Source organism: Hypomesus transpacificus, chromosome 23, assembly GCF_021917145.1.
Source record: "Hypomesus transpacificus isolate Combined female chromosome 23, fHypTra1, whole genome shotgun sequence".
NCBI classification, from domain to species: domain Eukaryota; kingdom Metazoa; phylum Chordata; class Actinopteri; order Osmeriformes; family Osmeridae; genus Hypomesus; species Hypomesus transpacificus.
In genome coordinates, this window is record NC_061082.1 from 9,244,910 (window position 1) to 9,533,267 (window position 288,358).

At 43.1% G+C, this 288,358-nt stretch overlaps 7 protein-coding genes and 2 long non-coding RNA genes across 23 annotated transcripts; 4 read left to right on the forward strand and 5 right to left on the reverse strand.

Annotated features, from left to right (window-relative positions):
• Positions 1-48,270: 48,270 nt before the first annotated feature.
• Positions 48,271-64,666, reverse strand: pnkd (PNKD metallo-beta-lactamase domain containing). 6 transcript variants are annotated; one of them, XM_047046750.1, is made up of 10 exons: positions 61,413-61,484; positions 61,144-61,227; positions 60,802-60,917; positions 60,606-60,718; positions 60,091-60,149; positions 59,838-59,930; positions 58,035-58,198; positions 57,573-57,659; positions 57,351-57,466; positions 48,271-50,720 (listed from the first exon to the last, which is right to left on the reverse strand). In XM_047046750.1, the coding sequence occupies exons 2-10, from the start codon at positions 61,176-61,178 to the stop codon at positions 50,544-50,546; spliced, it is 960 nt and encodes a 319-aa protein (XP_046902706.1). In that variant the 5' UTR covers positions 61,179-61,227; positions 61,413-61,484; the 3' UTR covers positions 48,271-50,543. The 6 variants fall into 6 exon arrangements, with proteins under 6 accessions (XP_046902706.1, XP_046902707.1, XP_046902704.1 ...); XM_047046751.1 differs by lacking the exons at positions 61,144-61,227; positions 61,413-61,484 and adding an exon at positions 64,165-64,665; XM_047046748.1 differs by lacking the exon at positions 61,413-61,484 and having other exon boundaries at positions 61,144-61,371.
• LOC124485268 (protein lifeguard 3-like) lies at positions 60,164-91,005 on the forward strand. Of its 7 annotated transcripts, none has more exons than XM_047046756.1 (12): positions 60,164-60,671; positions 62,612-62,903; positions 63,067-63,137; positions 63,225-63,289; positions 63,448-63,501; positions 63,631-63,681; positions 63,790-63,829; positions 64,679-64,716; positions 64,840-64,927; positions 65,277-65,372; positions 65,489-65,542; positions 90,331-91,005. In XM_047046756.1, the coding sequence occupies exons 2-12, from the start codon at positions 62,633-62,635 to the stop codon at positions 90,478-90,480; spliced, it is 978 nt and encodes a 325-aa protein (XP_046902712.1). In that variant the 5' UTR covers positions 60,164-60,671; positions 62,612-62,632; the 3' UTR covers positions 90,481-91,005. The 7 variants fall into 7 exon arrangements, with proteins under 7 accessions (XP_046902712.1, XP_046902713.1, XP_046902715.1 ...); XM_047046757.1 differs by lacking the exon at positions 60,164-60,671 and adding an exon at positions 60,896-60,940; XM_047046759.1 differs by lacking the exons at positions 60,164-60,671; positions 90,331-91,005 and adding exons at positions 61,544-61,932; positions 65,782-65,797 and having other exon boundaries at positions 65,489-65,694.
• Positions 90,884-153,852, reverse strand: dars1 (aspartyl-tRNA synthetase 1). Its single transcript, XM_047046746.1, has 18 exons — positions 153,706-153,852; positions 122,670-122,769; positions 121,362-121,388; positions 120,989-121,046; positions 119,902-119,994; positions 118,601-118,703; positions 115,767-115,869; positions 115,313-115,393; positions 101,876-101,935; positions 100,172-100,283; positions 98,397-98,531; positions 96,494-96,641; positions 96,127-96,273; positions 95,778-95,820; positions 95,558-95,638; positions 95,282-95,393; positions 94,990-95,061; positions 90,884-91,407 (listed from the first exon to the last, which is right to left on the reverse strand). Exons 1-18 carry the CDS (start codon positions 153,726-153,728, stop codon positions 91,316-91,318), a joined length of 1,590 nt encoding a protein of 529 aa, XP_046902702.1. The 5' UTR covers positions 153,729-153,852; the 3' UTR covers positions 90,884-91,315.
• LOC124485266 (E3 SUMO-protein ligase ZBED1-like) lies at positions 142,923-147,442 on the forward strand. The gene is made up of 2 exons (XM_047046747.1): positions 142,923-145,578; positions 145,812-147,442. Exons 1-2 carry the CDS (start codon positions 144,955-144,957, stop codon positions 146,721-146,723), a joined length of 1,536 nt encoding a protein of 511 aa, XP_046902703.1. The 5' UTR covers positions 142,923-144,954; the 3' UTR covers positions 146,724-147,442.
• Positions 153,853-156,254: 2,402 nt separating the features above from the next.
• Positions 156,255-158,238, reverse strand: LOC124485863 (C-X-C chemokine receptor type 4-like). Its single transcript, XM_047047716.1, has 2 exons — positions 158,131-158,238; positions 156,255-157,884 (listed from the first exon to the last, which is right to left on the reverse strand). Exons 1-2 carry the CDS (start codon positions 158,146-158,148, stop codon positions 156,805-156,807), a joined length of 1,098 nt encoding a protein of 365 aa, XP_046903672.1. The 5' UTR covers positions 158,149-158,238; the 3' UTR covers positions 156,255-156,804.
• Positions 158,239-162,464: 4,226 nt separating this feature from the next.
• LOC124485090 lies at positions 162,465-174,033 on the reverse strand. The gene is made up of 3 exons (XR_006958037.1): positions 173,948-174,033; positions 173,532-173,608; positions 162,465-163,399 (listed from the first exon to the last, which is right to left on the reverse strand). It is a non-coding gene; the product is annotated as an uncharacterized LOC124485090 (long non-coding RNA).
• Positions 174,034-174,112: 79 nt separating this feature from the next.
• On the forward strand, positions 174,113-192,069 carry LOC124485088. 4 transcript variants are annotated; one of them, XM_047046407.1, is made up of 4 exons: positions 174,113-174,360; positions 174,899-175,265; positions 190,814-190,998; positions 191,490-192,069. In XM_047046407.1, the coding sequence occupies exons 2-4, from the start codon at positions 175,134-175,136 to the stop codon at positions 192,067-192,069; spliced, it is 897 nt and encodes a 298-aa protein (XP_046902363.1). In that variant the 5' UTR covers positions 174,113-174,360; positions 174,899-175,133. The 4 variants fall into 4 exon arrangements, with proteins under 4 accessions (XP_046902363.1, XP_046902364.1, XP_046902362.1 ...); XM_047046406.1 differs by lacking the exons at positions 174,113-174,360; positions 174,899-175,265 and adding an exon at positions 189,475-190,363 and having other exon boundaries at positions 191,490-191,567; positions 191,646-192,069; XM_047046408.1 differs by lacking the exon at positions 174,899-175,265.
• A 1,041-nt stretch (positions 192,070-193,110) lies between these two features.
• LOC124485087 (E3 ubiquitin-protein ligase RSP5-like) lies at positions 193,111-231,095 on the reverse strand. Its single transcript, XM_047046403.1, has 14 exons — positions 231,078-231,095; positions 197,539-197,664; positions 197,188-197,423; positions 196,914-196,964; positions 196,737-196,787; positions 196,187-196,240; positions 195,891-195,938; positions 195,633-195,688; positions 195,244-195,361; positions 194,619-194,872; positions 194,164-194,419; positions 193,887-194,038; positions 193,489-193,727; positions 193,111-193,337 (listed from the first exon to the last, which is right to left on the reverse strand). Exons 2-14 carry the CDS (start codon positions 197,630-197,632, stop codon positions 193,117-193,119), a joined length of 1,830 nt encoding a protein of 609 aa, XP_046902359.1. The 5' UTR covers positions 197,633-197,664; positions 231,078-231,095; the 3' UTR covers positions 193,111-193,116.
• LOC124485089 lies at positions 199,087-200,474 on the forward strand. The gene is made up of 2 exons (XR_006958036.1): positions 199,087-199,264; positions 199,986-200,474. It is a non-coding gene; the product is annotated as an uncharacterized LOC124485089 (long non-coding RNA).
• Positions 231,096-288,358: the final 57,263 nt, after the last annotated feature.

A 288,358-nucleotide genomic window follows, 5' to 3' on the forward strand; every position in this document is an offset into this window, starting at 1 on the left:
TCCAAATGAGGGCGCTAACGGTCGAGTGCAGAATGAATGGAGGTCTATGGAGCTATACCCCTAAAAATCCACTTTTCTCTGGATAGAATTCTTTGTCTAGTCATTTAAATGTTGAATTCGAAAGGGGAAGCAAAAAGAATACACACTGCTGGGTTTTAGATTTCTTTTAAGTCGCCTTTTGTTCTACAAAGCCTTTTAAAATGTAATTTACGTCATACACATTGTACGGCCAGAGATAACGCATTACGGCAAGCTCTGGTCACTTCCTTTTTTCTCTCAAGGCACCGACAACACAGCTGACAGGTTAGGCTCTCCCTGTCGATACACATGCTAGAAAGAGTTTTGGCTTGCTAATGTTGTTGCTAATGTTCTGCTTCGGTTCTGCTTCGGATGCCATCAAGCGGGATCTCTGGTCGTAGTCAGTTCTTCACTAACCAATCAGCATTCGTTAGCAGAATGCTAACGTGTTATGGGCAACAACGTGTAAGAAAAGTACTCGTTCATTGACATTTTGACCTATAATCCATGTTGAAAATGCAAAAACTACAAGCAAATCTGAGATTTCTCAACGACAATCAGGTGACAGAGACAAATTTAGCTGTTTAGCTCCCTAGACTCCCATTCATTCAGTACTCGACCGCGATCACTCCCAGTGGAACTCTGATGGAACTGCAACAAAATTCGGTACAATGGAGCTTAATAGGGAGTGGGCAGGCTCTCCTTAAAGGGGTGATTGACTGTTCCTTAAGGTCTCCGAATAGGGTATGTAACATTGGTTGGGCTGTGCTGTTGTAGGCCCCCTGATACATCCAATGAAATTTTCCCGGGGGGAGAAAACGCTAGGTTTTCTCCTTTTATGGTATGCTTATGAATATACAGATGAGCAGCGTGCTGATTGGTTGGTTTACAAGTGAAGCTGTAAAGACACAACAGGGCCAACAGCACTCACTGAAACAACGAAGGTGGAGACTTGAAATATTATAATATCTATTGTCTCTACACAATACTGTTTTCAACAGATTGACTAGATTTCATTTGAAATCATTACGTTAGTTGTTCCTACTTCTGTTGTCGAATCAAACAGGATCGCCTTAGGTGCGTAAAGTTAGCACTACAGCTTAGCAAACAAACTATCGTGATTAAATTCAGCTTCAGTTAGCTCTACCTATCTTGCTGAAAAATAGATCTGGACAAACATGCATCTTGAATTGTAGATTTACATGACAACACAGGTTATTTATTTGAATGAAACAGTCAGGAACATGCCATAACGTTATACAACGTTATACTGCAATACCTGTGCAGTTCGACCCTCGACACATTTGTGCGAACTATTTCACCAAGGATGGTTTTGAAAACCTGGGACAATGTGAAGCAGGATTTGCTATGAAGCTGTTGCTGAAAAGAGGTGCGTTCCGACCTTATGTTCATCACAACCGCAAGCTGTAGTATGATTTTGTCGGTAACAGTTATTAGCAATGCTAACAGACCTTTTTTACAGCATTTGAAACAGTTAACCACCAGCTCCTGCTCTCCAGACTTTCTGAGATGGCATCCTACCTGTCGGGAAGATCCTACCAGGTCTCCTGGGGAGGCAAACTGTCAGGGCCTCGCCAGCTGTGTCCCACAGGGCTCCGTCCTTGGACACCTCCTCTTTTCTCTGTACACCACCTCACTTGGACCAATCATCACCTCCCATGGCTTCTGCTACGCTGACGACACGCAGCTGTACCTGTCGTTCCCCCCGAGTGATCCGGGGATCTCAGCTTGGATTGAGGCCTGCCTCACAGACATCTCCGCCTAGATGACCGAGCACCACCTCCAGCTGAACCTCGCCAAAACAGAACTTATCATCCCGGCTAAACCCTCCATCTCCCAAGATCTCTCTTTGGCTCTCGACGAAGGCGGTCGCATTTTTCTCTCCTCCCTTCCCTGACCTTCCCTGCTTGGCTCTGTCTTGTCTGTCTCAAAATACTCTCTCACCATCTCTTTTCGAAACTAGAAGCATGGAATTAATTAGCTGGTCTCTCAATGCAATTGACACCATCTTCTCGAAGAGAAGCTCGGGTTCGGGGGAACCCAACTGTCCTGACGGGACGTTCGCAGCTGGCTACACGATGGACGCGTGGGCGAATTGGCGTGTCGTGTGTCTAGCGGCACTTTCCGTGGAGGACGTTGAAGACATCTTTATATTCGGAACCGTGATTACAGGCTTTCTGCTGTTTGGATTAGGCGGTTTGGTATGTATATCGAAAAGTCAAAGAAACGGCTGTGGCCATCAAAAGCCTCGTTAGGCTGCCCGACCTGATTGAGTTGGTGGGTAGAGCTGCTGGAGCTCTGACTGTGAACTTACAGTGCAATATGGATTACAACAGGGATAGGTTTGCGGCTCTGTAAAGGAGGTCGAGGAGCTGGAGACCTTCCTGAAGGGTGGTCGTGAAAATTGAGTCGTGGCTACTCGTCTAAACAACTACACCAATCTTATCTACTTTCGGCCCCAGTAACCAGCACAGACCTTGGCCAAGGCCCTTGCTGAAAAACAACTCCCCTGGAGAGCGCTGAAGCGGGACTATCTTGCTCTTCCCTACCCCCTCCCCCACCAACAACTGTGGCTTGGTCTCTACCCGGGTCATGACCAAGGATGTCTCCTTGCCAACACAATCTGCATAGGGAGACTCGGACTGATTGTGGCCTAGGTCGAGGGCGCCAACCCAGACCTACTCACACATTAACTTTCACCTACTACAGATACCACCCCCCCCCCACCCCCATCCAACACCTTCGACCGCTTGTTTCCCCTGGGTGGCTGGCGGGTCTGTGTCCAGCGCCTACCATGGCTGCAGGTCCAGATGCTGCTTGTCTGCCCCCCTCACCCCCCCACCCCTTTGCAAGTGTCTTTGTAAATGTTTGTGGGCTTATGTGCTGAGGTTGTTGTCTGTTCCCACACTGTACTCCTCTAGGACCATTGTATGGGGGTTGACTTTTTCTCTCCTCCTCTCTCCTCATGTTATGCTTTGCTGTAACCTTCTAGTTGGCGCCGCTAATGGCTGCCTAGGTAGGCTCTCCTGCCAAAGTAAATTCCGTGTCTGTGCAAACGTTCATGGCAAATAAACATCAATTCAATTCAATCTCTCAATCACCCTGGGATCTGCGACGGTGACCCCTTCATCCTCTGCCAGGAACCTCGGGGAATCTCGGGGACCATGGATGACGAGCTCTCCCTCACGGCCCACATTGCTTCTGTCTCCCGGTCGTGTAAATTCACCCTCTACAACATCCTGAAGATCAGGAAATACCTGTCTGAGCACTCCACCCAGCTGCTAGTCCAAGCACTTGTCCTCTCCAAGTTGAACTACTGCAACTCGCTGCTCGCCGGTCTCACAGTACGTGCAACCCGCCCTCTTCAGAGGATTCAGAATGCAGCGGCCCGCCTGGTCTATAATCTACCCAGACACTCCCACGTTACCCCGCTCCTCATCTCTCTCCACTGGCTACCCATCCCGGCCCGTATCAGATTCAAGACCCTGGTACTGACGTTCCGAGCAGTGAACGGGACTGCACCCGACTACATCAAGTCTCTCCTGCAACCTTACACCCCCACCCGTCACCTACGGTCTTCTTCAGACAACCGCCTGGTGGTCCCACCACTCAAGACTGCCCGGTCCCAACAAAAGCTCTTCTCCTGCCTGGCCCCCCAATGGTGGAACCAGCTCTCCACCTCCATCAGGGACACTGACTGTCTCCCCACCTTCAAGAAAAGGCTCATGACGCACTTGTTCCGGGAGTACAACGGCACTTAGGAATGCTTGGCTGGACCTGATATTAGTTTCCTCCAGGATCACAATGACTCTTATTGAGTGACTTGTTGCTCTTGTAGGTTAGTTATAACGAAGTTAAGTCTTGTATTCGCTGTGAAATATTTTACTGTTGATTGTTCTTCTACAGGTACAGTCCTGCACTTTTTGTGGTTCATGTTGTTTTAATTTGTAACTTGTATAACTGCATGCTCTTATGGGTCTTCTCTTTTGGCACTTGTTTAGTTTTTTCACAATGTATGCTTCATGTTTTGGCTGCTTGCAATGTTTGGGACTACCTCGTTGTTATGATCAGTGACCTGTGCTCTTTTGTAATAAAGTAATTGCTCTTTGCATAAAAGGGTCTACTAAATGCATAAATGTTAATGTAAGATAGGAGGAAGCAAGCAGGCTTATGAACAAGCTAAGCTGAAACATGCAAGGGCAACAGAATTAATAATGATTTCTAGAACTGGTTGTTCCCATCCTTGATTGTGATTGGCTATATCGCGTTCCATGCCGTTGTAAAATCCAGCATAACCTCACAGGTTGTCCTCTGTGTAACATTCTTTAACACTCCATATTACTGCGCATCGAATATTTCAAATGGAAAAAGACGGCAAAGATGTCCATCTGGCTGTTGCGTGGCAACGATTTATGTAGGAACTATACTTTGTAGTAGCGGAAGAATGACGGTTTATTATTAAACTATTTTGTTTCTATTGATGAAACCATATCAAATGTTTGTAGTAACGGTTTTAGAAAAGCAATAAGCCCCGCGAGTCCGTGGTTTACGCTGATTTTGGAACAGGTAAGTGGGTTTTCGGCACTCCGCTTCGCGTCGTGCCTAACAACTCCCCTTACCTGTTCTAAAATCAGCGTAAACCACGGCCTCTTGGGGCTTATTGCTTAAGTTGACCATCTCAGACAATCAACAAACAACAACCCACCTGCCGCCAAAAATAAGTGAAAATAGATTGTACCCAGAGATCCCAGAAGAAATAACCCCAATAGCTCCCCAGAATGAAAAGAAGGTGTATCATGAAGGCACAAAGACACCAACAGCTCCTAAAGCCCCCCCACCTTATTCACCCAACAATCCATTCATCCAAGCCCCAGTGTTCGAGGTCAAGTCAGGAAAACTAGAACTCAACGAAAGACACATGGACATCCCAGACGATCTCTCAGTGGAAGAACTGACAGAAATGGCAGCAAGGTTGGGAGACAGAATCACCAGAACTCAGATAAGCATGATGAAGGAGCGAGAAATGAGAGAAGAAAACGAATCAATGGAACATCGAGACCCAGTTACATTAACAGTCAGACGAGGCCTCGCAACTATGGCCAGACCCAGCCCGACATCCCCCAAAGAACAGGTTATGAACCTGACTTAAACAGCCTGTTCCTAATAGAACAGGCTATGCATTTGACCAGAGTAGCCTGGTCGAAGGGGAATGTGAAGGAATCCCTGAAGGAGAACGGAAAGCGCTGGAAGAAAGACTAGAAAGACACACGCAAAGTCAGAGGAAAAGTCGCCAGGGAAAGACTGATTCTGTGATAATAACAGGAAAAGAAATGGAAGTGGATCAAAGAGGAATCTCAACCCGCACCAGGTCACAGGCCTACAGCAGAGGGCGAACCGACAACAGCGAGTTCCAGGGCCCACTGCTGATAGATGCAGGCGGGGCAGCCCGATACGAACCATGAGCCATAGAGACATGAACAAGCTAGTCACTGTACTTCCCCACTATCGGCCGGAGGAGCCCGTTGGATAAGGGCTTTTGAGAAGCTGACAGCTCAAGACCGCTTGTCCCTGGGAGACATCCGAGCCATCATCTTACGACTGGATGGACAAGTGAAGGTTCAAGCCATCGACCACAAGGCTAGATTTACATTACATTTACATTTATTCATTTAGCAGTCACTTTTATCCAAAGCGACTTCCAAGAGAGAGCTTTACAAAGTGCATAGGTCACTGATAATAACAACAAGATAGTCCCAAAGCATTGCGGGTAGCCAAAAACAAGAAGTACACATTGTGAACAACCAAAAAATAAGTGCTAAAGGGAATAAACCATAAGAGCATGTAATTAAGCAAGTAACAATTACACAACATGAATCTCTAGGTGCAAGTGTAGGAAAGCAATAAAAATAGGATTAACTAAAATAGAATACAACAGTTTAAATCAGCTACCACTAACCAACAAGAGCAACAGTCTAAGCAAGAGTCATTGTGATCCTTGAGGAAACTAGCGTTGGGTTCAGAAAACCATTCCTAAGTACCGTTGTACTCCCGGAACAAGTGCGTCTTGAGCCTTCTCTTGAAGGTGGAGAGACAGTCTGTGTCTCTGATGGAGGTGGGAAGTTGATTCCACCACTGGGGGGCCAGGCAGGAGAAGAGCTTGTGCTGGGACCGGGCGGTCTTGAGCGGTGGGACCACCAGGCGGTTGTCTGAAGAAGAGGTGGTGGGTGGGGGTGTAAGGCTGCAGGAGAGACTTGATGTAGTCGGGTGCAGTCCCGTTCACTGCTCGGAAGGTCAGTACCAGGGTCTTGAATCTGATGCGGGCCGTTATGGGTAGCCAGTGGAGGGAGATGAGGAGCGGGGTAACGTGGGAGCGCCTGGGTAGATTGTAGATCAGGCGTTCTGGTCTACAATGCGTTCTGATTGTTTATGCTGCGTTCTGAATCCTCTGAAGAGGGCGGGTTGCGCATGCTGGGAGACCAGCGAGCAGCGAGTTGCAGTAGTCCAACTTGGAGAGGACAAGTGCTTGGGCAAGCAGCTGGGTGGAGTGCTCAGACAGGTATTTTCTGATCTTCCGGATGTTGTAGAGCAATGTGGGCCGTGAGGGAGAGCTCGTCATCCATGGTAACCCCAAGGTTCCTGGCAGAGGATGAGGGGGTCACCGTTGCAGATCCCAGGGTGATTGAGAGGTCGTGGGAGATGGAGGGTTTGGCCGGGATGATGAGAAGTTCCGTTTTGGCAAGGTTCAGCTGGAGGTGGTGCTCGGTCATCCAGGCGGAGATGTCTGCGAGGTAGGCCTCAATCCTAGCTGAGATCCCCGGATCGGTCGGGGGGAACGACAGGTACAGCTGCGTGTCGTCAGCGTAGCAGTGGTAGGAGAAGCCATGGGAGGTGATGATTGGTCCAAGTGAGGTGGTGTACAGAGAGAAGAGGAGGGGTCCAAGGACGGAGCCCTGTGGGACACCAGTGGAGAGCTGGTGGGGGTCCGACAGTTTGCCTCCCCAGGAGACCTGGTAGGATCCTCCCGACAGGTAGGATGAAATCCACTGGAGTGCAGTGCCAGTGATGCCCATCTCTGAAAGTCTAGAGAGCAGGATCTGGTGGTTAACCGTATCAAACGCCGCAGAAAGGTCCAGCAGAATGATGACGGATGACCTCGAAGCCGCTCTGGCAGACTGGAGGGTAGTGGTGACTGAAAGGAGGGCAGTCTCTTTGTAGTGGCCGGTCTTGAAGCCCGATTGGTTGGGGTCAAGCAGGTTGTTCTGAGAAAGAAAGTTAGACAGTTGGTTAGATACAGCACGTTCAATTGTTTTAGAGAAGAAGGGTAACAGTGATACCGGTCTGTAGTTCTGGAGGACGGCAGGGTTAAGGGAGGGTTTTTTGAGTAGAGGGGTAACTCTGGCCTGTTTGAAGGCAGAGGGGAAGGTGCCAGAGGTAAGAGAGGAGTTTAGAACATGGAGCAGAAAAGTTATGATAGAGGGGGAGATGGTTTGAAAGAGAGGGGAGGGGACAGGATCAAGGGGACAGGAGGTGGGGCGATGAGAGAGAATGAGGTCAGAGAGCTCTGCCTCGGACAGGGGAGAGAAAGAGTTTAGACATTTAGTTGGGTCAGTCATAGAGGGTGAGGGGGTAGGAAAGGTAGGTTTAGGGAACCGACTGCTGAGGAAAAGTCGTCTGCTGTCAGGGTGGAGGGAGGGGATGGGGGAGGTGGGTTAAGAAGGGTGGAGAAGGTAGAGAAAAGTTTGTGGGGGTTTGAAGCTGAGTTAATTTTGTTAAGAAAGTAGAGGGTTTTAGCACCAGTTATGTGAGAAGAGAAGGATTTAAGGAGGGAGTGATACTTATCAAGGTCCAGACCGTCTTTGGACTTGCGCCATCTCCTCTCAGCTGCTCGAAGGGTGGACCGTTCTTCACGAATAACATCCGCAAGCCACGGGCAGGAGGGAGAAGATCGTGCAAGCCTGGTTGACAGGGGACAGAGACAGTCAAGTGATGCAGTTAAAGTGGTTAACAAGGTGTCGGTGGCAGTGTTAGTGGGGTGGGACGAGAACTCGTCAATGGGAGGGAGGGAGGATGTTTTACAATAGAGGAGAAATGGGTGGGGGATAGGGAGCGGAGGTTGCGCCGGAAAGTTACGAGGGGAGGGGAGGTGGGAGGGGTTGGAGGAAGAGAGACAGAGAATGGGATAAAGTAGTGATCAGAAATGTGCAGGGGGGTTACAGATGTTAAGTCAGTGATACAGTTACGTGTCAAGACGAGGTCTAGCTGTTTGCCTGCCTTGTGGGTCGCCGGTGTGCTCAGCAGCGTCAGGTCGAAGGAGGTCAGGAGAGACAAGAAGTCGACAGCCTGCGTTCCTTGAAGGTGGATGTTGAAGTCCCCAAGGACTATCAGGGGGGTGCCATCATCCGGGAGGACGCTGAGGAGCATGCCCAGCTCCTCCACAAAGTCGGCTAGCGGCCCTGGTGGGCGATAAAGAACAATTAAGCATGCTTTGATAGGATCAGTTAGCATCACATAATGGTGTTCAAATGATTTGGCAGTAACAGAGAGTGGTGTGGATGTGTATTTAATATGTGGGGAAAGAAGCAAACCTGTCCCACCACCCCGCCCGGTTGACCGGGGTGAGCGAGTGAAGGAGTGGTTGACGGAGAGAGCAGCTGGAGTTGCAGTGTTCTCTGGGCAGATCCACATCTCTGTCAGCGCAAGGGCATGAAGAGAAGCATGGGATGCAAATGCCGGGATGAAGTCTGCCTTGTTCACAGCAGACTGGCAGTTCCAGAGCCCTAAAGAAAGAGAGAGGGCAGGTGGAGAATATCTGGATAGGTAGTGAAGGTTAGAAGTTGACCGTATATACTTTGTGACATATCTACGTCTACGGGTAGTGTAATGAACAGGAATGCTAAGGAAACACATGCTAGCTATGAATAAATTCTAGGTAGAATATAATCTAATTATGAATATAAATAGGTTGATACTTATCAGAAGAGGTGATCCGCCTCGTCGGCCTTCCTCGGTGGACTCCCGCAGGTAGACTCCTTCCTTTGTCTTTGTTCGACTCCCGCAGGTTTAGACTCCTTCCTTTGTCTTTGTTCGACTGAGTCTTCGTGCGCCGAGGCTGGCAGACGAGGCTGCCTCTGTAATGCTAACCGCCTTCAAGATGCTAATGCAAAGATACAACGCCCCCAATTACTGTCAAACAAAAGAATACCCTGAGTACCCTGAAACCGAAAATGACTCACTGGCTAGCTACTCCTTGACCAGTTTGAACTGGTTATCTAACTGCTGACCCTTCTGCTCTGCCCAAGAGCCTAACTTTTAGCTAAACTCAATAATGTACTACAGCCTTGATCACTTGCAGTCAATGCAGCGCTCTCGAAGTTCTCTTCTTGCCTCTTCTTCATCTCTTAGATGTGAGGGGAGTGACGATAGAGAACTATTCAACAACGTCAGAGGAAGATACTGGGATGCCGTAATGTGTCAGATTTTTTTTCTACGTTTTTAACCAATATCAAAATGTAAAACAGCACGGAAACGGCAGCAAAGTATGATGTAAAGTGTTTATTCGAATCCAACACAAAGGATTGATTCCAACAAACGTGAGTAGACCCAGGAGTCTGACTGCAATTATTCTCCGGACATCTGTTTTTATATTTTTCCTTCATTATTTTTGTAAGTTAAGTTAAGATAAGTTTTGTACTATAATAGGCCAATGGTTGTTTCCCTATGGGCGTGTCCTGCAACAATACAGCAGCAGCATATCCAGATCGTTCTGCAACATAAAGATGAAATGGTTTTGAGTAATCGGGATTGCCAAGGGCGGGGGTGGACTGCATGTCACTTTTAAGGGCCAAAAAGGCCCCCTCCGCCTCTTTGGTCCACTGCAATGTAGCAGCATTACTATTCTGCCCTGCAGCCCTGAAAAGGGCACGCAATGGTGCTGTTTTGAGGGCATAATCACAAATCCATGGTCTACTGTATCCCGCCATTCCCAACAAGGTGAGCATCTGTCTCACTGTCTGAGGCTTTGGAGCGGTGACTATGGCTTCTATCTGTGACAAGGCCACCTGTCTCGTATCTCCACTAAGCCGCCTCCACAGATAATCTACTGTTGTCTGGCAAAACTGTAACTCGTCTCTGCTGACCTTATGACCTCCCTCCGCCAGCTGTTTTAGCACTGTGACGAGTCTCTCTCACACTGCTCCTTTGAACTACTGCATTCTAGAATATCATCCACATATTGGACGACGATGCTGGCAACGTGCAGGTTTTGTAGGTCTTGGGCCAACACCCGATTGAACACTGCAGGGCTGTCTAGGAATCCCTGAGGTAACCAAGTGTAAGTCAATTGTCTGCCTTCAAAAGTGAAAGCAAACAGATACTGAGAATCAGCGTCTAGGGGGACTGAGAAGAAGGCCGAGCACAGATCAATGACAGTGAACCATTTGGTACCTGGGGGAATATTAGAAAGTAATGTATGTGGATCAGGGACAACTGCCTTTGGAACGTTCACAATGGAGTCCATTGCTCGTAAATCATGCACCAATCGATAATTGTTTGAGTGTGGCTTTTTTATTGGAAAGATAGGTGTATTACAGGAGCTCTTAGTTTCTTTCAAAACTCCTGCCTTCACTAGGCCCGTAATGGTGGGTCTAATCCCATCTATGGCGTGTTGTCGGAGTGGATATTGTCTCGCATATGGGAATCTTGCTCCCTGCTTAACGTCAATGTGTATGGGTTCTGCGGACTTTATGTAACCTACGTCTGTCTTGTGTTTTGACCATAACGTTGGGGGCACCTTTCCTAACACATCTTCATGCTCTGAAAGTAAGCATTGTTTGGTCGGTGTTTGCATGTTAAGTATCACTGTTTCTGCTATCCCTACGTTGTAATTTCTTGCTGAAATTCTATAGAAGCGTGTGTCAGGGGATATGTGTATGTTTTTATTATTTGTGGGCCTCCATTCTAATATCTGTAAAGTTGTCTCAACCATTGGTCCTAGCTCTCTAGTTCTATGTCCTTCCTTTGTCATCAGTGTTATGTGGGGGACAGAGTCTTGGACTTGATACCATTCTTGTAATTCTGGTGGCAGTGTTACAGCTGCGGCGGCTCCCTCGGGGCCTACAAAGATATCCTGGCTGATGATACAGTACTGTTTTTTATTGATCATCTCTATCCAACAGTCAGCATAGTCCATGTGGCTTTGATGTTCGTCGTATAGAAGAGTGCAGTGGAGCGGCATGAGTTGCGATTTAGGTTTTCCTATCAGCGTTTGGACCCACAGCTCCCACTCTTCCCATAATTGGGTTAGTGAGGATTTGTGTGGAACCAATTGTAGCCAGTACGCCATCGGTGGCGTCTGACAATGATTGTCTTTTGCTGTCGCATTTGTTAGTAAACTTAGGGCATTCTGTAGCATGTTTTCCGCCATTACTGGCATCATCTGGTTTGCTGTGGGGCTTTCTTGGAATTCTACTCGCAAGCCACTCTGGGTAGACTCAATGTTGGCTTTTAATATACATAGAATGTATCTTCCCAGCAAATTGATTGGAGTGTGTGCTGAGTACAGTAGAGGTGGTTTTTCCTTCGATTTGCATCGTGAGGGGCTCCGTAAGTGGTATATTTGTGTTTTCCCAGAAAAGCCAACGGTTCGGATGGATGAACTTGAAAGGGGGAGGTTGAAGCCATTTTTTCCGATGCATGAATATGTCGCTCCCGTGTCCACCATGAAGGCATGTTCTCGGCCTTGCACTGTTATTGATATGGTGGGTTCTTCTCGTGGTTGTAGTGAGATAACTGGCGACATTGTTTCCCCCTCTGGCTTCTCTGGGCACCTCTATTGCCAGTTTGTGGCTGGCGCCCCATATCCATTTATTGGGCAGTCTCTTTTCAAATGTCCTGGTTGTCCACATCTCCAACACTCCCATCTTGTTGATTGTCATTTGGGTTAGGGTTGGACTGTATTTGTCCGTCCCGTGGCGGGGGTAGGCCTTGTCCTCCTCCTCCACCGGGTTTTCCCCCATGTTTCATGGGTCTACCCTTTCCCTTCCAGTGTTTGTGATAGCCATTTGAGGAACCCACGTGTACATGGATTGGCGGCAGGGCGGTGGCTGGGAAATTGACAGGTGTTGCCTGCACTGGTCCAGGTGGAGCGTGAGGTTGGGGTGGTGGCTGGAACATCACTGGGGCCTGGACTGTCGGGTCTTGGGCCTGTGCTTTTATAACTGGGGCTTGTGTTTTGGCTTTGTCTTTCTTTTGCTTACACAGTTCTCCCAGTTGTAGATGCGTTGACTTGTTGATAAGTTGTTTATTTTGTTCTTCTGCTTCTCGTTTTTCTTTTCTGCAGTTATCAACATGGTGGACTATGTGTTCTGAGAACAATGGCCAGTCCATTTTCATTAGGCCCACCACGCTGTCCAGACACTTCTGTACGTTTTGTGGCATGGCCTTTTTTACCATGAGCATGAACAGTCTCTGTGTGGTGTTGTTTGTGTTCCAGGCACCCCCTGTCTCATCTCTCCATCTACGTTGAAAGGTATGCAGGAATTTAGTTGGACTTTTGTCGTCTTTCAGCGCTTCGCCATCTAGCTTGGAGGGATCCATCTTCTCTGGGTAGTGTTTTCTTAGCTCTGCCCATATTTGGTTGCGGTGGCCTCCAAACCCTACGCCGTCCACTTGATTTCCGGTCACCACTCTTGGCAATCGTGCAGCCTGGAAAACTTCTTCTGTTATCTGTTTTCCGGCAGTGTGCATCAACAGAGCCTTTGTCTCCCAGAGCCAGGGTCACCCCTGCTGTGCTCTCTTCCAATGCTGTTATCCATTTGTTGGCTCCATCGGTGAGTGTAGGCAGCCTTCCTGCCAGGCCTATCAAGTCCATGAATGACCACCGCACATACATAGGATCTTGTCCGGTTCCCTTTACCACTAGGGGGCATTGCGGGAATGGATTGTTTAGGTCCTCTGCTCCTCTTTCTTCTGGGTAGTCGTTTAGGCTAGATCTTCTCCCCAACCTTCCTCCATTTCTCACCCAGTACTGTGTTTGTTCTTCCTGTGGTGCTATCTTTCGTCTGTAGTCTTCCCCACCATCACTGTTTTGTGGAACTATCATGCCTTCCAAACTCAGACGCATCGCCCCTCTGCTGCTTTGATGTTGCCATACCCTGTGGGGGTCTTAGTTTGGTAGGATCTCAGATGTTGGCCTGGGTGCAGACGTTTTATTTCTGTGGTCTCTTAATTTGGTTGTTAGGTTGTGTATTTCTCTCTCCATTTTGTGTATTGATTTTTCCATGTCGTCGCATTTTTGTTTGCTCCATTCTGTTAGTGATTGATCTCTGCTTTTTTGTTTTGGGCGTGCCCCAGGGACTGATCTGAGGATTGCATTGGAGGTGCTGTGTCGGTGTCCTCACCCTCCTTTTGTCTAGCATCTTGATGTTCATGATGTTTTGCTCTTCCCATTCTTTTTCGTTGGATTATTTTATTATTTGTTCCAGGTAGTTCAGTTTGTCAGCCAAATGAGCCACTTCTGCTTTTTCTGCAGTCTTCTTTTGGTACTCCAATCTGTCTAGATGGTCTTGTGACTGTTATCTGTGGCATGTTGAGTTCCCATCTTCTTGTCCCATGCCTGTCTCGGCCAGCTCTGTGTTTCTGAGAGAGAGTGTTTCTGCTCTCCTGCACCCAGCATGGACTTCTGGTGCTTTGTCCAGAGTGAAAGTGAAATCTCCCTGTAGTTGTCCTCTCACTTTCTCTCCTTCGGGGCCTGTGTTCAGGATTGGATATTGTCCCACTCTGAATGGGTTCCTACTGTCCGGATATGGGGGTGGTTCCACTGGCCATGCTGGTGCAGTGGGGCTCTGTCCCTGTAGTTTCTCTGTTCCTGTTTCTCTTGGGTTGGTTATTTTTTCTGTCTCTTTTTTATTACTGTTTTGTGTTTTTTGCTCTGTTCTGGCCATTTGACGTCTGTGTCCTTCTCGTCTAAACCAATTTAATACTTCTCTTTCTATTGTCTTTTTGCCTAATCTCTTGACACTGTGGTCTTCAGATTTGTGGTGTTTTATGTTGACCTCCATTTCCTCACAACACGCCAAATCAAAGGATCCTTCTTTCGGCCAAAGTGGATTGCTTGCATGCCATCTCTTCATTAACTGTGTAATTAACGTTTTATCGTCTGGGTGGCGTCTTAATATTAGCTCCATTGGAACTTCGGCAGCTTTGCCACTGCTGTTCCCTTGAGCATTCCCCATGTTAATTTGTTGTGCTCGTTTGACCAAAGACCTGGGAAACTGATTGGTCGTCGGTTTCCCTGGTTTTCTTAATTTCTACCAAATAGCTTATTAGTTGTCCTAATTAGTTTTCTTAAACTTGGTTGAGGTCCTACATCAGCTTCTCTGATATATTGTTACTTAAAGGTTTGGTTTAATAATCCTCGCTTAACCTACTGGGAACAACGGTAATACTCAGCGATGGATGTGGGGCCGGCCTGTCCCGTACTGCTATGGTCTGCCCTACGGGCACTTTTAATCGGAAGTCACTAGAATAGAGGCTACTGCAGTCTGTTCCAAACTCTGGGCCAGACCTGTAGAATCAAACCAATTATATAATGCTTGTTGCCAAGACACGCCAGGGAAAAAACTTATTTTGGGGCTGTATCAATGATTTGGTGATCTGCCCAGCTTTGAGTATTTCAGCTGAGCATCTTGTCAGTTGTCAATTAATAAATATGTGTGTGTGTGTTTGTTTCCATCAAGTTAAAACAAGTATGAAGTAGAATTTTGTCACTATTATCGAGAATGTCAATTCGTTAGAGTGACACACCGACCACCACTGGATCTTCTCGGGTGCTTGATGTGTTCAATGATAATTTAGCCTGCAAATGCAAGCACAGTTTCTAGCGTCTCTCCTCTCAGCTTGTTATAAAAGGTCCTTGTTCTCTATCTATCTATTGCAGCCCAATAAATCAGCTACAACTTCAGTAAAAACGAGAAAACGAGAGGTAGAGAGCCACAAAGAAGGAAGGTGTGTGTGCGTGTTTTGTGTGGGTGTGTGCGTGTTTGTGTGTAGTGAGTGTGTGTGTGCGTGTGTGTGTGAAAGAGGTGGTGTGAGGGAGGTGTGTTAGTATGTGCGAGAATGTCACACTGTCTCCAAACTGAATCTCTCAGGTCTTTGATCTGTTTGAAATAATCTCAGAAAATCTAAGCTCAGTGAGAAACAACGAGAGGCAGAGAGACACAGACAGTGTGAGTGTGTGTGTGTGAGGATGTGTGTGTGAGTAGCGAGAGTGTGTGTGAACGAATGAGAGTGGGAGAGTGTGTGCGGTGTGGGTGTGTGAATGTGAGTGAGGATGTGTGAGCAGTGAGAGCGTGTGTGTGTGTGTGAATGGGAGTGTACGTTGTGTGTGTGTGTGTGAGGGGTGTTTGTAGATGTGTGGTGTGTGTGTGTGTGTGTGTAGAGAGTGTGTGTGTAGTGAGTTTTGAGTGTTGTGTGTGTGAATGGGAGAGGGAGGTGGTGTGAGGGAGGTGTTTGTGTGGGATGTAAGGAGGAGTAAGGAGATACAGGCTTTCCCCCCTTTTTTTATCCCCTGCTGCCCGTGCAGAAAGCAAGCAGCGCCAGTCCCTACCGGCCACGTCTACCACGGTTAAGTGGAGAGTGGTGTTCCAGGGGAGGTACGCTAGCTTGCCTGCCGCCCAGTCCAGCAACTAAATCGAAATCTGTTGTCTTTCCCTTCTCTACTGTCTTCCTTAACTCTGTCTATCAGAGGGAGGTGAGTGTGTATGGGAGGAGTAGGGAGAAACAATGTGTCTGTGTGGTGTTGTGTGTGTGTGTGTGTGTGTGTGTGGGTGAGAGAGAGAGAAAGAGAGAGAGAGAGGGCGAGAGAGAGGGGGCGAGAGAGAGTGCTACGAGGGTGGGGGCAAAGTGGGAGGTTGACCACTCCAGTTTTGTGGCAGCTGGGCGTAGCTCTGCGCTGAGTGAGTGGGAGAGTTCTAGAGAGAGAGAAAGCTCAGGGGTTTCAGCACCTAGTCAGTTACAATGACACAGACAATCGGACTGCCAACGTTTCTGGTTGTGTTTGACCACAGGTTCTTCTAACTTCCAGCTTCTAGTCCTCTTCAAATATCCGTGATTTCAAATGGTATGATCAGTCACAGACCCCCAAAAAACACATGAAGCATTGAAAATGAGCTCTCCCTCCGGCTCGTTCAAACTAGTTTTTCAAAGCTCTCGCTTTACGACCACCCCACTCTGTTTGCTGGAGGTTGTGCTTGGGATTTACAGGCTGATTTGCTCTTAAATATAATTGTCTCGGGTTTTAAGGGAAAACTATTGCCGGCTACGGGGCGGCTGGTGATTAAAACTTAATATTTTACTGGTCGGGGATGTTATTTAAGCTTTATTCGTTGGAGAAATATGTCAGCTTAATTTTCTCAGTTTTATAGTTAAAGTATTCTCATGTGAAGCAGCCTGGTACTCTTTTGACCAGGGCCGGATTAAGACAATGGGCTTTAGGGGCTGCAGCCCTGGGCCTCGCCACCAGGGGGGCCTCAGGTTGCCAAGTGTTGAGTGAGTCAACGGCACCCGCGCATAACATTAGAAAAATTCAGAGTGAAAACTAAAATAATGTGCGAAAATGTCCGGTCAAGGAAAGCAGAGAGTGTGGCCAAAATCCGCGATGGGACTAAACTCGAATAGCTTCGGCAACTTTTTATAGTACAAAATCGTTGTCAATCAAAAGGAGATGCAGTCTTTCGACACACCCTCCAATCATCAAGCAGAAGCCCAGTGTCCAGGCCAGCCCACTCCTCCATTCACTCCCAGAGACGCTGAGCGTCCAGAGAAGAATAAAATGGAAGGGAAAAAGATGCCAGGAGGAACTGAAAAAGCCAGGTAAAAAAAGAAAGATCTGTCACTTCATAAATCTAGGTTCCTGCAAGGATGTGAACAATATCTTTTCTCAAAGCCCTGAATCTTTCAGATAAACATTTGGTTTGTAATTTTTGGAAAATATAGCTAAGAATATGACTCTAACGTAATGTTCATATTAGGCTAGGCTACATGAAGCAAAAAAAAACAATTTTGCACTGAAATTAATGTAAAGATTTCAACAACAACTGGCAAAGCTATAGCCTATATATTTATGTTCCGTTGTTCTCTTTTCTGTGATGGAGTTCTTTTAAGAGCTTGATGCCATCAACATCCAGCCTGATATAAAATCATGAACTTCAATTGTGTCTCTTAATTATAATACCCACACAGAAAATCCAGGTTGAATCAATATTTTGAATCATATTTTGAATCATATTTTTCATTGTCTCCTTATTCCTATCAAAGTCAATGTTCAGCCTATAGGCTATGTTCATTTGCTAAGTGACATTTCATATCGGTTATGGATAGTGAAATATTTGCTTTCTGAGAGATCGGACATAGCCTAGTATTTAATAGCATATAAGGAGTTATCTATCAGAATATATCTGTAGTGCGGCCGGGTGTGATTTGATGCATCGTCCACACATCGTCTGGAAGTCAGTTTCGATCAAATACCAACGATCTCCATACTACATCTTGCCGATGTATCTTCTACACGTCGGGCCGACGTCGGCAAGACGTAGCCTATGTGTGGTATCCCAGATGATCACTTCCGGCGCGCCTACGCGATGGCTGCGTCGACAAGAGCTCCGCAAAAACCCAGCTTTTTGTTAGTCTTTTTAGTGTTCGTTACTTGTTTTGTCAATGTTATATTGTCGTTTATTCAGTACGACCGGCAGACACTTCTGGACATTAAGTTGTCACTTGGCAAGGATCATTTTACGAACTTTAATTCCACTTCTCGGAGTGCGAGCTCGGACTGCAGCTGGCCCTTTGCTGTTTCGCCGTTCTGTTTACCCGCTAGACGGAGAAAGAAGAAACGTGGCCGGCGTGCTGGAGTCCTTGTTCGAACTCGGAAACGATGCTTCAAACCTGCTCTTCCAACCATCTTACTAGCTAACGTTCAGTCCATCGACAACAAAATGGATGAACTTAACGCTCGTGTCAAATTCCAACGGGACATCAGGAACTGCTGTGTACTGGCGTTCGTTGAGACCTGGCTGTCTCCGGAGATCTCCGACGCAGCGGTTACCCCGTCGGGATTCACCATATACCGCCAGGACAGAACAGCTGACTCAGGGAAGTGCAGGGGCGGAGGGGTCTGTGTTATGGTTAACTCTCTCTGGGCTACGGATGTAGCGGTATTAGCATCTCACTGCTCTCCGGTCCTTGAGCTGCTAACTGTAAAAATCAGACCCTTCTATCTTCCTCGGGAATTCACTGCGGTCGTCATGAGTGCAGTCTACATCCCCCCCCAGGTAGACAAGGCCGCTGCTTTGGATGAACTGTATGGGATTATCAATGGTCTGGAAAATGTGCACCCAGAGGCAGCCTTCATTGTTGTTGGTGATTTCAACAGAGCTAACATGAAGAAAGTCCTGCCCAAATACTATCAGCACATTGACTTCTTCACACGTGGAGACCAGATCCTTGACCATTGTTATACAACATTCAAGGGCAGTTACAAACCCCTCCCCCGCCCTGCCTTTGGGAAGGCTGATCACACCTCCATTCTTCTTCTCCCCGCATATGAACAAAAGCTCAAACAGGTCAGACCGGTTGAGAGGTCAGTTCACCTATGGAGTGACGAGTGTGTGGCGACCCTCCAGGACTGCTTTGACACCACTGACTGGCTGATGTTCAGGGACGCAGCAGATGGGGACATTAACGAATACTCAGACACTGTCTCCAGCTACATCCAGCACTGCATTGATGACGTTGTCCCCAAGAAGGTTGTCCGGTCTTTCCCAAATCAGAAGCCCTGGGTTGATGCCGCGGTCCGGGCCAAGCTGAGAGCCCGTACTGTCGCCTTTAATTCTGGGGACCATGATGAGTACAGGAAGGCCAGATACGACCTTCTGAAGGCCATCAAAGCAGCGAAAAGGGCCTACAGGACCAAGGTGGAGTCCAGCTACCATGGCTCTGACCCCAGGCGCATGTGGAGTGGACTTAAAGCCATTACAGACTACAAAGGGAGAGGCTACAATGAGACCCAGTCTTCTGTCCTACTGCCAGACGAGCTGAACTCCTTCTACGCTCGCTTTGAGAGGGACAGTGAACCCCCTGCAGTGGAGCTACCTGAAGGCCAAGCCAGTGGTGTGCCTACACTAACTGTAGCTGAGGTGAGGCTATGCTTTAAGAAGATCAACCCTCGCAAGGCACCTGGCCCAGACGGCATATCAGGTAGGGCCCTTAGGGGCTGCGCTGACCAGCTGGCAGGGGTCTTCAGTGACATCTTCAACCTCTCCCTTAACCTGTCTGTACTCCCCACCTGCTTCAAGAGGACCACCATCATCCCTGTGCCCAAGAACACCAAGGTCACATGTCTGAATGACTATCGCCCAATAGCACTGACCTCTATCATCATGAAGTGCTTCGAGCGGCTAGTCAAATCATTCATCTGCTCCTCGCTGCCCCCCACACTGGACCCTATGCAGTTTGCATACCGGTCCAATAGGTCTACAGACGATGCCATCGCTCTGACCATGCACACCGCTCTCTCCCACCTGGACAAGGGGAATACATATGTGAGGATGCTGTTCATTGACTACAGCTCTGCATTCAACACCATCATCCCCTCCAGACTGGTCTCCAAGCTTGTGGACCTGGGACTAAGCACCTCCCTCTGCAAGTGGATCTTCCACTTCCTGACGGGGAGGCCACAGGTGGTGAGAATCGGTGACCGCACTTCATCTGTACTGATCACCAACACAGGCACCCCCCAGGGCTGTGTGCTCAGCCCTCTCCTGTTCTCCTTGTTCACCCACGACTGTGCGGCTACGCACAGCTCCAACCTCCTCGTTAAGTTTGCTGACGACACAACCATCGTGGGCCTCATCTCTGACAGTGACGAGTCAGCCTACAGAGAGGAGGTTGACACCCTGACATCATGGTGTCAGGACAACAACCTCTCTCTTAACATCAGCAAGACCAAGGAGATGATTGTGGACTTTAGGAGGCGGCAGGAGGAGGAGCATGCACCCCTATTCATCAATGGATCGGAAGTGGAGAAGGTCAGCTGCTTCAAGTTCCTCGGGGTGAACATCAGCAATGACCTCACCTGGTCTGTTCACACGGACAAGGTGGTCAAAACGGCCCGTAAGCGCCTCTTCTTCCTGAGGAGACTGAAGAAGTTTGGTATGGACTCAGTCATCCTTACTAACTTTTACAGATGCACTATAGAAAGCATTCTGACTGGTTGTATCACAGTGTGGTATGGGAGCTGCACAGACCGGGACCGCAAGGCCCTACGAAGTGTGGTCCGTTCTGCTGAGTTCATCATCGGCAGGAAGCTCCCAGCCCTACAGGACACCTACCACACACGTTGCCTTAGGAAAGCCAGCAGGATTCTAAGAGACTGTTCCCACCCATCCTTCAGTCTCTTTACCCCGTTGCCTTCTGGCAGGCGTTACCGCAGCATCCGGTCGCGCACACGCAGACTGGACAACAGTTTCTACCCAAGGGTCATCAGGCTTCTCAATGGACACTGATATGGACATTTTTACTGCACACTAGTCACTTATACACTGTCACTTTCAGCTACTGGTTGCTCTTTCAGTAACATTGCACTACTGTACCTCGCCACCAGGCTCCTGTTTGGTCATTGACAAAGTCACTGATCTGTAAATTTGCACTACTGCACTGTACTCCATTTAGGTTAGATTAGTTTATAGGGTTGTAACAGGTTTTTTTTTTTTTTTTTTTTTTTTGTATTAGGGTTAGTATAGCGTACTATTTATTGTTATCTGTAATTTAGGAAGTTTTAGTGTTAGGGTTAGTATAGTCGTTTATTTATTGCTATCTGTATATTTAGGAAGTTCACTTATCTAAGCTCAGCATAGATGTAAATTTGTTCTGTGTACTTATATGTTATGTTATGCCAAGTGCTTGCGTTGTCTTGTCTTAAGAATTTCAGTGCCCAGTCTAACCTTGTGTTGCTCTGTGCACCTGACAAATAAAAGACTTGAACTTGAACTTGAACTTGATGATCTGGGTCTTCCTCAAACTAGCAACTCAGTTCGTTCTACTCGGTCACGGGCATCAGACTCAGATATATTATTAGTTTCTACCAGCTCAGCTAATTCTATCAGTGTCTGCACAATTTGAGGGAGCGCCATGATCTGTGATGCGTCCTCTAAAGACCCGGCAATTCAATCAATTTCCCGGCACATTTGCCATGTAATGCGTATGTGCACACCGCCCCCTATCGAACAAGATGGGTAGCTCGGTCAGCAGGGAGCTGAAGAAGAGCGGCTACTGACGTCACTCTGCTGCGCCGCTCAGAATGCATTTTTGTTTTCGAATTATGGGCAGTTCTTTGCGGGCAGAACATGAAAATGAAAATGCAATGTCCGCTCTGTTTTCTTTTTGATTATGGCATAACATGTGCAGTCTTGAGGAAGAAAATGCAAATGCAAATGCAAATAGGATGATTGATTACTAATTTTATTTATGAGTCAAATAATGCAGCCACATTCTTAAAATGAAAATGCATTTCTGGAATTGAATTTGAATTGTGGTCACGATTTTGCAGCCACGTTCTGAAAATGAAAATGCATTTCCAGAAATGCATTTTCATTTGAATTTTGGTCACGATTTGCTTCCATACCACTTGACCCACCCAACCAGAGAATGTCTAATATAGGGAGAACTCCCACTCTCGGGAAACTTCCCGGTTCTGAACTGGTTGTAGTTTGTTAAGGAATGTGTAGCTGGGTAGTGGAGAATAATACAAGGTTAAATATCGGACCAGGTTACTTGTAGTTTAATGTAAGTAATGATGCAATCACAAGATACACAATGAAAACAACACACCAGGATGTTCGTAGTCTAATACAATGAATAGTCTCAGAATAGAACAAACGAAGGCCCTTCGTTGAGAAAGTGGTCGTGACAGAGATCAGAGAGAGTTCTGCCCATACCAAGTTCTGCCTCCCTGTCCTCGGGAGACAGATCTTGTATCCCCCAGACAGGGAGTGCCTTTGATGGGTGATTGGTCAGAAGACCATAGGGCGGGGATGTGATAGTCCAATTAAATGTCCAGGGTGTTGGGGTGACACAAGGTGGGCAGTCCAAGGATCTGATGATGTTCGGAGAGGGTGGGGGGCGAAGAAGACCCACAGGTCTACTCAGGGAGGGGGGCAGACAAGACCCACAGGTCTGAGGTAATCCAAGAGAGGGGGGGGGGGCTCCAGGGAAGGGAGTAGATCGCCCCAAGGTCCTGATGGCGTACAGGGAGATGGGAGCTGCACCTCCAAGGAAGAGGGGAGAGGGGCCGTGTCTCCAGGAGAAGGGGTGAGGCAGACCAGGTCAGGGGATTTGATGTATGGGAAAAGGTGGTGCAGGGTCTCCAAGGGAATGCAGGTGGGGCAGGGTCGATGATGCATGGGGGAAGGTCTCTAAGGGGAAGGGGGCCTCAGAACAGAATATATCCAAAGGTGGTCAGACCAGCTGGTCTAAGCCGTCCTTAAACGGAGAAGAGTTACAGTCCCAGCATCACCTTATCTCCCAAGTTGACACTTTTACTCCCATGAGCTGAGAGGCCCTATTGTGCTCGCACCAGTTTCTGAGCGTCTCAAGCTTTCCTCCTGTCTGACCTTGGCATGTTTGCACACACCAGAGTTACACAGATTTGTCTCAGCCCGGCCTCACTTGCACAGAAGGCATCCTGTTGCATGATCTCATTAGTTCTTTATTAATTCAATTGATTATAACTGGATACATGTTTTAGTATTAAGCATTTCATGACATATGGGTATACATACATATACGAGGTAGTGATTGGTATAACAGCATTGATTAGCAGTATGTTATCATTCTTTCACAAATCCTTCCTTTGACACCACTACGAGTGGACCCCCAGTCATGTGGTCCAGTGTTCCATCCTACATCTCCCCATGACCCACAGTGTTTGGTTACTCCCATGTAGATGCTCAAAGATCTGTAGTACTCGACTGCCCCGAGTGCATGGCAATATCTCGCAGAGGTCTATCTTCAATGTTGCTGTTTGGCCCAGGGTGTATTTCAGGCTGCTTAGACACTTATCTTCAGTGGTTGTTTTGAGACAACCTACTACTATCGCTCCTCCCATTCCTTTTACTATAGCGCAGACGAGCAGTCCCCAAAAGCACAATCCAGACATGTTGATGTGCTGTCATGGTCTATTTCTGATGGATCTTTGGACAGAAGTGTGAAAACCAGTTGGGCTAGAAGGAATATTGTCTGCCGTGGTGAATCTCTCGTTGGCCAGGGTTGGTTGTTGCTCAATGGGCTCCGTTGTCCTAGGTGGGCATCTGAATGTTTCTATCTGGACTACAGCTCTGTCTTGATAAGGTTTCAGGTTTGTCGGTGGGTTTGTCTTCAGGGCAACACAAATCCTTTCTAACTTCCCCTAGAGTGCGGGAGGGGGCCTCCGCAGGTGCACAGTGTGTGAGGTGATGCCAATGATCTCCGTTTTTTCCCCTGACTTTCAATGCGTGGGAGGCACGTTCTGTTACCTGCCACGGACCTGTCCACCGAGCCTCAGTCCACTTTCTTTTGTGTACTTTAACTCTCACCCAGTCTCCAGGTCCTACTGCTGTGTCCTGGTGCTCGGCTGCTTCTTGCTCGGCCTGCCGCACCTGTGTGGACAAAATGTTGGTAAGGTCCGTCAGTGCTTTCATATACTCAGATGAGTATATGACATCTTCCACAAATCTAGCATTGGGCCCCTGCCCCCATCTCTAGGTGGTCCTGGCATTGGTTTCCCTGTCAGCAACTTGTGTGGGGATAGGTGAGTCTTTTCGGATTGGGAACTTCTCATTGACATTAGGGCTAGTGGCAGGGCATCCACCCATGACATCTTAGTGCCATAGCAGATCTTCACAGTCTTCCGTTTACCCTTTCTACTATTCCTTGTGATGCCGGAAGATATACTGCCCCGAAGCTGTGTGTCATTCCCAAATGTTGTTCCACTTTCGCCAGTAAGTGTCTGATTGTCTGTTGTCTGATTGCCGTTGTCTGATCGGATTCTTGCTGGGACGCCATATCTGGGTATGAGTTTGTTCTGTAGCCATTTGATAACGGATTTTGAGTCTTCTTGTTTTGTGGGTATTGCCTCCACCCACTTACATTTACATTTAGCAGACGCTCTTATCCAGAGCGACTTACAGTAAGTACAGGGACATTCCCCCCGAGGCAAGTAGGGTGAAGTGCCTTGCCCAAGGACACAACATCATGTGGCACAGCGGGGAATCGATCCGGCAACCTTCTGATTACTAGCCCGACTCCCTCACCGCTCAACCATCTGACTCCTCAGTACACTTTGTGTACACCATCACCAATATGTATCTAAAACCTTTCACCACATTCTCTGCCCCCATGTCCGTGTAGTCGATGCATATTTCTTTAAATGGGGCATCTGGAACCGGGAATCTCCCCATCCGGCAGGTGAAGGTTTTCTTGTCGTTAAATGCCTGGCATGTGTTGCATCCTCGTACATAGTTCTCAACTAACTCCTTCATGTATGGATGCCACCAGTCTGTCTCAATGGTTTTTATGGTTCGTCTTTTTGCTTTCGTGGGCTGATCCATGCGCTTGCGCTATCAGTATTGTCACTAATTTTGCCGGTGCTACTAGTCGTCCGTCGTGTGCTCTCCACAGTCTGTTCGTACACTCCTGCTTCCTTCTGTATCTCCACTAAGTCTCGTGTGGTCAGTGCTGGTCTGATTAGTTTGGCCAGACACATCCAATTGCTTAGTGTATCCTCCTGCCACTTTGGCTGCTCTGTCAGCCGCATCATTTCCTTGGGCAACATGATTATCGCTTTTTTGGTGTCCTGGACATTTCATAATGGCCACCCTTGTGGGCAGCAGTACTGCCTCAAGCAGTCTCTTAAGAGCTGTATAGTGTCTGACGGCGGTTCCATTGGTCATAAGAAATCCTCACCTTTTCCACTGCGGCCCATCTACATGCACTGCTCCATGTGCATAGGCTGAGTCAGTGTAGATGTTTGCTTTCCCTTGGCTTAATTCCAAAGCCCTAGTGAGCCCGTGGATCTCTGCTAACTGCGCCGATGCAGGTTGGGGAATCATTTCTGCTTCCCAGGTGTTGTGTGTTCCATTTGCCAGTTCCTTCCTGTTGAACAACTGCACATGAGGCCACATTTCCAGTTTCCCTTGTAAGCAACATCCGTCACTAAACAGTGTCCAGTCCGGGTCTTTTAGTGGTGTGGTGGTGAGGTCCGGTCTTAACTTCAGATCCTTATGGGACACATATTCACAGTTGTGGGGTATGAGTTCAGTAGGATCCATCTCAGGGGCCATGTTTCCAGTCTCGTAGGCAATGTGTGGTTTTGTCAATGTTCCACATATTTTAGCTTTTCTTATGGCTGAGATGGTGAAAGTCATTGAGGTGAGAAATGACACCACTCCGTGTGTTGTGTTGACTTTTAGCGGGTGGCACATGACAATGTGTGCTGTCTTTTCGATGGCTTTGGCTAAGGCCACCAAGTGTCTGCCGCACCCCGTTTGTCCCATTTCCACGTTACCGAGTTTTGAGCTGTGATACATGAGTACTGTCCTTTCTCCCTCCTTTTTCAGAAACAGAACCACCGTTACAGTACCACTTGTTTCAGAAACATCCAGGTGAAATGGTTTCGTGTAGTCCAGAGGACAAAGACGTTCGGCTTGTCCCAGTGCTTGTTTGGTGCGGATAAATGCTTGCTCAGCCTCTGGCGTCCATACAAGTATTTGTTGGTGTTCCCTGATTCCGGCGGTGTTAAGTATATCCCTCGGGTTGGGTTAGGGACACATAGTCAGGGATGTGGTTTCGGCTGTACCCAGTCAATCCCAGAAATGCCAGCATGTGTTTGACAGTTGTTGGTTTCCCATGGTTCAGAATGGACTCCTTTTGCGAGTTTGTTAGTGTCATGCTGTTGGCTGAGACCAATCCGCCCAGATACGTGACTGTTCTTCTGGCAATCTGTGTTTTTTCCTTTTTTACCTTATATCCTTTTTCCGCCAATATCAGCATTTTCGGGTAACTTCGAGGCACTGCTCAGCCAAGCTTGCCGCGAGTAACAAGTCATCCACATATTGGATTATCACTGCTCCTTCGGGCAGGGTAATATCTGCCAGTGTAGCCGGTGCGTGGTGAAACTCACTCCTCAAATATGTAACAGGCCACCTGCTTCGACGAATTGCTAGCTTTTCATTTGCCTAGTTGGTAGTGGTGGCGCTTGGGAAGTCATAGGTGGTGAGTTCGACTCCCCGTGGGAGCGGACGGATGCCCGTATACCTCTGACGGAACTTGCAAGACCACGTCTGTTACACCAGATCATCTCGCAACACCAGGTTAAATATTCCCGGGGAGTCCTTATATCCTTGTGGCAGGTGATTGTAGGTGTATTGCTGTCCATTGTATGTGAACGCAAAACAGTCCTGGACGTCTTGACGGAGCGGGATGCAAAAGAAGGCGTTTGCCAGATCTATAACTGAGAAGTGGGTTTGTTCTGGGGACAAAATCATGAGTGACACATATGGATCGGGTACGACCAACATTCGAGTTTCTGTTGCATCATTAATTGGGCGGAGATCTTGTACCATCCTCCATCCTTTTCCTCCTGCTTTTGGTACCGGCAGTATTGGTGTGTTCCATTTAGAGTTTGACGGCCGTATCACTCCAGCTGTTAACAATACGGCAATGGTCTCGCCGATCCCTTCGATTTGTTCTTGTTTGAGTTTGTATTGAGGACGCCAGACTGGTGTGTTGTGTGGATTCTTCAGCGTCATCTCAACCTCGCTGTTCACCCTCCCTATGTCATATGGTCCCGTCGTCCACAACTTTTCTGGGACGTCCTTAAGGTAGTAGTCCGTGTTTAGGTGGTTTGTGTGTTCTTGTCCATGGTCCCTGTTTTGTGTGTCAGATATTCTCCACGTCTCCTGCGGTGTTCACGTGTAATTTTGGTGCTGCCGTGGGCATCCACGTCATTGCCAATGCCTTTTTCACCATTGGACAGAGACACCTTGCTTCTCCTCCTGCTGCAACTGATAGGGTGATGTGGGGTACTGATTCACTGGTCAGTGTGAACCATGCCATTTGGTCAGGTGTTAGCTCACAATATGCTGCGACTCCTTCTTTTCCCACATGTCTCTTGATCGTATCTTCTCTGTTTTTCCCTCTCTGTGTGTCTGCCACGCCTCCTGATACACTTCGTCTGGTGCCCGCAGGTAGTTGTACATGCAATGTGGAGGGTCAGGTGGTGGTCCGTATGAATGAACTTTGTTGATCCATGCCTTCCAGTCCATGTAGGTTTTTAGCACTCCTTTCACTTCTTCTGGTGGAGTCAGTCTTGTCCAGTATATTTGTGTCATTTCGGTCATACCTGCTGGTATTTCTGCGTTGGTTCCCATGAATAATATCCTCTGGCCATCAACGATCGTCGTTGATGTTTTCTCTCCTGGCATATACAGTGTTAATCCTTTTGCAGAGCAGGTGAGGGTCACTCCTATTTTTTGTAGCAAGTCTCTCCCCATGAGGTTCATGGGGCATTTGGGGGCATTCAGAAATTAATGTGCCAGTGTTTGTGAGCCGACTTTGGTGATTACTGGCTGGGTGTACCGTTGTTCTTCGCTTTGTCCCGAGTATCCAACTGTCCTGATGGTTTTAGAAGAGAGTGGGGTTGTCTTCTTTAGATTGTTCAGGCATGACACAGCTGCACCTGTGTCTACCATTAGTTCCACTTGTTCCCCATCAATCATGCAGGTGACCATTGGTACTTTACTGGCTTGGACGTCACCTGCAGTCGGATTCTCTGGGTCTACTCATTGTGAACCCTCCCACTGGTCCACGCTCCATGACGTGACTGGCATCTGCGTCGTATGTGGTGGCAGAGGCAGATTGCTTGGTGATTGCTGAGTTTGTTGTTGTGGCTGTTGAGGCTGCAGAACGATTATTTGGCCTCTTCCTCCTCCTTTCTTGTTGTAGCCACCTCTTCCTCGTTTGTTGTTGTTTTGGCCTTGAGGGCAGTCCCTGGCATAATGTCCCATGTCTCCACATGTGAAACATCCTCTTGTTTGGCCTCCTTGTCCGCCTTCTGTTGGGTGGGCATACTGGGGAACATTTTAAGGGAACGCAGGTGGATACTGATATTGGGGTTGAGGGTATTAGGGTTGAGGGTATTGGGTTTGAGGGTATTGGGGCTGAGGATATTGGGGTTGAGGGTACTGGGGCTGAAGTGGCTGAGGATATTGGGGTTGAAGTTGTTGGGGTTGAGGGTACTGGGGCTGAGGATATCGGGGTGGGGGTTGAGGTTGAGGTAATTGTTGGGATTGTGGATGTTGGAGTTGGGGTTCGGGTAGTTGGGGCTGAGGTTGTTGGGGTTCGGGTAGGGGTGGTTGAGGTTGGGGTTGTTGGGGTTGAGGTAGTTGTGGTCGTACTTCCGTACTGCCATTTGTTGAACCGGAGGTTCCTCCACTATCATCTGGGTCTTAGCAGCTTTCTTCTTCTCGTTGGCCAGGTCATGTCTGTCTGACCCCTCACGAGCTGTCTGTTCATTTCACTGTCTTTCTGACATAACTCTTTTTCTGCCTTCTCATGCTTCTTCTGATAATGTATAAGATAGTTTGTCCATTCAGCCATAGGTTTGTATGTCAGACCCACCACGTCCTCGAGTCCGTCCCTGACAGCCTTCAGGAGTGCTCTTACTACTGCAGATTTCCAAAACAACAGTTGGTGGTGATATCGTGGCGTTCTCCAGTTCCTTCCAGCCACACCTCCTCCGCTCTTCTGAGGAATGCATGCATCTTTTCTCCTGGCTCTATTTCCAGGATTTCCAGGGCTGCTAGGCTTTGTTCTTGCGGGTAGACATCTCTTACTGTAGTGGAAAAAACATCATACTGCAGTAATCATGAAGTTGAAATGATTATGGATTATATGATTGAAAATGAACCTCTTAATCACCATTATTACTTTTATTTGCTATATTACTGAAAACCAGATGCAAAGCTGTTGACTGATTAGTATTACCCCTAAAACGTAGAAGATATAAAGGCCAAAATGTGGAAGTCCAGATAGATAGTTTGAGAGCAACAGAGAGAAGTGTGTTTAGGCCTCTCCCATGAAAGACTACAAGGCCCAGATATTGAGAACTACAAGCGCCAGACATCAGGGGACAGATTTATGTCCTTAAACTCTGTATAACCTGTGCAGCTGGGTTGCAAGGCCTCACGTGGGCCCTGGAGGGAGAAAGTTAGGGAAAGTCCAGGCTATGCAAATTCTGTGACAATGGACCAACCGAGTGTGAAATGCGTATTTGACTCTGTGACCACATGTAATGTACCAATGGTAAAATATCAAAAATAATGAAGGAAAAATATAAAAGGAGATGTCCGGAGAAAGATTGCAAAATTTTTCCGGGGTCTACTCACGTTTGTTGGAATCAATCCTTTGTGTTGGATTCGAATAAACACTTTGCATCATACTTTGCTGCCGTTTCCATGCTGTTTTACATTTTGATATTGGTTAAAAACGTAGACTATTTTTTCGACTACAATTGGCGAGCCAGCCAGGAGATTGATGAGACCAGCCTGGATCCGTGGGGGACAAGCAGTTGGACTCCGCTTTGGCCACAAAACTTATAAGGTACAGCAGAACCTTTACATCTGCTAATTCTATGCATTGTCCGAGTGCATGTTCATCCACAGACCAGGTTCCGGTAAGTCTCTCCTTCAAAAGAACCTAATGAAGTTAGAAAGGATTTGTGTTGCCCTGAAGACAAACCCACCGACAAACCTGAAACCTTATCAAGACAGAGCTGTAGTCCAGATAGAAACATTCAGATGCCCACCTAGGACAACGGAGCCCATTGAGCAACAACCAACCCTGGCCAACGAGAGATTCACCACGGCAGACAATATTCCTTCTAGCCCAACTGGTTTTCACACTTCTGTCCAAAGATCCATCAGAAATAGACCATGACAGCACATCAACATGTCTGGATTGTGCTTTTGGGGACTGCTCGTCTGCGCTATAGTAAAAGGAATGGGAGGAGCGATAGTAGTAGGTTGTCTCAAAACAACCACTGAAGATAAGTGTCTAAGCAGCCTGAAATACACCCTGGGCCAAACAGCAACATTGAAGATAGACCTCTGCGAGATATTGCCATGCACTCGGGGCAGTCGAGTACTACAGATCTTTGAACATCTACATGGGAGTAACCAAACACTGTGGGTCATGGGGAGATGTAGGATGGAACACTGGACCACATGACTGGGGGTCCACTCGTAGTGGTGTCAAAGGAAGGATTTGTGAAAGAATGATAACATACTGCTAATCAATGCTGTTATACCAATCACTACCTCGTATATGTATGTATACCCATATGTCATGAAATGCTTAATACTAAAACATGTATCCAGTTATAATCAATTGAATTAATAAAGAACTAATGAGATCATGCAACAGGATGCCTTCTGTGCAAGTGAGGCCGGGCTGAGACAAATCTGTGTAACTCTGGTGTGTGCAAACATGCCAAGGTCAGACAGGAGGAAAGCTTGAGACGCTCAGAAACTGGTGCGAGCACAATAGGGCCTCTCAGCTCATGGGAGTAAAAGTGTCAACTTGGGAGATAAGGTGATGCTGGGACTGTAACTCTTCTCCGTTTAAGGACGGCTTAGACCAGCTGGTCTGACCACCTTTGGATATATTCTGTTCTGAGGCCCCCTTCCCCTTAGAGACCTTCCCCCATGCATCATCGACCCTGCCCCACCTGCATTCCCTTGGAGACCCTGCACCACCTTTTCCCATACATCAAATCCCCTGACCTGGTCTGCCTCACCCCTTCTCCTGGAGACACGGCCCCTCCCCCCTCTTCCTTGGAGGCGCAGCTCCCATCTCCCTGTACGCCATCAGGACCTTGGGGCGATCTACTCCCTTCCCTGGAGCCCCCCCCCCCCTCCCTTGGATTACCTCAGACCTGTGGGTCTTGTCTGCCCCCCTCCCTGAGTAGACCTGTGGGTCTTCTTCGCCCCCCACCCTCTCCGAACATCATCAGATCCTTGGACTGCCCACCTTGTGTCACCCCAACACCCTGGACATTTAATTGGACTATCACATCCCCGCCCTATGGTCTTCTGACCAATCACCCATCAAAGGCACTCCCTGTCTGGGGGATACAAGATCTGTCTCCCGAGGACAGGGAGGCAGAACTTGGTATGGGCAGAACTCTCTCTGATCTCTGTCACGACTACTTTCTCAACGAAGGGCCTTCGTTTGTTCTATTCTGAGACTATTCATTGTATTAGACTACGAACATCCTGGTGTGTTGTTTTCATTGTGTATCTTGTGATTGCATCATTACTTGCATTAAACTACAAGTAACCTGGTCCGATATTTAACCTTGTATTATTCTCCACTACCCAGCTACACATTCCTTAACAATTGGTGACCTTCCGACGTGTCTGGGGGAGAAATCTGGACGAGAGGTCCCTGAGAAGGGGATCCGGCAGCCGGCAGGAGCAAGACAGCGGTGGTTGACTGACACTCACTTGGGCCCATATAAAAAAGGTAAGCAGAGCCTGTTTAAACAAAATCTTCATAGCTTAGGACCCTGTAGCTTTAGGAGTGAGTGTCTGTAAACTGCTGTTAGAACTGTGACTGTGTGCTGCACTGTTTGAACCAAATTGACCATAGAAAACGGATAAATGTGAAATGTTGATGCAAACCCAATGATACATTATAACAAAAGACGGGGTGCAAACCTGGCTGGGCTCTGTCATGGGAGTGTTAGAGAAGACTGGGTTCTCTCTAGCACCGTGCAGAGGCGGGGTGCGACCTGGCAGTCGTTATAGTATTTAAGACGGGGTGCAAACCTAGCTGGTCTCTGTCATGGGAGTGTTAGAGAAGACTGGGTTCTCTCTAGCACCGCGCAGGGGCGGGGTGCGACCTGGCAGTCGTTAAAGTGAACTGGGGTGCAAACCTGGCTGGCGTCTGTCATGGAGTGTTAGAGAAGACTGGGTTCTCTCTAGCACCGTGCAGGGGCGGGGTGCGACCTACAGTTTTCTAATAGTTGTATAATGTGATTCTCTCTCTCGCTCTCTCTCTCTCTCTCGCAATGTTTGATGGTTTGGGTGTGCTATGCCGAAGTTCGAGCGGAGTGCATCCACTCCAACACACACACACACACGTTCTTTGCTCTCCTCTCTCTCTCTCTCTCTCTCTCTCCCTGGCCAAGGAGCTGATACCTCACGGTGCCAACGTACGCACTTGGCCGCGTTCTCTCTCTCGCTCACTTCCTTTTTCCATACTGATGTATCTACAGCATCTCCCCACGGCTACGTTCAGCAACAGGTAATCGCAATTACAATTGTGTCTGTAATTGGCTTTTGACTGGGGCCCGTGGGGTCAGCTGTTTCTGGTCTGGATCCGACCAGTGGCAGTTGGGTATTATTGCAGCCATATCTCGTTTGGCTCCGACTGGTGGTGGATTGTATTATTGCAGCCATATCTCGTTTGGCTCTCACTGGTGGTGGATTGTATTATTGCAGCCATATCTACGGTGGCCCTGAAGTGCAAATCACACCCCCTAATATGAGTACATCCCCCAAATGAAAACACTCCCCCCCAAGTCAACTCCCCCCAAATCGGATGACTTGTTCACCTCCCCCCAATACAAAAACACGCTCCCCCGTATGGAAAACGACATTACATTAACTCAAAAACACATTACATTAACTCTGAACGGGTAGGGGTAGGTACTACACTTTAGCGCTGATTAGATGCAGTAGGCTAACTAACAAGAAATAAGAAATTGATCGAAATTGATTGAAGTACAAAATGCAATAGCCTGACAGAGTTATGTGCACCAGGACATTTACCTGGCCAGGTTATAAAATACTAGCCTGACGATGTCATACTCATAATTCTAGTCAGAATATGAGTCTGAAAATTTTCCGTTGGGCTGTGACTACGGGGCGTGTTTCAACCAAACTCGTAAAACAAATGCCTCTTTGCTCAATTGGATAGACATACAACCAATCAGAGCAACGTAATATGTTGTTTGTTGAAAACAAATTCAACCCAAGGGCTCTTTCGTGACGTTGTTGATTACGTTGCTGTTGATCATCTGTCCATCATCGTATAAAGCCCGCCCTGGCAATTTCATTGGTCCGTCCAGATCCTGGTTTTATGTAGTTGTTCCCAATATGAGACCCTCCAGACCCAACTTCCCGACCACATTTTTTTGTGGGTGGGGAGAAGTTGGTCTGGCAGCCAGGCTAATAAAATACTAGACTGGTGGCAGACAAAATACACAGTTAACCCAGATCCAGGGTTTAAAGAAGGCAGCGGTAAAAAATACCCCAAAACTAACAGAAGAGTGGCATTAACTGAGGAAGAACACAAACTTGTGTTTGCAGGATCGCTACAGTATGGAGTTAGATTGGTTTCATAATTCAAACAAACAAACACAACACGATTCAAACAAACTTAACACGATCCAAACAAACGTAACACGATTCATACAAACATAACACGATTCAAACAAACGTAACACGATTCAAACAAACGTAACACGATTCACAAATGTATTTTGTGATTCTCAAATGTAACGTGATTCACAAATAAATGACCCTATTACATTCGTTTGCAACCTGACAAACACAAGTTACAAATCCCTGCATTCGTTGGTGTGAATCCCTGCATTCGTTCGTGTGGATTTTTGGAACTTTCCTGACGCGCTTAGATTCACGAATGCATTTTTTCTAAAAGATGTCCTCTGCAGCCTATCAGATGTCTCCAATTTTAGCCAATCACCGGAGAATGTCTAATATGGGTGGACGGGCTCTGCGTTAGCCTAGGAAACACGGAAAATGACTAAACATGAATCCAGCCATTCTCAACCATATTCAATCACGTATGATCATCGGTTTAATAAGATTAACAAGCAACATTTCACCTACATGCTACCAGACGACATTGCTTGTGATGTGAAGGAGACGATGTCCGTCATTATGGCAGGTTGTTGAAGACCACATAGACACGTTAATGTGATTGGCTAAAATTGGAAGAGACGATCTGATAGGCCGCAGAGGATATCTTTTAGAAAAAATGCATTTGTGAATCTAAGCGCGTCAGGAAAGTTCCAAAAATACATACGAACGAATGCAGGGATTCACACCAACGAATGCAGGGATTCACACCAACGAATGCAGGGATTTGTAACTTGTGTTTGTCAGGTTGCAAACGAATGTAATAGGGTCATTTAATTGTGAATCGCGTTACATTTGAGAATCACGAAATACATTTGTGAATCGTGTTACGTTTGTTTGAATCGTGTTACGTTTGTTTGTTTGAATCGTGTTACGTTTGTTTGTTTGAATCGTGTTATGTTTGTATGAATCGTGTTAAGTTTGTTTGAATCGTGTTGCATTTGTTTGTTTGAATTATGAAACTAATCTAACTCCATACTACAGTGCTTAAACAAGGAGGAAATAAAAGAACAATATCCGGCACAAGCAGAGTACATTGAAGAGCTGGCATCACAAATTCTAGTCGAACCTTCACACTTGCAGCCAATCTTGGAAAAGCTCCACATGCGCGCAAATTCAAAATACGTAGTTACAATCTTTGAGCCATCAATGTTGGAAAAATATCTGCGACAAAAGTTAGCTAAAGGAGAGAATCCTAGTGAAATCCAGGCACACCCAGAAAAGTGGATAACTAAAATCCGTGTGACATACAAACCTGTCTGGCATATAAAACACTGGCCAGGCAGAAAAGAATCAGCTGAAGAAAAATCAAGCCCACGGAAACGGGTAAAGCACGAGGAGATGAGAGAAGCCTGGGAAGAACTACCGGAGAGGCGAACCAACGATCAGAAAGCATTGCTGGAGAGGCTGAGGCCGATTGAAGGTAACAGGAAGACAATCAACTGGGTCACGGCAGAGTTCATCATTGACCCAAAATACATAATTGACCTGACTGTATCCCTAGACCTCAACAGACCTGACTTGACTATATCCAAAGACCTCAACAGACCTGACTTGACTGTATCCAGAGACCTCAACAGACCTGACCTGACTGTATCCAGAGACCTCAACAGACCTGGGGCCTGTACTACGAATCAAGATTTGGCGTTAGCGAGGTAACTTCAGGTTTAACCCAGGGTTTTCTGTACTACGACGGTGGATCACTTGTTACCGGGGTAGATCGCCATGGTAACACATGCTGAACGGCTAACCTGGTCGGGAGCTGGTTAAGTTGGAGATCAGAGATCAACCGGTATAAAAAAAACCCCCACTAACTAATTCTTGACGATAATGGCTGGTTTCCCAGATTTGTTAAGAAGCTCTTAACGCTAAGAGCGTCTTAAGAACGTTCTAAGGGCGTTCGTTCTAAGGGCACTCTCGAACGCTCTTAGAACGTTCTTAAGAAGATCTTAGCGTTAAGAGCTTCTTAATGAATCTGGGAAACCTGGCCAATGTCGTCACCGTTCATAGAAGATTATGTGGAGCTTGGTGCGCGGATAGTGAGAGCGGTGCGCTCAGAAGAACCAGAACATTGAGAGACTGACAAAACCCTTTCGCATTCCCTCATGAATATCTTTCGGAAAGATATAGGTTCTTAGCAGAGTGAATTATGTATAATGCCAGCTTCTTGAGCCGTATGTTGCCAATGCGACACATTGAAGCTGTGCACTCACAGTCCCACAGACTGTATGCATAGCGTTTCGTTATTTCGCTATGGGTAGGCTACTTTTAAAGTGTGGGTGATGCAGAGAACCTGAGCAAGAACACGGTCTGCCGCGCAATTTGCAAAGGATTTTCTTTAATGGCTGTTACCACCATATTCTGATTAATGGAGTGATGAAAAAGAGATAAAACCTTGGACTCTAATATGTTGACAAAATGAAACAAGGTTTTTCACTCAATGTTCTGATTTCTGTTCTGGAAATGTATGCAAATGATATCATATTTTACAACTTAATCATTTGCTCATTTAAACATACATTCTGCTACAGGAAACTAGTAATGAAAACATTTGACGTACTATTAGTTATCAACTGGGGAGGTTTCATGTTGATATATTATCCCTATTCACTGGGGTGTCTCCCCTTAACCCATTCTGTTGTCCTTGGGTTGCTTTGAGCCATTTTCTGATCATGTCCATATCAGAAATAGTTTTTTTTCAACCAAAACCTTTCAAACCAAAAAGAACAATGGGTATCTGTACAAAGCTCTTCACAAGTGATACATAAATTATCATTTTCACTTCTTTCATTGGATTTTGATGTTTCATTCACTTTTATAGCCATTTTCAAAAATAATAAATAGGACATTGAAAGAGATAAGTTATGAAACCCCCCAGAAAAGATTCAAAAGGCACAACAAGAAAGCCACAAAAAGGTATAAAAAGACCAAATCATAGAAAAAAGTTTAATAAATACATCCTCATGTGTTCTCCCTTACCTTCTAGGAACACAGAAAAATATGTCAGTGTAACTAAGTTTAGTGTCATTCATTCAGTCATGTACTATCTCTTCTCATATTCCAGTTTTTCTGTCTCCAGCCTTGTTTTCCTTTATCATTAAAATCCTCTTTTAATCTAGCTCCAGTTTTTTTTCATACAGGGCCCTCACATTGTCTGCTCCAACCTGAAACAAATAAAGAACATTGTCCCTTTCCAAGGCACACTTGGACAAAGTTGAAGGTGTCCATTTGACTACTGTGTTTCAAGGTTCATTGCTATACCTTGTGTCTTTGTCTTGGCCTTGAAGTGGAGGCCCTAGGCTCAGGGGGAGGAAGAAGTTCCTCTTCCTGCTGAGTTTAACACCATAGCAATTTAATCAATTGAGTCATATTTGAAATGAGCACTTTAAGGACTTGTGTCTTATGTTGAGACCACCACCACAAGTAAGTCATTACAGACACTTCAATCACAACCACACGTTCACACACTCTCACCATCTGTGTTGAAAGTGGTAAATAAAACTCAAAAGTGTACCCCCAAAACAAGCAGGCAGACACAGTTTCCTGATCATCTAGGAACCCCCCCCCCCCCCCTCCCAAGGGACTAATTCAGGCAATTCAGCCTTGTACTTGTTGGCCTTAAAATATGTGCAAGTATTGGCTACTGCTACTTACCGTTTTGAATTATGGTTTTATATTTAATTTGCTCCCACGATCGTTTGCCACTGCAGGGTTGCAACTAAAATAATACAGCAACAAAAGTTTAACGTTGTGGATTGAATGCACACGTGTAGTTATGGTCACATCTTCAATAAGTCATGTAGCTTACGCATTTACAGCGTCTGTTATTTAATGCCAGCTTGGCAGCAGCACTTAGTTTAATTTTGCCTGTATTATATGTGTCTGTATTCCTGATATGCTTGTATTACAATATTTCACGCAGGAGGAGTAGACAAAGTTTTGAAGATTATTGTCTGCTCCTCCTGCGTGAAATATGCGGCTCTTGTTTTGTCCATGTTTGCAATTGGACATACGATGCAAACACCGCCCCTTTATGTGAACGCGCACGTCTCTAGATTGGAAAGATCTGGGTTGAGTTAGAGAGTTCATAACTGCCGTCGTAGTACCGTTTATCGTGACTGCGATTGTTAGGCTTCGCGTAGCCGGGTAACTGAAAGTAATCCAGAGCATGTTGATCTTGATTCGTAGTACAGGCCCCTGGCCTGACTGTATCCAAAGACCTCAACAGATCTGACTTGACTGTATCCAGAGACCTCAGCAAACCTGACTCGACCGTATACATAGACACCAGCAACCCTGAAGACATCGTTGACTTGACTGAATCAAGTGACACATTCCACCCCGCATGTTGCACGAGCATTAAAAAAAACATCTCTGCGCGGTTTTCTCAATCAATCAATCATTTCAGTTTGTGGGGAATTGGCGGCCGTCGGGGTAGGGGGCGGCACATGATTTCTTCCTCCCGGGGGGGGGGGGGGGGGGGGGGGCAAGTGATAAACTCGCCCTGGGCGCACAATGTGCCAGAACCGCCACTAGCAACGGGAACAATGTTCGCACGACTTTATAAAGGATGCATGTATTAAAGTATGTATTGTGCTTATTAAATTGATGAGGTCTTATGAACTTAGAAGTGTCCTCAGGCTTAAACATTGTGTCTCAAACAGGGGGAGAAACAGGCTGTATTTTGTATCGTTATCTCTCGATTTCAGAAGCAACCTTGAAACCGGGCTGAGACAGCACCCAAGCAGGTGGGATGCGTGGGGAAGAACAAACTAAGCAGGTGGGATGCGTGGGGAAGAACAAACTCCCTTATGCACGAGACAACAAGCTCAACCCTTTTTTGATATTTCTGTTTCAATTGCACTGTATAATATATGCTGGGGCAGGGCCAGATAGTCAGTTGGACTTCGTGAACCAGCCCAAACTCTGTTGCGGGTAGGGAAACGTAGACAACCCCAGAGCTCTGTACTTGTTGATTTCCAACTGCTGCATTGAAGCTGATATTATCGGACCTCTGCAACTCCAGACCACTCTTTGTAGAACACATATTTGTGTCATTGAATACCATCATTGGGTGTGCTTTGCCTTCGGCAGGAGCACAACCTTTGTTATCTCACATATATATTTATTGTGAGAATGCTGTTATGCTATTGTTTTTCTGTTTCTCTTTATTATTATTATTCCAACTTCTTAGTTCTTCCGACGTTTTTTGGCCTTTTACTAGTCCTGCATACTTTCACCGATTCCTACAATTTTGGTATCAAAACATTCAGCTCCTTCAGGAGATGATGGCTATGACTTCTGGTATTTCTCACTTTTATACTTTTTAAGGAATTAAGGTTTTTGTGCAAATTATTCTCCCATTAAAAGTAATGGTAAATCCTTTCAAATCATTAAAAAGCTTCCTCCTCTTTCAAACTTAACCAGTTCAGCATACTTTCAGCTAGAGACACCATTCAACCTTTAAAATATTCACAAGACATTCAGCTATTCCCAAATGATTCAGCTCTTTCAAATATATTCAGCCAATTTTGAATTGTGACAGTTTGAAAAACATGAAAAATGTTGCTCCTTGATTTTTATGATATGCTCTTTTTCTGATATTCAACTAAATTGTCAAACAAATTCCTCTGACGTTCATATGGTTTAACTTACAGAAACAAGTTCTACCTTAAAATGTAGGAAAACTTGTCCTCTTTCAGCCAATTTAAATACTAAAGACCTCACATTTATAGATTTTCAGCTTTGAGCCTTGAAGCGAGAGCAGCCTTTCAAATTCTCTCACTAACTTCAATGGAGAGGTGGGCAAAATTCGTCAGAGAATTTCGAAAGTAGACGTGTTTTTAAACTGCCGGTAGAGTCGTATTTCTGACCGCACAGACATATAAAGGACATCTCTGGTTTCGGCAGAGTCTTGGGTCTCGGAAAATATCCAAATTTTTGGGATTGGACGTATAGTTTGGCGTCTAGGTTAACTTGTTTGAGGTGTGGATTCCAGCTACATTTGTGATTCTCTGCCCAGCTCGTTAGCGATCACAGCTGCGCCATCACCGTGGCAACCAAACAGACACGCACCATAAAAGCAGAATTGGGTAAACGTTTTGGAAACTGCCAAAAGAGTTGTATTTCTGACCGCACAGACACCTAAAGGATATCTATGGTTTCGGCAGAGTCTTGGAAAATATCCTTATTTTTTGGATTGGACGTACAGCTTTGCGTTTAGGTTAAATAGTTTGAGATGTGGATGCTAGGTAAATGTTTGTTATTCTCTTATAATCGAGCTAGCGCGATATGGCTCTCCATAAAACGGTTCGACTTTTTCTTCCACTACAGTATCGACCAAATTGGCCAAACAAGGTATGTACATTGAACTTAAAGTGTACATAATTTAGCTAGATCTTTTTTATTTTAGCAAGTTTCATAGAAATCTGCAAAAATCGAGGCTCAAGACAGGCATAGCTGACCGTCACGAACAGCCAAACCAGGGCTGGGGTAAGTGTTTGCTGCAGCTGGCGTTAATCCTACGAACAAACGCTTTGTAACTGGACAGTTTTTACTTTTAATCGACGATATTGAACACAGATGTTAAGTAACTTGTCTTTACTCTAAATATCTTCTCCGTTTTCAATTTGAAGTAACGCTAGTAGATCTAGCTTATGTAGGCAATCTCCCATTGCATCCTCTCTAGCTTTACGCCTTCGGTTATTATTCAAGCCTACGGTGTTAATACATACCACTTTGACACACTTGCAAGAAATGATCCACTGGTTAAATGTAGCATGATCTTATTATTTACGTATAAAAAACTCACTAGGGACAACGACAACATCGGCAACCCTGCACTATGAATTATCATTTTGATGTAATCTTAAATTAAGTGTCTGAACAGGACTGGGTGTGCAGGCACGCATGATTAGTTTCTCCTCCGTCTTGAACCTGAAACCTAGATTGTAGGTTAGAAATGTTGCCAGTCTGTTGCCAATGACCAACGGTTGCTACGTTTTTCCAGCAAGTTCAAGTCATTCCAGTGTTGTCCTTTTACCTTCAAATTCGTTCAACCCAGACTTCAGCAACTGGTTTTCTGCAAAATTTTCACATTTTCCTGCAGCTCATCTTTCTGAAATGTTCCCCTTTTTGTTTTGCATTTTTCTTATTATTTTCTTCTGTTTTCTGCCTTCATCTTGCTCCAGGTCCTTTCAAAAATACAGTATCTTCCAACTGCCAGTACTTTATTTTTTTTGTCTTTTCTGTACTTTTCTGCCTTCATCTTGCTGCAGGTCCTTTCTCACATACATTTCAGGCCTTTTAAAACGCAAATAATATTCAGCTACATTTTCACATTTGTATGCATTGTTTCTCTTCTTTCTCATTTTTTTCACTTTTTGTTTTGCATTTTTCTTCTCTTTTCTGTAGATTTATGCCTTCGTCCAGCTCCAGCCCCTATTTAAAATACCCTTCGGGCACTTTGAAGCTTCAGCTTATAACTTTCTACAAAATGTTCACTATTTTCAGCTTTTTTAGCATGGTCAGCTATCTCCATTCAGGTTTTCAGCATTCTCACTGCTGTTTCGCAGGAACAGCCTTTTCTAGTTTTTATTTCTTTTCCCACCCCTAAAACTTTGTCAATATTTGGACTACATAGACAACGTAGGTGTCAACAGTTTCGTCTTGCTAGCGATTGAGTTGCTTGTATTGGGATTTACGATCCGTTGCACGGTTTAAGTAGTGTTAAGGAAGAATTCGAGTGGCACTGTGTAGATCTGAATAGTCAAGGGATATGGTTTTAATACAATTTATTAGACTATACAATTACATAAACAAAGCTTTGCTGATCAATCACAGCGAAGGAGGTGTCATCTACACAGGTCGTTCGCAGGAGTGATGGTCAGCCAGCACACATGCACTGCCTTATATAAACTTAAGATCAAATGGCATTCTATATGGTCAATCAATCAATGTAGCAAACTCTGTGATTGGCTAACTCAACTTAGTGACAGTTTGAAACAATACATCTCCGGTGTGTCCCAAAGTTCTTTGATGTCACAGCTCTCTCCAGAGCAGTAGATAATAAAGCCACAGGGGTTGACCAGTCAAATGGTCAACTGTCCTTTGTGTGACCATCTTCAAACAATACTTTTAATTAACACAAACAATGAAACAGGACACAGTCCTTCTAGCCAAAGTTCAGAGCAACTGTCTCATTGACCCCTTACAGTAACCAGAGGACAGAAGGCCATATAAAATGCTTCACCCATCCCCCAGGGCAAGCTGCCCACAGAGCCATCAGCACCTCACATTCCTTTGAACTCAACTTAATTATTTTCCCTTCCTGTCTCTTACCAATGAACATAGAAGATTATAGATTTCATACACATACATCTATGCATATGACCAACATTTCCACTACAGTAGAAATTACGTTTTTGTTGGGAAAAGTGAAGCTAACGGTGGCTAACTTGCTAGCCACAGTCACTGATGCCACTACCGTCACCAACGTCACAAAAACTCACCCGACTATCTCTAGCAGAACATTAGTTTAGCACCTCGTTAACTTCTGGGAGATGGCTAGGCTAACTGCTTTACTGCAAGGCAGCTGCAGAAATGCCACAAGAAAAAAGGTCTGGGTGATAACTATTTGCTCATTTCACTGCGTGATATGACACACAATTGTAATGTGTATTGTACAATACAAGCTAATATCATTAAGGAAGTACATCTACTTTCGGAAACAGTAGTCTACAATTTCACTGAAGCATTAGCATCATGACATTAGCCTCTGTTGCCCGGGCAACACATACTACAGCGGTCAAGTTCAAGTTCAAGTCTTTTATTTGTCAGGTGCACAGAGCAACACAAGGTTAGACTGGGCACTGAAATTCTTAAGACAAGACAACGCAAGCACCTGGCATAACATAACATATAAGTACACAGAACAAATTTACATCTATGCTGAGCTTAGATAAGTGAACTTCCTAAATATACAGATAGCAATAAATAAACGACTATACTAACCCTAACACTAAAACTTCCTAAATTACAGATAACAATAAATAGTACGCTATACTAACCCTAATACACAAAAAAAAAAACCTGTTACAACCCTATAACCTAATCTAACCTAAGTGGAGTACAGTGCAGTGGTGCAAATTTGCAGATCAGTGACTATGTCAATGACCAAACAGGAGCCTGGTGGCGAGGTACAGTGAGGTACAGTAGTGCAATGTTACTGAAAGAGCAACCAGTAGCTGAAAGTGACAGTGTATAAGTGACTAGTGTGCAGTAAAATGTCCATATCAGTGTCCATTGAGAAGCCTGATGACCCTTGGGTAGAAACTGTTGTCCAGTCTGCGTGTGCGCGACCGGATGCTGCGGTAACGCCTGCCAGAAGGCAACGGGGTAAAGAGACTGAAGGATGGGTGGGAACAGTCTCTTAGAATCCTGCTGGCTTTCCTTAGGCAACGTGTGTGGTAGGTGTCCTGTAGGGCTGGGAGCTTCCTGCCGATGATGAACTCAGCAGAACGGACCACACTTCGTAGGGCCTTGCGGTCCCGGTCTGTGCAGCTCCCATACCACACTGGGATACAACCAGTCAGAATGCTCTCTATAGTGCATCTGTAAAAGTTAGTAAGGATTACTGAGTCCATACCAAACTTCTTCAGTCTCCCCAGGAAGAAGAGGTGCTTACGGGCCGCTTTGACCACCTTGTCCGTGTGAACAGACCAGGTGAGGTCATTGCTGATGTTCACCCCGAGGAACTTGAAGCAGCTGACCTTCTCCACTTCCGATCCATTGATGAATAGGGGTGCATACTCCTCCTCCTGCCGCCTCCGATAGTCCACAATCATCTCCTTGGTCTTGCTGATGTTAAGAGAGAGGTTGTTGTCCTGACACCATGATGTCAGGGTGTCAACCTCCTCTCTGTAGGCTGACTCGTCACTGTCAGAGATGAGGCCCACGATGGTTGTGTCGTCAGCAAACTTAACGAGGAGGTTGGAGCTGTGCGTTGCCGCACAGTCGTGGGTGAACAAGGAGAACAGGAGAGGGCTGAGCACACAGCCCTGGGGGGTGCCTGTGTTGGTGATCAGTACAGATGAGGTGCGGTCACCGATTCTCACCACCTGTGGCCTCCCCGTCAGGAAGTGGAAGATCCACTTGCAGAGGGAGGTGCTTAGTCCCAGGTCCACAAGCTTGGAGACCAGTCTGGAGGGGATGATGGTGTTGAATGCAGAGCTGTAGTCAATGAACAGCATCCTCACATATGTATTCCCCTTGTCCAGGTGGGAGAGAGCGGTGTGCATAGTCAGAGCGATGGCATCGTCTGTAGACTTATTGGACCGGTATGCAAACTGCATAGGGTCCAGTGTGGGGGGCAGCGAGGAGCAGATGAATGATTTGACTAGCCGCTCGAAGCACTTCATGATGATAGAGGTCAGTGCTATTGGGCGATAGTCGTTCAGACATGTGACCTTGGTGTTCTTGGGCACAGAGATGATGGTGGTCCTCTTGAAGCAGGTAGGGAGTACAGACAGGTTAAGGAAGAGGTTGAAGATGTCACTGAAGACCCCTGCCAGCTGGTCAGCGCAGCCCCTAAGGGCCCTACCTGATATGCCGTCTGGGCCAGGTGCCTTGCGAGGGTTGATCTTCTTAAAGCATAGCCTCACCTCGGCTACAGTTAGTGTAGGCACACCACTGGCTTGGCCTTCAGGTAGCTCCACTGCAGGGGGGTCACTGTCCCTCTCAAAGCGAGCGTAGAAGGAGTTCAGCTCGTCTGGCAGTAGGACAGAGGACTGGGTCTCATTGTAGCCTCTCCCTTTGTAGTCTGTAATGGCTTTAAGTCCACTCCACATGCGCCTGGGGTCAGAGCCATGGTAGCTGGACTCCACCTTGGTCCTGTAAGCCCTTTTCGCTGCTTTGATGGCCTTCAGAAGGTCGTATCTGGCCTTCCTGTACTCATTAGGGTCCCCAGAATTAAAGGCGACAGTACGGGCTCTCAGCTTGGACCGGACTGCGGCATCAACCCAGGGCTTCTGATTTGGGAAAGACCGGACAACCTTCTTGGGGACAACGTCATCAATGCAGTGCTGGATGTAGCTGGAGACAGTGTCTGAGTATTCGTTAATGTCCCCATCTGCTGCGTCCCTGAACATCAGCCAGACAGTGGTGTCAAAGCAGTCCTGGAGGGTTGCCACACACTCGTCACTCCATAGGTGAACTGACCTCTCAACCGGTCTGACCTGTTTGAGCTTTTGTTCATATGCGGGGAGGAGAAGAATGGAGGTGTGATCAGCCTTCCCAAAGGCAGGGCGGGGGAGGGGTTTGTAACTGCCCTTGAATGTTGTATAACAATGGTCAAGGATCTGGTCTCCACATGTGAAGAAGTCAATGTGCTGATCGTACTTGGGCAGGACTTCATGTTGGCTCTGTTGAAATCACCAACAACAATGAAGGCTGCCTCTGGGTGCACATTTTCCAGACCATTAATAATTTCATACAGTTCATCCAAAGCAGCGGCCTTGTCTACCTGGGGGGGGATGTAGACTGCACTCATGACGACCGCAGTGAATTCCCGAGGTAGATAGAAGGGTCTGATTTTTACAGTTAGCAGCTCAAGGACCGGAGAGCAGTGAGATGCTAATACCGCTACATCCGTAGCCCAGAGAGAGTTAACCATAACACAGACCCCTCCGCCCCTGCACTTCCCTGAGTCAGCTGTTCTGTCCTGGCGGTATATGGTGAATCCCAACGGGGTAACCGCTGCGTCGGAGATCTCCGGAGACAGCCAGGTCTCAACGAACGCAGCAGTTCCTGATGTCCCGTTGGAATTTGACACGAGCGTTAAGTTCATCCATTTTGTTGTCGATGGACTGAACGTTAGCTAGTAAGATGGTTGGAAGAGCAGGTTTGAAGCACCGTTTCCGAGTTCGAACAAGGACTCCAGCACGCCGGCCACGTTTCTTCTTTCTCCGTCTTGCGGGTAAACAGAACGGCGAAATAGCAAAGGGCCAGCTGCAGTCCGAGCTCGCACTCCGAAAAGTGGAATTAAAGTTCGTAAAATGATCCTTGCCAAGTGACAACTTAATGTCCAGAAGTGTCTGCCGGTAGTACTGAATAAACGACAATATAACATTGACAAAACAAGTAACGAACACAAAAAAGACAAACAAAAAGCTGGGTTTTTGCGGAGCTCTTGTCGACGCAGCCATCTCGTAGGCGCGCCGGAAGTCAAGAAGGATGCATCTGTTTTCAATCGTTAAAATAAACATTCCTCACAAATACATTTTCGTTGTAGGATTTATTATGACATTAGATTACAAGTAAACGATTTGTGGGTGAAATTATCATTACCTGTGGTTTCAAACCAGTGTAGCTCACTGCATTGCAGTAGCCTAGTCTAGTAGCTAACAAAAACATCTCCACAATTGTTTACAGTACTAGGAAGTCAAACGGCGGCACATGTTCGGCACTACTGTACCCTTACTTAAATAAAAAGTATTTCAATAGGTGAAACTATCTGACTGGTGACTACTAACCTGAAATCCATCGCCACAGCCTAAACTTTGTCAATCTGTTCATGAAAATAATTCATTTCAGCCTAGACCGTACAACGGAAGTAATGTTCAATCGAATTCAACCAACGCAATCGCTACCAAGACAGTGTAGTAGTAGTAGTAGCCTACAATTTACCGGGCCAGCTTCTCCTCTCAGCAGGGCTATATCGCATTTTGCCTTGTTACTGACAATGATCGCTACCACTGACATTTTTATGAATGAGTGATTTTCCCCTAAATAAATGTCAATCTTAGCCTATGGTACTATTTGAATCACAATTCCATCTGAGATAGCTACTGCTGGTAACGTCGTAGTTAAAATAAGCTTCAAATGGGGTTCTTTATTAATGAATGAATAGTAAGCTAAATGCCTGAAAATAGCACGAGAAGGGCAAAACTTACAATGACGTTTAAGTCATAGAGATTAGGTCCATTTTTACACCGGTCTGCCAAATGTATTCGTTTTGATTCAACTATGAGGTTGCTGATCACCATTCCCTCTTGCAGGGGAAGTAACAACTTTGTTGCACAAGCATTCTTTGTTAGCTACAAACTTCTGCTGGGCGTCTAGCATATGGTCTAGCTGGCTAATTGTTACTAAGTAACAACTTTGTTGCAGGACCATTCTTTGTGCATTGCGAGCTAACAGTGTCCGGTAGGCTTCTTCGCTATAAATGATGATGTCGCTATAAATAATGATGTAAACCGAGACCAACAAGCCCTTAAAGAAAATGTTAGGTCAAAGAAATAAAAGAAAAGTTTGAGGTTACTCTGAAAATTATTAATAAAATAGGCTAATGTAATAATTAATACGGCATTTATTCAAAAAGCAGCTAGTTTAGGAAAAAGAGCGCATGCATTCATTTAGGGCTATTTAGTTCCGTAACATACGTTGTGAATTTGTTTAGATTTCGTCGGAATCCATCATGGCAGACATTGAACATAAACTTATCCTGTTTTAACCCTTGTTTAAACTAGTTTAACTAATCCAGGGTTAAAATTAAGATGTGCAACACATCTCTGATTAATTATAAACCAGTTTAAACATAGATTTACTAACCCTAGATTAACTCTAAAACAGGATTAATTTAATCCATGTTGGTGCAACCCAGCCATAGAGTTGGTCCATCTTCGCACTCTGATACCGATCAACCAATGGGTTTAAGGTGACACCGTGACATTGATTGACAGCTTACCTCATTAGCTTAAGGACAAGGAAATACATAAATAAATACAGAAATAAATAAATACAGAAATAAATAAATACAGAAATAATTTTTATATTTATATATTTACATTTGTTTATGTATAAATAAATGTATTTATACATTTATTTATGTATTCATTTATTTTTTATTTTGGTAGGTTTGGTCCTCCATACCCTACTAGAATATTGCCATGGGGCAAAAATGAAATTAAACAGGAAAATGTATCTTGCTTTTTTACTCATTAAAATGTAACCTTAAGTAAAATTATCTCCCAAGTGGTTTGTTAACCGTACGTGTCAGATGTCAAAATGTAACATATGCTAATACAGATCTGTATCACACAAGTAGAGTATGATACTAATAGCCTGATTCAAGCATTTGGGAACAAGCCACAAAATCTGGTCTCCCTAAAGATTACTATTAATAGAACATGAGAGTGGAGATGAACCATTAGGTGTATCAGCTAACATTTCTGTGAGTGAACTTGATGCATTTATAACGGCACTTACTTAGAGCATTGTGGTAAAGAAATGCATCAAATCTTTATTAAAATAAAGCATTGTATTTCACAAACAAATTATATAAATCCACGTATCTGTTATTTAGTTAATTAACTATTACTACTACTGTTTATTGTTCACAATTTTGGTTACAAAAGGCCTTTAATGATGGAGCAAAAAGGAATAAAGAAAATCATGATAGTTAGGTTAGGCTTATCATACTATGCCCCAAAAAGAAATACTGAAATTCTACTTTGTCACTCTATTTCTTATCACATTTAATGCAAATTAAGTAAAAAAACAGTGCATATAGGAAAAACCCAAGTTGTAGCTACAGCATGTGGCATCATTTGGCATTAGTATGCTCCTGTAAAACTATGACTTCAATCTTCAATCTTGAGGTTTGAATCAATCATGTCACACCAACATTTATTTTTCTTCATTTTCATTATTAATCAATATGCTTTTCTGAAAAGCTGAGTATTTTTGGGGAGAAAATACACACGAGTATTTAATAGCAGCTATTTGTTTTCACTACCTGTCCCATCACCAGTTAGTGACTCATGAGTGGATGATTAGGTTTTTCAAATGAGTACATAAAGTGGAGTATCCAAGCACTGAATCACGTTGTAGTACCTTTGTTCAACAAATTAAAAACTATCAATAAAACATCTTTAATTTAAACTTTTGAAATTGTGCTGATTACAGCTGAGTTTACAGTGGAGTACAATACAGTACTGTGCATACCTTAAGTAAATATTCAGTAGTGACTTTGAGCAATTTTTCACATAACTGAAAAAGTCCAAGATATCTTAATTTCCATGAAAGGTCTGTTGAATGAATGGAATGCCAGCAAACAACCTACACACTGCTTTTTAGTGTTGTACCTGCAAGTATGTCATTTTGTTCCCTAAACCTTTCACTTAGGGCTGGGCGATATGGGTAAAAAAATGTCACGATAGATATTTATATTTCCATTTGATAACGATAGGTTAAGACGATAGACCACAGATCCGTAGTAGTAGCAAAATAACTCTCTTCCTCATCTTTTTCCCTACACTCGGCATAAAGTTTAGGCAGCGTGGTGTGAGAGAAATGCTTGCGGCCAGGGAGCACGTACCTGGGGTCAAGTAACTTGCTTTTTATCAATACCTTGGCGCAAACTCACACTTTCTGCATGTTCCAACGAGTGATTTAGCTTCAGGTGGTAAAAAAGGTTTGTCGTATTACAAGACTTGGTAGCCACCTGTTTGTTTACTACACAATTTGCACCGAACATTGCTCTGCTCTTTGTCGGATTTCAAAAAGCTAAACCACTTCCAAATAACTGAAGAAGACGAACCCTTTTTATCAATAATTTCTTCATTTGATGTTGCTCCCTCGCCATGGCTATCGCTGCCACTGTTTTCGTCAATAAGACTCATTTTACGCGGTTAACATTGGCTACTCCTAGGGATGGAGATTTGAACTGATTTCACTATTCGAATAGTATCCGAAATTATTTTTGAATATCCGGATAATCAATTTTTGTCAATGTGGTTCCGTTATGTAATTAGCCTGACGTGACGCAAAGCATAGAGTAAACACATCAACCACCACACATTCTGGCAATAATTGGGACTGTTAAATTATTAGATTAAATAAGGGTTGAATAAAGAAAACAAATGAAAGATCAATTTATTAACATGACGACAAGACAATGAACTTGAAGGAACGCTGCGTCTTCAGACGTAGGCTCTTAATTTGGCGGAAAAGCGATTAGCCTATTATTATGTGAAATAAAAAGTAGGCTACATTGGACTAAATTAAACACATTGGGTAGGCTATCCTCGATAAAAACGAAAGACACACATGGAGAAATATTGCATATTAACTTGGATATTAACTTGGAACCGGAATCCTATAGGATACGGTGCGCCACCACACAATGCAAACATAAGCAGCCGATTACGCTAGCTCTACATGCTACTGGTAAGAAAACAAATAAGCCACAACTGCATTAGCCATACGCATGTTTATTCAGGAAAATTAGCATGTAAACATGCTCAGGGGAGAGGCGAGTACGGAGTCGATTTACGAGCAGGCCGGCGTAGAAAAGACTGTATGAACTGAGGTTGCTGCGAGGTACTGCTTAGCCAGGACACTATGCTTCTTGTAGCGCCAAATGAAATGAAAGGAGACTCGCAGCAGAACGCAGGCGTAGCCTACCTTTTTGATGTTTTCATCATTTCTAACGTCACAACTATTAGAATTCACAACACGACGCAACGGTTTTTCATTATTATTATTATTTTTTATTAAACTACGCTCATAAGTATTCGAAAAAAGTATTCGAATACTAACTTACTTTAGGATATCCGGATATTCGATTAACCACGCCCATCCCTAGCTACTCCACTTGCGGTGCTCAGTCAGTATATTTTAGTGAGCGTACGTAGGCTACCATTTCTCAGCAACTTCCTGCTGCATCACAGAAATTAAATGGACTGCTGTTCCTTATTATTCTCTGTCAACATTATCAATATTATTGAAAATGAATTTATGTTACGATATCTTTATTGAGGGAAGTCATTACTTTGATAAATCGATTTAAAAAAATATCGCCCAGCCCTACTTTCACTCCATTCATAGCTTAAAGTTTCACTTCAGTCCTAAAACCACTCTAATATTGCTAACACTGCCTTATGCAAGGCTCCTACCGCGTTACTACTGAGGTCACTTCTTTCCCTTGTAAACATCTTTGAGTCTGCGTAACTCCCCTAAGACGCGGGCCCTAAACTGGGTCCAGTCCTCATCTTGATATTGCTGGAGACCCAGGGCCTGGTGAAGATCCACTGAGTGGATCCGCAGGAAGGGATTGTACTCCTTCTCCTCTCCTATGGTGGAGGGGCTCTGTATGAAGAGGGATACACACACAGCAAATATGTCACATTATATGTTGATTCTACTGTTGATATCATATTATCTAGGTACATATTCTATATAAATGGCCTTGTGAAGAGTCGATTGATTCGGTCTGAAAGGTTTCTTTCATGTTCATGTCTTCACGTCTTGTATATATTACAATATACTATAATGGTATGTTTCATCATCATAGCTTCGTAGCAATTGATATGCACAATGTTAGCCATGAAACTGTTCACAGAGCTGCATTGCTGTGCATGTAGTTCCACCACTAGTCCAACCTAGTGATGAGAATGCAGAGAAGATGGGGGCAGGGAGAATGAATAAGTAACCTTCCAGTGAGCCTTTAGGGCCTCATTTACTAACATTGCTACCGCAGCTTAATCAGCGCCTTACTCCGCCCTTTAGTGTTAATTAGCTCGCCGTTAAAAGACGGGATAAATCGCCTGCATGTTACTGCCACCATGGATGATTCGAGGAAAAGAAAAAGAAGGTTCAGCGAACAGGAGAGAGAAATATAATAGTTAGTTAAAGCTAACTAGGGCTGTCCCCGACTAAGATTTTCTTTGGTCGACCAAGACTCGACTAAAACGTCAGAAAATCGACTACTCAAACTTTGAAGCGCTTAAAAAAAATAAGTACAAACTATTTCGCAATCTGACTCAATGGCTGCTGGACAAATCAGCTGCTGGTGAAATCAGTTTCATATTCGAGATTCAACAGACATTCATATTCGTACCTCCGTTCAGGCTCCGCGTCATATTTAGGGACCGGGGTAAAAGAGTTGACGGTCCAATTTTTTTTTCAATATCTTTGTCAAAATACACCATACCAACTTCAATTTTTTTCAACATTCTTCTACTACTGACTGACCAATTTGTCCAAGCTTTGGTTTGGTGATAATGTTGATTATTGATTAACCCATAGCCAATAAGTCAATAAAAACACCAATATTTCAGTATTTCCTCAATATCTTTGTCAAAAATGAACATAGAAACATCAGACCTGTTTCACATTCTTTTACTCCTAGCTGACCAAGTTGTCCAAGCTTTGGTTTGGTGATAAAGTTGATTATTGATTAACCTATATTGCCAATAAATCAATAAAAACACATATTACAGTGTTTCCTCAATATCTTTGTCAAAAATGAACATAGTCGGGGACAGCCCTAGAAGTTTCTAAGATTTTCTTTGGTCGACCAAAACTCGACTGAAACGTCTGAAAATCGACTAATCGAACTTTGAAACGCTTAAAAAAAAAAATAAATACTGACATTTTCGAGATCTGACTCAATGGCTGCTGGACATTGCAGAATCAGCCGCTAATAGCCTACTAATATTAAGACTCGTATCACCAGTCCTGTTGGAACCGAATGCGGATGGCATTTATTATCTCTTACAATGTACTACAAATTTTAAATATTGTTTGTTTAACATGCAAATCATCAGAGCGCGCTTATCACTGCCTGAACTTGCAGCATGCGAACTTACGTAGAAGCTGAGTGGGGAACGTGTGATTCTTATAATAGGCATATTTCTTTTTCAACCCAGTGCGTTAGCATGAGTGAAGTAGGGCTAGACCAACTAACGTTTTTCAGGTGGTAGGCTACATCATTTTCGACGTTGAACTATGACAAATAAACCGTTGTTGGCAGAGTTTGCATTCAACGTTTTTCAAGTCACCCGGTACTTTGTAAATGTAAATGTGCTTTAATGAAATGTCGCCATACCACAGATGTCTTTAGTCTGTCTGTAGTTCTGCAGCCAAATGTGCTCGTGCCGTGTGCAAAATACCAAACCAAAACAAAGCGCATATTAACGAGAGGGAAAACAGTAACACCTTTTCTTTTAAATTATATATTTTTAGAGTTGGTTTATTTGTCTTAAATAATATAATCTACAATTTCTGTTGAACATTTCGTTAATTCAGCAATGATGACACAAGCGGGAATCAGATCTCACACTGCCATATGGCAGCTCGACTAAAACAATCTAAGTCGACCAAGAGCATATCGACCAGAAAATCGACTAGTCAACCAAGTGGGGACAGCCCTAGAAACTTCAGACTTGTTTCACATTATTCTAATACTAGCAGACCAACTTGCCCAGCTTTGGTGATAAAATTGATTATTGATTAACCTATATTTCCAATAAATCAAGAAAAACACCAATATTTCAGTGTTTCCTCAATAACTTTGTCAAAAATTAACATAGAAACTTCAGACCTGTTTCACATTATTCTACTACTAGCAGACCAACTTGTCCAAGCTTTTTTTTGTGATGAAGACGATTATTGATTAACCAGGGCCATAGCCAATAAAAACACAAATATTTCAGTATTTTTTGTCAAGTTTGCTGACGACACAACCATCGTGGGCCTCATCTCTGGCAGTGACGAGTCAGCCTTCAGAGAGGAGGTTGACACCCTGACATCATGGTGCCAGGACAGTAACCTCTCTCTCAACATTAGCAAGACCAAGAAGATGATTGTGGACTATCGGAGGCGGCAGGAGGAGGAGCATGCACCCCTGCTCATCAACGGATCTGAAGTGAAGAAGAGCAGCTGCTTCAAGTTCCTCGGGGTGAACATCAGCAACGACCTCACCTGGTCTGTTCACACGGACAAGGTGGTCAAAGCGGCCCGTAAACGCCTCTTCTTCCTGAGGAGACTGAAAAAGTTTGGTATGGACTCTGTCATCCTCACTAACTTTTACAGATGCACTATAGAGAGCATTCTGAGTGGTTGCATTACAGTGTGGTATGGGAGCTGCACAGACAGGGGCCACAAGGCCCTACAAAGTGTGGTCCGTTCCGCTGAATTCTTCATCGGCAGGAAGCTCCCAGCCCTACAGGACACCTACCATACACGTTGCCTCAGGAAAGCTGGCAGGATTCTAAGAGACTGTTACCACCCATCCTTCAGTCTCTTTACCGTTGCCTTTTGGCAGGCGTTACCGCAGCATCCGGTCGCGCACACGCAGACTGGACAACAGTTTCTACCCAAGGGCCATCAGGCTTCTGAATGGACACTGATATGGACATTGATTCACTGCACACTAGTCACTTATACACTGTCACTATCAGTAACATTGCACTACTGTACCTCACTGTACTTCGCCATCAGGCTCCTGTATGGTCATTGACATAGACACTGATCTGCAATTTTGCACTACTGTACTGTACTCCACCTAGGTTAGAATAGGTTATAGCGTTGTAATAGGTAATATTTGCATTTAGGGTTAGTAGAGTGTATTATTTATTGTTATCTGTATATTTAGGAAGTTTTAGTATTAGGGTTAGTATAGTCAATTATTTATTGCTATCTGTATATTTAGGAAGTTTCACTTATTTAAGCTCAGCATAGATGTCAATTATGTTCTCTGTACTTATATGTTATGTTATGCCAGGGTTGTCTTGTCCTAAGAATTTCAGTGCCCAGTCTGACCTTGTGATGTTCTGTGTACTGGACAAATAAAAGACTTGAACTTGAATTTCCATAAAATATAAGTTTGAAGTTTCTATGTTCATTTTTGACAAAGATATTGAGGAAATACTAGAAAATGTGTGTTTTTGTTGATCTATTGGCTATGGGTTAATCAATAATCAACTTCATCACAAAACCAAAGCTTGGACAACTTGGTCAGATAGTAGTAGAAGAATGCGCAACAAGTTTGAAGTTTTTATGTTCATTTTTGACAAAGATATTGATGAAATACTGAAATGTGTTTGTATTGATTTATTGGCTATGGATTAATCAATAATAATCTTTATCACCAAACCAAAGCTTGGACAACGCGGTGTTCTAGTATAAGAAGAATGTGCCACAAGTTTGAAGGTTCTATGTTCTTATTTGACCAAGATATTGATGAAATACTGTAACATTTGTGTTTTTCTTGATTTATTGGCTATGGATTAATCAATAATCAACTTTATCACCAAACCAAAGCTTGGAAAACTTGGTCAGATAGTAGTAGAAGAACGTGAAACAGGTCTGAAGTTTCTGTGGTCATTTTTGACAAAAATATTGAGGAAATGCTGGAACATTTTTGTTTTTCTTCATTTATTGGCTGTGGGTTAATCAATAATCAACTTTATCACCAAACCAAAGCTTAGACAACTTGGTGTGCTAGTATTATAAGAATGTGCAACAAGTTTGTAGGTTTTATGTTCTTTTTGGACCAAGATATTGATGAAATACTGGAAAATCTGTGTTTTTATTGATTTATTGGCTATGTATTAATCAATAATCAACTTTATCACCAAACCAAAGCTTGGACAACTTGGTCAGATCGTAGTAGAAGAATGTGAAACAGGTCTGAAGGTTTTATGTTCATTAATGACAAAGATATTGAGAAAATGCTGAAATCTGTGTTTTTATTGACTTATAGGCTATGGATTAATCAATAATCAACTTAATCACCAAACCAAAGCTTGGACAACTTGGTCAGATAGTAGTAGAAGAATGTGCAACAGGTTTGAAGTTTATATGTTCATTTTTGACAAAGATATTGATGAAATACTGAAATATTGGTGTTTTATTGATTTATTGGCTATGGGTTAATCAATAATCAACTTTATCACCAAATCAAAGGTTGAGGAAATACAAAGATATTGAGGAAATACTTGAAAATGTGTGTTTCTATAGATTTATTGCTATGGCCCTGGTTAATCAATAATCGTCTGTATCACCAAACCAAAGCTTGGACAACTTGTTCAGATAGTAGTAGAGGAATGCGAAAAGGAATGCGAAGTTTAATGTTCCTGTGTTAATTTTTGACAAAGATATTGATGAAATACTGATGCAGTGCGATTCGACGCGATACGATTCAATGAGATGCAAAGGGAATATGATGCAATGGAATTTAATATGGTCGGCTACATTATCATTTATTTCTTTGACAGACTGCAAATCATCAATTAACTAAACAAGTGAAAGTTTTATTTCACATATTAAACAAAGTCTCTGACAATAGATAAAATAACATCAGTCCTGGACCTTGACCTGTTGTATGTGTTCTCTGAATGTAAAAATGGGTAAACTATTACTGGCAGTCACAAGCTGCTGTAAACACTGTCATAACACCACACACTAAATTGCACTCATACGTCCTACTTTAAGGTTTTTTTCAATGACTCAGCTATCTATCGTCTTTGTCGTACACAACAGGGATTTTTGCTTCCTATTCTTGCTAGGGGTACCGGTGAGGCAAGCTAGCCACTGACTGTAGCCATAGCTGAATCCAAGGGGGAGGCAGACATCTCCACACAAATACCATGTAGCCTCTTCAGGTGACTACCTAAATTAGCCGTGCTGCCTGTGTACTTTATAGCATGTAACTCTTCCTCTGCCATGATAACACTCGCCCGAACACGCCTCCAACTCGCGCTAAACTTGGCCGAGAGACTTCACGAGAATCGGACACTGACAGCAGTGGAGAATGAGAGCACGCTTAAGAAACGTTCTAAATATAAATCGTTGGTCACAAATCATTGGTCAAATGTGTATATACTAAAGGTGTTCGCATACACATAATTCTATATAAATATTTAGGATTATACCGATGCAAAGATGTTAGAAACGATGCATCGCGATTTCATCCAACGTTGTATCCGGTGCACACTTTTTTGATTCGGGCCATCGCATCGTGAGCTTTTATGCCGATGCACCGATGCGAATCGGTGAATCTTCCCATCCCTAATGCATATCATCAGAGCCCGCTTATCACTGCCTGAAAACATGCAAACTTACGTAGAAGCTTGGCCAGAGAAGATAATGGCCGGGTTTCCCAGATTTGTTAAGAAGCTCTTAGCGATAACAATTTCATTCGATTTGGATGTGATTTGTATAATAGGCTAATTTTTCAACCCAGCGCGTTAACATGAGGGAAGTAGGGCTAGACCAACTTCCATTTTTCAGGTGGGAGGCTACATCCAATTCGACGTCGAACTATGAAAAATAAACCGTTGGTTGCAGAGTTTGCCTTCAACATTTTTCGAGTTACCCGGTACTTTGTAAATGTACTTTAATGAAATGCTGCCATACCACAGATTTCTTTGCCATTTTGACTAATAACACCGACAAAGTAGGCTATGGCAGAGTTTGTAGTTCTGCAGCCAATTGTGCTCGTGCCGTGTGCAAAATACCAAACCAAAACAAAGTGCAGATTAACGAAAGGGAAAACAGTAACACCTTTTCTTTTAAATTCTATATTTATAGAGTTGGTTTATTTGTCTTAAATAATATAATCTACAATTTTTGTTGAACATTTCATTAGTTCAGCAATGATGACACACTGCCATATGGCCTAAAAAAATCTTAGTCGACCAAGAGCATATCGACCAGAAAATCGACTAGTCGACTAAGTGGGGACAGCCCTACAGCTTACATTAACATGTTGCAAGGAAGAAATACACCTCTCCACCCATCTCTTTGCGGCACACACCCACTTTCCCTTATACCCTCCCAGCAGAGGTAATCTGCGTTTTTACTCAAGTGCGCTGCCTTTGTAAATACGGTTTTATGTCTGAGGCCCTTAATGAGCCAGTATTCTCAGCTGAAGCCAGTCCCTTTGGGCGGGCATGGTAGGAAAGCAATGGCTGTGATGAGGATTGTTCTCACCGTGCATAGCTTCTGACCTCTCTGTTGTTGCACCCACTGATACTTATTTTCCCTGGCAGTGTTCCGAGGCTCTACCTCAGCAGCAAACAGCAGGTTATCTTCTGCATACTCATGGCCTAGGAAATAAGAGGTAACTTCACCCACATACAGTCAAACACACAAACCCTAGAGTTATGACACTGCGTCTCCTTAATACTGAAGCTCAAATCAAGAGTTTCATACCCGGCCAGAGAAGGGTTTCATCGCTTAAGGAGCCGACTGTGTCAAGAGAAGACAGCATTGTTGTAGCACTGCCTTCAAACATCCTCCCTGTAGGCAAAAACATCCTTGGTGAGATTCAAGTAACACAAACAGCTAATGACAACATTGCGGCAGAAGTCAAAGGCAAGAAGTATGATAATTCTTTCATTCTTTAAAACAGTAATCAGTGTCTGTGAATATGATGAACACTGCTAGTTTTTGGCAAACATGACATGTGGAAGTCATGTGTCACACATCCTGTAGTAGCCTGTGCAGACGAACTGGGCACATTGTAAAACCATCACATGACCACAAATTAACAAATATACGTATTTTATGGAAATAGTATGTGCATGTAAAAGTCTTTCCATGTGAACTATAACGCCTCTTCACTATTTAGGTCTACCCAACCTAGACTATACAGAATGTAGACCCTGGCCCTACCACATCCACAAAGGAAGACAAGGTCTCCAGAGAATAGGCTGGAAGGTGCTCTGATGGCCCGTCCATCCAGGAGGTAGATCATGTGACCAACGGTGTGTCCAGGGGTGAAGAGGGCCCTGAAAGTCATGCGCCCAACGGTCACACAGTCCTTGTCTGAGAGGGGGCTGGAAACACACAAAGACTTTTGAGACTTCTCACCAAAAGAACGAAAGGGAATTTTTGATTAAGACATGTTCGTAGGTACTTAGTAAAAAGTAGCCTCAACTTTCCTAGACCTTTAGCTACGGCACTAATGCTGAAGGCTCGCTGATATAGCTGTCTGTCTTACTAGAACGGCGTATGTATGCATTGTTGCTAACGTGTGCTAAAGGTTGTGACTGTGTGTGTATGTGAGACAGACTCGTGAGTGACGGAGACGGAGGGAGAGCAGGGAAGGAAATGCAGCTGAACAAATATGCTGCGTGTTTACTTTTTTTTTTACGAAACGCAATATGTGGCGGCCTGTGTTGATTCTGTGGCGCACCGCCACAAATTAGTCAATGTGTGGGAAACACTGGATTTATACTGGGGCACGTGCCCCAGTAAAAAGGGTCTAACAACGCCCCTGGTGATCAGGTTTTCAAATAATACAGCGTACAACTCAGCTAGTAGCTAATCAGTGCGACTAGAGTGTGTGCATGTGTGTGCGCGTGTGCAGTTTGTGTGTGTGTTGGGGGGGTGGGTGGCACTTAAAGATTAGCCTTGGGGCCCGTGACCACCTTCATGCGCCACTGCCCACACAAAACACAAGTCATGTGTCTTCTGTCCAACAGACAAATATTGGACGTAAAGTGTCTGCACTTTGGGAGTCAAATGGCTAAGCGGTTAGGGAATCGGACTAGTAATCTGGAGGTTGCCAGATTGATTCCCGGCCGTGGCAAATGACGTTGTGTCCTTGGGCAAGGCACTTCACCCTACTTGCCTCAGGGGGAATGTCCCTGTACTTACTGTAAGTCGCTCTGGATAAGAGCGTCTGCTAAATGACTAAATGTAATGTAAATGTAAATATATATTAGACCCACCAGATTAGATCAGATTACATTCTTAATTTTTTGCAGTAGTTAAGGTTTTAGTACAGCATATAATTGTTGTCATGTGTGGCCTGTGGGTTATACAAGTTCTTTTTATATACTAGGAGTGGTTAGGATCTATTTGGTTATCTCAATTCGGATAGGATAAAACAGCATGTTCTTTGGGGGGGTTAATTTAATTCCTATGACAACCCCTGATGTCCACTATCCCTTTTTCACTGTGGTATTTGTGTTTAGTGCATCCTTGTAAATGTATTTTATACCTTTTTTTGGCATTATAGCCATGTTATCTTGTCAACAGGTGGATTATGTTATGTTACCCTACGTACCCCTAGGTTATTATGTGGTGTTGTAACATAATTTGGTTGCAGAGGATAGCCACACAGAGAGATTATTACGTGTTGCTGTGTTTGTATGGATTTGGTAAAGCAAATTGATCCTTCACCTGTATTGCTCCATCATTTTCACCCCTGATGCCAGCCAAGTTAATATCAACAATCCTTCTCTATCAGTGAAGTGTGTCAGAATAGATTAAATCACCAGAGACCTTAATACACCTGCATGACTCCATACCAGAATGCAGAACAAGCCATGCAATTCACCCTCATAACGTATTCCGTGCATGACAACTACCTTTCATGATGCAGGTCATCTTAGGAGCTGTGCACAGAGAACCCAACACACGCCATAGAGATAGGATCTGAATTCACAAAGCTGTGTGGTCTGCCCTTACTGTGTGAGTCCCGGAATGTTATCAGTTGCATTCCCATACACCCGGCAGGAGTTGTGGAGCCTTTTCAGGCCTTTGTTACCCCCACTGTGGTCCCTGGAAAGGATACAGAGATCAGCAAGCACACTATGAATACTGGTTTTCCACACACTAATCTAATACATTACATGATCCATTACGACCACACAACACCATGGATAATCTGTGTACTTGAAAAGAGTGTTTAATGTCTGTGGTCACAACATAATGTTCTCACCAGTGTTTATGCGTGCAGAAGATGGCTTCCAACATAACCCCTTCCTTCTCCAGGAATGCCTAGAAGACTTACAGAGGTTAACTGGTTAACCAATAAGCAACATCAGTGCCATATGGGCCAACTGCCACAACATCCTGCAACAGCAACAGATGGATACAAAACACTAACTAGACACAACTTAATGATAACCTAATAACAATGTTTGGAGAGTGCAATGGGGAGTGTTTTGAGAGGACTGACTGAACTTCTATCTGAGCAGTCATTGTGTATTGCTGGGACAGAGGCCAGAGTGGCACAGGAACCAATCAAAAAGGGTCTTGTGTGGAAGAGGAAGTGCTACTGGCAAGACAGATAAACACGAATTACCGCTTGAGCAGTCACTGATGACTCTTTGGCCTGGTTTACTTTATTAACATGTAATAACCCTGTTTTGTTGCATAAGACTAGATGGGTCATCATTGAGAGTTGTACCTGGAATAGAATAGAGGCCCGCCATTAGGATTAAAATCACCCACCTGAACTGCTTCTGGATCTGCAGGGTCCACTACTACAGCCACACTGGATTCAGTATCTATTATAAGGTAGCTGTAGTTGTCGGAGAGAACTGAGATGGGTATGATTTTAATACCTGTGGGGGAAAGGAGGGTGGACAGTGAGAGGTGAAGTTGACCTGAATTAAATAGCTGCAGCTTTAAAAACACACTTACGGACCATTGAATTCCATTGGCTGTGTCCTAGAATGGCCGGTGGGAAATTGCTCTCGAGCCTTCCTCATTTGCCTTTTGTAGTACATGTAACCCAGTTTGGTTCTGGTGTATAACGTGTATCTATAGCACAGTCAAAATGGCAGGTAATTGTATCACCAAATAATAACTGGTATTACAGTAGTGACAGCAAGTATACTAAGGCTGTTCAGAGAGCATAGTTAGATATGGGTTCGTAGTTAGCTAGCTAGCTACAGTAGCGGCTGACTTGCAGCAGTAAATGGAAGTGCTGACTAGCATGAACGGTATCACAACATAAAACAGCATACTGCTCCACAAATCAACTCACGCAATCCGAAACAATGGCCTCTCCGTGCGTGCCATTATCTTCTTGAAAAAATTGATCCAAGCAATGCGTCCTATTTGCCTGTACCTAAGAATTAAACTTAACACTGTAAATGATGCAGTTGTAACCAGGAAAACTGACCAGTCAGGGAACGTCATAGCTACGTAGGCGCATCCGTAATAACGCAATTTTCACCACTATCATCATTCTGAAATTAGCTGTGTCTCATCCGTGCCAATTAACATATATTATATTTTTTGTATTTGCTCTACCTGAAATACTTGAGCAATGTATGCAGGCACACCGTTGTATTTCCATGCTTGGATATTTTTCTTTAGGAAAATAGACCACGGATGATATTATGGTCTATAGCGGCTCCTACCGGTTTCTTCTGTTGTAGACAGTATTTTAACACGAGAAATGATGGAATGAGCCTGTCTACGGACTTTTTTGCATAACCTAAACGCAATTTCCTTCTATCTAGCTGACTATTATTGAGATTTTAAGTTCCCAATTAAAAAGTAAATTGGTTCAACTCGGATAAAATAGTAGTAGTAGTTTGACTAGTGCTAAGTTAATTGTATTGAAGTCAAAAAATGTCCCGAGGTAACCTGTCATCTGCTGATAGCGGACACGGGACTAGGATAGCCCTATCCCATTACAGTTGGGAAATGTGGGTGACCAGTCTAGTCATAGATCTGCAGACTGCCACCTTTTGAAGAAAAATAAATAAAAATACGATCGACGAGTCTCACGTTAGGCTCTCATCGCCCAGCAGGCGATATAAATAGGGTAAGTCGGCCCAAAGGCCAACTAATTCACAATATTGTAAGTTTTTGTTGCAACGCTGTCTTTCGTGAAAGCAAATTGTTGGTTGTTTTTACGTCTGTCTACTTAAATGTACATTTAGTGCTAAGACTATATAAACAAGTGAATAGCTTTTTCTAGCCTGCTGACCATTTGAGGCATACTTTAAATAAAGCATTATAATGACAATGTGTAATGACCAGCCTTGGTCCGAAAGCAACAGGCATGCAATGACGTTACAGAATCTATATCGTTTATTCAAGTTAACAAAGGCTACTGTTTGGCCGTAGCCTACGCCAAATCAACTAGCAGACTCGTACTCGTATTAGGACACACAGAACAATCGCGACCAGCTCTCTTGAAACCCAGGCGTAAAAGAGAGCTAAAAACGTTAAACCTGGTCCTAACAATGCCCCATCCCTTCAGCCCAACCCCCCTCCCATGTCCCTCCACCAACCACCAGGATGCCCTGCAACCGAACATTCTGTGCATTCCTGTGATTGGCAGATAGCAGGTTGATCGGCATGTTAGACCCCGCAAACACTGAACAATGGCCACAAAACTCAACAGCCCAACATGTCACACACATATCTGTGCGGGTCGCTACAATATCATAAAAAAAAGACTCATACATGTATTACCACATCACTTCTTACTCACCCAGGTGTCCATCTCCCATATAAAAATGGCAAAAGCTAATTTGCCCCCAACTTATGAAGATTCCCTACGAGGCCCCAGGTACGATAACTACCCACAGCAGTCTGGATATGGACTCCCAGGGTATGGTGGTCCGCTACCCCAACCCCCTGCCTACATCTCCGCCCCTGGCTTGTCCACCCCCCAGTACCCAGGGCATGCTGGCTTATACCCTGGCACGAGGATGACCCCGTGCTACACTGCCTCGGGCCTCCCCAGTATTATACCAACAGCACCACTGGGGATGCCAACCAGCACAGGTCCGGAATAATACAAGACGTTACACTTGTTGCTTTTTTTACATCAAAATCTCAGAGTAGTTTTGTGTAACTCCATAGTGTTATCATCCAGGATCCTGCCTCCATTTTCCTACTTTAATGAATAACCGTATTCCCTCAACTGGATGTATTGTTTTTTCTGCAGGAGACATGGATGAATTTGCATATGATAGAACATGGGAGAGCACAGCGATTCGACATGGATTCATCCGAAAAGTATGACACCTTAAAAGTTGTAGTGACATTTTGATAATGGTTAGCAGGAATATAACGACTGTGGTCTCATTTTTGTGTTTGTGTCAGGTATACATGCTTTTGGCTGCCCAGCTTGCAGTCACTGTCTCAATTGTTGCTGTGTTTACATTTGTGTAAGTTTCACAAAACTTTTTACAATATATTTATTTAAATGTAAATAAACATTTCACACTATTATGCTACAATAGGTTGTTTTTATAGTGTTCATCCTTCAATATTGGTGGCATCTTAACATCTGTCAATAGAGTAACGTTTTTTTTGTTTTTGACAGTGAACCAGTGCGCATGTTTGTCATCAGAAACCCATCAATTTACTGGGCATCACTGTGAGTTATTCAGTGAGGAAGATACAGTCTGTATACATATAATCAATTATGATGACTTGATTAGTTAATATAGGCTACTGTGTGTAGTATGACCATCTTTCATGTTGAGACATCTTCCTCTTTTTGCAGAGGTGTTTATTTTGTTACCTACTTAATTCTTGTCTGCTGCAAAGGCCCAAGGTAAGCTCAGAGCAAAACACATAGTGCTCAAAACAGAGAACCACTGCAAAGCACACAGTTCCCAACATCAGAGAACCACAGCTCAACCAATTAATGTTCTCTTCTCAGGAGACGCTTTCCATGGAATCTACTACTTCTGTTTGTTTTTGTAAGTATTTACTACAAAGCCGGATTTAGGGTTTTCAGTGTCACAACGGTGGTTCACTTCTTACCAGGATAGATCACCATGGTAACTCATGCTGTACACCCAGAGCCATAGAGAAAAGCCATTTCCCTCTATGGCTCTTTGCACACCTAACCTGCTATGGAGCAGGTTTTGTTCGAGATAAAGCACCGCCTACTGACCAACCAAAATCGTCTTGGAAAATTGCTTCATCATTTGTCGAAGATATCTTGGATCTAATTGGATTGAAAACACTATTGTATTCAGAGTCAGATCTACTACTGCCTTAATCAGTGATATTGAGAAGGCCATTAACTTACGCATTCGGCGATTTTCTCCCAACATTCCTTTCTTTTTCTGGAAGCCGGAACAGTGTTGCTTTTTGCTTGAATTATGCTCTTAAACGCATCGTATTTGTTAAATATTTAGTTTGTACTTCTGTGAAGTACGGCGCTCTAGACCAGTCCATGTTTTTAATCGCTCGGGGAAACCTGGTTTAGCGGGATTGTTAGGTTTAGTGAAGCAAGATAACGAGGATATATCCGGGGCGTGCCCAGGTTAGATAGATATATGGATAAATATATACAGGCAGACAGATACACGGATAGACAGAGAGGTTGTTAGTGAATACAATCAGGCTATACAAATATAACATGCAAGTTATTCACAGACACGTAGGCCAAGAGACATGTAGCCTACAATACTAGCTTATGGGAGGTTACATTTGAAAAGTAATCAAATTTTTCCCTTGCAGTAACCTGCTCACAACTATGGTCAAATAGCCAGAAAACATACAGTCATGTTACATTCACTAACTGATGTTTTATCTTTTAGACTCTGGCCATGTCATACATGACTGGATCAATAGCCAGGTTTGTTTTTAATCATCTAACAGTAACTCAATGCGAACTACAAAGAATCAGAAATGTTCTGCAATATTAATTATTTACAATTTCTGTCATAAAACATGCATTATTATGTTATCCTTCTTACAGTTACTATGAGACCAAAGCAGTGTTTCTGGCCCTTGGAATTACTGCAATAGTGTGCTTTGCTGTCACCACCTTCTGCTTCCAAACGAAGGTAGATTCGAAGATGATCCTGTTTTCCTACAAACTCAGTAGTCTGTGAGGCTGAGTGAGAGCTTGTCATTGTAAGCTGTGTAAAATAACTCCTTTGTCTAGTATTACAATGAAGAGCTGGTTTAAATATTCATGGAATTTGGAGTTAGGTCTGATGTGAGTGTCCCTCATGAGACTTGGCTTGTATATACATGTACACACATGATATATACAGTATCAAACCTCAATTTTAAGATGGATTTCCATTGCTTTCAAATGATATTTTGTGTAAACCTTTTATGCATCTGATTGATAGTTATTTTACTGTCCTTGAGAAATGTGTTATCTTTTATTGTGATGTCTTCTAAAAGGTGGATTTCACATCCTGCGGTGGGCTCTTCTGCATTCTCGCAATTGTTGTCATGGTTACGGGGATCATCACAGCCATCATGCTCTCCTTCCAATATGTCAGTATGAACTCACATCCTATAATGATCTCACAATACTCACACACAATCGTAAATGGAAGGAGCATCTTTGCATGTCGGAGGTCTGAGATCTCGTTTATACTTTCACCCGACAGGTACCGTGGCTCCATATGCTCTACGCTGCCATTGGTGCTATAGTTTACACACTGGTGAGTTCACACTCACATCTGGCGGGCTGCTCTGGAAGCCACGGAGACTCATCCATAACCCTAACTTCTGTCAAACTAGCGCCGTGGTATGAGAAGATACTCTTTAGGATTCCTCCGTCAGGAAGACACCTATTGTTATGAGGGTTCCTCTGGTAGGAGAACCCTATTGTTATTGGTGGTATTATAGGTGGCCAAGCCGCGAAGCGGCGAAGCCACACTTAAGTGTTTCTACTTATTAGGATTACTCCGTGAGGAGGAAACCTATTGTTATTGGTCGCCAAGCAGTGAAGCTGCGGAGCAAATCAAGACTAGCGTGTCCAGTAAGTAATGTCACATTAAATAATGTATTTAAACTCAAGCTTATGTGGTGCGTCGCTGTCTTCAATGCCACAACCTAAACTTCTAGGGTGTCTACAGATGTAAACAAGTTAAATTAAGACTTTTTAAGACCCTTTAATACAATTTTCCAATTGAAATTAAAGACCAAATTTACCATGGAAATACAAATAAAATGTGGAAATATACAGTCATCTTCCCAAACACTGATGTCTGTTCAATATGAACAGTATGGTAAAATGACAACAATCGGTTGAGTTTAAGAACATTGACTAAATGTGTGTAATGCGAAAGGATAACACAGAAATGTGATTGCTGTACTAAATTATAGTTTTTATTACACAATGGTGGAGCAGAAACTAGCAATTCCATGAATCCCATGGAAACAAAGACAAATGTGTGAGATGAACTGATGTGGAGCACAAATCATCCAAGAAGCGGTACTTCTCTTGAGTGTTTTTTATTCAGATGACTAATCATTGGATTCAGGTCAAAAGTTCATAACTTGAACTGGTTTCATAACTTAAGACACTACAAGTCAGCAGCTTGGAATGCTGGGACATGGAAATGATTAAAAATTTAGACTTTCATCAAAGCAAAAATGCTGGTTTGTCCTTTTTCATCAATTTCCTCAAAAAAGCAGTCTGCATAGCTACTGTGTCTGTGGGGTGACTGTCTGTCTCTGGAGGGCTGGCAGGCAGGGGCAAGAAGGGCCTGCAGGCAGGCAGTCAGGGCAGGCCAGCTGGATGGAGCTGTCCTGGGGTCAGGGCTGAAAAGAAGCTGTCCAGCTGGAGGGGGGTAGTCCAGCAAGGGATCTGTTTTTCTCTCAGCATCCTCTGTTGAACTCTGTTGAGCAGGCCTCTGCATGACCCTCCAGACCTGTAAAAGTGAAGAAAGGATCCATGTCAGTAGTGAAAAATGAAGCTTTTTAGATCTACACTTGACATAAACTACAGTTTTGGCTGTGAAATGCAGTGGCATTACTTGAACTTGAATCCAAATGTGTTGACCTGATTGAGACCTGGCCATGCAAAGTCACTCCAAACATTTGGCTCGATTACAGGCTCTGGCAAGCGTAATTAGCTCTAAACTGGTCAATATACACATCGGACCAAAGACCAGCTCGACCTTTGCCTGTAAACAGTGTAGCGGGGTTTCCTCGTGTTAAAATAGAAATACTTAATTTATCATAAAGTTCGGGGGACCACCCTAATGTTGGTGTAGGACATTAGGGAATCCTATATTTAACATGCAATAATCAGTCTTATCTTTAGGAATGAATTTGTTCGAAGTGTAGAGCCAATCGTAACATCAGTGAACACGCACGTCAAAATATCTTTACAATGAATTTATTCAAGTAAGGTAAACAGATCTTATGAACAAGTTAAATTATGGGTTTGATGTTGAGTTTCAATAAACAGATGTTGATGTTGGTTTCAATAAACAGAATGAAATGGTCTTACTTATAGAAAGACAGAAATTGTATGGATCAGAAATCATAAACAGAGCTCACGCCAATGCCAAGTCGGGTAGGAAAGAGCGTTAGCCATAGTTACGTTTGATCAGGGGTTGATCAATGAGGCTGAGCGCGGTTTGCGCCAAAGGTCCATTTGAAAGCGCGGCTGCACTGCCGGGTCATGTGTCTGAGTCTGCGGGATCTCAGTCAAGTCGCAATAATGATTGCGTTTTTGGTTCTTCTTTTGAAACATCCAGATAGTGTCGCGGCCACTATAAGTTGAATCTCAGGAGAAGCTGGGCGACGTCCTTTGGAACGCCAATCTTGATGGCGTGCATGCCATGGCTGGTTTCTCTGGAGTCTGAGATTGATGGTCATCTTACAGTTTTATACAGTTCAGAGTTTGAGGGAGGACCTGTCTGGGGTCAGACGTTGATTGGGGGGAAGCTGGGTTGTCAACTCCCCCCTCCTTCCTTCACACCTACCAAAGGTGTGATCTGGTCTCTGGCCGGTTCATAAGATTGTTCAAATATTGTTCTGGACATCTTGGTACTGTTACAAAATATAGTTGAATGATTGTTTTATTATGAGATCTTTGTGTACATACCAAGAATGACGTGGTTATCTTTCAGTAAGAAGGAGTAGTTACTAGAATCAAGATTTCACTGAACACAACATTAAAACAAAGTAACAAACAGGTAGGGCTGCACGATTTATCGAATTTTAATCACGATCATGATTTCGGCTTCCCACGATCAAATTCACGTGATCGAGCGATATTTTAAATGCGTCATTCCGTTTATAGAACGCTCCGTATCAAAGTTATTTTTTGCAAAGCCAATCTAGCGCACCGTAAACCAATAGGTGCGTTCGACATTGGCTGCGGCTGCATGCAACAACCAGCGAGAGTTGCCGCTTGCAATCGGGGAGGAGTTATAAACGGCTCTGTAAAGTCGGGAAATTTGTAATTTTATGTATTGGGCTATGATAAACTCTTTCTCCAATCTGTAGGCTGCAGCCGGCTATGGCGCTGCATGGAGTCGAAAACACCTAATGTCTGATCACGAGATGTTCCCTGCACCACGCAGCTTAGTTTCTAGATGTAGACGGTTACAGAGGACAGAGGCCCCATTCACACTAGCCCGAGTAAATTAAAAATTCGTATTAGTTGGTTGGAACAATAGAGGGAGTCTATGTTAACTAATCCTAACGAAAGTTAGGTTAAATCATTTGCAAACTAAAATCAAATGTAACTAATTAAATCACAATATGCCAATGTTCACAAGTAAGAAATGTAGCAATATCGAAGTTACTGTTGTCAGTTTGAAGTAGAAGAATCAAAGCTCCGTTCGTCGTTGTCAAACGGTTAGAGCAAAGGAATCTTTCGTTAAAGTTCCCGGTGGTCCAGTGACCGGAACTTTGATTCTTCTTCAAACTGACAACAGTAACTTCGATATTGCATTGTTCTCCAGAAACCTATCTCTCTCTCTCTTCCGAATATCAAACCTCGGCTCGCTATCGCTCGGTCGATACGTTCCAGCCTCAGTTTGATATTTCCCGGCATGACCTCACTCTCGGTTAGTAAGTACTGAAGGATTCAAAATCTTTGAGTCTAATCCAATATGTAATGATGGTAATCAATGACACAAATATGTGTTCTAGAAAGAGTGGTCTGGAGTCGCAGAGGTCCGATATTTCAGGTTTAATGCAACAGTTGGAAATCAACAAGTACAGAGCTCTGGGGTTGTCTATGTTTCCCTACCCGCAACAGAGTTTGGGCTGGTTCACGAAGTCCAACTGGCTATCTGTCCCTGCCCCAGCATATATTATACAGTGCAATTGAAACAGAAATATCAAAAAAAGGGTTGAGCTTGTTCTCTCGTGTATCAAGGAGTTTGTTCTTCCCTACGCATCCCACCTGCTCGGGTGCTCCAGCCCGGTTTCAAGGTTGCTTCTGAAATGGAGAGATAACACACAAAATACAGCCTGTTTCCCACACCCTGTGTGAGACACAATGTTTTAAGCCTGAGCACACTTCTAAGTTCATTAGACATACATTTAATAAGCACAATACATAACTTTAATACATGTATCCTTTATAAAGTCTTACGAGCATTGTTCCCGTTGCTATATAGTGCACAGTGCCCGTGATGCATTATATGATTAAGTTGCCACAAATGTTAATAACTGGAATTATAGATAGTGCCATGCCCGTGATACAGCTAATGATTATTAATTACTGGAATTATAGATAGTGCCATGCCCGTGATACAGCTAATGATTATAGTTCTAGAATTGCACTTTAATGTATTACAAATTCTTTAGTAGTTATTATTCAATAAGGTTTCCTCTGTCCCTTAAACAAATCAGAGGTGGTGCCCCCAAGAACTACATACTTTATTATAAATTAAGTGTTGCTAATCTTAACTGTGAAAACCCCGCTACAACAGTGATTCTGACTGTCAGAGACCTTTAAATAGTCTGACCGAGTGAAACTAGCCTGGCTAACGTAGATCGCTTTCTCAGGAAAATGAATTAGGCTTGTTTTGAAAGATCCTATATACTAGGTATCTTCAGCAGACTCTTGTCTGAAAAAAAGCAGCCCTCCCTGACGTTTTAGGACTAGAATTTTGTGAATTACGGTATCGTTTACACACTGCCAGTGAGTGAGCGAGCTTGTCTCTGAGGCTATGTCAAAACAATGTACCCCCGGGACGCAGTATCACTCCACTTGCAAGTTTTCCACAAATCACAAACATAATCGGAACATCTGGCTGCCCTCCTCGACATTTTTGGTGTCGACCGAACTGTGAAATGGTGAACTTATGAACATGATGCAACCAAAACATGGCTGCCGCCTAAGTCGATGCGGTCTCCCTGGCACAAAGTTGTGAGCCGACAGGTCTGTGGGGAATCGCTTGTTCTCCTAGAAGCTGCCCTCCTCTACCTTTTTGATGAATTCGCTGAGATGCTACATGATGCAGTAATTATACAGTGAAAAAGCTAGCTACTTTTCGAGTTAAGTTTTCCGTCACTTCAAACTCATGATCTCAAGGTCTCAAACCTTCACCATAATTCAAGAGTAGTGTACTTTCACGAACCCAGTCAGTGATTCTAGCTTAAAATGTGTAAAAATAGGACTTACCGAATTGGCTGCCTCCAACACGGCTATCAGGCGATTCCAGTTGAAAACAACAATGGCCGCCTAAAAATAATTTATATTCGTAACAGTGAGCTGCAACTGGAAGCGAAATGAAACAGAAGCTAAAGACCAAGGGTGGGGGCTTGGTCAGCACACCATTTCCAGAAATAGTCCATGGGCCCAGGCATATATCAGTACCATCTGAGGAAACCAAACTTTAGGGATACTAAGTTATTGGTAGGGACTATATGATCATTTCAATATGTGATAACCGTTCCAGAAGAGCAGCTTAGTGTATGTATTTGGCATTTTTTAAATTTTACCATTTTGAGATATTGATGTTTTGGGGGGAAATCACACAATGGACTATTGACACATTCCATGAACTTAATATCCTTCAATAACAGCTCAGGATATCCAGAATTGTTATCTGCACACTTACAACGAGCATACTCCCCATCTTGAGGCACATGCTTTAGTTTGATATTCAAATTACTGCTGATTTGCATGCTGTATTTTGTGACATCTTGCAGATTTATTATTATCATTATTTACGGAATGTTGTGTGTCCCATATGAGTGCCGCAGTCCTAATGGATCAGCTACCCATATGTACCTGATTGCAGGGAAACACAAAGGAGAACCTAGCGACGAAATCTAGCGACAAGCGTCAAATCTAGCAACATTCCATTTCTTCCATTCCATTCCATTGCAGCAAAATAACTAATTGTACGTCTGTTGTCATAGCAGCCAAATAACTAATTGTACGTCTGTTGTCATAGCAGCCAATAATGTTAACTCACAGTCAAGCAACGGCGAGTCATTTACTCGCATTTTCTAAAACTGGTTGTTCCCATCCTTGATTGTGATTGGCTATATCGCATTCCATGCCGTTGAAAAATCCAGCATAACCTCACAGGTTCCATATTCCATATTACTGCGCATCGAATATTTCAAATTGAAAAAGACGGCAAAGATGTCCATCTGGCTGTTGCGTGGCAACGATTTATGTAGGAACTATACTTTGTAGTAGCGGAAGAATGACGGTTCATTATTAAACTATTTTGTTTCTAATTGTTATTATTGATGAAACCATATCAAATATTTGTAGTAACTTTTTAGAAAAGCACGTTTTAGAAAAGCAATAAGCCCCGCAAGTCCGTGGTTTACGCTGATTTTAGAACAGGTAAGGGGGTTTTCGGCACTCCGCTTCGCGTCGTGCCTAACAAAAACCACGGCCTCTTGGGGCTTATTGCTTAAGTAGAGGGTTGATTGCAGTGACTGGGTCTGAATGACAATGGAGTCCACTGGGCAAGAAGAACGCACCAGGTTGCCGCGGAAGCGGAAGGATGCTGGCCACACATAATGCTGGGAAGCTAGTGGGACCATCAACCACAACATGTGTGGATGCTGACACTACTGCTGTAGTCCAGGATGCCAGGAGAAAGAACAATGTCTGGCTTCTTGCTCGCAGGTCAGACCCAGGGTCTCAAATAGTCAGCAGCTGGAAAGGATTCAACATCCGGGTCCGAGATCAAGTGCCAGTGATTCAGGACAATATCGGCTACCTGCCCACAATCAATGCTCCTGCCACACAGATGTCCACTGTCAATGAAGTGCTGAACTAGTGACTCAGCATCATGCCGTCACTGCAGCAAGAACGATGTTCAAGAACATCATCCTCAGAATGGGTGCATTCCACACCATATGCAACCTGCTCTCGACTATTGGAAAGAGGTTCCAAGATGCCGGTTTGAGGGACTTGTGTGTCGGGTCAGGCGTGATTGCTGAGGGTTCCACAGCTGAGGTGATGGAAGGCCGCAAGTACAACCGTGGTGTGAGGCTCCACGCTTGTTTACAAAGCATTGATGGGGCTGGCCTGGAAAAGATTCCTCCCATGGCTAGAGGAGAACCACATTGCAGACCTGCGCCACCTGGAAGAAACCCTGACCAGCATCAGCAACTTCTGTGATAACATCTGTCAGATGTCGTTCAAGGAGGTGCTGGAGAATACCTCATGCGTCCGCACAATTGAGCTATTCCAAGTCTACCTCAACTGCCTCAGGGATGGTAATGGCGATCTCTCAGCATTCTGGATGTAGTATGTTGACATGGTGGAGATCATGCGGGGACTCCATCGAGCATCCAGAGAAGGGGACTGGATGTCACACCTAGCATCCATCCAAGAGATGATTCCTTGGTGAATCTCATGGAGAACAGCTTGTCATGTCCCTGGGTTGGACCTGTCCTTTTCGTTCTGTCTTTTGTCGGTCTGTCCCTTTAATTCAATACAGGCTCCTGCATTCCGGTCCACACGCTCCGTGTTAACGACGCACATCTGCGGATCATTTACCAATCACCACCTGTATAACAACCCCGGTTTTCCATCCACTCTTCGCCAGTTCAACGTCGTCATTCTCGTCCATGTCAGTCGGCCGTCGAAATGACCTTAGTCAATTCTTAAAACTTATTCTGTTAATAACCAGTTATTTCCCTGCCTTTTTCTAGACCCGGTTCATACCCCTGCTGCTCCAGGCTCGTCCCGTTGTTCCAGCATTCCCCCCGGATTCTCCGCTACCGCAGCCCTGCCTTTTGTTTTCTCCGACTGGATTTTTTTCTTGTCAAATAAATCTTTAATTTACCTCCTGGGTCTGAATCCTGTATTTGGGTCTACCTGCTAGCCAGCCATCGTGACAGATTGAACTGGCCATGACAGACCCAGCAGACTCAGAGCAGCTCTGCCAAGTCATTTCATACCAGGGTGCCGCCTTGGGCCGACACGACGAGGCACTCCAAACCTTGTCAGACCAGATGGCACAACTCGTCTCCGCTTTCAACGGCCTCCGGACTGAGTTGTCCTCCCCGACCCTGCCGGTACCAGCCCCTGTACCAGAGCCTGTCAGCCCGCCTCCACCTCGACTACAACGGGAACCCCAAGTAGCCCCCCCGGAGAGGTATGCTGGAGAACCACACCGCTCCCGGGACTTTCTCATGCAGTGCTCCCTGGTGTTCGCCCAGCAGCCGTCGTCTTATCCCTCGGATAGATCACGCATTGCCTATGTCATCGGGGTCCTGTTAAGGGAAGGCCTTGTCCTGGGCCACCGCAGTGTGGCGTTCAGGGGGATCGCGGTCTTCCTCTTACGACGCCTTTACCGAGGACCTCATGAAGGTGTTTCATCATCCTGATGGCGGTCCCGATCCTGGGAGGCGGCTCGCCTCTCTCCGTCAGGGTCCCCGCAGTGTGGCTGACTATGCCATCGAGTTCCGTACGCTTGCGGCTGAGAGCGACTGGGACGACGCCGCACTGCGGGCTACGTTCTACCGTGGTCTGACGGACAACATGAAGGACGAGTTGGCTTCCCGGGATGAACCTCAGTCTGGACCAACTCCTCGAGCTTTCCATCAGAATCGATAATCGACTACGACAGAGACTAAGAGAAAGGTCCTTCCGTCCGTTACCCCGACCGTTGTCTCCTGCCATGGGTCCTCAAGTGTCTACCTCCCGAGGTAGATTCTCTCTTGAGTCCGAACCCATGCAAATCGGCCGCACGGGGTTGTCTCCAGAGGAAAGAGAGCGCAGGCGAGTGGAGGGCGCGTGTTTCTACTGTGGTCAATCCAGCCATACCATCGCTAACTGCACCACGCGGTCGGGAAACGACCGTGCCCGTCGGTGAAAGGGGAGATACTGACGGGCCGGGCCGCTGCTCCCTCTGTTCCGTCCTCCACCCTAGAAGCTGTAGTACGGTGCCAAGCAACATCTATACCTCTCCAGGCTCTCATTGACTCAGGCGCTGATGGGAGCTTCATAGACCGGGAGGTCGCCAAACAACTCGGAGTGGAGCTCGAACCTGTGATCCCACCGGTGGTCGTTAGAGGGCTGAGCGGTCGTCGGATTGCATTCATTGAACATCAAACCACTTCACTCAGTGTCCTTCTTGCCGGAAATCATCATGAACATCTTCGCTTGTTTGTCCTGGAGAGTCCCCAGTTCCCTCTTATCCTTGGATACCCATGGCTACAACGACACAACCCCCACATTAACTGGACCTCGGGCGAAGTGACCTCCTGGGATTCCCGCTGCTTTTCCAGTTGCCTGGGCTCTGCTACAACGCTAGACTCCTCCGAGCCCCTTGGTTCCGATCCACCCGACCTGTCCACGGTACCCAAGGACTACCATGACTTGGCCCAGGTTTTTAACAAGAAGAGCGCGCTGTCTCTACCACCACATCATCCTTACGACCTTTCCATAGATCTGCTTCCTGGTGCACCTCTTCCCAGCGGGCGTCTCTATAACCTGTCACGACCGGAGGCCGCTGCCATGGAGGAGTACATTAAGGACTCGGTAGCAGCCGGTATTATCCGACCCTCCTCTTCACCGTTAGGGGCAGGATTCTTCTTTGTGGGCAAGAAGGACGGAGGCCTACGTCCGTGTATAGATTACTGGGGCTTGAACGCCATCTCAACCCGCAACAAGTATCCTTTGCCACTTCTCAGCTCTGCTTTCCTTCCCCTCCACGGAGCCTCTATTTTCACTAAGTTAGACCTGCGCAACGCTTACCATCTGGTGCGCATCCGGGAGGGGGATGAATGGAAGACGACCTTTAACACACCCCTGGGCCATTTTGAGTATTTAGTGGTTCCGTTAGGACTCACCAATGCACCCTCAGGCTTCCAAGCCCTGGTGAAGGACGTCCTCCGAGACATGCTAAACCGCTTCGTCTTCGTCTACCTTGACGACATCCTCATCTTTTCTCACTCCCTTCCGGAACACATCCAACATGTTCGGTTGGTCCTGGAACGCCTGCTTCGGAACCGGTTATTTGTCAAGTTGGAGAAATGCCACTTCCACGCCTCTACTGTCTCGTTCCTGGGTCACGTTATTTCCGAGGGGAGAGTGGAGATGGATCCAGCCAAAGTGGCCGCGGTGAAGGAGTGGCCTGTTCCAGGGACCCTAAAACAACTCCAACGGTTCCTGGGGTTTGCCAACTATTATAGAAGATTTATTCGTGGCTGCTCCGCTCACCACGCTCACCTCCACCGCCTCTCCATTCAAATGGACATCGGAGGCGGACACCGCCTTCAACACTCTCAAGACCCGTTTCATCTCAGCCCCGTTACTCACTCAGCCTGACCTATCCCTACAGTTTGTGGTGGAGGTAGATGCGTCCAACACCGGAGTGGGAGCTGTCCTCTCGCAGAGGTCTACCAAGGACCAGAAGCTCCATCCCTGCGCCTACTTTTCCCGCAAGCTTACCCCTGCTGAACGGAACTATGATGTTGGTAACAAGGAGCTACTGGCAGTCAAGCAGGCGTTGGAGGAATGGCGTCACTGGCTAGAAGGTTCAGAACAACCGTTTGTGGTCTGGACGGACCACAAAAACTTGTCATACATCCAGACAGCTAAACGCCTTAACCCTTTACTGCTTAAGCCAACATTCCAAACATTCCATAAGCTGTTGAAATATGATATTCATATTAATATTCATATTTTATGAATTTTCATATTAAATCATACACCTTAACTGTTTATACCATCTTGAAGAGGAGAACTAGGGGATTTTTATCATGTCAATAAATATATGATCACTTGAGGCAAATCATATTTTATCAAAGTGGTTTCAGGCAGCCATTCTTTACAAAAACTTCTCCATCCACCATACCTCATCAGACAACTGCATTTTTAACCACTTTAATTACAAGATGGAGAAATACTTTGAGCAGGTGGAATATCCACAAGTCTGTGGGCAATGTAGAACAGAAGACAGATTAGAAATACCATATTTTGATTAAAAGTTATGACCATTCTAGTGACTAGTGGAGACATAGGGGAAACCGGAATTATCCTGTCCCAAAAGTAGCTAACGCTATGGCTGGATACTCCTCTCGATAACTAAAAAACGTTTGAGTTTCTTCCACAATCGACCGAATTGGCCAAACAAGGCATCTACATTTAGCTTACAGTATACATAATCTACCTAGTTAATGTTGTTTTTCGAAGTTTTTTTGAAATCTGCTCAAATCGAAGCTAAACAGTGCTACTACCGTCATTGCTGCCTGTCACAAACGGCCAAGCCGGACACGTCATTCTTTCCTGAAAACACTCGCGTCACTCCCACAAACAAATTCTTCGTAAGTAAAAAGTTGAGACTTTTAATTGACAATATTGACAACACATATTAAGGAACTTGTCTTTACTCATAATATCGTCTCCGATTTCAATTCGAAGCTGTAAATCTAACACTGTAGGCAATCTCCCATGGTCTCCGCTCTGGCTCCGCCTCAGAAAACAATGGCTGCCGTTGCAGACGATAGATTTATTTCCACCTCCCACTAACCCCTTAACCAATGATATGTGCTTTGAGCTTAAGTTGTCATGAGTATCTGGCAGTTTTCAGAAATAGAATCGGTGATTGGATGGCAAAGTTAATAAGGCGGGATCTATGGGTCTTTTTCGACCCATATTTGAATGGTCCGGCAGGAAAGGGTCAACTCCCGTCAGGCGCGTTGGGCGCTGTTTTTCGGTAGGTTTCATTTCCACCTGACCTACCGACCAGGCTCCCGGAACACCAAGCCCGACGCTCTTTCTCGGATACACGCTCCTGATGAAGACGACTCGCCACCAGAAACCATTTTGCCCCCAACATGTCTGTTGGCCGCCGTCATCTGGGAGGTGGAGTCCCTCATCACTCGAGCCCAACAACAGCAACCCGACCCCAGACCCGGTCCACAGAGCCTCCGGTTTGTCCCCGACACAGTCCGTACTGAGGTGCTACAATGGGCTCACTCCACCAGACTCACATGCCACCCCCAGACCAACGGCAAGACAGAACGGGTCAACCAGGAGATGGAGGCGGCTCTCCGCAGTGTGTGCTCCTCCAAACCCACGTCCTGGAGCTCTTACCTGCCCTGGGTGGAGTATGCACACAACTCTCTAATCAGCACGTCCTCCGGGTTGTCACCATTTCACTGCTCCCTGGGCTGCCAGCCACCTCTGTTTCCGCACCAAGAGGAGATATCTGTTCCCTCGGTCCAGGTCCATGTCCGCAGCTGCCAGCGAGTGTGGAGGAAAGCACGTTCCGCCCTGCTGCGCACCTCAGCCACCACTAAACGCTGAGCAGACCGAGGACGGGTCCCCGCTCCGGCTTACACCCCCGGACAACGGGTTTGGCTCCTGGCTAAGGATCTTCCCCTCAAGGTGGCCTCGCGCAAACTGGCTCCCCGCTTCGTGGGTCCCTTCGAGGTCGTATCGGTGATCAACCCAGTGGCGGTCCGCCTGAAGCTGCCTGCCTCACTGAAAGTCCACCCGGTGTTCCACACCTCCCTGTTAAAGCCTGTGTCATCCAGCCCGCTGTGCCCTCCCGATCCAGCTCCACCACCTCCCTAGGCTGATTGACGGTCACCCAGTGTACACGGTGAACCGCCTGCTGGACGTGCGCCGCCGTGGACGCGGTTTCCAATACCTTGTGGACTGGGAGGGTTATGGTCCAGAGGAGCGGTGCGGGGTGCCCCGTTCCCGTATATTCGACCCCTCTCTCATCCGGGACTTCCATCGCACCCACCCGGGCTGCTCCGGTTGGGCGCCTGGAGGCACCCGTTAGGGAGGGGGTACTGTCATGTCCCTGGGTTGGACCTGTCCTTTTCGTTCTGTCTTTTGTCGGTCTGTCCCTTTAATTCAATTACAGGCTCCTGCATTCCGGTCCACACGCTCCGTGTTAACGACGCACATCTGCGGATCATTTACCAATCACCACCTGTATAACAACCCCGGTTTTCCATCCACTCTTCGCCAGTTCAACGTCGTCATTATCGTCCTCGTCAGTCGGCCGTCTGAATGACCTTAGTCAATTCTTAAAACGTATTCTGTTAATAACCAGTTATTTCCCTGCCTGTTTCTAGACCCGGTTCATACCCCTGCTGCTCCAGGCTCGTCCCGTTGTTCCAGCATTCCCCCCGGATTCTCCGCTACCGCAGCCCTGCCTTTTGTTTTCTCCGACTGGATTTTTTTCTTGTCAAATAAATTTTTAATTTACCTCCTGGGTCTGAGTCCTGCATTTGGGTCTACCTGCTAGCCAGCCATCGTGACACAGCTGGCTGGATCCACTGAGTCCTGATCATGCACAGTTTGTCAGCTTGTCGACCGCTACTGTTGCCCCTCCTGATTTTGCCAATGACCTCCTAGCGGCTCGTACGGTAGGAGAGGAGGCATACCAGGATTTCAAGAAGAAACGCCTGGAGACAAATCCACCAACTGCACAGTTTCATGACAAGATGACAAGAAGGAACTTGAAAACATTCACCCACATCCGGACGAAACCAACCAGCAGAGCGCAGGCCAAAGAAATTGTTCTCAAGGCTGACAGGAACCTGTTTGGGCACATGATCCTCGTTGCTCAGAGTCGAGATCTGCACATGAGAGATGTCTTGGCGCACCCCCTGGGGCCCTTGCCATGGTCAATTGCTAATGGCGATGGATCTCTGCAGATGACGAACAAAGCAACCCTGGCCAGAAAGCTGGAAAAGAGTGTTTCTCCCGCCGTAGTTATTGCAGAGCCTTCAGCAACTGTCATTGATGGCATGAGCCTGGTACAGAAGATGAAAGGGAATGACAAGACGTTTTCACAGCTGGCTGAAGCGATACTGTCAACGGCTCGTACGGTAGGAGAGGAGGCATACCAGGATTTCAAGAAGAAACGCCTGGAGACAAATCCACCAACTGCACAGTTTCATGACAAGATGACAAGAAGGAACTTGAAAACATTCACCCACATCCGGACGAAACCAACCAGCAGAGCGCAGGCCAAAGAAATTGTTCTCAAGGCTGACAGGAACCTGTTTGGGCACATGATCCTCGTTGCTCAGAGTCGAGATCTGCACATGAGAGATGTCTTGGCGCACCCCCTGGGGCCCTTGCCATGGTCAATTGCTAATGGCGATGGATCTCTGCAGATGACAAACAAAGCAACCCTGGCCAGAAAGCTGGAAAAGAGTGTTTCTCCCGCCGTAGTTATTGCAGAGCCTTCAGCAACTCTCATTGATGGCATGAGCCTGGTACAGAAGATGAAAGGGAATGACAAGACGTTTTCACAGCTGGCTGAAGCGATACTGTCAACGGCTCGTACGGTAGGAGAGGAGGCATACCAGGATTTCAAGAAGAAACGCCTGGAGACAAATCCACCAACTGCACAGTTTCATGACAAGATGACAAGAAGGAACTTGAAAACATTCACCCACATCCGGACGAAACCAACCAGCAGAGCGCAGGCCAAAGAAATTGTTCTCAAGGCTGACAGGAACCTGTTTGGGCACATGATCCTCGTTGCTCAGAGTCGAGATCTGCACATGAGAGATGTCTTGGCGCACCCCCTGGGGCCCTTGCCATGGTCAATTGCTAATGGCGATGGATCTCTGCAGATGACGAACAAAGCAACCCTGGCCAGAAAGCTGGAAAAGAGTGTTTCTCCCGCCGTAGTTATTGCAGAGCCTTCAGCAACTGTCATTGATGGCATGAGCCTGGTACAGAAGATGAAAGGGAATGACAAGACGTTTTCACAGCTGGCTGAAGCGATACTGTCAACGACTCTTCATGATGGAGCTCAGAGTAAACGCATTGATGTTGTCTTCGATGTTTACCGAGAGATGTCAATCAAAGACGCAGAGAGATGCAACAGAGGTGCAAGCACAGCAATACAGTTCAGGAGCATCGCACCGGGCCACAACATTCAGCAGTGGAGGAAACTGCTCTGCAGCTCTTCCAACAAGGCAAATCTAATCAAGTTCCTGGTAGAGGAGTAGAAAGAACCAAAAAGCAGGGAGAAACTGAAGGAAAAGTTGCTTTATGTAACCTGCGAGGACGTCTGCTACAAGCTCACCAAGGACCACTGGGAGGAAGTGGCAGAGCTGAAGTCCACGCAGGAGGAAGCAGACAACCGAATGCTTCTGCATGCACTGGCTGGGTACAAGGCTGTGGTAATCACTGCCGAAGATACAGATGTCCTCGTGCTGTGTCTTGCCTTCAATAAGGAAATCCCATGCCCCGTGTATCAGAAGTGTGGTACACAAACCCGTACACGGTACCTAGACATTGAGAAGCTTGCTAGATCGATTGGAGGCAGTGTCTGTGATGCCCTGGTTGGACTGCACGTGTTCTCCGGTTATGATACAGTCAGTGCCTTTGCAGTCCGGGGTAAGATGGGCGCCTTTAAGCAAATGAAGTCGGATAAGACCTACCAAGAGGCCTTCAGTCAGCTTGGTCATTCATGGGAAGTATCCACCGAGCTCTTTCAGAAGCTGCAAGAGGTCACCTGCCACATGTACGTGCTGTCTACCAACACCACGAAAGTCAATGAACTCAGACATCAACTGTTCTGTGCCACACGGGGAGAGATAGAGTCCAGTCAGCTTCCACCATGTGAAGACTGCCTCTTCATGCACGTCCTCCGTGCAAACTACCAGGCTGCTATTTGGAGGCGCTGTCTTCAATGCCAACCCTATGTTCCAAGTCCCAAAGGTTGTGGATGGACCACTGATGATGACGGGAAGCTGGCCATCGAGTGGATGCAGGGTTCTCCAGCACCAGATGCAGTGTTGCAACTGCTTTCCTGCAAGTGTGAACGGTCGTGCAAACTCCCAGACTGCATGTGCCTTGCCAATAGCCTGAAGTGCACTGACATGTGCAAGTTGCGAACCTGCAGCAACCAGCCCGCTGATGTCGGGGAAGACGTTGTAGACCTGGAGGACTCTGATGCTGAAAACAGTGATGAATACTAGACCTCCTGATAACGACCATTCATTTGAATCAGGTGTGTTGGAGTAGGGAAACATCTAAAACATGCAGGGTAGGGAGGCCCGAGGACCAGGATTGGGAATCCCTGTACTAGACTATGGTATAAATACTACTGCTACTGGTATAAATAAAGCATTTAAGACATGTATTTGTGGTTTGTAGTTCATTCTAGCCCCATGTGGAAACAGCAATTTCATCATTGGTGAATGTTTTCGGATTTGCCTTTTCGCTTTCATTATGCGGAGGGTGGGTACATTCCAGAGATGATAACTACCAATAAGCTGCCAGTCTGCAATAGTTATCACATCAAAATATGATCTACATATATACACCAATTCAAAAATCATAACTAGCTTTGGTTTCCTTAGATGGTACCGACAAGTGTGTGTGCGTCTCGCCGAGAGAATAGCTTATGGAAGTACAGCAGCCGACTCTCTGGTCCTATTAAAGTTAACAACATGCACAAACAGGGTGACCAACAAAATTATATTAACTGATAAACAATAACATTACAAACATCTAACTGAACAAACACAACAACTGAAATCCCTCGCACGGCTGTTGTAACCGCCATGGGCGTCGCCGCAATGTAACTTGGGGGGGGTCATGTCCCCCCCACTTAAGAAAAAAGTAGTTTGGACCCCCCCACTTTTGCGATCAAAATATTAGTGCATGACTGGTCTACTAGTCCAGCGATCTTTCCATTCTTTCACAATCAAATCCGTTCCACTTTATCAGAAGGGAGAATATGGGGAGAATACCCATAGCAATAGAATTCCACTCCACGTTTTCTAGACAAACGGCATCACACACGCAGATTCAACTCCCATACTCTTTAAAAGACGCATCGCGCTTGCAGCTAGCACTTCAGACAAGACTGTTCCACAGACGAGATGGACATAAGGAGGGTTTTTTGAGGAAGAGGAAAGTAAGTCAGAGTTGCCTAAGTTTTCCCTTCAGTGGCCAAAGCACCCTTCTGAGACATTCTCTGACTATAATAGCATTAGTTAGCGTTAAGTCACAAAGATCCTTCTGCAAACATTAGGAATAGCTAGCTAGATAAGCAAGCTTTTTACCTACATCTAGCACTAAGCAATAGCATACTTTATTTACCCATTACAAGTGGAACAGTATTTGTTGATTTCTTAATCTGGGTCTGAAATATGTTGTCCTTTTGGCCGTGTTCAGACCTAGGCGCGTCTATTTTAGGCAGAAACAGATGACAAGGATGTTTTTTCTAGCTACAAAAGAAATTGCTGGTGTTTTCTTTTATTGCCATTACAACCGTGAGCTAATCTGGAGTTAACCAGAAAATGGAGTATATGGCCGATACTTTTTTGGGCTGTGCCATTTAGGGAAACTGATTCAACCACCTAACCCATGTATTTTCTGAAAGCTTACATCCTAAGGATGTGATCTGTGAAATGAATAATGGGAGCATCTGGCTAAAAGCACAATTCCCACATCTCCTAAAGGCTGCCCTCCTCGAGGTTTGGTAACAAACACATTTTTGGTGTCGACCGAACTGTAAAAAGGTGAACTTATGAACATGACGCGACCAAAACATGGCTGCCGCAAGCCTATGCGGTCTCCCTGGCACATAGGCTTATTACAAAGACTTTCAGGACCTTCACGAGCGGTGACGTCCGCGATAGATGTGCTGTAATCAGGGCCAGGTTAAGGTCATCTGGGGCCTGGGGCAGAAGCCTTCCCGAGCCTGCCCCCCCCCCCCCCACGCAAAATATTTTATATATTTTTTTTTATTACTATGATTTTTGACAAAAATATCAGTATGTGATACACTGGCTAGTTCAAATTAAATCAATTTGTATAGCCCTTTTTATACGCAAGCATGTCACAGAGGGGCTTCACATGCGCCCATAGAACTGCCCCTCAACCAACCTAAACCCTCAAGGAGTTTCACGCCTACGACACTAGCCTAGCTTACTGAATTAATTAATGAATGAACGAACAATCTAACAAAACAATATTAATCAAGGAGGAAATGTGGAAATCAGGTTAAACTGAAACAAGGTACATGGTGTATATTTGTATGAAATGTATGATGAAAATTGGTAAGCAATTTCGCAAAGCAAATACCAAGAAATAGGTTGCAGCAGTTTGTCTTTCAACTACAGTTGCAAAAATCTGCGATAGCTGAGCTTGAATAGCTTCGGTGACGTTTTGTAGTACAAAATTACTGTCAATCAAAAGGGGATCTAGGGGGTGCCAAGGGGTGGCAGCTGCCACCCCAATAAAAAATACTGCCACCCCATTTTTTTTTTTTTTATGCATTTAGCAGATGCTTTTATCCAAAGCAACTTCCAAGAGAGAGTTTTACAAAAGTGCATAGGTCTCTGATAAAACAACGAGATAGCCCCAAAAATTGCGGGTAGCCAAAACATGAAGCATACATTGTGAAAAAACAGTCCCAATGGGAAGAACCATAAGAGCATGTAGTGAAACAAGCTACAATTAAACAACATGAACGTCAATCTTCCCATGGAAAAATATTATTTGTACATTACAGAACATTTCAATAAATAATATCAATGTTACTGTATAATTTAAACTACAATGTTCTAGCCTAATCATTTACCATAGGGATTACTGTACCCCCCTACTTTGGGTTTGATTCGCCTCCAGGAGGCCACCCAACAACTTCCTTCTGTCACCCCATTGCCACCCCGAATGAAAATCTCTAGATCCGCCCCTGAGGCCAGCCCACTCCTCCATTCACCTCCAGAGACGCTGAGCGTCCGAGGCGGGACATAATCTCAGCATTCATCAAATGACCGTATAGTAAGGACTGAAAAAATCTGTTCAAAGCAGCCCAATTGAAGTCCATGGAAGCTGCGCTTCAACAGAGAAATGCACTGTGATGGTACGGGAATGTATGAGAAGGAAATTAGTCAGTCAACCTGAACCTGCTAATATATGTAGCTGATTCTGAAAGGATTTGTCTTCGATATGAACGTGTTCTAAAGCATTTAAAATGTTAACACAATAGTAAATATTTGACCATTATTTTGTTTGTATTTTAGGGCAAGCTGAGTTTCCCCTGCAGTCTTAAAGAAATCGCCACTAAACACGCACCCCTAGCCAGCCACAATGTCAAATACATTGGAACATGCAGTCTAGCGTGCACACACACAGCCCAGCGAACACATAGGGTGAGTTCAGGTAATGTGGGACATCAGGTAAAGTGGGACAGTTATGCATTTTGATAATTTACTATGTGCAAAACTGACATCCAATCACCAGAGCTGATCTTGACTCGTAAATACAACACTTCTAGTCACTATGCAGTGGTTTTTATTTGTCTGACATCATCAGAGTAGGCATGATCTGGCTTGACAAGAGGTCTATACAGAAAAAACGCATCGAAGGTTTAGCGGCACATGACATTATATTTCTCAATGATAAGGCTGGCAAAGGAATTTAAATGAAGTGACAATCAGTGCTCGAAGTTGGCCGGTACTCACCGGCACCTATACATTTTACTCTTAAGCGTACCGGCACCTTTTCTTGCGTGCCGGTACGCTAGATTCGAAAAAGTTATCTAGACAGCATCAAGTGATGCCTCAGTAAAACAGATTTTTCACTGCTGCTTTCAAACCTAGAAACTAAACGACTTTCGTTTGTAGGTAAATATGTTAGCCTGGCTTCAGAAAGGCACTAAAAGAACGCGTGTGCCAGAGCCAGACACGTCAACAAATGTCCAAGTCCAAACAGAAACATTGGGTAGGCTACGAATCATGAGCTTCAAACTTGTTTAATTAAATACATACATTTAAGCATGGCTGTGGGAACTAGGGGTGCTGCAGCACCCCCTGACAGCACGATAATTTAAAATGATATGACTTTAAAATCCCCCACCGTGGAATAGCCCCGCAGTAGCGGAATGGCCATCGGGAATACCGGGAGAAGAATAACGATGGAAAACGAGGATAAGAAACGAAAGGGTGGGGCTGAAAAATAAAGAGAAAAAAAGACATCACTTTCACAAGACAAAGTTTTACCAATTGAAAAACAACCATTTTTATTTTACACAAGGCTCAAAAAACTATTTTGCGCTAAGTATCGAACTCCCGAACTAGCATCACATCAAACACAGACTATGCATGCATTAGCAGGCAGCTGTGGTGGCAGTCCGTCCCTGCCGCCCCGCAACATTAAGCCACCCCCATAACAAAATATGTTCCCGAGGCTATGCATTTATGTTCTTAATAAATAGGCAAACAATAAATTGTTGTTGTACCAGAAATCCAGGTTTTGTTTTTCACTGTAGAAATCTCAAATTTCATAATGATTTGCCAATGCAATAGAATACCGGCACCTTTTTTTCTCTACTTCAAGCACTGGTTACAATGAGTACTATTGCAGCATATTGAAGGGGTTTAACCACTGATTGAAACACAAACAAATATGTGTAAAATAATGCTTTGTTAGAAGAAAAAAACTGTCCCACATTACCTGATCATGTCAGGTAATGTGGGACAGCATTTTTCAGGTAAAGTGGGACATCTAGTAATGCTGTGTTTATGCTATAAAAGTAATTTAATTAGACAGTTCTCAAATGTTTAATACCAATGCATCATACTGCACTTAAGTTCCCAACTAAATAACAACTTACACTGTCATCGAACCAGCGCTTTCAGACTTGTAAGCGTGACCGCTAACGCTAGTCCAACAACATGTTAACGCAGCGACACTAGCTAGCTAGCACATAGACTGCAGATCACTAAGGTTTACATCAGTTACACTTTATGCATATTGTATAAGTCAACCCCCACAACTAAATGAATCTAGCCACACCCTTGCACCTAGCATTGTTGTATATAAACTAGAGCTGTCAAATGATTAAAATATTAATCGCGATTAATGTCAGTTAACTCGCGATTAATCGCATTTAATCGCACATTTTTATCTATTCTAAATGTCCCTTGATTTATTTTTCATCCATTCTTTTTTCAAATTTGAATGCTCTTATCAACATGGAAAAGTGGTTCGGATTGCAAATGTTTTTTTTAAATTGAAAACAACATTGCAATCGCCGTGCTTTGACGGGCGGGCGGAGAATTCGCATCAGCTGTGTGCTTGGCCATCAACATGGTATTTTAGACGCCACGACGTGCTGCGATGATAGCTCAGTTCACAACGACAGAACACACTGATCACTTTGGTCTTGTCAATGGAACCATTTGGCAACCTATTAAAAGTAAACTTTCCATTCAGAATCTTATTGGCATCCATTTCGGCATCTGGCGCAGGCAATCAACTCAAAACGTAACGTTAGCCTACTACCAGAGAATGTCTACTATCCGTAAACGGGCTCTGCTACTACTCTTTAGCCGGCTCGCAAGCCCAAACAAGTGTCTGGCGTGCCTGTTGTTTTGTTTCCGGTCCAGCTAGATCCAGTGTGGTATTGTAGTTTTTCTAACGTCAGTGGTTGCAACAGAATGTGAAAAAAACGTCAAAGTTTGCTAGGTCAAAAAGAGCGCTAATCGCGCGATAAAAAAAATTGACGCCGTTAATTTGGGCTTGCGTTAACGCCGTTAATAACGCGTTTAACTGACAGCACTAATATAAACTAATTATTATTATATTAGCAGACTAGGCTGACAGACAATGACTGTCCCACTTTACCAAACAAGCTGTCCCACATTACCTGAAAATGCGAGTGAGTGTGAGAGGGGGTCATGTTATGTTTGAAAGTGTGCAGCTTCTAAAATGTTGTGTATTCCCATTTCATTCCAACATGAAAATGTTCCTAAGCCCTAAAACGATTTACAGACACACCAATGGGGCGAGTTAACAGTTATTTTGTAAGTCTACTTGAGCCTCTATCAAAAAGTGTCCCACATTACCTGAAATCACCCTATAACAACGCGATTGAACAACTTAATTATCAGGCTGTGGCCGCCTACTGAAAAGAACATAGGCTAGATAATCAGTGTGGGACTAGTTTAAGTCCGCTCGTCTACTTTTTTCGAAGGCTAATCAAATCGTTGAATTTGGTGAAGCAGGTCAAACTCGTTTAACATCACCTTCATGCGAAGCCATTGTTGTCTTGAACGCAGACACTTTTGAAAAGGTCGCCGACAGAAATGGCGTCACGGTCAACACTTTTAACCGTCGCTTGAAAGTGTCGCATACCAGGAGATATTTCTACTGGCGCTGATGTCGTCACATAGTGTCGCGCAAGAGTGATTGGCTAGACTGCACGCGTCGTTGACTGCATTGTTTTGAATTTTCAGTGAACGCTCAACAGCTGTTTAAGATGGAAAGAATAAAGGAGAGATTGGCAGAGCAAGTTAGAACATATCCACAACTTTATAATGCCTCTCAAAATTAGCTACAGCCATTTTCTCAGATCGATCACCTAGGCTACAAAGCGTTAACAATGTAACCATGGCTATGAATGTAACGGTAAAATGATTCTGTTTACGTCTCGCGAACCTTGAGCACAGGCGACTGTTAGCCGAAGTATAAATGCAGCAGCCTGAGCGACACTTTTTTTTCGTCGGTGACCATTTCAAAAGTGTCGGTGAATTAAGTATAAATTATGCTTAAGAGAACGTGAACTTCACTACAGGTGGGTAAATGCATCAACAACAACAAAAATATCTCCCGTGCTGGGGCCCCCTAGTGGCCGGGGCAACAGCCCCTCCTGCCCATTGCACAAACGCGGCCCTGGCTGTAATAGGCTAGTATGGAACATTTCTAGAGACGCAGCTGGTGCTTGGATAGGCTGGATCCAGCTTATATGTTTAGTTTCAGTGATGGCTCGTCCCCAAATTATTTATGACTATAATGTATTACTTCGCTCAAATGCAAGTTATTGGTACCATACATAAACAATTGATTGAATACTGTACAGTTTCCAGAGTGACAGTGACAGTAGACACTATATCCGAGTCAACCTACGAAGTTTGGTGTTGATTTCTCAAGGAGTTGCTGAGATATGACCCAACTTCCTGTCTGGTTGCCTTGTTGCCGATATTGATCGCTAGATCGATTTAGGCTGTACAGGACAAACGGTTTTGAAAATCAAAAATCTTTTGATATCTTCTGTGAGGGTTGCTGTAACGATGATGTGTGCCAATTCTGGGAAAGACTTCACAAAAATTGAAGGAGGAGAAGCGAAAAAACTTCTTTTTGTATCCGGTCCTCACCAACAATTTTTTTTTGGCATACATCGACTAGAAAAAAAGATGCATCAGACATAAACGTTGACATGTGTAACCTTTTATTGTATTACTCAATCTCTGCAAATCAATCGCTAGATTATGAATTGCCAATACACATTCACTGTATGGATAGCGAGTGGCTGCCAGCCAGCATTTCAACGTTGAATGTCTATCGTGTGCCAGGTGAGATAGCTAGACTATGCAGCTAGCACAGAAGAAAGTTACATAATGTGACGAAACTGAATTAAAGTACAAAATACACACCAGGGACGCCGACAACCTCAGCAACCTTGCGCCAGGCATCATTTTTTTCTGTCTCTGTAATCGAACATAGACGTATCATACAATACTGGGTATGAAGACACACACATGATGAGTTGCTCTTCCATCTTGAAATGGTCAAACCTAGAAATGTTTACCATGAACAACAGTTGCTACGTTACAAGAAACCAACCCGATTGGCCAACGCTAGCGTTTTCACGCTCCTCATTTACATACAGTTGAGAAAATCCAACTTTTGACGCCCCGCTCGCCTTCCCACAATGCCCTACGTGAGCGTCAACACCTGGTTTCATTGAAAATGAATTGGAAGCCGACGCCCCGCTCTGCCCGCTCCGCTGCAGTGTGAACGCACCGTTAAGGCGACACGTCAATTTAGATTTTCTTAGCTATTTTGCTTCCTCAACATGTCTATTTTCAAACTAGTTGAAAGAAAACGTTTAAAATATATTTTAAAGTGTTTATTTTACTGCACTTTGTCTTGTTGTGCCTGTGGATTTCACCAAAATTCAACAAAAGTTAGCATTCTAACGTAACATACAGTGCCGTGACCGTTTGCTTTACCATGAAATTTGTGGTATCGTTGTAAAGCTCTCTTTCTCCTGCACAATGTTATCCGATCCAAACATAGTCATTTCCTTTGTATCAGCAACCATTCGTGAAAGGTCAAAGGGAGGGTTAGACCTAAATAAGAAATCCGATTGGCTGGAGTTGATTTCTGATAACCTGATTCGTTCAAATGCATCACGTGATGCGTACTGACGCTTCCTGGTTTAGCTGTCAGCGAGACCTTTTGAATCTCAAAATGCAGAAAGAAGCACAAACAAAAACTTCTAAGAAAATAAGACAACAATTGTCACTTCCTAGTCAAAAGGCTCAACAGTTTAATGAAGACGACTGTCAAGCTCGATCTATGCAAAAATTATCGATGGGAAAAGAGTAGATAGCGGTGAAAATGAACAACGCGCCTCACAGCTCAAAGTTCATGTAGCGTGTGGGTGGGATGTCGAAGAGGGCAGCCTTTAGGAGATGTGGGAATTGTGCTTTTAGCTAGATGCTCCGATTATTTTTTTGATTTTTGGAAAACTTGCAAGTGGAGTGAGACTGTCCCTGGGGTACATTGTTTTGACGTTAGCCTCAGAGTCAGACTCGGCTCGCTCACTGGCAGTGTGTAAACAATTTTGTATTTCACTCAATTAAACTCCAAAAACATCAGGGAGGGCTGTTTTCTGTAGACAAGAGCCTGCTGAAGATAGCCAGTGTATAGGATCTTTCAAAGCAAGCCTATTTCATTCGTCATTTGCCTGAGAAAGCGACCTACGTTAGCCAGGCTAGTTTCACTCAGTCAGCCTATTTAAAGGTCTCTCAGTCAGAATCACTGTTTACAGGCAAAGGTCGAGCTGATCTTTTGTCAGATGTGGATCTTGATGGTATTGCATTTCAGATTTGGTATCCCATTAGTAAGTCTGCAGCATGAATTTTTCTATACAGTGACAATTTGTGAAGAATATACATTTTTCAATGGTTCGCCATGTTTGTAGGAATCCGCCATTGCTGCTTGCAGCAATATATATATATTTTTCTTGTTTGTTGTTTTTAGTTTTTAGCCTACAACACCCAGCTTCTGATCGGAAATCGTGAGCTGGCCCTGAGTCCAGAGGAGTACGTGTTCGGGGCACTCTCTCTCTACGTGGACATCGTCCAGATCTTCCTTTTCCTGCTGCAGATCGGCGGTGCTGCCACTGACTGAGCTCACGTCAGGATGGAAGACCCCTTACGACGTGCACTTACTACCTATAACATGTCACAGGTGTATTTAAATTAGCACTTGTGTATTATTTCTGTATTTAACAAATTAAACATTTAGTAGGCTTCAGTGTCCTAATAAATTCAAGTGTGCACTTTATTTTATATCTCAAGCACTTTCGTTCTTCAACATGATCAAACCCACTGATTACTATTTAAGGTATGGTGACAAAGATGTGGCAACCTGATGAACGCTTAGCTAAGCAGTGTGTGTTTGTTTATCTAATGTCACTCTTTATAAATACATTGAAATACGAATATCCTGATCCAGATAATGTCTCACGGCTTGGCACAATGACACAGCAAGCCATATACAATAGCTTGAGTAAAAACAATGAAAAAACTGCTGTTAGGAAGTGCCTTTTATTCACTTGAATCCACATTTTTTTTTTGGAAGCAACTGAGAAACATTTCTTGAGACCACCATCATTGCTGTAGTGTAACCTGTATTGAAGTTGTTTATCCGAGTCGAAAAGTGATACAACATAAAACACAAGTGGATTTAATAGACAGGTTGATTCATTGTTATTTATTTTGATTTGTCAATCTACAGGTGAGCCTGTAGATTATGTCCCCTAACCACTTTCCTCTCCCCTACATAGCCATTACTTCCTGTGTTATTTTCTACATCCAAATCCCCAAACTATCCCATGTTTTTACAGTGGACTGATTCTCTCATCTCTTCTGGTAAATTATAGTGGCACGTCACAGTTAAGGTGGCAGCTCCAATTCCTGGCTCCAATAATTCCCTTGTCCAGCGGAGCTTCCGGAGTGACCTCTCAGGGGGTCAGGCGCTTGGGGTCACGGGGGAACATGGAAGTCTGACGTACGTTGTGCAGCCCAAGGTACAACATGCACACTCTTTCCAAACCTGGGGGCAGCACACATCACATAAGTCAAAGGTTAGATGCGCGCCCAATGTGGTTGCAGAAAACCGGGAAAGGATAGCATTTATAATGGCAAAAGGACCACACGGATAATACAAATAGTTCGATAGTTAAAAAGACCAAAAATCTGAGTGAGACTGTGTCTCACGGCGTTATACTGTTTTGACGTTAGCCTCAGTCAGACTCGGGTCGCTCACTGGCACAATGTTGTATTTCACTACACCAAAAACGTCAGGGAGGACTGCCTTTAGTAGATAAGAGCCTGGTGACGATAGCCAGCATCTCGGATTTCTTTAACCGGGCCTGTTTCATTCGTCATTTGCCTGAGAAAGCGACCTCCGTTAGCGAGGCTAGTTTTGCCCGATCACTTGGTCAGGCTATTTAAAGGTATCGGGGTCAAGTGACTTTTGTGCATGGACAAGTGAAACGTAAATGTACTTGTCCAAAGGACAAGTGCCTCAAAAAGTTAATGTCAAGCCCTGCAATCCAGTGGCCAGAGATATATGATGACCTGATTGACACTCCAAGTGTATTATCCACCTTATTCCTAGCTCCCATTATCAATTTCCTGGATTATGGGTGCGACTTCCGGAGCCGGCGATTGTCATAGTAACGCTCAAACAGTCATTGCGGTAAGCTAATTCTGATGCAAAATTAAACATGTGAGAACACAGCCTGTTACACCTGAAACGGGACAATTTGATCATACCTCTGCCTTCTACTATCAAGGGATTGGAGGCCGACCTGAAAAAGTGGCCTCAAATAACGTACACTAGCATATTTAGCTACTTTATTAACTCTGTTCCTACGGACAGTGAAGCGATGAATAACCTGAAAAGCTCTGACTCTTATCAGTAGCTACCTCCACAGCAATAAAGTTAGTCACGTTTTCATAAAGGAGGTGGGACACAACCTTGTCTACCTTAAAGCAGACAGAGCCTAATCGGCGCCTACAAGTCCCACATAACCGGTCCTGGGTCCTGAGGTCATTTCTTTGTCTGAATGCCGAATGAAATGCCGCCCTCAAATAAATGCAGCACCTAAATAGAACGTTAAACTCCGCTGCGTTTATTCGAAGAAATACGGTGACTGAGATCAAGGTTCTGACAACCGAGTGTGGAGGCCAGAAAATGTGTCCTGTTAGGCGGCCTGTCATCAGGTATTAGAGACAAAAGAAAGTCGGCGGAGTGGAAAACTGTCACTATTTGCGCCCTTTCTTGTTTTTAACCTGAATCACTTTAAATTTAAATGTAGTCATTTAGCAGACGCTCTTATCCAGAGCGACTTACAGTAAGTACAGGCAAGGCAAGTAGGGTGAAGTGCCTAGCCCAAGGACACAACGTCATTTGAAACGGCCGGAAATCAAACTGGCAACCTTCAGATTACTAGCCCGACTCCCGAACCGCTCAGCCACCTGACTCCTACTTTGAGATTTAGCTAAATGTAAAGTGCATTACACATTCAACTAGAGAGGGTACAATTTCTGGGGAAATTGTAGGGTGTGCTTGCTTGCGTTGGTTGCAGGTGGGTCCGTTTTCCCATGTAGTGATATTTTCAAGCATTTAGCCTACTCGTATATAGCCTGACGTTGTCATACTCATAATTCTAGTCAGAATATGAGTCTGAAAACTCTCCGTTGTGCTGTGACTATGGGGCGTGTGTCAACCGAGCTCGTAAAACAAATGCCTCTTCGCTCAATTGGATAGACCTACAACCAATCAGAGCAACGTAATATGTTGTTTGTTGAAAACGAATTCAACCCAAGCGCTTTTTGGTGACGTTGTTGATTACGTTACTGTTGATCATCTGTCCATCATCTTATAAAGCCCGCCCTGACAATTTAATTGGTCCGCCCAGATCCTGGTTTTCTGTAGTTGTCCCCAATACGAGACCCTCCAGACCCAACTTCCCGACCAAGTTTTTTTGTGGGCAGGACGAAGTTGGGCTGGCAGCCAGGCTAACTCATATAGGCTCTGTGCACAATCGTACAGACGAACTTCCGCTGTAGCCAAAATTCGGACTATATTAGGCTATCATGTTTCAAAGAAAAACGATTACTGTATGGATAGAGAGGGGCAGAAATACAAATGATAATACATAAAAACGGACAGTTAGCGTTTCAAATAAAGAAAAACAAGCTTCTACACTACACAAAAATGTACACATCGCTAACTAGCTTAGACGCTAGCCGACCGGAACACCACATTATACTACTTACGCTCATAGTTGTGCAGATAAATGGATAGGTACAGTTTGAATCCCTTGTCCCGCTTGCTTGTTGGAGCAGGGGAAAAAAGCATTTATGATGTGATGGACCTCACTTGACGCTTATTTAAGGCAGGTCTTGGAGACATCTACTAAAGCTGAGCATTTTGGAAACTCAGGTGATGGTCTCCAGTAAACCGGAAACTGATTTCCCAAATTTTGGCTACAGCGGAAGTTCGTCAGTACGATTGTGCACAGCCTATTGCATAATTCATTAAGAACACCCTTTGAAACAAGAAACCCCCTTTGAAACAAGCTACTGTAACAACGTTGTCACTGGCAGTATTTCAGATTGGAATTGCGATTCAAATAGTACCGTCTGCTAAGTAAGGGTGTAATATTTGGTGAGTTTCGGCTCACGGAATTTGCCACGTTACAGAGCCAGACAAGACTTTACGGACGGTCCGCACATTCTCACGTCTGCTCAAAAGTTTCCGTGACGGCTCGCACATTCTCACGTCAAGTAAATCTTTATAGATCACAAAGTGTGCGTGAAAACCAGCGTACGCAAGCTTTTTGTGCGGGTTAGGGTTAACGTTTATACATGAGGCCCCAGGGCACTACTAACCACAACAATTCCTATATGAACACTTGCATCCCACCTTTACTGGCAGTACTGCAACTAAATCTGTGGAGGTCTTTTGTAGCCCAAACACAAAGTAGGATGCGGATTTCCTCCGTCGGCTTTTTGTCCACAAAATGAAATGAGTACACATACGATAGTGTTTTGGGTGGTCTTTTCAAAGCTAGGTTGTTCGGCTACATTCTTTTGTAGTCCTCATCTGTTGGCAGGTGATGGAAACTGTACCGTTTGTCACAAGAACAATCCCTTTTTGTCGTTGAAGCCACAGATTTAGCCAAGTCTGGTTGTTCGTAAAGCCCCGAACAGCGCAAGAGGTAGCCTACCAGAGCTCCGCAATGACATTTTTTTTACAATAATAATAACAATATAAATGACAACATATGTTTAAAAACAAACTTTGTTTCAGTTAAATTACAGTTGAAATTACTTTAGAAAGAATCACTGTTGACGGCTGGCTGGGACTAACGTATAGCAAACCGCAACTTCCGCTACTCACCGGAAGTTGCACCCAAAATAATTTCTACAGTAGACCCCCTGAGAATAAGGTGGATACCCAGGAGAAGTTCATCTTTTGCAACCGACATGCGCAGTTGAGCCTGCTTGACAGTCGTGTGACTTGGGGTGAAAATTGGTCTATTGGTGAGACTACATCTGCTTCAGTACTAATGATGTCATTATGCTGAGACACCACATCAGAGGAATGGGTGTGGTTTCCTACCAATGCCACCTCCTGCGTGCGGGGGAGCGCCGTAGCGGAATGAGTCGATGTACGCCTTAATCTTCTCCAGATCTGCAAGATACAATGAAAAAAACTATTCATGAAAAGTAATTCAAAAAAAGTATCATGGTCTCTCCACAGCAGGTTTGTGTGTGGGTGTGGGAGGAGGTTGTGATTTGTGGGATTTGGTTTGTATTTATAGGTGGGGTTGTCTGCATGTCGGAGATGGATGGATGGAGGGAGTGAGAGTGAGAGAGAGGGGGGGGGGGTGTGCGTGCTGGTATGTGGTTACCAATGCTGTGGTGCGTGGCTCTCTCAGTGAGCAGAGAAGCGTCGTGGATTCTCTGAGCGCCAGATAGGATCTCTTCTCCTCTCATGAACATGTCGTAAGAGTTGGAGTATTTCTAGAAGACGATAAAAAAAAACGGTCATGTCACTGCAGTCAAACACTAGTGGGTATGTCTGAAAGAGTAAGTTTGAGTCAGTGAATGTGTGTGTATGTGTGTGTGTAAGTGAATGTGTGAGTGAGTAGGTGTGAGTGAGTAAATCAGTGTGCATGTTGACTTACACTGTCGCTGGGGTCAGGCATGGTGTAGAAGGGCCTCACAGCCAGGGGGTACTTGTCCAGGACATAGAAGTCAGTGTCATACTAACAGAGAGGAGAGAGAGAGGACAGTCATATCTCTGTATCCCTGATGCTCCCGTTCGCAGCCCTGGACCCGACTGACTAAAACACACACAGGGCTGTAAAACACATAGGAAGGAGGAACGACATGTGGAAGGTCTACCTTCTCCTTAACCAGACGGCCCAACAACTTCTCATTGGGCGTGCTGTGGAGCAATAGACGAACAGAGTCCAGAAGTCAGTCAGAGACCACAACACAGTTATAACATGTTCAAGTGCTTCACTAGCATACCCACCATTGTAAAGAGGAAATTAGTTATTTGTCTTTCCCAAGATAAAAACAAAGGTTGAAATTAATAAATAAAGCAGTGAGTTGAAGAGGCTGACATGAACATAAAGTAGTAAAAATGTAAATGGTTCTGCTCCTCTAGAGGTTGTGTATGGTGGGCGTGTTATGAGGAGGTAAGTGGTGTGTTGTGAGGAGTGTTATGAGGAGGTTAGTGCTGTCTGACCTGAGGTCCTCCTCGTCACCCATCTCCACACCAGCCTCCCTCAGCATGGTTAGCCCCTCCCTGTATTTCAGCCTCAGAGTGGGCTCCAGGAACCTGAAGGGCTCGCTGGGGTATTGCCTGTTCACCGTCTGGATCTCCGTCTGGAAGCTGACACACACGCATAGATGCGCACACACATGACACACACACACACACACACAAAAGGCATTGGATGGGCTGCAAGTAGCTCACTCCCCAGTAGATGTTGCTGGGGAAGCACGGAACACTTTCAGAGAGACATAATACCCAGCGTTCTTCCATCTACAGACTCGTCCATACGATGTATACACGATACAAAACAATGACCCTTTCACCAAAGTAATCTTACTTGTCTCTCAAGCCTTTGAAGATCTGAACCATGGTGTCGGTTATGGACTCAATCACTTCATGGTAGTGGTAGTTGAAGGCCATCTCAATATCCAGACCCACAAACTCCGTCAAGTGACGGTGTGTATTAGAGTCTTCTGCTCTGAACACTGGGAAACACAAAAACCACCATTAAACTCAAAAGAACAACTGGAAAATGTTAGTTACTTTCTTTCTATGACTACTGGATCAGGCCACACAGTGGCGATGTGGAGCTGCTTGATCAGTAAGAAATGATGTAACTTCAACCATAGCCCACATTTTGGTCAATATCTGCAACTCTGTCATGTGAAAACATTCAGTGTTGACATCTGGGTCTGTGAACCAGGCCCAGTTCTACCCCACTTTAGTAGGGGGGGCAATGAGAATTTTTTTTTTTTGCAGTTTAAAGCTTCAATTTGGTAGCCTGGCTCTGCCGTCCTATAGCCTGACGTTGTCATACTCTATGTACTCTAGTCAGAATATGAGTCTGATAACTCTCCGTTGGGCTGTGACTATGGGGCGTGTTTCAACCGAATTCGTAAAACAAATGCCTCTTCGCTCAATTGGATAGACCTACAACCAATCAGAGCAACATAATATGTTGTTTGTTGAAAACGAATTCAACCCAAGCGCTCTTTCGTGACGTTGTTGATTACGTTACTGTTGATCACTTTACTGTTCATCATCTGACCATCATCGTATAAAGCCCGCCCTGACAATTTCATTGGTCCGACCAGCTCTTGGTCCGGACATAGTTTGTCCCCAATACGAGCCCCTCCAGACCCAATTTCCCAACCAAATTTTGTTGTGGGCGGGGCTAAGTTGGGCTGGCAGCCAGGCTAGCCGTCCTATGTATTTCCGCTCAATTTTGATTTTGCTTCTGTACTCGGTCTGGCCGTTCAGTAGGTAAGTCAGATTTTGCAAGTTACTTTTTAACCGGCCAATCAGCGAACAGAGGGAGTGGCTGAGAACGATGACGTTGATGTTGTCCGCTAGTTTGTGTTGTAGTTCCATAATGGCGGCGGAGAAAGATGCGAGCGAAGCCATTCGGTCCGTTGTGGCAACACAGCCGAATATCCCACAGCTAAAGCTGGAGCAAGAACAAGTTTTGCTGAGTTTAGTTGACAGCCATGATGTTGTGGCCCTCCTCCCCACAGGGTTTGGGAAAAGTTTGATTTTCCAGCTACGGCAACTAGCTCTGTTACAGTAGTGGTGAAGGAATTGGCTAAGGCAAACGCTAGCGATTGGTTATGGCAGATCAGAGTGGATCTGGGCAGATCCAATAGTTTTGAACTTCAACAGAGTACCCGCCTACAAGGAAGTCAACGCTTGTTAATGGAACGAGGCCAGACTCTGTACCAATGAAATGTATGAGAGTCTGGTTAGGACCAGACTATAAATTTGGTGCAATCCGAGAGAAACTTTGATTCGCTAAAACCAGCAAGGTGAACAAAGCAAGCTAGCGAACCTGACACAAGTGCTGCCGCAGCTGTGTGCGTTAGCCAGATGATACGGAAGCAAATTGCTCCTCACGTGCCACAGCCTACAATCCAACAACACTAACAATCCTCTCCTAAAAGCAAAACAAAAACACTAAAACAAATGTAGGAATTCAAATACATCTTAAAACTAAAAATGTCAATGTCTCAAAAGTGAGAAAGTTCAGAGTATTTCCCTCCACGCTCTGAAGCAGTTGACTCCAGATGCCTGGGCTGCTAACCAACACAGCTCTCTGTGCTGGTCAGGGACATTAGGCTCAGGGTGTGGCTTGAACAAAACACAGTAGGTCCTGCCCTGCTCTTTAACACCTCACCTCAGCACTCACTGAATGGATTTTGGGGAAAGGTGGTGGTGGTGGTGGGGGTCCTCCAGTGGCATCATACCTGGGCCTACACAGAAGACCTTGTCAAAGTCAGCACAGATGCACATCTGCTTGTAGAGTTGGGGGGACTGGGCCAGGTAGGCGCTGGTCTTGAAGTAGGACACAGTAAACACGTTGGCCCCGCCCTCACTGGCCGCTGGAAAGGACACACACACACCTGTTAATGCCACTGTCTCAGGAGAAGAGGACACATATAAACACACACAATCTCACTCACACACACCTGTTTTGGCACCTTCTCAGGAGCCCAAGACACAACAAATTTACAAATAATTTCACACACACACTTGCACTTTAATACCACACACACACAAACACCACCAGTATTTGGCAAGTTACTGATAAGTTACTTTTGACTATATAATATTCATATTTCTTTACTTATTACTTGGTATCTAAAGTAAATAGTTACGTTACTGGTTTAGCCAGAGTGCATGCATCACTGGCTGCACAGGCTTTCCCTTCAGCACAGTGATTTCTAGGGTTGAAAGCATTTTTCTGCTTTCACAAAGTTTACAACAAATTAAACTCCATACTGGGAGAGGGGCATACTCCAGCTAGTGAAAGTATGCCTCTATTCCTCTTCCTCCATCCCTGGTTTAGCTGTTTGGGTGGTAGCCAGTGTCAATGTGAACATGTTCTCTTCAAATGTCTCACATTGACACCTCTGACTGAGGTCTGGGTGGATCCTCTGATTAGTTAAGGGGTTACGTGAGGCCGGGCTTGGGGGATGGGCACAGAGGACCACATGTACAGAACACGAGCTGGGCGTAGGCAGGGTGAAACTTGGTTATCAGAAGAGAGCACCATGTTGACTCACAACTCCGGATGCAACAGTGCAACGTGGTTCAAAAGGCGGCATTTTCAAACTGACAACATGCTGGGCCACCTTGTCATTGGCTCCTGGCTGCAAAGAGGAAGTGAGACAGACACTTGCAACCACAGACATTGGAGGCTGGGGGGGTGCTGGAGGAGAGGCTTGAGTCAATGGACTGAGGAAAAGGCTGGGGGTAGCTGGGGGGTGAGGCTGGGATTCGTCTGGCAGCTCAGACTAACCACATACTCGTAGAGGTATACTAATAGTGGTTGAGTGGTTTCTAGAGAGACAATAGATTAAACGGTTCTTTATTCATCCCCTTGGGGAAACTGCAGAATTCTAGTGAACTAATTCTGATTGTAGCATGTCTGTGCGTAGAACTATGCATTTAGCATGTTTGTGTGTAGAACTATGCATGTATGTAAACGTATGCGTGTGTATAACTACAGTATGCAAGTTGCACGAATATTTGAGTGTAGAATCCGTCCTTCACAGTTACAGACAGAACCTTGCTTGACTTTCAGGACTCTTCCTCATCCAATAACCCAGAGAAAATATGTGCTTATCTCTGCAAAAGTACAACAGTTAACTATTACAGGCTTAGCTTCATGTCAATGCCTCACTGTCTGGAGAGATTCATTTGGTGATTAGGGTGGCAGAAACACCCAGCAAGTTAGAACCGTCACACTTTCAGTCAAACAAGTGTTTTTGCACAACAGCTATTTAGGAGCTGATTCACCATGGAAGATCAACCTACTTGTCACCCAGTGTGGTCGTAGCACTATAACAACACCAAATGATGGTGCTTCTACACTGCATCTCATTTACATGGACTCACTTAGCAGATAATAGTATCCTAAGCGACTTGCAAATATCCCATATAGTCAAGGACTAGAAGGGCATAGTCCGACTTTGGTTATAGCTCAGTGATTCGAAAATTTGAGAGAGACGGTGAGTACCTGATATAATTTTGGGGGTCTGGATCTCCACAAAACCCTTGGTGGTCAGAGTATCTCTGAAGAGCTTGCACACTCCTGACTGTAGGCGGAACACAGCCTGGCTGGTTGTGGTCTGTGGAGGGACAACACACACACACATTAAAGAGTATTCATGCACAAACACATTAAGACACAAAATCACACACACACAGGCCCAAAAACACAACCATGCATGGCGTGCACAAGAAAAGCCAAGGGTTTGATCTATTATCACGAGATCACTGGTGTTACACAAGCATTAGCAGAAATAGACAACCAAACTGCTGATTCAGCCCACGGGAGATAAATGCAACTCTCTTGGTTGGCAAATGTGTGGGTAGGATGCAATCTCACTTTAATGCCACGGTACATAAACTCCTTAGCCTTGAACTAGTGTGACTGATGCCTAGAGATGGAGCAGAGACCAGACAGCTCCTCTTTTACAGGACAGTTGGCTGGTTTCAACATGTGTGAGGGGACCAGCCCAAATCCTTCTACACACACATGCGCGCACACACACATTTTTATACATACAGACAAGTCCATCACCAATACACACAACCCCATCCACACACACAAACCAAATCCCACAAAGCAAGAAAAGGAGCCATCAGCCTGTTCTGAATAAAGGCTGATATATCTGTCTACCTTCACACAGGGACTGGATGGACCTTCACTGACAAACTTTTGTTAATTTGAGTTTGGCATGTGTGTGCGTGTTTGTGTATGTGCTTAGGGGGTTCTGATAAAGAACAATACAGACAGTGACTTGGTTTCCTCCAGTCGGATGGTAGCTTAACCAGAGCCAAGCTCATTAAACACAATATCAGAAGGACTCATTGACAGCATGAAAATGTTGCCTTTCTATTTGATGATGACAAATAGAAATTTCAAATCCCAAAACTCCATTTAAAGTCTTAATGTGAAAGTGAAGGTAACAGGAACAGGGAATGTCTTCTGAGGGCTGGGCAGACACACTCTGCTGGTGTCTAACTGTCTGGTCTGGACGACACACGAGAACCATGGGAAGAAAACACCCAGGGTGCCAAGAAAACCGCCATGGCAGGGACAGGGGAGGAGCTCCACTCAAGATGTGATGCATATCTAGAGAGGTTCCGGTTCAAAACACACTGGCCTCGTTGGCCGTTACTCATTTGTGCATATGATAGTGTGTGGGTCCATGTGAGAGAGACAGCTGTCCTTGTTTGACTAACCTTCGTTAAATTGAGGGTGTGTGCTACGTGTGTGTGTGGGTGTGTGTGTGTGTGTGTGTGGAGGGGGTTATAATCAAGAACAATACTATCCCAGTCTACAGACGGTGACTTGGTTTCCTCCAGTTGGGCGGTATCTTAACCAGAGCCAAGCTTAAATCAATATCAGAGGGACTGAAAGCATGAAAACACAGAAAATAAAAGTGAGATGGAGTTTGGTTCTGTAAGGACCATGTTTTGTCTTAGTCAACTATCAAGGTTTAGAACCTGCTCCAGATATCAAACAGGGTTTTGAACCTGCTCTTGATATCAAACAAGGTTTAGAACTCATTTTAGCTATCAAACAGGGGCTGGAACCTGCCCAGCAAGGTTTAGAACCTGTCAGTCTATCCAGCATTGTCAATAAAACTGAACCAACCAATACACAACATCACACAATGGCAGTATTTTAATAACGGGGGATGTAGGAACCTACTCTGAGGTCGATGACTCTGTTGTCCAGCTTGGTGTCCTGGTTGACGGTCGCTCTCCCATCCTAAGGAAAGAGAATAAACACAACTGAAACATTTACCAGCTTATTCACCTGTGTGGATGTGAAGGTTTAATGGCTGAGAGACCTGTAAACCATGATCTTCAACATATATTCAATTTGACAACACAGGACTGTGATGGGCTCTGAGAGTAGGGCTGTCCCCGACTAAGATTTTCTGTGGTCGACCAAGACTCGACTAAACACTTCTGAAAATCGACTAATCTAAATTTGAAACACTTTTTTCCCCCCCTATAAATGTCACAATGTTTTTCATCAAACCATTTTGTGCAATGTTGTACCTCACTGTTTTAAGAGATAATCTGAAAGAAATACATATGCTTCGTAAGAAGGGAGATTGACAACTAGACAAACAGGAAATGTACAAACATTTTCCCGTTCTGACTCAATGTAGCTGCTGGACATTCTAGATATTCAGCCGCTATCAAATTTGCCATTAGGCTACAAATAATAAGCCTTGTGTCACCAGTCCTGATTTCAGCTAAGATTGAGGCCTGCCTCACAGACATCTCCACCTGGATAACCAAGCACCACCTCCAGTTGAATCTCGCCAAAACAGAACTTCTCATCATCCCGGCCAAACCCTTAATCTCCCACGCCTGGGATCCGCGACGGTGACCCCCTCATTCTCTGCCAGGAACCTCGGGGTGACCATGGATGACGAGCTCTCCCTCAGAGCCCACATTGCTGCGGTTTCCCGGTCATGTAAGTTCACCCTCTACAACATCCGGAAGATCAGGAGATACCTGTCTGAGCACACCACCCAGCTGCTAGTCCAAGCGCTTGTCCTCTCCCAAGTTGGACTACTGCAACTCACTGCTCTCCAGTCTCCAAGCACGCGCCACCCGCCCTCTCCAGAGGATTCAGAACGCAGCGGCCCGCCTGGTCTTCAACCTACCCAGACGTCCCATGTCACCCCCGTCCTCAGCTCCCATCACTAGGCCTGTCACGATAGTCAATATTAACTACTTACTAACCGAACGGTCGAGGTTAGTAAGTAGTTTATATGGCATTTTTAGCTACTTTTCATTTTGTAAACGAAAATAAATGGTACCGTCAGGCCAAATAGTGTCCTAGGGCCAAATAGTGTCCTACCTGACGTCACAATGCCGTTCCGAAGCAAGGACGTGTCCGTTGCTATGCCGACCTTAAATTCCTGAGATATTTACGCATGCTAGCAGGAAACTGTCATGGTTGCTATACTGGTTACTAGGTAGGAAGTTTTGTAATTAGGCTTATGTAAACCAGTTTATTCTACTCTACTATTTAAAGTTTTCACTCGTTTGATAGCTAGTGCTAGCTGGCTAATTGTTTTCGTCAAAAGAATTCACTTATTTAGCATCAATTTTAACAGACCGGGAAGGCAACACGTATAGTATTCTACCTGCGCGCGTTGCTGTCTCAGGAATGTCGAACGAGTGAAAACTTTAAATAGTAGAGTAGAATAAACTGGTTTAAATAAGCCTAAATACAAAACTTCCTACCTAGTAACCAGTATAGCAACCATGACAGTTTCCTGCTAGCACGCGTAAATATCTCAGGAATTTAAGGTCGGCATAGCGACGGACGCGTCCTTGCTTCGGAACGGCATTGTGACGTCAGGTAGGACACTATTTGGCCCTAGGACACTATTTGGCCTGACAGTACCTCTAGGCTAATTGTAGCTAGCTCTCAAGTCTTCTCACGGTGTGTTTCATGTGTTGCCTAGCAACTCATTACTTTTGATAGAAAGTGGACAACAAGGTGCTGCTAAAATGGCTTTAATTTCAACACAAAATAACGACACAAGTGATTCAAAGAGTATAGTCTTCATCCTCACTTTCAATGACAAATCTTTTCAGCATCATCTGGATAGTAAAACTCGGCAGCTGACTCGTCGATTTCGCTCATTTTGAAGATGACGTCAGAGGGCAATAAGAATACTTATCAGACCGCGGTCAATACGCGGCTGGCATGACTAGCGTAAGGGGTCCCATAATCGTCCACCTAGCTCTCGACGCTCGTTAGCAATGTTACAAAAATGTCGTTATAATACAAATTAAAAACGTTATGTCACAGCATTGTACTTTAATAAATAGATACACACCTATATTATAACATTCCGGTTTTGAAATCCAATCAGGATATGCCTAGAAATTTTACTTTCCTGATTTTAGCAGTTAGCCAGGGGGTCCCATTATCGTCCACCCAACCACTTTCAATGGAGAAATGTCAGTTTGACGCTGCGGAAGGCAGATGCTACACATACGGTTTGAGAGCGTGTTTACATACTCAAATCTCAAAGTAAGAAGCTGTAATTTGGTGTGCAGCAATATAAGATGTGTACATATCGACGAGTTACTTTATTTCGTTGCTGCTGCATATCTTCTTTAAGAAATTAACGGAAGAAACGGTTGTGGACTATAATGGGGCCCCGAACGTTGGAGATTTCGAGTGGACGATAATGGGGCCCTTTACACTACCCATTAGCCAATCAGAAAGCTCGTACCGTCGTTGCCAATAAATTGATTTATCGCACACGGTATATGGAAATGAGCGCAATAATTTTGCCGCGATATATTGCAACTGTTAATTTTTTTTATAAAAATAATGATTACATAAATGTTTACATAAGAACAAATGTCACCAACATTTTACTCGATCCCGCTGCCTCAGTCATCTTGTCTGCTTTCTGTGTCGAAAGCGTAGGCGGGACTAGCGTATCCACACACACAGAGCGGACACCAACAGGTGAAAAGAAGGAGTGAACTCACTGTGTTATGAAGTGTTCTGTTTCGTGACATCTATAGTCTGATAGTTAAGAAGAACAAGTAAAAATTGACTTGGTTTCAAAGCCGCAATCTTCAGCTCCGGTGTGGGATCATATAGTCTTTAAGCCGAATGAGATGAGAGCCAAAATAACGTGAACGAGCCGGTATGTCGACTTTGTTTAAAAACAGTGGAAACGAAAAGAGGCAACTAATCTTACATCTCACCTAGCAATACATAACTATCCTACCCAGTTTTTCAACCTGTGAACAACATTAAAGGAGTCTTCAATACAGTTCTGTTACAGATTTTCCCGACAGTGCAAATATAAACGTGACAGCGCAAAATGGCCCACACTCATGAATAGCGTAACTCGCTATATAGCCAACAAGATGCAGCCATTAAACACGGTCGAAAAACCAGCATTTACAACTATGCTGCAAACTTTTGACAAACACAGGGCTGCCAACTCTCACGCATTGGCCGTGAGACACACACATTTCAACCATTTCACTTGTATATCTCAAGCTGAAAAGACAACGCCAACCAAGTAGCCCTGTTAATGTTGTAAACAATAAGGGATGATGGAGTGAAGCAACATAGCGCGAACAGTCGTGAAAACTCAACTTGGGGGGGCGGGGGGATATTATGTAATCAGTGGCATAAAATGGACTGAAAATTACAATTGACGTGTGTGCATGCAATCGTATCGTTTATCTCAATTAATTTTGATGCAATATATTGCATCAAGAAAAAGTAATCATCGTGACAGCCCTACCCATCACGGCCCGTATCAGATTCAAGACCCTGGTACTGACCTTCTGAGTGGTGAACGGGACTGCACCCGACTACATCAAGTCTCTCCGCCTGGGCTACACCCCCACCCGCCATCCTTGTGAACAGGAAAAAGAAAGCTTACAAACGAGGACTTGATTGACTATATGCCAAGGGCGTAGGTTTGGTCTCAGCTTTGGTAGGGACACTGAAGCTCCCCCCCCCCCCCCCCCCTCCCCCAAAAAAAGGGTTTTATGGAGCTGTACTAGGCCTACATCATCTGTACTGGACTTCAAAGCAATGAAATAATGATTTATATTTATACCGTTTTACTACCTACAAGTATAAGTGTGAATGATAACATTCATGGGTAACATTGTCTAAACATCCCTTAAAAAAACAGCAATTTAATGCAATATTTACCAAAGTGGACAATTCAACTTCTCACCTGAACCCCTGATGCTGATTCATCACCAACCTGCTCTACATTTGTAGCTTTAGGGTGCCGTTTTTCCTGCACAGTAATTCATCAATTTAATACAGACACTAACCATGCTTAGTTGACTGCTGACATTGGTCGAGATTATAGGGATATTACTATCCAAGGGATCATATAGGCCTATTTATTACCAGTTAATATCACTTTTGAGTTGCTAGCCTGCTGGTAGGCTACTAGGCTAAACTAGCACGGTCCCTTTACGTGGGTAGATTAGCTTTATCCTTCTGGCTTCGACAAGACCAGTTGCTGCTAACACACTGGTCTAAAGATTGCAGACGCTTGGGATAGATTTAATACAAGCAAAAGTTACATGCTCTACTACTCTAACAATGGGTGGCGTTGTAAGGCTAGCAGGTTTGCACTGTGTAGGTAGTTTTCCTACTAGCTAACTAACAACGACCTTGCTAGCTACTTACTCTCTGGGTGGTGAAAAAACTTCTGATAGGCTACATCTCTTATTTTTGGGTGACATTTCCTATCTACAAAGCAAAAAAGGGTCCAAAATATCAATGCAGAGACCAAACAAAATACTAATATGAGGCTTTATTATTTCCTGGCGTATTTAGTAGTTCACCGTGTCAGACTACTGACAGCTCTCTTTCTGCAAGTCAAGATTCACGGAGTGTTTCTGACTGCCACTTCAGCCAATTAAATGACAATCTTGTGTCGCAGGCTCTAGGGCGCATTGGTTAACCCTTTTCTCTTTTCTGGGCGACGGACAATAATAGGAAATGCGTTTTGCAAATATATTGTGCAAAATATTTTTTCGGAATCGATCCAAATTGCATAACAAAGGAGTTCACAAAAATATTGGTGGGGACAATTTTGTCATTTTCAAATGTTGGTGGGGACAAGTACCTAGCGTCCCTCCCTAAATCTACGCCCATGCTATAGAGGGTTTTCATGGACGTCACATTCTGGGCAGTAACCCGGATGCGCGGCCATCTTGGAGGCACTCGATGTAAACAACTCAACGGAGTACAACGAAAATAACGTAAATTGTACACTCTTTGGTACAACTGTAGCCATGTCTAAACGACCGAAAAGGTCACCAAAACGTGTCCAAGATCCAAAGGCATACAGGGAAGGCCTTGGACCGCAAGAAAACCGTCAATATGTTGAGAAAATTGGATTTATTGGCGGTGCAGATCCCTACCAGTTAACTAGCTCCCTCTTCTTGGATCTGTGATGACCCTGTGATTCTGCCTTCTGTTGGATATCCAGATATCATGAACTACCTGGTTTTCTCGCCGAGCCCATATACCAAAGACCTTAAAGCTTACAAAGGTTTGGAGGCCTACAATCAGATAGTGTGTGGATGGGAGAGGGAGATGCAGTAGGCTACCAAGTCCTCAACGACCGTTGTGTTGTGAAGGCCAAAGTAAGTAATGCAATAGCGTCTTAAATCAACCTAACCATAACTGTATGATATCATTGCAATACTTAATAGACCCCAGTTTGCTATGTACACTGTACACTATCTGAGTTAATTTCATAAGATAAGATAAGCTTACATGTTATTATCTTGGACATGTTTTTGTGACCTTTTCGGTCGTTTAGACATGGCTACAGTTGTACCAAAGAGTGTAGAATTTACGTTATTTTCGTTGTACTCCGTTGAGTTGTTTAAATTGAGTGCCTCCAAGATGGCCACGCATCCGGGTTACTACCCAGAATGTGACGTTCGTGAAAACCCTCTATATGGAGAAGGCGGACACAAGATTTTTAGATTTCAGCAGGGAGATGATGCAGAAAATGGAGGCAGATACGGGCACTCTGCTGGGTCTTATGGGGCGCATGGTGACGGGGATGGAGTCCCAAGCCAATAAATGAAATATGCATTGTTGTATCTAACTATTTATGAATTTAAAATAAAATTATACATCTATTTATTCTTGTTTTTATATTTAACAATTTATTAATACAAATATAATTAATTATCCATTTATTCTTGTTCTTCAGTTTTAAATATGTGAATAACAACTCAAATTTGAATTGATGAGATGTGCAGCTTTTATCAGGTAAACAGAACAGAACACAGTTAAGGGAGGAGACTGTAGGGGACGCAATTGAGTTATCTATGCAGTACAAACATTTATTCATCTCTTCTGTAGCTCATTATGGCTGCCCTAATGTCTGCCCCTTCCAGCTCACCATGCTCAGGCAATGCCTGACCTGGAGGCTGAATGTTGAACTGCCTGTCATGCTCCTCAATGAAATTGTCACCATGCTCTTCACAAATATTATGAAGAACACAGCAGCTCAAGGTCATTGTCTTGCTCAGCTCCAACTTGCAGTCATTTCTTTTGAGGAGACATCTCCATCGCCCCTTTAGTCTCCCAAAAGCCATCTTTACAACTGAGCACGCACTGCTCAGTCTCTAGTTGCACGTGTGTTGCTCTGCTGACAGTTTGCCAGTGTCGGAGAAGGGCTTCATAAGCCAGTTCTGCATGGGGTAAGCCGGGTCACCAATTAAATAGTGTCTAACGTTAATGCCAGAGATGGCCATTTTGTTCTTTCCCAGTAATTCCCCATCATTTAGTAGCTCCCATAGATGGGACTGCCTTAGCACTCGAGCATCATGCGCACTCCCTGCATAGCCCACACACACATCTCAAAACAGGCCTTTCCCATCCACAACTCGTTGTAAGACGATCGAGTGCCACCCTTTCCTGTTAAAATAGTCTCAGGGATATTCCTCAGGTGCAAAAAAGGGATGTGGCTTCCGTCTATTGCGTCAACACACTGTGGTATTTTCTAGCGGTTATGGAAGAACGTGGCCATTTCAATGAGCTTGGCAGCATACGGAGTAGCGATGTGTCGAGGAAGCAGGACATTTATGACAGAGTCGCAGAAATCCTCGACACAATTGAACACTGTGCTTATACCAACACCAAAAACGTGGCTGATGGACCTATATTCGCAGCCGGTGGCCAGCTTCCAGAGAGCAATTGCTACACGTTCTTAGAGGAACAGCGAGACGGTAATTTGTATTCAATCTGCCCATGAGAATGCCTGACCTGATCGCAAATGTATTCAAAAGACTCCCAGGACACGCGAAAGTTTTGAACAAACTGTGCAGGGGTGAAATCCGGCACAACTGTGTCCCACCAATAGCGTGATCGGGGGTATGTCCACACAACATGTGACCTCCACCTTGCCCTCAGCCATAATATGATCTGTAAAGGTGAAATCATGTATGTTTTGGTTTGTTTACAGGTATAGTCCATATGAGCTGCTACGTTTAGCTAGCCAAAACGTTCAAGATAATTAGCCTACTGTTCTTCTTGAACGTAACCTCTCTTCATAGCGACCACGAATAGCTGAAAATGCACGTCTACGAAGTGCAGTATACGTTTGTATAGCCAACATTTCATGCTGCGTTGCTACGACAACGGAGGCGTATGACGTAGTAGCCCTACTCTGGCTCTCAGCTGGTGGAAAATCGAGCTGGGACTTAGATTAGAAATAGCACCGAACCGCATAAGCACCAGCCCAGAACCAGCCCGGCTCTGTTGGAAAGGGGGTATAATAGCTCAGTTGACGTTGACAACGGAACTATTTTTCGTTGTAACTGTTAACGTTGTAAACAGGGCCGGGGTGGGGAATCGGGAGAATTCCCGGTGGGCCGCTTCCCTTATGGGCCGGTGGGCTGCTTCACTTTTGGGCCGGTTGAGGATTTTTTGTTGTTGACATTTGTCACGTTAGTATTATCATCTCTTAAAGTAGGCTACATATGTTCCGCATTCTGACACCGCAGCCTCTGCATGGGTTGTACCATGTGAGGGAGTTCACCCCTCCCAAATAGAGTTGGTTGGGTCCATAGCCCGTCTTTTCCAAAAAGTTCTCTCAAAAAGTTCTCGGCCCAGCTACCGATAGCTGGGCCGGGGGGCCCTACCGTAACGATACGTGTCAACGAGGATGGATGGGAGAAGGGCCGGAGTGATGGCATCACTAGACAAGGTTTTACCAATTGAAAAACGTCTAGGGTTTATAGCGTTTGTTTAACATAAAGCTCAATTAAACTATTTTGGGGGCGACCAAATACCAAATCTCACTCCAAGGCTTTTTCAAAAGTTGGCAGCCCTGTGTCAATACACATGCTATAAAGAGTTTTGGCTTGCTTATGTTGTTGCAAATGGTCTGACATTCTGATTCCGCTTCGGATGCCATCAAGCGGGAGCTCTGGTCGTATTAGTCCTTCACTAACCAATCAGCCTTCATTAGCAGAATGCTAGCGTGTTATGGGCAACAATGACTCACCCTGTAAGAAATCAAAAGGACATAAGTACTCGTTCATTCAACTTTCGACCTATAATCCATGTTGAACATGCAAAAACTACAATCAAATCTGAGATTTCTCAACAGCAATCAGACGAAAGAGACAAATGTAGCCGTTTAGCTCCATAGACTCCCATTCAACATGCACTCGCTCATGATCATCCCCAGTGGAACTCTGGTGGAACTGCAGCCAAATTCGGTACAATGGAGCTTAATAGGGAGTGGCAAGGCTCTCCTTAAAGGGGTGATTGACTGGGTTTTGGGGGTATTTCACACTGTTCCTTAAGGTCTCCGAATAGGGTATGTAACATTGGTTGAGCTGAAAATGCCCCGGGTGCTGTTCTATGCCCCCTTATACATCCAGTGAAATTTTCCCGGGAAAAAAACGTTAGGTTTTCACCTTTTATGGGCTCTGTTTGAAATGTCTTAAAATGCCTCCTTCCTTCCCATTAAGAGAGCAAGGCCTGTTCGAAATGTCTTAAACCTTCTCTTCCGCTTTAATAAGATACTTTGAAATACGTCACATAACGGTCATTTTTCAAGAGAGCATATGAGCTGCCTTGCTGTCTCAAGGGTGGCAGGTATTACCCATAACTCTGTGCGCGGGGTTACCATGAGCAACAAATTTAACAGAATCCTTTGACCGCCATTGCTTTTATACAATTCATTTCTTGACGGTTCTTGTAAATCAGCATCTGAATTAAAATGTACTTAAAATGTACTTATTTTAATTGATGAAACTCCTAATTTGTCACATCATCCCCGTGCAGACACTAGCTAGTTGCTGCGTTTTATTATAATTAGAGCTGTCAAACGATTAAAATATTTAATGGCGATTAATTGCATTAATGACAGTTAACTCGCAATTAATCGCACATTTTTATCTATTCTAAATGTCCCTTGATTTATTTTTCATCCATTCTTTCAAATTTCAATGCTCTTATCGACATGGAAAAGTGGTTGGGATTGCTTCGTGCAAATTGTTTTTTTTTTATTGAAAACAACAGTGCAATCGCCTTGCTTTGATGAGCGGGCGGAGAATTCGCATCAGCTGTGTGCTTGGCCATCAAAATTGTATTTTAGACTCCACGACGTGCTGCGATGATAGCTCAGTTCACAACGACAGAACACACTGATCCCTTTGGTCTTGTCAATGGAACCATTTGGCAACATTTTAAAATTAAACTTTCCATTCAGAATCTTATTGGCATCCATTTCGGCATCTGGCGCTAGCAATCAACTCAAAACGTAACGTTAGCCTACTACCAGAGAATGTCTAATATCCGTAAACGGGCTCTGCTACAACTCTTTAGCCGGCTCGCAAGCCCAAACAAGTGTGTGTGGCGTGCCTGTTGTTTTGTTTCCGGTGTAGCTAGATCCGGTGTGGTATTGTAGTTTTTCTAACGTCAGTGGTTGTTGCAACAGAATGTGAAAAAAACTACAAAGTTTGCTAAGTCAAAAAGAGCGTTAATTGCGCGATAAAAAATTTTACGCCGTTAATTTGGGTTTGCGTTAACGCCGTTAACGCGTTTAACTGACAGCACTAATCATAATCCTATCAAATGAGTGAAATACAAACACAAATGTTATGAGCTATTGAGCCTATATTTAACACAAGTTTAAATACAGTTTAACTTGACTTACTGTGACAATAAACTTGTGTCACAATAAACTCAATGCAATTGACTGCCGTCTGACAGAGCGCGCTACTGCGAGTACATAAGTACATGCAGTGCAATGACGTACATCCTATCTTTATAGAAATCAACGGTTTTGGAGATACCTTCCCCCGAAAGGACCTGTCTCGTCAGACACCTGTCTAGAAAGAGATCAAGGATTAAGACAGCTATCTAAGATTTCAAACACAGCCATGGTATGCTCATGAATATATAGATCAGCTGCGCGCTGATTGGTTGGTTTACACGAGTGAAGCTGCGGAACAAAGACGCAACACGGCCACAGCACTCACTGAAACAACGAAGGTGGAGACTTGAAATGAAAACGTACAAATAAATCTATTGTCTACACGACACTCTTTTCAACAGATTCACTAGATATCATTTCAAATGATTATGTTAGTTACATTTAGTCATTTAGTTGTTTCCACTTCTGTTGTCGAAGCAAACAGGATTGCCTTAGGTGGGTAACGTTAGCACTACAGCTTAATAGCAAACAAACTATTGTGATTCAACTCAGCTTCAGTAAACTCTAGCTAGCTATCTTGCTGAAAAATAGATCTGGACAAACATGCATCTTGAATTGTAGATTTATATGACAACACAGGTTATTTCTTTGAATTAAACACAGTCAGGAACATGAAATAACATTAGTCCCATTGCCAATACACTAGGCTAAATCATCACACATTCTACCTTACCTATGCTCTTGGCGTCAGCAAGCTAAGTTACATGCCAACAGTCTAGATGTTTTCACTATCTAGCATTTCTTGCAAATCAGCATTAATAAAAAGCAGATGAGCTAGAGTCTAGCTAACATTGACTAGACGGACATCATGGCTGATGTTTGTCTATACCGTAGTGTACCTTCCCGTGCAGTTCGACCCTCGACACATTTGCGCGACCTGGGACAATGTCAAGCAGGATTTGCTATGAAGCTGTTGCTGAAAAAAGGTGCGTTCCGACCTCATGTTCATCAACCGCAAGCTGTAGTATGATTTAGTCGGTAACAGTTATTAGCAATGCTAACGTATCCTGTATCTATCACCTGCCTTTCTCCAGTTCTTTCAAATAAATCTAGACAGGCGTTAGAAATAGGCTAGAATGCTATTCTTTATCTGGCAATTTATTCGGAAGCTTTCCTTCTAATGCCGACTACAGCTAGTCTAGCTAGAGTAATTTGCTAAGTAATGTAGGCTTATGTTGATGTGTTTAGAAACAGCATTCTACCTATGCTAGATGCAGGAGATGTTAGCATTGCTAATAGGCTAACTGTTAATGTAGCGACAAAATCTTACTTACAGCTTGCGTTTGTGATGAGCATACGGTTGGAACAGCACCTCTTTTTAGCAACAGCGGTTTAGCAAATCTTTCTTTAAATTGTCCAAGGTTTTCATTCAAAACTGTGGTGAAATGGTTTGAGCAAATGAATAAATGAGTGTCGAACTTCACAGGGATCTTCTGATAGAAAAACATCAGCCATGCCTGCCGAGTGTTTGGTTCCCTGGGAAGACTATGACTGTCAGCATTCCCTGTACAGCCTGGAACATATGGAGCTAGAAAGCTGACAAAAGTATATGAATTTGAATGTGAAAGATCTGAAATATTTGTATGTCGAATTTCATAAAACTGAAATATTTTTCTGTTGAATATATAATATCTGAATTATTTGTATGCCGAATTTAACAACTTAATTATTTTGATCCAGAAATACAAATTTCCGTTGTAAACATTAGCGCATGTTGCTGCCCCCTCTCCTCCTCATTAGCATTTAAAGCTACAGACACAGAAACAGCACGTTTTGAGGAAAGCTCATTGAAGGTCTGCTCGTAGTGGCTGTAATTACGCACCAAGGCTCAATTTCGGGAAAATACTTCAGATACAGTAACAGGGAACCACTAAGGCTTATATAAAAGCATCCAGAAAACAGCTTATCATGTGACCTTTAAAAGCTACTACTTAAGCTAATTCAGAAAGCTAGTCAACAGCTCCCTCATCCAGCTCTTTTTTTCTGACGGCATTTAGTTTGAGGGTGTTTTGTCTGAGAATTACGGTGTTTGGTTTGAGAGCGTTTTGTCTGAGAGCCTTTTGTCTGAGAATGACTGTGTTTGGTTTGAGAACGTTTTTCCTGAGGTTTTTCTGACGGCGTTTAGTTTGAGTCTGACACTTGAGTCTGTGATCTGAGAATGTCCTAAAATGAACACCGTACATTGGCTATATCCCAGCATTGATCCTTATCTAACCTACGTTGTCCTTGTAAAATTGTTGCTGGGGGGTCATACAACTCCCTGTGCTTTTCAACTTCGAGAATTAATTTGATGTCGTCCATCTCCTTGAATTTCTCGCTGATTTTATAAATCGACTTGGGGGTTCTCTCTCGGTAGGCTATGTCCAGGGCTGGAATGGCCATCTGGTATAGGCCTACTGGGCATTTGCCCGGTGGGCCGACGCACTTTTGGGCCGAATCGCCAATATGATTTATAGGCTTTTTTTTTGGTCGGGCCGGCCCATTGGTTATTTTTTTGGGGTCGGGCCAGCCCATAGAGAACTGACAGCCGCCCACTGGTTAATTTTCTTTATTGGCACTGGCCTGACACAGTCAAATCGACAAGATGCCGAAACGATCGCTGCAGATCGCAGGCAATCGCAGGCAATTGTGGCGCTTCGCATCCATTTCGGTCCCATTTGATAATATGGGCGCCGAAAGAAAACCGTTGTTGGCAGAGTGCATTCTAAATTTTTTGAGTCACGATGTACTTTGTATGGGTCCATACCACAGATTTCTTTGCCATTTTGCCTAAAGGATTAATAACACCAATTGTAGACAAAGTATGGTAGAGTTTAGGCTAACAGCTACAATTGTGCTTATGTGCCATATGCAAAAAAACAAAACTCAGATTAACGAAAGGTAAAACGGTAACACCGGCAGAAGCATATCGACCAAACAATCGACTAGTCGACTGAGTGGGGACAGCCCTATCTGATAGCCTGAGAACAGCTTCCGTATCCTGCCACAGGGCCTCATTGTGGACGGACAGACACACACACGGACACACACAGCTGCAGCCCAGAGAGACGGACAGACATCCTGCTTGAACTGACCGACTGTGTGCTAACCAGTCAGCAAGCCGGACAGAGACCTCCTGGGCTGGCTAGCTTCAGGGATAACCGATCAGTATAAACACAGTTTTCAACTGTCTCTGGAGCCAACTGGAGAGGGATGACCTGGACACACTGCCTAGCAGGCTCTCTCTGGACCCACATGGACACAAATTTGACAGAATTATGATGAATGAAGGAAGAAACTATCAGGTGTCAGACAGGCCCCCCGGGAGGACTGAAGGGGCCATAATGCACTCATCCACCGCAAGTACTCGTTCTCACCTCATCCCCCTCTCCGTCAGGCCTGACAGCATCATCCAGCTGCAGGGGTAGACGGGGCTCCGCCTGGCTGATCACGAAAATCTGACAGAGAGCAAGGACAGGTGTGTGTGAAGGAGGGAGGGAGAGGCACAGACAGACAGAGGAAGAAGTGAGAATAAATGAGTGAAGAAACAGAAAGGAGCAGAGGAGAGAACAGAGAAAGGAAGGAAAAGTGTGAGAGATCAAACAAGCTGTTAGATTAACACACCTACCGTACTTTCCACAGCTCAACTGTTAGCTGTACGGAAAGTACCAATATCCAAACACAGACAGTACTTTGCTGACAACGGTCTAACTTTCATTAGGGGGATAATATTGTTGTGTTGTAATGAAACCGATTGTAAAAGCCCATCTAGATCTAGAACATAAGACCTACCCCTCTAATGTAGAGCTATGATTGTAACCTGAGGCCTACCCTCTCAACAAAGAGCTCCACATCCTGTTGAGAGCAGCTCTCAATCTTCTGATCCACCTTCTTCACCAGGGCTTCCACGTCTACAATGCTCTCCTTATTGATGCTGGAGATGGAGAGGAGGAGGAAAGAGGGAAGAGGAGAGAAAGGGCAGGAAAGAGGAAGCAGAAGACAAATAAGGAGAGTAGAGGAGAAAAAGAGAGGGGATAAGAAAAGGAAACCGAAGAGAGGAAAGGAGATTTGTGTGACATTCAAAACCACACACACACAAACACACCTGACATGGGTGTGGGAGATGCAACTGAGAACTGTTGAAGTTTCCATTAAAAACCTGATTGATGTTTACACAAAACATACTTACAGCAGGGGAAGTAACTGGCATAGTTGCTAACCACATAGACAAGAGCATCTTTCAAATCTCAGCAAAATACCAAACCTGACACTGAAATGGCAGCTTCATTTGTCATACGACTTGAAGATTCTGTGAAACCTGCATTATTGCCATCTCCTCTCTGCATGACCAAAACATGATTCCTCTTTTATTCTGATTCAATCAGCTGATTACAACAACATTGAAAGAAAACAACAGATCATATTACCTCAATGCAGTGTTTTAGGAGGAACCAACTGTTGCAGAACTAAACAGTCTGTAGTCCCTCATGTTTAAATGTTGGCTGGAACACTCACCGTGGTTACATGGATTCGAATTACTGGCTTATTTGGACTGAAATAGAATCATCCCTTTCTTGTAAACACCTTTGTTCGAATAATTGTGGTCCGACTACGATCCGATCGACACCCCGAGATAACTCGGTCCGAGTTGGTTGATATTTCGGACATCGCATGCATGTAAACGGTGAATTGGGCTATGAACGGGCCTCTGCGTCTTTGAGCATGCTTGAGATACCGCCGCCCTCCCCCCTCCATCCTTCCCAGGTTGTGACCTGGAAGTCGAAAGAGACAATAAGTTGTCGCTGCCGGGAGCCCTACATGTAACCCATACACTAATTGTAAAAAAATTTAAATAAAGGATAGATCTATTCCTGGAGGGTTGGCACAGTCAGGCTACACTACTGTCATACCATCCCCAGGCCTAAAAACAACAAAACCAACTTTCACCAAGCCTCGCCCTGGGCAGATGGAGCCCCCCTGCTGTAATCCTTCACCTTCTCTCATTAACAAGCTGTAATGAGAGAGAGGGGGGGGGGCTGAAGTCTCAGTCCCCAGACAGCTGCTGGGAAAGCTGCCGGCAAGGGTGAGATCAGCAACACAAATAAATCCTCCCATTAATATCCTCTTCAGCTCTGGGGTTAAGGTTGTGGAGGTTAAGGTTGTGTTCACCATGTTGTGGAGCATATGTTGAAGGACGAGACTAGGACTGGAGAGCGAACGGCCATCACTGAGGGCAGACTCCCACACGCTGGAGAGAAATACCAGCCAACATGCAGTCTTCCACAACAATGCTGCCACTGGCCTGAGTCCAGCCTCACATGAGGAAGTGAAGACCAGCTAGGGGTGTCAGGACTCAGCTTTCACACATGGTAAACACAAGAACACAAGCGTAGGCCTCCCGATGATTAAGAAAGGCTTGCTGGTCATACTGGAGTTAAAGGGCTTTCATATGGGTTTTACAGAAAGCAGGATGTTTCAAGCATGATGGAAGTTAATATCTCTGTGTGGTGAAGCCTCAACATGATGACACACCCATCTGAAAACTTTATATGACAACACTATCCTCAGATAAAATGTGTCCGTTGCCGAGTGTAATAAATGCAATACAACCAACTGCCATTTCAAACCACCGGGCATTGTGAAAGAGTGCTGAGTCACTGTTGTTGGGCGGAGAAACTGCCAACTTTCTTGATCATACAACAAGTCTGATGTGAGTTAAAAAATGTAGCTTATAGCTTGCATGATTATCCACATGGTTTAGGTGGGGTTCTGTCTTTGCTGGGAGGGTTCAGGAATGTATTCAGTACAACACCGTGTATAATTAGGCAGATGAACCAACAGCCCTCATCTCTAGAACACAGACATGAGGCAACCCTGGGAGGAAACACATTGAGGTCAAACTGCTCTTCAGAGGTCAGAGGGCCTGATCACAGAGGTCAAGATGGATGACACTGACCTTGGACCATCCTCAGACGAGCAGTCAGACCTCTGCTTTGGGTCAACTTCCTGTTACACTGGCCTATCACGTCTGTGCTTTTCTTGAATCAATACCTCTCCAGTGTTAATGGCTATCCTCATCCCGTCTATACTCATCTGTACTAGTAGCTGTACTAGTTGAGTTCCAGCTAAGAACTCAATAGGATATCAGGCTATTGTAATCAAAGCATCAAGATATGATTTGCCAAACAATTCTTTTTTAAAATAAATGAAAATAAATAATTCCCAAATATCAGACAGTCAATTTATAAGTAGTGTATTTGGACAATAATTTGATTCAGTTCACGCAATATTAACAACAAACAAACATTATAAAATATCTTGAATGCTTGGCACGTGGTGATTAAGCATTCCTAAGTGGGTGGATATCTGTTGTAATTCCCTCATAATACTTTCAATAATGGACTTGGCTATGACCTCTTAATGATAAATGACAGAATAACCTTTAAGTATGCCTGTCTGCTGTGATCTTCAGTCCTGTGCAACCCTAACAGGAACATACCCATTAAAAACACCCCCAAAAAAACACACTGCTTTTGTTGAGATGAAAAATTAACAATTTCCCTCACCAAAATGTGTGAAAAAGGATCGAACGCATTGGGTCTGGACCGTTCCCACCATTGTTCGCCTTGCCCGCGGTTGACAGGAAAAGCTGCACTTGTACTCACTTGGCGGCAAACTTGACCATCTGCTTGCTGGCACGATCTCCCACGGCGACCAGCGCCTGAATGTTGAACTGCTGCTGACGCAGAACCAAGAAACACTGCTTCCCTGAAACAACATAAACAACAATTGTTACGTCTGGGTTGTTAAAAAAACACACCAACATGACTTCTGTGACGTTTCACAATAGGAACCATCGTCCTGTCGATCATTCTATTCACACGTCAGGTAAATAGAATCCCCTTAAAGAGGGTGTTTAATTCCTCCTCTCATCCAGGTAGCTGTAAATTGTATGTGAAGCAACCTCCTTTTGACTGAGGTATTTCTAACCACACACCTTGAGACTCTATAACCAAATGTATTCTGTCACCTGGTCAGCATCTGAGCTAGAGACCACCCAAGTGCTTTGATGTAGTTTCCCTCCTAAAAGTGGTGATGGGGGAAGGAGGGTGAAGGAACTGCAGCAATCAGACAAACAGAGACTGTAAACCAGGATGTTATTCTGCTCTCAAGGACATCCTACACTGCCCTCGCCAACGGATAAAAAGAGGAGAGGAGGAATAGGACACTTGTTTAAAAGTCACCCTGGAAGGAAGCTTCCATCATATTGTCCATGATAGCACAGGGTTTTTGTAATTCATGTTGATATTGTTAGCTGTTGCTGCCTATGTGTCTGGTGAGCAGTTGTAGTAGGAGGACTGGTGGCAGGGCAGGGCTCAACAGGTTCACAGCACTCAGATGAGAAGTGGCGTCAAACACACTCCCACTCACGAGCCATGTTGAGGTTCCTCATCATGGAGTATGTGTAGTCATTATACCAGGCTAGACTGTGTAACAATGTAATGGAGTGTTGAACGGACTTGTTTGACTTGAAAAAAAACTGACTAGCAGGATTCTGGGTGACACCTGAGCTGAGCTATAAATGCTGAAAGAAACACACACACACACACACGCACTCACATCCCCAACCACCATCATCCTCCCCTATTCCATCCCCTACTTTATCCCTCACTTACAAATAAGACTGCAGTTTGCTGGCTTTTCCATGATTTCTCCAGATTTTACACAACTCCTTCAGTGGTTGCAACCTTTTGTTATTTACCAAACTGAGGGGAGACAAAAACTGACAAATGGCGTTCTGGCATTCCCCTCTCCATAGGAATGGCCTGAAGGACAGTGGGCTGGGCTCAGACACATCTCATCTGCCCTGGGAGTGATGGTGGAGGGGGAAGGTTTCCCAGTAAACCAGGGGGGTGGGGGGTGAGTGATGGGGAGCTGGACAAAGGAACAGGAGAGATCGTCTCACCTTTAGCTCTGCTGGTGTGGATTCTGGCACGCAGCCAGATCAACTGGTCAGCCATTTCAGGCGTCAGGTCCTGGATGCGCACCAATGCCCTGTCTGGCTCACGCAAACACAAACACACACACACAAAAGAACAGTCACTTTCAGGCCTTAATTTCAAAGCCTGGAGTCCCACTTCCACCATACCTTCTGCTAAGTGTGTTCACGTGCACATCCGTATGTGCACATACACAAGCAAATATCTAACATCTACACAAACAAACACAAACGTGACCTTTCACTGCTGATGCTTTGCCATCTACACACCTACACACACACACACACTTTTGAGGCTCCATCTCTCATATTACAAGGGGAACAGTGGTAATCAATATGTATGCGCTGCCCGGTGAATAGACCTTTCTCCCAGCCTTGTGACAAATGCACTCCAGTTTCACCTGTGTCACTTTGAGGCATAGTTCACCTCATTAAGGGCTTCTGGTTAGACGATAAAGCAAAAAAGGCTTTTAAGGCCTGGACCTGCCTGCCTCAGCCACATGAAAGCACCCCTCTCCACCCTCTACCTCCCCTGGCCCTGCATTGAAGTGGGGCAGTGGGTGGGGGTGCATGCAGGTGGGGGAGACAGCTATTTTGTTCTCTTCCATCCAAGCAGAAAGTGCAGCCAGACAGATGGACGTCTCCACCGCCTCTTATGTGCATCTGATAGAGAGGAGTTAGCGCAGGCTATATTAGTCACCTCTTATCTCCGCTATCAAGGCCTGATCGGATGCTGCTAAACAACAAGCTAGCTAGTAGGCTAGCTCACTGTGCTAGCCTAGTTGTTCTGGAGCCGTTCTGCTGTCACACGGTGTACATGATGAAGTGAGGACCACGGCTAAAGCTAAAGTGTTGTTTAGTTATGGGAGACTCCTTTAAATGTGGGACTGTGTGAAATTGTGGCCTGACAATACCCTGTGAGAACCACCACAGTGTAATTACACACTCTTACAATACAGGAATATTCACCATGGTGGGTAATTAGATAACTACATACTATAAAAAGGTTGCTATCCTCTGTTTGTGTTTCTAAAAGGCAGAGTCGCCTACTGACCCAGTTTCTGTTGGGACTGGACCATGGGAGGGACGCCATAGCGGTCTTTAGCAAAGTCCTGAGGAAACAAGACAGTCAAACTGTTATCACAGACATTCATACACGAGCATTGTTGAATACAATTCTTTCTACATTTTTCTTTATCAGTGCAGTAAGCAGACCCATTTTCCCTATTGCGGTACAAAATCGGTTACTTCAATGAACTGACCTTTATCACTCACTAACAGAGAACTGTAAAACTAAAACTCTAGGAAGGGGGGAAAACAGCAGTATATTTGCATACAAACCGGTGGGTGGGATAGTGAGAAAGAGCCAGTATCTCTACGTAAACGGGACATGCAGAGAATAGATCATAAAACCACAGCTTACTTACATCCTCTTCTGTAGTTTGCTGCTCAGCCTGAAAACAAGACAGAGCAGTGTTGTAGTTAGAATCACCCCAAGACATAAACCCAGAACTGTACAATACTAGGCTACTTCACAATCCTAAACCCTACCCAAGACACACAGCAGTGTTGTGGCTATAGCCCCAGAACTGTACAGTACTTTCCATTCAATACAGGTTATTTGAATATGTCATGTAAATCTATGCCAACAACGGCAGGCAGAATTAGTCATAACTGGAGACGACTGACATGTTTATCACGTTTGACAATATGTCATGTTTATCAGCCGTCCTGGGATGAGTAGGGACGCCCCTGAATGAGACACAAACACACTCATTCCACACATCCATGACAGACATCTTGGTAGCCTTGGGGCGAATAACCGCATCCAGTTAGAGTCGAAATCGTAACCCTTTCATTTCCACAGCAAATAGGTATGAAATAGGATGTCTATGGGAGTAGTTCAGGGAGAGACTACATGGTTCGGTCTAATGAAGGACTGGGCTGCTTTGCGTGTTATCAATAAAACAATCAAGTTTATTGTTAAATCCAGTTGTACTGGTACACTACAAATTAGGTAAAGAAAAAAAATATATATATATATCTACATTTCTTAAACTGTATTTTCCAGACATCAGCTGGAGCAAAAATTAGATGGTAAAATAAGATAAATTAATCAAGATGGATGATTAGACAGAAAACGCTCAGAAGGCGTCTTGGAGCCTCTTGGTCCAGGCTTTGATACTGCGGTACAGTTTGCCAGACTGGAACAGTCTTTTGTTGGGATGGTAAGGGTCACTAATGATGCTTTGGGCCCTCCTTTTATTAGTTTGAGACTGGCAAGGTTACATTCATCTGGACTATAATAATGAAGCATACTATCTGAGCTGAATGGCCTGCTTGGTGTAAGTGGGTCATGAGGCAAAATACTTCTGATTATTCAAGACACAATAGTGAGCTCATGCACCCCACTCACGGACTACAGCTATCGTCATACAGCCTTTTTAACAGAAAAATAACTGTTTGGGTGGACAAAAACCAAGCAACAAGGACAGGAATCCTGAAACAATGGATATCCACATTCCCCCCAGGCCCGCCCCCAGATGGCGTCCCGCACCGCAGCATGTCACACCACCAGCTGGGACCTGGGTAGTGCGGCCTGCCGGACACCCAGACCCACTCACCAGTGGGGCCTGTTCCCCAGTCTCCAGACCCATTCACCAATGTGGCCTTTTCCCCAACCTCCAGCCTCCCTCACCAGTGTGTCCTGTTCCCCAGCTTCCAGACCCACTCACCAGCTTGGCCTGTTTCTCAGCCTTCTTGGCCGCTTTCTCCGCTTCCTTCTGTTGTTTCTTCAGGCCTTTCTTAGATTGTGCCTGCTCCTCCTCGCCCGCCCTTAGACAGGAAGACAAGCACAACACAAACACACAAGTTAGCTTCCAGGTCTACGTGTCCGGCTTCCTTGAGGAAGTTTTTGAGCGGGTGGGAAAATGTATTCTAGCTATCATCACCTCTGTATGCCCTCCCCACCCCCTCCCTCAACCCCTGCACTCTCTCCGCAGCAGGGCTTTTAAAGTCCAGCCTACTCTTTAATCCTATTGTTTTCACATACTTCTAAAAACAGCTGTAGCTTGAGAACTGAGGAAAGGGAGTTTTGAAAGCAGCTATAAAGTGTTTACATACTGTCATGAGAGCATGATTACTGTAGATGGATAAATGCTAAAAGCTAGTCTGAGCTGTAGAGTTAGAGACACTGCTTTTTCCCTTCTCTAATTCACATACAGGGTCAAACAAACAATCCATGAACCATAAACTGTCATTACCTTATTATGATATTGCATTAAGGGAATGGTAAAGGGACTTTTCTTTGCTCATGCGAGTCTTACTGCCATTCAGAATAATTACTTCAGGGGAACAGGATCATATGGAATTTAAATTTACATTACATTTAGTAATTTAGCAGACGCTCTTATCCAGAGCGACTTACAGTAGGTACAAGGACATTCCCCCGAGGCAAGTAGGGTGAAGTGCCTTGCCCAAGGACTAAACTTCATTTTGCATGGTCAGGAATCTAACCGGCAACCTTCTGATTAATAGCCCGATTCCCTAACCGCTCAGCCACTTGACTCCCCAGTGTCAGAATTTAAGGACAGCATGAACAGCAGGCAAACTGGCCTGTTCTAAAACAAAAGAACTACACTGAGATCCCTACAAGACTGCTATGGATATAAGCTAGGTTGAAAATGCTGAGGATCGCATTCTGGGTCAAAAGATCTGGAGAAACAACTTTTCTGTTGTAAAGCTGCATGTACAGCTGCAGGTCTTATCGGAAGTTTGCTGGTACAAATGTTTTTTTTTTTTTTTATCAACGAACCACACAAATAAAAACACAATTTCACCTTGTCTGGTTTGACAGTACAGTACAGTGTACAGGTTGTTTGAGAAAAGCTCATTCTGACTTTATCCATGAGAGACTGGCTCACACTGAGTCATTCTCCCCAGCGACATGTTGGATCTACAGGAAGTAGCTCAGACCAAAGGGCACATAAAAATAGCAAAACTAACAAAAACGACAACAAAAACCTGATTCTGGTTCTGTACTTCACTTCAAAAGATGCTTCCTGAAGCACCTGGCCGTGTTTATTTTACACTTCTACGTGCATGTGTTTCCTTTCTCCCAATTTTGAACAATGAAACTGACCAAAGTATGTTGTCTTTCATGACACAAATTCAAAGCATATTCGTGTCCAATGGTCTACCGAGCACAGTTCCTGACTAATGCTGAAGTAAAATTTACTCTCAGATTCAGAGTTCCAGTTCAGAATAGTAGACTACAGCATTTACCCAAAACTGTGAAAATCATAAATGTTCTTAAAAAGAAAGTTGTTCAAATGTTGCTCTGTAGAAGAGGTAAAACAAATTGTGGGGGGGAATCAAATTTTTATACTGAAGACTCCATCCCCCTTCCTCCCTCAAGCCAAACTCCTGTAGTGTAAAAACAACCAATGGATCCAAGAAAACACGTTGAGGTTAAAACCAAGCACCTTCATACCTAACCTCTTATCTCCTCCCATTAGAACTCAATGCCGAGGGGAGGAAAGTAGAAGGACCCCCTGACCCATCTGCCAGTCAGTTTACTGCAACTACCTTCATGCTTGAAAGACTTTACTGCCCTACACCTAATGACAATACAATGGAGAATACACACACATACAAATGTTCTGTCAACCATTGGCTTATTAGGATTCCTCCGGTAGGAGGAAACCTATTTTTTTTGTTATTATATTTCTCTGCTTAATGGCCCAATAGCTAAAAAAGTCCTGGACCCGATTTTTTCAAATTTGGCCCACTGATACAACAGGTCAATCATTACTCCCAGACGGCTAGTGGCCCATGTGCGCCCATAGGTGACGCTATAAAACACGCCCAAAGTCTACATGATTTCCCCAGAGCCCCATTACTCAAATGCCTGAAAATGTTTATACATGCCTTATTTCTCATGGGGAACAAAAAAGCCTCAAGGACCCATATTGTCAGACTTATGAATTTTCTTGTACTGTCCAAATTTGGTACAACCTTCAAAACCCTTCTCCTCATGAAGCATAGATCCAATCGACTTGAAATTTGTTCTGGATCTGTAGAATACATGTTTTTAAAAAGGGTCAAATTGAATAAGAAATGCTATACAAAATGGCTGAAAGAAGTGTATTTATGTAAATGTCCACATTGCCTCAATATCTTTGTGTTAATAAATCAAATAATTTTGACTGATGGTTTTCAAACCTTATTGGGTTCAAGATTACATCACTCTGTAGTACCATAAATAATTTCACCTTGATATGTCAATATATGATTGAATTTGAGTAGTTTAAACTTTGGCTGAATCTAACAACTCTTACCACAGAAGAAACAGCTTACTTTTTTATACAGTAACTGAACATGACAATATTCAACACTGAGAATAGCTCAATGGACTGGGACAGTGACCAGCAAAGTATTAGGTTGTAGGTTTGAATCCAGCAGCAGTCTTTTAGAATATGAGTATCTGTTTAGTTAAACAGGATGACGTCATTATGAAATACCATGCACAATTTCATGCAATTCCACTTTGAAATGTAAACCGTTTCTTAAAGGGGCAATTGACTGGGTCACATTTCACACTGTTCCTTAAGGTCTCCGAATAGGGTATGTAACATTGGTTGGGTTGAAAATGGCCCGGGTGCTGTTCTATGCCCTCTGACAGATCCTCTGAAATGTTCCCGGGAAAAAACAATAGCTTTTCTCCTTTTATGGTATGCTCATTAATATTTAGATCAGCTGCGCGCTGATTGGTTTGTTATCAACGAGTGAAGCTGGGAGCAAAAACGCAACACGGCCAACAGCAGCACTCGCTGAAACACCGAAGTTGGAGACTTGAAATAAAAACGCGCAAATAAATCTATTGTGTCTACACAACACTGTTTTCAACAGATTGACTATTACTTGTTTCCACTTCTGTTGTTGAAGCAAACTGGATTGACTTAGGTGGGTAGAACGTTAGGCTACAGCTTAGCAACCAAACCATATCGTGATTCTACTCGGCTTCAGTTAGCTAGCTAGGCTAGCTCTAGATATCTTGCTGTAAAATAACATGACAAAGATCTGGACAAACATGCATCGTGAATTGTAGATTTTCATTACACAGGTTATTTATTTGAATGAAACACAGTCAGGAACATGAATCAACGTTAGCCCCATTGCCAATAAACTAGGCTAAATGATCACACATTCTACCTATGCTCTTGCGTTAACTAGCAAGCTAAACTTGTTTACATGCCTTCAGTCTAGGTGTTACTAGTAACAGTTACTAGCAATGCTAACGTATCCTGTATCTAGAACCTGCCTTTCTCCAGTTCTTTCAAATAGATTATCTAGACAGGCGTTAGCAATAAGCCAGACTGCAGTTCGTTTTCTGGCTATTTTTCGGAAGCTTCCCTTCTAATGCCGACTACAGCTAGTCTAGCTAGAGTCATTTGATGTGTGTAGAAACGTATTTAGCATTCTACCTGGTATGCTATATACAGGAAACGTTAGCATTGCTAATAACTGTTAGCACAACATCATACTGTCCTTAGAGCTTGCGGTTGCAATGAGCATACGGTTGGAACAGCACCTCTTTCCAGGTTCAGCTTCCTAGCATATCCTGCTTGAAATTGTCCAAGGTTGTCAAAACTGTCTTGGGTGAAATGTTCAGAGCAAATGAATGATTGAGTGTCGAACTTCGCGGGGATCTTCTCATAGACAACAGCAGCCATGCCTGTTGAATGTTTGGCTCCTTGGGAAGACTGTGAGTGTTAGCCTTCCCTGTACAGCCTGGAACACAGCATTTACGACCGTGGTCCATTTTCAATATCCTTGTTATAATTCAAAACGTTGTTCTTTGTAATTCCTTATAAGTAGCCTACACAGAGCAGCGCGCAGCTAAACTAGTATCGGAGATAGACGCTACCTCGGGCTGGTCTGAATGTAAATTCTGGGGCGTGACAAAGATACAGACCAGAGCCAATAAGAGGGCGATCACCGGTCCTACGTAGGACCGGTGGCTTTGTTGAAAAGCTAGCGTTTTACAGCCAAATTTTTTCTTTTTGAGATTTGAATAGGAAAAAGGTGTCAATGGACTTTGATATTCACGGTATGTTCAGTTTACCCTCCGAACTGTCGTTTTTCAACAATGACAAGGTAAAATCGGTTTTGCAGTCAATTGCCCCTTTAACCTTTGTCCCAAAGCTGACCAAAGCCAATACTAGGCCCTTTCTACTCATACATTCTCAACAGTTGGTGTGTAGCAGATAGGATAGAGAGGCTATCTTGTAACCTTATGCTCATGAGTTCAAATCCCCATTCAGCCTATTGTAGTTGGCCCTACATGAAGTGGTTTTGCTCTCGTTGTCCTACTCTTGACCTTCTCCAATGTAAATATTTATAATATTTTGCCATTTTGCGGAGGAACCCGCATCGCTGCTTGCAGCTATATTTGTGTAGTGTTTTTTTGACTGATTGAAAAACGTTGGCAGTGAGACATGGGAAAGTTTTTTTTTCTGGACTGTTTAATGGTGTTTTTTTTATTTTTTTTCATTGGTTGTAATGGAAATCTGGAAGCAAAGTAGATGGCTCATAGGCAGGGCTAAGTACATTTGAAACTGATCACTGATGTCAGCACAGCTGAACTCTGAATATTGCAGGTGACATGAATATCCTCTTTTAAAAGCTATAAAAAATTGTGAACAATATACACACAAATAGCTAATCAGCCAATCACATGGCAGCAACTCAATGCATTTAGGCATGCAGACGTGGCCAAGACAACTTGTGCAAAACGAGCATCAGAATGGGAAGAAAGGGGATTTAAGTAACTTTAAATGTGGCATGGTTGTTGGTGCCAGACGGGCTGGTCTGAGTATTTCAGAAACTGCTTATCTACTGGGATTTTCACACACAACCACCTCTAGGGTTTACAGAGAATGGTCCGAAAAAGAGAAAATATCCAGTGAGCGGCAGTTGTGTGGACGAAAATGCCTTGTTGTTGTTTTCCTGGGTCAAAATGGGTCTTCGGTGCTCCAAAAAAAAATATGTATATAAATATTCATTTTTTTCTTATTTTTTCTAATCAATGTATTTATTCCCAGGTGTTTTACATTCCCCCCCCCCCCTGTAAAAGTTTAGTAGCCTAGCCTATTGATAAAGGTAGGCCACTCTGAAGCATGTACACTTCTTGCTTCATTTGATCTTGATAGGCTAAGCATTCTGTAGCCAATATTAACAATACACCCACCTTTCATTAAACAAAACTACTTCAGCATAATAATGCACCTAAAATACAAACCTGAGCAAGGGCAGCAATAGCTATAGACGTGCAATTTAGCTAGCAGGGGAAGAATACAAACAACAATTATCACCAGTTAACTTGATTTAAATTTGCAAGAACTATAGACTTATACAATAACAGGCTTAAATGAACTTACAACATACGTTATACGACTTACAGTTCTCAAGGACGCACATACGCAATCTCAACTGCGGTGTGAAGCGCGTGTCCGTGCAATTCTCCGACATGCACTCTAACAATCACTGCTGATAGACGGCCTAACATTTTGTACAGCCTGATTTCTAATACCGTGGCGGCAGAAATTTAGCCATGGAAGAAACACTGCACTATATATAACGCTAAGAGCGTCTTAAGAACGTTCTAAGGGCGCTCTAGAACGCTCTTAGAACGTTCTTAAGAAGATCTTAGCGTTAAGAGCTTCTTAACGGATCTGGGAAACCCGGCCATTATCATTCTAGGTTAAGAATACCAATGGAGGCTGCGTTGGAAATCGTAAATCAATCTTTTGTCAGCATTTTGAGTGGAAATTTCATTTGCATTTGTACAGGTGTATTCGTGCACGTCGGGCTGGCCCTCGCAGCGGAACGACAGTTTAGTGGCCACTCTGTCCATTCGCGCACCTCACAGTTGCGTATTGATCAGACAAGAAGACACGCTCATCAACTCGATTACTATTGCTCAAAACAGAACGAGGGTTTGGCTGTAGCCTACTTGAAACATACTATTGAGAACATATTCGCTGACATGCATTGCACGCGTGATTTCAAAAGATTTGTACAGCCTGGTTTCTGATACCGTGGCGGCAGAAATGTTGCCATAGAGGAAACACTGCACTATATATTATCATTCCAGGTTAAGAACACCAATAGAGGCTGCGTTTGAAATCGTAAATCAAACTTTTGCCAGGATTTTGAGTGGAAATTTCATTTGCATTTGTACAGATGTATTTGTGCACGTCGGGCTGGACCTTGCAGCGGAACGACAGTTTAGTGGCCACTGTCGATTCTCACCTCACAGTTGCGTATTGATCAGACAAGAAGACACGCTCATCAACTCGATTACTATTGATCAAAACAGAACGAGTGTTCAGCCGTAGCCTACTTGAAACATACTCTGTTGAGAACATATTTGCTGACATGTATTGCACACGTGATGAACATGGCTTTTTTTTTACCTTTAGCGCTCGGGATTTGTCATTGGCGCTCGGGAAAACAGCTTTGGCGCGCGCCAAGATGTTCTCTATGCAGGAAAAACCCTGGAGGAGAATGGGCAGACTGGTTTAAGATGATAGAAAGGCGGACCGGTAGTTGGGGAACGCTCCTGTAGCCCGTCTGCTTCAAGGTTTGACGTGTTGTGCGTTCAGAGATGGTATTCTGCATACCTTGATTGTAACAAGTGGTTATTTGAGTTGCCTTTCTATCATCTTAAACCAGTCTGCCCATTCTCCTCTGACATCAACAAGGCATTTTCGTTTTTGTTAGCTTTTATAGGACCGGTACCGGTCCGTGGGCCATTTGGTACCGGGCAGCACAGAAAAAATAAAAATAACATTATTTCCTTTTGATTGATTATCAGAGTCTGAAATACGTTTTATTCTGAAAAATTACTGGATTCTCTCCTTCTCTGCAGGCCTTTTCCCCTAAACAAAAAAGCTTTGCAAAGATGTTTGTTTACTCATTTTTTAGCAAGTTTGTGGGCTTCATTGAGCGGTAACTAACTATCACATGCGTCTCTTCCGCTTGAAACATGACAGGTGATAGTTACCACTCAATGAAGCCTGTGCTGGTGTTTTGGATGAAGGCTGAATATCCTGAGATCGCAACAAAAGCACTGAAAACCCTGCTTCCATTTCCAACATCCTTTGGAAGCGGGATTTTCTGCCATGACAGCAATCAAACAAAATCACAGAATAAACTGGATATAAGGAACGCACTTCGGGTGTCACTGTCGTAGCTTAGTCTCGTTTACACATAAAAGTGGGACTGACAGATCGAAAGCTAGCAGGTAATATTACGATGGAAGAAAAGCCTAACCCTAACAAACGTAAAGATGGGGCTGAAAGATTAAGAGACAACATCAAATTCCCTAGACAAGGTTTTACCAATCGAAAAACGGCTATGTTTATTTGACATAAAGCTCCAAAAACGATCAACGCTCAAATCAGCAAAAAAAAAAATATTTCGCGCTCGCATTACATGTGAAAGTCGCTAACTAGGATCACATCAAACCCAGAATGTGCATACATTAGCAGGGCAGCTGTGGTGGCGTAGGCCTATACGGGGGCCGGTTCTGGTGGGCCATTTTGGATCAAAGTCCAGGTCCTATCTTTCCTCCCAGTCCGCCCCTGCCGGTCCGTGAAAATATGTATTACATGAAACCGGTCCGTGGCACAAAAAAGGCTGGGGACCGCTGGGCTACAGCAGCAGAAGACCACACTGGATGCCACTCCTGTCAACTAAGAACATGAAACTGAAGCTACAATTCACACAGGCTCCCCAAAATTGGACAATAGAAGATAGGAAAAACATTGCCTGGACTGATGAGTCTCGATTTCAGCTGCAACATTCAGATGGTAGGGTCAGAATTTGGTGTAAACCAGGGGTTCCCAATCCTGGTCCTCGGGCCTCCCTGCCCTGCCCTGCCCTGCATGTTTTAGATGTTTCCCTGCTCCAACACACCTGATTCCAATGAATAGGTCGTTATCTAGCTATGCAGAAACCTGCTAACGACCATTCATTTGAATCAGGTGTGTAGGAACAAGGATACATCTAAAACATGCAGGGCAGGGAGGCCCGAGGACCAGGATTGGGAACCCCTGGTGTAAACAACATGAAAGCATGGATCCATCTAGGGCTGCAACTAACGATTATTTTAATAATCGATTAAACTGTTGATTCTTTTTTCGATTAATCGATGAATCAGATAAAAAACAAAAAAGCATTAATTTCCAACCTTTTATTCAAAAACAGAAATTCACAGTGCAAAAAATCTTTTGAATGCACAAACAGGCACACAATTTTGAAAAAGTTATTAATATTAGCGTGGATTTAATGCCATTTTCAGAGATGAGCCATTTATTTGAGTTTTGTTTAAAACATTTGCGAACATTTAAAAGGTTGTGGATATATGCCAGACTTTATTAGAATAATCTGGTCTATATGTAAGATTTTTTGACACATTTGCCAGGATTAAGCTATTTTCAAAGATTAGTGATTTTCATCAATTTATTTGAAACTTCATTGAAAAAGTAAAGGCTGTGGAAGTATACCAGACATTGTTCAGATACTCTGGTGTCTGAGGTTTTTTATATTCATAAAAATATTATATAAGTCTAAATTTTTCAAAATGGTATGGGTAGTTTTCACCCGGTCCCTAACGCAACGCTGCAAAGTAGTGTCTTCCGAATGTGCGACGAATGTTGAATATGAAACTAACTTCCCCTCGGTCAATTAACACACTTTTTCGACGTATTTTGTGTGAAATGCTCCCACACCTTGGAAGACTTAAGTCGTACTGATTTCTCCGCCATGTGTTTCAGAACAACGTTACTCAACAACTTCTCTCCGATGGCCTTTCCTCTACCTCCGCTCTGCGCTCAACATTATTTTTTTATTTTTTTATACTCAAACATCTCCGCGACTTGTTGAGTGGCGTAATAATCGTGCGACACAACAAATCGATAATGAAATTCGTTGCCAACGCTTTTAATAATCGATTTAATCGATTTGTTGTTGCAGCCCTAGATCCATCCTGTCTTCTATCAACGGTTCAGGCTGGTGGTGGTGGTGTGGGGGATATTTTCTTGGCACAACCACAACACTCAGGGCTCCAGACTAACTTTTTTTCCTAGGAGCATAGTAGCCCCTGACTGAACATTTTAGGAGCGCAAGCAGAAAATTTAGGGGCACACCTTATATTGACCTGCAATGCATTTATTAATGTAACTAGAGAGGGTACAATTCAGTGGCAATTTTAGACCTTTTTTATGAGTGCTCAAGCACCCCTAAATTTAATCTCAGCATCCCATCAAAAGAACGAAGGGCAACCCACTTGGCAGATTAAGACGTTCGTAGGAACCTAGCGAAAAATAGCCTAAACTTTCCAAGACTTTTAGCTAGGTTTATAAGTACCTAGTGAAAAATAGCCTCAACTTTCCTAGACTTTTAGCTACGGTACTAATGCAGAAGGAACACTGATATCGCTGTCTAACAAGAACGTCGTATCTATGCGTCGTTGCTAACGTGTCCTGACATTGTGCACACCCAATTAATTCAAAATGTGTAGGTCGCACATGCGCGAGTGTTTGTCAAAAATGCTCGCACTGTCTCAAAAACTGGTCACAAAATGCGACCATTTGGTCGCAGTCTGGAGCCCTGACACTCCCCTGGGGGGAGAGCATGCTTTATTTGTCATACAACACAAACAAGCCTAACAGTCACATTGATGCCCCTGGCACCAAAGTTAAATTTAGCAGCAGTAGCAGTCCAACTTTAAAGGGGTCCTTTACTGATTTTATTGGGTATTTCACACCATTTCTTAAGGTCTCCGAATATGGTATGTAACATTGATTAGGCTGAAAATGGCCTGGGTGCTGTTCTATGCGCCCTAATGCACCCTGTGAAATACCCCTGGAATAAAACTAGAGGTTTTCTCTCTCTTATTGTATGCTCATGAATATATAGATAAGCTGCGCGCTGATTGGTTGGTTTACAACAAGTGAAGCTATGGAGCAAAGATGCAACACGGCCAACAGCACTCACTGAAACATCGAAGGTGGAGACTTTCGGTATATATAAAAAACAAATAAATCTATTGTGTCTACACAACACTTTTCAACAGATTGACTAGATATCATTTGAAAAGATACCGTTAGTTGTTTCCACTTCTGTTGTCGTAGCAAACTGGATCGACTTAGGTGGGTAACGTTACAACTTAGCAACCAAACTATTGTGATTCAACTCAGCTTCAGTTAGCTCTAGCTATCTTGCTGAAAAATAAAATATAAAATAACCTGACAAATATCTGGACAAACATGCATAATGAATTGTAGATTTACATGACAACAACGCAGGTTATTTATTCGAATGAAACACCGTCAGGAACATGAAACAACATTAGCCCCATTGCCAATAAACTAAATCATCACACATTCTACCTATGCTAGATACAGGCAGGCCACGCGGCCCGCCACAGCTAGATTTCTGCCGCCATGGTATCAGAAATGGGGCTGACATTTTTGTCCGTCTATCAGTAGTGATTGGTAGAGTGCAGGTCGGAGAATAGCACGGACACGAGCTTCACAGCGCAGTTGAGATTGCGTGTGTGCGTCCTTGAGAACTGTAAGTCATATAATTTATGTTGTCAGTTCATTTAAGCCTGTTATTGTATTATTCTATAGTTCTTGCAAATATAAAATTCAGTTAACTGGTGATTTTCATTGTTTGTATCCTTTCCTTGTTAGCGAAATTGCAGCGTAATCAATAGCGATTTCTGCCCTTGCTCACGTTTGTATTTTACGTGCCTTATTATGCTCAAGTAGTTTCAATTAATAAATAGTGGGTATATTGTTATTATCTGCAACAGAATGCTTAGCCTATCAAAATCAAATGAAGCAGACAGTGTACATGCTTCCGAGTGGCCTACCTTAATCGATAGGCCAGGCTACTGACCATTTACAATAAGTAGGGTGATTTCAGGTAATGTGGGACACTTCTTGGTAGAGGCTCCTGGAGCCGAGTGCACCAGCTGGGCGTAAAAAAGTTGGTCTTAACTCCTACGTCGGTCTTAGCTACGTCCGACTGTGATTTGAATTTACACCGAGTTCACCAAGCTTGACAGAACACGGTCGTAGCTACGCCTGGTTTTAAGATGCGCCTTGTGAAAATGCGAAAGCGTCGATCGTTGCCAAGCAACACATTTAAGAGCCTATCCAAAGCGCCCTTAGCTAGCCTATCTCCCTTCAAAACAAGTCATGGATTTTATAAAAAAAATTTAAAGAAAGAAAAGGAAAAAAAATTTTACTGATCAAGAAATTCGAAAAACTTCTAAAGTTGTTTACTCTAAATAGAAGCGTGCTCACAGGGAAATGTAGGCCTAATAATATCAACACAAACGAACAGAAACAATCAGCTTGGAAATCGATCACCAATAAAATTAACAGTGGATTTGTGCGATCCCAGACGACTTTTTCTTGCCTTAATGCCCTTTCCCTATGTTGCCTATAAACAAGACGCGCTGCATGTGCGATCAAACTGTTGTACATTATAATTACCATGGATATTAGTCCAATTTTCCAACTTACGCCTGCTCCCCACTAGGCGTAAAATGTACACCCAGGTGCAGCACATAAAGGGCTTTAGTCTAACTCAGAGGTCGCCAACCTGTCGATCGCGATCAACGTGTCGATCTCGGAGACTTTCCCTGTCGATCTCCAAAATAATTTCAGAAATACTGATCTCCGACTAATTCATGAACGCGGAGGATTCTTCAACTGAACGCGCGTTCTCTTGTACCTGGATTTGCATATTGGCCTGTGCGTGTTGCAAAGCAATTCACCGACAGAATAAATGGGCGTTTTTTCCCGAAGACGACCTTTGAGAGACCTGCTATCCCAGGATACCTGTGGGCGTGGTTGCCGTTGGTTTGTTTATTTACCCGGCCGTGTTGTCCACATAGTGTTAGCAAGCATGGCAGAGGCACCACGAAAGAGGGCGAAAAACTACAGTTTCCATCATGAATGGGAGGAGGAATTCATCTTTACCTTGGTAAAAGACAAGAGTGTGTGTATGTTGTGCCACCAGCCACAGGCACTGTCTAAGCGAGGGAATTTGGAGCGGCACCACAACACTAACCATCCGAAATTCAAAGACTGCTATCCACCAAAGAGCGCAATCCGCGCCAAAAAAGTTCAGGAGCTGAAAGTGGAGTTGAAGGCTCAACAGTCGCTTTTCTCACAACCTACGTCTCAAAGTAAGGCTGCAACTGAGGCGTCATTTCGTATTAGCCACATTTTGGCTAAACACAAGAGACCTTTTACAGATGGGGATTTGTTTAAGGAACTATTGACCGTCACCGCAGAGACTGTTTGCAGCACCTTCAAAAACAAAGAGGACATAAAAGCTGCATTCCGTGCTGTGCCTCTTGGTCCTACAACAGTGACACGAAGGATCGAGTTACTGTCGGATAACGTTGGTCAACAGGTGTTGGAGGACTTGTCACTCTGTGAATATTTTTCACTGCAGTTTGATGAATCGCTGGATGTAATGGACACGGCTCAGCTTGTTGTATTTGTCAGAATGGCTTTCCAGGACTTTACAACAAAGGAGGACTTCCTCACTCTTCTCCAATTAAAAGAGAGAACGAGAGGTGAGGATATTTACAACGTTTTTAAAAGCTATGTCCGTGAAAAGAACATCCCCATTCAGAAACTGGTGGCAATCACTACCGATGGGGCACCGGCAATGTGCGGTGTGCACGCTGGTTTTATAGCACTGTGCCGTAATGATCCGGATTTCCCCGACTTCATGAAGTATCACTGTGTGATTCATCAGCAAGCCTTGGCTGGGAAAGTTGTGGACTTTTCTAATGTCATGTCACTGGTGGTCAAAGTGGTAAACTCGATTCGAGCAAAAGCGCTTCAGCATCGCTTATTCAAGGCGTTATTGGATGAGCTCGATTCGGCGTATGGAGACCTGCTTCTGCATGCTGATGTCAGGTGGTTGAGTCGCGGAAAAGTGCTGCAGCGATTTGTTGACTTGCTGCCTGAGATTAAGACGTTTCTGTCGAAAAGGAACGAGGAGCACGAGGAACTTTCAACGGATGCGTGGCTACTGGACCTGGGGTTTCTGACGGACCTAACCGGAAAACTGAACTCGCTCAACCACGAACTCCAGGGAAAAGACCGGCACCTCCTCCACATGATCAGCGCAGTGAATGCGTTCAAGGCCAAACTCTTTGTCTAGACCACGAATCTGAGGAAAGGGACGCTGACACACTTTACAAACCTGGAAAAAATGTCACAGTCCATCAAAGACTCTTCTGACTTTCACCCTGAGCAGTACTGTGTGCACCTGGACAAACTGGCAGCGGAGTTCAGTCGACGTTTTGGTGAGTTAGAAATCATGAAGGATATTGCTGCATTTCTTTCAAACCCATTCCTGCCTATTAATACAGAGGAGGTTGCAGACCAATTCGAGAAAGCATTTGCTTTGCCAAGTGGAGTGGACATGGAGATGCTTGATTTGCAAAATGACATTGAGCTGAAAGCCAGGTCAAGGGACAGTGACTTTTGGGGACTTGTCAGCCGAGAGAAGTTTCCTCTCCTCAGTGCATGTGCACTAAAAGTGAGTGCCTACTTTGGATCGACCTACCTCTGTGAAATGGCATTTTCACAGATGAAAATCACCAAATCCAAGTACAGGAGCCGGCTTACTGACAGACACCTCACAGACTGCCTCAGACTGGCTGTCTCTGCTTATGAGCCAAACTACAAGGCACTCACAGACAGTGTTCAGTCACAGCCATCACACTGACTTGTCACATGAGAAATTTGTCAGTGTTGTGTTGTAACTTCAGTTTATAAATAAAACCGTTCATATCCAGCCTGCTCATTGCAAAAGTGTTTTTTCTTGTTCATATTGTTCACAAAGTGTTTGATTTCATTCAATTACAATAAGGCCAAATATAAAGTTAAGTTGTAAGTTCAGTCTGGAGTCTGTTCTGTCTCTCAACGCCTCAATAGGTAGATCTTCGGGTCACCAAGGCAAAGGTCGGTGATCTTTGGCCTAAAAAGGTTGGTGACCACTGGTCTAACTGGTGCACTAGCCGTAACTTTAAGTTAATCGTAACTTTCAGTTCTACGTCGGACGTAACGTACACCCAGGCGTACGCCCAGCTGGTGCACTCGGCTCCAGTAGATTTACAAAAAAACTTAACTCACCCCAGTGGTGTTTCTGTAAATGGTTTTAGGGCTTAGGGTTTTAGGGCATTTTCATGTTGGAATACACAGTATTTTAGGAGCTACACCAGGGCTCAACATTAACATTTTTTAGCACTGGCCCCACCGGGCCAGTGGGTTTGAAACTTACTGGCCCCAAGATCATTTTTACTGGCCCCCCCTCCAAAAGTTGTAATTTATCATTGTTACAACAAAACCAAAGACTTATGAGTTGTGTTACTCTGTTAACATGCTTAACCATTTATTACACATATCCTGGATATAAAAAGAACAAAAATGAAATCACATTTCTTGTGATAAAAAATTAAAAGGTAATAGTCAGCTAAACAATTGACTTTTAACCTCAAACATGACGTGCTCTCTTCCCTGCTGACAGCCATCTCTGCACAACTCTGTTTAGCTGAAACTGAAACCTCTGGTCCCTCAATGCTAATAAAGCTTCCATAGCATTTCATCAGATTCAGATTCAACTTTATTTCGCCATGTATACAGATACTAGGAATTTGATTTGGTATTCTCCATGCACTCCTGCACGAGATCTCCGCGGCCACTACACAAGCGCCACTATCAGTATGATACTAAGTACCCAAGTCGACACCATTTTTCTGCTGCAGTTCAATAGCCTGGGGGAACAAGGCGAACGGCTGGCCCGTCTTAATTACGCGATATGCCGTTGTTTTAAGTCGTGCAATAACACGATGGGCATCTACATTTAAATTCCTGGCCAGCATGGTCAACGGCCTTGAAGATGGATTGTCAACCATCCGCTTAGCTGTCACGCAAACCAGGTGCTGTCTGCTAGCATGGCTCTAGGATTGCTTTCGAAAATTGTCGGTGCCTGTGTAAAAATGTACACTTTTGTCTGCTTTAGAAGGGAACATAAGACAGACGACACAGTGCATCTTCGTTCCATAAAAAAAGTTGCTTCCGTTTATGCTCGTAGCTCTACTTTACTGCCATCTTCACTTTGTCTCGCGCCAGTTGTTAGAAAATGTGTCGAGATTAGTACAATTTGACAACCACTCGTCACTCACTACTCAACTCTTGATTTGACTGTGCGCCCCACGAGATGCAGTTATTTATGCATTTAGCAGATAGCAAAACATATAAAGGATGTTAACATTTACAATGCTTTTTTTTCTTCAATCAATAATTTGCAGTGGCCCCGGGCAATCGGGCCATCGGGCCATCGTTATTGTCGAGCCCTGTACACACTTTCAAACATAATATGACCCCCTCTCTCACTCAGAAAGCATTTTCAGGTAATGTGGGACAGCTTGTGTGGTAAAGTGGGACAGTCATCGTCTGTCAGCCTAGTCTGCTGATATTAATAATAATTAGTTTATATACATTACATTTTACATTTACATTACATTTAGCAGACGCTCTTATCCAGAGCAACTTACAGTAAGTACAGGGACATTCCCCCCGAGACAAGTAGGGTGAAGTGCCTTGCCCAAGGACACAACATCATTTGACACAGCGGGGAATCGATCCGGTAACCTTCTGAGTACTAGCCCAAACTCCCTAACCGCTCAGCCATCTGACTCCCACAACAATGCTATGTGCAAGCAAGATTCATTTAGTTTTGGGGTTTGACTTATACAATAGGCATAAAGTGTAACTGATGTAAACCTTAGTGATCTGCAGCCTATGTGCTAGCTAGCTAGTCACAATGTGTTAGCATTTCGTTGGACTAGCGTTAGTGGTCACGCTTATAAGTCTGAAAGCGCTGGTTCGATGACAGTAAAAGTTGTTATTTAGTTGGGAACTTAAGTGCAGTGTGATGCATTGGTATTAAAAATGTGAGAACTGTCAAACTGTTAAATTACTTTTATAGCATAAACAAAGCATTACTACATGTCCCACTTTACCTGAACAATGCTGTCCCACATTACCTGACATTAGGGCTGCTAAAACGAATCGAAAAAAAATCTATTAAAATCGATTATTAAAAGCATTGGCAACAAATTTCATTATCGATTCATTGTGTCGCGCCATTATTACGCCACTCAATGTCGCGGAGATGTTCGAGTATAAAAATAAAAAAAAGTTTCGTTGAGCATGGAGCGGAGGTAGAGGAAAGGCCATCGGAGAGCCGTTGTTGAGTAAAGTTGTTCTGAAACACATGGCGGAGGCAGAGAAGGGCTATGGATGTGACATTTGTACTCAAAATGACAAGAAAAATGTCTCAGTAAAACAAAAGTTCTTACAATATTTAAATTATTCATGCATATTCTGAAAGCACTCTATGGGTAGAATATAGGAGGAAAATAATGTTTTGCAAAAAATATTTTATAGAAAAAAAAATATTAAAAAAACACTTGCGTTATGGATGTGACGAGTCATTTTTTGGAGACTATTACTTTTTTCTGTAACTCTGAACCATTAAGTCTAATGTAGAAAGTTTGATATTGACATGATCATGGTAGCCTGGCTCTGCCCTCCTACGTACTTCCGCTCAATTTGGATTTTGCTTCTGTACTAGGTCTGGGAGCTTGACTTTGAAGTCGGTTTCCAGAAACAATTTTTTTGTAGGTCCAATCAGCGAACAGAGGGAGTGGCTGAGAACGATGACGTTAATGTCGTGCACTCGTTTGAGCAGTTCATTAATGGCGGCGGAGAAAGATGCGAGCAAAGCTATTCTGCGGTTGTGGCAACGCTGCCGAATATCCATAGGTTAAAGCCGGAGCAAGAACATTCCTTGCTTAGTTGTGTTTGTGGCAATGATGTTGTGGCCCTCCTCCCCATGGGGTTCGGGAAAAGTTTGATTTTCCAGCTACGGCATAGCTCTGTTACAGTGTGGTGAAGGAGTTGGCTAAGGCGAACGCTTGCGATTGGTTTATGGCAAATCAGAGTGGCTCTGGCCAGATCCAATAGTTTTAAACTTCAACAGAGGACCCGCCTTCAAGGAAGTTTACGTACAAATGAAATGTACGAGGGTCTGGTTAGGACCAGGCTATGATCATGGAGCCTTAGGTGAACATAAAAATAGCCATTTTTAAAACATGTAGTCTTTTATGTAGAATTTTATGAGGAAAAACCAGCGTTATGGATGTGACATGTCTGAAATACACAGAATCTGTTTGGAAAATCAACAATAAAACTTTCACAGCACTTTTGTCAACATCTAACATTACTCTGAATGTTAGTTTTGACATTAATAAAACTAGGGCTGCCGCGATTCGTCTACGTCATCTTTTTTTATTATTATAAAAAATACAAAAAACGCTTCAATTCATTACAACAATCTTCTTCAATATCACAAAGTAATTGGTGCTTGCATGACGTCAGTCGTTGTTGGCTCAAGTCATTGGTCGGCTCCAGTCAACGCTCAAATATCATGGCAGCTGCAGCAGAGTCCGACTGGGTTCCGAAACCCGAGTCCCCAAATACCCGAGGCTTCAAAAGTATGGGAATACTTCGACTTAACGCTATCACCAAACAATAAGGTGGTTTGTACACTGTGCAAAGTTGCAATGGCATACCACAGCAGCACTTGCGCTATGCACGAGCACCTGAAAAGAAAACATACAGGCGCTATACTGGATGATTGACTGCCAAAAAAGGCAAAACCACCGTTGTCTGGTGTTGTCTATTCTGTTTATTAGGGAGAGCCTTTTTAATATATGTTGTCATTGTAGCTGCTAAATACACGCATTAATAAAGCTGGGTAATTCCGGCATTATGGATGTGACATTTGTACTCAAAATGACAAGAAAAATGTATCAGTAAAACAAAGCTTCTTCAAATATTTAAATTAGTCATGCATATGCTGAAAGTACTGGGTAGAATAGAGGTGGAAAACAATTGTTTGCAAAAAATATTTTTCAGACACAAAATTATTACAAAAACAACTGCGTTATGAATGTGACGAGAAATGACAGTCATTTTCTGGAGACTGTACTTTTTTCTGTAACTCTGTGAACCCTTAAGTCTAATGTAGAAAGTTTGATATTGACATGATCATGGAGTTTTAGGTAAACATAAACATAGCCATTTTTAAAACAATTAGTCTTTTATGCAGAATTTTATGAGGACAACCCTGCGTTATGGATGTGACATTATTCTGTTATGGATGTAACGTGTCTGAAATACACACAAAATGTTGGGAAATCAAGAATCAATCTTTCACAGCGCTTTTCTCAACATCTAAAATAACTTGTGAAATAGTTTTAACATTAAGAAATCCATCTGAAATGTCACTGGAGATTTTCAAGATGGCCACCAAAATAGCATTGATAATGACATTTTGGGCCCTATTTTAACAATCTGAAACGTAAGTATCAAAAAGTGAAACGCAAGTGAGTTTGTGGGCGGGACTCTGGCGCTGTTGCTATTATACTGGCGGGATAAATGACTCTGCGTCTGGCGCAGGTCTAAAATGGGTTGGTCTGAAGTAGCTACATTACTCATAGGAGTGGTTTGGGCGTAACGGGCAATAAACCAATCAGAGCAACATCTCACATTTCCTTTAAGAGCAGGCGCGCTTGTTATCTTGCGGATTGCTATTATAACGGAATTTGCCACAATTGTTAAATATCAAGTTCATATACAGAGACTCATGAAACTCTTTTCAATCATTGACATGGAAGAAATGTAACGTAGCTTGCAGGAAAAGGAGCCTGGCCTCGCCAGAAGTGCGCACGGGTCAAGCATGCACCCTTAAAATAGCATCTGAATAACGCGCCATTGACTTTAGACTAACTTTTTCCTGGTCTGTGGCGGAATAGTTTTTTGCAAACTGTAAAATAACACCAAGGAACGTTTGCGCCGGAACAAGCCCCCTCTTTTTGCTGAACTGCCCTGGGAGCGCAAGTTCCTTCCCTAATTTACCGACGTGCGTCTGTGAAGGGAAAAGTCTGCTTTCCATTGAGTGCAAAATAGGAATGATACTTGCGTCAGTGTACAAAGTCAAATGCGCTGGGTAGAAGAAAAATACCCCTTATCTTTTTTTAGATGGAGTTGTTGTCAAATTACTATTATAAAAGTTCAGAATGGTCACAATCATCTTTAGCTGTGAATACTCTCACACAGTCTTACAAATGATTTTGAGTAATGAACACAAAAAAAGTATTTTTTTACTTTTTTGGGAAACCAGCATTTCGGATGACGTTTGAACGTCATGGATGTGACGCGTCTGGACCAGTCTTCTGCAAATTACATAAAACGCCTACATGAATAGTGATTTTCAACATTAAACTATTAATTAAGAACTGAAATTAAAAACATTGAGTTACAAAAACTGTGTGAAATACCCCCAAAACACAGTCAATGACCCCTTTAAGACATCTTTGATCGAAGCTGTCAACTCTACCTCAGCTTGATCCGACGGGTAGCGCAAGCAAATTACAGAGTGCCGCCTTAAATGCCTAAACCAATCGAGTCCCTCAAGCACTTTCGAGTTGCCTCTCTAGTAGGAAGTAAATATTACAAACATGGAGCGGGGATCGAGGAAATGGCAAAGACAATTACGGCAAGACAATTAGGCTACTCAAAATGTCAGTATCACTGGAGAAGATGTCGATCATTGAAGATGTTTAGGCTATATCATGTTACCCATGATTCCGACTATAATCATGACTGGAATGTCTGTTTCACTGAAACCGTCGGTGAAAGGGGTTATAACAACCGAAAACACGATTGTTGGCTTTGCCGTTTCATTTGAGAACATTTCCATTGTGTTGTGAACAGTGTATTGTGAAGATTTACATAGTGTAGCGTCTGTAACGTCACATCCATAACACATCATTAAAGTTTTTAAAAGTAACAAAGGGGCAAGATTTTTTAATTAAACTATCAGAACTACATTACCATTTTCACAGCTGTATCCTGGATCAAAGAAGAAGCACAGTCCTACGTCATAATAAGTGATGACCTGCACCATGGAAAAAAGGCTGTCACTACTTTCCTCAGAAATTGTGAAAGATGTGAAGAAGAAACATCCAGCACTAAACGAGCTACACATTCAGTGATGGGGCAACATCACAATTCAAAAATAAATGTATCTGGTTCTTCCTCTCAACTACCCTAAAGCAGATGATCCCAGAAGTGAGTGTTCAATGGCATTTATTTGCCACCAGCCATGGCAAAGGTGCAGTGGATGGAGTGGATGGATTCCTCATGTGCTCCAAGCCCACCCATGTGAGCCATCAGAAGACATCAAAACTGGGGATTGCCTGCTCATTACATACAAGGGCAAGAAGTCCAGCAGGGAGTTTGTCGGGCTTGTAACCGATACCGATTCAGAGGGACTGGAGGTCCAGTTTCTGAGAAGAAATTATGAACTGGGCTTGGTCTATATCCTGCCAACAAAGGAGGAAAAGTCGTGGGTAGTGACAGGACAAGTTATCCAGTGTCTCAATCCTTTTGTAAACAATAGGGGCAGGTACCATTTCAAAGACGCTGTACTGGCAGAATAAGGGAGAGCGAAAGGTACCTGAAAGTACAAGCTGAAAGTTATAAACAATGTGTTCAACATACAGTATAATGATAAGTATGATAGTGTTTAATAATGAATTACTTTCTTCAATTTTGAGAAATGTCCCATTGTCTTTTAATTTACATAATGTGTAATACAAAAAAAATTGGCGGCCATCTTGAAAATCTTCAGAACCATTTTTCATGGTTTTATTTAGGGCTGCCACTAACAACTATTTTTCTATCGATTAATCTATAGACTATTTTATTGATTAGTCGATTGATCTAAACGATATATATATATATATTTTTTTTTTTTACCATTTCAGTTCATTTTATTTTGAAAACAACAAACTGTATATGTCATTGACAAACAAACAAAGGCTTACAAATTAAAGTGCAAAACTGTAGGTTTAAACTATCAACTCCAACGTTAATTAAAATATTTAGATAAGGTACATAACATATCCCAACATACACGAACACACACCCCTTTTAAACCCAAAATTCCAAGGTGCTGGTTCTGGGCTGGTGCTTATGCCAGTTCGGTAATGATTCGATAGCGATACTCGCCAATTATCTAAGAACCAGGTAGTCTACAGGTAGTCTACACACTAGAGCCGGAATAGGGCTAACGTCTTTAAATCACTTCATACGCCTAGGCCTGTCGCGATAGTCAATATATTGACTTATCGCGCGATATATGGAAATGAACGCGATGATTTTTGATGCTGCGATATATTGCATTCATTTTTACATAACTTTTTACATAAAAATGAATGTTACCAACATTTTGGTCAATCGGGCTGCCTCTGTAGTCTTGTCTCCTTTGTCGAAAGAGGAGGCGGGGCTCAGGCAGCGCATACACAGAGCGGACACCGACAGGTAAAGAGAAGGCGTGAACCCACTGTCTTAAGAAGTGTAGGCTACTGTTTCGTCACATCACCAACCAGTTAGCAAGAATAAGTTAGCAAGAATAGGTTAGCAGGAATAAGTTAACAACAATAAGTCCAAATGGACTTGGTTACAAAGCCGCAATCCTCAGCTCCGGTGTGGGAACATTTTGGCTTTAAGTCGAACGAGAGAGGAGAGCCAATTAACTTAAACGAGCCGGTATGTCGACTTTGTTCAAAAACAGTCTCAACAAAAAGAGGCAACTCACTTAAAACACAACCATCCCACCCAGTTTTTGAACCTGGGAACAAGACCTGCAGCTGGAGCGGGGTCGCCCAGACAGTTATCTGTTGCAGATGCCTTTTCTCGACAGTCCAAATACAAACGCGATAGCGCGAAATGGCGCACACTCACAGATAGCGTAACTCGCTATATCGCTAAAGAGATGCAGCCATTAAATACAGTCGAAAAACCAGCATTTCAAAATATGCTGCAAACGTTTGACAAACAGTACGAATTGCCAAAGAAAACGTACATCTCTCAAACTGCCATTCCATCATTGTACATCAAAGTAAAAGACGAGATTCTGAAGGAGATAAAAGACATCTCATTTTACTCTGCCACTACAGATATGTGGTCAAGCTCAAATATGACGCCTTATATGAGCTTGACCATACACTACATAACTGCTGACTGGACTCTGCAGTCAAAGTGTTTAGAGACCAGATACATACCCCAGAACCACACTGCGGATGTACTTGCTGAAGCCCTTCAGTTTGCTTTAGCAGACTGGGAATTGGATGAACGCAAAATGGCCTGTATAACTACAGATAACGGTGCAAACATTGTGGCTGCAATACGTAATCTTGGCTGGCCATGGCTTAATTGCTTTGGACACAACCTCCATTTGGCTGTTTCCCATGGACTGGACAGTGACAAGGATCGCACAGCGCGTGCCATGGGACTTTGTAGGAATCTTGTCAACACCTTCAACCTGAGCTGGCTAAAGAAGACAGACCTGAGGAAGGCACAAACTGAAACCAATGTCCCCCAACACAATCTAGTACTGGTGAGTGATGATAACTTGTTATACAACACAACATATTTAAAGGGTAAATATTAACTTTTCTTTTTTTTATTACTTACTTTGGGGCCTGTTGTATGTATTAAATCATTGGTTACATTTTAATAACCATGTAAAATTATTATTTGTGAAAGTGCTACTAGTAAAAGTAGTATTTGATGTATAATGTTAGAATAGACAAACTAATGGAAAAAAAATCAATGTTATATTTTCCACAGGATGTCGCCACACGATGGGGTACCAAGCAAAAAATGATAGAGAGGGTCCTAGAGCAACTCCCAGCCATAAGACGTGTCCTGGTTGAAGATCGAAAACATGGCCACCTCAACCCAACCTGGCAGGATGTTTCTGTGTTAGAATCCATTAATGCAGCAATCAAGCCAGTGGCTGATTTCACAGATGTCCTCTCAGGGGAAAGATATGTCACTGTGTCCTCAGTAAAGCCTGTGTTGGAACTTCTTCAAGGCGAACTCTTATCACCAGACCCAAATGACACTGCACTGACAGCAAACATAAAGGCAAACATGTGCAAGGTATTGAAAACGAAATACAGCCCATCTGAAATCCAAAACCTTCTGACAAAGGCCACCATCTTGGATCCAAGGTATCGTAGTACCATGGAGGATGCAGAGGTCTTGGATGATGTCAAAGAAAAGCTCTTGCAAGAACTCCTAGACATGAACGAGGAAGAATTAAAAAGAGAATGTGCCAGTGGTGAGAACTGCGTTAAAGCTGCAGGGGTAAGCGAAGGATCTGAATCTGAACCTCCAGCAACCAAGAAAAAGAGGCTGTGTGACCTTCTCCAGATCAGGAGAACCCAACTTACAAGTCACCAGACTCTGGCATCGGTTCCGAAAAGAGTGCAGGCTGATGCGGAGCTGACCACGTTCCTCCAAGAAGAAGCAGTTGATGCATCATCTGATCCCTTGATGTGGTGGAGTGATAACCATAGCAGATTTCCCCAAATAGCCAAGTTAGCACAAAAATACATGTGCATTTGTGCAACAAGCACTAGCTCAGAAAGAATGTTTAGCACAGCTGGTAACATTGTTACCCCACAAAGATCCTGCCTTAAGCCCCACAAGGTAAACATGTTGGTGTTCCTTTCTCGGAATCTGCCTAACAATTAAGAAACTGATCTGGCAGCAGAAATGGCCTGTTGATGCATCTGTGCCTTTGTGTGAGACACTTTAAAAGTCTAAACTGACTTCGTTAACATGTTACTTTGTTTTGATCTAGTTCTTGTTAACTTGCACTTTTTTGTTAAGAAAGGTGTATTTATTATTTATTTATTTAATTTATTTAGGATATATTTTTTCACATTCCGATTCTAAAGAATAAAACGTTCTTTAAAAAAGTGTACTTGCATTATTCTGCTACTATATTGTCATATTGTCATTATGTAATCAGTGGCATAAAATGGTCAGAAAATTGCAATAATATCGTTTATCGCAATCAATTTGGGTGCAATATATCGCACAACAAAAAGTAGTTATCGTTACAGCCCTACATACGCCTCCATTGTCCTATCAACGCGTCATGGTTACGGTTAACAAGTTAGCTAAATAGCAAGAGCTAACCTAGAGAGCCATCCTACCAATGGAACCAATGGAAACTCTAAGGTAGCAGGCAGACGACTTTATAGCTGGGCAATTCCATGTAAATGTCATCCTCACCATGAAAAAAAAAAGTTACACTTTTCACAACAAAATCCCTTTTAAATATATCATAAAAGGTCTTTATTTTGGGGGTCATACTTAATTTGGCCACATTATTTATGAAATTACATATTTTAACACACCTCAACTAGGGGTGGGCGATATGGCCAAAATCTCCTATCACGGTATGAGTAATCTTATATCACGGTTACGGTATATATCACGGTGTAGTAATTGATATAGTAAATATAGTCAATTTAATTAAGAAATGGTACTATACAACCATACCATACTGCATCATCACACTTGATTATTTATTACAAACAAAAACAACTGCCTCACATGAGACAACACTTGAGTTAAAAACAAGACTCAAAGTTACTAGTACGAGCGTTCCGATTGGCTGATGCGCAGTCATGCCATCCGCGTGGTGACCTAGTACTCATAGCGCAATACGGATCCGTAATGCCCTCAGACAAACGGGGGGGTTAAAAATAATTCCTTTGTTAATCATTTGTTACACAGAACAGAATTATATTAAATATTCATCCAAAATTATTCACACCTTCACAAAATCAACCACAAACAAATAGTTTCTGCATATGCAAGTAGCAACGCTAGTGCAAAACAACTATTTAACTGGTCGGCTCCATGACGCCGGGTAAGTAGCTAGCTCCTGAGACTTCTCACCAAAAGAACGAAGGGGAACCTTCGATTAAGACATGTTCGTAGGTACCTAGCGAAAAGTAGCCTGAACTTTCCTAGATCTTAAGCTAATGCTGAATGCTGGGCGGTATGACGGTATATACCGTGCGATGGTAGAAATGTGTCTACCGGGAGAGATTTGTCTATACCGTTTCAACCGCGGTATACTTTATACTATATTTTTGTATTACACGTGTCAATTAAATGTCTGGTTGTTGTATTGTATATAAGCCATCATATAAATTGCATTCTTGCGATATTTAGAATTGTAGTTTAACTTCTTTTTGATTTGCTATTTTCGTTTGACCTGAAGCACATTTGCGTTGGTCTGACGGAATTTTCGATGTGGAGTGTATTTTGTCTAAGCGGACCACATTCATGCCGATGCTAATTACTTATAGGCCTATATTTGATGAAATCTTATTTGAGAAAATCTTTAACCGATAATTTGGATATTGTAGCTACAGTACAGTTTGAGTCTTTTGTTTTTAACTCAAGTGTTGTCTCATGTGAGGCAGTTGTTTTTGTTTGCAATAAATAAATAATAGAGTGTGATGATGTACGGTATGGTTATTTTATACCATTTCTTAATTGAATTTACAGAACAATTACTATACCGTGATATATACCGTAACCGTGATATAAAATTACTCATACCGTGATAGAAGATTTTGGCCAATTTTTTGAAGGGGCACATGAGGGCTTAATTTTTAGTTCACGCGATCCCACTGCCTACCTTGTGAGGAGGAGGGACAGGTGTAGCAATATGTACGTCATTTATGTCATTCGACTTATTCTATTAGCTGTTAAAACCTTGTTTAGGTGTGTGCTTTTACAGGACTGCCAATGTCACGTCCGTAACAGTTTTCGGGAAAATCAGTACGACCCAAGTCATCCAAGGTGTGGGAGCATTTCACACTGAATACATCAAAACAGCGTGTTAATTGACCGAGGTGAAGTTAGGCCGAATCCCAATACTCCCCCTTACCCCTTCCCCTTAGCCCTAGCCCTTAATTTACCCCTAGCCCTTAATTTACCCCTAGCCCTTGGCCCTCGAAACTGAGGGGTAGGGGCTACGTATCCCTAAAAATGGGACGCCACTTTGTTACAGGTACGTCATCTAGCACGTATCGATATCTCCAAAGCAAGTGGTGATATCAAATGAAATTCGCTGCTAATGGAGTTTACTTAAAACTGAAGAAATGCTAGTTACAGAAATGCGGGACTGTTGTGTAAATCAGCACTGTAACTAGGGCTGCACGATTAATCGAATTTTAATCACGATCACGATTTCGGCTTCCCACGATCAAATTCACGTGACCGAGCGATATTTTAAATGCGTCATTCCGTTAATAGAACCCTCCGTATCAAAGTTATTTTTTGCAAAGCCAATCTAGTGCTCTGTAAACCAATAGGTGCGTTTGACATCGGCTGCGGCTGCATGAAACGACCAGCGAGAATTGCCGCTTGCAGTTATAAACGGCTCTGTAAAGTCGGAACATTTGTCATTTTATGTATTGGGCTATGATTAACTCTTTCTCCAATCTGTAGGTTGCAGCCGGCTACGGCGCTGCATGGAGTCAAATACACCTAATGTCTGATCACGAGATGTTCCCTGCACCACGCAGCTTAGTTTCTAGATAAAGACGGTTACAGAGGACAGAGGCCCCGTCCACAGTAGGCTGAGTAAATTTTAAAACGCATACATATGTCTGCGTTTGCACCTCCCGTTCACACTAATACGGCATATTCGAACACTGAAAACGGAGCTTTTCGAATACGCTCTCCTAGCCGGAGACATTTGAAAATGCCGGGTTTGCGTAGTAGGCTAGTGTGGACGTGGTCCACGGAGCTTTTCAGTTGCTATGGCATTGGGGGTAGCTTTCGCTCTATAGCTATAATGTCAAGCTGAACATGGAAGGTGAATTTATTTACCAGTTTAGTTAGTGTACTTCAGGTACAAGTATTAGCCTATCACTTAACAGATAGCCTACGCGTTACTCCTACGCAGAAGGCAAGTTTTGTAGCCTACTCGGTGTGCCTGAACGATAGGGGACAAGGCAGAGAAGACGGTTTAAACCAAACATAGAGCAGCGATTCTGGGTGAGACCTGGCTGAACAGCTAGCTAGTGGAACAATTTTAAAACACCAAATAGTATTGCCAGAGGAGTATGTAAACAGGGCACTGTGGCGGGAGGGAGGGGCAGGAGTGGCGTAACCATGAGAACGATTGTCATGTACCCGTGTTAGTGTGGACAGCAAACATTTGGAAAACGATATGAAAACGCTAGTGTGGACGGTGATTGTTTGTTTTTTATTGATTGTATATTTTGAGTTTTATTCACATCCATTCTGCAGGACAAGATTGTGACAATCAAATTTGATTAGGTTAAAATCAACAAATAATCGTGATAATTCATCGTGATCTCAATATTGATCAAAATAATCATGATTATCATTTTGGCCATAATCGTGCAGCCCTAACTGTAACATTAGCGTACCAAACTAGCGATTTTTAGAAACGTTTCAATTACAAAAATAGTTGCAAATATATATGTGCAGGACTGTGTATACCACAAAACAAGACTTTCATAATCTTTTTATCAGTTAAGCCAAAAATATTACATTTATCGGACTCTCTGGATGATCTGACCGGCATTGTTGCCGGTCGCGCAGGATTCACATAGCCCTAGGTTTCAAGTAAGCTCCCGATCTTACTTGGTATTAAGGGGTTTATCTTTATCTTTGTCTCACATTCGGAAGACGCTACTTTGCAGCATCGCGTTAGGGACCGGGTGAAAACAACCCATACCATTTTGAAAAATTTAGACTTTTATAATATTTTGGGGAATATAAAAGCTCAAACAGACAAAAGAGTATCTTAATGTCTGGTACACTTCCACAGCCTTTACTTTTTCAATGAAGTTTCAAATAAAATGATAGAAAATCACTAATCTTTGAAAATAGCTTAATCCTCGCTAATCTAAATAAAAATCAAAATTATGTCAAGAAATCTTAAATATACGCCAGATTACTCTAATAAAGTCTGGACTACTTCCACAACCTTTTCAATAAAGTTTTAAACAAAAGTCAAATAAATTGCACATCTTGGAAAATAGCATAAAATCCACGCTAATATAAATACTTTTTTCTAAATTGTGTGCCTGTTTGTGAACATTTTGAAGATTTTTTGCACTGTGAATTTGCACTGTCAGTTCTGTTTTTGAATAAAGGGTTGGAAATGAATGCTTTTTTTTATCCGATTCATCGATTAATCGAAAAAAGAATCGACAGATTAATCGATTATTAAAATAATCGTTAGTTGCAGCCCTACCTGACATGATCAAGTAATGTGGGACAGTCACATAAAACTTTTTTTTTTTTAACCCTTTTCATTATGCTGCAATAGTACTCATTGTAACTTAATTTAAATTCCTTTGCCATCCTTATCATTGAGAAATAGAATGTCATATACCGCTGAACTTTCGATGCATTTTTTCTGTACGGACACGTCAAGCCAGATCACGCATACTCAGATGATGTCAGACAAATATTTATTTTTTGTTGCTGATTTTGTTTCAAGTGGTAAAAAAGGTTTCTTATATACTAGTATTATAATTGGACCAATACGCTGTTCTTATTGGGCAAAAAGACCTCCCAGAGGTCCGCAAACGATTTTTGGACCTAGCAAGGTTGCCTTGGAGATGTTGACAACAATGCGTCTGCTCCAGATTCGTTGTGTTTGATTTGGGATTTTCCTATGTGTTGTTGTATTATATAAAAAAACAAATATGGACTTTGGACAAATCTACAAACACCTTGGTAAGCAGATATTTGTTAAAACGTTTGCTAACCGAGACCGTAGGCCGAGGTCAACAAGAAGTCCACATTTGCAGTTTGTCGTATTACCAGACTTCGTAGCCACCTGTTTGTTTACTACACCAATTTGCAACGAACATTGCTCTGCTCTTTGTTCGATTTCAAAAAGCCAAACAACTTCCAGATAACTGAAGAAGACAAACCCTTTTTATCAATAATTTCTTCATTGGAAGTTGCTCCTTCGCCATGGCTATCGCTGCCACTGTTTTCGACAATAAGACAAATTTTCCACGGTTAACATTAGATACTCCACTCGAGGTGCTCAGTATATTTTAGTGAGCGTAGGCTACCATTTCTCCGCAACTTCCTGCTGCATTACAGATATTAAATTTATTAAGGAGTTATGGGTAAGGCTAAACACATTTTAAACTCCCCTGACCACCCACCTTTCGGAGAGTTTGATTTGCTCCCTTCTGGTTGTCGTTTTAGGCTACCTAGGTTAAGAACTGGTCGTGCCAGAGATTCTTTCATTCCTGTGGCTATTAGGAACCTAAATTCACTTGGCCGACATCATGATGTTTTTTAAAATGTAATTAATTCTTTATTTCCTGCCAATGGCCATTACTGTCCCAATTGGACCCTGTCATGGGGTTTGGGGGAAGGTGTGTCTGTATTGTGTGTTCTGTGTTGTGTAATTTTGTTGGCATTTGGTGCTGTTCTGTGTTTGTGTATGTGTTTCTGACCCCTGCTGCACACAAATGTCCTTTTGAAGGATAAATAAAGTTGAAAGTTGAAATGGACTGCTGTTCCTAATCGTTGTTTCTATAATGTTTCTATATCGATATTATTGAAAATGAATTAATGTTACGATATTTTTATTGAGGGAAGTCATTACTTCGATAAATATTTTTATTGATTTATCGCCCAGCCCTAGTCGACCTGCACAGGGATCTTCTCAGACAAACATCACAGCCTGTCGAGTGTTTGGTTCCTTGAAGACTCTGAAAAGTGTCAGCATTCCCTGTACAGCCTGGCACACTGCATTTACGACCGTAGTCCATTTTCAATACCGTTGTAACAACGTTCTTCTTTGTAATTCCGTGGAAGTACACAGAGCAGCGCGCAGCAAATTTTGGGGCCTGACAAAGGTACAGACCATAGCCAAAACGGGTGGACAACCGACCGCTTTACAGCCGACCGTTTTACAGCCGACCGTTTCAAATGGTGAGATTTGCATATGAAAGAGGTGTGTCAATGGACTTTGGGTTTAATCAATGGACTTTGAGGTTTGCCGTACATTTTACCCACCGAACTGTCATTATTCAACAAGGTAAACTCGGTTTTGCAGTCAATTACCCCTTTAATGGAATGTGTTTATACAGTTTTTAACTACTTACGTAGATTGGCTATTGCCAATGAGTTAGCTAACTTATGCATAATCCAACTTGTTTAGTTGGTGGGCTTCATAGCAAAGACTGAGGGAGGATGTGCATGTGGATCTTTATAGAGAAAACGAAACGCAACTATTCAATGGGGTATGAGACTAATTAAACGATTTACAGGAAAGGTTAACTAACCAGCTAACTACCTATACTACCTTAGTACCTACTGAGACCGTTACTGTCTGACTGGTTTGACATCTACCGAGATGTCAAACTCTGACAGCACAGTAAACTAGTGAAATTGCAATGTTCATGTAATTAACTTAGCACAGATCGTTACATGCAATTATTTGCACTTTGACAGTAGGTTGCATTTAGCTTGCTAACATGTCACTTATGTAATTGTATGGGGGAACTGTAAGGTCCAGATGATGCAATAAGAGGCAAGTTCAGCTGTCTTGGTAGCTACTAGCCAACTAAATTGGGTTCGCTAGCCAAGCAACTTACGCGCTAGCCAATTATGGATCAATATAACAACTTCTTCTTACCCTTGAACTCCGTCTTTAGTCATGACAAAGTCTGTTCTTCTCAGAGGTTGATGTAGAAACAGAAAACGGGTTTATCTAGCAAAGACAGTTTCTAAGAATCACATCAGCTGTCGGTAAGCTTGCATGCGCGAAATGGAAAGAAATTCCTTTTCCTGCTGCACAGGAAAAGGAATACGAAGGGGGTCCGAGTTGAAACGTGGTCTGTGACCAAGGTTCCGCTCTTCGCAGTTTTAACAGAAAACAACAAAACTATGCATTTCTTACCACTACAAGATTATGGCATTTTATATTTGAGATAGTATTATCCGAGCACTTATGTTCACTTATTTTGGTAGAAGAATAGTGTTGCGGGGGGGAAAAGAAAGAAAGTGAATTAGTGTTCCATTGATGTTTTAGTGTGTAGTATGTCTTGGTATTTAAATAAGGGCCCTTTACCAACAATGTAACATCTTCATTGAACATGGTATCCATTGTGGTTTGCTTCCTTTGTTTTTCCAACTGGAGCATTGCTCTTTTATCACTCAACTGAATTTCAACATACAGATGTAACCATCATAATACTTTCTTTTACTTTTATGCCCTTGCCACTCAACGACTCCTCTGTAAAAGCACTGTAAATGCAACGTGTGGCCTTTTGACCAAACTCAGTAAGGGTTGTGGGGTTGAATATAGTCAGGGGCATTAAGTAGTTGCACAGGTGGTTGGCCACAGGAGCTCCTGATGCATGAAGCAGTCATCCTGCTGCCCACTTCCCAACCAAAACAATGTCGCCGTTAATAACAGGCTGATACCTGGGAGGAACAATGCCATTTATTTGACCTCAACCTACTTTTCAAAATATATCCTTACAAGTTAAGTTTATAAATGTGATATTTAATTTAAAAATCTGTTTCATCCACAGTAATTATCACAGGAAAACCTGTATTTATATTTTTGTTTCCTATTGAAACTTCTCAGATTGTGAATGCACATTTTCGATTAACCCCAGGTTAAGACTATATCCTGTCCATCAACAGCTTTGGTCCTTATCCTGTCCAATTCAATGAATTAGAGGACATAAACAATGACAAATACCTGTAAAATTAACAAACAAACTAACAAAACTGTTTAAAAGTAATTGTTTTGATAACAAAACAAATACTGACATTTTAAATAAAACTGAATATATAATAATTTCATTATTTACATGTGAGTAGTGTTTACTAGATAGAAAACAGGTATAAAATATATTCAATGTTGGAGGCTTTCTTTGGTCATGCAATTCTATCCTGCTATCACTTATGCACCACCTTACAAAGGTACATGTAGGTATACAGTACCTACACACCTCTATGTGACTAGATAAAATTACCTCTCACATCCCCAACACTTTCAAAACAGTTATCTTTGATCTTTAGTGACAACTGTTTTGACCGTGGCAGTGGTGATGGAGTGTCTTGAAGTGTTTCTAGCCATCAGAAGGATTTCAAGCGGCAGTTAAAGAAGAAGAAAGTAAAGGGTTCAGCCAAACTCAGTGGCGTGTAAATGGCACAGCGCTGCTTATGCTGAACATGGCAGCTGAGTTCACATGCTAATAGCTGACATTACACTACATTTCCAACTGAAAAAGCACCTCTCATTTCTTCCTGTTTTATTGGGAGCAAGCTGTGAAACCAGGACCAGGAGAAAATGACCATTAACTTCTAGCACTTAGCACTTTTTAACATGAAAAGAAATGGAAATTGTTCCTTGAATTCTGTTGGAGTGAATGTGGCCCCTACAATGTAGTGAAGTCATCATGACCTCCTTTGTTGCTGCTCTGGCTTCCTCACTGCTCCAATATGAGCGCCGCTCTTTCATCATCTGAAGGGGATTGCCATATGTATCACAGATAAAACAGCCACAGCACGAGAATAAGTAATATGTCTGTTTTCAACAACTCACAACTCTTTAAGACCATACATCATGCATCAAAGAGATATGTGTATGAAGAATTCCAATGCATTGTCAGACCTTCTACAGCACACAAAAAGTATTTTCAAACCCTTAAATTTAAAAAGGTTGAGAACATAACCTATTTCTTTAAAATGGTTTAAAAAATGTAACAAATGGTAAATCTTAAAATAACGGTCGAAATTGAATTTGAGAGTGGATTTAATCAACTCAAGATGTTTCTGAGATGGTTTTGCTGTGTGAACCAATTATACAACAAACTATATGACACGGATTACGTAATAGGGGCCGTCTAGTGTCAAGAAAATAGTTGCAAACTAAACCTGCATAATTTTCTGTGTCAAGAGGCCATATGGGTACTCAGTCAAACTCAACCTTTGAGCTTTAGTGCCATGGCTGTTTAAGATGTAAAAGTGCACAGATGTTCCTGCAATTACAGGGCCTCAGTGCTAGGTCTTCTCTCTCTTCAACCATAGTCAGATCAGGTGGAGGCATTTGTGTTTTGAGCCACAATGACACACCTCCTCCACCATCTCAGACCTTCCCCCACCCCTGAGGACACACAATCAGAAAGATAAAGAATAAAATGTTGTAGAGAAGTGAACACCACACATGTATTTCAAAGTGATATTCAAGAAGAATTTATTTCAAAACAACATAGAAACAACTTTAAAAAGAAACACAACATAAAAAAACACTGTAATTACAAATACTTGGAAAATGGTTCAGTGTGAGCTACAGCAATAAATAATAACTTTCAGGTAATCACACAACTTAAGTGCGAGCACAAACAACTATTTACAATTTGTTTATAACAGCTAAGCTCCCATCCTTGTAAAGAAACTAAGAAGTATTGCATGCCCCACCTCAATGAAACAGTGCAGCCTTTATCATCTGCAGCAAAAAATGGTGTGTATATGCTATGTACAGTATACAGTTGACCAGTCAATGCACTTTAAATGGACCTCGGGCACTGCCCAAACATTCAGTCTGCTTTAGAACAAAAGAGGGCTTTTAAACAAAACAAAAAAAGGCTCAAAAGACTCACTCAAGTATAAACATATAGAAAACAATACAAAAATGTATAAAAAGTGTACAAAATGTAGTTTACAAATAAAGCTTTTTTTATCCTGAGAAGTGAACCCAGGCACAGTGAGAGACTGCCCATTAACTGTAGAGGACACTGGAGGACTCTGACTCAGTAGATACAGAAGAGATCGGTCCACGTTTTTTAGTCAGCATCTTATGGCTGGATCTGCTGCTAATAGTCAGTGCGTTCCTTGCAGATTTCTTGAATTTGACACCCAGGAAAGCGTAGAGAATGGGGTTGAGACAGCAGTGAAAGTAAGCCAGAACTTCTGTGATGGAAATCCACTTCATGACCCCCTGCTCCAGGGCACAGCTGTGGGGGATCACCTCCAGGTTCATGAGGGTGTCCACGAAGATGCCAGCGCAGTACGGCAGCCAGCAACAGAAGAAGCATAGGATCAGGATTACGGTGGTCTTCAGGGCCTTCCTCTTCAACGCCTGGCCTTTGGAGCCCTGGGACAGCTTGGAAATTATGATGCAGTAGCAGGTGAGAATAACTAGGCCAGGCAGGACGAAGCCCACCAGAATGTGCTGGAAGCGGAACGCGGCCACCCAGATGTGATTATTCTCCAGTGGGTAAATGCGCTGGCAGATCATTCTGGAGCCTCCCATGTCCATCTCAACTTGGAAGCTACTTGCAAACACCAGATCTGGCACTGTGAGTATAGCAGCAGGGAGCCAAACACAGACATATATTACCTTGCCTGCCAGGAGCTTTCTCGTCGCCTGGCTGTTGGTGGCCGTGGCGCGCACTACTGCCAGGTATCGATCCAAACTGATGAAGGCCAGAATCAGCACGCTACTGTACAGGTTGACAGTGTAGAACATGTGCACGGCTTTGCAGAGAAAACCGCCGAAGTACCAACTGCTCGCCGCATCCACCGCCCAAAAGGGTAGCGTGAGGACAAACATGAGGTCGGCTACGGAAAGATGAAGCCTGTACTTGTCCGTCATCGAAGTTTTGCATTTTTTCTGGAAGCCCATTACGATGACAACTAGTCCATTGCCAAAAATCCCCAATATGAAGATAATTCCATAAACTGTTGGTAGAAAGATCTTGTGAAAATCGTGGTTAGGCGCTCTTTCACACGGCCCCTGAAAGTCAACATCAAAATCCCCGGACTCCTCAGAGCTGTTGTCTGAATCGAAAATAATGCTCTGGCAGAAGAAAATAAGTATACAATTAATAATAAGTTTTTAACACAAGTTTCCATTTGTGAAACTTCAGCCTGTTGCTCATACATAGCCTAGGTAAACATTATCCATTGCAAATCATGGAAAATATCATGAAACTGAGATGTAAGAATACTATGTAGAAATGCCTCCTACGTTATTATAATTGCCCATGGATCCCACATTAGGCTACGTCATGGAAATAAATCCCTATTTTACATTGACACTCACCTCTTCGTGGTATGCCATTTTGATCACCGATGTGTTTGTCTTCGCTGACGTCTGTGAGCTGTAGTCTTCTTGTAAACTCAGTTACCACCAAAGAGCACGAGACTTTTTAAACCGTGTTTGTCCAGACCCCTCCCTCTCGAAGGAGGAGTCACCGTCGCGTGTGACACCATGCTCCAAAATGTTCCAAAAGGGTAGGCTATGAAAGAAAACCAGGGGACCATGTCGTTGTCTTGTGACAAGCAGAAAAGCATGTGACACCACCGATATAACAGTTTTAATGTTTCAGTTGTCAAGCTTCCCATCTTGTAAGAACCTACTTTTACGCACGGCACAATGAGGGGTGGCTTGATAGGTCTCTTGGGTCTCCCGTGCGCATTACTCTCTGTGTAATGGGAAACGGTTATTCATACCTTTTAAACTGGGTGTGTGTGTGTGGGGGGGGGGGGGCATTGGGGAACACCCCCGCCTAACCTCAAATCTCTCCACAACCTGTCACTTTTCTAAGTACTGTTATGTCTACCCTCTCAAGAGTGCTAACTGACCCTACTCCCTCGTGTTCGCTCTCTCATCTCTGTATCCCTCTCTCTACTTCACTTGAATAGCCTCTCAACACCCACCCCACTCTCCGTCAAACACGCTGTTCTCACCATCCCAGATTCAGTCTAAGTTATACCCTGTAAGGTTTATGGTCGATAACAAGAATAGGTCACACACAACTCTCCACCTTCTTTACTGTGATTCTAAGATAGAAAATAAGGGTCACTGTAACTAAATAACCATGGTGTGGCTACAGTGGTTGTTGTTTACTCGTTTGAAATATGAGAAGCTGAGTGATTGAGTAAATCAATTCACATCACCAGTTCACTTATTTACTTGGACAGAAAGGGATTTCAAAGCACAGACCAACCAATTAGATTCTTTGTCTTGACCAGAGCAGATGGCATTGAAGCCAGCTTTCATGACAACACATGCTAATCTTTCACAAAACATGCCAAGGATGATGATAAACATTCGAAAAATTCACAAATAGTTGTCTTATTATCTGCATACAATCATCCAGCATTGATAAAATAAAATAAATGTGATTAGTCCTTATCAATGAAAGTGGTTACTCAGAAGTAAGCCTCTAATCTCTCATTGTCTCGGTTCTGTATCTGCTGATGTCTGAACTCCTGGGGAGAAGCTGGAGGACGCCTGTGTGGAGGGAAAATACCCACTGTATGGGAATAGGTGGATGTGTGGTCCTTGTGTGCTGACTGGGCTATGTCCTGATATCACTCAGTGTTTTAATGTCTTTGATGTGTGAAGCAGGGCTTGACTGCCCTGTGAGTTGATGACCTGAAAGAAGGCTCTCACCCCTGAACACAAGCATTTTCTCAACTCTGGAGACTCTTCCAACCCTATTCTGGGTCACGTCTGTGGGAGGTTTGTGTTACAACAGCCACGGCTGACACTCTGGTCGAATACCTCCTTTACTGGGTATGGGCCAAAATGCCATTCAAATACTTTTTTATGTTCGTACTTCAGACATCTTGAATGATGGTAAATAATAGCGTGAGTAGGTCTAGACCCTCCCAGCTCCTTCTGTGCAAGTTTCAACATCTTTTTCTGGCTTCATTCAGTTAACTCTGTCCTGAGTGGATTCCTCCAGCGCCTTGTCCTTTGTTACAATCGAGCCTGTGGTTCTGGCTTATTTGCTTATGGTTTTACAGAAGCTGACAAGTCATTGGGACACAGCGGAAGAGGCCACTGTATCTAGAATGACCAGTTGTTTACACAATTCACTTGAAATCCAGTATCATCTTTATTGTTCTCATCCATAAACAGTACATCTGGGAACATGTCCATTATGTTGACTTATACATTTTTTACTTCGTCAGTAGGTTACTTGAGAACAGCTTTGCAGACTGAAAAGAGCAAACGGAACACAAAAGGTCTGTGGAGCCACTTACAATACAGATTGGATGTGTGAACTGAAGAGCCCTCGTAAGAGGGCTCTTCAGTCAAGAATGGGTATTAAAATGAAGTTGACAATGCCCGTGAAATGAGGGGAAGAATGTACTGAGCATTTTAGTACTCAGTCATTCCATTCCATTTGACATTTTATCATTTAGATAATACATATAGTGTATGTTGACAGTATAGAGCAGAATATTTAGGACCATAAGTGCAGAGTTCTGGCAGTATTTCAGAGGTTAGTGCTAAGGAATAATTTGTGTTTCTATCAGTCAACAATGCCAGGCTTCCAGTCCCAACTCATCTATGGCCCACAGCAAGTCAGCATAGGAGCATTTTCATAATTATTCATGCACTCAAATATCACCTTACATTCTTACACACATATAGCGTTTTAGGAAGCTCATCCTATAGGGCTTTAATCTCCTTCTTGTGAACAAGGATTGCCAGGTAATTATATGCGTGCTCAAGTCCAAAATCTATTATGAACCATATATTCTCAATAACTAAATGAAGATTTGCGAAATGTCTTCCAACCTTCCTTTTGTCTGGCAGGATGATTTAGCAAAGCCTAACACCCAATCCTTAGATCTGAGTTAGTACATTGTTTGTGTTCACTGTGATGCGTATCCAAATTTTCACTGTCATAATCAAACCAGGAGATGCCTATAAATCTCAGTAATTCCACCAATCCTCATCTCTGCCACCATGTAATTTAAGATCACAACCCCTTGGAGGCCTGTAGTAAATATTCAACAGTATAACTTTTTTAGTGCATATTTCTAACATGATTAATAAAGATCAGAATTTGTTTGTTCCAACATGTTTGTGGTGTGCTGATATTGCCAGAGTTCACATTAGAAAATGTTGTTTTGACATCAGAGCCATCAGTGAGGAGGACTATCTTGGTTCTCCTATTCTCCATCTTTATATGGTCTTTAAAGTATTTTGGAGACTTGGAGGCATTGGTGTATGTGAGTGTGTGGTTGTGTGTGTGAGAGAGAGAGTGTATGCATATGTGTGGTGTCTACAGATTTCCTCTTTTCCTGTCATTCCTAGATGAAGGAATCTACAGATTTCTGTCTTTCACAATATGAACAGTTGTGATAGATGAAACCAATTATAAAAACATTCACGTTATCCGTTCCTTATAATTTGTGTTTTTCAGTGTTAAAATATAACCCCTCATGAAAGTGGCATGCTGAATATTCATTCTACAAACATACAGTTTTAGAAAGAAGCTTCCGAAATACATGTGTTTAAATGCTTGTGTTTAAAGAAAGCTTTTGACACCATAGAAAAGCTTTTAGGACAAAGGTTTGTTTCTTATCTTGGCACAGCACCTTCAGAAACTTCCTACCCAGTGGAAGGACGAACGTTTTGGCTTCATGAAAGCTCTACCTCTGACCTGGCTCCACACCACCCAGTGATCAGCTTTTCATGATAGACCACGTGGTGACTTCAGTTTTTATGTGCTTCTAGATATACCTAAATGGCTTGACTTGAGTTCTATTTCACAGCGACAACAAAGGCTGAGCTTCATAGGGACTGCATTGTGGACATCAGCTTATTTGTGTCAGGTTTCTGTGGAGAGGAATGCCACCCAAACTTGTCGGAACAAAAAAACGGTTTTGGTTTCACCACCTGTTCTTGGAGAGAGTTGACTATGAGGCTCTAGCTCTGTGTGTCTCTGGCCCGGCAGGCGTGTGGAGACATACTTGATGGAGAAAACGATGTTTGTAGTGTGCCGTGTGATTCAATATCAAATCTGTACTTACAGTCCCCCAATGGATTTTTGCTCAGTTGGAATCCACCTGCAAACATTCAGATAAGCCCTTAGTTAAGTAATATAGAGCATTCATGTTGTTGTAATATTACTCAAAGTGCAGCACACTTGGCAAGTACTGGTTGTGATTCCTGTAAACATACCTTTCTATAGTTTATGTGCATCATGCTTACACACTGTAATAGGGCATTCGAGCAGATGGCCAATACGTTCCCAAAGGAACACAAACACAGGTTTATACTGTGAGCACCCAAGACGTTCTACTGTAGGTGAAAACAGGAAGTGGATGGTTTTAAACAGCTCTTTGTTGATGACACCAGTGCTGCTGTCGTGTGTCCTGACACGGGTTCACCCTATCAAAAAAAAAACAAATGAGCCAATGACAAAGAAATAAGTGACATTCTTGTCTTCTTATTCTTATTCTTATTCTTATTCTTATTCTTGCCCGCAGTCTTTTTGTTTTGTGTGCATTAGTGTGTGTGCTTGCATGTGTGTGCATGTGGGTCTGTTTGCACAAGTGTGTCTGTGTCTATGGGTGTATATGTCAGTCTGCATGTGTGTGCTTGTGTGTGTGTAATTGTGTGTACGTATGAGTTTGGATGTGGGTCTCTTTGCCTGTGTGCGTGGTCATATGTGTGTGGGTCCATTTGTGTGTGTGAGTGGGTCCATTTGTGTGTGTGTGTTGAAGGTGGCAACTTATATAAAATTGGCTTTGATCCAGAAAAAGCCACACAAGGGTTGGTAAACGTAGGGTAGTGTTGTGTAGGAAGGGTGTTTCTTTGCGTCCATGATAAATGCAACTCCGGTTCCCTTTCCTATGTCTCTAACGTCTAAATTGTGGTTTTTACTGCAACAGCCCCAGCACATATTCAGAAAAATGCGCCAAGAACTCCTTTTGTGAAAACTTCCTTTTATTGAAGTCAATTGCACACAGTTGAACTCAAACATGCATGCACTCCTTGGGTTGATAAAACAGCTGATAGTCAACAATTTGCATAAATGTATCAAACCTGTCTCAATTCAGTACACCTCCACCCTTTAACCCCACACTACCACCCTACTCCTCCTTCTCCTCCACCCTCTATCAGAAACAGAAGGGATTTTATTCGCCATGAATGTTTGCACAAACAACTATACAAACTAACTATACAAAAGGAGCAAAGTTTAGCTAATACTAAGGGGGGTCTAGCTAATACTAAGGGGAATAGTAGCCATAATTTACAATTTAACCTAAAAATACAGATAGTACAATTACATTACAGATAGTACAATCTAACCTCACTCCCCCACTCCTCACTCCATACCCTGCAAATTTCCCCTTGAGTGGCCATTCTCTCTGAGCAGCAGGAGATCTCTTTACAGTAACTATATATGCAGCAGAATGTCATGAAAGAGATCGCCACAAGTTCCCTTTCAAGCCTGTGCTGGTTGCAGGGGCCCCACCTGGCCAAAGGAGGAGAAGGAACAGAAGTAAGAGAAGGAAGGCCCCAGCAGACACGTTGACTGCCTTCTCGGAGCTGATCAGACCTGATAAGAAGTACAATGGTTCAGATGACAGGAGATAAGGTTTACAGACTGGCTCAGTGCTGGGTGTTTTTTGGGGGTTGGAAAGGCTGGGTGTAGTGTGTGTGTGTGTGTGTGTGTGTGTGTGTGGGGGGGGGGGGGGTTCTAAGGCTGACCTAAAGGGTGATGGTCATGAAATCCACACTACCTGTTGGTTTGAAGAAGTGAAAGTTGTGTTTCTATTTGAAAGTTTCACTTGTATGTGTCAGTGAATCTAAGTCTTCTATATCGAGTTGATGGATTAATGCACACAATTCGACATGAATGTTTATACATGTATACATACATTATATATATACACAGTCCATATATATATATGTATAAATTAAATACAGTAGGTACTAGAGATGGTTTCTGACTACACGTTTATAACAGTGTAAGAAAAGGCTTAGATCATATCACAACGATCCAGGTACAGAGCCATTAGTCTTTGTGTTTAGCTACATACTGACCAGAGAAGAGACCCTTCCACACATAAAGATTGACACATAAAGACTTCTTGCACTTGAGCTTTTAGGACTAATCAACAGCACCACTCAATACAGTCAGACTATTGATCTGATGTTGGGTGGAGGTTGAAGGGCAGGGGACAGAGAGCATTCAATGGATAGGATCGGAGTAAGGGCACATGGTCGGTAGTGCAGTGGAGTTTAAACAGAAGCTTAAGGAGATACGTGGAGATGTAGCCTATGATTATTTTTGGCCATTTGACACACCCACTTTTTCATCAGTACTTGATGTAAAAACAGTCCAGTTTCAGGAAATCGTCTTTCAGAACACATTTCTTCAGTCCCCACCACTATTTGGCATTGGGGCGTATATGTAGGGCAGGTACCCTGACTGCAAAGAGAACAAAGTCCTGGAGAATTAATGTAGGCGATGCCACATGAAGAATGTGGTGCCTTGAAGTCTGAAAGGCAACACCAGCACGGGGCCCGGCCTGCAGCCAGTTTAAAACAAATAGTTGTTTTATTTTCTCTTTCCTGGAGCCCCCTTGATAGAGCCACAGAAAGTAAAAACAGACACCTGTTAAAATGGCTTGTTTTTCTTCGCTCTCTATTTTCTTTCTCCCTCTTTCTCTCTGTCTTTAGCTTTCTCTTTTCTGTCTCTGTCTTTTTCTCTCTCTCTGTTTCTCTCTCTTTATCTCCATCTCTCTTTTTCTTTGTCTGTCGGGCAGTAAATTGTAATTTATAGCCCCTCCAGGTGAAACCATGCAACTGTGTTCCTAATTATAGTGCTGTCTCTCATCGGGTTCCTCTGGTGGGGCAACAGGAATGATGAGTTGTTTACTTGTTTGGGTTGGAACAATAACCATCATTACTTTCATACATCATAATGTTTTGTCTTACAGATTTAACAAAAAAGCTCTATTTTTGCCGAAGTGTATCAGATTAGTCAGAGAGTCAGATGGTTGAGCGGTTAAGGAATTAGTTATTAGTTATTATAGTTATTAATTAATAATTGGTTATTAATCAGAAGGTTGCCAATTGGATTCCTGGCCATGCCAAATGACATTGTGTCCTTGGGCAAGGCACTTCGTCCTACTTGCCTCGGGGGAATGTCCCTGTCCTAATGTAAGTCGCTCTGGATAAGAGCGTCTGCTAAATGACTAAATGTAATGTAAACTAATACTGCTGTACTGACACCAGGAAAGTAATTGTTGGGTTTTGTCTTACATTTACAGTACATACACAGATATCTGTAATTGTCACTTAATTTAATATTGGGATATTCCCCAAGAAATGAAAAAAGCTGGGTTTACTGTAATTTTGATTCTGAGTAAACATATCGTCCCTGCTAGAGTTTCTGCACCGCGCTGGCCCCTACGATCAGATCCTACAGCGTCTCTGTGGCCCTCAGGACCTTTTTTTTCTACTAACGTTCTACTGATTTTATTTTCCCAGAGTTCGAGGCACAATTGCTTTTCTAAAGGCTGTTCTGAGATCCCTCAATCCCTCCGTTTCAAAGCCTGCAGCCGTTACATGGCAAGGATTGTGTCTTTAGATACACAAAGGCCTGGGTGTAAATAAGATATAGTTTTACTGCTCTCATTCTATTATGACTGTAACTGTTAGCTGCTCCTGGCATTCTCTAATCCCTGCTCTCCTCTCTGCCCCCCCCCCACACATTCCCTGTGGTGTGGGGGGTTTGAGCTGTCAGGACCTGCTTGGTCGTCGGTCTGCCTACGCTGAACCAGGTCGTCACCCGGAATCCAGTCTCCATGACGGCCAACAGCGAGTTTCCCGGTCCCATCCAACGTCTATAAAGCCGAACAATGAATTTTGGTGTTTCAAAACCCATTGACACTGTATGACTATGTTTAGCTTGTGTTCTGCTCCTCTCTCTTACCAACCGTCTCTGGAGGAGGGGATCCCTCTCTGAATTGCTCCTCCCAAGGTTTCTTCCATTTTTTCTCCCGGTGGGAGTTTTTCTGGGAGTTTTTCCTTGTCTTCCTTGAGGGTTTAGGTTGGTTGAGGGGCAGTTCTATGGGCGCATGTGAAGCCCTCTGTGACATGCTTGCGTGTAAAAAGGGCTATACAAATAAATTTGATTTGATTTGATTTGCTCCTTGACCAGTGTCTTGCACACAACCTTCTTGATTATTTATCAGGGGACCATGGTTTTCCAACAGGAAGTAGATAGGTTAGGCTGCTGGATCAATGTACCAGTACCATTATGCTTTACTTGTGGATTGCTCTGAGGAACCATTATTGTCAAGAACCATCTAGATAAAACACTTTCCAGATCACAAAGAATCCTAATGATTTTCTAAAACTGTATCTGTAATAGAGTTCTGCATAAAAGCCAAGTTCTACACAAAAGTGTTGTACTGACTTTTACCATTAACCATACTACCATTTGTGTGGAAGTTTCAGAATCATTCAAATGTTTTCTATACAGCACCCTTTTTCCAGTGTACCTTTTTGTTTGTTTGTGTAGTGTTTAGTGATTCACAAACTGACACTCACAGACCATGGACTCACGGTTTGTTGTTTGACATCTGTCATGGAGCGAGGCACTACGAGGTGCTAAGGGCCAAATGAGGCCTCTTCAGGAAGAGCCACAGCAATTTGCACAGTGTGTTATTGTCAAGAGAGTCAGCAAAGACTGCAGGATATCAGGCTCATCAGCATATCTACGAGAGCCTAGTGCTTTAGTTATCTTTGCCCTCATTGAGAACCAGTACTTTACACACTTCTGCTCATATCAAGATAAACTGTCTTTGTCTATTTTATGACATATCTATATGGTATATATGGTAGTGTAGGTTCAAGCTATTCTACAAATACCAGTGCAGTTCTAAGCTTTCATACAAACAGAAATTATGTTTGCAATTGACATTGTTCTTGTTTTTCTAAGAATATGTTCCCAAAATGGCGGCATAGTCTATGATGGCAAAGACCAAATGCAGACCACAACTTATTTTATTATGCCCTTGAATAATAGACTATTCATGTATTATTTATACAAAAGGTGTATGTTCCTGAGAACACTTTTGAGAACACGTCTCCTCGGTGAAAACCTCAAGACGGTCATCGCTCAATCATTGTTTAGCTCTCCAGTGGATGGCACGGTAAACGGCTTTCACTCTCACTCCAAATCAAATCACTGTCTGATCCATCATGGGGCCTCCTCCATCTGGGGGGGGGTCACCTGACCTCAGACTTGAGGCCCCTCTGATGTGGGGGGGAGGGGGTCTGAGGGTACTTATGTCTAGGACTGACGTGTGTGTCTATCTGTGTGCAAATGTATGTGTGTGGGTGTGTATGTGTGTGCATGTGTGAGAGTGTGCATGTTCATGTGTGTTCAGACTAATTTAATTAGCAGGGCCCCACCCCCTGGGAAACTTCCATCTGGTATTCGATTTCATGTGTCAAAATTAGGTGACATGGACATACATCAACAGGGGCATCTGTGACTTTAACAGGAGAAGATAGTGGGTAAGACTCTTCTCCCATCTCAGTGCATTGTACATTTCAACGATATGTTTGAATATGACGTTAACACATTGCAATTTGCGCTACAATATACAATTTGTATATTTTGTACCATTTGTATTTTTTGTAATATTGGTATTTTTTGTATTTTTATATTGTCAATTATGGCAACTTTATATTTTATTGTATATTTTATTTTAATTCTAAGTATTGCTAGTATATGTACGTTTAGTATAGTTAGATCTCATATTTAAATGTTTAAGATTCCTATATGTTTAATGGATGCACCTTCTTGCCAAAGCAAATTCCTTGTCTGTGCAAACTTTCATGGCGATTAAAACCCTTTCTGATTCTGACATATGGTTTAACGGTCACCTACTTTGAAAGCAAATTGATGGAATGGATGGAAATGGAGCCAGATACTTACGTAAAATGGTGTGTGGTAATACACTGGCTTTAAATGCTCTTATTTGTGGCTTTAGCTGAACAAACCTGACTGTGATGTCATCCTACTAAGACTATGTAATAAAACATGGTTTCAGCAGTCACTCTCCAAGTTGTGTCTGTCTCACTTGTTCTGAACTTCTCACTCTCATAAGCGTCAGAGCTGGTCCCTTAAACCTGAACAGAGTTTGTTTCTTATCAGTTTAGATGAGGTCTCTCTTAGTTGTTTAGAGCTGGTCTCAACTCCTCTGTTCCCACCAGCACATGTGGCCTGAAACACCCTGAACAGTGCCGTCTGTCTGTCTGTTGTTGCTCACCAGACATCGTCTGAGGTTGCTGGCAGATCACGTCACAGCAATGACTCACCCACACTCTCACCACCTCACCTGGCCCTAACCTCCCCCTCTCCCCTTCCTTCCTTCCTTCCTTCCTTCCTTCCTTCCTTCCTTCCTTCCTTCCTTCCTTCCTTCCTTCCTTCCTTCCTTCCTTCCTTCCTTCCTTCCCTCTTTCCCTCCCTCCCTCCCTCCCTCCCTCCCTCCTCTCCTCTTTCCCTCCCCCTCCCTTCCCTTCCTCATGATTCATTAGGGGCTCTGAATGCTCACGGGTAGGCTTTCATAAAGGGTCGGAGTCTGGTTGTGTTGTCTCTCATCATGTTTCTAAAAGCCATCTGCAGTATGTTCTCTCAGAGCAGAAAATGAGGGCCGGGCCCGTTTGTAACTGAGTTAAATATAATAAATCAAACTTTTGGTCATTTTCAGTAAGAAAAGTTTAAGTTGACTGTTATCTTCTTCTTCTGAGCTGAGAAATATTTAAACAAATACAAACTTTAGTTTAGAAAGTGCTCTGGAGAAACATCAACTGCAACCCTATGATGGGCCAATACTTTAACTAGAAAACAACAAGCAAGAATAATTGCCATGATTGTAAGTGTGTACATAAGCACAGACTGTTGTTATTTTATGCCCAAACAAGTCTGCTCAGGACAAGCTAGGCTTTGCCCTGATGAAATGTAAAGACTTGCACTTATCTGTTTGACTGCTGTCGTCCCACCCTCCTCCAGAGCCCAGCGCTGACACAGAGAGAGGTGCGAGAAAGGTAGGGAGAGAGGGAGAAAGAGTGTGTGAACTCTGACTGAACCTGCCTAGCTTGTTGTTATTGTCAGTCTACTGAATCACGTATACACCACAGCCCTTTCTTTACTTCCCCTCGAATGACGTCCTGCCTGATAGATGCCACAGATGGCGGGTACATGGAGAACTGCGCTGGGGTGGGGGGGGTGGGGGGGGGGGGGGGGGGGGGGGGGGGGTGTTTGCGTATGGAAATGAACAGCCCCGATGTAAGAACGGTAATGATGATGAAGAGCAGGACGATGATGAGGACAGGGGTCAAAGTTCAGGTTTGTATAGTTTCAGATCTGTCCACATGTGACTTTCCTCCATGTACTGAGCTTGCTGGATTTGCTGATTAACACAGTTCAGAGCAGTGGTGTAGGAGTAGCTCAGAAGTAGAGCATTGACCAGCAAAACCAGAGGTTCCAGGAATAAATCTCCTTTCCGTGTACATCCCTTTGGATGAAAGCATCTCCTAAGTGAAAATGTTATTATCAGCTGGTTCAGGTATGGCTGGAACACAGACATGGTAGGGATTTTCTGAACTTTTATACCTCTGAAGATGAGGTGATTATAAAGATAACAATAATGATTGTAGTCACTTCCACCATGATGTTTGTTACACTTCTCTTTCCTCTGTCTTCCTGATAGAAAGACGAAATGGCACGCATTTTTTGATATCAGTCTGTTGCTGAGTCGGTGTCAGCCTGTGTCGAAACACTTGTTCTGCCTTCCTATTGACATACCAGCAAACACATTGAGCTTTTGTGCAACTAACAATTATATTGGGTTGATCCGTTAGACACGCAACACATGAAAATGTCCGAACAAGAACAGGGAACATGCATTTGGTAGACACTTCAATTCACAGTGACTTACAAGAGGTGAGATTTGAACCCACATTCTTTTGATCTGAAGTCAAATGTTCTAATTACTTAGCTGTACCCACCTAGCTTTTCAAAATAGTAACAATAAACGTAACATTCTTCGAGTTGTTTCACTTAAAATGTTGCAACTATACAACTGTCAATCCACTCAAACACAAACCCTCTCCATTCTCACTTTCTATGGTGACATAAATCCACAGCCCTGCTTGCGTGCTAAACTAGAATTACCCACGTTGTAAAGTTAGTATAAATACTGTCTGACGCGGCTCAACACCCACTTCAAATATACTTGGAAATATACATGAAGCCCCTGGTGCTTAGAGTGAAAGGGGTATTATTCTGGCCAGATGGGGTCCTTGGCTAAGTGGGGGATGGGGCATGAAGTGTGCCCAGGCAGCAGTGGCTACATCTAAATCCTAGCTAAGCCCAGCTCAGCCCAGCCCAGAAGGCCTGTCACACAAAGGACCGGTGGTCCTGGGGGCGGTGACCGCGAGAGCCCCTCTGAAAGGCTACGAGTGAAGCCTGGCTGGGGGTCTTTGTTGGAGGGGTGGGGTGTGGGGGGGGGGGGGCAATGCTGGGCTGCACATCTAAAGCAGGGCCCCATAAAGGGTCCCAGTGGCTGGGGGTCACTGCCGACCTGCTAGGGTCTGCTCTGCACCATTAGCTGCTCACCGGGCAGAAAAAGCACAAGGAAGTCCTATATGTTGCTACCAGCTGTGCAGAGTTGCTTTCAGCTGCCCGTTGTGCACAATATCAACATTAGCTTTCTGTTTTGATTTTTTTTTATACTCAATGTCTGAACTTGTTGATGGAAAAGTGGCACTATCCTTCTGGGTTTCTGGTGTGTGTATTCATGCAGAAATATTAAATACTTTCACAGCTGGCCTTTTGGATTGAAAAGAACAACAGACTGATTTTTAAGTAGGCTCTGTGTTTGCTCAGAGGATACCAAGTCATTAGGGCCACAGCACAGGTGTCTTCGGCTCTTGGAGGAGACTTAGGATTGACCCAGAAGTAACGGCTTCAACAGAGTTGTGTTTGACAGTGTCAGTGTAGTGAATCCATCCAAACATGGACATGAGCCTTTACAAAGTATTTTACATCACTTTGAGATATTACATCCAGATGATATCTTGGTTTAAGTTAACGGTCAGAGTCATACAATGTCATGCTAGTCCGTAAATCAAAATGTTCAATTCAGTGAGCAGCACTAATCTCACTTTTTGATTTTATCTTCATCGGGTTAAAATCACTTTCATTTTAAGACTGGCAGAATTTTACATTTAAATTATGTGTATGGATGTTTTTAAAGGAATACATTTTAAATATTAAAAAGTTGTATCACTGAGCGAGTCTGTTTGTTTCTGAGTAGGATCCCTGCAGTTACCACGTGCCATCTTCATCCCTGTGTTAAGTTAGATACATGTTTGATGCAGTAACATTTCTTGTTTGTGTCACACAGAAGGAGTGAAGGGCTGAACATGAGAGCCAGGAGTCGTAAAGCTCAGATGCTGTGGCCCCTGTCACAGTCTAATGCCTCTGATTGGTTAACAAAGACAGATCCGGGTCAAGATTTGCCTGTTGTGTTATAAAATTACAAACCATGTTGGGTTCATGCCCCTCCACTTAGTATTACAAACACACAGCCAGGCAGGCAGGCTGGCACACACACACATGCACGCACCCACACATATGCATACACACCGCACACACAGCTAACTTTCAAACAAACAACATGTGCATCACCAGCTAGTCTTTCAACAGTCTTTTACAAAAACATTTGGATTGATCATTGTGTTTGAGAATCTGGTCATTTTTTAAAAATTACTTTATAAAATTAGACAACAAAAATAAAGATGGGTAAAACAGGAACAGGGAATCAACCCTGGGTGGCCTGTTTTATGACCTGTGTCAAAAATAATCCTGTCTGTGCCGTTTAGGACCTTCAATTTGCTGTGCGTCTGTGTGTGTGTTCAGATCTGCTACGTTTCATTCCGTTGTTACATAAGAAACCTCCCTGCACAATGAAATATTTCTCTCTTCATATGATGACAAAAGTCATTAAGTCTGGGATCACAAAATCATAATCCACCAGATGGTCCTCATCCGCTTCTTACTGTAATTAGACTTCTATCTCAATTTACAGCACCATCCTTTCCTTCCTCTGAGCAGAACCCACTTGACCTTCTCTAAGATGAGTGTTTATTAGAACAAACACAGCTGATGTGGAGGTCCCCTCTCTGGGTGGAGGGTGGAGGTGGGATATCAGCCTGCTCTTGAAATGTATTAACGGATGGCCTGGTGCCACTGAGTAAATGTCAGAGCGTTCCTACAGTGTAGAGTTTCCCATGAAGGGCTCTCCCATTCACTCTCAACCAGTGTTGGGAATAACGCGTTACTGTAACTCCACTACTTTTGGCGGTAACTAGTAATGTAACTCATTACTTTTTTCAATTAAATAACGCAATTACATTACTGAACTTTAAATGGGCTTGTTACTTTTTTCTTGCATGAATTCCCCAATTTCCTATTTTTAATCTAATTTAAATACTTTTAGGGATGATGCAGTGTATGAATGAATCACTCTGCATTTTAGACGAGCCCACACAATAGCCGACAGTTCGGACCGTGCAAGCTTTGTGTCATGGAAATATCGACATTATTTTTCCCTTGTCCAGATCAAGGATACAAATATACTGGTTAGTTGTAGTTTGTGTGAAGGTGCGAGAGCTTTATCTACTGCGAAGAATTGTCATTATAATCTTCACAAGCACCTAGTAAAACGCTTCTACAAAGCTAATCGTGAAAGAACCCAGTGCTAGCTCCGCTGATCAAGCAGTCAAAGCCACTTTATCAAAACAGCCCGAGCTTGATTTTAAACAGAAGTATTTCCAGTCTCTAAGCCAGGCAGAACTAAACAGACTGATTGCCAGGTATGTTGTCAAGACATGCGACCTATGTCAACAGTTGAGTCCGTTGCCTTCAGGCAACTAATGAGCAACATACAATGATGTAACATTTGACAGTTGTCGTGTCCCACACTGTGCCACTGCAACATAGTATAACTATCTGTGAATGTTAATTTGATAATAGAAGCAGGGAATTAAAAGTAACGCAAACGTTACTTTCCCTTGTAACTAATTACGTTTCTATGCAGTAACTAGTTAAGTAATGCAGTTACTTCTGAAATAAGTAACTAGTAACTGTAACTAATTACTAATTTTTCGTTAACGTTCCCAACACTGCTCTCCACTAAGCCTCTTTCAACTATATTCAACAGCAAATACTAACCAGGGAGCTCTGTTTCTGGTGAATATCCTCATTTGAAAGGACTGTGGAGGGCTCGTGGGGTCTTGTTACCAGAGAGATTTACACATGAAGCCGTAAACACCGGCAGTGAAAGAAGAGGAGGTCTGGGTGGAGGCACGAGGTCAGCAGGGCGTCAGCAGAGAACCATCTCAGAGAGGAGGGCCGGCCACAAACACCACCTGCACGCCATCTCTCTCTCTCAACCCCCCCCCCCCCCCCCCCCCCCCCCCTCAGGCAAGCCATGACCATGCCCACCCCTCCTCCTCCCCCACCCACCCTGCACCCTCCCCTGCTTTGTACTGTTTCCCTGTGAAGAATGATTGTCCCTCCTTCTTGTTTTATCATCCCCACAGCCCCATACATCCAGGAGAGAGATGGCCGCTGCTCCACTGCAGAGCTCTATGCTCACCCTGCTACGACAGGAACCTGCTCTCCAGTGACACAGAGTACTCCCATGTGTCTCTCCGTACGGCCCCAGCCTAGCCGCTGCCAACAGAAACAAAAGATGCCTTGTAAAATTGTGACAGAGTGCCCAAAGGGTAATTTGTAAGAAGAAAAAAGAGGAACTGTTCATCCTGGGGGAGGGGGGGGGGGGGTGTTTCATGAGACATACAGGCAGGGAAACATCCATCAGAGTGTGGAGAGATTATGTTGTAACTAAAAGCGTAAATAACATTCAGGTCTGGCTTTTTTCTTCATATTGTTTCATGCTCCCGTTGTGTTTGTTACATGCAACATTAACAGTGTGTAGTGCCTGTTGTACATTCAAGGTGTTTACATGGTCAAATTCTAGTGTGTAATAGATAGTAATTAGAGTGTACATACATAACTTATGATTGCGTGCAAGGTCTGCTGAATAAAACCACTTCCTCAATTGACTAGAACATACTGTGCTTTCATGTTGTTTACATTTTTTTGTGGGAGGGCAATTTTCTCACAGTGCGTCATAGTTCAATGAGGCAAACTGTCACTTTCTTTCTGCCTACAATGACTTGTTACACAAATTGTTTTTTCGATTCAGTGTGGAAGCTCAAGACACAACACAGTTTAATTCCGAAATTGAATACTAAACGTATATGCATCCGTTTAATTCTGTTTACATTGTGATAAATTGCTTTAGATTTAGCAGGACTGTTTGATAGCAGGATTATTTAGTTATTTTGTATTTTGAAAAACTGAATTGAGCTGAAGAATGCAGCATGAAAAGCCTTCGAAGAGCATAAGAGGGCCATCTAGTGGTAAGAATGAGACATTACACTCGGAGGCTCAGGCTTTAACTGATCAACACCTGAATATTCCTGTTTCATCCTATTGCACAGAGATGTTTTGGAAATACTTTGTTTATTGTCAATCTGTAGTTGATTGGTAAATGCTCTACATATACTGACTGACTATTCTTAAACTATTTAAATATTTTAGTTCACCCTCAGCTGACCCTAACCTCAAAGCAGTAGTGAAAATTAGTTCATAGTTTATTAAATGGCACAATCATCAACCAGACCCCCACCCCTCGGCTCGTGGCAACGGCCCCAGTGGGTGTAGGTGGTATTGCATTTCCGATTAGGTACCCGGCTCGTCCAGTCGTTTTTATTCTATTAACTCCAGTCAACATTTCCAAAACTATCTCCCCCAATAATCTTTGGGTCATACTACTAGCTTTTTCATCTAATAATTGTTCCTGATTTTTGCTAAGTTTGAAACCAATCCGAAATGGGTAAACTTGCATCCCATGTATTTGCTTACGTCAAGAAAAGTTGCCTGGAAATGTGCTTGCAGATACGAACAGGGCACGAGCACAAAAGGGAACATTGCGCCAGGGACACACTGGCTGCGAAGCGCCTGGGAGCGAAGCGCCTGGAAGCGAAGCGCCTGGAAGCGCCGCGATTATGGAGTCAAATTAGGGTCAATAATAATTTGCAGGAGCAGAAAACGATTTGCCGGAGCAGAAAAAGATTTGCAGGAGCAGAAAAACTGAGAAAAATAAATTGCATAATACAACACTTTTTTACGGATGCAAAACTATTTATCTGCAAATCAGAATTCTGCTCGACCATCCAATAATTGGGCAAAAGATTCTATTGCGGCGCATTCTCTGGAGTCATTCAACATGGAGGAGCCAGAGGCGAACGCAACAGTGTCACAGGTGGGTTAATTACAGTTTAATTACATCACGGAACATGCCAATAAAGTTTTATAGTTAGCTACATACATGAAAGACACCTTTGCGTGCATCCCAGAGTTCTTAAGTTCCATATTTAGTTCATGTGGTCGCTGCTAATGTCAACACTTTCTAATATGGGAAGAAAAAGGTAGGCTTGCTGAAGGCAATAGTATGAACCAGCAGGGCCGGAGAGCTGCAGTTTCAGGACCACAGTTTCAGGACCGCAGTTCTAGGACCCTCGTTTTATCTGACAGCGCCACCTAGCGAATTGGATGACAAAATATACTATTGAGTACGTGTCACTAAGTCGCAACAAGATTTGAATGCTTTGAAAGAGGCAAGCAACAAGGAAAACAGGGGAATTTGATTATTCAGATATGGATATATTTAAAATATATATATACAATAATATAGAATAACAATTGCAGTATCACATCCATCCACCCCTCCACCAAATACACATGCATCGCTCCATCCAACTTGTCATCATTCCCTCCACCCCATCAACCTCTCCTGAGAGCAACATTTTGAAGGATTTCTAGATTTTCACGACCACCAAAAGACAAAAAAGAGTTCGACCAAAGCAGTATTCCCTACAAACAGTACTTTCTGTCTACAACTTGGTTGTTAACAGTTGTATGTTTGGTGTAGGCATGGGCGTTGCCGCAATGTAACTTGGGGGGTCACGTCCCCCCCACTTAAAACCCCCCCTCCCACATTTGCGATCAAAATATTAGTGCATGACTGGTGTACAAGTCCAGTCCTCTTTCCATTGCCTCACAATCAAATCCGTTCCACTTTATCGGTAGGGAGAATACCCATAGCAATAGAATTCCACTCCACGTTTCTAGACAAACAGCATCAGGCACGCAGATTCAACTCCCATACTCTTTGATCGACGCATCACGCTTGCAGCTAGCACTTCAGACATGACTGTTCCACAGAGAGGAAGAGGAAAGTAAGTCAAAGTTGCCCAAGTTTTCCCTTCAGTGGCCAAAGCACCCTTCTGAGACATTCTCTGACTCTGATTCTATAGTAGCATTAGTTAAGTCACAAAGATCCTTCTGCAAACATTATGATTATAGCTAGCTAGATAAGCAAGCTTTTTTACCTACATCTAGCACCAGGCAATACCATACTTTATTTACCCATTACAAGTGGAACAGCATTTGTTGATTTCTTAATCTGGGTCTGAACCTAGGCGTCTGTTTCAGGCAGAAAGAGATGACAAGGAGGTTTTTTCCAAGTAGCTACAAAATAATTGTGTTTTTTTATTGCCATAACAACCGTGAGCTAATCTGGTGTTAACCTTAGCTAACTGAAAAAAAAAGAAAAAAAAACCTTCTTTCAGAATTGTCTTCCAAATTAAACAAGGGTGCTCAACTTGCCAACTAATTTTATTGCTACATGTTAGTCTGTATCATGAAGGCAAAACTGATTCAACCATTAAAACCGTATATCCTCTGAAAGCTTATACCCTCAGGATGTTATCTAATGAGACAAGAGACACGTCCTTATCTCCTTATTAGTATGCTGCCCATCAGGGTTGCCAGGTCTGTGTGACAAAGCCAGCCCAATGGCCAATCAAAACCAGCCCAAAGGCCAATAAAACCAGCCCAAAAACCAGCCCAATATCAGAACTCAAAATATGCCCCGGCCAAACCATACACACTGCTTTTAAAGTCAAACAGCATTGCTATCATTGCCAAATGTATCGTAATATCACAAAGTAACACCAAATGTTAAGTATGCCAGCATTAAAAGCAGTTTTCAGGAGGTTTTCTCAGGAGACTGAGAGCATTAGGCACGGGTGCACACGCACAGTGTGTGTATGTGGGCATGTCCCATGTATGTGCTGATCTGGAGTCAGTTTGGTAGAATCTGGGTATAAATAAATTATTTCATTTAAAATATGGATTTTTATTTTAAAGACATTTATATAATTTGCATGCAAAATAGGTCTACCCGAACCAGCGGACAAAAAGTCAACCTGCGGCAACACTTTAAAAGTAGCCCAATTCCGAGGGAAAACCGCGGACCTGGCAACACTGCTGCCCATGCATAATAAATTTGGTATTGGTAAATGGAGTATATGGCTGATACTTTTTTGGGCTGTGCCATTTAGGGAAACTGATTCAACCACCTAACCCATGTATTTTCTGAAAGCTTACATATTAAGGATGGGATCTGTGGAAAAGACTACAGGTTTGAACACACATTTGATCATTTTTGAACTGTCCAGTCATGCTTTAGGGAGATGCTATTTTTTTACGTAGTCTACATAATTATTAGGCTACTAAACCTATACCAATTGTGAATTTGATATGCTGATAACATGATTTACATCTCAGAAATCTTAATTTGAACAATCTACATTAAGCTTATTATTATCAATATGAAAGAATGCTCAATGCATCTCCATGTCTCCTGATATAGGTGGTTGAGATTGAGAGTGAGTCAGAGGCAGGGGCAGCATGCATGGGCAGTGGAGACAGCTCTGTTGCTGAGTTGAGTGCTGAAAGGTGACAGGTAGTTGAAGATGACCCATTGCTTATTGGGAAGTTTAGTTTTCAAAATATTTTAATGTTCAGCCCCTCAGTATATGTATAACAACTATAGTAAATAGTTGTGGTAAATGCACCAGAATGCGGGAAATTGCATCTACATCGTTAAAAGAAAATATGGGGGAGAAACCCACAGACCTTCTCATAGGAAAACGTAGAAAACCCCTAGAGCTCTGTACTTGTTGATTTCCAACTGCTGCATTAAAGCCAGGAGCCGATCTACCGGGGTGGCATGGGGTGGCAACTGCCACCCTAAAAATAGCCTTGCCACCCCAGTTGGCAGCTTTGAACAACAAAGAAAAGTTGTGGCTCATCTGACATTTGCGAGAGCGAATTTCTAATATCCGACTGCAAGCGAATGCAGCATGAAACGACTCCACCCCCCTCCCCACTCCGCTGAGTTGGACATTTGCCACAGCGAATTTCTAATATCCCACTGCAAGTGAATGCAGCACTACACGACTCAAACCCCCCTACCCACTCGTACATTTGCGAGAGCGAATTTCTATACAAGCCCAAAAAGATCTGCAGATTTTTGCCTGGTGCTAGATGTAGGTAAAAAGCTTGCATATCTAGCTAGCTATAATCATGTTTGCAGAAGGATCTTTGTGACTTAACTACTATAGTCAGAGAATGTCTCATAAGGGTGCTTTGGCCACTGAAAGGAAAACTTGGGCAACGTTGACTTACTTTCCTCTTTCTCGTCTGTGGAACAGTCATGTCTGAAGTGCTAACTGCAAGATGCGTCGATCAAAGAGTATGAATCTGCGTGCCTGATCTGCAGATATTACATTTTCTGTGATTATTCAGACTAAAAAACTGTGGAATTATGAAAGCCTTCCTGTTCTTTTGTCAGAGCGACTGAAGATGTTCCACAACAGTTTGACGCGGAATAGGCTATGGTCGATTGAATGTTGACAGACTTTGCAGAAAAGTATAGTTCAGATATTATATATTCAACGGCAAAATATTTAAGTTTTATGAAATTCGACACAAAAATATTTCAGATCCTTCATATTCAAATCCAGATACTTTTGTCAGCTTTCTAGCTCCATAAGTGAACACTGGATGGATTTGAGTATGATAGGTCACATGACCAAAAAGCTATTGACGTTTGAAATACTAGAAAATTCACTGAAAATAGTGTGAAGTGAAAATGAAACAACTAAAGGCTGTGAAACATGTATGCATCGTCAATGAACACTCTGAAAAGGATTTCAAGATGATAGGTCACATGACCAAAAAGCTACTGAAGTTTGAACATTCAAAAATCCATCTACAATAATGTGAAATGTAAATGAACAAAATAAAGGCTGTGCAACATGTATGCATAGTCAATGAACATTCTAAAAATAGATTTGAGGATGATAGGTTACATGACCAAAAAGCTATTGAAGTTTCAAACTTTCAGAAATTCACTGAAAATTGTTTGAGTTGAAAATTAAAAAACTAAAGGCTGTGCAACATGTTTACATAGTAAATGAACACTCTGAAATGGATTTGAGGATGATTGGTCACATGACCAAAAAGCTATTGAAGTTTGAAATACTAAACAATTCACTGAAAATTGTTTGAGGTGAAAATGAGAAAACGAATGGCTGTGCAACATGGATACATAGTCAATGAACACTCTGGAACTAATTTCATGATGTTAAGTCACATGACCAAAAAGCTATTGAAGTTTGAAATACTAAACAATTCACTGAAAATAGTTTGAGGTGAAAATGAAAAAACTAAAGGCTGTGCAATATGTATGGATAGTCAATGAACACTCTGAAATGGATTTGAGGATGATAGGTCACATGACCAAAAAGCTATTGAAGTTTGAAGATTTCTTTTGAATTCAAAAACATTTTGTTACAACCTGATATGAAAATAAACAAAAGAGGCTGTGCAATGTGTATGCATATATATTTTGCATAGTTAAACATAATTGTTATTTTCCTAGTTCATGTTGTTGAAAAGCTATTGACTTTTGAAATTTTAAATGTGTAATTTGTTGATGGTCCCTAAACATACGCGTTGTTTAGGCAGCCGAACACATAGGCTAAGAGGCCGGTCTTAGCGGTGCTAAACCCCGGCTAATTTTGCACAATACTGGGCGTCCAAATGTCTGTTGTAGGGCTGCACGATTACGGCCAAAATGATAATCACGATTATTTTGATCAATATTGAGATCACGATTAATGATCACGATTATTTGTTGATTTTAACCTAATTTAAAAAAAAGAAAAATCCATAACAGAATTTAACCAAATGAGAACATTTCAGAACTATGCAGAAAAGACTAGTTTACAGGTTTTTGGAAATAAACTGTAGCCTGTCAACACTTTCTGGCTTGAGGGATGAGCAAAGGCAGGTCACAGGTAGGTTTTTTTGTTTTCTTTGTTAAGATAGTAGCCTTATGGAATTTTCTTCACGTTAGCTCTGGAACCGTCCACACTAGCCCGGGGGGGGTGTTCCATCAACGTCGCTAACGCAAGTCGCACTAACACGAATAAGTCTCACTTGGGTAAACGTCAACTTAGACATAAGCCTCAAGCCGTTCCACTAACGTTCCGTTCCACTAACAGCCAACACTAATTCAAGCTAGACCTCAATAAGCTTAGACTCTGCAGCCCAGATCAGGCGATCGTCGAAAAGAGGAGTTATGTCGCAAAAAGCAAAGCGTAAAGCAGCAGAGAGGTGTTGTTTCAGCAGCGTAAATTGATTTTGAGTTTTCTTCTTTTTTTTTTTCAAAAAGGGCAATGTCACCGCAATTAACAGGGCAAGGGAGACAACTTGTCAAACCATTACGAACGTTAAAATGCGTAAATTGTGGACCTACCAAATCTACTTAACATATATATATGCATTTAGGCCTACTAATAATTAGCGTAATTTGATGAGCTGTCTGAAACCGTTCTGACAGTAGGCTAGCCTATGGCCGAGGAGATTGAGAATAATAGCCCAAAAAAGAACGTGGCAGCAATTGAAAATTGTAGGATAAAATTCAAAACACTGAAGAAGGCCATGGTTAATTGCAATTGATGAGGACCAATAATGTTTTTGTCTTCAAATCTTGAACAAAATCAATAAATTACTTCAAAAAGACTTTGCCACATGCATTTATTAAGTAATAGGCTAAATGCTGAGCTTTAAGATAACATGGAAAGATAACCATGACTAAAATAGGGATTCAAAATAGGGATTCACTTGTTCACTACTTTAAACAATGAAAATACTTTATACAATTGACTAAAAAGTCTCCTTGATTCTTTGTGTTTCAAGATTACCTAGAAAACTGATGACAATATTCAGGTACTGCTTTGGAGCAAGGTATACCCTTCATATTTCCTGGCATAGTTCAAGAACGTCCCACATGCAAAGACATAGACAGATGCAGACAGACTGAAAAGTGTCAAGGCTTGACTACAGTGGGTAGCAAGGTATACCCTTTATATTTCCTGGCATAGTTCAAGAACGTCCCACATGCAAAGACATAGACAGATGCAGACAGACTGAAAAGTGTCAAGGCTTGACTACAGTGGGTTTGCTTCCTTGTGTGTGATTCCAGCAGACTACATAGTCTAGGCCTACCTACATAGACTGCAGTCTACCACCCTCCTTTCTACTATTATAGTCTACTCTCTCTACTCTATATATATACATATTATGTCAGTTTTTTAAGAATGACAATCAAATCTATCTAGATAAACTATGCTGGGCCTGCTGAACCTATACTTCTTCCACAGATACTGGTCAGGGAAGCATTACTTCTGTCTCTGAAGACCCTTGGGGCTGGTGGGATAAACACTCTGTATAATCTGAGCACCTTCATCCACCACAGGCTTGTCAAAGAACGAATACGCCATAATTGATTGTAACTTGTCTTGACGCTCTGCTTAGTTTCTAAGGCCTTATTTTATGTCAATTAACCAATGGCTTTTGAAAACAGATAAAGTTACATTATTTCTTAACTTGTTAATTTAAATTAATATATTTTTGGGAGATGAAGTAGGCCTAAACACTTGAATCATTCATGTCTGCACTTCAAAAAGTCAGAATTTACGTTTCCGAACACGGACTAAAGTGCTTTGCGCGCAGGAATTTACTCGACGGAACTGTCTTTTAAGATTCTGTTTCCGCCTGTTTGAAATTATTTGCAACACATTTTAGTTTAGCTTGACCTATAGCCTGACACGGATCAGGGGTGCGTTTCCCGATAACGATGGATCGTAGCTGTTACGAGGGTTCTCTACGATGAAAATAACGATCCATCGTTATTTCTAACGTGCGTTTCCCAAACATGCTCGTAAGGAGAACCATCGTATGTATCTCTTAAGTTGCACTTAACAAGACGCTGTCCATTGTACTGAAATGTGATTCTTCTGACGCAACTTGAAGACTTTAAAATTAAAACGTTAACCAAAATATTTGACGAATTACGGTACACAAAAAAATATTTTCTGTAGCTACAGAAAACTTTACATTTATTATAGGCTACTTATTTGAGTACTTTTCAATGTGATGCTACATGAAGGTAAAGACAATAAGGTGAACGTGCAAACTATGCTGCATCTGAGTTTTACACCGGTGTTAGGACCTTGCAATCAGCGACACAGGGTGCTAAATACCAATAGGAGGTCTTGGAAATTAAGTGGGCTCGTCTCCAAATTGAGGTGAGGAAGTTCACAAGGCCCTCCATTTCTGTGCCTATTCTTCTGCCCAATCAACAAGGTAGTGTCAAATTTAGGTTACCCTATAGCCTTAAGCATACAATGTTTATTTAAATTAAGTAAAGGCTGAATTGTGTATTGTATCATATATTCAGTGTTAGCTGTCCGATCCTTACATGTCTTTTCACCTTATAGATCCATGTGAGGAACAGGAGCAGGGAGAACAAACTCCCATAAAACAACTATTTCTCAAATTACTTGTTCCTTGTTTTTTAACTCTTCTTGGTACTCCACTTTCCATAGGCATATATATATGAGTCCTATATTTACTACTTGATTGAACTACAAGGTTAAAAACCATGCATATGAATGGTATCACACATGGCATGTCCCAGCTAGCATCCTAAACAATTCAATGTACAAATACAAGCATCTCAATCCAACATATTTACTGTCTTATTTTCTAGTGCTGACTATATCTACAATCTTGCATAGGCCAACAGCTTCCCAAGACCATGTTTGCAATCTCATAATTATCACATATTGGCCACAAATGACATTGTGACAAATGACAAACACATAAGTAATGAATACCCCATGTCTTCAACATGGAATCATTGTTTCTGACATGAATAATCAACTCTACTTTAATTGATGGTTGATCAATTACACTCATTATGAGTGTAAGATATGTCAGATGACATCATGATATCATGATGCTCCTGAACCACATAGAAGCAGACCTGCAGAGGCTAACAAGGAGGTCCTTTGCACGGACCCCTGTAACCCAACTACTGGCAGTGTTAAGGTTCTATGCCATTGGCAGTTTTCTGGAGGTTATTGGAGATGGACATGGGCTCGCCAAGGCCTCAGTGTCAAGATCTGTGCAGGCTGTCACAACTGCATTACTTTGCCACATCTCAGACCACATCCAATTCCCCATATCAGAGGGGACAAGTCTGCAGTGCAGTACTTAGGCTATCTTCAATGGCTTTTATGATTTTCGTACGAGTTTTCACTCCCTCCCAGCCCCTTCACCCTGTGTGACTTCCTAGTCAACCCTGTGGAGTCTTTCCATTTCCTGGGCGCCACCATCTCCTAACATCAGGCTCGGCTCTGCCACCAGCCTCTTCATCCACCGGGCTTGGCGTGCTACCAGCCCTATAATTCTAATAAATATCTTCAATGTTCAATTGTTGTTGTGTTATTGTTATCGTAAAAGCGTTACGTTAATGCATTTCTAGTTTCTATTGCACATTACAACAGCCATATTTCAATGTTATAGTATTTTGAATAAGACTGACATTTGTTTTACCTTAATACCTTCATTGCATGCGCCAAACCCACTAAATCAAATTATTTTGTGTAACCTAAATTTACTTCAGGATAAACCGGATTCTGATATTTTTTCGGCAGTTAAACTTGTATGGTTCACTAAGAAATATCCCAGTTCCAGCGTAACTGGTGTAAAAAGAGGACCAAAAAAATCTTATTTTCCATCGGAAGTAACTTTCAGCATGAGTTTAATGTAGTTTTCATTGTCGGCCTACGCGTGTCTCCACTGAGTCTCTGTGCTACGATGCACTTAGCGATCTACGACTGGTCTGGAGCTCTCGTTGATCTACGACGATTTTCAAGTGCCTCTTTAGCTACGATGGTTTCGGGAAACGGCCCGTACAACTAAGATCCATCGTACGATGGACTCTACGATCAATTTAGGCTTACGATGCTTTCGGGAAACGCACCCCAGGCTAGTTCCGAACCTTGGTTACGTTGCTAGAACTAGAATAATCCACCTTAATGGAACGGAACTCTCGCTAAAATAAGTGAGACTTGGCGAAATAAGTCTCGCTTTTCCTTAATTGACGTTGATGGAAAACCCCCCGGGTAAATACAAATACGCGTATTCGAATTGAAAACGATCTCCGTCCACACAAGCGTTTTCATATCGTTTTCCAAATGTTTGCCGTCCACACTAACACGGGTACATGACAATCGTTGTCATGGTTACGCCACTCCTGCCCCTCCCTCCCGCCATGCTGACCTGTTTACATAATCCTCTGGCAAAATTATTTGGTGTTTTAAAATTGCCCCATCAGCTAGCTGTTCAGCCAGGTCTCTCCAAGAATCGCTGCTCTGTTTGGTTTAAACCGTCTTCTCTACCTTGTCTATTGCTGTGTGCCTAACGCTCGCCTTCTGCGTAGGAGTAACGCGTAGCCTATCTATTAAGTGATAATACTTGTACCTGAAGTTCCCTAGCTAAACTGGTAAATAAATTATAGAGATGGAGCAGCTTATTTTTTTCACCTTCCATATTCATCTTGACATTATAGCTAAGGTACCCCCAATGCCATGGCAACTGAACGTCATCGTATCTGAAAAGCTCCGTGGACCCCATCCACACTACTACGCAAACCCAGCATCTTCAAATGTCCCCGATTAAGGGAGCGTATTCCAAAAACTCAGTTTTCAGTGTCCGAATACGCCGTATTAGTGTGGACGGGAGGTGCAAACGCAGACATATTGTTAAGTTATCAGAGTTGCACTGGCATAACTTAGCGTAGAAGTATGAGCGGTGCGTCAGTTTTGTAAGTATTTATTCGTTATTCTGTGCACCGGCTATGTCCAACCGTCTCTGTGCATCATTCAAGAGAACTCAACAACATACGTCATACGTGGCAGATCTCTAACACAACAGCCAATGCTATTACCGTAATATAAGAGCGTCATCCATAATGATAGTTTAACACCCCCACTCGCTCTTATCTCATTAGGTTGCATGAAAACAAAAGTAACAGAATTTGATAACCTTGTTATCTTAAAGAAAAGAAACAAAATACTCTTTGCACTCTTAAGTACCAAACATGTTTCTTGTAAATCTTTGTAACTTTAACTTTGTAGGTGGCTTTGTCAGGACATCAGCAATCATTTGCTCAGTAGGACAATATTCCAAAATAAACTTTCCTAATAAACACCTTTGTTTGTGCGTATTGGTATGCGTCTACACCCCTGAGTAGCTGTTCTAAGTAGATGCATTCCTGTATGGCTGATGCTAAGGACATGTACTCAGCCTCACAAGTGGATAAAGCTACTGTTGGTTGTTTTCTTGTTTTCCAGGATATCAAAGAGCTTCCCTCATTTAGACTGACACAATATCCTGATGTACTACGCCTATCCGCTGGATCTGCTGCCCTGTCAGCATCACTGTAGACTCTTAGGCCTAGTTTTTCTGTGTCATTTCTCCTGAAACATAATCCTTTTTCTGTTGTACCTTTGAGGTACCTGAACACCTGTTTTAAAGTGTTCCAGTGTTCTACTGTAGGTTCAGCAAAGTGTTGGGAGAGTTTACTGACCACAAAAGTTATGTCTGGTCGGGTACATGTGGACAAGTAAATTAAACTTCCTACTGCCTCCCTGTACTTTCTTGGGTCTTTCATTTTTTCTGCAGCTTCTGTGTATTCAAGTTTTGGTTCACATGGAGTTTCTCTAGGTTTACAATCCTGCATTCCGAATCGATCTAGAATTTTGCTCACATATCTCTCCTGTGACATTTTGACCGCACCATCTGTCTGTTCGAAATCTATGCCCAAGAAATATCTCAGCTTTCCCAAGTCTTTCATTTTGAACCTTTCAGTGAGCATTCCCTTTACATATTTCAGAACATTCTCATTGCTAGCTGCTATGATCAGATCATCAACCCATATGATTAGGATTGCTTTCTCGTTGTGCTTTTCTTTCGTATACACACAGGTATCAGCTGGGTTCTGTACAAAATCATTCTCAATTAAACATGTATGCAACATGGCATTCCAATTTCTCCCTGACTGTTTTAGACCATAGAGAGATTTTTGTAATTTACACACTAGTTTTTCGTCTGTTTCAGACTTTTTCTCATAACCCTCAGGTTGCTCCATATAAATCTCACGATCAATTGGGGCATGCAAATAAGCTGTTTTAACGTCCATCTGGTGTAGGACTAGGTTATTTTGTACAGCCTTTTGCATGACCACTCTCACACTTGTCATATCAGCTGTGGGTGAGAAGGTCTCCTCGTAGTCAGTGCCTGGTTTCTGACTGTAGCCTTTTGCTACGAATCTCGCTTTATATTTATCAGATCCATCCATTTCTGTCTTAAGTGCATAAACCCATCTGCCCCCCACTGTCTGTTTGCCTGGTGGCAACCGAGTAAGGCTGAAAGTCTCATTCTCCTCCAGAGATTGCATTTCCTCTCTCATGGCATTCATCCACTGCCTTGCTTTGCTTGATGCAATGGCGTCCTGGTAGGTTTGAGGTATGTCACACACTGTTCTGTAACAAGAGTCCATGCATGTGTGTAGCTTGTCATCTGTCTCAAAATCCTGTAGATGAGCTGGTCTCTTTTTGGTTCTCGGTGGGTACCTTCTGATCACAGTCTCTGTGGCCTCACTAGCACCACTTTGAACACCCTGAACTGGTACATTTTCCACATTCTCATAAACAACATTCTCTCCACTGTTGTCAACAGTAGAGTGTACATCCCCGTATTCTGTGTGTGACTCAGATGTTTGTGTCTCCCTTTCTTTGGTTGTTTTAGTGGTGAATTTCACCAACCTGTGCTTTTGGACCCTTTCATCTTCTGGATAGTATACTAGAGAGGCTGGGCTGTTTTTATCATAGCCTATAAAAACCCCTTGCTCACATCTGGAGTCCAATTTGCTTTTCTCTTGCTTATAGGCAAAACACATCGATCCGAATTTTTGCAATTTGGATATGTCTGGTACCTTGCCTGTGAATAGCTCGTATGGCGTTTTCTTTGTACGCCTGCTGTAGCATCTGTTTCTCACATAAGCGGAGGTCTGTACAGCATAGTTCCATAGCTTATCTGGTAACCCGCTTTCTATCAGTAGGCATCTGCTCATATCATAGAGTGTTCTCCACCCTCTCTCTGCAGTGCCATTTTGGTGGGGTGAATAAGGCGCAGACCTCTCATGTCTAATCCTATTTTTTGTTAACAGTGTCTGGAAGTCTCGACTTGTAAACTCAGTGCCGTTATCTGAACGGATACACTTGACTTCTCCATAAGGAGCTATGTCTGCTAAGAATCTCTCTGTAGCTTGCACTGTATCACTCTTGGATTTTAGGAAGTATACAAGCATAGTGCCTGAGTAGTCGTCTGTAAAGGACTGTGCATATCTGTGTCCTTCTATGCTTGGTGTCCGCATGGGACCGGCTAAGTCGGTGTGGACTAGTTCTAGGGGCTTCTTTGCCTTCCTATCTGGCTCCCTATTTCTTGTCTGGGTGAACTTTCCCTGTGTACACACATCACATGACTGATCAAACCCTAATGCACCTCCCTTAATCTCCATGCCTTTCACAACACCTTGCAGCTTTTTTACATCTTCATAATTACAATGACCCAATATTTCATGCCACGTTTGCATATCATGACACCCTTTACATTGATCAACATCCTTCTCAACAGTTGGTAAGTAGTACAAGTTTCCCTCCTCATGGATGTCAAACCTGCTACCACCCTTGGTGACCATGCGACTGTCCCCCTTTTTGAAAGTGATTGTCGCTCCTCCATTTGTTCCTCTTGCCACTGAGAAGATGTCATGTGGGTACGATGGCATGTAGAGCGTATCTCGTAGCTGCGCTGTGTGTTGTCGTCCTGCGTTGTCTAGAAAATGTTTCACCGCCGTTCCTCTCTTTTGTGCTATTCCACTGCATTTGCTTCCGTCTGCTAACTCCACTGAGTGGGTCTCTGACTGGAACGAGTTGTCAAAGCTTTTGAACTTGTTGATGTCATTCACAATGTGGGAAGTCGCCCCCGCATCCACCATGATGCCTTTCATTTGCATGTTACCTGCTGGTCTATCACTCTTGACATATTCGGCCTTGAAGAAGTGGTCTTGGTCGCCATCTTGCTCCTCTGCAACTTTTCTGACGCCATCTTGTCCCCCCTTTTTCTTACAAAGTGACTCTGCATGCGTATTGTTCTTACAGTAATTGCAGCACACTTTTCTGTAACATGTTCTCGCCCTGTGTCCCTTTATTCCACACTTGTAGCAAGTAATGTTGGCATCTTCTTCTTTTCTGTTATTATGTGGCTTGCTATAGCCTCTGCCCTGTCTTGTGTATGTTTTCATCACATTGTCTGTAGTTGGTTCTGTCATTTTCATTTTCTCTGATTCCTCATAAACTAGTAGTCTTCTTTTGAAGTCTGCAAATGTAACACTATCTTCATTTTGTGTCACATGGGCAGCTAGCGGCTTGAACGAGTCTGGTAGTCCGCCTAGCGTCATAGCTACGATCAGTCCATCACTTATGGTCTCTCCTGCCTCTCTTAATGCTGTAATGATGTTCTCTGCTCTTATCAAATAGTCAGTGACAGTCTCACTGTCTGCCATACGCAGTTTGGTTAATGATGTGTACATATTTATAATCCGTGGTTTGCTCTTCCCTGCAGAATGTTCTTTGAGTATACGTAGGGCTTTCCTGCCATCATAAGCAGCCTCATGTCTGATTAGCGATAGGCTTTTATCGTCTATTAGCCTTACCAGCTCGGCATAGCAGTCGGCATTCTTCCGACTATCTTCATCACTTGCTTCACCTGGTTCTCGTAAGACAGTCTCCTTTAATTTCAGAATATGTAAATATCCGAGGAACCGCGTTTCCCAAAGGTCAAATTTATCCTCAGACCCATTGAATAAAAGCTGGGATGCTGGAACTCCTGTTGCTCGGTTAGCCATCCCGCCAATTTCTTCTAGCTTCTTCTGTATGGCAAGCCGTTTTATCACTTAACCAATGAATTCTTGATATCAAAAATTCGAATTTTTGATATCAAGAATTCCAATTTTGGATATCAAGAATTGAATTTTGGATATCAAGAATTTGCATTTTGGATATCAAGAATTGCATTTTGGATATCAACAATTCGAATTTTGGATATCAAGAATTGCATTTTGGATATCAACAATTCGAATTCTTGATATCCAGAATTGAATTCTGGATATCAACAATGTATGTTAATGATCTTAATGGGGGCGGGATTATATTTGCATGTTCTATTTTATATTCGGCAAGCCGTTTTATCAATTAACCAATGCTAGTTAACATGGCGGCGCGTGTACTGAATCAAGTCCGAAGGAGAATTTTAACAATTGAAAGAGCATTGAACCAAGGATCCGCAGGACACCGTGAATTGCAAATGATTTCTTTAGTAATTGCAAACTTCGAGTAAAGTATCGAGTAGAACACCATTTCAGACCTGAAACGTTTCGTGAGCTTATAGACAGTTTGAATGAGTTGAAGTCATGCATCGATTCACATGAACCAGCTAGCTTGTCTTACCAAGCTCCATGCAGTCGAACAGGTAGCTATGTGTTTAAGCGTAAAAATGAATTGTATGTATTTGTTGCAGATAGTATTAGTATAATAACTGCTGTGTTTTGTAATAAATATTTAAAATAATGCAAGTTTTGCAGCACTTCCTAAACCTCATGAATTTTCTAGGACCATTATGGCTAGCAGTAGGCTAGCTAGATAGATTCAGTTGAACTTATTTTGATACAGAAGTGTAACTACGGTATATTTCTAAAATATGTTTTTTTCTGTTAAGTAAAACATGTTTTGTGTTTTAGGCCAAAGAGGGAGACCATCTATTAATGTCACCAGAGCTCAGATACAAGTGCTCCAAAGACAGGGTTTTACCATTAAAGCAATGGCCAGGAACATGGGTTGTTCATCCTCCTATCTGTACAAAAAATCCATATTGTTGGGTATATCTTTGCGTCATCGATTCAGAACTATTGGCGATGATGAGCTTGAGCAACACATAAGCAGACTACACCAACAGTGTCCACAATCAGGCATAACGGTAATTATTATAGGCCTTTTATAATTCCTGACGATATTCATTACATAAAACATTTATAAATAATATGAAACCTATTTGGTCACTACACCATTTAATATTGTCTTACACTAAGAGCTTGTTTTTACCACCTTTTCCAGTGTCCTATTCTATATGAATTTGTCACTGCTACAGTCTCACAGCTTCAGCAAAGTTTGCGTCAGGCATGTTTTAATCTAAGACCTGTCCAAATAGCCAGACTGCTTTTTTAGACTAATTTCCTTAACCAGGAAGTAAATCTGAGCAAACAGAATTTAGGACAAACTGCCACATTGTCATAAGCTTAGCCAGGTTGAAGGCTCCATGGGACCCGGCCACAATCGCGTAACTGAGCCTTCAACTCCACAAAAAAACCCAGATGAGTCTTGACGGTATGATTTTGCCTGTTTAATACATTTGATTTCTCAAATGCAGATGATGCAGGGATACCTTCGGGCTGAGGGGATAACGGTTCAAAGAAGACGGGTTCGTGAGATGCTGACCAGGGTGGACCCAGCTGCAGCAGCCCAGAGGTGGAGCAACGTTGTTGCAAGACGCAGTTATCATGTGCCATTTCCAAACAGTTTATGGCACATAGATGGCCACATGCGTCTCATACGGTAATCACAAATTATTAGTTAATGCTATTTGGTTTAACATTTCAAGTGCGTATTCTCAGTTATCTTGGTGTCAATGTGTTAGTGACCACATAACATGTTCTTGTGATTTGTATAGAGAAACTTGATTTAGAATTATGGTAGTATAACCACAGAAACATTTAAATGACAGTCCATGAATTAAGCCCGCATGTACACATCTGTCTTTAATTTATAGGTACATTCATATAAAATTAAGATGACTGTACAATTAAATACATTTTTCCTTTTTTGGTAACAACACTCCTAGATGGGGGTTTGTGACCCACGCTGGAATTGATGGTCGTTCTCGTGTGATCACGTTCCTGAGATGCAGTACAAACAACACTGCTACAACTGTGCTTTCACATTTTGTCAGAGCCACTTGTCAATATGGAGTCCCATCAAGAGTGAGGTCAGATTGTGGAGGTGAAAACACTTTGGTTGCACTGCTAATGACTTTGTTAAATGGACAGGGTCGTGGTAGCCACATCACTGGCAGATCGGTTCATAACCAGCGGGTTGAACGTCTTTGAAGAGATGTGTTCATCCAGGTCAGTCCACAGTTTCTACAATCTCTTTTACTCTTTTGAGGAAGACCTAATTTTGGATCCAAATGACCACATCCATAGGTTTTCACTGCACAAGACATACCTGCCTGAAATCCAAAATAGATTGGATTGTTTCAGAGTTGCATGGAACAGTCACAGTCTACGCACAGAGCACAACTGCACACCCAATCAAATCTGGATGGATGGCATGCTTGGAAACATTCACCAAAATGCCACAGCTGTGCAGAGAGTCTTTGGGGAGGATCCGTACACAGAGGAAAGCTTGGAAACGATGTTGGGAAGACATGATATTCAGCTACCTCGGTTGCAAGCTGAAGCTGATAATGATGACCTAGACCGGGCTGTCATCGTAGAACCACCTCCGGTTGCTCTGACGCCTGAACAAGAGCAGGCTCTTCAGGATGCCTTGACGGGGATCACAGATTTAAAACCGAGGTATCAAAGCTGCTGTAGAGTTTTGAGTGAATTTGGCATTGGACAGTGAATGTATGTGAGTCGTCCAGTTTCTTGCAGTAAGGTACACAGGAAGACAAGTGTTGTAGCTGATAGTCTGTATGTTTCTTGTAAAGAAAGGAATAAGGAAACACGTGTAGCATTGTGAGAGCTATATAGATAAGGAAAATTGTCCATGTTTTATAATGTAAGTTTAGCAACTAGGCTTCATGTGTACAGTAGCAGCATGGCAAAGGTTTGCAGGCACGCTGAGGTATCCCGAAGTGCAAAATGTTTGAATACTTTATATTACGTGTGAATAATGAAAGGGGAAGCAGCAGTAATACTTTGTATAATGTACCATGTTGTGTTTTGTCTGTAAATGAGAACCTAGTGCACTGTAATGTGGCAACTGTAATCCTACATGTACCTACAATGATGGGTGTATTTTGCAATCAAATAAACCAATAACTCAGTTGCACATTGTTTATTCAAGTATGCATCGACAGGTCACAGGCTCAGATGGAGAATGTACCTTTAACCAACGTGCAGACAGTTCGAAAAACGATTGCATTTGGGAGAAACAAGATGTTATCCTTTTTAGAATTTGATTATTCCTATCACAAGAAACTCAAAGAGCTCAGACTTGTAGCTCAAGTTGTAGCAATGAGGTAATCTGTTTAATTATAGGAGGTGATTTAAAAGCCATCCATTCCAACACTTCCTTTTCAACAAACCTAAAACATCATTTTGTGAACTTGTTGTTATAGCCTACAGTCGAATCAATATGCCATAAACTCTGTACACATGCTGTATACAATGTAGTCTGTGAAAATACCATTAAAAGATCAAACATTAACGGATTACATAAAACCCAAAGTTAAGAAAAGCAATTGAACATTGGGTCTGAAATCAGCAGCCAAATTACAGGCGACACTGAGATCAAAACCAGAAAGGCCAGATAAAATGCTTCCTAAAGTACCAGTTTTAGAACAGAGTTTTATGAACAGGAGAGACAAAAGTGCAATTATCAAAGTGATGGGATAAGAAAAGTAACTGAAGATTATCAAAGCATAGGTACATTTCATTTGTCAGTAACTTAAGGTTTTCCAAAACCTAAGCTGTTTTTTATGGCTGAAGTGACCATTTCCTTCATTGTATATTCGCTATCCAGGCCTCTGGGAAGGTAAAAGGTCAGTGCGCAAGTGAATGCATATGGCATTTGGGACCTGCCTTGTTCCTGGAATCCAAGTGGAGGAATCATGTCTGCTGAGGTGATGAATATGAGGATGTCCTCAAAAGTGACATCTGCTTGACTGTCTGTTGAGAAAGGATCAGAAAGCTAACCCTAACCATCTGAACCGGTTGTTAACATTTGTATACATTTACTTGGCTATATTTAGCATTTCATTTAGGGTAATCCAAAACTCTATTGACATTGTCAATGTGTTTCTAGACAACAGCATCTTACCTTCTACCATCTTGAGAAACACCTCCCAGCTGAAGATGGTGTCCTCTTCCTGCTCTCGTCGGTTGGTGCCCCTGGTACTGTAGTTGACACTGAAGAGTGACTTGAGGGATTGGCGAGTAAGAGGGACGGACATGTCGGTGAAGACTGGCAGGAAGGCAGCATAGTTGGCTTTCACCACATCCCACAAATTCCCCCATGAGTTCAATCCATCGGTGAATTGTTTGATGATGTTTGCAACTCTGTAAATGGATGTAATTACTTAACATGGGCAATATCAGACATAGTTACAGTACAGTATTATTTCTAAACCTCCGGAGATGATTGCATACATGTTTGTAAAGTCAGCTTAAAAGTTATCAACTAAAAAATATTTATGTGTCATTATGATGTGTCACTACCTCATGAACACATAATGTTTGCATATGTATGCAATTGTGTTTGGGATCTCCTCTCTCTTTGACATGTATATGCCACACTCAGCTAACCAGTTGCCTAGAACTTCGGCCTGGAGCAAGGCAGCAAACTCATTTTCATCTTTGCAGTTGAGAATCTGACAATGACAAATATACTCGAGTTTTTAATGCAATTCTCAACTAGTAGACGCAGATCAACCTCTCAGTTTTACACTAATGTGTTAGTTCAGTGTCAATCAAATGTTATACTGCTTGCTCATACCTTCTTGATTTTACTCTGTACATCTTCATCAAGATTTTGCCAACGGAAATCTCTAAAGGATGGGTTGTGGCCACACATGCAAGCGAACAGTGTTTTGTTGAGGGCTCGTAATCCCGGTCCCCCATGGACGATCGACCAGCCAACGCATTTTCCAACCTTTAGGTACTTTTGTTCCTGGCCCTGATGGTAGGTGAACAGTAGCTCCTTAGATGGACCCTCAAACACACTGGACTGTTGCACATCCTGCATCAAGAGTCTTTGACAGAGAAAATACAATTTCACAAAGCATCAATAATGAGTTACAAAATAAAGATTCTCTGGCCTTCAGACTATTTAATTTCAGAGTTGCCAAGTCAAGGTCAGTAGTGAGATTGACATGACCAAGTTGGGAGGAGAAAAATATGGGATAAAAATATAATATAATTCTTAATATCATTGCATTACTTATCACCCACCGGAAAAACTCTCTCTGTGGCCCCCCGTAATCTGCTCCTTCCTCCCCAACAAATTCCACCTTTGGAGATTTCTTCCAGCAGAATGATGGTGATGACATTGCTTTAAAAGCACTGTATAGGACTTTCCTCCTATGGACAATAACATGGAGGTCATTGCCAGAGTCGGAAGAGCTGCTTTGGCTGTCCTCTTCATCTTGGCAGAAGTGTTGTTTCTGGAAACATTTGAGGACCGTGGCAAGATTAAGATCTTCATCCTTGAGGAAATATATGAAAATAAAATGATTAATTAAAAACAGAGCTGATGGCTGACCTTTTGAAACTACTAAAAATATTTGATTCCTAAATATTTTTTCCTTGCCAATATCACAGCTAGTTTGGGTGTAACTTTGCAGACCAACTACAGAACCTTTTGTTAGAGTATATAACTCCCGCAGCTTCATGCTAGGAGGTGCATGGTAACCACGTCCAACACCCTGACAATTTCTCCAGGATTGATCAAAGTTTCTCTGTGACTGATTTAAAAAAAGGCTTGGGCACCGTGTGCTACAACAGTTTTAGCAAGTGACTTAGACCGCTACACCGAGGGGTTTAGGATTATTATTCATTAAAAGGCCGACCGACCTACCATAGCATGAAGCAGACTTACTGTGGTGAAATTATTTTCGTCATTTGTGTCATGACCACTGCTGTCATGATCACTGCTGTCATTATCTTCATCATTTTCAGCCAGCATGAAGTCATTTCTACAAATGTGTAAAATAACTCAAATGAACCCTCACTCACCCTAATACACAATTATAATAAACCTGGGGCATTCTAACCCACAATTACACAAGTGTAATACAAGCAAAGTATTATAGGGTAGTATAACATGAGACCCAATGCCATGTGTTTTATGCTGACTAGTAAGGAGTGCCGAGGAGCTCACAAAATAAGGAGGTGATTTAAATTCAGGCACAAATAAATACATTAACAAATACATAATGTAATATCTTTATCAACAACAGCAAGTACCTGTCTACAATTTGAGAGGCATCCACTGCTGAGCTTGTTGGAATTTTGTAAAACACCTACAAAAAAGGTTTTGTTGATACAAACTGTACATAAATATACGAAAATCTATGAAAATGCAAACAAGCCAAGGTACTTTAAGTTTACAGAATTTATCATATATAACCCTCCAATCGATTACAATTATAAAGATGTTCTTAAACTTAAAACAATGCCTGCTTTCTGTTGTTCATTATAACATACGCCACGTAAATATCTCACATCAGGCGTTCCTGCATTCTGCCACTCTAGTGGGTCCAACGTCTCCAGCTATAAGAAGAATATAAACAATTTCTTCCATTTTCATTTCATTAAATTAACTAAGTAAGACAATAAAAGTTAATGGCCGCATTTCCCAGATTCCTTAAGAAGCTCTTAACACTACAAGCTTCTTAGGAGTGTTCTAAGAGCGCTCTAGAACGCTCTTACAGCGCTCCTAAGAAGCTCTTAGCGTTAAGAGCTTCTTAACGAATCTAGGAAACGTGGCCAATGATGACACAACATTAATTTGAGTTTACCTGAAATGACATGTCTCTCTCTAATGAATTTTCCATTAATGCTGCTGCTGACATCTGTTGTAAAATAATTACATAATTACTTCATATTATTGATATGCAGAATTTCTGTGAGAAAGAGGTTTTTCTCCTTCTAAGCCAAGAGGTCATGATGTGGAGCTCACCCCAGTCCACATAAGGGCCTTACTTGTTTCAGGGAACAGGGTTCAATGAGTTACGATACTGTCAGGTATGACCTTTCTAGAATACAAACAGGCTGACCACATGATATGTCATGTAAGGAAATATTATGTGTATTAAGTTATATTTCAACTTGTCCATTAATTGTGAAGTCGCTTGTAACGCATGGTCTCACTCATCTGACCACTTTTTGCTTTGTCTGGTTAAATGATTCGGGGTCTTTCTGAACACAGTCAACCCTTTGTAATTGTTGTGGATCTTTCTGGCCCCCAATTTACACCATTCTATCGATTGTTCATAATTTCATGTTTAGTAGATCAAACAAACTGCCTTTATTTTGGGATTAACTGTCCTTTAAAATAACATAACTTACTTGGCTGGACTGAGCAGGTGTGGTGGAGGGGTTGACCACTGCTGCAGACATCTGTTGAAAATACATTCCACACGTATGTACCTTCAGTCTAGTCCAATGTAATAGGAACTTTGAGAATCTGAATTTGATGTTCATGTCAGCCTTAAAACTAAACTGGAGTAAGTGAACGCAACTTACTTGGCTGGACTGAGCAGGTGTGGTGGAGGGGTTGACCACTGCTGCAGACATCTATTGAAAATACATTCCACACTTATGTACCTTCAGTCTCGTCCAATGTAATAGGAACTTTGTTATACCTCATTCCAATGTGTACTCCATCACCAATTTCAAGTGTCACGCAAAAAAGAAACACTTCACATTCATAGCATCATACAAATGTGGAGTGCTAGGAGACAGAGTGTAACTTTCATAAAATATTATTTCAGATGCAAAACACATACTTTGAACACACCTGACTTCCAGATAAGAGGTTTCCACGTGGAATTATATAAAGATGGCTTTTTCGTAACTGACGCTTCAGATCCTTCAAAGAGTTGGCATGAAGTGTCATCAACCTTCGTTGTTTATTTGCCTTGGCCACAGTGAAACCTATTAAGTTCAGGTTCACAGATGGAAAGCTCCCACACACAAATGCATAAAATTCACGCAAGTCCCAGGTTAGGTTGACCAACTTGTTCCTCGCAAAACCTTTAACAAAAAGTAATTTCGAAACAGGTTGTTGTAGTTAGACTTTCTGTGGGATTTGACATCTAAATGGAAATCAATAAAAACAAAATTATCAGTAATTTATCACAGCACTTACCAAGACCAGCTTGGGTTAAGCGAGATTTTTGGCCATCTGTGGGAACTCTACTGCAGTCCATTCGGTCCACAAGAAAAAGATTCAGTACTGTCATTGACCTCGGCCGCCTTCCTCTTCTCACAGTGTCTGTTATTCATAAAATTGTAGATAGGCATTAGTTACATTATATAACTTTCATGTCAAGTTAACATAATACAAAAATGGAAATACAATAACAGACAATAATTTATGTTATGAACCCAAAAGGTTTAACTATGACACTGGTCACTCTGGTCACGAAGGGCTGCTACATATTAAGTTAAGCACTATTCTCTTAGTTAGGCGATTCTAAGTTTGCAAAAATGGGGGAGCAAAGGGTAGTAAAAAAAAATTGCTTACAAAAACACGATCAAAAATAATCATGTTATCGTTTTTTTGCATTCATTTGAAAATTCTAATGTTTTCATCCCAACAGTAGGGGGTGCAAATGCACCCGCGGTAAAATCGCCAATCCCTACAGGATCTATGGCCTTTTCTCATCACATTGCTATAGAAAAGTTTTAATATCAGTATTTTGAGAAAGGCCTGTTGCTATAACTAGTTTAACCGTGGTTGTTGTAGCGAAAAGACTCCCTGACTGAAGACAACAAGTTGTTGTTGTCTTCATTCTCCAGCTCCCTCCTTGCTAGGTTAATGGCACGATGAACACGTTGAATGACCCGGGCACTTGCAGTACTATTACTCGTACTATTGCTAGTAGGGCTAGTTATCTCAGATCTTGCGTTCAATCCGATCTCGCTGTTCTCCACAACCTCTTCCATGTTAATAAACCTGCTTATTACAAAAAAATCCTGTACAAATCGCCCTTGCAGTAGACTAGCTATCCCATCTCTTGCAACATGGAAAGAAATCAAAGATTTTCACTGTCGGCGTTTGCGCATGTGTTCACTCTTCAACTCCATTGGTTTAGTTTTAAGTACGCAAATTTGATGCAAATGTATGCTAACTTGATATCCAGAATTGCATTTTGGATATCAAGAATTCGAATTGTTGATATCCAGAATTGAATTGTTGATATCAAGAATTCGAATTTTGGATATCAAGAATTGCATTTTGGATATCAAGAATTCCAATTTTGGATATCAAGAATTGCATGTTGGATATCAACAATTCGAATTTTGGATATCAAGAATTGAATTCTGGATATCAAGAATTCGCATTTTGGATATCAAGAATTGCATTTTGGATATCAACAATTCGAATTTTGGATATCAAGAATGAATTATTGATATCCAAAATTATTTTGGATATCAACAATTCGAATTCTGGATATCCAGAATTGTATTTTTGATATCCAAAATTCGAAATCTTGATATCCAAAATGCAATTCTTGATATCCAAAATTCGAAATCTTGATATCCAAAATGCAATTCTTGATATCCAAAATTGGAATTCTTGATATCCAAAATGCAATTCTGGATATCAACAACTCGAATTCTTGATATCCAAAATGCAATTCTGGATATCAAGTTAGCATACATTTGCGTCATTAAAGCTGTAAACCAATGGGTAGGGGAGTGGGGGGAGTTTAAAAAAACGTTGCGTACACTACGCAAGAGTAGGTATTCTGTTGGGTTTAGTCTGCTCGTACCGTAGCAGACGGGTTGGAAGATGTCTATGTAAGTGTTTGTAATGAAAAAGTCTCACAATCTCATAAGAAACCTACGTGGACCACCAAACAAAAGAGGTACTGTACTAGTTTTGGCTTTTATACTTTGTTTTGTTCGATAACTAGCACTACAGTCGAGCTAGCAAGCACACGTTAATGCTACTGTACTCTAGCTAGCTAGGCTAGCTCATCATGAAACGTGAAAAGATATGAATATAATAGACTATACGAGTCTCCAATCCTGTTTCTGAAATGCTACCTGCCAGTAGGTTTAGGGTCCAACACTAGCACGCCTGATTCTAATTATTATCTGGTTGATCAGGTAACTCGTATCAGGTCAAATGAGTGTTGTTGTATCAAAAACCTACAGGCAAGTAGCCCTTCAGAAACAGGTTTGGAGACTGCTGGAGTATACAGACTAGTAGCTTGCGAAAAGTAATGCCAGAGCCTGTCTAAGGAGACATTCTCTGGTAGCCTACGGTGTATGGTGACACAACGTCCTAATTTCCCCAGACATGTCGTATTGATATGTGGGATGTGGATAAGGTCAGTCACAATTCTGATGATGGAATTGTTTTAAATCTAAGTCCCTTAATATGTAACTCTGGACAAGCTAGTTTTTGTATTCATTTGAAGGCTCCAATCAGGGCATCCATTTTATCTGTGACACTGCTGGGTGGGTGAGTGACGGGGATGAGGTAAAACGGAAAGACTGCAGAATCAAGATTGCATGGAAGTTGAATACCCCTGATCAAAAAAAATGTCCCTCTTATTTCTCTGGTTTCCTATTGAATTGTAGGTGGCCCAGAGTCCTTGGATCATGACTACCTGGCCTGACAACACCAGGCTGACCTTGTCCAAAGCCGCTGTCCACAGCCCACATGGTGGACCTTGTCTACCTGGTTGAACAGCTCATCTGGATTCAGTCGGAAGAAAGGATACAGTTCACCTATGTTTATTGAGCTGCTGGTCTTCTGAACGTGCAAAAATATAAATGTGACTGTAATGGTAATCCAATCTGATCTCACCAGCAGAAGCAGAAGACAACACCTCATACTCCGACTACTATTTGATTGATATTTGATATGTCAGCAACCTTAGATCAGAGGAATGTGCCCAGATTGTTTACAAGCTTTTACCTTTACATCTCATGTGCCAGGGATAAGTAGTTATTAGAGGGGGCAGGTATCAATGTAATGTTTTATGTGAAGCTATTGAATGAATCCAAAGTCACATTTATATTGTAAGAATTATAATCGCTTTCTTTTAATAAAGTTTGTTTGCAATACACCATCTCCATTGTGTTTATTTCATTGTATTCATAAAATGTATCATATCTGCATTTATCTTACTAGCTAATGAATTGTACTGTGGCCTGTAATTATTGTGGCTGTCTATTCTGTTGCTGCGGGTTCTCCATTGTATCATCACTGTGGGGATGAGATGGGTTGTCCATGATGGCCATCAGCTACTCTCAGCCTCCCTCTCCAAGCTGTCCAGCGTGATCCCCAGCAGAGAACTCACCTTTGATGAAGAAAGTGTCTTGTTTGTCTTCATTAACGGAGACTTAAGTTCAGTTCTGTATTTTTATAAGTGACTACATGTATTATTGATCTGCAGATTGGGAGAGAAAACAGACCTCTGACAATAAATGACGGCACAACACCAAGCTTAGGTCTCAATCATGTTTCCCAGCTTCAAAGGTCGGGGGAACGTGTTTTATAGGGTCAAATAAAGTCAACATGGATATTGATAGTCAGGTATTAATGGTGTTACAACGGTCACAGAGAAAGATTTCCAGCTCCCAGCCCATGACCACTCAGGGCAGAGAGAGATCATAGGTGGAGCTCTCCCCGTCATCACAAGGGACGTACACCCAGTACTTTTTCGTGACCCTGAACATCTATTCAACCTGACTACACACAATCTACTCTTATCAATAACAAACTCACATGAGAACACACTAAGTATCCATTGATTTGTGAAAGTTCTATTGATTAGTGAATAACAAGAGAGGGCTGAGCACGCAGCCCTGGGGGGTGCCTGTGTTGGTGATCAGTATGGATGAGGTGTGGTCACCGATTCTCACCACCTGTGGCCTCCCCGTCAGGAAGTGGAAGATCCACTTGCAGAGGGAGGTGCTTAGTCCCAGGTCCACAAGCTTGGAGACCAGTCTGGAGGGGATGATGGTGTTGAATTCTGAGCTGTAGTCAAGGAACAGCATCCTCACATACGTATTCCCTTTGTCCAGGTGGGAGAGAGCGGTCTGCATAGTCAGAGCGATGGCATCGTCTGTACACCTGTTGGACCGGTATGCAAACTGCATAGGGTCCAGGGTGGGGGGCAGCGGGGCAGCGAGGAGCAGATGAATGATTTGACTAGCCGCTCAAAGCACTTAATAACACCCATTGGAAATGCCAGTCCTAGAAATTAATGACTGCATCTTTTGTTATGAACTGCATCATTTCAACATATTTGCGAGATAATAAAACACAATGCCAGCCTTTTCCCTCCCACATGAAAAACATAGGCCAAGAGGAAAGTTTAGTAGTTTTATTACAAATAATTGAAAGCTTAATGTATGCCAGTAGTGCTTCAAAGTATTGGGTGGTATAGTCTCATACATTTTCGTGCGTATGTTGGTGTAGTTCTGCCAATTTAGTTGAATTTAATCTGAACCCAGAAAACTATGTTACACATACAATACATTCATAAAAATAAAAAAAAGGACAATGATTACGTTTTTTGGGGTCTCTAAACATCCAACTTCATCCATTTCAAAATCAATGTTGAACTAAACCGAACGCCAACGGATGGCAAAGTCTACAATGGCCGCAGTGGGCAACGCTCTTAGCGTAGAAAATGTTACACCTTTGCAAACAGAATTTACGTAGACTGCCTACTCCCGCCCACATGAAAGTCATTAGCATACATTGTTGATATCCAGAATTCAATTCTGGATATCAAGAATTCGAATTGTTGATATCCAAAATGCAATTCTTGATATCCAAAATTCGAATTGTTGATATCCAAAATGCAATTGTTGATATCCAAAATTCGAATTCTTGATATCCAAAATGCAATTGTTGATATCCAAAATGCGAATTCTTGATATCCAAAATGCAATTCTTGATATCCAAAATTGGAATTCTTGATATCCAAAATTCAATTCTTGATATCAAAAATTCGAATTTTGGATATCAAGAATTCATTGGTTAAATGATAAAACGGCTTGCCATACTTCTGCTAGCTAGGTTAGTATATCGCGTTATACGTCGCGTTAAACTTATTCACGCTCGCTTATCTTCAACTCTGGGCCCATAACCTGTTAAGTTATCAGAGTTGCACTGGCATAATTTAGCGTAGAAGTATGAGCGGTGCGTCAGTTTTGTAAGTATTTATTCGTTATTCTGTGCACCGGCTATGTCCAACCGTCTCTGTGCATCATTCAAGAGAACTCAACAACATACGTCATACGCGTCATGCACGCAGATCTCAAACACAACAGCCAATGCTATTACCGTAATATAAGAGCGTCATCCATAATGATAGTTTAACACATATGTATGCGTTTCAAAATGTACTCGGGCTAGTGTGGACGGGGCCTCTGTCCTCTGTAACCGTCTACATTCTAGAAACTAAGCTGCGTGGAGCAGGGAACATCTCGTGATCAGACATTAGATGTATTCGACTCCTGCAGATTGGAGAAAAGGTTTATCATAGCCCAATACATAAAATGACACATTTTCCGATTTATAACTCCTCCCCGACTGCAAGCGCCAACTCTCGCTGGTCGCTTCATGCAGGTGATGTCGAACGCACCTATTGGTTTACGGAGCGCTAGATTGGCTTTGCAAAAATAACTTTGATACGGAGCGTTCTATTAACGGAATGACGCATTTTAAATATTGCTCTATCATGTGAACTTGATCGTGGGAAGCCGAAATCGTGATCGTGATTATTATAATTTTTTTCATAATTTCTCTTTGCCAACAAAACGTTGATTGTCTCCATGGTAGACAATTTTACTAAATATAGTTTTTCCATATAGTTGTGTGCAATCTCTTCGCAAATATGTCAGATTCCTTCTTTGTGGGTGAGATAATTATTGCGGCGCAGTGTTCCTGGGTTGTATGAGGAAGGATTATCGTGATAATCAGGTGGTTTTAATGGCTCATTCATTCCTGTTACTCCATGAAGCATGGGGATTAACTAAAAGAAAATTTTACTAAATATATACATTTTCAATATGTTTACATGACGTAGTAGACGTACAGTAGGATAGACGTTGAGTAAACCTTCGCAGTTTGAGAATTGCTTTGCTGATTTCAGGAGAATGGCTGAGAAATGTGCTGTGATGAACCCAAAACATTTTTGTCATCTTGATGCTGCTCGGAAAGGTAGAGTGCTTGCGGAGTTGTATTCGGAATATTTTTCTAAAGCCGATGATGTGGTTGATGAATTTGTTACACTTCGTACTATGTACCGTGAGCTGAGCATGGAAAAACATGAACTTAACACGCACAGCCTACCATTTCTCATTTACAACGACATGGACCGTGCTTTCCCCAACCTTGCCATTCTTTATCACATTTAGGTACTTGACAATTCCGATAAGCAGTGCTAAGGCAGAGAGGAGTTTCAGCCGTCTGAAGTTGATAAATAATGTGTTTGTATTTTGGCTATGAGTTTGCTGGTTTTGAGAGATGCACAATACATGTCAGTTCGGAAAAAAAATATAAAATAAAATATTGTTTTGCTGACAAGTTCTGCTTCTGTTGTCTAAATCTCTGTTTTTTTATTGAGCATCTCTATCTAGTTCTGCAACCTATTTCCCTTTTAACTTTCTGTTATTGAAGAGTTCCTCTTTTGATATACATAAACTATTGAACTAATGATGTAACTGTCTGGAATTACTGTATAAAAGAGTGTTCAGATCATGACACCTTTAGTGAACCCTTCTACTACAGACATCATTTATGATAATATTTTGGAATTGCTCCTCCTTGATTTCAAGAATAAAACAGGTAAAGACAAATTCTTCTGACTTCAGACATTCAATCATAGAAAATTGTACAACACTCCAAACTTTTTTCCTTGTTAATCTCTATATATTTTATTTTACTTCATTTATTCATTTATTTTGTACTTCCCGATTTAATGTACACACTTACTGATTTATTTATGGTTTACTCTGCGCGGCTTTCTTCCTTGGACCTCAACGCTGTAAGGCTCGGTGTCAACCTGCCCCCACCTCTCATATGCTAAAGTCTGGAGTTTCTGGACGGTCTCAACTTGATGGCTCTCACACCCCATTCAAGATTTGGTCTGATTGGTCGGTCTTGTGTATAATGGGAATTGTAATTCATTGTTCTGTGGATTCTTCATCTCCTGAGACCTTCTCCTCAGTTCTCTCTTGTCCTACTGTCCTACTCCTTGCTCACCTTGTAGCAACCGATAATGTAAATACGGCCAATACAACAACTATGAGAGAGGCCTTTTCCGTCTTTCCCGCATCATCCAGTTTAATGGCCGTGGAAATCAACGTGTTGAGATCCATGACATCATCGCGGCAGGCTAGTTCGGTTTTGATGTCGTAACCCCCGTCGGTAAGCTGTGCGCAAAGCACGATCATTCCATCCTGATGCCGCTGCGAGGGTGTGAAAGGCCAGTGAGTAATCAGCTGCCGGTTGATCCTCCTGAGTGAGCTGCAGCAGACGCTCTCCTCCATCCTTTCCGTCCGAGGGATGATCAAACACCGCCCTGAAATGACTCAGAAATTATGCATAGGTCCCCGTAGCTGCCTCAGCTCCTTCCCACACCGCCGTAGCCCATAGTAGAGCTCGTCCACGTAACAGGGATACAATAAGGGCCACCTTGGACTGATCGGTGGGGTAGGAACCAGGTTGCGCAGCCAGATACAGCGTGACTTGCATCAAAAAGCCTTTACATTGGGATGGGTTCCCATCATAGCGATCAGGCATAGCTACAGGTGAGTTTGTGTGAGGAGCCGGTACCGGTGGTGTGGAAAGAGCCGTGTACTGGTCTGTAGTTAACCCAGAAGGTATCTCGGCCAAGGTCCGTTCGATGTTCCGCAGGGCAGCGGTTAACTCGCCCAGGATCTGATGATGGTGGGCCAGGCATTGCTCGTGGCTGTCCACAGCCTGGGCCACCTTGGGGAAATCCGTCTCCATATTTGGTGGGTAATTCTGTCACGAGACACTTTGATCCTTGGCAGTAAGGAACAAGGAGACAAAGGCAGGGGCCTGTACTATGAATCAAGATTTGGCGTTAACGAGGTAACTTCAGGTTCAACCCAGCGTTTTCTGTATCACGACGGTGGATCACTTGTTACCGGGGTAGATCGCCATGGTAACACATGCTGAACGCCTAACATGGTCAGGATCAGGTTTAGTTGGAGATCAAAGATCAACCGGTAAAGCATTGCCCAGTGACCCATTCATTCTTGATGATAATGGCATCACCGTTCTTAGAAGATCCTGTGGAGCTTGGTGCGCGGATAGTGAGAGGTGCACTCAGAAGAGCCAGAACATTTAGAGACGGACAAAACCCTTTGGCATTCCCTGATGAGTATCTTTATGAAAGATATAGATTCTCAGCTGAGGGAATTACGTATCTTTGCCAGCTTGAGTCGTATGTTGCCAATGCGACACATCGAAGCCGTGTGCTCACAGTCCCACAGACTGTATGCATAGCGTTGCGTTATTTTGCTATGGGTACTTTTATGTTGTGTCATGTTGATATGTTATCCCAATTCACTGGGGTGTCTCGCCTTAACCCCTTCTGTTGTCCCTGGGTTGCTTTGACCCATTTTCAAATTATTTCCATATCAGAAACGTGGGTTTCCTTCAACCAAAACATTTCAAACCAAAAAGAACAACGTGTATGGTACTGTACAATACTCTCCACAAGTTAAATACATTATCATTTCACTACTTTCAATGAATTTGGATGTTTCATTTACTTTTATAGCATTTTTCAAAAACAAATAGGAAATTGAAAGAAATAAATGGTGAAAAGACTGTAGCTCAAGCTCCAGGGTTCTTTTATACAGGGCCCGAACATTGACTAATAGTTTCACTGTTACCTCTGTATGGCACAATGGGATGACAGTGGGTGGTTGCAGGGACACCACTGTATTTACTGTCTGCTGAGAACAGTAGCCTAATACATTTCACTCCTACAATATTCATAAATAATTGTTGAATGAACATGGTCACATAGATTACTTGAAACATACACATGTCTGGGTATCCAAGCTGCTACCACCAGGGTCTGAAGAAATACACCCTTCCACTCCGTCCATCATGGGGCGACCCTGATAGCTGGAGAGGGCCAGCTCCTCAGCAGGAGTGAAGTGCTGTGGAGGAGGGCCCCCTACAGTTTTCTTTGCCTAATTGTTCTTCCTGTTGGCTGCAAGCAATTTCATTGTTCTATAGGCCCTTTGTATACCAATATCCTACAAAAGGGACTGACTCAGGCAATTCAGCCTTGTACTTGTTGGCCTTAAAATATGTGCAAGTATTGCCTACAGCTGCTTACCGTTTTGAATGAGTTTTTATTTGCTCCCACGATCGTTTGCCACTGCCAGGGTTGCAACTAAAATACACCTTGTGCCTGGGGCAGTGATATCAATAAGTCATGAAGCTTACGCATTAACAGTGTCTGCTATTTTCTGCCAACTTGGCAGCAGCAACTTTGTTGCTTTTAGCCTCATATTGTATTACAATACTTCAAGCAGGAGGAGTAGACAAAGATTGTAAGATTATTGTCTGCTCCTCCTGCATGAAATATGCGGCTCTTGTTTTGTCCATGTTTGCGATTGGACATACGGTGCTAACACCGCCCCTTTTATGTGAACGCGCACGTCTCTATATTGGAAAGATCTGTGTTGAGTTAGACAGTTGATTACCACCGTTGTGATACCGCTTATCGTGATAGCGGTTGTTAGGGTTTGTGAAGCCGGGTAACTGAAAGTAATCCAAAGCATGTTGATCTTGATTCGTACTACAGGCCCTAGGTGGGTCTGTTCTGATATCTGCAATTGATTTAGCTGGTGTTGCTAATTCAATACATTCGAGGGGATGGAGCTCTTTCAGGCGACACGCCCCCCCAGTCTTAAGGCCCTGTTTCGAGCGTTCTAGGGCAAGGTGGACACATCTGGCGTGTGATTAACGTGTGACTACTGTATGACTAGCGTGGGACTGATGCATGAGGAGCGTGTAACAGGGTAAGACCAAGTAAGACACCCCTGAAAACTATTAGCGTGTGATGATGTTTCACTGGCACGCGACTAACGATTATCCGTATTAGTCAATTCATTAGATGAGCATGTTGAGCGTGTGACTAACATGTGAATAACGACAGAGTAGCGTTTTGCTGGCGTATGGGTTTTATGGTCAAACGGGTATTAAACGCTGGATGAATAACAACCAAGACCGCACTGCACCTGAGCTACTGCTCCAAACTTTTCCCAAGCTTTTTTTCTTGCTTCTTGTTAATCGCTATATAATCGCGATTAATCGCTTGTTAATCGCTATATATACAGTGCCCTCCAAAAGTATTGGAACAGTGAGGCGAATTCCTTTATTTTTGCTGTAGACTGAAAACATTTGGGCTTGACATCAAATAATGAACGTGAGACCAGAGATCAACGTTTCAGCTTTTATTTCCAGGTATTTACATCAGGATCTGATGCACAACTAAGAAAATATCACATTTTGTTTGAATCCACCCATTTGTCATGTGATCAAAAGTATTGGAACAGATATACTTAAAACATATTTAAGTGAATAAGACTTAATATTTAGTTGCAAATCCTTTGCTTTCAATAACTGCAGCAAGTCTGTGACCCATTGACGTCACCAAACTTTTGCATTCTTCCTTTTTGATGCTTTCCCAGGCTTTCACTGCAGCCTCTTTCAGTTGTTGTTTGTTTTGTGGGGTTCCTCCCTTCAGTCTCCTCTTAAGCAGGTAAAATGCATGCTCTATAGGGTTTAAGTCTGGAGATTGACTTGGCCAGTCTAATACCTTCCATTTCTTGCCCCTGATGAACTCCTTTGTTGTTTTGGCAGTGTGTTTTGGGTCGTTATCTTGCTGCATGATGAAGGCTCTGCCAATCAGTTTGGTTGCATCTTTCCTTAAATTGGCAGACAAAATGTTTCTGTAGACTTCCGAGTTCATTTTGCTGCTGCCATCATGTGTTACATCCTCAATGAAGATTAATGAGCCCGTCCCAGAAGAAGCCATGCAAGCCCAAGCCATGACATTACCTCCACCGTGTTTCACAGATGAGCTTGTGTGTTTGGGATCATGAGCAGTTCCTTTCTTTCTCCAAACTTTAGCCTTTCCATCACTTTGGTAAAAGTTAATCTTTGTCTCATCAGTCCATAAAACTTTGTCCCAGAATTTTTGAGGTTCATCTCTGTACTTTTTGGCAAATTCCAGCCTGGCCTTCCTATTCTTCTTGCTAATGAGTGGTTTGCATCTTCTGGTGTAGCCCTTGTACTTTTGTTCATGAAGTCTTCTGCGAACAGTAGATAGTGATACCTTCACTCCTGCCATCTGGAGGTTGTTGCTGATCTCACTAACAGTTGTTTTAGGGTCTTTCCTTACAGCTCTCACAATGTTTCTGTCATCAACTGCTGATGTTTTCCTTGGTCTACCTGTTCGACGTCTGTTACTTTATGCACCAGTAGTTTTCTTCTTCTTCAGGACATTCCAAATGGTTGTACTGGCTATGGCCAATGTTTCTGCAATGGCTCTGATTGATTTTCCATCTTCTCTAAGACTCACAATTGCTTGTTTTTCACCCAAAGACAGCGCTCTGGTTTTCATGTTGTTTTCACCTCTGAATACAGTCTGCATAGACAAAACCTATCTTACCCAATCTGAACCTGAGTGTAGACATTCAGTGGTATTTATTGATTGAATAATGTATGTAATAGGACACACCTGGGCAACAAAACACACCTGTCAGTCACATGTTCCAATACTTTTGCTCACGTGACAAATGGGTGGGTTCGAACAAAAAGGTGATATTTTCTAATTTGTGCATCAGATCCTGATGTAAATACCTGGAAATAAAAGCTGAAACGTTGATCTCTGGTTTCACATTCATCGTTTGATGTCAAGCCCAAATGTTTTCAGTCTACAGCAAAAATAAAGGAATTGGCCTCACTGTTCCAATACTTTTGGAGGGCACTGTATATGTTACGTCATTTATTTTGTCCTTCCCAATTTAATCTACACATTTCCTGTCTTACTTATAGGTTTACTCGGCGCGGCTTTCTTCCTTGGAGTCCAACGCTACTGTTCCTGTTGAATTAGCCAACTCAACGTTCTTGACGGATTATCTTGGCTGGCATAAACTATTAACGCAAGTTAACTATAATGTCTCACACCCACTCACATTGTCCTACATGTGTCATTTTGCTCGAACAGTTGACTCTGTTAGAGACCAGTCGCTTGAGGAAGAACGTATGCTAGTAACTTTAGATGCGACTGGCGCAACATCACTGGCAGGGAGTCCTAGCGCGAGGGAGGACTCAAGATTAGCCCCACCGGTTTCACCTTTGCAGCATGGTGGGAGTGGGATTCCTCAGACGTTAGTGATCGGTGACTCCATCACTAGTAACATTAGATTGGAGCAACCAGCTACAGTTTACTGTGTACCTGGGGCCAGAGCTACTGACATAGAAGCTAATCTTAGGGTGCTAGCTAGCACTAGGGCCAACAGTGCGTTCACACTGCAGCGACGCGATGCGAGCGACAACATGTTTTCCATTCATTTTCTATAAAGCCAGGCGAATCGCTTGCGTGGTGCTTTGTGGGTAGCGACGTGACGCGACAGAGTTGAGATTTTCTCAACTTTATGCAAATGAGGAGCGATTTTCGCTCGCGATGGCCAATCGGGAGTGTTTTCTTGTTTCTCGTAAAGTAGCAACCATGGCAAACATTTCTAGGTTTCTAGGTTTCAAGGTGGAGGAGAAACTAATCGTTTGTGTGGCTGCTTACTCAGTCCTGAACGATACATAACTGTATTTGTACAGAGATGTTAATAAAAAACAAAACAATGCATGGCGCAAGGTTTGCCGAAGTGCTTGTACTTTCAAATTCAGTTTAGTCACATTACGTAACTTCATTCTGTGGTAACTAGCTAGCTAGCACGGCTGGAACTCCCTATCATATCGACAGATTAGCAGAGTGAGGAACATAGTAAACGTTTTTTACACATGTCAACGTGTATGTTTATTAAACAGTTTTGTATGTTGTATACAAGGTGTATTTTGATCGATGTTGCAACTACGTAAACCCAAGTCTGCACACTTGGCTATGACAACTACAACAGTGACTTTAGAGAACTACATTCTACATTTATCTGTTTGAAACGCCCCCGAGCGTGGTGAACTGTGGGAAGGCAAGCGATGGCAAGCGATTCGCGTCGCTGCAGTGTGAACGCACTGTTAGGCAAAGGCCCAAGCTAAGGCACATGGCGCACGCACTGATGATAGGTATGAGAATATTGTCATTCATGTCGGCACCAATGATGTTAGGCTGAGGCAGTCAGAGGTCACAAAGGTTAATATAGCTTGGGCATGTGACCTTGCTCAAAAGATGAGTCGGCATCGAGTAATAGTCTCTGGCCCACCACCTGTTAGTGGGACTGACGAGATCTACAGCAGACTTGTCTCTCTTAAATGCTGGTTGGCTCGCTTCTGCTCAGAACAGGGTTTAGGATTTGTAGATAACTGGTCTCGTTTCTGGGCCAAACCCGGCTTGTGGAAAAGTGACGGGCTCCATCCGAGCTGGAGAGGTGCATTTCTATTGTCTAGGATTATTGAAGCTATTTTAGAGCAGACCTGACACTCACTCTCTTAGAAAGTGTGATAGGTCTGTTGATAGTTATGTTGTGAGCTGTTGGGGGCCCGATAGCCTAGCTTGTAGTGTAGTCAGTGTGCTGATGTCGTTTTTACCATTGAGACGGTGTCGGCCCCCCGACCTTTTTCCAAATTCCGGCGTTCAATTATTAGGAATTACATCAATTTCATATGTATTCAGCCTTGCTCCCCGTTGCTCTTCCTACCAAGTTTTTTAATGACAGTGCCACCTTTGCAGAAGAATTATCTACGTCTATAGCTGCCAAAAACCCTTTCCGGAATGTTGGGCTGGGTTGATTAATGATCTGATGTCTGAATGCAGCCTGGACTTGATTGGACTCACCGAAACCTGGCTAAAACCTGATGAATATTCCCCCCTGAATGAAGCATCGTCTCCGGATTTTGCGTACTCACACATCCCTAGTGTATCAAAGAAAGGTGTTGCTATGATATATGAAGCTAGCTTCAACCTCAGCCTAAAATCTGTAAAAACCTTTAAATAATTTGCATGAAACCACCAACTATTTTAAAAAGGAATAATGCTACTACTCCTGCCCCCCCTTCCCTCATTTTGTATAGTTACTCTATACCGGTCCACCGGCCCGTAACATTCATGTGGATGACCAAAAATATCCTTTAAGTAAGGCTTTTACTGCTCTAATGTATTCCACAGGTCTCACTCAGGTGGTTTCCAAACCTACCCATCTTCACTCGCATACATTGAATTTAGTTCTCACACAGGGAATCAAGATTAGTGACGTCATTGTCCACCCCCACAATCCTATATTATCAGACCATTGCCTGGTTACTTTCAAAATGGACCTCTGCCAGAGACTTGGAGGCACTCAGAATATTTCTACCAGCCACTGCATAACCCCAAACACAGCACTGGAACTGGCTAGTTTTTTACCCGCTGCAAAAGAAGCACTCGACGTCCCAAATAAATCATCAAATAAATCATTAAATGCTAAAACGAGGGATCTGAATTTGGTTCTTCAGCTATCCCTAGACTCTGTTGCCCCACTCAAACCAAGGAAAAGAAAAGACAAGAAACTGGCTCCACGGTATGCAGAGGAAACCCGCACTCTCAAGAGGTCCACTAGAAAACTAGAACATAAGTGGCGTACCACTAAATTGGAGGTTTTCCGCCTGGCCTGGAAGGACAGCCAAATGGAGTACAAGCAAGTCCTCACCAGGTCCAGATCAGAATATTTCTCTAAATTGATTAGTAAGAACAAACACAAAGTTCCTATTTGATACTGTTGCAAAACTCACAAAGAAAAGTACACTCTTTGTTAGCTCAGATCTCTCTCCCAATGATTTCTTAGATTTCTTGTATATAACCAAAAAATATATGCAATAAGGGACAAACTACAGACTAGTCCTGGAGGAGTGGGCATCAACACTGAATGTTCCTCTATACCCAGCATGCTGCATGTTGAGGCTCTCACTCACTTTAACCCTATTTCTATGGAAGCATTCATCAAGCTGATAGATTCTTCGAAACCCACTTGCTGCCTTCTCGATCCCCTCCCTGCCAAACTTTGTAGGGAACTTCTCCCTATTAAAGGACCACCCATACTTAGTATTATTAATGAATCTAATTTAACTGGCCAAGTCCCCAACGATTTCAAACAAACTATTATTAAGTAGGGGTGGAACGAAACACTGAAGTCACGGTTCGCTTCATACCGCGGTTCAGACATCACGGTTCGGTACGAGTTCGGTACAACGGAGGGAAAAGCAAAACAAACCAGGTTCCTCTACGAGTGAATACGGCGCATTGAAGATGACATGTAAATTCAGTTTGCGTCAGTAATTTTTTGGGCCCTATTTGTGTGCGTATCTAATGGCTAGTTAAGCACTGTAGGGGGGGGGAAGTTTAATTTTTTGAAAACAAAAAATCTAATCCTACTTTGAACAGTTCACGCTACCTTGCACTCCTTGACTCATGAGACAGCAGTGTGCTGCTGATGTCATGAACATTACACAGTTGAGGACTTTGTTACGCAAGTTAACTGTGGTGGATTCAAATTATGTACTGTAGAACATTGGACATTTCTTCAGATATTGGACGTATACAGTATATGGTTATGTGGACTGAAAACAGAATGTACTGTAGTGAATGACGGGGTTAGTTAGGGGAGTGGTCAAGCACTGCGCTGATAATTGGGCAAATGGCTGCACCTGTGGAGGGGAGTGTCGACAGGGGTATAAATGGGGAGAAGGTCGGTAGGGGAGTGGTTTGTCTGGGAGCCGTTGTGGTGGACATTGCGAATCGTTAACACTGTACGTAATCAGGGGGTGGTGGTGTTCGCAGACCATTTAGGGCTGCCGACGTGAAGACAGCGAGGGGGGACAGGGCGAGGTTCCTGGCGGGTTAGGGTGACCTAGATAGCGGGGCTATAGGCATACCCTTGTCCACTCTCCTGCTGTTTTTGGAGCGGCCTCAAAGCGCAGACCCCAGGGGAGGGTCCCGAACCCCCGGAGAGCTGAGTATATGCTTCTAATCTCTATCCCTTGTTCGTTGTGTATGTAGCCGCACATAATTAGTTTTAGGTTGCGATTTTAAAGCAATAGAGCGGAGAACTAGAGTACCGCGGGAAGCAACTGAGCACCCGTACATTAGAGAGACCCCACCAGCGGTCCCGAGAACACGTGTGACGTTGTGGTGAAGTGTGGGTGTGATAGCACCGTGTGGCCAATGCTTGCTGTGCCCTAGGGGGATTTGAGCGTGGGTTTGTAGTGTTGAGACATGTTTGCCGTGCCCCGTAGGGGTGTTTATATAAGAGGGGCTGCCCAAGTGACAGACACCGGGGTTGGCCCGGTGGGGGGTTTCTAAGTGCGGGGGCTCTAACTAATGCCGGAAGATCGCCACCAATTAGCAATAAGGCATTACGAAATTTCGATAACCAGTGAAGCAAGGACCTCTCTATAGACTCAAACAATTTATAATTCTCATGTTTGGTGTTGTACCCATAAATGTTTACAGTAATAAATGTAGTGTCATTGTAACTTATTATAAGTCAAATAAAGTGCCCAGAGGGATCATAGTCTGCAAGTAGAGTTTTACCCCCAAAGGAGTTCTTCAGTCCTGTGACCCCAGCGGAACGCTCTGAGTCATGGGAAAACCAAGTGTCATTGCCCCATTGTGATTTCAAAAAATTGACATCGGAGGGAATTGAATGTGACTCTTGAAAAAAGCAGAAGTTTGTTTGTTGTTGTTGTTTGGCAAATAAAAACAAGGCCTTGCGTTTCAGATTGTTTCATAGCTCCCTAGCATTAAGAGAAACAATAAACAAAGACATTACAGTAAAAACTAAAAAGCTCAACAGCTAGAAACATTGAATCACTTGTGGGAACTGTGAACGTGAGCTATAGGGAACTGAGCTCTGCACATTCAACACCAGTTTTTGTGGAAAAAAGAGCTTATAGATAACTGGGTTTCGTAAACTAGACTTAAAAAAACAAGTTAACATAAATGACTTTTATGAACCAAACCAAAGTGGCTCTATGTAAAGCAGCACATACCTATTATGCCTCTTTAAATAGGCATATTGGAAAATAAATGCCTGAGTTTGTATCAGGAAAGTGTTCCTCTTGGGAATGTAAACAAAGTACCTGATCATTAAAACATTTAGAATAACAAAAATATCTGATATTTAACAGTGATCAGGTAACATCAAGTTACCTGATCATACATAGACGATAAGCTGCCATTATATAAGTAAGCAGGATGGGATTTCTAAGAAATGTTTATTTCTGAGCCATTGACAAAACCTTGACCGCCGACAAAGTGGGCGGCCTTGCCCTCCTCATGCTTTATTAATGAGTGGCCACAGCCTGCTCCTCCTTTCTATGTCCTCTGGGCAGAGATGTTCAGCAAAGCGGAGACCATGGCTCTGGAGGAATGCATTCCATATAGGATCTCTAGGTACAATCTGGCGGTGAAGAGGATAATGATGCTCATTATCCAGTTTGGGGTCATTCTGAAGTTTCTTCCTACCGAAGCAATGTACGGTATCAATGCAGTCTGCTACTTTAGCTTTGTTTTCGGGCATTAGTGCTTGGCAGATGCGGATAGCCTCGCTATGCACATCTTCGTTCGGTACCTCAGGGATTCCATAAAGTCTCAAGTTCCATCTTCTGGTGTATTGCTCCATATCAGTGACATGTTTATGGTAGTCATCGGTCTTCTGTTCCAACTTTTCCACCCTTTTTTCAATTAGGCCTACAGTAACTTTACCTTCAACTTCTTTAATTTCAGCACATGCAAATTCTACAGTTTTCTTTAAACCCTCAATCATCAGTGTTTGATCTTATCTCCTCAATGGCGTCTTTCTTGTTTGGTCTAGAGTTTATGAGCACAGAAAGGGTAGCCACAATGTCAGAATCTGTGGTCTGGTGCGTAGGTGCAGAAGTTTGGTGCGTTAATCAATAAAAAGCGTTGGTTCAAGCCGCCATCTTGGCCAATTCCCCCCTAGCTCCGAGACTCGTGCACGCCTGCAACTAGCTGGGGGGTGATTAAATGGCGAGCGGAAAGGGACATGGAGAACCTGCCTAAGGAGACTGTTGTGTGACATCTACTTCTGGATAAGTTGCATACGTTGTCGCATCTACTTGTGGATAACGTTGTCGCCATTCTTTTATGTATGTTTTTGAGTAAATGTATAGTTATTACGTTTTTGCCAGTTCATCATTTTGGAGCTTTCAGCACGGAGCAAAGGCAATGTCAGAAGATTACTTTAGTCTGTGATTCATTAGAACATTGTTGTCTAGCCCTTCAATCTCTCCGCAAAATGTAGGCTAATTATTTGGCAAAAGGATGCCACACACACATTACGTATCAGACAGAAGTTGTTCTATATGGGTAGCCCGTCATTAAAAACATTTTTATAGTCGGTTGACTGATCGCGTTGTCAAAGTCAGAGGAATAAACACGAACATGATAAACATTCAATTTTCTAGCCAGTAATCCTGGTAAAACATTTAGCCTAATGTTCTTTATTTATTGTCAGGACACGGTCCAAGTAGGCATACGTAAAAATGAAAGCTAATTTGTTTGGCAATTCTAGGCTATACTTGATATTACATGTTGATGTTCAGCCTATTCAATTTAACAACTTTCAGACGGACAAGACAGGTAGTGGATAATATCATAATATCTTTTTGAGAATATTTTCTTTTTTGTCACTTTCATTCTTTCCTTTGTGTAGCCAAAACACTGCTTGTTAAAGACTGAAAATAAATTAATATGTAGTCTACATGTTATTAACTTTGATCTTTTCCTATTTTTGATACTGCCTTACATTTTGTTTTAGAGGCGTAACCTCTGACCCTACAACCCTAGGCTACTGTGTCTGAGAGAGGTCTGTCCTTAACCACTGATCAGTTAACAATAATTAAAGATAATGATTATTTTATTACTTTTATACTGTTTGGAATGCTCTGAATATAATAAACAACGTTTGATCTATACCCTGCTATATTAAGCTTATGAGAACATAATCCTTTCCGTGGAGGACGTTGAAGACATCTTTCTATTCGGAACCATGATTACAGGCTTTCTGCTGATTGGATTGGGTGCTGGCCTGGTATATCGGAAAATTAAAGAAACGGCTGCAGCTGTCAAAAGCCCCGTAAGGCTGCCCGACATGATTGATGCGGTGGGCAGAGCTAGTGGCATTCAGACTGTGACTTACAACGCGTTGAACGCAATTTGGCTAACATCATGGAGAAGCTAGCGGCTCTGCAAAGGAAAGTGAAGCGACTCAAAGGCCATTATGATGAGTACACGTGGAATTGAAGGCGCCTACTCGACCAAACAACTACCCCAATCTTATCTGCTTTCGGCCCCGTAACCAGCTCAGGCCTTGGCCAAGGCCGTTACTGGAACAACAACTCCCCTGAAGAGCGCTGCAGTGAGACTCTGTAGTCTCTTCACTTCCCCCTCCCACAGACACCTGTGGATTGCGTCTCTGTCTTGGGTCATGACCAAGGATGTCTCCATGGCAATACTATCTGCGAACTGAGAATCTGATGCTGAAATGTAACCTTGTCTTCCTGTCCTGTCTAACCCCTTTTCATGTTTGTGTATTAGAAACTGCAAGTGGCAGGTCGGATCTAAGACGGATTCGAGAGACCGCAGAGTGCGGCTAGTTTGGTTTGTTATATGTGTTAGATCAACACTTGTATTATTGTTTTTGTTGATTTTATGTAAAGCACTTTGAGCTGCAATTCTTGTATGAAAAGTGCTATATAAATAAAATCTTACTTACTTACTTGTGAGTAAAACTGCCCATATTGTGATACTATTTAACTGCCCTGATTCCTGTATTCTTTGTCCAGTCTTCTGAGATACTCAACCTGAGTGTATTAGACACCTGCACTTTATAGATCTATAATAAATACGTTGATTTTGTCTTGAACTTGTACTTGGTGATTCACTTCATTGACTTGGCACTTTTACAGCAATTGTGTACCATCTAATACGTCTTCAGTATTAACCCTGTAAGTTTGTCTGCAGTTGTGAATTTAATGGTATAAAATCATGTGATAAACCTTAACATTATGGGCAATATCAATAGGCTAGTGACAAATACACTTTTGTATCATGTTATAACAGTCTGCTAGTTTCTGTTAGTGTAGCATCCACACAAAAAATGGAAACCTTCACTGATGCTCTGAAGATGTTTAATCTGCTGTCTTGCACTTCTACACCAGTGCTAAACAGAAAAGTGTAGTCAGAAGGCAACATTATAAATGAAAACTTCATTAGCAATAGGCTACGTTCATTTGTAACTTATTAGCACCACCAAGTTAGCAAACACATCAAACAAACTCACTACAATTATACTGCACTGTTGCCACATGTTGGGAAATAACTAAATACAAGCAATATAACAAATGTTATGAATGCAAACTTTACAAGCATGAAACACATTGTATTGTGGTCACCTAGACGATTCTAGGTTGGGGTTCAGTGAAAGCACAGCTTCTTCAGTAGGCTGTAATTGTTCAATCCTACTAGAGATTGCATACTGTTCACAGATGTGAATAGGACATTACCATTACCTGAATGACTTGTTGTTTGGGAGGTTATGCCTGTTTTGATGATGGCATAAACCATGTTAGATTGTTGGCTCTATGCGCATTGTTTGGTTCTCCTCTCCCTGTTGTTGGGGAAATAATATTCTAAGTTTTTAGCCAATATCAACATTTTAAACAGCACGGAAACAGGAGCAAAGTATGATGCAAAGTGTTTATTTGAATTCAGAATGACAGATTCTAACAAACGTGAGTAGACCCCGGAGTCTGACTGGAATTTTTTTCCGGACATTTCACTTATATATTTACTCTATCATTTTGTGATATTTTGCCATTGGTACGTTATTAGTTGGTCACAGATGCATAATGCATTTCTCACACCATTGGTCTCTTAGGCTGAATCCCAATACTCCCCCTTACCCCTTACCCCTAATTTACCTCTAGCCCTTGGCCCTCGAAAGTAAGGGGTAAGGGCTACATAGCCCTAGGAAATGGGACGCCACTTGGTTACAGGTACGTCGTCTAGCACGTATCAATATCTCCAAAGCAAGTAGTGTTTTGCACTGATATTACACGAAATTCGCTGCTAATGGAGTTTACTTAAAACTGTAGACATGCTAGTCAGAGAAATGCGGGACTGTTGTGCAATTCAACACTGTCGCATTAGCGTACCAAACTAACGATTTTTAGAAACGTTTCAATTAGGAAAATGGTTGCAAATATATATGTTCATGACTGTATATAACACAAAACAAGACTGTCATAATTTTTTTATCAATTTATCGGACTCTCTGGATGATTTGGTCGCCATTGTTGCCGGTCGCGCAGTTTTCACATAGCCCTAGGTTTCAAGTAAGCTCCCGATCTTACTTGGTTTTAAGGGGTGTATACCCTTTAGTCTTAGCCCTTCCCCTAGCTCCAAAAGAGTATTGGGACACTCTTTTGTGACAGATTAGTGAGCCAGGGCAGAAGGATAAACTTACTTTTTCTAGTCTCGCACACCAGATCGAATAAGGCATCAGTAAGGGGTTTCCTGAAATGGAAATAGTTGATGCAGTTATAAGGGCAATAGCACCAGGTATACAACTACGTAGCTATCTGGAGGGCAAAACCAACCTTACCTATCTTGAGGAGGATTCTCAGATCCCACTACCAAGAGAAAGGCGCAACAGAACTGTACAAGCAGCTCACATCAGAGGTTCAAAGTATTAAGGAAACTCCACAACATTTCCTGATACGTGCTTTAGACTTGAGGCAAAAGATCCTGTTTGCATCACAAGAAGCAGAATCGGGACTGAGATATGATCCTGTCCTTGTGCAAAGTATGTTTCTCCATACTGTCTTAACAGGCCTACAAAGTGACAGCATTAGGGGCGATCTCTAGCCGTACCTGCAACAAACAACAACAAGTGACGAGCTGCTCCTTGAGAAATTCAACATTGCCTGCGCCAATGAAACAGAAAATTACTGGCCCAACAGCGATTAACCACTGTGCAATCAGTCCAGTCTCCTGACACACCTGCCAATTAAAAAGGTAAAAACATGTATTCAGAATGTCCAATCAACATCCAGTCAGATGTGTTAAACGAACTAAAAGAAATGCGATCTGACATGGCCACATTGAAAAATCTAAGCGCTGAAGTTGCACAAATCAGAGAGTCAATTCAACAGCCTAACTCATCACAGCCACAGTATCTGACTGCACCTGTAATGCAGGAATGTGCCCCACCTTCTCAGTTTCAGTACCCCCCGCAAAGCTACTGGCCTCCCCAAGGACCGGGACGAAGAGGAGACACAGCACAATATCAGCAAATGTTTGCCCCACAGCGATATGATCCCATGCCAGGTCGTGTACACCGGAGAAAATGTAGAGGCTGCCAACGAAGTGGAAGTGAGTATTGCAACCATTGCTTCAGATGTGGTAGTACTGAACACTTTCTCGCTGGTTGCAGAGTGAGACTAACCACACAGAACAAGGACAGTCCTTTAAACGAAAGAGGGTTACCCCCACGGGACAGGGAGTAACCAACAACAGAGTAATGTCCCAACATTATTGCTCTCATTGTGGCATTGCTGAGGCAGGGCAAAGACTCAAACGATGTGCATCCTGTCAAAAAGACTTACTGATCAAAAATCTGTCAAGCTGAACACCAAAACACAAGAAACAATGTAACCAGCATTCTCACCAAAAGGCAGATGTCACCTGTACTAAGAAAGAAGACAGCCAATCTCGTCTTGTAGCTCTTGTAGGTAATAGATGCATTGTTGAGTGCTACATACAAGGCCATAAAACGTGTGCATTGTGGGATACAGGCTCTCAAGTCTGTATTGTTGATGAAAAATGGAGAAGGAGACATGGTCCAATAGAAAAAGTAAAAGATGTCTCTGAATTACTTGATGCATCTGATGATTTGAAAATTACAGCTGCTAATGGACAAAATATGCCTTACATAGGTTTTATTGAAGTCACTTTTGGACTAGCTGCATAAGGCGCTAACCCCAACGAACTTGTTGTCCCCATGTTAGTGATGAAAGGTGGAGGACTTTCGCAGCCCATCTTAGGCTACAATGTCATTGAACAAATAATACAAATCTGTACTGCAGAGTAACTGGATTGTGCAAAAAAAGAGCAGTTCCATGAGACATTAAAGGCAGCTTTTCCCACTCTCGAGAAAGGAAGTGTTCCAGCCTTCATAGATCTTGTAACTACTGAACAGCTGTGTGACTACATGGTGAGAACAACAAAAGGGAGAGTCACCGTGCCCAAGCACATCTCTGTCCAGATTGACTGAAAAGTATAAACATGGCCATTGAAGAAAGACACTACACTTCTCTTCGAGCCTGACCTAAACCCACAATGGACTGAAGGCCTCAAATTTTGTGAGACTGGTTATGATCAGAAGAGGTTCTTCACCTTACATTATTCTTGATGTGCAAAATCCCACTGATCACGATATTGAATTATCAGGAAAAACTGTTGTGGGCACAGTGCAGCAAATCCAAGCAGTTTATCCAGCCACCATTTTGGAGAAACCTGATCATTTCCCCCCACTCTCAGTGTGGCAAGTCAATGCAGATACCAAACAAGTTACTGAGAGCTCATGGGATCCACCAATCGACCTGAGCCATCTTACTGAACTAGAGAGAGAAGTGGTGCAAAATATGCTTTGAGAAGAGTGCTCCTGTTTTTTCAAGACAGACGATGACATCGGACAAATAGAGAACCTGAAATTGAGCATCTCATTGAAAGACATGGGACCAGTAGCACACACTTACCTGTCAGTACCGAAGCCCCTGTACAAAGAGATGTCACAATCTTATCGCGCAAGGTTGGGTAAAGAAATCCAACTCGCCTTATGCTTCACCAATTGTCTGTGTAAGAAAGAAATATGGAAGCCTACGTCTTTGCATCGATTACAGACAATTAAACAAGAAGACTCATCCTGATAGACAACCGATTCCTCGCGTGCAGGACATCCTTGACAGTCTTGGTGGCCACTCATGGTTTTCCTTATTAGACCAAGGAAAGGCCTACCATCAGGGTTTTATGGATGAAGACAGCAGGCCTTTGACTGCATTCGTGACTCCATGGGGCTTATACGAATGGATAAGAATTCCATTTGGGCTAATGAATGCACCAGCGGCCTTCCAACGCTGTGTGGAAGAGTGTCTGGAGGAAGTGCGAGACAACATCTGCGTCCCTTACCTGGATGACACGCTAGTGTACAGTCAATCATTCAACGACCATGTCAGTCACGTCAGAAAAGTGCTCCAGTTATTGAGGAAATACCGAATCAAATTCAAGCCCAGCAAATGTGAATTATTCAGACGTAAGGTCCGCTACCTGGGAAGGATTGTTTCGGCTGAAGGGAGTCAAGTTGACCCAACTGACACCATCGCTGTGAGAGCTTTAAAAGATAAGAGACCAAGCAACGTAGGAGAGCTACGAGCAATCATCAGCTTATTAAGCTATTACAGGCAGTACATACAAGACTTTTCACGGATAGCGGGGCCACTGTATGACTTGCTGAAAGGGACAACAGGGAACATCAATGTGCCACACAGCAGGACAAATGGGAGGCGTTTCACAGGAAAGGGGAAAGGAGTACCATCATACAAGTGGATCGAGTGGACTGAGAATCATCAACGCATTTTGGAGCGGCTGATAGACTGTCTGGTTGAGCCTCCAGTCCTCGGGTTTCCAGACTTTTCACAACCGTTCATCCTTCACACAGATGCCTCGAATCAAGGCCTCGGAGCAGTCTTATACCAGCAACAAGATGGCAAACTCCGTGTGATAGCCTACGGTTCCCGTGTGTTGACTGCTGCTGAGCGAAATTACCATCTCCACTCAGGAAAGTTGGAATTTCTTGCATTAAAATGGGCAATTACAGACAAATTTAGAGATTATCTGTACTACACACCAACTTTCACTGTGTGTGTTTACGGATAACAACCCACTTACGTACGTCCTGTCAAGTGCTAAACTCAACGCAACTGGATGTAGATGGGTAGCAGAGCTAGCAGACTTACATTTTACCATCAGGTATCGTCCTGGCAAAGATAATGTGGATGCCGATAGCCTGTCAAGAATGCCTGTTAACGTTGAGGGGATAATGGAACGGTGTGTAGAAGAGCTTACATCAGATGGCATAACAGCGACAACCCAAGCTGTGGAGATTCAAGACTCCAGTTCACCGTGGGTTTGTTCAGTGCTTACCTCTCTGCAATGTTCAACAGCTAATGCAGACACACAAACATTGTCAATTGCTGAGATCAAACAAGCACAACAAGAGGACAAAGACATTGCTCCAGTATTGCAGTGCAAATTGGAAGACAAAATACCATTGGGACAGGAATTTAAAACCCTCAGTGCCCTCGGTGCTTTGTCCAAACCGCAGGTTGATGGGTTGGATTTTGTTTTTGCAAGCCTACTGTTTGGACATTCGTTACATCAAAGGCTCTGAAAATGTTGTGGCAGATGCCTTGTCTCTCTGCTTTCCAAAAGCGTCTCTCTGGGAACCGGAGTTACTAGGTGGCGGGGTTGACTAAGGTTGGCGGTTCCAGGTGGGAACGTTTTTTTATGGGTGGGGGTGTGATGACCCTCCACTCCACTAAGTGTCTTCTCTCGTTATTGCTGGTTGTCTTTCAGGTGTCCTGTGGAGTGATGAGTCATCAGGCCTGATGAGCCACACCTGTGCCCGGTCTGAGGATATCCAAGCTGTGTCTACTACCGCGCACTTGTGCACTTCGAGCACTGACTTTCAGTGCTTAGGGCGCTTCACTCACAAAGCCAGAAGAATTCAGTGCGCTAAAAGTATCCGGATGGCGCACTGCAAACGGTCCAAAAAAACAGTGTACAACGATGGACACTACTCACCCTAAACGGGCACCATCTTGGCTGCGTAGCGGAAAAGGAGGAGCCCTTTCGGCAGCTTTTTCCACTTGAGTGGAGAAGCGTGTTCATTTTGGCAGGTTTTGCGGGTGTGGCGAGCAGATTTGCGTCCGTCACTTCCACCAAGTGTTTAACGTAAGTGTTCCATTTGAGACAGCACTTATCAGCGACGGAGTGCACTGAATATGTAAGTGCACTGTTTTGCAGGGCACTGTATTGCAGTGTACTTCATAAAGTGCGCGGTAGTAGACACAGCCCAAGACTACTCTTCCAGTTTGGGGGGAGGCCCTTTTCCGGTTGCAGACGGCTGTTTTTCACTTGGATATTGACTTTGGCTATTCGTTAACTTAGTGTGTTACGTCCCTCGCCCTACTGGTATGTGTGCTCTGTATTGTGTGCTTGTTTTTCCCTTCAGTTTCCCCCTCGTTTTCGTTGCCCGTCTGTGATTGGCTGCCTCTCCGTCACCAGTGCACCTCCGCCCATCCATCTCCGTCCAGGATTGGCTGCCGTCACCACTCCCCCGCCGCCAACGCACTACACTCCACCAATCACCTGTCTGTCCGTCCACATTTAAACCCGGTTCTGTGTAATGTTCAGCAGCCTCTAGCCCTGTGTGTTTTCTTGTCGGCCTTTGTATGTGTTTGTGCATTTTGCTCGCGGTCAGTGTTATCCGTTGTTTTCCTACCTGTTTGTTTGTCAAGTTATCGCCGGTACTTGGTATCGTGCTTTTCGTTGTTTTATTATTAGTTCAGTCGTACAGGGGCTTTGGAACAGGTAAGCTGCCCATGGGCCTACATCCCATCACGTAGCTAACCCTTGTTAAACACCTTAGGTAAGGAGCGGGTGCCACCCATGTCTGTTTTGTTAGAGTAGGGATGTCTTTTGTTAGGTAGAATAGGACTCTTTTGTTGATTACTTTCCTTTGGCACCGCTCGTAGTTCCACTGTACCCTGTCGGCTGTGTTTTCCCTTTTTGTGTTTTTGTGTTACGATTAAATCACTTGTTTACTTGCACCCCAGTGTGTCCTCGGTCCTTGTGTGTAGGCTCATTGGGTAGTGTTACGGCCTTCCCCCTAGATAGGTCCGTAACAGAGTTATAATAAATAACTGTCATTTTGGTCATCCCTCGTCCGTCTCCCTCATTTGTTGACAAAGCTCAGAGTCAGGCTGAGTCACACAAGTCATGTTGATAAGTAAGGGTCAAGATTCTGCTGTGATTGTAGTTGTTCTTAAAGAATTGTGAAGCATTGTTCTGTGGATTATTGATCTCCTGAGACGTTCTCCTCAGCTCTAGCTTGTCCTCCTCACTCTTGCTTTCTTTCTCTGGTTTACAATAATCATGGTAGAGTAGGTATAAGAGTTAACCTTCATTGATATCATTCATTTGCAATATGATAAAAATGATTTAACCTTCATTTGACCATTCTTGCTCTGATTTAACCCAAAAATCTAAATAGTCAAATAACTAATTCCATTGGTATTGGCATTATTTGGTTAATGTTAATACACTGTTCAGTTTCCCATCTTCCTTCAAACCATAGGGGAATTATTTTAGGTTGTTTGGCCAATATTGACCCACTACAATGTTGAAATAGATTTGCTGAAACACCAGTTTCTGGATGGTACATCATGTAAATTGTAGGAATCATATGAATCATGTAAATTGTAGGAACAATAGCCGATAGAAATAGGCTAGGCTACTCATTGTGATTTCTATTTGTAGGCAATGAAGAAGACCAAATACAATTTCAATTATTTGTATGTATTTCAGTGCCCAAAAGCATTTGGTCAATTCTGAGTGCATGTCCACGGCATGTAACACTAGCTACGAAGGCCCAAGGGCTGAGAATGTTGTTAAAATTAATTACAGATTGTGACGGGTAACAGTAACGCTAAATTAGGTATTCATCAGGGAATTAAAGCACATCAAATCGCAATCTTAAAATCGTCTCCCAGCGTATAACTAAGCAAATTAAATTTTATTCAGATCGCTCGGCTGAACCAGGAAATGATATGCCGTGTCTGCCAAAGCTATCGGGCTCTTAAAGTGGGAGGGGATCGGTTGAAACGCAGAGTTTGGCATGGAAAACCTGCTAGCGAGCAGGTTAGATTCACGAGTAAGTTACCATGGAAACTTACCAAAAATTTCGTTACCTCTCTTTCTGGAACGTGGAACTCGGATTATGCCTCTTTTCAGGGTTAAACAACTCAAAGTTTTCACTAAACCCGCTACCTGGAATACCCCCCTGGTCTTTCGTTTATTTCTTTTATTTTTTATTTGTATAGTATTGTTGTTATTGTCATATACCGTACTTGTGATGTTACTATTTAGCTCATAAAAAGAGGCTCGGAGCTAAGAAAAAGTTGAGCCCCTGTTCTGCGCAAGACCGGACGAGCCGGAACTGGAAAGATGGTGCTGTCCATTTCGCGCTCTCGCTTGCCTCACTGCGCCACTGAGCAGTTTTTATAGAAATGAATGGGGACGCCATTATGGAAGACAAAAATAGCTGTGTCTACTAATAGGCGACTTTAACAAAGGCAGTCTCACTCCAGAAATCCCCAAATACAGACAACTCATCAAATGCCCTACCAGAGAAGGGAACACTTTGGATCACTGCTACTTTACTATCAGTAAAGCATACCATGCGGTTCCCCGAGCAGCACTGGGTCACTCAGACCACGCCATGGTCCACCTGAATCCTGCATACAGGCAGAAGCTAAAGCACTGTAAGCCTGCAGTGAGGACATCGAAACAGTGGACCAGTGAGGCTATGGAGGATCTGCGGGCGTGCTTGGACTAAACTGACTGGGATAAATTCATGACTGCCTCCAATAGTCTGGATGAGCTCACGGAGGCTGTGACATCATACATCAGCTTCTGTGAGGACTGCTGGATACCAACATGCACCAGGGTGAGCTACAACAACGACAAACCCTGGTTTACAGCTAAAGTCAGAAGTCTGAGGCTAGACAAAGAGGCAGCGTTTAGGAGTGGGGACAAGGACAGGTTCAAGGAGTTGAAGAACAGGTTTAGCAAGGCGGTGAGAGAGGCTAAACGACTGTACTCAGAGAGGCTGAAGCGCCAGTTCTCTGCTAACGACTCTGCTTCTGTCTGGAGAGGGCTCAGGCAGGTCACCAACTACAAGCCCAGAGCCCCCCACTCCACTAACGACTCATCTGGCCAACGACCTGAACGAGTTCTACTGTCGTTTTGAAAGACAATTGGACTGCCGTGAACTATCCCTTCCCTCCCCCCCGCTCCCCACCAACTCAGTGACAACACTCTCCATTCCGGAGAGTGAAGTTAACAGACTTTTCAAGAGGCAGAACCCACGCAAAGCAGCTGGGCCAGACGCTGTCTCCCCTGCCACCCTCAAGAACTGTGCTGACCATGTGCCAGCCTGCCTCAAGTCCTCCAGCATCATCCCTGTGCCCAAAAAGCCCAGGCCAACTGGACATAATGACTACAGACCCATCGCCCTGACCTCTGTGGTAATGAAGTATTTTGAGCGCCTGGTGCTGGCTCACCTTAAATCCATCACAGACCCTCTACTGGACCCCCTGCAGTTTGCCTACAGAGCCAACAGGTCTTTGGACGGTGCAGTTAACATGGCCTTCCACTTCACTCTACAGTACCTGGACTCCCCAGCATCCTACGCCAGGATCCTGTTTGTGGACTTCAGCTCTGCCTTCAATACCATCATCCCAGTCCTGCTTCAGGACAAGCTCTCCCAGCTGAACGTGCCTGACTCCACCTGCAGATGGATCACAAACTTCCTGTCTGACAGGAAGCAGTGCGTTACCTGTATGGCAGTGCGTGCCAAGACAGTGGAGATGGTTGTGGACTTCAGGAAGAACACAGCCCCACTCACCCCCATCACCCTGTGTGACTCCCCAGTCAACACTGTGGAGTCCTTCCGCTTCCTGGGCACTATCCTCTCCCAGGACCTCAAGTGGGAACTGAACATCAGCTCCCTCACCAAAAAAGCACAACAAAGGATGTACTTCCTGCGGCAGCTGAAGAAATTCAACCTGCCAAAGACAATGATGGTGCACTTCTACACAGCCATCATTGAGTCCATCCTCACCTCCTCCATCATCATCTGGTACGCTGTTGCCACTGCCAAGAGCAGGCTGCAGCGTATCATCCACACTGCGGAGAAAGTGATGGGCTGCAATCTGCCTTCCCTCAAGGACCTGCACACCCCGAGGACCCTGAGGCGAGCGAAGAAGATTGTGGCTGACTCCTCCCACCCTGGACACTCCCTGTTTCAGTCACTCCCCTCCGGCAGAAAGCTGCGGTCCATCAGGACCAATACCTCACGCCACAAAAACAGTTTCTTCCCTTCCGCTGTTGGCCTCTTCAACAAGGCCAAGGGTCCACACTGACTCTAATGACTTAAAACACATTACATCACACAATTGTATCTTGCACATTTAATTTTTTTTATAATATTTGTATTTTTTGTATTTTTATATTGTAAGTCGTAACTTATATAAAATGTTATTTTATGACAACTTAGATTAGATTTTATTGTACATTTTATTTCATTCTAATTCCACTTAGGGTACATAAACTAGCAGTACTATGTAACCTTAGTATAGATAGTCCACATATTTAAATTTTAGGTTCCTATATGTTTATTGAATGCACCTTCCTGCCAAAGTAAATTCCTTGTCTGTGCAAACTTTCATGGCGAATAAATCCCATTCTGATTCTGATTCTGACACATTACTGAATCAGGGGTGACTAAATGCTCACTAAACAGCTGCTCAGGGTTGGGACAGTATTGATTAGTAGTACTGTCAGTCAAGAACTCAAGTTATGAAAATCTAATGTGTTCATTCAGGATACAACATGAAGCTCTCTCAGCTCTTACTTGTGTGTGTGTATATGTGTATAAATTACAGAGCACTAAGCAGTGTAAAACAATGAGCTTGAAGTCAGGTTGCAGTGAATCTGTGACTCCTCTGAGTCCTCACTTTTGGATACAAATCCCCCTGTCCATGAAATATGGCTACAAAAGGGACAGTGGACAAAAGGAATGCTGGGGTGGCCGAATGCAATGCACTTTTGGGGTATTTTGCCCAGTTCTAGTTGTTTTCAATCAGCTTTGTCTGAAGGCTTGACAGGTCTGGAATAACTGCAGGGACATGTCAGAGCAATCTTCGACTTTTGATCTCTCCAACTTGATCCAAGACCTCTTTTTATGTGGATTTCCTTACATGGTTCAGGTTAACAGCAACCATTGAGATAAAGTTGTCTCATTTACGTCTGCTACCCGAGGGGAACATAGACCCTGCTATAATGACATCCATGGCCATGATAATTTACAACCTTTATTTACCTACAAGACAGAAAATGGCAGGAATTTAGTCATTAATCCGAGTTGGCACAGGTGGTTTGTCAGGTAAATGGTGTCTCACAAATCAAAGTAAATAGAAGATTGTTTTCTCTAATGTCAGCAAAAACCATTTGGCAGTATTCTTAGTGGGCCTTGTTAGTCAACGGTTAGGAAAGCCTCTAAATTGCAATGCCAGTCTTCATATCAGCTGTTTGTGTGTAAACCATTTCTCAGGCTCTAACTTGTCTTTGTGTCTTTCCATTCACAGACCACAATGAAGTCTGAAAATGGTGGATAAGCATATGAAGACTGCAGATGGAGGGTCTGTGAAGGCATTTATCTGAATTACATGGAATATTCTCCTGACAAGTTCATTGAATGGGACTATCTGTAATAAACAAACCTGTTTAGTTTGCCACCAATTCCCTCCTCCCTCGCTTCCCCCTTCTCATCTTCCTCCTCTTTCTTCCCTTTCTCCACCCCTTCTTCCTCTTTGTATTTGTACTCCTCTCTAATAATTGGTTACAGTTTTACTGAGATCGCTCTGTCCTGGGGTATTGGGTACAAATTGACAGAGCTGTCCTCATCGCCTCTATCTTAATCTGGATCTGGAGGATACAGACCCAGCCTTCTGGCAGCCAATTTAGCTCTGAGTGTGTGTGTGTTCTTCAAGCCTCCCAAAATGAGATTCTGTGTCCAGAGAAACATATCTCTCTGATTCTCCTGGTTCAATTGAAGCACAAACCACAGATAAAAGCCTGGTCAGTCTTCTGGGCATAACAATAACCTTTCTGCATGTGTGTGTTTGTGTGCACTCACTGTCTCTGTGTGTGTGCACACATGGGTGTGATCTCGCTCCAGTATTTTTTAGATATTCTCAAAGGTTTGTAAGGACCATTCATTACCTTCCTTTGTAAGGGTCAGTCTCGATGAATAACCCTCTGTCTGGGAGGGCTCTGGCTGCTCTGTGTGTGAGAGGTGACTGCCAGCCTCTCAGAGCTGTCTTATCTATCTTCAGTCATCTCTGCTGATTGCTTGTTTTTCCCTTTTCAACGGGAAGTCTTCATGTCAGAGCTATTTGATTTTGGACAGCTCAGCTGCCAGTGTTTTCCCCATGATCATCACTGGGGTCAGGGGAGAACCACTCTGAGAATCACAGGAGGGCAGAGGGGGCCCTCTCTGTAGCCTACACCCCTCCATGTTTTAAGCCAACCATAGCTCAGCGGTCTGGGTGGTAGAGGAACTGAACCAGATCTTCCCCCATACACATAGAGGGAAAGATACATATTCTAGAACAGAGGTCAAAAGCTATTTCTGGAGACATGCTTCCCTGTAGGTTTTTGCTCCAACCCCAGTTGTATCAGATTCCACACTCAACTACCTCATAATTACAATCAAGTATGCAATCTAAAGTTGGAGGGAAAACCTACCCAGGAGGGTAGCTCTTCAATAGCAGGGTTGTAGAGACCCTATTAAAAATGACAAATTTCACTATCTAAAAAGAGTGCTACTCTTTCCACACAACTCTGCTCACCTCCTCCATATTCTCTGCTACCATCAAACACTATGCCATTGAAGAGCCAGAGGCACTCAACCTTGAGGCAATAAGTGGATCAATAAAACATGTTGACATTTCCATGTCCACTCAAACGATTTATTCAAAAGTCCACAGAGCTTCCTTGTTAGTGTTGTTGTGTCTTTTCCCTCAACGCCCGATCCGTACTTATGACTGCCATTAACCCTCACCACTGTGTGTGTGAGAGTGAGTGTGTCTGTGTGTGCATTCTTGTCTTCCTAACATATGGAAAATCAACACTGCTGAGAATCTATCAGAGACTACCTGTATGCATTGATCCATATTAGTAGCCAGTGCCTTGATTGTAATGATCTGTCATTTTTGCAAATGGCTGCCATTTGTAAAGGCTGTTCCAGATTGATCAATGTTGTATACAGATTTAGCAGGTAGAGGTCTGAAATTATCCTCAATAAATCATTCACCACTGCTGTTGCCTCAGATTCCCTGATAAATATACCGCCGCCACGGCCCTCCTGTCAGATAGGAAGAAATGCTGCTTCCCCGCCTGCCCTGCAAAAATCTTATAATTAATCTGGACAAGTTCCAGCTATCCGTGAGTCCCTCGCCAACCCATCCATCTCGATGGGAGAGTGACGGATAAGGAGTGGTGACATAGACTGACTTCTCACCAAGTGGAGGGCAAACAGGCTCTGAGGATGGCTCACCCCATTCACATCCTGTCTGACTTCATGCCAGTGTGTTGGGTGTGAATCTGTGGGCCTGTGTCGGAGGAACCGCTGTAATGGTGTCCTCATACCTGGGGGATGAATATGTTATGGATGTAAAGACTAGAATGCTGGCCAGAAACCCCTCTACTCTTTCTTGCTTTGGAATGCATACTGTACCTACCTACATACAGGTAAGTACTACCTATCTGTAGGTGGTGAGTTAAAAATAATCATTTTTCCGTGAGAGTCTGTGAGGCAAACCATAATAGCAAACTGTGTTGTTGTAATGTCTATCTTGCCTGGCAACCCAGAGTTTAAGGGAAGATGTGAAAGCACCCACATGAAAGAAGCTCAGGCTAGGATAGGCAAGCGCCAGTTCTCTGCGCTTGCCTATCCTAGGTAAACATCTGCTCTTTTTTCCCCCACTGCAGCATTCTTTAATTAGAATGTAGGCTACGTGTGCTTGGAGGGATGTGTCAAAACAGTTTCAAATGCCAGGAAAATACATATTTCTTACCTTAGCACATAATAAAAGTAATTTTGTTCATAGCAAGGCAGAAAAGTCAATGTAGTTAGCAGTTTTATATCAGAACTGTTGTCAGCGTTGTTTAGTGCTCAGGTAAAACAGCTGTCCGCATGTGCTTGGTCTAAGCTCTGAGCCAATCAAACAAATGTTGGCAAGCATCCTGGAGGTGTTATGGGAACTACGTTACCACAAATATCTGCCTTATTAGATTGACACTAGTGCACAGTGCCCGTAATGCAGTCGGGGATTAAGAAGCCAGTGAAACAAATACAGATTACTAGATAGTGCACAGTGCCCGGGATAAAATTGGTGTCACACACACACAGAATTCTGGAATTATAGATAGGGCACAGTGCCCACGTTGATGATAGTGATGACAGTTCTTCTCAGTGGCTTTGGTACTTAAATTTCTCAGATCACAATTGAAATTCTCTGTCATCTCTGGAGTTCTTGTTCGACATCCGCATCATCTATTCTGTCACGTAGAAGCAATTTCTGATGATCTCTCTAATTATGCCAAGAGTCTACAAAGCATACCTACAAAGCATGCAGCGCGTGTGGAGGGCATCACAACAAAACATCTGAATGCCCAGCAAAGGGAAAACTGTGCCATAAACTCAAACACTTTGCGAGAGTATGTAAATCAAAAACTCACTCTTTAAGTAAAACAGAGCACCGAGGTGTACACATGTTGGAAAAATTGAAGATGTAACTGTTATCCTGTATAAGAATGATTCTGTGTTCAGCATTCCTTTTGTGTAGAGAGAAGCCTACCCCCAAAACTGAACTTTGGGTAACACAAGGCATATGTAAACAAGGTGACCTGGGCTGACCACTCTCTCTTACTGGAGAGAACATAAAAGATGTCTGACCTTATCTGTGTTGGGTGAATCATATAGTCAAGCTTACAGGGGTTAAAGTGGAACTGAACTGTACGGTGGCCCTGAAGTGCAAATGACACCCCCTAATATGAGTACGTCCCCCAAATGAAAACACTCCCCCCAAATACGAGTCAACTCCCACCAAATAGGATGACTTGCTCACCTCCCCCCAATACGAAGACACGCTCCCCCAAATGGGAAACAACATTACATTAACTCAAAAACACTTTTTGCATCTTTTTTTTTGCTGCTCAGAACTGCTTTTTTTTCAGAGCTCCTATCAAATTGGGAGCCTATCAATTCGACGTGTGAGCGTATTCTTATGTTTTCTGATTGATAAGTAGTGTAGTGTAGAATGAAATATGATGTCTTCTCATTTCCCCTGCAAGAGGCATCCTCATAGCTGAATCAACGAATACATTCCTCACACCTGTCATTCGTAACTCCGACACTCTTTCCACATTCAAGACCCATCTAAAAACCCATCTTTTCAAACTGTCATATTCCATATAATTCATTGTCTATCACACATCTCACCACCCCTGTGTAAATTGTTTTAATGTGTCTTGTTCTTCTTTTTTATCATTGTTGATTTTGTTTTTTTAACTATGCCCTGTAAGGTGACCTTGGGTGCTTTGAAAGGCGCCCTCAAATAAAATGAATTATTATTATTATTATTTGGCTGACCGGTGTAAAAATTGACCTAATCTCTATGATTTAAATGTCCTTATAAGTTTTCCCTTCTCGTGATATTTTCAGGCATTTAACCTACTCATATTGCATTCATTCATGAGTAAAGAACCCCCTTTGAAAATTATTCTACGACGTTACCGGCAGTAGAAGATGGAATCGCGATTCAAACAGTACCATCTGCTAACTGAAAATATGCCCCCAAAAACGTAAATAAGCTTGACATTTATTTAGTGGAAAATAGCTCATTCATAAAAAGCTCACTGGTAGCGATCATTGTCAGTAATAGCGCAAAATGCGATATATCCCTGTGTGCATGGACGGATTAAGAAACCATGGGCCCCTAGGCCTGGATGTGTCAAGGGCCCCCCCTTCACCGCAAAAAAAACTAACATTTCTCTTTGCAAAACAATTTCTTTTTTTTGTCAGGAATAATATTGATATTGTTGTTTAAAAACACAAAAGTACTTGAGTAATCAACAAAATAAACAACGTTTATATTACAAAAATATTTGATAGTTGTAACCATAGACTACAGCAGTGTTTCCCACAGATTAGAAATCTAGTTGTGGCGGGGAGGGGGTGGTGGTTGTCTAAATGATTCACACCTTCACAAAATTAACAACAACTAATATATCATTTCTGCATTATGCATGTAGCCACGCTAGTGCTAAACAACTATTTAACTGGTCGGCTCCAGGACGCCGGGTAAGTAACTAGCTCCTGAGACTTCTCACCAAAAGAACGAAGGGGAACCTTCGAGTAAGGTACCTAGCGAAAAGTAGCCTCAACTTTCCTCGACTTTTAGCTACGGCACTAATGCTGAAAGCTCGCTGATATAGCTGTCGGTCTTACTAGAACGGCGTATGTATGCATTGTTGCTAACGTGTGCTGACGTTGTGACTGTGCATATGTGAGAAAGACGCATGAGTGACAGAGAGACGGAGGGAGGGCAGGGGAAAGGAAATGCAGCTGAACGATTACGCTGCGTGTTTTAACCTAAATAGCGATAAAAACATTTTTTCACGAAACGCAATATGTGGCGGCCGGTGTTGATTCTGTGGCGCACCGCCACAAATTAGTCTATGTGTGGGAAACACTGCTACAGTGTACATTTGTAGCCCACACAACCCTCTCTCTTTCTTGAAAAATTACCATCATAGGCTTAACAATATTATATCTTCAATAAATAGTGTGTTGGGGGTGCTTAGACACAGCTCTAATGCTATTGTTTTGCACTTCCCCTCTAAAGTCCTATAGATAAACTGAGGGGATAAACACTCACTTGAAAGGTATCATGAAGGTTTCTTTCTTGTGACATCTTCAAAGTGAATGTTTAGGCTATTTTTTATTTTAATCGGTAGGACCTTTGGGGCCCTGTTAAAGACATTAATGACTTAAGGCTAGCATATACCGGCTACGGCGCATATCATCATATCAATACCCTAGTACATCAAGTTAATAACAGCGACGATACGCCGAGGCTCTGGGTTATGGCTCTGCATTCAACACCATCATCCCCTCCAGACTGGTCTCCAAGCTTGTGGACCTGGGACTGAGCACCTCCCTCTGCAAGTGGATCTTCCACTTCCTGACGGGGAGGCCACAGGTGGTGAGAATCGGTGACCGCACCTCATCCGTTCTGATCACCAACACAGGCACCCCCCAGGGCTGTGTGCTCAGCCCTCTCCTGTTCTCCTTGTTCACCCACAACTGTGTGGCAACGCACAGCTCCAACCTCCTTGTCAAGTTTGCTGACGACACAACCATCGTGGGCCTCATCTCCGACAGTGACGAGTCAGCCTACAGAGAGGAGGTTGACACCCTGACATCATGGTGTCAGGACAATAACCTCTCTCTTAACATCAGCAAGACCAAGGAGATGATTGTGGACTATAGGAGGCGGCAGGAGGAGGAGCATGCACCCCTACTCATCAATGGATCGGAAGTGGAGAAGGTCAGCTGCTTCAAGTTCCTCGGGGTGAACATCAGCAATGACCTCACCTGGTCTGTTCACACGGACAAAGTGGTCAAAGCGGCCCGTAAGCGCTTCTTCTTCCTGAGGAGACTGAAGAAGTTTGGTATGTCACTAACTTTTACAGATGCACTATAGAGAGCATTCTGACTGGTTGTATTACAGTGTGGTATGGGAGCTGCACAGACAGGGACCGCAAGGCCCTACGAAATGTGGTCCGTTCTGCTGAGTTCATCATTGGCAGGAAGCTCCCAGCCCTACAGGACACCTACCACACACGTTGCCTAAGGAAAGCAGGCAGGATTCTAAGAGACTGTTCCCACCCATCCTTCAGTCTCTTTACCCCGTTGCCTTCTGGCAGGCGTTACCGCAGCATCCGGTCGCGCACACGCAGACTGGACAACAGTTTCTACCCAAGGGCCATCAGGCTTCTGAAGGGACACTGATTTGGACATTGTTTTTCTGCACCCTAGTCACTTATACACTGTCACTTTCAGCTACTGGTTGCTCTATCAGTAACTTGCACTACTGTACCTCACCAACAGGCTCCTGTATGGTCATTGACATTGCACTATTGTACTGTACTCCACTTCGGTTAGAATAGGTTATAGGGTTGGAACAGGTTTCTTGTGCATTTAGGGTTAGTATAGTGTACTATCTATTGTTATCTGTAATTTAGGAAGTTTTAGTATTAGGGTTGGTATAGTCGATATTTATTGCTATCTGTATATGTAGGAAGTTTCACTTTTTTAAGCTCAGCATTGATGTAAATTGTGTTCCGTGTACTTATATGTTATGTTATGCCAGGTGCTTGCGTTGTCTTGTCTTAAGAATTTCAGTGCCCAGTCTAACCTTGTGTTGTTCTGTGTACCTGACAACAAAAGACTTGAACTTGAATTTATGGGCCCCCTGAGCTCATGGGCCCCTGGGCCTGGGCCCGGTAGGCCGTTGGTTAATCCATCCCTGCCTGTGTGGAGAAGCTGCCCCGGTAAATTTTACTACAGTACAGTACTAGACTACTGCTGTGTTCCTCTTGGTAGCGATTGCGTTGGTTGAATTTTATTTCACGTTCCGTTGTACGTATTAGGCTGAAATAAATTATTTTCATGAACAGATTGACAAAGTTTAGGCTGTGGCAATGAAGTTCAGGTTAGTAGTCGGATAGTTTCACCTATTGAAAGACTTGATTTTAGTAAGGGGAGGGCCGAACATGTTCTGTCGCCGTTTGACTTCCTAAACAGTGTATATGTTTTTGTAGTGTGTCTCGCGTAGGCTACAGCATTGCAGTGAGCAACACTGGTTTGAAACCACAGGTAATAATTTCACCAACAAATCGTTTACTTGTAATGTAATGTCATAATAAAGCCTACAACAAAAATGTATTTGTGAGGAATGTTTATTTTAACGATTGAAAACAGATGCATCATAGACCACTGTAGTATGTGCTGCCCGGGCCACAGAGGCTAATGTCATGATGTTAATGCTTCAGTGAAATAGTACAGCGGTTCTCAAAGTGGGGGGTCGCGATCCCCAAAGGGTTTCGGGGGGTCGTTAAAAATGTTCGGAGGTGAGATGATTCCTAGCCTGGCTCTGCCCTCCTACGTACTTCCGCTCAAATTGGATTTTGCTTCTATACTAGGTCTGGGAGTTTGACTTTGAAGTCGGTTTTCAGAAACACATTTTTTGTAGGTCCAATCAGCGAACAGAGGGAGTGGCTGAGAACGATGACGTTAATGTCGTGCACTAGTTTGAGTAGTTCAGTAATGGCGGCGGAGAAAGATGTGTAACGGCAGACTCGTGAAGGGTTACCGTTGCATAATGAGGGACACGACACAAGGTAGCTTCAAATCAAATGATAAGTATTTATTTACCAACAACAGCGATAAGCAACAAGATAGGGGTATGAAAAAGGTAATGTTCGATGTTGTGCATGAGTGGGTGAATGAATGCATCAATATGTTTAGGATACCAAGGTCAAAGTGTGAGTGTGAGGGAGAATATCAAACCATAGCGCCTAAGGAGAGAGAGAGAGTGAGAGAAAGAAAGAACCCTTTTATAGCCCCACCCTAAATACAGGTGTAGACAATAAAGCACTTTAGGCTCAGGCTCCGCCTACCCGTGCACTGGCAGGGTGAAGCCTGAAGGGGCACAGGTGGGCGTCACACCTCCCTCCCCAAGAGGTTCGCTGCAAGTGAACCTCAAACAAATAAACCAAAACCCAAGAAAGACCTCAAAAACAGGTCTTAGGCTCTGGACAACGCATCTGTAACAATGTTGTCCTTGCCTCCGTTCAAACAGTGAATTATTTAACCCACCCCTCGTTTGATTGTCTTTCTATGAGTGAACTTTCCCACCCCCTTTTCTATTATCATTCTGGATGAGCATGGATAGAGTAGGACAAACACACGCACACAATCTGCTAGTAGCAAATCATCCAGTTTCTTTACAAGAAGAACCTTTGGAATACCAGAAGCTGACAAGAAGGTGGTAAGAGCTTTCAACACAGACTTAGTCGTGATGGACCTAAGTGGATATGCTACAGGATAGTGCGTAGATTGACACATCACTGTTAACGGATACAAATGTCCAGCCTTAGAGGGAGGCAATGGACCCACACAATCCACTATGAGGTATTCAAAAGGACTGGACACCGCAGGAATGGGCTGCAATGGCGCGACAGGAATCTGTTGGTTAGGTTTGCCGGTCAACTGGCACACATGACATGTTTTCAGATAGGAGGAAACATCTCTCCTTAGCCCAGGCCAACAAAACCGACGCACAATCCTGTTGTATGTCTTCCGCACCCCAGTGTGTCCCGCCACTTCGTTGTGAGCTAGATCTAGCACCGCTTTCCTGAACAAGGAACTACTACCTGTACAAAAGAACTGGTAAAAGTCTCTTTCTGGAACACATACCTTCTACACAATAAGCCCTCTTGCACAAAGTAGGAGGACTTATTCTCAGGTTTCTCTTGAGATGCTAAAACAAACAAAGGTTTAAGTGAAGAGTCAACCAATTGCTCCTTAATCAGTTCCTCACGTGAAACCTTAAGTCAGGTAAAGAACAGCGCTCAAGCTCATCTGAACTCAGAATTGTAACTTCTAGATCACCATCAATCACTCCCAAAGGAGGGGCTACTTTCACAGAATTACTCTCACCATCTGAGCCATCACCACCTCCAGTGGAGTCATCCAAGTCAGTGTTGGTAGTCTCTAGCTCTCCTACAGGTGATTGTGAGGAACCACTACCTGAAACATTAGGCTTCGTAAGGAAAGTGTTGTTTAGAGACACCAAATCAGAACCAAGGCCACGTTTTACCATGGCACGAGTGACAACACAGCTAGGAAACACATCAGGATGCCGCTGTGCGCACTGATCAGGCTTTGGTGGTACCTCAGGCACTGCATCAGAGACAACAGGTGGCGAGACGGCCTCGGTGTTACCCCAAACCTTCCCCCCAGCTAAATCATTGCCCAAGAAAGGAAATACCTGGTATAGGGAGACATTGGCGGACTCCCACCACCACATCACCATTGACCAGCTTCGAAGAGAGACAAACTCGATGCAACGGCACCTGTACAGGAGTCATTTCAAAACCCCTGACTAGGACATGTGTTCCGGTGGAGGTGTCGTCCGACAAAGGCAAAACACCACACAGCATAAAAGACTGAGCTGCCCGAGTATCTCTTAGTATGCGTACCGGCACACTACCATGCCCATCAGGCAAAGACAGAGCCTTTGGTGACAAAGGGAGTGTACTCTGCATCAACCTCACATTCAACTCCCTTAGAAGCAATCACAGGTCCAACACTCAAGGTATTATTTACAGACGGGGGGCTTCCACAGGAAGCCACTAGTCCAAAACCCTTGGACTTCCCTTTATCCTTCTCTCTTCTCCTACGAAGTTCTGCACAGTCATACTTCATGTGGCCCACCTTCTTGCAATAGTTGCAAATTACTTCGGCATTGCTATAAGGAGGACGGCTAGCATCAGCAGGGGGAGATGAGCGCGGAGCATCATTTCCACCTCCACTCTGTTGCTGACTGGTAAGAGGGGGTCGTGTTTTGCTCTGATGGCTTACCCAGCCGCTACCAGGTACACGCTTATGTGTAAGCACGAACTTATCGGCAAGAACAGCAGCCACGTTCAACGTTTGCACCTCCTGCTCAGACAGATGGACAGCCACAGCCTCAGGGAGACAATTCATGAAATCCTCTATGAGGACAAGTTGTCGTAGGTCTTCCCTGGACTCTGCTTTCTGTGAACAGCACCACCTATCGAACAGACGCTCTTTCTCACATACAAATTCAACAAAGGTTAGATGTTCTGACTTCCTGGTCTTCCTAAACTTTTGGCGATAAGCCTCAGGGACAAGCTCATAAGCTTGAAGGATGGCCGTTTTCAAATCCCCATACCTCATGGCTTGTTCCAAACCTAAAGCAGAAAACACTTCCTGCGCCTTCCCTGTAAAAATGCATTGAAGCAACAAAGGCCACACATCCTCGGGCCAATTAAGAGTGGTCGCCACTCTCTCAAAGTGAGAAAAGTATTTCTCTACATCCTTTTCTATGAAGGGTGGAACAAGGCGAATATTTTTACTGATATCAAACCCGAGTTGTTGATGGGCAAAAGGAGGGGGCTGAGATGGCAGTAGTTTCAGTTCAAGGTCAAGCTTCTTCAACGTCAAAGCATGCTCTCGCTCCTTCTCACGCTTGTGCATCTCCATACGCTTCAGCTCAAGCTCATGTTCGAGTTTGCGAACCTCTAAAGCCCTTTTCGAGTCAATCTCTCTCTTTAAGAGCCCTAGCCTCTCTCTCAGCCTCCAGTTTCACATACTGTAAGTGGTCTGAGTCTGTGTCAGCCTCTGACTCCAACACTCCTGTAAGGATAAGCTGGCCTTTTACAGCCTTAAGCAATGTTTCTTTCTTGGTTTTCTCTGCAGGAGTTAAAGCCAGTTGGTAATGCTCAGCCACCGCACAGAGCTGCACAACCCTCCTTCAGACGGCTTGGCAATAAAGTCTTCTTCTGGGGTTGCCATCCTAGCTCACAAACCAGTACAACCCTATATACACACTCCAAGCGGCCACAAGCAACTACAAAAACGACCTCACGATATGAGGCACAAAGAAAATACGCAAGGCAGTGCACCACACAAATGAACTGGTAACTAATAACCAGAACCAAGTAGACAAATCTACAAACAGATAATTATAATAATTATCTACCAATCAGCTTAGCTAAACACCAAGGACGTTTTAAAGTCCAAACAAGCAACAAGTACAGGAGTACAACAACAAGTATAAGTATTCACTAGCCAAATTCACTGCTTCAGAACGTTACTGAGTACAAACAAGCCAAAGGAGACACCTCCAAACAAAGCGTCTTAGCTACAAGGCCACCAACCTGCGCTGTAAACGCAGACAGCAGAAAACCAATTTACAGAACACTAACAAGAGAAAACTCACCACATCCACAAGCACGAAGCAAAAGACTCCCATGCATCCAGGTGGAATCGTCCATTGATTGCCGTCACTTATTCCTACTGAAGATGTGTGTTTAATAAGGCAGTCCACTGGCTTCCTACATACCTGACCAAATAAGCTAACTGTCCTGGCTAGCTCTTCTGAGGCGTGCCGGCCTTGAGGCGACTAGATAATGCTTAACTCGCTACAGACTAGCTGTACGAAGCGTGCCCCTGACAGAAGTGATTCAACTTCAGACCAGGATTGTCTCAAAAATAACAAACCAAAACAACAAAGAGAACAACAACCAGTGCTCCGAAGGAAAGGCTAGGCCCAGCTGGAGCACTCTTTCTTAGCCAGAGACTGCACAAGATTTAACAATAGCCAATGCAAAACGTGGGACGTTCTCACCTGAACACACGAACAGCCCAAGATCCGGATATTATGACAGGAATCCCGGACGAGCCCCCAAATTATGTAACGGCAGACTCGTGAAGGGTTACCGTTGCATAATGAGGGACATGACACAAGGTAGCTTCAAGTCAAATGATAAGTATTTATTTACCAACAACAGCGATAAGCAACAAGATAGGGGTATGAAAAAGGTAATGTTCGATGTCGTGCATGAGTGGGTGAATGAATGCATCAATATGTTTAGGGTACCAAGGTCAAAGTGTGAGTGTGAGGGAGAATATCAAACCATAGCGCCTAAGGAGAGAGAGAGTGAGAGAAAGAAAGAACCCTTTTATAGCCCCACCCTAAATACAGGTGTAGACAATAAAGCACTTTAGGCTCAGGCTCCGCCTACCCGTGCACTGGCAGGGTGAAGCCTGAAGGGGCACAGGTGGGCGTCACAGATGCGAGCGAAGCTATTCTGCGGTTGTGGCAACGCTGCCGAATATCCATAAGTTAAAGCCGGAGCAAGAACATTCCTTGCTGAGTTTTGTTGGTGGCCATGATGTTGTGCCCCTCCTCCCCAGGGCCACAACATCGGGAAAAGTTTGATTTTCCAGCTACGGCAGCTAGCGCCGTTACAGTAGTGGTGAAGGAGTTGGCTAAGGCGAACGTTTGCGATTGGTTATGGCCAGTGTTAGGTAAGTTACTTCAAAAAAGAAATGTATTACTAATTACTTCATCAATAATGTAGTTAAATTACTTTTGTAATTACTCTGTCTGAAAAGTAATTTAATTACTCAATAAGTAATGTAATGCATTACTTCTTACAATCCCTAAAAACCTTGACTGGATAGACAACAGAAAGGAAAGTCTTTCAATAATTAAATACAAGTCAAACTTGGAACAGTTTAGCTTTTTAAAACATAGCCTACTAATACTTAACATTTTTGTAACACGTGTAACCTGTAACCAAATGTAACCTTCTTTCATCTTTAGTTACCAAACAATATGTGCATAAAAGCTTAACTTTAAGTTAAACATGACATCACAGGATTCTACAGTACGCAGCAGTAGCATCAGAGAATGTCTAATAAAGAGAGAACTCCCACTCTAGGGAAACTTCCGGGTTCTGAACTGGTTGCAGTTCCACTGAAATTCCATATGAGGGCGCTAACGGTCGAGTGCAGAATGAATGGAGGTCTATGGAGCTATACCCCTCAAAATCCACTTTTCTCAGGATATAATTTTTTGTCTAGTTATTTGAATTCTGAAATCGAAACGGGAGGCAAAAAAAATACACACCACTGGGTGTTAGATTTTTTTTTAAGTCGCCTCTCTGATCTAAAAAGCCTTTGAAAATGGCATCGACATCACACATCGTATGACCAGAGCTACTGCTTGACGGCAAGCTCTGGTTACTTCCACTTTACTCTCGAGGCATCGACAACACAGCTGACAGGTTAGGCTCTCCCTGTCAATACACATGCTAGAAAGGGTAGTCAGGGTAGGGTAGTCAGATGGCTGAGCGGTGAGGGAGTCGGGCTAGTAATCAGAAGGTTGCCGGATCGATTCCCCACCGTGCCACATGATGTTGTGTCCTTGGACAAGGCACTTCACCCTACTTGCCTCGGGGGAATGTCCCTGTACTTACTGTAAGTCACTCTGGATAAGAGCGTCTGCTAAATGTAAATGTAGAAAGAGTTTTGGCTTGCTAATGTTGTTGCTAATGCTCTGACATTCTGGTTCTGCTTTGGATGCCATCAAACGGGATCTCTGGTCGTAGTCAGTCCTTCACTAACCAATCAGCATTCGTTAGCAGAATGCTAGCGTGTTATGGGCCACAACGACTTACCATGTAAGAAATCGAAAGGACATAAGTACTCGTTCATTCAACTTTTGACCTATGTTGAACATGCAAAAACTACAATCAAATCTGAGATTTATCAACATCAATCAGGCGAAAGAGACAAATTTAGCCGTTTAGCTCCATAGATTCCCATTCATTTTGCACTCGACCTCTGGTAGCATCTCTTCCTGCAATCTAGTTCGCAATATTTTTTTTAAGCTCACCTTCAGACACTTTCTGCATTGGCAATGTAAAATCAAGTTTTGCCTGCTTAACAGGTGTTGCTGAGGTGTTATCTGTCGATGCCAAAGTAAATTCCTAGTCTGTACAAACTTTCATGATGAACATGGATCACTCAAAACTGTTTGTCGATGCTGCCTTGTGAGGTGCTTCAGTAGGTTACTTGTGCTAGCCGCAGCCGCATTTCGTTTTTTCTCCCCAGGACATAGCTTGCACTTTACATTAATGTTCTTGTTAACCTGTGACAAAAAGGTAAAGTACTTGGAATATTTCCATTTGGTAAAACAGCAAGAGCTACTTGCTGCAGCCGAGTCCGAAATCTTCCACTTCAAACTGCTAGAGCCCGCGCTTATGCAGCAAAAACTCGCGTCTCCCGTGCAACTGCACTACAGCTAACGATTTTAAAGAGGTAAACTTTTACCCTACGCGTTACACCCAACACTGGTTATGGCAGATCAGAGTGGCTCTGGGCAGATCCAATAGTTTTAAACTTCAACAGAGGACCCGCCTTCAAGGAAGTTAACGCTTGTCAATGGAGCGATCCCAGACCCTCTGTACAAATGAAATGTACGAGGGTCTGGTTAGGACCAGGCTAGATGATTCCTGCCGGACAATTCAAATATGGGAAATAAAATTCCCATGTTTCCTGCCTTAATATCTTTGCCGTCCAATCACCGATTTTATTTCTGAAAACTGCCAGATACTCATGACAACTTAAGCTCAAAGCACATATAATTGGTTAAGGGGTTACTGGGAGGGGGGAATAAATGTATCGTCAGCAACGTCAGCCATTGTTTTCCAAGGCGGAGCCAGAGCGGATACCATGGGAGATTGCCTACAGTGTTAGATTTACTGCTTCGAATTGAAATTGGAGACGATACTATGAGTAAAGATACGTTTCAAAATATGTCTTGTCAATACTGTCAATTAAAAGTCTAAACTTTTTACTTACGAATAATTTGTTTGTGGGAGTTTTTTAGGAAAGAATTACGTGTCCGACGGGACAGGCAGCTATGATGGTACTGTAGTAGTAGCACTGTTAAGCCTCAATTTGAGCAGATTTCTAGAAAACTTGGAAAAACAACATTAACTAGCTAGATTATGTACACTGTAAGGTAAATGCCTTGTTTGGCCAATTCGGACGATTGTGGAAGAAACTCTAAATTTTTTAGTTATCGAGAGGAGTATTCAGCCATAGCGCTAGCTACTTTTGGGGGAGGAGAATTCCGGTTTCCCCTATGTTTCCACTACTTACTAGAATGGTCATAACTTTTAATCAAAATATTATATTTCTAATCTGTCTTCTGTTCTACATTTCCCACAGATTTGTGGATATTCCAACTTCTCAAAGTATTTCTCCATATTGTAAATAAAGTGGTTAAAAATGTATTAAATTGTCTGATGCGGTATGGTGGATGGAGAAGTTTATGTAAAAAATGGCTGCCTGAAATCACCTTGATAAAATATTATTTTCCTTTAGTAGTCATATATTTATTCATATCATAAAAATCCCTTAGATCTCCTCTTCAATATGGTATTAACAGTTCTGCAGATGCACTGTTCTGTCGTGTTTAAGTTCTTGTTATAAATAAACTAGGCATCTTCTTATTTTTCCTTTGATATAATTGTTTTTCTTGTTTGATTATTTTCCTTTCATTTTGTACAATTGTGGGAACATGCATTAAACAGGTTTTAAAATAAGAAAAAAATTAAAAAGGGGGTCGCCAGACGACACCGAGAAATTTTGGGGGGTCGCCAGGGGAAAAGTTTGAGAACCGCTGAAATAGTAGACTACCGTTTCTGAAAGTAGATGTGGGCCTACTTCCTTAATAATATCAGCTAATATTGTACATTACATTTCACAATTGCGTTTCACATCACGAAGTAAAATGAGTAAATAGTTATCACCCTGGCCTCTTTGCCCGTGGCGTATCTGCAGCTACCTTGCAGTAAAGCTATAGTTAGCCTAGCTATCCCCCAAGTTAACAGATGCGAAACAAATGATCTGCTACAGGTAGTCACGGTGTTTTCGTGACGTTAGTAACGTCAGTGACTGTGGCTAGCAAATTAGCCACCGTTATCTTCACTTTTTTTTTTCACAAAAACTTGAGCCTAAACCATGCAACGGAACGTAAATCCTAATAGAAGCAACTCAATCGCTACCTAGACGAAACTTTTAACACCTAGATTGTATAAGTAGGCCAAATATTGACTGAGTTTTAGGGGGGCGAAAATAAACATTATTAATAATAAATATGTGAGAGAACAAAGGTTGTGCTCTCGCCGAAGGCTTGAGCACACCCAAATAAGAAATTGATCGACAGAAGTACAAAATACAATAGCCTGACAGAGTTAAGTGCCCCAGGACATTTATTTGAAGCATGTAGCAAATAGTAGGCTACTTATGCAAAAGCATAAATTGCATTTTAAAGGTAAACATCGATAGCCAAACAACTATCCTGGTCCACGTAACTCATTATCATGAAGTTGAACGTTTTGGTTGGAAGAAAAGAAGAAACATGTTAACAATTCAGTCATGACATGCTCTACTATTTATGTGACATTCCTATGAAATAATCTTAGATATGCTGGTAACGTTTCACAACATTAAAAAGTAGCCTATGCGCACGCTAAAAACGCAGTTGAAGGAAGCACGACTTTTCAGAAGAAAAAACTAATAGTCCATGACAGAAAAACGAAATGACACAATGACAGTTACGTGGACCAGGATAGTTGCCAAACAAATGTCCTGATGCACGTATCTCTATCAGTCTATTGCATTTTGTACGTCTGTCGATCAATTTCTTATTTTTTGTTAGTTAGCCTACATCCAATCAGCGACGAAGTGTAGTACCAACCCTTTCCGTTTTGAGTTAATGTAATGGTTTTTTTAGTCCAAGTAATGTTGTTTCCCATTTGGAGGAGTGTGTCTTTAGGTGTGTTCGACTTCATGCAGCCCGGCTGACTTAAAGTAGCCAATGGCATTCTCAGCTTCAAGGCAGCCGGCTGCAGCCGACTGTGGGCGCTGCATGAAGTCGAACACACCTTTTGTATTGGGGGGAGGTGAGCATGTCATCCTATTTGGGGAAAGTTGATTCGTATTTGGGGGGAGTGTTTTCATTTGGGGGATGCACTCATATTAGGTGTGATTGGCACTTCAGGGCCACCGTAGAACTGCGATTTGACAAAGTGATATTATAATAGTATATACATTTAATGACATAAAAATATATCTAACACACAACTTGAAGGACTGAAAATCTTTGTGTCTAATCCAATATGTAATGATGGTAAGCAATGACACAAATTTGTGTTCTAGAAAGAGTGGTCTGGAGTCGCAGAGGTCCGATAATATCAGCTTTAATGCAGCAGTTGGAAATCAACAAGTACAGAGCTCCGGGGTTGTCTACGTTTCCCTACCTGCAACAGAGTTTGGGCTTGTTCACGAAGTCCAACTGGCTATCTGTCCCTGCCCCAGCATATATTATACAGCGCAATTGAAACAGAAATATCAAACATGGGTTGAGCTTGTTCTCTCGTGTATCAAGGAGTTTGTTCTTCCCTACGCATCCCACCTGCTCGGGTGCTCTCAGCCCGGTTTCAAGGTTGCTTCTGAAATGGAGAGATAACACACAAAATACAGCCTGTTTCCCACACCCTGTGTGAGACACAATGTTTTAAGCCTGAGCACACTTCTAAGTTCATAAGCTATACATTTAATAAGCACAATACCTAACTTTAATACATGCATCCTGTATAAAGTCTTACGAGCATTGTTCCCGTTGCTATATAGTGCACAGTGCCCGTGATGCGTTAGATGATTAAGTTGCCACAAATGTTAATAACTGGAATTATAGATAGTGCCATGCCCTTGATACAGCTAATGATTATAGTTCTAGAATTGTACTTTAATGTATTATAAATTCTTGAATCCCTCTTTTGATCTCTGAAAACACCAGAGATCAATCAACATAGCCCGGACCAACGGCATTTGGAACCCCTTCGTTGGGTTCTCCACAGCCGAGACAATGATCTGGTTGCATAGGGACCTGATACATGGGATACAGCAACACCCACACAGAGCAAACATGCACAACATACCAAATATGGAGAGAAAGACAGAGACAATTATGGTTTTCCAGCGGCCAAAAGTGTTATTCAGCCAATCATTGAGGGGATTCTCAATCCCTGAATTGTCGTGCATTTCTTCGGATAATGTACGCAAGCCTTCTATGGCCCTAGTCACTGATCCATCCGGGGCAGTATTATTGGGAATAAATGTACAACAAGCTTTCCCGAACATCTGATGATGTATTGGGGCAGGTGGGGCAGGGTCTTCAAGGATAAGAGGGGTGGGGCAGGGTCTTCAAGGATAAGAGGGGGGGGGGGGGGCAGACCACTCCTATGTCTGATGAGGCATAAGGGCAGATGGGGCAGGGTCTCAGCATCACCTTATCTCCCATGATCAAGCAGTAACTGAGTCAAATGAGATGCAAACAGTCGAACACCAATGATTAAACACAGATATTGAAATCAAGAAGCAATTTGAGGATTCAAAATGGATATTTTTAGGGTGTGACAAAAAAAACACATTTAAAAATATAGCTGCAAGCAGCGATGCGGGTTCCTCCTCAAAATGGCAAAATATTATTAAAATGTACAATGTAGAAGCAAAACGATTTCATGTTTGGCCAACAACAATAGGCTGAATGGGGATTTGAACTCATGAGCGTAAGGTTACAAGTCAGTCTCTCTATCCTCTCTGCTACACACCAACTGTTGGGAACCATGAGTGATGTCTGACAAGTCTTGTGCAGTTGTCCCACGTTGGCAACAAATCAAACTAAACCTACTATATTCAACCGTGTTGGTTAAAGAGTACTAACTAGTTAATTCACTGTGTTAATGAAATGCACTCCACGGCTACAAGCTAGCTAAAGTTATACACGAGTCATTAACTTAATCATGCAAGCCCGGGTAACGAAACAATTGAGACCCATTCCCTTTCGACTACAATACCTCTGCTGTTAAGACCGTTTAAGAAATGTTGCAACAGGCTACAGTCTGAATCACGGATATAACTCTATGACAGGGGTCGGCAAGTAACTTGGGCCAGGGGCCAGTATTTTTCCTCGCCACTAGACGGCGGGCCAGAGTCTGGGTTACTGCCTATTTAGACGCTGCGATAGGTGCCCTTGCGATACGTGCACTCGCAACAACTAGGCCTATATGGAGAATGGGTAGGTCTACTACAAATAGCTAACGATAATAAACCATGTGCATGAGCCCATTGGTGGTCTGTTAACGAACTGTATCAACATGGTCGTCACTGTCATCCCAACGTGGTGGGTCGTCATCGTTGGTGCACATAAATACTGTCATCAAGTGAGAATAGGATTACTAGGACCTAGTCAAGGTTTTAATGTGAGGTGAAATCGGAACTTCACATTAATGCGAGCAAAAATTTAATTTTTTACCTGGCTTTTTCAGTTCCTCCTGGGATCTTATCCCTTCCATTTTATTTTTTTCGCTTCAGCTTAATCTAGCTAACTCCCTCCACAACAATAAATTATGGTTTGTGTTTGAGAAACATGCGCGACAACTGAACTGCACTTTTTAATGCACGGTCTGATCATGCGCTTAATTAGATTAAAACATAATGTAGCCTATTAGCTTACTTTTCAGTCACACAGTAACTTAACAAACTTAAGGCATATCCTGTTATTCGGTGTGTGAAAAAAACAAAGAGAAAGCAGGCGATCTTCTGGCCCAATTTAGAAGCGGGCAAAGCGGCCCACCGTGAATTCTCCCTATTCTCCCGATGGCCATTCCGGGCCTGAAACTATAAATTAATAAGCAATGTCGTGGGGGGTGCTATCGGGGTGCTTTGGTCTTTCTTGGGGGTGCTGAAGCACCTGCTAGCCCCTTCCTAGCGCTGCCATAGAGAGCGCTGCCCATGATTACTAACCATAACTGTGCTTTCACCTCAGGCGATCTGTCAGCCGTGAGGTGTAGCGATCATATGGTAGCGATGACATGGCGAAAAAATACTTCAGAAAAGTCAATAAGTGTATTCGACTTCATGCAGCGACGGCAGCGCCGACAGCCGGCTGCCTTGAAGCTGAGAATTCCATTGGTTACTTCAAGTCAACCGGGCTGCAGGCGACGCCGGCGCTGCATGAAGTCGACAACATCTAATGACACCATACCCAGTTTCCGGTTTCAAAATAAAAGTCGACGGGGAAAAAAACGTTATAAAAAATATATCATTGGAAATATTTTGACGGGCCAAATAAAATCGCTGGCGGGCCACAATTGGCCCACGGGCCGCCTGTTGCCGACCCCTGCTCTATGACATAAGTTACAATCAGGGGGTAAATTGGGGTTTGATATATAGGGGGGCTCTGTGGTTTCTGGGTTTCAATAGCACATGTGTATGCAAAGCCTACTAAACAGGTATCCTACTCAGTTTAATGACTAACGCAGACTACCTAACTCACTACCCTTCGAATAAATTTGTATAGTACTACTATATGCCTCTTTCAATTATATCTTTAACATATGAAACGTTGAGATTGTATCATCATGCGGAAAAAACATGAAAAACTGAACCTAACAACAGCTAGGCTAGGCTAGCTCATAACCTTCAGTTCTCGTTTGGCAAAACAGCGGTTAGGGTCTACTGAAATTATTACCAAACTTAACTTTACGCTAGTAGCCTAACAAACTCATTCACTGTTGACTATATATATATAATATATTTAAGTTGTATGCATAATTTGTGATGACTTACTTTGATTTAGTAGTTGCTTCTCTTAGATGCTTGTTTGCCTTCGTACCTACTGGCAGAAAATAACCGGAAATGACCAGGTTTCACACCTGTTTTTAGGTCACTTAATTTAATCATAGACATTCTTTATTATGTCTATGGATTTAATGGCCAGACATAGTAAAACAACATAACTTTATTATTCATCAAATGCATACATTACATTTTTCTTTGGCATGTGGCAGCACAGTAAGAAAAAAGGCAGTAAACACATAACTGACAGCACACAAGCCTATAATACCAACAGTAGACTACATAGTAAATGGAAAACCAAAAGGGTAGACAAGCAACAAGTGAAACCAACAATCAATTGTGTTGACTTTCTATTGAGCAAGCAAATCATGACTTCTATAGTTGTTAATTACGAAAGGCAATTCACCTTTATATTAACTATAAAATAAACAATTAAACAAACATTTAAGTAAATTGCATACCTTTGAAAATACTGACTTATTGTCTGTTCTAAACAAGAAATGTTAATCTTTCCATCAATCAAGCTGTTGTAGTGAATATATATAATTTAGTGACTTTCTAGAAAGTTTCTGAGAAAACTGTAGCCTTGTGTTTTGATACTTTGTGCTAATAATGGCCGGGTTTCCCAGATTCGTTAAGAAGCTCTTAACGCTAAGAGCTTCTTAAGAACGTTCTAAGAGCGCTCTAGAACACTCTTACAACGTTCCTAAGAAGCTCTTAGCGTTAAGAGCTTCTTAACGAATCTGGGAAACCCGGCCAATATGAACAAGACACTGATGTGTGCAGGTGGCTACAGCTGTATCTCCATGTGTAAAAAGCCTGTCTCTGGAGAATGTTTCATCAGATGCCGACAGACTACCCCAATGTACGCTGTGTGTGTCAGGTCCTTTCTACAAAAAGCTATATTCAATAAATACTTACTACATTCTAGCAGCTAGCCGTGCTCCAATTCGACAGCCGCTCCACTTCTTCTCTGTAGGTGGGCTCATCCCCCCCAGAGATAAACCCCGCCACTGTGGTGTCATCTGCAAACTTTACAATGGTGTTACTGTGATGGACAGTGGTGCAGTCGTGTGTGTAGAGGAAGTAGAGCAGGGGTCTGAGCACACAGCCCCGGGGGGAGCCAGTGCTGAGGCTAAGGGCTGTGGATGTGTGATGGCCCACTCTGACTGTCTGCGGCCAGAGAGGAAGCCGCTGATACACCTGCATGTGGTATAAGGGAGCCCGAGGTCCCCCAGCTTAATCACTAGCTTGTGTGGGAGGATGGTGTTGAATGCAGAGTTGTAATCCACAAAGAGCATTCGCACATAGCTCCCCTGCTGCTCCAGGTGTGACAGAGCGGCATGGAGTGCTGCCGCCACTGCGTCTCCTGTGGATTTGTTCGCTCTGTAGGCAAACTGGTGGGGGTGAAGGCTGCGGGGCATCCTCTGTTACACTCCGTATTTTTTGTTGAGCAGGCCTCTGCATGACCCTCCAGACCTGTAAAAGTGAAGAAAAGATCCATGTGAGTTGTGAAAAATGAAGCTTTTTACATCGACACTTGACATAAACTACAGTTTTGACTGTGAAATGCAATGGCATTACTTGAATGGAGACCCGGCCATGCAAAGTCACTCCAAACATTTGGCTCGATTCCAGGCTCTGGCAAGAGTATTTAGCTCTAAACTGTAAACTGTAAACTCTAAACTGGCTTTGTCAAAACAATGTACCCCCGGGGCGCAGTCTCACTCCACTTGCAAGTTTTCCACAAATCACAAAAATAATCGGAGCATCTGGCTACAAGCACAATTCCTACATCTCCTAAAGGCTTCCCTCCTCGAGGTTTGGTAACAAACACATTTTTGGTGTCAACCGAACTGTGAAATGGTGAACTTATGAACATGACGCGACCGAAACATGGCTGCCGCCTAAGCCTCTCGACCCAAATCAAAATTCTGAGCCGACAGGTCTGTGGGGAATCGCTTGTTCTCCTAACAGCTGCCCTCCTCTACCTTTTTGAGGAATTCGCCGAGATGCTACATGATTCACTAATTACACAGAGAGAAAAGCTAGCTACTTTTCGAGTTCGGTTTTGCGTCACTTCAAACTCACGATCTAACGGTGCGTTCACACTGCAGCGGGGCGGGCAGAGCGGGGCGTCGGCTTCCATTTCATTTTCAATGTAACCAGGCGTTGACGCCCGCGTAGGGCATTGTGGGAAGGCGAGCGGGGCGTCAACGCTCGCGTAGGGCATTGTGGGAAGGCGAGTGGGGCGGCGAAAGTTGGATTTTTCTGAACTTTATGTAAATGACGAGCGTGAAAACGCCAGCGATGGCCAATCGGGTTGGTTTCTTGTTTCTTGTAACGTAGCAACTGTTGGTCATGGTAAACATTTCTAGGTTTGACAATTTCAAGATGGAAGAGCAACTCATCGTATGTGTGTCTTCATACCCAGTATTGTATGATACGTCTATGTTCGATTACAGAGACATAAACAAAAAAAATGATGCCTGGCGCAGGGTTGCTGAGGTTGTCGGCGTCCCTGGTGTGTTGTATATTGTACTTTAATTCAGTTTCTTCACATTACATAACTTTCTTCTGTGCTAGCTGCATAGTCTAGCTAGCTCACCCGGCACACGATTGACATTCAACGCTGAAATGCTGGCTGGCAGCCGCTCGCTATCCATACAGTGAATGTGTAGTGGCAAGTCATAATCTAGCGATTGATTTGCAGAGATTTCGAGTAATATAATAAAAGGTTACACATGTCAACGTTTATGTCTGATGCATCTTTTTTTCCAGCCGGAACAAGACCCGTTCCATAGTGCAGGTGGCATTTAATCTTTCACTCGGCCTAAAAAAAGTGTGGAAAAAGATAACCTATTGTGTGCTGTAGATAAGATCATGTCAGATCTAGAATGCGTGTCGGATTTTTGCTTAATGTGTGTAAAAGTTGTATTTTGTCCGCACATTTGCCATGACATTATACAAACTACAACAGTGATTTAAGAGAACTACAGCTCTGAATGAATCTGTCTGACACGCCCCCGAGCGTGGTGCACTGTGGGAAGGCCGGCGGTGCTGAGCGGTAAAAAAGTCTGCAGTGTGAACGCACCTAAAGGTCTCAAAGTGCTCAAACCTTCACCATAATTCAAAAGTAGTGTACTTTCACGAACCCAATCATTGATTCTAGCTTAAAATGTGTAACGAGCCTACGATATCGTTTACACACTGCCAGTGAGTGAGCGAGCCGAGTCTGTCACTGAGGCTTTGTCAAAACAATGTACCCCCGGGACGCAGTCTCACTCCACTTGCAAGTTTTCCACAAATCACAAAAATAATCGGAGCATCTGGCTAAAAGCACAATTCCTACATCTCCTAAAGGCTTCCCTCCTCGAGGTTTGGTAACAAACACATTTTTGGTGTCGACCGAACTGTGAAATGGTGAACTTATGAACATGACGCGACCAAAACATGGCTGCCGCTTAAGCCTATGCGGTCTCCCTGGCGCATAGGCTTATTACAAAGACTTTCTCGACCCAAATCAAAATTCTGAGCCGACAGGTCTGTGGGGAATCGCTTGTTCTCCTAAAAGCCGCCCTCCTCTACGTTTTTGAGGAATTCGCCGAGATGCTACATGATTCACTAATTACACAGGGAGAAAAGCAAGCTACTTTTCGAGTTCGGTTTTCCGTCACTTCAAACTCACGATCTAAAGGTCTCAAAGTGCTCAAACCTTCACCATAATTCAAGAGTAGTGTACTTTCACGAACCCAATCATTGATTGGGTTCATTGATTGGGATGATTGGGAACCCAATCATTGACAACAATGGCCGCCGAAAAAGAATTTATATTCGTAACGGGAGCTGCGATTGGAAGCGAAATGAGGGTGAGGGTGGGGCTTGGTCAGCACACCATTTCCAGGAAGGATGTGTGTGCGTCTCGCCAAGCTCGTGCGTGTCAGTAGGTTGACTACCTGTTCCTCTTTGCGCTGTATAGCACAGCATTTTCAATATGCGACGTGCGGAACAAGCAAGCCCCTATGGAGGACCAAACCTGCCAAAATTAAAAATAAATGAATTAATAAATAAATGTATAAATAAATGTACTTATACATAAAAAAATGTAAATATATAAAAATAAATGTATGAAAAAATATTAATTACGTATTTATTTATTTACATGGCCTTTTATTTCTGTATTTATTTATTTTTGTATTTATTTATTTCTGTGTACATTTATTTCTGTATTTATTTATTTATGTGTACATTTATTTATGTATTTCCTTGTCCGTAAGCTAATGAGGTAAGCTGTCAATCAATGTACGTCACGGTGTCACCTTAACCCCATTGGTTGATTGGTATCAGAGTGCGAAGATGGACTTTCCATGCCTGGGGTTGCTATGAATACCTTAGTAAACAAAAGACTGCACACACTCAACAAAAAGCCAGAGATTTGAGAGTTTTGGCTAGCTAACCTTGCTAAAAAAGTGTTAGTCAAGATGTTTTACTTTTTTGCGTTGAGGCTCTGGATACCAATTTGTACCATTTAGCTGCATGCAGAGTCATAAAAAGAAAGAGTTGCATCAATTGATTGGCTTTACGTTCATGGTACTGCACTGTAGGATAGTTAGAACTAAAGCGAGCTAGCATCAGTTTTAAACACAGCAGCATCGTCGTTGTGGAACAGTTGTCCTGCATTGTATGAAGGAGCTGTGCCAAGGTAAGAATGTGTAAGTTCTTGGCTCATTTTCTGGCATCTAGTACATTTAATATTTCAGTATCTTAAAGTGCCAAGATTTTTTGATGCTAGCTAGAAATGTAGAAGCCAGAACGTAGCAAAAACAATGTGCTACGAAGTGAGTGATGACCTGTTTATGTAATGTTAAGTGTAGCTTGCTAATTTAGTGCACTATTTATGTTTATTGAGAAACTAATGCCTACAAACAAGTTTGTGTGAGAGGAAAGCTGTATTTAATAATTAATTCATAAAGGTGGTCGCTTATTTGCACCAAAGTCTGGGAGTTAGTACGGTAAGAAATTGGATGATATTATACAGTATCAAGGAACCATCAAAGAACAGAGTACAACATGGTTAATCTATTCATAAAGTGAATGTTTACTAAGCAAACTATGAGTTAGAGACCATTGTAACATTCAGTCCATCATGAGTTAGAGACCATTGTAACATTCAGTCCATCATGTGATTATCATTACAGCTTACAGTCTGTTTATGTGTGTGTGTGTGTTGTGGTTATGGCCCTTGCAGTCTGGCATTGCTACTGAGGTTGATGTGAGCTGAAAAGGAGGCCCAGTGCCTTGGAGGTGGATGTCAGACCACTGGACGAACGAGCGCTGGATGGGAGACCACTAGTTGAAGGAGCGCTGGATGGGAGAACACTGGATGAGAGAGAGCTGGAAGGGGGACCACTGGATGAGGGAAAATGTGATGGAGTGGGCTGTCTTATATTTGAACCACAGTATTTTTGTCATTACTATGCTTTTAATTGTGGTCGTTATTGAGTTATATTGAGTTTGCTCCTGTTGACTTTAGCAAACCACCTCTTTCTCTCACTATCAGCTGGGACGCTGTAGCCTACATCACGACTCCCTATTTGGAGCATGCAATACATCCAAGATGCTTGGTGCAAGACCAAGACAGCGCAGTGTAGACAAAAGTGTTACCTTTATTGTGACACTCTTTTCATAGCAGAGACTAAAATAACGTGTACATATTTGAATAGTCATGTTGACTATCATGTAGTTGTACTGTAGCCTTTCACAACCAAGTCCTTGAGGTTTAATCATTGTGCACTACACATGCTTAAAATTTTATTAAACTGTTTCCTATTTCTATCATTACATGGTCATAATCACCTTGTGTGCTGTCAGTTATTGATGATTCAATAAAAAGGAATAAGTAGGGCAAGATTAAATAAAGATGCAGAACATACTACTTGTTTGTAAGTTACATTTAATGACAACACATGAAGGGTATGAAGAGATTCTTAAGTTGGAGTACAGCTCTGGTTGCATCTATGTGGCGGTTGATTTGCCAGATGGACTTGCTGTTGATAATGACAAAAATGCAGAACACGCCACTACAAATGCACTCCATAAACTATGACTAAATTGTGTCGGTCAAACTGCAGAGTATTACAGTATAACCATGCTAACCTGCTAGGGAAGTTTACCGGCTACCTGCCTAATGTTACAACATTGGATTAAAATGATTAGAGCTACGTTTTACTCATTTACACGAGTTCCTTAGTTTAACCCGTATGACAGATCGTTGCTAGCTAGAGCTAAATTCATCTGAATTTGTGGTTGCCGTGTACGCGATAAGTAGGCTACACTTCAAAATATCCACATATCATCTGACCAGATATCAATAGTTTGATCAGCTGCCTTTAGTAGCTCCAATATCCGTCTGGACATGTTTACTGTGACTTTACGTCTCTAATCTATCTGGTCTTGCTATAGCATGATGCTTGGCTGAACGTCCTGCCCTGATCCCGACCCGATCCCGCCCCCTAATTAGCTTAAGGATGAAGAAATACAGAAATAAATGTACACAGAAATAAATACAGACAGAAATAAATTATGTAGAAAACAAAAGACTATAGTAAAATTATTTCTATGTATGCAATACTACATGCCACAACTACGGCCCAAACACAGACTGGCCCACATCAGACCATAGGGGGCGCCACAGGCCACGCCCAAATGTCCACTTTTCAGAGTGATTGCATTTCCACCCCATTTCTCCAATTCTTCTGAAACTTGGTGCGCATGCCTCATTTTTCTTGAGGGACAAAAAAGCCTCAGGGACCCATAAGGTCCACCATGATGGATTTTCCTGTACAATGATAATTTGGGAAAATCTTCAAAATAGATATCCTACAAAAAAGGTCTAATTGACTTGAAATTTTGTACAGATATGTATCATTGACATATTAAAAAATGTTACTTAAGACAGTTGAATCAAATACAAAATGGCTAAAAGGGGTGTATTTATGTAAATGACCACATTGCCTCAATAAGTTTGTGTCACTAAATCAAATGTAATTTTGAATGATGGTTTTTCAAACCCAATAGGCTTTAAGATGACACCATCCTGAAGTACCCTGCAAAGTTTCACCTTGATATGTAAAAATATGACTGAATTACAGCTGTTTGAGCTTGGACCAAATCTGACAATGCTTGCCATTGGAGAAACATCTTATTTTATTATCCACTTGATGACTGAACATTGCTTATTCCAGATTTGGCAATGGCTCAATTGGCTGAGATGTTGTGCTGTTAAACAAAGGATTGTAGGTTCGAAACCAGTCAGAGGAATTTTTTTATTTTTTTGAACAGAACGGTTTGTAGTGTTCCAGTCAATCCTCCGGTTGTAAAACATAGCAATGGGTGTTTATTTGAGCCCATAACAACACTCCGATCATCTGTTAAGCGAGACTGTGTAAACCACTGCAAAACAAGCCAGGTTTACAACAGTAGCTAGCTACTTGGAGTCTACGTATGGTAGTGTCAGATTCACAACCGAATTAGCTCGAATGAAGTATATTGATCATCAGACATCTCTCTGAAGTACCATAAACAATTTCACCTTGGTATGTCAAAATATGATTGATTAGAGCTGTTGCAACCTCGGCTGAATCTAACAACGCTTACCACAGGAGAAACAGCTTACTTTATTGTACAGTAACTGAACATGATAACATTCAACACTGAGAATAGCTCAATGAGCTGGAATGGTGATCTGCAAAATTTAAGGTCATAGGTTTGAATCCACCCACACTGTTTGAGTCTGTCTAAAATTTGAAAATATGTTTAGTTAAACAGGATGACATCGTTCTGAAGTACCATGCACAATTTCACTGTGTCAAAAGATTATTGAATTACAGCTGTTTAAACTTTGGCCAAATCGAACAAACCACGCTACAGGAGAAACAGCTTTCTTTTTTTATACAGAAATTGACCATAATGTCTCAGCCCTGCGGGTAGCTCAATGGGTTGAAACGTTGTCCTACAAAGCGCAAGACATCCTTCTGAAATACCATGCGCAATTTCATGCAATTTCACCTTGAAATGTCAACCGTTTCTTAACCTTTGTCCCAAAGCTGACCAAACACTAATACTCTTATCATGCAGTCGGCACCCTTGGGTACCCAGCATGCAGTGCGGCATGTCAAAAAACGCAAAGACTTGTGGAAAATAGTTTGGTTACAAAAGCCGTGCGAGGGATTTCAGTTCTTGTGTTCGTTCAGTTGGATGTTTGTAATGTTATTGTTGGTTAGTTATAATAATCTTTTTGGTCACCCTGATTGAGTATGTTGTGTAGTTTAATCGGACCAGAGAATCGGCTGCCATATAGCCTCAAACTATTCTCACAAGTAACTGAATATGAGTGCTACCCTAGCCCAGTTGCCCACATGACTATTATTGGTTGTGCATTGACAGAGTCTGGAAAGAAACCAACTCAAGAAGAGTTTCAAGATCCTATGAAAAGTTAATAATGAGGCCTTGCTAATCATAACATCTCAGCGGTTGGTGTGTAGCAGAGAGGCTAGAGACACTGACTTGTTACCTTATGCTCATGAGTTCAAATCCCCGTTCAGCCTATTGTTGTTGGCCAAACATGAAGTAGTTTTGTTCTCTTGTTGTCCAAGTCTCGATCTTCTACAGTGTACATGTTTATAATATTTTGCCGTTTTGCGGAGGAACCCGCATCGCTGCTTGCAACTATATTTTATATTTGTGATTGAAATGAAGCAGCTGTGTTGTATGCTGAATATAAATGTTATATCTGTGTATGTTTCCTGTAGGAAAACAGGCTGCTACCTTTGTCTATGCTGCCATAGAAACTCATTTGTTGCATGTTTAAAGCCATCTCCGTAGACCCCGGATGCGGCACAATTAATGCTGCACAATTACGCAGTCTGGAATAAAACAACCCACATTTAATAATTTCAACCTGTGCCCCGTCGCTATTATTCATTCACTTTACTGGGCCACATTTATTCTACTTTTGTGCAATAGCCCCCTGGACTTGAATGAAACTTTGTTTCCATTGTCAGTGGGCAGGAGCCAGACATCCCAACCCATGGCTTCTGATACGCCAAGGCTGCTGGTTGAACACTTTGCTGTTTGTTTGTTTTTTACACCAAAAAACTGAGCAAAGCAGCCTGTGTTTGATTTTGATAAAAAATGTCTTAACGGTTCTGTTGCTTGTCTAAACTTGATTAGTAACTTAAGGGTCCAAACTCCTTCGCCTTACTTTTGCAGTGTTTCCGCTATGTTGATTTTGTCGTGGCGGCCCGCCACGATACATTTCTGCCGCCACAGTATCAGAAATAGGGCTGTACAAAATTTTAGGCCGTCCATCAGCAATGATTGTTAGAGTGCACGTCGGAGAATAGCACGGACATGCGCTTCACAGCGCAGTACTGTCTCCAGCTACATCCAGCATTGATGACGTTGTCCCCAAGAAGATTGTCCGGTCTTTCCCTAATCAGAAGCCCTGGGTTGATGTCGCGGTCCGGGCCAAGCTGAGAGCCCGCACTGTCGCCTTTAACTCTGGGGACCCTGATGAGTACAGGAAGGCCAGATACGAATTTCTGAAGGCCATCAAAGCAGCGAAAAGGGCTTACAGGACCAAGGTGGAGTCCAGCTAACATGGCTCTGACCCCAGGCGCATGTGGAGTGGACTTAAAGCCATTACTGACTACAAAGGGAGAGGCTACAATGAGACCCAGTTCTCTATCCTACTGCCAGACGAGCTTTGAGAGGGACAGTGACCCCCCTGCAGTGGAGCTACCTGAAGGCCAAGCCAGTGGTGTGCCTACACTAACTGTAGCCGAGGTGAGGCTGTGCTTTAAGAAGATCAACCCTCGCAAGGCACCTGGCCCAGACGGCATATCAGGTAGGGCCCTTAGGGGCTGCGCTGACCAGCTGGCAGGGGTCTTCAGTGACATCTTCAACCTCCCTTAACCTGTCTGTACTCCCCACCTGCTTCAAGAGGACCACCATTATCTCTGTGCCCAAGAACACCAAGGTCACATGTCTGAACAACTATCGCTGATAGCACTGACCTCTGTCATCATGGAGTGCTTCGAGCGGCTAGTCAAATCATTCATCTTCTCCTCGCTGCCCCCCACACTGGACCCTATGCAGTTTGCATACCGGTCCAACAGGTCTTCAGACGATGCCATCGCTCTGACTATGCACACCGCTCTCTCCCACCTGGACAAGGGATATACATACAGTGCCCTCCAAAAGTATTGGAACAGTGAGGCGAATTCCTTTATTTTTGCTGTAGACTGAAAACATTTGGGCTTGACATCAAATAATGAACGTGAGACCAGAGATCAACGTTTCAGCTTTTATTTCCAGGTATTTACATCAGGATCTGATGCACAACTAAGAAAATATCACATTTTGTTTGAATCCACCCATTTGTCATGTGATCAAAAGTATTGGAACAGATATACTTAAAACATATTTAAGTGAATAAGACTTAATATTTAGTTGCAAATCCTTTGCTTTCAATAACTGCAGCAAGTCTGTGACCCATTGACGTCACCAAACTTTTGCATTCTTCCTTTTTGATGCTTTCCCAGGCTTTCACTGCAGCCTCTTTCAGTTGTTGTTTGTTTTGTGGGGTTCCTCCCTTCAGTCTCCTCTTAAGCAGGTAAAATGCATGCTCTATAGGGTTTAAGTCTGGAGATTGACTTGGCCAGTCTAATACCTTCCATTTCTTGCCCCTGATGAACTCCTTTGTTGTTTTGGCAGTGTGTTTTGGGTCGTTATCTTGCTGCATGATGAAGGCTCTGCCAATCAGTTTGGTTGCATCTTTCCTTAAATTGGCAGACAAAATGTTTCTGTAGACTTCCGAGTTCATTTTGCTGCTGCCATCATGTGTTACATCCTCAATGAAGATTAATGAGCCCATCCCAGAAGAAGCCATGTAAGCCCAAGCCATGACATTACCTCCACCGTGTTTCACAGATGAGCTTGTGTGTTTGGGATCATGAGCAATTCCTTTCTTTCTCCAAACTTTAGCCTTTCCATCACTTTGGTAAAAGTTAATCTTTGTCTCATCAGTCCATAAAACTTTGTCCCAGAATTTTTGAGGTTCATCTCTGTACTTTTTGGCAAATTCCAGCCTGGCCTTCCTATTCTTCTTGCTAATGAGTGGTTTGCATCTTCTGGTGTAGCCCTTGTACTTTTGTTCATGAAGTCTTCTGCGAACAGTAGATAGTGATACCTTCACTCCTGCCATCTGGAGGTTGTTGCTGATCTCACTAACAGTTGTTTTAGGGTCTTTCTTTACAGCTCTCACAATGTTTCTGTCATCAACTGCTGATGTTTTCCTTGGTCTACCTGTTCGACGTCTGTTACTTAGTACACCAGTAGTTTTCTTCTTCTTCAGGACATTCCAAATGGTTGTACTGGCTATGGCCAATGTTTCTGCAATGGCTCTGATTGATTTTCCATCTTCTCTAAGACTCACAATTGCTTGTTTTTCACCCAAAGACAGCGCTCTGGTTTTCATGTTGTTTTCACCTCTGAATACAGTCTGCATAGACAAAACCTATCTTACCCAATCTGAACCTGAGTGTAGACATTCAGTGGTATTTATTGATTGAATAATGTATGTAATAGGACACACCTGGGCAACAAAACACACCTGTCAGTCACATGTTCCAATACTTTTGCTCACGTGACAAATGGGTGGGTTCGAACAAAAAGGTGATATTTTCTAATTTGTGCATCAGATCCTGATGTAAATACCTGGAAATAAAAGCTGAAACGTTGATCTCTGGTTTCACATTCATCGTTTGATGTCAAGCCCAAATGTTTTCAGTCTACAGCAAAAATAAAGGAATTGGCCTCACTGTTCCAATACTTTTGGAGGGCACTGTATGTGAGGATGCTGTTCATTGACTACAGCTCTGCATTCAACACCATCATCCCCTCCAGACTGGTCTCCAAGCTTGTGGACCTGGGACTAAGCACCTCCCTCTGCAAGTGGATCTTCCACTTCCTGACAGGGAGGCCACAGGTGGTGAGAATCAGTGACCGCACCTCATCCGTACTGATCACCAACACAGGCACCCCACAGGGCTGTGTGCTCAGCCCTCTCCTATTCTCCTTGTTCACTCACGACTGTGTGGCAACGCACAGCTCCAACCTCCTTGTTAAGTTTGCTGATGACACAACCATCGTGGGCCTCATCTCTGACTGTGACGAGTCAGCCTACAGAGAGGAGGTTGACACCGTGACATCATGGTGTCAGGACAATAACCTCTCTCTTAACATCAGCAAGACCAAGGAGATGATTGTGGACTATAGGAGGCGGCAGGAGGAGGAGCATGCACCCCTACTCATCAACGGATCGGAAGTGGAGAGGTCAGCTGCTTCAAGTTCCTCGCGGTGAACATCAGCACTGACCTCACCTGGTCTGTTCACACGGACAAGGTGGTCAAAACGGCCCGTAAGCGCCTCTTCTTCCTGAGGAGACTGAAGAAGTTTGGTATGGACTCAGTCATCCTCACTAACTTTTACAGATTCACTATCGAGAGCATTCTGACTGGTTGTATTACAGTGTGGTATGGGAGCTGCACAGACAGGGACCGCAAGGCCCTACGAAATGTGGTCCGTTCTGCTGAGTTCATCATCGGCAGGAAGCTCCCAGCCCTACAGGACACCTACCACACACATTGCCTAAGGAAAGCCGTCAGGATCCTAAGAGACTGTTACCACCCATCCTTCAGTCTCTTTACCCCGTTGCCTTCTGGCAGGCGTTACCGCAGCATCCAGTCACGCACACGCAGACTGGACAACAGTTTCTACCCAAGGGCCATCAGGCTTCTGAATGGACACTGATATGGCCATTGATTTACTGCACACTAGTCACTTATACTCTGTCACTTTCAGCTACTGGTTGCACTATCAGTTACATTGCACTACTGAACCTCACTGTACCTCGCCACCTGGCTCCTGTATGGTCATTGACTTAGTCACTGATCTGCAAATTTGCACTATTGTACTTTACTCCACTTAGGTTAGAATAGGTTATAGGGTTGAAACAGGTTTTATGTGCATTCAGGGTTAGTAGTGTACTATTTATTGTTATCTGTATATTTAGGACGTTTCACTTATTTAAGCTCAGCATAGATGTAAATTATGTTCTGTGTACTTATATGTTATGTTATGCCAGGTGCTTGCGTTGTCTTGTCTTAAGAATTTCAGTGCCCAATCTAACCTTGTGTTGTTCTGTGTACCTGACAAATAAAAGACTTGAACAGTGGAGATTGCGTTTGTGCGTCCTTGAGAACTGTAAGTCGTATAATTTATGTTGTACGTTCATTGTATTGTAATTGTTGGTATTATTAGGGTTCCTCCGGTAGGAAGAAACCTATTGTTTTTGTTAGTATTCTTATTAGGGTTCCTCCGGTAGGAGGAAACCTATTATTTTTGTTAGTATTCTTATTATTAGGGTTCCTCCAGTAGGAAGAAACCTATTGTTTTTGTTAGTATTCTTATTGGGGTGTGCTTGCCTTTCGGCGAGCACAAACCATTGTAATCTCACATATATATTATTATTATTATTGTTTCTCTGCACACCCCCAAAACTCAGTCAATATTTGGACTACATAGACAACCTAGGTGTCAAAAGTTTCGTCTTGGTAGCGATTGAGTTGCTTGTATTGGGATTTACGTTTCGTTGCACGGTTTAAGTAGACATTAAGAATTTGTGGCGAAAGGTGAAGCTAATGGTGGCTAACTTGCTAGCCACAGTCACTGACGCCACTAACGTCACGAAAGCTCGCGTTTTTTAGTTTTAGCAGCTTGTTAACTTATGGGAGATGGCTAGGCTAACTGCTTTACGGCAAGGCAGCTGCAGAAACGCCACAAGCAAAGAGGCCTGGGTGATAACTATTTGCTCATTTTACTTTGTGATATGACACACAGTTGTAATGTGTAATGTACAATATAAGCTAATATTATTAAGGAAGTACATCTACTTTCGGAAACAGTCTACTATTTCACTGAAGCATTAGCATCATGACATTAGCCTCTGTTGCCCAGGAAACACATACTACAGCTGTCTATGATGCATCTGTTTTCAATCGTTAAAATAAACATTCCTCACACGGATATATTATGACATAAGATTACAAGTAAACGATTTGTGGGTGAAATTATCATTACCAGTGGTTTCAAACCAGTATTGCTCACGACACTGCAACGCTGTAGCCTAGTCTACTAACGCTAGCTAACAAAAACATCTCCACAGCTGTTTACAGTAGGAATTCAAACAGCGGCACATCCATTGCCACAACCTAAACTTTGTCAATCGGTTCATGAAAATAATTCATTTCAGCCTAGACCGTACAACGGATGTAACGTTAAATCGAATTCAACCAACGCAATCGCTACAGTACCAAGACGAACAGTCTAGTATGTAGTACAATCTACCGGGGCAGCTTCTCCACACAGGGCTTATCGCATTCTGCCTTGTTACTGACAATGAGCGCTACCACTGACATTTTTATGAATGAGGGATTTCCCCCTAAATAAATGTCAAGCTTATTTACGTTTTGGGGGGCATATTTTCAGTTAGCAGATGGTACTATTTGAATCGCGATTCCATCTGAGATAGCTACTGCTGGTACAGTACAGTAACGTTTTTTAAAAGAAGCTTATTAATCAATGCAATGAGTAGGCTACTAATGCCTGAAAATATCACGAGAAGGGAAAAACTTACAATGATGTTTAAATCATAGAGATTAGGTCATTTTTTACACCGGTATATTTAGCCAATTTAAAACCTGCATGTAAGTAGCCTAATGTGTCACATTAAAGAGTTGTCTTAATAACAAATAGCCAGCTAGACCATATACTAGACGCCTAGCAGAAGTTTGTAGCCATATAAGGCCTATCTATATATATTATGGAAGCAAATCGTGACCAAAATTCAAATGAAAATGCATTTCCAGAAATGCATTTTCATTTTAAGAATGTGGCTGCATTATTTGACTCATAAATGAAATTAGTAATCAATCATCCTATTTGCATTTTAATTTTCTTCCTTAAGACTGCTCATTCTTTCACTTAATTAAAATGAAAACGAAAAAGACATTTGAAATTTAATTTTCAAAATATGCCCCAGCAAATAGATACTAAAATTCAATTTGAAATGTAAAATTTGAAAATGAAAATGCATTTCCAGAAATGCATTTTCATTTTAAGAACGTGGCTGCAAAATCGTGACCACAATTCAAATGAAAATGCATTTCCAGAAATGCATTTTCATTTTCAAGAACGTGGCTGCAAAATCGTGACCACAATTCAAATGCATTACCAGAAATGCATTTTCATTTTCAGAACGTGGCTGCAAAATCGTGACCACAATTCAAATTCAAATGCATTTCCAGAAATGCATTTTCATTTTAAGAATGTGGCTGCATTATTTGACTCATAAATAAAATTAGTAATCAATCATCCTATTTGCATTTGCATTTTCTTCCTCAAGACTGCACATGTTATGCCATAATAAATATTAACAGCAAAATTAATATTTTGCTGTTGAATATTTAATATCTGAATTATTTGTATGACAAATTTAATAAAACTGAATTATTTTGATCCAAAAATAAAAAATTCTAAAATTCAGATTGCAGGAATTCAGATTCTTGAAATTCAGATTGCAGGAATTCAGATTCTTGAAATTCAGATTGCGGAAATTCAAATTCAGATTGCGGAAATTCAGATTTTGTCTGAACTAGGCCAAAGGTGAAACAGCTTCACAGGGAAAAGTAGACCATTTAATAAATAGTTTTCGATGGACTCGAACGGGATGTGGATGGTTGGTCGTCCCCGTCCCATTTGAGGCTCCACAGCATCCAGCCGTTCCAGGACTGAAGAGAGGTTTACTATGGCAACCTCATTAATGTGTACGTCTGTGACGGCAGAGTATGCAGCCAAGCTCTCTGTGACTTGTTCTACTCGGTCACGGGCATCAGACTCAGATATATTATTAGTTTCTACCAGCTCAGCTAATTCTATCAGTGTCTGCACAATTTGAGGGAGCGCCATGATCTGTGATGCGTCCTCTAAAGACCCGGCAATTCAATCAATTTCAAATTATGAAATTCGACACACAAATATTTCAGATCTTTCATATTCAAATTCAGATACTTTTGTCAGCTTTCTAGCTCCATAAATCCGTTGCTTTGCATCCTCCGACGGATGGTCTGGTGGCCGACAACAGCTCCGCTATGTCCTTTATTTTTAAACCATTTAATAAATAGTTTTTGATGGACTCGAACGGGATGTGGATGGTTGGTCGTCCCCGTCCCATTTGAGGCTCCACAGCATCCAGCCGTTCCAGGACTGAAGAGAGGTTTACTATGGCAACCTCATTAATGTGTACGTCTGTGACGGCAGAGTATGCAGCCAAGCTCTCTGTGACTTGTTCTACTCGGTCACGGGCATCAGACTCAGATATATTATTCGTTTCTACCAGCTCAGCTAATTCTATCAGTGTCTGCACAATTTGAGGGAGCGCCATGATCTGTGATGCGTCCTCTAAAGACCCGGCAATTCAATCAATTTCCCGGCACATTTGCCATGTAATGCAATGCGTATATGCACACCGCCCCCTACCGAACAAGATGGGTAGCTCGGTCAGCAGGGAGCTGAAGAAGAGCGGCTACTGACGTCACTCTGCTGCGCCGCTCAGAATGCATTTTCGTTTTCGAATTATGGGCAGTTCTTTGCGGGCAGAACATGAAAATGCTATGTCCGCTCTGTTTTTTTTTTGATTATGGCATAACATGTGCAGTCTTGAGGAAGAAAATGCAAATGCAAATAGGATGATTGTTTACTAATTTTATTTATGAGTCAAATAATGCAGCCACATTCTTAAAATGAAAATGTATTTCTGGAAATGCATTTGAATTTGAATTGTGGTCACGATTTTGCAGCCACGTTCTGAAAATGAAAATGCATTTCTGGTAATGCATTTGAATTTGAATTGTGGTCACGATTTTGCAGCCACGTTCTTGAAAATAAAAATGCATTTCTGGAAATGCATTTTCATTTGAATTGTGGTCACGATTTTGCACCCACGTTCTTAAAATGAAAATGCATTTCTGGAAATGCATTTTCATTTTCAAATTTTACATTTCAAATTGAATTTTGGTATCTATTTGCTGGGGCATATTTTGAAAATTAAATTTCAAATGTCTTTTTCGTTTTCATTTTAATTAAGTGAAAGAATGAGCAGTCTTAAGGAAGAAAATTAAAATGCAAATAGGATGATTGATTGCTAATTTCATTTATGAGTCAAATAATGCAGTCACATTCTTAAAATGAAAATGCATTTCTGGAAAAGCATTTTCATTTGAATTTTGGTCACGATTTGCTTCCATATATATATAGGCTACTTGATTTGGCTGCAAGATTCGCTGATTTTGGGTGTCCAAGATATGAAGGATTCTGATCTGTAGCAACAGTCTAGCCATGTAGCTAAGCCTTCTCCGGGAAGAGTGGATTTTCGAAGTCTGGAAGAGAAATTCAGGCTAGTGCTACTTGCCCCACTGCACTGGACAAGTTATTAAAACTCAAATAAAATGAAATGCAATGTTAGGCCTACTTCACGTTATGTGCCACTCATTAGGCTACGTCTATCGATTTTATTTGACCGAATTCTGCATCAGTAAAACACCAAAAAAGTGTCTTCGTCCCAAGATCTCTACAAACCGGCTAATTCAATCAAGCAGCGCTGCAAGACCCAGTGAAATGTATATCCTAGCTAGCGGTTTAGGCTGAAATGAAGTATTTTCATGAACAGACAAAGTTTTGACATTGACAAAGTTGAGGCTGTGGCAATGAAGTTAAGTAACAACTTTGTTGCAGGAGCATTCTTTGTCTACGTTGCGAGCTAACAGTGTCCGGTAGGCTTCTTCGCTATAAATAATGATGTCGCTATAAATAATGATGTTAAACCGAGACCATAAGCCCTCAAAGAAAATGTAAGGTCAAAGAAACAAAAGAAAGGTTTGAGGTTACTCTGAAAAGTATCAATACAATAGGCTAATGTAATAATACAACTCCTAAATCCTTTTCTAACTAGACTCCTCTATCTCGCATAATGAAACATAACGTTTTTTAAGTAGTCTAATCAATAAGCCTGCGCTTGCCATCATTACTCAAATTATGCCATTCAGGGCGGTAAAATTACAAAATAGGACGCAAGTGTCTCAGAAATAATAGAGAGCTATTTGTCTTCAAGGCCAACCAATGGGAATATTGTGAATAAAAACAACACAGACACAGGGAGCAAATAAACAGGCAGATGTTAGCCTTGCATTGTTTGAAAAAGAAGAAGCGGGAAGCCAGCTAGTATATAATAGGCAGATGTTGGATGTTGGATCATATCACACCATGGAAAACCAAAGTCGTCCCCACGTCTGGATCGTTGGCAGCTCGTTGATCTACTGGCTTGCGCGGCACGCGGAGGAGGTCAGACTGTACCCCGACCTTGCACTGGAGTGCCATATTGAATGGGTAGGGGTGAGGGGCATGAGGTGGGCAGACCTTGTGCCTAAGCTCCGTGAGAAGCGAGGCATGCTTCCCAGCCCGGACGTAATGGTGCTCCACGTCGGGGGAAACAACCTCAGCCAAGTGACCGGGCTGGACCTGACGAGGCGGATGAAGCGAGACCTGGGGGCCATCATGGAGATGTTCCCAAACACTCTGCTGGTGTTTTCGGATATCCTGGAACGCTGCGTCTGGAGGTATCAGAGGAGCACCAGCGCTTCTGGTATCGACAGGGCAAGACGTCGAGTCAACGCAGCGGTGTCTAGCTTCCTGGCCGACCGTGGGATGGGGAGCATTCAACACCCCCAAATACGACACGGTTTCGTGGGGATGTACCGACCCGACGGTGTCCACCTTGATCACGTTGGAAACAATGTGTTCTTGGGAAACATCCAAGACGGTCTCCGACGACTCCTGTGCTAGCCACAGCACACACAACAACGGCTCTTTTAAGAGCCACCCATAATGTAAAAAAAAGAGCAATTAGACCGTTCAAAGTGCCGTTGTAATTTTACAACCATGGGGTCTTACAGGGTTAAATGGTACCATCTTTACATCTTTGAAGTGTGTCATAAAAAGCGGCGTCACGTAGGCTAGGCATTGCGAGGTCAGCTCACGGTGTAGGCTATACGGTAGGCTACTCCATATAGCGAGCAATTCTACATTCATACGTCTCTGAGCTTGCTTTAAAATAGCAGAAAACATTAATATATTGACGTTGATAGGCTACATTTAGATGCTCTTATGAATTAAAACGTCCTACCACTTGAGAAATACGGTCCTACACATAATTAGACAAATGCAATATTAGATGTCCCATTGCCTACAACTTCATAACCAGGTGCAACAGTTGCCTCGAGAGGATTAAGGAGTTGAAGAAGCAGATGCTGTGTCTTCCTCTTGTTGGGCAACCAACAAGTTGTTTATATCTGATTACAATTTAATAAGTTACCTAGCGCTGCATCTTCATGAGCTACATTTGGCCTCCTCCTTACCAGTATCACCTCTCCTCCATCTGAGTGATACATGTAATTTTTACAAAATTATTATCAAGGGAACACAATGGTCAGAACTGCAGTCATACAATTAAAAGCTTTTTGAAATATTTAAACACCAGGAGACTATGGGCAGCTGGGGCAGCCGCAAGCACACCCTCACAATTTCCCCAGAAATTGTATGCTCTCTAGTTCTTATTATTATATTTCTCCGCTAAATGGCCCAATAGCTCAAAAAGTCCTGGACACGACTTTTTCCAATTTGGCCCAATGATACAACAGGTTTCATTACTCCCAGACGGCTAGTGGCCCATGTGCGCCTATAGGTGGCGCTTTAAAATACGCCCAAAGTCTACGTGATTTCCCCAGCGCCCCGTTACTCCAAAATGCCAGAAAATTTGTATACATGCCTTATTTCTCATGGGGAACAAAAAAGCCTAAGGACCCATATTGTCAGACTTATGAATTTTCTTGTACTGTCCAGATTTGGTACAACCTTCAAAACCCTTCTCCTCATGAACAATAGATCCAATCGACTTGAAATTAGTTACAGATGTGTAGAATACATGTCTTTACATAGGGTGACATGGAATAAGAAATGCAATACAAAATGGCTGAAAGAAGTGTATATATTACATTTATATTTAGTCATTTAGCAGACGCTCTTATCCAGAGCGACTTACTGTAAGTACAGGGACATTCCCCCTGAGTTAAGTAGGGTGAAGTGCCTTGCCCAAGGACACAACGTAATTTGGCTTGGCGGGGAATCGATCCGGCAACCTTCTGATTACTAGTCCGACTCCCGCCATCTGACTCCCCCCATATATATATATATGTAAATGTCCACATTCCCTCAATATCTTTGTGTTAATAAATCAAACATCATTTTGAGTGATTGTTTTTCAAACCTAATAGGGTTCAAAACGACATCACTCTGAAGTACCAAAACAATTTCACCTTGGTATGTCAATATATGATTGAATTCAATTGAAATGCTCCACAGTGCGCGCGCTCCAAATTCTCAGACTCATCCTGCCCCTTGACACTAGGGTGACCACCTGTCCCGCTTTGCGTTTTGTCGCACATCATCTGCACCCCTTGTCCCGCACGTTGCATATTGAAAATGCTGTGCGATACAATACAGCGCAAAGAGGGACAGGTGGTCAACCTACTTCACACATGCGCGAGCTTGGCGAGACACACGCACATCCTTTCTGGAAATGGTGTGCTGACCAAGACTCCACCCTTGGTCTTTAGCTCCTGTTTCATTTCGCTTCCAATCGCAGCTCGCCGTTACGAATATAAATTCTTTATCAGCGGCCATTGTTGTTTTCAACTGGAATTGCCTGATAGCCGTGTTGGAGGCAGCCACGTTCGGTAAGTCCTATTTTTACACATTTTAAGCTAGAATCAATGATTGGGTTCATGAAAGTACACTACTCTTGAATTATGGTGAATGTTTGAGCACTTTGAGACCTTCAGATCGTGAGTTTGAAGCTTCTCTAGCTACTGAATTTCCATATCGAATGATGCTTGGCCCCTTTATTGCTGCTTGCATCTATATTTATTATTATTCTTGTAATTTATCTCATGAACACATTGGTAAAAAGTTTAGAAATTTGGCATATTGATACAACATGCCACAACTACTGCCCAAACACAGACTGATTACTTGTTTAATTAAACAGGCAGACATCCTTCTGAAATACCATGCGCAATTTCATGCAATTTCACCTTGAAATGTCAACCGTTTCTTAACCTTTGTCCCAAAGCTGACCAAAAACTAATACACATATCACGCAGTCGGCACCCTTGGGTACCCAGCATGCAGTGCGGCATGTCAAAAAACACAAAGACTTGTGGAAAATAGTTTGGTTACAAAAGCCGTGCGAGGGATTTCAGTTTTTGTGTTCGTTCAGTTGGATGTTTGTAATGTTATTGTTGGTTATTATAATAATCTTGTTGGTCACCCTGATTGAGTATGTTGTGTCGTTTAATGCGACCAGAGAATCGGCTGCTCTACAGTCACAGACTATTCTCGCAAGGAGCAGAATGTGAGTGCTGCCTTAGCCCAGTTGCCCACATGACTATTATTGGTTGTACATTGACTGAGAGTCTGGAAAGAGATCAACTCAAGAAGAGATTCAATATCCTATATAAAGTTAATACTCAGCCTTTTCTTCCTCCCTCCTGGACAGGGATAATTTGGGAAAACCTTCAAAATAAATCTCCTCCTACAAAAAACGTCAAATAGACTTGAAATTTTGTACAGATATGTATCATTGACATATTTAAAAATGTTACTAAAAATGGTGTATTTATGCAAATGTGCACATTGCCTCAAAAAGTTTGTCACTACATCAAAAGTCATTTTGAATGAGGCACAGGCTTTAAGATGACACCACCCCGAAGTACCCTGCAAAGTTTCACCTTGATATGTGAAAATATGACTGAATTATAGCTGTTTGAGCTTGGACCAAATCTGACAATGCCTGCCATTGGAGAAACATCTTATTTTATTATCCAGTTGATGACTGAACATTGAAGTGTCCAGATCTGGCAATGGCTCAATTGGGTGAGATGTTATACTGGTAGACGAAGGGTTGTAGGTTCAAAACCAGTCAAAGGCAAAAAAAAAATTGTTTAGTCTTCCGGTCAATCCTCCTGTTATCTGAGCCCATAACAACACTCCGATCATCTGTTTAGCGACACTGTGTAAACCACTGCAAAACAAGCCAGGTTTACAACAGTAGCTAGCTACTTGGAGTCCAGGCATGGTAGTGTCAGATTCACAACCGAATTAGCTCGAATAAAGTATATTGTTTGTTCAGCCTGTTGCCTGTTGCACAAATTCGTTTCAGGAACCAAAGTCAGGACAAATCGCCACTGATGCTAGGCATGATTTGAAATTCCCTTACATGACAAGTTATGGCACCCCAAGCAACCTTTTTAAAGCACTATGAGTAAGCTATTCTTTACAGCAGCAACCCATTCATCCCGTTGTCCCATTTTTATGTCCCATATATAAATAGGATTAAATTACAGCTGCTGAACTTTAAACAAATATGACAATGGGTGCCATTGGAGATCTTAAATCTAAGTATGTGAATGGCTTAGTAAGATAAATCGCAGTATTGATGTGTGAAGGGCGGTGAGTTCGGGTCCAGTCAGAGGAACAAACTTTTTTTTTTATTCTGACAGAAATTACAGTGAAGTCTTGCGGGTAAGCCCAGTGTAACTATCTATTATGTCAATTTTACAACATTTTGCCATTTTGAAGGAGGCTTATTTTAAGCCTGTTATTGTATTAGTCTAGCCTGACGTTGTCATACTCATAATTCTAGTCAGAATATGAGTCTAAAAACTCCCAGTTGGGCTGTGACTATGGGGCGTGTGTCAACCGAGCTCGTAAAACAAATGCCTCTTCGCTCAATTGGATAGACCTACAACCAATCAGAGCAACGTAATATGTTGTTTGTTGAAAACAAATTTTCAACCCAAGCGCTCTTTGGTGACGTTGTTGATTACGTTACTGTTGATCATCTGTCCATCATCGTATAAAGCCCGCCCTGACAATTTAATTAATTTAATATAGTTTTACAGCGGAAGTACGTAGAAGGGCAGAGCCAGGCTACTCCAGACCCAACTTCCCGACCAAATTTTTTAGTGGGCGGGGATAAGTTGGGCTAGCCTGGCTCTGCCCTCCTACGTACTTCCGCTCAATTTGGATTTTGCTTCTGTACTAGGTCTGGGAGCTCGGCTCTGAAGTCAGTTTTGTAGGTCCAATCAGCGAACAGAGGGAGTGGCTGAGAACGATGACGTTAATGTCGTGCACTAGTTTGAGTGGTTCAGTAATGGCGGCGGAGAAAGATGCAAGCGAAAGTATTCTGCGGTTGCGGCAACGCTGTCGAATATCCATAGGTTAAAGCCGGAGCAAGAACATTCCTTGCTGAGTTTTGTTGGTGGCCATGATATTGTGGCCCTCTTCCCCACGGGGTTCGGGAAAAGTTAGATTTTCCAGCTACGGCAGCTAGCTCCGTTACAGTAGTGGTGAAGGAGTTGGCTAAGGCGAACGCTTGCGATTGGTTATGGCAAATCAGAGTGGCTCTGGGCGGATCCAATAGTTTTAAACTTCAACAGAGGACCCGCCTTCAAGGAAGTTAACGTTTGTCAATGGAGAGATCCCAGACCCTCTGTACAAATGAAATGTACGAGGGTCTGGTTAGGACCAGGCTAAAGTTGGGCTGGCAGCCAGGCTAGTATTAGGCCGAATCCCAATTCTCCCGTTTACCCCTTCCCCCTTCCCCTTAACTTACCCCTTCCCCATGGCCCTCGAAAGTAAGGGGTAAGGGCTACGTAGCCCTAGGAAATGGGACGCCACTTGGTTACAGGTATGTCATCTAGCACGTATCGATATCTCCAAAGCAAGTAGCGTTATGCACTGATATTAAACGAAATTCGCTGCTAATGGAGTTTACTTAGAACTGTAGACATGCTAGTCAAAGAAATGCGGGACTGTTGTGCAATTCAGAACTGTAACATTAACATACCAAACTAGCGATTTTTAGAAACGTTTCAATTAGGAAAATGGTTGCAAATATATATGTTCATGACTGTATATAACACAAAACAAGACTGTCATTTTATGAGTGTATGGTGTCGTTAAGTGGCCAAACAATTTTGTACTGGGAAATAGGATGAAAATATGTGTAATATTACATTAGGTAATAGACTATTACATTAACCTGCTCTAAAATATAGGGTTAGCACTTTGTTTTGGCCTAGAATAAACACTGAGATGTATTCTGTGGAGATGAGTGACCACATGTGTTAGGATGGTTATTGAATAAAGAGTTATAACACTGTTATTGAGTAAAGAGTACCAGAACTAAACATGCTGCTGCGCCCGGTTTATAATAAGGAACAAACATAACATGTCAGACGAGGATATTTAGCCGGAAGAAGAAGTAGAGTTCTGCACGCTGCAAGGATTTGCAGGAGAGGCTAACGCTAGCAACAAGTGTCGGATAGTAAAAGAAAAGAGATGGAGAGGAAACATGGATAAGCTAAGTCCACCTACACCTACGCCGCTAACAGGAAATCTGGCTGATAACTGAAAAAGGTTTAAGCAGAGATTCAACATATATATGGCTGCAACTGGATGTGGAGTGGAGGAAGACGATAAGGTAAAAGCGTCAATCTTGCTGCACGTGATAGGTAAAGATGTATTGGATATTTACAACAGTGTCCAACTCGACGATGATGCTAGCCTGGATGAGCAAATGGACAAGTTTGAAGAGTACTTTGTGCCAAAACAGAACATTACATTTGAGAAATATAAGTTTTTCTCATGTGATCAAAAACAAGGAGTAGGTTTTGATCAGTATCTAGCTGAGTTGCACACACTGAGTAAGACGTGTGAATTTGGAAATTTGAAAGACTCGCTAGTTAGAGACAAGATCGTCTGTGGCATACCCGATAATGGACTAAGAAAAAGACTGTTGCGGGAGCAAAACTTGACATTGGACAAAACTATTAACATGTGCAGAGCAGCAGAAACAACACGTGCTCAAGCCAAAGAGCTGCGCAGGGATGAGACAGCAGTACATGCGATAAAAACAGGAGAACAGCACTCTAAGCATCCAAATAAATACAAGTCGCAAAGAGAGGCTAAAACAGACTTTAAATGTGGTAAATGTGGAGGGAGCCACAAACCAATGTCGTGTCCAGCATATGGCAAAGAGTGTTATAACTGCGGGAAGAAGAACCACTTCTCAAAATATTGCAAAGCGGAGGCCTTCAAGAAAAAGAAAGTACATGCAGTTGAAGAGGAAATTAAGGAGTTCTTTGTGGATGCAGTGCATATGAAGGAGGCTAAAGATAAAGAAGAATGGATAGTTGGATAGATTGGATAGATTGACTGGATAGATGGATAGATTGACTGTTAACAGTACTTTCATTCCATTCAAACTGGACACGGGAGCTTCAGTCAACCTCATATCTGTGAATGAGTATGAGAAACTCACTGTGAAAAGCAAAATATTCCCTGTGAAAACAAAAGTGAGTGGATACACAGGAGAAAAAGTGCCGGTCAAGGGAGGATGCATCGCAACATTCGAACACCGCGGTAAGCAAATAAAAGCACTGCTGTTGATTGTTGATATGAGTGTCAAGCCAATATTGGGATTACAAGCATGCCAACGACTAAACCTTGTGAAGAGAGTTTTCGTAGTCTCATCTAAACCTTCTAATGACCATGACTCACTCATGGAGGGATACAGTGACTGTTTTGAGGGACTTGGATGTTTACCGGGGGAATACAAAATACAAGTTGATGAAAATGTGCCTCCAGTAGTTCATCCATGCAGAAAGATACCATTCAAGCTGAGAGGAAAACTCACAGAGGAGTTAACTAGAATGGAGAAACTAGGAGTGATAAAGAAAATAGATGAACCTACATCATGGGTCAGCTCCCTGGTCGCTGTGGAAAAGCCCAATGGAAAGCTGAGAACGTGTTTGGATCCAAGGGATCTTAACAAAGCAATCAAACGTGAACACTTTAAGTTGCCGACAAGGGAAGAGATCATGGCACAGTTTGCTGGGGCCAAGTGGTTCAGTAAACTGGACGCGTCGTCAGGGTTCTGGCAAATGAAGCTAGACGAGGAAAGCTCCAAGCTTTGTACTTTCAACACGCCAGAGGGAAGGTACAGGTTCTTACGTCTGCCATATGGGATCCTGTCAGCACCAGAAGTATACCACAAGAAAATACACATGATCTTTGAACATATCCCAGGAGTCGATACCATGATGGATGACATTATTGTGTGGGCGTCCAGCCGAGAAGAACACGATAAGCGACTGAGACAGGTGCTCGACCTGACAGGACAAGCAAACTTAAAACTTAACAAAGAAAAGTGCCTGTTTGGAGTTAAGTCGTTGACATTTGTGGGGGATGTAGTCTCTGAGGCAGGGATTAGTCCAGACCCAAGGAAAATGTCAGCCATCGAGAACATGGAACGTCCTGAAAACAAGGATGACGTCAGAAGGTTTCTAGGTATGGTAACTTACCTTGCAAAGTTCATACTTCAGCAGTCAACAAAGTCAGCGCCACTCAGGTGTCTCCTGGAGGAAAAAAATAAATGGACATGGTCACTTGAACAGGAAGATTGCTTTAAAAACTTGAAGAGAATACTCACCAACGAGCCTGTGCTCAAGTTCTATGACCCGGAGAAAAGCACACGGATTACAGCTGACGCCTCACAGTACGGACTAGGGGCAGTACTGCTACAGCTGCATGACAAAGACTGGCAACCTGTCGCCTATGCGTCCAGAGCGTTGACATCAGCTGAAACTAGATATGCACAGATCGAGAAGGAGCTACTGGCCAGCACCTATGGATGTGAGCGATTCCATCAGTATGTATATGGACAAGCTTTTGAAATGGAAACTGACCATAAGCCACTGGTGTCAATCATGTCAAAGCCACTCAAGGACTGTCCTATGAGGATACAGCGCATGATGATTCGGCTGCAAAAATACAACGTGACTATGAACTACACACCAGGCAAGTACATGTTCGCCACTGACACGCTTTCACGCGCAGTTGACAAAAATGAAAGGACAGATGAAATGGGAACAGCACAAATAAAGGCTTATGTGGACATGATAGTGTCATCTCAACCGGTTTCTGAAGAGAGAAGAGAGCAGATCAGAAAAGAGACAGAGAAAGAACACAGCATGAGAACACTGAAAGAGACAATACTGAAAGGATGGCCTGAACAAAGACAAACATGTCCAGCTGCAATACAGGACTACTGGATGTGTCGAACAGAACTCACTGTTGTGGATGGCATCATATACAAAGGAAACAAGTTTGTCATTCCACCAACAATGCGAAAGGAAATGTTACAAAAGATACATGAAGGACATTTGGGAGAAGGAAAATGCAAGCGGAGGGCAAGAGATGTTATGAATTGGCCAAGATTGAACACAGATATCAGCCATACTACGGCTTCTTGTGAAGTATGTCTCACATACAGACCCAAACAGCAGGCAGAGCCGCTGATGCCACACCCAGTGCCCAAATACCCATACTGCAAGGTTGGAGCTGACTTGTTCGATTGCAACGGAAAAAATAATATCGTGGTTACAGACTACTACTCTAAATATCCAGAAGTTGCAACATTACAGTCCACAACCAGCAGAGCCGTCATTGCTTTTCTGAAGACTGTTTTTGCGAGACACGGAGTCCCACAGGAACTGTTTTCAGATAATGGACCACAGTTTTTAAGCTGCGAATTTGAAGCATTCGCTAAAGAGTGGGGTTTTAACCACCACACATCAGGCCCAAACTACCCAAGATCAAATGGACTTGCAGAAAGCTCAGTTAGGTTTATCAAAGGAATAATGAAGAAAGCACACAATGGAAATGAGGATTTTCACAAAAGTTTGTTGATCTACAGGAGCGCGCCACTGCAAAATGGCCTGTCACCAGCCCAGATGTTGATGGGACGTCGCCTTCGCACTAATCTGCCTATGCACGACAACCTGCTAAAACCAGAGGGAGCAGTAAAGGTCAGGCAAGCCAAAGAAGAGGAGAAGGTGAAGCAGAAGAAAAGGCATGACAAAAGTGCAAAACAGCTGCCTTACCTGAAGCCAGGGGACAGAGTCCGCCTTCTGGACTACTCGACAGGAATGTGGACACAGCAGGGACTTGTACAACAGGAGGTTGCACCTCGTTCTTACCTTATCCAGACAGATCGTGGAACAGCCCTGAGGAGAAATCGAGTGGACATCCGTCTACAAACCAACAGCTCAGAGACTGTCACAGAGCCACCGGAGGTGATAAACACCACTACGGGCAACAAAGACTGTCCGAGTTCCCTTAACACTACTGACTCTGGTCAAACCGTACCCAGTTCACCAGCTGTGAAAAACAGACCCAGCAGGATGGTTAAACCACCTGAGAGACTGATAGAATCCTGCTGAAGGAGTTATGGACTATGGGGGGAGAAAAAAAAGGGAAGGGAGATGTGTAGATTGGATCTGAAAGGTCACGTGACAAGTGACATAGGAGAGTCTAGGGGGTGGACCTGTGGACGGGAGATGAGTGACCACATGTGTTAGGATGGTTATTGAATAAAGAGTTATAACACTGTTATTGAGTAAAGAGTACCAGAACTAAACATGCTGCTGCGCCCGGTTTATAGTAAGGAACAAACATAACACTCACATCCTCCATTTTCTCACCTCCCCCATCAGCATCTCTCTGGCTAAGCAAGGCATCATCATCTACATAAATTCTAGGGTTGCAAAACCGAACCCCAAATAAACGAACCGTTCAACACTCTATCCACGGTTCGCTTTTTTTGGGAAAACACAACCGAACAACCACAGAGCAGTGTTGCCATCTTAGCGACTTTCTATATCTGCTGATCTTTCCAAACCCTCCTGGTGACTTTTATGTTGTTGGAGACTTGCTGGTGTTTTAGAGACTCTGACATGAAAGCACGGATCGCAGTACTGTCCTCAACGAGCAGCGTGTGCTGCCGTGAGCTCCTCCGCCGTCCCAAAGCACTCACAGATATTCAGTCTCACGATAGCCTCGCGCAGCACCACTACTTTCCTTACTGAGGAGTTGGCAACACTTCAAGTCAGATGAAAGTAGTTGCGCCGGCACCCTATTCTTAAGCAGCCCGAGAGGTAAAACATGGATCATACAATCCACCACGGCAAAAGCAATGCACACGGCCACGTGGCTTCTTCCAGAAAGAACGTTCCTTTTACGCCGTGTACTATGACAGCTCCCTCATCCACCGCTTCATCAAAATGAAATGACACGCCATGATTGACGTTGCTATGTTGACGTCGAGGTCATTTTTTAGACCTTTAGTTACTTCGTTGATTAAAAAACAGACACCCTCTAAACACATGTACATTTACTTTTTTGACATTGTTTTAAATAAATAGCTTAATATTAATTAATACATTACCCTGTAGCCTAACTTTTTTACATGGTTGTGTCGGAAAAATTGAGGATATAGATAGCCTATGGATTTAGGTTTGTTTCTCAATTGTGGACTACTGTTAACAACTATATCGCTATGATAATTATACTTGGATAATTTAGATTGAGATCGGTCTATGCCTGATGCCTAAACATTTGAAATCACAAAATAGGCGTTTAATGCATTAGGCTGAAGGTTGAAGCCTATGTAGGCTATTTAAGTAGATTTTCTATCAATGTTGAACATATTGAACTGATGAGATTAATAAAATGAGAATATCCGTGGTCAATCATTGTTTTCCTGTTGGGTCAGTGTTACAGGAAGGTCTGGTTAAGCAACAAGTCACGTTAAGCCTGACAGTTAGACTGCCCCGGAGTAAACTAGTTTCGCAGCCTAAGTTGCCATAGTAACTGAGTTCGGACTACGTTGAGCTAGCTTTATGGAACCGAATGAACTAGAAATGAGTCCGACTAACTGACATAAGTCTGGCTTATTTGGTAAACTCGTTTTACGGAACAGGCCTCAGGGCTATTCCAGAACCTTTTTTATTGGATACGGCACCTTTGTTTGTGTAGTGTTCAATGTTGTTATATGTCTTGTTAGTCTTTATACCCCATTGAAGTTTAACAAAAATCTTGTGTTTTGATTTTCGATGCGTTTTGACGTGAATTTTCAGGTTAAGACAGAGGGGGAGGCACTTCAAGTGACTTGCGCTGGTTGAGTAGGCTAGCTGTTAGCCTCGTTTCCCTCAGGGGTAAAAATGTCCGACAACAGACAACAAAATGTGCTTAACTTTTTCAAATAAGTCCCACAACTAGCCTGTGCTGTTTACATGGTCATGATCACATGATGGAGTGTTGTCTCATCCAGCTTTTTTTGGTTAATTTAATCTGATGAATAATTGCTGCTTGTAAAAACGATTGTTGCAGTGTTTATTTTTAACGTTTCACACCCATGCAGTGCATGTTCTGAAATTTAAATATACATTGCCCTGATGTACAAGCAGGTTTTTTTAGTCAGAGAAGCTATGTAGGCAGTGTATTGTTCGGTTTATCGGTTTCCTCCAACCCCCCTTTTGAGTCGCCGGATCCACCCCCCTTCTACGCTCCCACTTCGCCGGATATACAGAAAATACACAGAAATACAGAGAACACTGAAATGGTTGTTTTTTCCTTCCCCCTAATTTGCTAAACAAAAACAAAACCGTGACCCAAAAAAACGAATCGGTTGGGACTGATTCCAGCAAGTAAGTCAGCAGATTTAACTCCAGATACTGCCATTTGTGTTGTAGACTTGATTGGAATGCCAAACTGAAAAAATCTATAAGCAATCTGAAAAAATCTATAAACAATCTGGGTGCATTGAGAAAACTACTGGTCGGTCTAATTGTCATTGCTTGTCCTTGTGACCTAACTAGCAGTCTGAACAAGTAGCTTGAGTCTGAATCCTGTTCTTCTTAGTATTTGCGGTCCCCTCGTCCTATTAAATCTGAATCTGTGTCAGAGGAGATCAGCTACACAGAATAATGGCAGACATTATTTAGAATCAACATTAGAAACTCCCCGTTCTAAGAATGACCTCATGATTTTCATGATGTGTATAACAGAAGGGCTAGTGAACCTGTCTGTCATGGCAGCATCTGTATGCACTGTGAGGCACAAACCCTGCAATTACACTCCTCAGTCACACATCTATGAATAATGAAAGGTGTTGTGGACAGAATAGCTATGGGCAGACTGGACGAGGAACTGCAGACAACTCCAGATTAGCTCATGGTTGTTATGCTAATAAAAAAAACACCAGCAATTTCTTTTGTAGCTACTTGGAAAAAACATCCTTGTCATCTCTTTCTGCCTGAAACAGACGCCTAGGTCTGAACACGGCCAAAAGCACAACATATTGGGGGGGGGGGGGAACGGAAACGGAATTCTATTGCTATGGGTATTCTCCCTACTGATAAAGTGGAACGGATTTTAATGTGAAGCAATGGAAAGATCGCTGGACTAGTAGACCAGTCATGCACTAATATTTTTATCGCCAATGTGGGGGGGTTCAAACTACTTTTTTTTCTTAAGTGAGGGGGACGTGACCCCCTTAAGTTACATTGCGGCGACGCCCATGGTCTTACATGCTACAGACCACAAGCTGCAGAATACCCGCTGCAGGACCAACGCTGCTGGACCAACGCTGCTGGACACAGTCTGCTGGACAAAGTCTGCTGGACACAGTCTGTAGGACCCACGAGTGCCACCCTAATACTTAGTGAGGAATAGGGTCTGAACACTTGTTTTATGCTATAGGCTTTGAGACAATTGATATTTGGTATTAATCCTACAATTATAACACAGTAGTTTAGTGCAAGCTAAAATGTTCTGTTACAAAAAAGACAGAGGCTGTATAATCATGGTGCAAGCTAACTGAATCAAACAAGTATGAACATATAAACATTATGACAGGCATTTAAACTATGGCTGTGGCTAAGACAATTCTTAAAAGTCAGCACCAAAGCTACTCAAAACTGTCTATTTACAGCAGCAGCAACAACAAAAAACAGACTACTGTCCTGAAAGACAGTAGTCTTGGTATAAAAGCGTAAAATGAATTCCCTCCAGTTTTCTTTTGTTATGTTTATTTTAAAGTCACCCAGAATGTATATCAAGGCCCATGTCTGGATTCATCTTCTCACTTGACTTTAGGACGGAAATCTGTCGGAGGTCCGTCCAGGATAATTGTGTATCATTCTGCCGTCATTATTATGGCTCAGGATTTCATCTCCCAACCATGGTTAGAATCACAGAGATAACTCATGTCAAGTTTAAACGGCATGTTGGTGTAACGTCGCCTGCTCAGCACATTAGCTATATTTACTACCATCCGTTTCCACAGGAAATTGCCTTGGCTGAGAGAAAGGGCACCGGGGAACCGATCTTTAAATTTCAATCAAGTGACAGTTTATAAAATGGCTGCTTTGGCGGGTAAAGGGCTGGGGATGTCATCTTTGTTTTTGCTTCTGTTATTTTAAAAAACACGCTCTGCCAACATCCAATTAAAGAAGTGTAGCTTGAAGTCTCTTCTTCTATTGTGTGGATGCTAATGGGGTATAATGCCAGGACCAAATGAGCAGGCTCAGATGATGGGTACTTAATGGACCATCTGTCATGACGGCCCAGAGAACACTTCCCCGCTCTTCGGGTTGTGTGAGCTTGGATCACATAACTTCACAATGTAAAATCCCTTTGTAACAACCCTGTTAAAGGAAATTGGAGGCTTATTAGGTTCAATGGGCCATGAAAGGAGATATTGGCGACACCAGTCATTTTTTGTCAGAATAATATGCTGTTAATGTGCTTGTGTGTAGAATGATGCTGTTGTATTCAGTAAGGGTCTCAGCCAGGCTGTCACGTGGTTCGTATTTCCCTGGCTGTCTTGCGGAGACTCAGGGATAGATTTATCAAGCCGTTTGCGCCTGTTTTCAGCCTTTAATTGTTCGCAAAGACTGACCTAACGGGGTTAGGTAAAAGCAGGGGGGTGTTCCATCAACGTCGATAAGCAAGACTTATTTCGCCAAGTCTCGCTTACTTCAGCGAGAGTTTCGTTCCATTAAAGTGGCTTATTCTAGTTATAGCTACAGGGTTCTCAAGTTTTGAAGACAGGCAAGAGTGACAATCTCTCTCCCCCCCCATTAATAAAAAATTAATGACATTATTTGTGACCTATAACATTGACTATGCAAAACACTTAAATGTATTTAGTGCTAATACAATTATTACGCTCATTTGGAAAGAGATGTTTAAAACGTGACAATATGTCAGTCATCGTGTGATAACGAATATATGACTAGTCCTATTATATGTCACAGACGTGGTATTGCAAGCTCCGTCAGAGGTATAGGGCATATGTTCGGCACGCACTTGGTTCGAACCTGCCACCTCTAACATCCCAAGCGCCACCACTACCAACTACGCCAACGAAAAGCTAGCAATACAGTGACACGGGTGGCCTTTTACATACCTGAGGAGTGAGTTTCACCGATACACACCGGCTACATCTATTTACTACTTGTTCTGAGCAGGTGTTGTCAGTGAACAGGCTGTAAAACTGTTGGTTAAGTTACAGACACTCATGAAAAACTGATGCTAATTATCTGGGAAACGTTTTCTAACAGCAGTCAAGTTGTCATTGTTTGTGTCAAACAAGTTGTGAATTTGTTATAACATTAAAACAGGAGATCATGACTGCTCAAAGTGATGCTCGAGCTCCAGTGGTTTGCTCTGTAGTTGAGCAAAACTTTCGGAAGACGCTGTAGCAGAATCATGTGAAAAATTACAGGATATGCTTTTTTCCCATTGGTTGTAGCATTAAATCTTACCCAGATACAATGGTGCTATTTTCCGATTGGCTATTGTGTAGACCCTTTCTTTTTTTGAATTGGCTGATAAGTGGCAGGCTCGACTAAGAACTCCAGGGGAGACGCACTTGATTCCTGCCGGTTCCATAGTGAGAGTGGCGCGGCCAGAGGAATTTTGGTTGGGTGCTGCGGCATATTAAATATATAATAAATATTTTCTTTAAATACAATGTGTGGCGGGAGGGCGTGATAAAAGACTGAAATGAGTGACTGTCACGCTCAATGCATGACACTTGAGAGCCCTGTAGCTACAGTACGCAGGGCCGCCCATAGAAATGGCTGGGCCCCTGAAAAAGTCCAGTGAATGGGCCCCCCCTAATAGGTCTTTACTTATATTAACCTTTACATTTTAATTTTGTGTATATATGAGTTTATTTCACCCAAATCTTGGTTTCTTTTATGGTAGCTGTGTGAGTATTGTTTGTTGTATAAGCGCCCCCTGTTGGAGGGTGGTGGCTAGATTTGCTGCATTTGAAACGGAGAATACAAATAATTAAGAGTTTCAGCGTTCTGTACTCAGTGCACCGGAACACAACGTGGTAGTCAGCGAAGTGCAGACCACGCTGGCTACACCAAGCTTTCCACCTGTAACTTATGTAGCTAGAGAAATCTTTCTGTTGTGTGCTGCTAATACTGGACAAAAAGGCATTGCTGTATGAGTTAATCAGCTCACAACAAATAGATACAATTGTCCTGCTTAAGGTACTTACCGAGTGGGTCGCCTTAATCATTATCAAATAAATTTCCCCCCCTGAGAATTTTTTCAGGAGCCGCCACTGGTCTAGCCATGTACAGGGCTCAACATGAGCCTGTCCGCGACGTGGATTTTTTGTAGGGCAAGTTTGGAAGAGAAATGAAAGAAATTCTACATTAGCAAAGCACAATAAAAGTGGCTTTGTCCTAAGATCTTTACAGACCGTGCAGCTAATTTATTGCTCAACACTTCAATGGGGGCTTAGTACTTGAAAGAGGAATCAGAATCAGAAAGGGATTTATTTGACATGAACGTTTGCACAGACAAGGAATTTGCTTTGGCAGGAAGGTGCATACAATAAACATATAAGAATCTTAAATTTAAATATGTGGTCTAACTATACTAAGGGTACGTAACTAGCAATACTAAGTGGGATAGAATTAAAATAAAATATACAATAAAATTCAGTAAGTTGAGTTAAAGAATTGCCGTAATTTACAATACAAATACAAACATTACAGGAGATACAAATGGTAGAGATACAGTTTTGTAATGTAGTGCAAAATGTTAGTTGTTTTAGAGATTAAGTCATTAAAGTCAGTGTGAACTCTTGGCCTTGTTGAGGAGGCCAACAGTGGAAAAGAAGAAACTGTTTTTGTGGCTTGAGGTTTTGGTCCTGATCGACCGCAGCCTTCTGCCGGAGGCGAGTGACCGAAACAGCGAGTGTCCAGGGTGGGAGGAGTCAGCCACAATCTTTTTCGCTCGCCTCAGGGTCCTCGAGGTGTGCAGGTCCTTGAGGGAAGGCAGATTGCAGCCAATCACCTTCTCTGCAGTGCGGATGATACGCTGCAGCCTGTTCTTGGCAGTGGCAACAGCGTACCAGATGATGATGGAGGAGGTGAGGATGGACTCAATGATGGCTGTGTAGAAGTGCATCATCATTGTCTTTGGCAGGTTGAATTTCTTCAGCTGCCGCAGGAAGTACATCCTTTGTTGTGCTTTTTTGGTGAGGGAGCTGATGTTCAGTTAACACTTGAGGTCCTCGGAGAGGATAGTGCCCAGGAAGCGGAAGGACTCCACAGTGTTGACTGGGGAGTCACACAGGGTGATGGGGGTGAGTGGGGCTGTGTTCTTCCTGAAGTCCACAACCATCTCCACTGTCTTGGGAGCATTGAGCTCTAGGTTGTTCTGGCTGCACCAGGTCACCAGGTTGTCCGCTTCCCACCTACAATCAGACTCGTCTCCATCAGAGATGAGCCCAATCAGGGTGGTGTCGACCGCAAACTTCAGGAGTTTGACGGACGGATGACTGGATGTGCAGCTGTTGGTGTACAGGGAGAAGAGCAGAGGAGAAAGGATGCAGCCCTGAGGAGATCCGGTGCTGATGGACCGGGAGTCAGAAACCACTTAACGCACTGCTTCCTGTCAGACAGGAAGTCTGTGATCCACCTGCAGGTGGAATCAGGCACGTTCAGCTGGGAGAGCTTGTCCTGAAGCCAGGCGGGGATGATGGTATTGAAGGCAGGGCTGGAGTCCACAAACAGGATCCTGGCATAGGATGCTGGGGAGTCCAGGTGCTGTAGGGTGAAGTGGAGGGCCATGCTAACTGCATAGTCCACAGACCTGTTCGCTCTGCAGGCAAACTGCAGGGGGTACAGTAGAGCGTCTGTGATGGATTTAAGGTGTGCCAGCACCATGCGCTCGAAAGACTTCATTACCACAGAGGTCAGGGCAATGGGTCTGTAGTCACTTAGTCCTGTTGGTCTTGGCTTTTTGGGCACAGGGATGATGGTGGAGGACTTGAGACAAGCTGGCACATGGCATGTCTCCAGGGAAAGATGTTAAAGATGTAGGTTAACACCGGAGACAGCTGGTCAGCGCAGTTCTTGAGGGTGGCTGGAGAGACAGAGTCCGGCCAAGCTGCTTTCAGGGGGTTCTGTCTCTTAAACAGTTTGTTCACTTCTCTCTCCTGAATGGAGAGAGTCGTCACTGTAAAGGGGGCCGGCCTCAGGGGTGGAAAGTGGTTGTTCAGGACTGTCCAATTGTCTTTCAAATCTACAGTACAACTCATTCAGGTCGTTGGCCAGGCAGGAGTCGTTAGTGGAGTGGGGGCCTCTGGGCTTGAAGTTGGTAATCTGCCTGAGCCCTCTCCAGACAGAGTGAGACCAAGTGCCCTACTGTCTGCCATTCACATTTTGAAATATTGTTGAGTGCCCAGGGTGCCCCTTAACGCAATAAATGATAGTGTGCCCTCTATACATTTCAAAACATGTCTTAATGAGTTCCTTTATAGTAGAGAAAATATGATGCAGTGCCCTATAAGGTGCCCTTACAATGGTTTATATTTGACTGTTCCCGTGCCCTTAATTCCAATGGAAAAGGGTGCTGTTATGAAATGACATGCTTTCGCAAAGTGAGGCTGTGACGACCTCAAGTGGGAACTGAACATCGGCTCCCTCATCAAGAAAGCACAACAGAGCATGTACTTCCTTCGGAAGCTGAAGAAATTCAACCTGCCAAAGACAATGATGGTGCACTTCTACTCAGCCATCATTGAGTCAATCCTCACCTCTTCTATCACCGTCTGGTACGCTGCTGCCACTGCTAAGGACAAGAGCAGGCTGCAGCCTCAGTGCATCATCCGCACTGTTGAGAAGGTGATTGGCTGCAATCTGCCTTCCCTCGAGGACCTGCACACCTCGAGGACCCTGAGGCGAGCGAGGAAGATTGTGGCCAACTCCTCCCACCCTGGACACTCCCTGTTTCAGTAACTCCCCTCCGGCAGAAGGCTGCGGTCCATCAGGACCAATACCTCACGCCACAAAAACAGGTTTTTCCCTTCTGCTGATGGCCTCTTCAACAAGGTGATGATGACATGAAATAAAATGTCATCATCACAAAGAAAAACGTTTTCTTTGTGTGATGTGGGATGGATGGGGCTGCGGAGGATCCACTGCTTCCTTCTCTTCTGCTGCTGGTGCTGAACCTCTATGGTGGATGGATGGGCTGCATGAGCATGCTTCCTTTGGTGTGGATGGGCATGCTAGGACAAACTGTTTTGTATTGGACATGACTAAAAGCATTGGGCCTCATTCTCGAAAATTTTCAGAAGGTTCTTCTGAAATGTTTCTTACGGGCTTCGTAAAAACAACGTAAGAAATACACATCCACCAAATTCATGAACGCTTGAAAATGTGCTCCTACGCAGCAGAGGTTTTCTGAGCTGTGCTCCCCGGCAAGAGTTTTCTTAAGTTGAAAGCGCGTCCTCGTGCTCCTGAATTTGCATACATAGACGCCCCGACAGCTCCTCATAAGGGCACACAACAGCAATGACGTGTGCAGTCAGAATCGACACAATTAGGAAAGCAACAGGAACGCAAGTATGTCCAAGCGAAAAGCAACCGGTGCAGCGGTGCAACATCATACCAGTTAGATGAGCAGTGGAATTGTTCAACACTGGATGTAACAGTGTGCACACTAAGCAAGGTTAATTATTATAATTATTTAAATTCGAGGATACAGGGTTCCAGACTAACTTTTTCCCTTGGTTGCACTGGTGCGCATTTCTTTTTTATTTCGGTGCACCAGCACAAAATGTAGGTGCACCCAAATTATTCCTTGCGTCGCCACAATTTCAAGGTCACCTTTTTATCACGCATTCATATACATTCATATATATTATGTAAATGTTCTTAAACAAGAATAAGGTGTAGGTAAATATT

Coding starts and splice junctions, on each gene's coding strand:
- pnkd (XM_047046748.1), bottom strand. CDS start 61,298: ATGACGTTCCCTGACTGGTCAGTTTTCCTGGTTACAACTGCATCATTT. Junction 57,660..58,034: donor TGTCTTCCTTTGTGGATGTG/GTAGGGCCAGGG, acceptor TTTTGCCTACAG/GGAGGATGTTTGAAGGCAGT. Junction 57,467..57,572: donor TGAAACCCTTCTCTGGCCGG/GTATGAAACTCT, acceptor CTTATTTCCTAG/GCCATGAGTATGCAGAAGAT.
- LOC124485268 (XM_047046756.1), top strand. CDS start 62,633: ATGGCAAAAGCTAATTTGCCCCCAACTTATGAAGATTCCCTACGAGGC. Junction 63,138..63,224: donor GACATGGATTCATCCGAAAA/GTATGACACCTT, acceptor TGTTTGTGTCAG/GTATACATGCTTTTGGCTGC. Junction 63,830..64,678: donor TACTACTTCTGTTTGTTTTT/GTAAGTATTTAC, acceptor TTTATCTTTTAG/ACTCTGGCCATGTCATACAT.
- LOC124485266 (XM_047046747.1), top strand. CDS start 144,955: ATGCAGCCATTAAATACAGTCGAAAAACCAGCATTTCAAAATATGCTG. Junction 145,579..145,811: donor CCCAACACAATCTAGTACTG/GTGAGTGATGAT, acceptor TATTTTCCACAG/GATGTCGCCACACGATGGGG.
- dars1 (XM_047046746.1), bottom strand. CDS start 153,728: ATGACTAAAGACGGAGTTCAAGG. Junction 119,995..120,988: donor CCAGTCCCAACAGAAACTGG/GTCAGTAGGCGA, acceptor TGCGTGAGCCAG/ACAGGGCATTGGTGCGCATC. Junction 100,284..101,875: donor ACAGAGTCATCGACCTCAGA/GTAGGTTCCTAC, acceptor GTCCCTCCACAG/ACCACAACCAGCCAGGCTGT.
- LOC124485088 (XM_047046405.1), top strand. CDS start 190,112: ATGTTTTGTGTTTTAGGCCAAAGAGGGAGACCATCTATTAATGTCACC. Junction 190,364..190,813: donor GTCCACAATCAGGCATAACG/GTAATTATTATA, acceptor TCTCAAATGCAG/ATGATGCAGGGATACCTTCG. Junction 190,999..191,489: donor GGCCACATGCGTCTCATACG/GTAATCACAAAT, acceptor TTAAATGGACAG/GGTCGTGGTAGCCACATCAC.
- LOC124485087 (XM_047046403.1), bottom strand. CDS start 197,632: ATGACAGTACTGAATCTTTTTCTTGTGGACCGAATGGACTGCAGTAGA. Junction 194,039..194,163: donor TACAGAGTAAAATCAAGAAG/GTATGAGCAAGC, acceptor TGTCATTGTCAG/ATTCTCAACTGCAAAGATGA. Junction 193,728..193,886: donor AAACATTATGTGTTCATGAG/GTAGTGACACAT, acceptor ATCCATTTACAG/AGTTGCAAACATCATCAAAC.